This window comes from Diplotaxodon limnothrissa, linkage group LG10 (genome assembly GCF_057381915.1).
Source record: "Diplotaxodon limnothrissa isolate DT_005_m linkage group LG10, D_limnothrissa_male_GT1.1, whole genome shotgun sequence".
Taxonomy (NCBI): Eukaryota; Metazoa; Chordata; class Actinopteri; order Cichliformes; family Cichlidae; genus Diplotaxodon; species Diplotaxodon limnothrissa.
The window spans coordinates 33,274,752-33,563,109 of record NC_140605.1 but is presented as its reverse complement, the minus strand read 5'-3'; the positions used below and the strand labels follow the sequence as shown (position 1 = coordinate 33,563,109).

General features: G+C 42.0%; 1 protein-coding gene across 1 annotated transcript; it reads right to left on the bottom strand.

Annotated features, from left to right (window-relative positions):
- Positions 1 to 67,706: 67,706 nt before the first annotated feature.
- On the bottom strand, positions 67,707 to 259,162 carry sgcd (sarcoglycan, delta (dystrophin-associated glycoprotein)). Its single transcript, XM_085364725.1, has 8 exons — positions 258,797 to 259,162; positions 222,058 to 222,243; positions 168,737 to 168,838; positions 158,042 to 158,129; positions 154,261 to 154,380; positions 100,399 to 100,471; positions 81,224 to 81,347; positions 67,707 to 73,003 (listed from the first exon to the last, which is right to left on the bottom strand). Exons 1-8 carry the CDS (start codon positions 258,797 to 258,799, stop codon positions 72,818 to 72,820), a joined length of 882 nt encoding a protein of 293 aa, XP_085220851.1. The 5' UTR covers positions 258,800 to 259,162; the 3' UTR covers positions 67,707 to 72,817.
- Between the last annotated feature and the right edge of the window lie 29,196 nt (positions 259,163 to 288,358).

Below are 288,358 nucleotides of genomic sequence, written 5' to 3'. Positions count from 1 at the left end.
ATCAGACTGAGATGCTTTGGCGTGATCCGTTCATGCTCTAAAAACTCGCCAGTGTGGCTGAATTAAAACAATTCTGGAAAGACGAGTGGGCCAAAATCCTCCACAGTGATATGAAAGACTCACTGTGACTCATCTTACTGCCAAAGGTGGCACAAACAGCTATTAGTCCACACAGTTAAAAACTGGATTTTATCTTTACCCAGTGCTACATTTTGATTGATAATCTGAAACTGCAAACCCAACCAGCCCCGACAGAACCCAGCAGTCCAAAGACTTCAAGGACCCGACTGAAAGTAAGTGAAAAAGGAATCCAAAGAAAAACAGCTTCAGAGAGTCTGGACAACTATTGCTCAAGACAACCTTAAAAACTGCTAGAAGATAAGAAAGCGGCAGACGGGCTGAGAGACTCATAAGGTTATATTTTAGTAACTGTTGAACATTCAGCTGTTTGTGTTTCCCTTTTCCTGCACAAAAACTTTTAATAAAACGATTCAGAAAACGTAAAAACCGGTGATTAAAAAAAACAAATCACCAGAAAGTCAGCATTAAAGTGCCAATGCTGGAAGTTTCCTGTATGCTCCTCTAACTCTCCAACAGAAACTGCTCGTACTCAGAGAAATGTTGACCCCGAGGAGGAACTGAAGCATCCACACACTGGGGCTCCCAGCTACAGCAAGTTCAGGATTTACTGCTTAAACCAAAGCATCAGTACTTCCAGTGCATCCCTCAGCTAAAGCACAGTGTAAGATCCACACACTCAGGCGTCCAAAGTATCATTAACTCACCCCCCTTGTTGAGCTTCCCCTCGCTGCTCTCAGCCCACAATATCTCTGATTGTCAAGAGGACTGAAAGCCCGTCTCCTCTGCTCACCTCTCCTCCAGTTTTTGCCTCTGGGCACAGACTGTATTGTTGAGTCTGGTCCTCTTTTTTCCTCTGCTGCTGCTGTTCCTGCCCACAAGCTTGTCACTCATCTTGATGAGCTGTCTGCCTCAGAGCAGCATTCGGGCCTCTGGCTGCAGCAAACAGCATCAGTAAACTCTCGGCAGGAGCCCAAGCAGCGAGTGCAGCTCACATCTTCTGCTCCGTTTTGAACTTTTCCTGTCAGTTACACGCTTTTGTTGGGTTTCGTCATCTCTCCACTGTCTGCTGCTGTTGTTGCCCTCTGACCTCACCTCATTAACAGCAGTCTGGCACAGTGCTGTCCTCTGGTGGTCAGGGGTGCCCAAAATTAGCTCTTGTTTTACTAGGCTAAGGACTTTCTCTTCTAATCACAAGTAATCCATGCAGTTGTTTAATCAAGGCTTGATGATCAGAATAGGTTCTGCTTTCTCCTTCTTCTTTATGTGGCTCTCAGAATTGACTTTAAGGTTTGTTTCTAAGTCATTAAATGGGTTAACACCACCTCACCTTTCTAATCATTAAGGTCAGCTGACCCGATGCTTCCAGTTGGACTGAGAAGCAGATTAAAGAGAAGAGATCAGGCCTTTAAATTAGGAGCTCACTCACTCGACACTTCAAAACCCATTTGAAAATCTAGTATTTTATTCTTGTAGTTGTGAATGTGCTCGTAAGTGGCTTGACTTGAACACTTGTGGCGAGCGGTATCTCTCGTGATCTTGTGGTGAAAGTGGAGAGGCCATCTACTCCAGAGGTGCTTTATGGAAACTGGAATCAAACCAGGAGCTCACAGCTGAAGGTATTTGCACTCCTGGGATATGCACCTTAACCCCTAGAGAGATTTTGTCTTTCTTTTTGTAAACTCTGGGAACATTTGGGTCTAATCTGGACTACATTTGGCTCAGTTATGACACTGGCAGATGTTGTGCGGTCCAGATGTGGTCCAGTGATTAGGGAAAATGTTAGACTGGACAGCTGTGGCCCAAAAGTCACAAACACGTGCCTCATATAGGTAGGGTTGCCAACCGTCCCTTAAAAAACGTAATCGTCCTGTATTTAGAAACAAAAGTACACGTCCCGTATTGAGCTAATAAGGGACGCACTTTGTCCCGTAATACAGTGAGAATCAAAAGTGGCCTATAACTTTTAATGGAATTAACGCTTTGTTTGAAAACATAATTCCCAGCCCCTCTCCTGCTTTGTGACCAATGAGCTGACAGCACACTTATGACAATTCGAGTATGACAATTCAGATTACCGCTCATCTCATTGGTCGAGGAAAGGTCGCTTGCGGAGAAAATACCGGAAGACAACAGATGACCACAACAAGAAGCATGGCCAACAGGGAAACAAACGCCGACACTGCGGTGCACGTCTCGGACGACAGTACACCTAAAGCTGGACATACACTGTGCGATTTTTTCAGTCACGTTATTCAGCTCCTGCTCAAACTGCACGATTGACTCGCAGGGGTTAGAAGTTCGTAGGCTACGATGCAGGTCTCACACTATACGGCCCGATGCTCTGATGCGACCTGAGTGCTCACACTGTGCCTCCATAACATGAAGGTTATAACAGACAATCTGTCGCTCGCTCTCTCTGTCTTTCACTCACACAGACACACCACCATCAACTTTGCTAAATTGCTAATGAAAAACATTGATCAGGCAGCTGTGATTGAGCAGCAGTGTAAATCCAACTATTTTCACGGTTGTTGTGGTCGTGATAATTTTGTGATGCCACATCGAAAAGGCTCGGATGAGCTTTCCAAAGTTCTACAAGTTGTACCTCCATCGCTTGTGTCCAGATCACACGCTGCACAGCCGCGTGAGCAGTGTGAGCGGCTGTGGTGACACCCTCACGAGCGATTGATGATCGGGAGCTGGTCGTGAGGTGTTAATCGCTTCTCGTTACCCCACGTATACTACACGATGCACGATGAAGATCACTCAAAAATCGGCTCAAAATGGGCCTAAAACCGCACAGTGTAAGCCCAGCATTAGAGCAGCAATGTTTGTTCCCCTCAGAGAAAGGGAAGAATGGGAAAAGGAAAACACCTGGCTGGAAAAAGTTAATATGGGCATGTGCAGTGAATATCAGCGCTATGTGGCCAGAAGTGTGATAATATAACTTATTTTGTGTAATAAACAACTGCAAGGATGGATGATTACAACAAATTGATGACTAATACATAAAAGTAATACATAGATGAATAATGATGATGAGTTATGATGCGTAATCATGGGAACAAGCGGGTTTACAAACAGGAGCAGCTGATTAGCATTAGAAAAGCTGAAATAATACCTCAACTGAAGCCAATTGTACTAAATGCACTAAATGTGCACTGTTACAAGAATGTTTTTCTTTCTATTGTTTTCTATTATTTTAAGTTAAGCAGGACAGAGTTCTTTTAAAGAAAGATTTACTTATATTCTCAAAAGTTAAGCATGACAGGCTTCTGTTTAAGAAAGAGACCTGTTTTACTGTGTTAATGTTGTCATTGTGAGCTAAAAATAAATGGCTAAATGATCATTTGTTTCCCATATGGTCATATCACAAAGAATATGCATCTACTTAAATCAAATTCAAGTCAAATGGTTAAAAAAATAATTTCACACACAAAAAAAGAGCTAGAAAATTCACCACACTGGGAAGGGTGAAGACAACTGGGTTTCCCGGCCCTGGCCACGAGGTGTCCCTTATTTATTTTTCAGGGAGTTGGCAACCCTACATATAGGGGCCTATAGTCAGATTAATTTTATGAATGAACTATAAATAAAGACATTTTCTCTGGTAAATATCAGATTGCTGCTGCTTCAGAAGTTAAAATGATTTCAGCCTGACCGTGCTAATAACGAAAAACTTGATGCCGACGATCGCTGTTTTGCTTTTTACATTTTGTTTCAGTCGGGTAGAGAAAAATAGCTCCGCGGAGCATTTAAAATGAAGTGGAAACAGAGTGGGACAGAGAATAATGATGCCACGCTGTGAATCTGACCTTAAATTCGTGATGCGTGATGTGCCTCTGCAGACAAACTGAGGCCTGACGCTGCATAATGCAAAACACCTTCAGTGGTTGCTTTTTATTACCTGGAGATTTGCAGTTCCCCTCCTCTTCCTCCTGCAGGGCACCACCTCACATCCATACAGTGCGATCCAGGCGCAGCTGATCAGGACTTCCTGTCGGTGGAGGTGATTTTCCCGAGTTTGATTGCTCCAGCTGGGCAAAGATTTGGTTCAGTGACCCTTCATCTGCGAGAGTGTCACAGCTATCGTCCAGGTGTGATTCAGAACCGATGCTGAACACAAATAGAGCTACATTCAATCAGGAAGGCACTTCATTCTCCTCTGAACTCCTCATTATGTTTCCTCCACGCTTCTACATTTGCTCCATTTTCAGGTGTCCAGTCGAGGTAATAATCAGGTGACATTAGGTCCTTAAAAGCTGGAGAGTCTCATTTCCTGCGTTAAGAGAGTTGGAGACTTCGCTCGGCATCGCAGGGAAGAAAATACAAGAAATGTGTGCAAAATGAAAACTTTCACAGGTTGCATTTGCACGAGATCAATGTGAGCCATGTTTGTCTCATTTCTATTAAGACATCATGTGTATAAGAAACACGTATTAGGACAAGGATGTGCTTTTGTTTTATGTAGAAGTGCTCTTCTTCTGCTTTTAATACAGTGCTTTTTTCTTACTCTCGGCTCTTTATGATGTCATATTGGTGGTTATCTCAAATACAACAACAATTATAAGAACTATTTTAACTTTATCTGTATAGCACCTTTCTAAACCAGAATTATAAGCAAACAGCTACCGGTGTGAGCTCAGGAGCCCCGCCCACCTGCTGTTTGAACCTTTCATGCATGAATTATGACAAACTCAATCAGGATTTTTTTCTTACGTATTTTTATTCATCTTTAGGCATGAAAAATGTCACTGTTTGCCAGGGCAAACCGTGGGGATGTGGGGGAAAGGAGGACCCAATAGGCTGGACTCTTTAAAGAAGGCAGTGCGTTTATTTACAGTGAGGTACATAACAGATGCACATTAAATCCCCGTTGCTCCCTATACTCCCGTGTGTTTGTTCCACTCCGACGTCCGTGCTCGTGCTCTCCACTGCCGTGTTTCTGCACCCCCGGTGCGTGCTGTCCTCCTTGTTCCACGTTCCTCCTGCAGGAAAACCACAGAAGCAGCCGTCAAACACTGACCCCCGCGGGCATACACGATCCGCACTACCGTACACTGACACACACTGACTTGGAGTTTAACTCAATGATCCCGCGTCAGAAAGAGCGCCATCACTCTCCTAAATTACTTCATGTTTTTAAACATGTACTTTTCAAAGAGTTTTTACATGTCCACTTAAGTGGACAACTGATGTGTATGGTGTGACACATCAGTGTCCAATGTGGTGGTTTATGTGCAAATATATCATCACCACTGACACAAATACAAGAAAATAGCCTTTGGATAGCTGTCCACTGGGTTAGACCTCCTGTTCATGAGGGGCAGCCAATCAGAAGAAAGTAAAGGGAGAGGAGCTACAACAGCTTGAACCAAGTAGAGGAGGAGGTGAATGTAGAACGGTGAGTAAAGGTTTCAGGTTTGTGATGAATCTCAGCGCTGATGGTATCTTGACCCTGACATAAAAGTGTAAAACAAGAAGTCTCCCTCTTGCTTCAAAGTACAGACGGGGCTTTAGATTTAAAGATAAACTCAGAATATCTTTAAATAACCTCCTACTAGCTTTTCCTCACTTACACTGACCGTGATAGAAAAAGTCATGAGGTCGAGGCAAAGTGGGAAAGAAAGTTTATAAGGACACAGGAAAGGAGGAGTCTGACCGCATTTATGCTCGACTCCTTAAGCTTTTTTAAAAAATGACTCCTTTATTTGGATGTTGCAGTTTGGGGTGTGCAGGTGTTTAGAATTAGCAGCTACAGATGCTAGGTTTCACCTATGCTAAGTGGAGTTGAATCTTGTATAACATGAAAACACTTTGAGTGTTTTCATGTAACAGACAACAATACTGTAACAGACAACAATATTTGAATATTGTAGTCCACAGACCGTCTGAGAAGTTCCTCCTTCAGTCTCTGTGTTTCACCCGTACAGTCGATGGATCCAGCTCGCTAACCAAGCTAGCTAGCATTAGCTGATAACTTAGCACTCAGTTCAGGTGATTCATTTTATTGTCTCTTCTGGGAAACTTGGCTGGCAGCCAGGCTCTCAGGAAATCATCCAAACAATTTAAAAACAACCATAAAAAAATCCACATCCCAAAATACACTAAATATATAAAATCACAAGATGTGATGCCCCAGGACAAAATCACTGCGATTTGTAAAAACAAAAAGGTACAAGGCAACATAGAGATACCACATAAACTGATTTAAAAATGCTATTTTGCAAGCAGTGAGGTCACACCATGATGTGTTGGGGACTACCACCATCTTTTATATACAGTCTCTATGCTAAGCTAATGCACAGCTGTTGTTTCAGAGCTTGTTAAATTTAGAAAAGTTGATACTTGAGCCAAAACAGTAAAACGCAGCATAAAACCGAAAAATTACCGAAAAGCACCACTGAACGACACAGGAAATCATTCCTGCCTGTGGCCATCTCCCTGTACAACGCATCCACTTAACACACTGTTTGCTGCTACAACTACACATGTTTCTTTTCCAACTATTTATTTATGAGTGACTTATGTATGTATGTATGTATATATATGTATATATTGTACTATTCTTAGTTAGTGTATTGTCTGTCTTGTCTTAATGTTGGTTTAAAATGGAGCACTGTAACAAAAAATAATTTCCCCCAGGGATCAATAAAGTATTCTGATTCTGATTCTGATGATTCTGAAAACCATCAAAACATTAGCTCCATGGTTCTTTTATTAGATCTATTTTAGATGAATTACTTTAATAATCCTGCAAATTCAATATTGTGTTTTTAAAATTGTATCAGAACTGCTTTTCAACTATTATTATCACCATGTGGATTGATTGTGGACTACAGCGACTGTAAAAAGAGAGAGCGAGTCCAGCAGTGGGTATAAAACGATGCTGGTTGTTAAAATCTGTCAGGGGGTCCATTATTAATTTCCCTTCAGGGATGATCTTTTATGTGCACCTTGCTTCTCTCGATTGATTGCCTCGCTTCTTACCTGAGGCCTTGGGCTACAACAAGTCTGAACTACCCTTTACCTTTTTATCACTGCATAGCATTAAGGCAGCACACACAATCAGAGAGTCCAGCCTGGGTTAAAAATGAAATCAGTTACGTGCTTGTATCTGAGTGTATTCATGCTTCGTATAGTTAGAGGTCTGAGGCAGCAGTGAAATGAAAAGCCAGACCCCAGAGGATTAAATTTGGGAGAATATGCTTGTAGTTCTTTGTGCGGGAATGTCATTGATGAGGCTTCACCTTCATGTAAAGACAAAGCATCTGTACAGGAACACCTGTAGCTTCTCTAAAATGAGCCTGTTGGTTCCCAAAATATCGATTACAGATAAATTTGACCCGTGGGAGGCTGTACCTGAGCTCGGCTCGGCTCGCTGTTTGATCCCAGCAGCGCTCTGCACCAATATAAATTTCTTTCATCACATGACCTCAAAGCCACAGATCAAAAGTACCAGCAGCTAAGTGTAACAACCAATCATGGCCTCGGTTCATCAGATGTCTGAGCACGCAGCGTCCAGCTGAAGGGGAGCGATTCGGTACCTCGAGAATCTGTTGTAGTGTTTGAGTGTGGAGAAAAGGATGAAAACCTCAGGCAGGCTCCGGTGATCAAGGACACACTGATGAGCGGCGCTAAGCTTTCCAGCACAGGTAAAACAAAACATTAAAAACACGCTCAGCAGTGATTTAAAGTCCTGATCTGATCAAGAGATTCAGAATTATAAATTAAAGGTGGTAGACGAGCAGGAATACGTACACAGAGCAAACCGTGAGGGAGGCTTCGCACAGCAATGTTTCCGATGTTAGAGCGGATCTTTGCTGATCACTTATTGTTGGTTTGACCATCATCACAAGGCAAAATAAATCGGAAGAGCAATGAAAAAGCATGCATGGGAATCCATAACATAGTAGTTGGATACCGTGTACTCAACTCTTGATGCATGCTCAGTCATCCAGATAAGTAAATCCGCAAAAGTTGATTCTGTTCATCTGGACGTAACCTTTTCAGTGGGAGAAACGTTTCGTCACTCATCAAAGTGACTTCTTCAGTCTCAGCTGACTGCAGGTTTCCCCGGTCTTATAAAGAGATTGGCATTGTGTGTTACGTCTTGGGATGAGAACGTGTTGTTTTTCCACATGGAAGAAAGAGTGTTGGGTGGTGACACAATTAACTCTGCTGTGGATAGTCCACTTATCTGCTCAGTGAATTCAGTCTCAACATATGCTAGAATCAACTACTGTAACCTCCTAACATCCAGCAGGTCATCACAAACCTGTTTGGTTCATGTCTACTTCTTTATATGATTTTTTTAATCATCTGGCTGAAATGCAACCTAAGTGATGACCTGCTGGATGTTATGAGGTTAGTATATGGTAATAAATCTATCATATTTCCATGTAGCTAAAGTAGCTGTCAAAACCCCCCCAACTTTTTAGTCTTTTGTAGGACACAGTAGCATTAATCACACACCGTGAGCATTCTTCAAGTTGGGCAATAACTTCCTCAAAGTCTTCAGACATGCAACTGGAGTCTGTGAGGTCGCATTATTTTGACATATTTCGTGTAAACTGAGGACCTCAAATGCAAACCCATGACAAACTTTTTAAAGGTGAACCAAAAGCTGGTAAAACAACAAGAGCGCTGCGTTTCAGGATGTTAAGTTACAGAAACACGAAACTGATGCAACAAAAGCCAAGAGGAACAGTGGGAATAAATCAGGCATAACGAGACATGGCAAGTTAAAAACAACACAACACAACTGGGGGAACAAGACAGACAAGGCTAACACAAAGATGAAACTGATAAATAATAAAACTATATGTTTTTACTTTACTGTCAAAGTCCAGCTGGTTTTGTGCAGCAGTCAACAAAGCATAAGTTTAACTACAGTGTTTGATACACTGACCTCATTCCTCCAGTGTCTATAATAACCAAGACAAACTATCTGAAAGGCCGGCATGCAAAATTAATGTTACTTCAAAGCCAAAGTTCTCAGTTCAAACCGAGAAGAAAGCCTTGAGAACAGTGGTGAAAGCAGCATGATGTGGAAGCTCTCAGCAGCCTCAAAAACAACATCTCACACAGAGCCAAAGTAAGCTGTCAAAGAAAAGTCCAAACCAGTGTCCTCCTGCCTCACGTCTCCTCTCAGGAGATTGGCTGATTGGTAGTCTTGCTCACATCTACACACAGGGGACAGACTGAGCCAGGGACGGCTTCCAGGATCGGTGTCACACCTCAGGGTCAGGATCACGTCAGAAGGTCGTAAGCAGCCTCACAGGTACTGTAAACCCCCGTGTTTAAAAGTACCAGCTTGCACCACAAGATGGGGCAGTTAGTTACTGTAACCTTTATTTAATTAACCAGGTAAGTCGTTAAGAACATTTAATGGCAAAAACATCTTTAGCAACAAGTTAAAGAAGCAGCAGACATATGAAAACATCTCAGCACAGCACAGGTAAAACACCACCCCCTGGTGGTGAAAGTTTCAGTAAACCTTTGCAGAAGGTAAATACAAAAAGTACCTTTACCATAAATCTCCGTGAGTCAAGGATGTTCCTAATGTATTTAGAGAATGCATCAGAAAACAACTGATTTCTTATTCAGGCTGAACAGGGATTTGTTCAGTGGTTTTATTGTTCTGCACACTGCAAAGATCACACTGTTGACAGAACAGATGGAGAGCAAACACACAAACAGAGTCCTTTGTAACGACTACTAAATAATTCAGGTCAACATAAGCTACGCCATCTTCTGAAGGATGCTGGATGTTGCTCCTTGTGAAGTCAGAAAATGACAAACAGAAAGCAAACTAATTAATCAGCGAGTTCTTGTTTTACCATCTGAAAACACAAACTCACAACTCGGTGATGTAATCCCGTTGATTATATTAATAACTGTTATGGAGGTGTAGCCAAGCAGCAGGAGGTTTGGTGGCCTTGGGATCACGCTCATGCTTCATCGAGCGGTGACCTCAAATTTGTAATCTTAAACCGGCAGGTAGGATTATAGAAATTACCCTTCAGCTGACCTTTCCCATATGCTTCCCTCTGAGTATGCATTTTATGTATTCTTGAAGAACAGACAGAATTTATGTAAGCTCAACCATTATTAACATTCATCTGTACCTTTGTCAGTTAAACTGGCTCATTATTATTTTATTGTAATGCTTATCTCGTCTTGGGAAACTGCAACACTAATTTCCTCATATCTGAGACAATAAATTAACCGTAACCTTTAATCTGTAATCAAAACAAGATTGTTATTTCCTTTCATTTAAAGTTGGCAGCACGACTCTGGTCAGGAATCTCCCAGCTGCTCTACGCACCTACTTATAAACATATGTGCACGAGGTGGGGAAAAACATCCAATGAGAACAGAGCAGGCACCACCACAAAGAGAGGAGCTTGGGATACACGTGGGTTTCAAAGCAGCTTGCAGAGGCGGCTACAACTGCAGACAGGCTACAGCAGCTTAAATACGGAGCAATGCAGAGATTTTCCAGCTGTGCCTTCTAATCTATGCTGCATTTGATGATCTGGGATTGTGGCTTAACTTACCTTCATGCCCTGCCTGACCTCCTTGTATATGAGCTACACATTTCCACCGTGGTTTGGCTGATTCAAGGTCAGGTTTCTAATACACATGCGGATTTAGACAACAGCAAACAGCAGTGTCCTTATTAGTATTTGGACAGTGCATAATTAGGGAATTCACTTACATAGTCTCCTCCAACCAAACTCTCTGAGCCCTGAAAGCAGACCGACAGCTGATCGGACTCCATCAGAAACAGATGCTGCTTCAGATGATGGTTTAGAGGAAAAAGAGACTGAGTGGCAAGGGAGTGTGGGAAACGAGGATGCAATTAAAGGAAGTGGGATCAGTGAACTGATTCTGCAATGTCAGAGTTATCACCAATATAAAGTTTGAGAATATTAGCTAATGGTCACACCAGGCCAAAGAGCACAGCCTGAGTGTGTTAAACTGAGCAACTATGCAATACAGTGCTTATGAATTTCACTTTTCATTTATGTGACTAAGATTTTATTAGTTCTTTGAAAAGTTACACCGGCTCAATGTGAAGACATTCACCCCGGCGAGATAATGAGATCATTGCCTCCTTTTTAAATATATGAATATTTGTGTAAGTGCTGGGTTGTGGTTTGCGTCCTCGGGGAAGTTTCTGCATAGAGGACCTTCTCAGCATTGTGGGTGAGACATTAGATGGTGGACTGGCAGATTATCCTCATAGTCCGCATGTTTGTTCCTCATAGTTTTGGAAATTTTTGAGGTCTTGAAGTCCTATTAAGCATAAAACTTAATCCACAGCTTGATAGTAAGAAAAAGAGCAAGAATTACAGTTATCTTCAGCTTTCATAAAACAAATGTGACCAAAACTATAAACTAGAAATTAGGTGCTTGCTCAGAGGGGTTCATTTGATTGTTGAGATTTCTTAGTCGTGTTGAAGGATCTTTACCGGGCAGCATGGTGGTGTGGTTCTTAACCCTGTCGCCTCACAGCCTCAAGTGTGTTTGAATCTGGGTGGGGCCTTTATTTTGCATGATAGATTTGTATTATGATGTTTACATTTTGTAAAAGGTTGTCTGTCTCCGAAAAATCTGTCACCCTCTGCCACCCCAGGAGGGAGACAATGATTTTTTGGGCAGTGTTAATTACCCCCTGCACACTCTTCTTGTTGTGGCCCCTGCGTACCAAACATCCACTGAGGCACTGTAAGGCCAGCAGCAGCTTCTGGGCCGGGTTGTTCATCCTCAGGACACAGAGGACGTGCAGCCGCTGTTTTTTTTTTTTTACCAGGGCGATGGTGTTCTGGGTCCAGGTGAGATCGACGGTGATGTGGGTGTCCAGAAACCTGAAGGTGGAGACAGATTCTGTTCTCCACTTATAATGAGAGGGGAGTGGACGTTCAGCTTCAGGTTATTTTCTCTTTCTCCGACCTGTACGCTGTTTGATTTAAATCAGGGATGAGTCCAATCACAGTGATGGAATACTTTACAATGACGTTGGTTGGGTGGTTGATGTGCAGTCGTAGGTGATGATGGGGGGCCGATTCAGACTGATTGAATCCGGTTGGTTTGGAAGTCTTTGATCCAGGAGCAGGTGGCAGTGGTAACTGAAGCTGGTATTTAGTATTTATTTATTTATTGTCATTGTCAAGAACAATGAAATTGCGTTTGGGGCTTCCATACAACCCCAAAAAAAGAAGAAAATAATAAATACCCCTTAAAACCCAAGTGTACATATTTAACCCAGTGTGACTCCAATGCAATAAGACAATCCTTAGCAATAATGTTCGTAGAAATTCAGACAAAGACCTGACAAACATGACAAAATACAACAATGCAACCCATTCAATATTATTGTACTGTGAGATATGATATCAGATATGATAGTTATCTATTTAAGAAAGAGGGGGGGGGGGGGGGCAGGAGGGGGAAGAGAATAAAGATATGATGCACCAATGCAGACCAGTTCATTGCTATTAAGTTTGGTGTGAGGATGTCTGAGATTATGGTGTTATAAATGTCGTAAATGGTTGTCTGTCTCCGACAAATCAAGCTCAAAAGCACCAATTATCAGTCAGCATTTGTCAAAATATTTTCTGCTATTACGTGTTTTTGCTGCAAAGATCATTGTCGAGTCACAGTGCACAAGCGACAACCTCATTTTTCACTGTTAGAGACGTTTGTAAACTGTGATTGGATCAGCAGAGCTGGAGTATTTGACTAAACAGGATTTGTTAGGCTCCACTGAACCAGCACTAACACCTGAATCATATTACGTATGCATCTCGCCTCAAATTCAGCTTTAATGTCATTTCACTGACGGACTTCCAGGACGTCCCACATCAGAACGCTAGAAAGTAATGAGTCTTCATATTATCAGACAGCTTCCCCTGACAGCAAGGCTGAAGAGTTAAAACCGCTTTTTATTGTCAGGAAATCCATTAAAAAGTTGCTTTAAAAAGCAGACACATTTTCCTCCTCTTCTGCATTATTAATAAATCGTGTGTCATGATTGCAGTTTGGATTTCTGACAGTCTTAAACTAGTTTTTAAAAGGGATTCTCACATGAATGCATTCTCTAAATACATTAGGAACATGAATGCAATGCGAGTAAGTCACTGACTGACGGACTTTGATGTGACTGGTTAACCGACTGCTCTGACACTCTCCACGTCGGGCTGAGTGGAGGGAATAATGCTCTGAGGATCAATACTAAACACATTTTATCCCCTGAAATCACATCAGGAAGACGCAAACTTCCAAACTGGAAGGACAAACGGCTTTTTCCCTTTCACCTTTGCCCACAAACCAGTCAAAATCAATCATGAAGAAGGACGTCTTTACGTCTCTTTGTCTTTTCAGAATAAAGACATACTAAACTGCCTGAAATTAATGTGTTAAAGGATTATAGCATTGCAGGAATAAACTTACCCAGATCCTTTGGTACTGTTGATGAGCTGACATGTTTTCACTCTTTCATGAAGACATTTGACGATCTCCCCTGCCCCCTTAGTGCACTTAAGAGTTTTGACACCTCTGCGTAGACCAATAGAGACGACCATTTGAATCATTTCTAGGTTTTTCCACTGGTAGCTGCTTCAAGGATTACTCGTAAAGCGTTCAAGGCCCAGAAGACTAAAATCTAGAAAAGGCAACAAAACAAAACAAAATGACAAAATGAAACGAAGAAACAGTCGAATTGCCGGTCAACTTTTCAAAAAGGAGGACTGGAGGGTGTGCTCCAATTATCGAGGTGTGTCACGACGCTTACCTTCCCTGGGAAAAGTTTACTCCAGGGTGATGGAAAGCATGTTCCAGCCAACCTGTCGAACCCTGGATCCTGGAGCAGTGCGGACTCCATCCTGGCTATGGACCAGATGTTTACCTCTGGAAGGGCCGTGGGAGTTTCACCATCCAGTCTGTGTGTGTTTTGTCGACTTATAGAAAGCTAAGGCTTATAGAAAGAGAGGCTTCCACTAGCAAGATCCAGACTGGAAATTGCATGGATGGGTGATTGGATGGATGGACCACAGCACTGCGGCTAAAGAATTATCGGTAGATATAGTCAAGGCTTAAACCCCGAAATAATGCAGCTCGTATGGCCGACTGTAACGCCGAACACGATGCCAACTTCTGGCTTCAAATGGGATTCTAACCCCCCTCACCCAGGCACAAGTGTTCTTATAAACTTACCGCAGCACTTCATCTTACTTTGTAGCACTCAGATGATCTGGAGTCTCAATTCCTCTCCAAAAGCTTACATTTCAATATGCTGAAAGGTTTTGATGGATTTTTTTTGTCCAATGACATCAGAAACATGATCCTTTAAGCTCAGAGAGGGCCAGGTGCTAAATTAGATCTGAAGGGTATTAAAAAGGATAAAACGGATGATTAAAAACGATGGAAGATAACTTCATCGCCATGGCTACATGGAAAAGTTGTACAGTTATTTAAAGCTTCACAATAGAACAAAACAGATTTTTTATTTTGAACTTAAAAAAAGAAGAAAAAAACAGACTCAACAAAAACAACAACAAAGTAAAGACATCAAGTTTTCATGAATATCGCTTTTTAAAGTCAAAAAAGAAATGATAGATGTGTTTAGAACAAAAAACCCTGAAGGTAGAAACTACAAGTTCAAGCTAAGACAGAAGATTAAATGAATCTTTGTATCAAATATTATGTACGAGGTTCAGAGGAAAACAATGATCAGTTTGATTTTTGCAATAACATTCTAGTGTTAAAGTCGTTTACATATAATTACAGGTTTTAAATAATACAATTTTAATTTTTCTGCACCCCAAGTAATAATTTAGTCCTTAAAACATTGACACAAAAGCGTTGGCGGTATACTGTAGGGGCCTCATGCTCACTGATTGTGACTCTCACATCTGGAATCAGCCAAACATGGAAGAAGCAAAATTACAGATGTTTTACCCGTTTTTTTGTTTTTCTTTATCTAAATAAAAACATTTAAATTCTAACGTGACACTCCAAAACTTTCAGTCGAACGACCCGATTTACTCAAATGAAACCGAGGGATATGCGGGTACAGCATGGATGTTTGTACTCCGTCAGTGACTATGATCGCGAGGAGGTTTTTGCTGCAGCATCCTGTTCATCCAGCGCCTGCCAGCGACTATCTTCTCTAACGAACGAAGGTCTCCAGGTGCTCTGTGGGCCTGTGTGACCTTTGTATTTGTTAGACACCTGAGAATAAACAGCCTGGAAATACGAACAGGCTTTCCTCCTGAGTTCTAGTTCTCACTCAAGGATCTGAAAAGCATCCTGCTACTTCTGTTCCCTACAATCATGGCTGATTATATTCAACTAACCATTATTAGTAAACCGAGTCGCAGCTCTGCAGCACTTCTTCTGAAAATTGTTCCAACTGTAAACCTGGATTATATGGAAGTTCCCTTTGGAACGGTACCTTCCTAAAACAAAGGAACAGGCTGCACAGAGTGTTCGCCTCCCAATATTCATCCTGCAGCTTCAATCTGAGGAGACAACCTGCAGTGCGTCAGCATTTTAATGATCATTCCAACCTACTCTGAAATATCTTGACAGAAATCGAGGCTCAGTGAGGCGATCATAATGATGAATGTTTGTATATGCAGCAGAGAGTGCCCTGGCAGGACCGCTTCATAATTCAGAGACTGACCCAGAATTTTATTCTTTATTCTGAGAAAACCCCCAGAAACTGTATTTATAGCATCAGAGGACACAGAGTCTATTTTGGGCTTTTGATGATAAAGACGATGCAAAGAAAAAAAACTTGTAGTGTTAAAGCAGAAGAATGTTTGAGTCTGATGGTAAAGTCGGTCAAATCCTGCAGGCTTGTTTCAGTCCGGCACCTAAAAATGTCGTGCTGCAATATCGCAGGCGGTTTTTTTTTTGCATCCACTCACAGAGCACCACTGCTGCTCCCTCCAACAGGAAGCTCAGCCTGAATGGTCAGAATGTGAAGAGGTTTGCGTCCCCGAGGGAGCCTGCTGACAGAGAAGCCTTCTCTTTCACACGGAAAAGTTACCGACTCTGGGTTTTGTCTACTCCTGAATAATTGAAGACGCCCGTGCATCTTGTGTGTGTGCGAGTGTGTGTGAGTGTGTGAGCTGTCTGAACACTGCCACCGTCTGTCTGACCTTGTGGCTCAGGAAGCATTCACACTCAGCATGTCTGAAGGCAACAGGAGCACAGGTGCACATGGCAGTGACGAGCCAATGAAGACGTGTCTGTTTGTTTTTCCTTTTTTTGTCATCGCGTCCTGCTTGACTTATGAAAAAGATGCCAGTCAGAGGCAGAAGTCATCCACGACGAGAGCGATCACACTGGACCTGAACTTTTTCTACATATTTTTGTATCTAATGAGATAAAAATGAAATCTTTCAAAGGAAACACGCTTTTAGTATTCTTCATTTGTATGCTCTTACTCTTGGTGTTCACATTAAACATGGCAGTGCATGTGCAAGCTCAGGCTTCACTGCTCTAAACACAGTCAGACGTTCCTTATACGGTCACCTCAGCCACACAGAGCTGGCTACTCAGGTTTCTCATGTGACATCACGCACACACGGCTCGAGATTTGTCCACCATATTGGGACACATCTCCCAAGGATGAATGAGTTTTCCCCGACTGGTTGGCAGTGGCTCCTGGACCAAATCACGCGGTTGCCACGGTTGTTTGGTTGGTCATGCTTGTGCGCAATTACTCTAACTACTAGCCCAGTAGTACTAAACTTGGAAAGGTGCGGTGCAAAGAAATGGAGAAGACTCACTTTCAAAGTAAAAGCTCTGCTTTGCAGCCAATATATTTCAAAAGGGGCAACTTTTATCTTGAAGATAAACACTCCTGGTTACCGGTTTGTGTTGAACTTTCCAGTTTCAGTAGCAGTCAGAAAGAAGCTGGACAGTGTGCATGTAGAGTCCACGCTAACCCTCAGTAAGAACAGAGGCCCCGCCCACCTGCTGTTAAAACTGTCCCAACTCAGTGCGGCTGCTAATGAGTTAAAACTTTTGTTACATTCTGTTGATAGTTACTTTTAGAAGGTCTTAGATTCTCATTAAACAAGCATTTACCTTTAAAGTCAGGCTGATGCTGTCAGTTTGGTCTCGTTCGTCCACATGACATTGTTCCATGACTGTACTTCCAGGTTTCTTTTAAAGAGACGAGGCTTTCTGTGTGGAACTTTTTCAAGAAAACGGTTCAGCCCTATTCTAATTGTCCTGTCATGAACTTTAACCTTTAACATGCTAACTCGGGCCTGCAGAGTCTGAGATGTTGCTCTTGCGGTGTAACGTGGTGTAACTCTGAACGTGGCACGGTCTGACCTTGGCTCAGCTCAGTGTGACGTGAGCTTTGGCTGGCGTGCATCATTAGAATCACTTCCCACTGCCTAATAAAACTCCTTCGAGTGCTAATACTGAGAGGCTTCAGCAGTGGCAGCCATGTTGGTGCAAACGGTTTACAGAAAGCATTGGTTTGTAGTGCGTTAAAGCAGAACATTGTTCATATTAGGCCTAATCACGCTGAATGCATGCCGACGCTATCCCTTATTGGTCAGCTGATGATCCATTCACTGAATGTTTTGTGTAGGAGGTACAGAAAGCCGTGCACACTGGACAGAACTCATTTGCATGCAACCGTCTCATTGTCTGCACGCCACAGCACGTTGTGTAACTGCAGCATTTCTTCACGTTGATTTCTACTGACCTATTTTCATCTCCCTGTGACTCATGTCTGGGTATCACACGGAGGCGGTCCACTCCCTCCATCCCCCTCTAACACCCCCTCCCATTTCCCACATTCCTCCAAAGTGACGTGTCCTGCTGTTATGTAACATCCATCGCCCCGCAGAGAGGCCCAAACCACTGCAGGGTCCTGACAGGTAACTCCCAGGACGACCGTTTGCCTCCAGCTGGCAAACATTAATCCCACGCTCTGCTCGTTAAAAAAAAGAACAAAATGCCCCAGAGTGTGGAAACCATTATAGATACTGTAGATGGATCTGGAAGAGAGACAGACAAATAATAGAGGAGAGACGACGTAACACGACTTTTTCTAATTTTGCCTCTAAACCCACCAAAGTGGATTTTACATCAACCCATCAAAATGTGAATGAAGAGCCTCTAAAAGTGAGAAACTGTGGACAAAAACGTCTGTATTTCCTGAACAGTTCATTCAATACTCTTGAAAAAACCTTTGAAAAAAGCTGAAAGTCTACACTGTTTGTCATGCAGCGCCTCAAATTAAAGTTTATTCCAATAAGAATCTGTATCTCCGAACTCCTTTGTTCACTCTTTTTAGCGTGCCCACTTGAAATAATGATGAAATCAAGCTTCCAAACCACAGAAGGAAACCCAGTTCAGACTTGTGGACATCCCTGGACCTTTTTTTTGAGAGATGGAAATTAGCCCCTGAAACTTTTGCATTTTGAATCGGGTCTCAGTGGGGGCGCCCGGGATCAGAGCTCATTACATAAAAACAGGTTTTTTCTAAAAACGACCCGCCGGTGTCCGTCCTGAGAGGCGCTCGGGGTCCTGACCCTCATCTCAGAATCACCACAGTACACTCGGAGTCGGTCTCCGGCTCCCTTCAGGCTAATGCGCTCGCTCTGTCTCCTGTCCCGAGGTCATGCTGTAAACACTGAGGTGAGGCTGTAAGCAGTTAATAAGGAAGCGTACTGTGTGATGTTCCAGCCTTTGCTGCTGTGACTCTGTGATGTGGAAGTGGCCAGAGTGGGCCAAAGTTCATTTCAGTAATGCGAGAAATGAATCAAGTTAATTTTACTGTTTCCATTGTTGAGTGTGAGCTCAGAAACTTACAGTAAAATTAAAATATTATTTAACTTCTCTTTTAACTGCGCTGCGATCCAGCGACGTGTAGTTTGGATTCTTATGGGAGCAAACTGTGCGTATTGGTGCGGACTGGACTTCAAAGCGAGCACAGCAGGTTGTGCACTCACCAGCACCAACCTGCTCTGATCCCGGCGCCTCGCTTAGTGTCCTTTTATCAGGACCTCAGGTTGGCTCGTTTACCCACACAGCTGTTTGGCGTCTCCGGGTGATGCCACTGCTGACACTTGTCTTTTTGAGTTGACTGTCACGTCTGTTGTTTATAGCTGTGGCACAAACAGACCCACACAGCTGTTTGATTGGGACGTGTTTGAGACTTTATTTGAACAACAGCAATCTTTTGTTGGTTTGGCACCGTCCAGCTCTCTCTGCGGCACCTGAACGGCGTCTTTTATTGTGGAAAGTAGAAATGCTTCAGTGGTGATTTAAATTGGTGTTGGCAATACTTGCCCTAATTACTTGGTAGAGTAGTAGAGCAGTAGAGCCTAAACCAAACACAATAGGATTTCTCTGGTTTCTTTCAATAAAGCTCTTTTCAGCACCAACACCGAGTCCCCAAAGGTTACTGCTGTGAAGGTGTGTTTTGTTTTTACTCCTTTCCCCGACTAAACTAAACAAACAAGTGGAAGTGAATTTTAAAAAATAAGTGGGAAAAGAAAACACCGAGGTCCCAACGGGATGCAAACCGAGGTCTTGTAGATGAAATGCAGATTTCTCTGAAACAAACAGGACCATTATCTCACAGCAGGAATACTTCCGCAACACCAAAGGACACCGTGCCCGTGATAATGAGGCGCAGGAGGAATCCCGACAAAACAGAGCGGCGTTATTTTCCACAGATAAAAACGTGTAATCTGCCACCGCTACTGGCTGAAAATTGTGTAGCTGGTCTTTTTTCCCCTGCCGTACGTCCCCCGCCACATTTCAATAAATATATTGAAAAATTTCCTTCAGTTTCGTTTGTCCTTCCAAGATAGTGTCAAAAACACAACTTTATCGCCGTAATGTTGTCGGTCTGGAGTTTTAGTGCGCACACCTTCAGTGTGAGGAGCCTTTTTATGGATATGGTGGCTTTAAATTGAAGGCGAGTCATGGTCCCGTTCCAAAAGTGTGCAAAGCTGTCATCAGTGGCTACTCTGAGCCATATTTTAATCATTTTTCTACAAAAACACTGCAAAAGTGCAACTTTGGAGTCGCTTTCATTTCCAGCATGATTGCAGTTGTTTTGCTACAGATGTGCTTCGTGATTTGATGAGGAGGAGAAGCTGTGATGAAGGGAGCCGACGTGAAAAAGCGGGAGAATGAGACACGGGCAGAGTGAATCCGATGCTGATTAGCATGCAGTGCTTCCTGCTTTCACCTGATTACAGCTGACTCCGTGTTGACAGTGATGCTCAGTATGTGTACAGTTGAGCTTGTCAGACCGCCTTAACCTTCCTGTACTTCCTGCGGCATCCTGCACGTGTCGTGTTTATCAGCCTGTAAAATGTGAGTCACTAGAGCCGCAATCTGTCAGGAGCAATTTCCCTAAAAGTGTACTCGATGTCGTGTTTATGGTCCAAAAATACGAGGCCCGCTTAGAATGAAGCTACAGACTGCATATCCCAAAATAAAGTGTGAGTGAGGGCTGCACAAAGCACACTGTCTGTAACAGTGCCATCATAAACCATCACATCCACTGTCAGGTTATAGTAGGAACAAAAATAAGAGTCCACATGACGCTTTTGTCAGTGTGATTCTGTCTCTAACATGAAAAGCCTGATTTAAAGCTGGCTTCTCATGTCTCCTTGTAATTACGCCTTTGAGATGGAGGTTGGATTTCCTCCCGTCTGTCAAAGGAAGTGGGAAGTGGACGAAGTCATGCGGAGGTAAATCTAACAAACAGTGCAGATGGGCTAGTGTGGCAAAAACAAGCTTCCTGTGTTTTTAACGTGCTCTGCTGCAAACTGACACTTTTTTCTTATTGTGAGCCACAGAGTGGATCATTTCCTGCCTCATATATCTCAGGATGTTGTGGCAGAACTCACCTTACACAACACTGAATGTTAAAAAAGAAAAAACAAGCATGTTTATGGTTTTGTTTCCCACCTGATTCGCTGCCTCTGAGCTCAGCAAACTGCAGATTCTTCCACGCTGTAGCCGGAGACCCTGCTCCTGATCCGCCACCTTAAATTTGGGTCAGTCTGAAACAAAACTTAATGCAAGTGGTCAGGACTGGACTTCCAGGGAGAAAGTTTCTGAGCTGCCTGTAAGAGTTGATCTCAGATGGGAGATCAGCTAATTCATACCGCGCTCCGAACGTTTGATCATCACTGTTATTTACCTTTACAAAACACAACAACACAAACCACAAACATTAGATAAAAAACATTTCCAAAAGTGTCAAAAATAATTAATGTTTATTGAAATTAATTCTATATTTAGCTTGGACAGCTTGGGAGGAAATCCGTTTTAGTCATGTGCGATAATTGATCTGATACCAGCTTTAAACAGGACCAATACTGATACCAATACTTTTAACCTATCGGCCAAAAACAGATTTGTGAGATGAATCATTATGAATTTGCAAACTCTGATTAGACTTTAATGAACACTAAATGTTTTTTACTCAATTCTTTAACACAACCAAAGACACTTTTCAGCTTTTTGTGTATTTTCAGCTGTTTTTTGGAGTCCTGGGATGTAAATGTGCCACTTCTGTTGACACCGACTGTGCTTTAGGGTGTAAATAAAACAGACATCACAGTCAACACAAAAAGGTTCAGACAGTTTTCATAGTGTGTGAGAGGATAAAAACAAAGTATCGATCCCATCGCATTTGCATCTATCTGACACCAATACCAGAGTCAGTATCGATACGATCATGGACTTTGTCATGTTCTGTTTGCAACAGTTACACTTGTGTGCTTTAGTTATCGATAATGTTGCTTTTATGAACTCTGGCGCCCGCCTCCATTTTTTGTAAGAGAGTTTGGTTCCTTTTATGACTCAGGGACGTCGAACTCCAGTCCTCGAGGACTGTATCCTGAAACTTTTCCATGTGTTCGTGCTGCAACACACAGGAATAAAATTAGTACATCATTAGCAAGACTTGACTGGATGCCGAGGTGACAACCCTGTAACCCTACTCAAGTAAATTTAAATGAAAGTGTAACTTTAAAAAATAAAGTACTTCTAACAGTACTTTTATTGCATCATGTTCATTCACTCATGAGCTGCTGTAACATGAATCAAATGGCTGAACTGCCACCTCAGCATGCAGACAAGTTCTGTAGTCTTGCTAACAACCTACGAATTTTATTCCGGTGTGTTGCAGCACGGACACATGGAAAAGTTTCAGGACGGCAGATCGTGGACTGGACTTCAACATCTGTGAGCTACGTTGCTCAAGTTGTGCTTTCTAAATTAGTTTTTAAATTATTTCATTTAATTTTTTTTATAAAGCTGTGATTTTCTATGTTACTTGTGTGAAATTTCATGTCAACTTATTTTTTCTCATCTTGTTTCATCTTTTCTCAGATTGTCTTTTGTTTTCCTTTGGTGTAAAATATTGTAATTTTCATTTTGTAGGTTGTTGTTTCTGTTGTTTTTCTTAATCATGTCATTTCTTTTGTTTTTGTGAGGTTTTGTTTGATATTTTCTAATATTTTCCCTTTTTTTTGGTAATTAAAATAAATATATTTGGTGTTAATTTGTGTTTTTTGCTTGTAAGCTGTGTTTTTGTGCCTATACTAACCCTGACACAGTTGATAACCACTGCTAGCCTGCTGCAGTGATAATGTACCAGGTGAGATCCTACAAGGTCTTATCAAGGTGTAGTGAAGCTGCCTGATTAGCTCAAAATCTGTCACTGCAACAATTTCCATCTTTGATTGAAGCTGCACTGTGCTTCACGGGAGCCTCTTTACCAAAACACATTATTCGGTTGAGACAACAAAGCAGCACACGGTTAGATTTTTTGGGGGTAGAAAAACACTCAGCTTGTCATCCCAAATTACAAACAAGGAATGGAAAACAATTTCCCTCAATTTGTAAATCTGCTGCATTTTAACTGAATTAATGGATTTAAATGTTCTGTGAAGAAGCTTGACTGAATATTACATTCTTCAAACATCTGCTCCTCTCGTTAGCTCTAAGATTTTCTTTCCTTTCAGCCTTAAATTTCAGTTTTGGAGTTTCCCATATGCTCAAACTTGTGCAATGTTATACAAAAAGTCCACTTAGAGGAGTTGGTCCTTATTTTGAATCGTTATACATCTTATACTTAAATCCTCTGTCTGAAAAAAGCTGCTTTACCTCCACCCCCTTTACCTTTCTCCTGATTGGATGCCCCTCATTAGAAGAATTTTGCTAAAAGTGGGTGGAGCCTCACTACCGCCTGCAGTTTGGAAAGCAAACTTTTAGGAAGTTGGACGAAGTGGTGGCATCTTACCCAAATAAAAGTTCGGAAGTTTAACATGGGAGTCTGTAGGGATTGACTCTGTTTTGGCCTCCGGTGGTCACGAGAGAAATTTTTTTCGTGTCCATGTTGGCTTTATTTTTCAGCCCTCAGCCCTGGAGGTTGCCACCTGGTTTAAAAATTCATACTCTCTTTTTTCTGGCGCTCCGGGGGACTTATGTTTACACTGTCCACACCTTTAAATACACACCATCACCCGGGGTCACGAGGTGTTTCGCATCTTTCAACACTCCTTGCCTATCCAGTGTAGCCAGAGGCAATCAGGCCACGTCTTGGTTGCCATCCGTGATCCAGAGCTGTCTTTCCGCCTCTCCTGCTGCCTCTGTGATGCTCCTGATTGTTCTCTTCTTCTACTGTCCTCTGACCCAAAGCTGTTTTAAAGGCCTTGGCGGCTTCGATGGGTTTTCCACTGCTGCCGTCACCTTCGAGGACAGCTCCGGCAGTGCAGTTTATTTAGACGTTTTAACTTGGGAACTTTGTCATTGACTGCACACAAGGGAGGCTTCCCATTGAAGTGCTTAGAGATGCATCTGTGTGTTGCTCTTTTCTACAGCTGGTGAATTTAACCACACAACTATTTGTCATGCTAAGTCACCTCACTTGGTATGGTTGTGTTAGAGGGAATTCTTTAAATTAAGGTCCTCATAATAAGCTTTAAAGGTAACAAGATGTCCTGACAAGATGCTTATTAACATAATAATATGCACTAATAGGTCTCGTCTTTGTGTCATTATTAAATGTTTACTTGTTCTCCTTTTATCTCCTCCCACTCAGACTCTCAGGTGGACTCCCAGATTCACACCTGTTCTTGATTTTCTCATTACAGCACGTACCAGCACGAGCAGCCGTTATCAGCCACATAGTTGCCGACTGGTTTGCTCTGCTTACCTGCCAGAGCTCACCTGCCTGCCCACCCTCCACCACTCCTGAACTCCTGGAGCTTTCTGAGATCAATGCAAGCTACGACTCAGCTTTTTTCTGCATTAACAGTCTTCTTCCTGTGATCTCCTGCAGTCCTGTACCTTTTGTTCATATTTAACTTGTGTAACAATAAACCTTGTTAAAATGGCAACTCTGTGTCACTCTGAGTCCTGCGTTATAGTTAACAATCCTGACTCCATTTTACTCAAATCCTAACATTGATCTGAATGAGCTCTGGAGGCACCTGGATGGTACTTCCCATTCCAGACTTTGGAAATCGCTGCCCTAGACCACTGATACTGATACGACCAGCAGAGGACGGCCTATTTCTGATCATATGGGCCACATTAGCAACTCTGCCTTATCAGCTCTGAGCTGTATGTGAGGGGACATAGATTAAAATAAAAGAACAAGTTGGCATGTTGATGTGATTTCATCCACACATGCTGTACACTGGATCCTTGAAGCCACGATCCATCCATTCTGATCCCAAAGCTGCTCAACCCAGTTTTTCCTGAGTCTCAGTGTGTGTGTGTGTGAGAGAGAGAACAGAAACATGCCCTAACCTCCTCCATTGTCAGACATAATCTCACCAGTTAGAGGGATGACATGGTTGTGCTGAACTCTGTCCGACGTGGATCCCAGTTTCCAGGGGTATTAAGGTAGACATGATGACATCATTCCACCGAAGCACCAGCTACACTCACCACGCAGCCTTCAACCCCCTGCGCATGTTCCTCACGCTGAGCCCATAGGAACAGACATGATGGATTTCAAAGTGAAGTTGTGTTGAGTCTCCGGATAAAAGTGGGCGCTGTCAGGATCGCTGCTGCAGCAAACACATCTTTACCTGTAGATTGTCCTTGAAAGGTATGCGGGGGATGTAGGGGGACTATAAAAGCCACAAGTGAAAAAGAAACATGAGGGAGAATAAAAAGAAAATTGAGGAAGAATAAAGGAGACAAAAGGAAAACGAGGAGAAAACAAGATAGGAGAAAAAAATCAGAGGAGTACAAAAAGATGGTCAGAGATGCCCTGTGAATTTAACAGGATCCAAAGCAACATTGAAGTTATTCATCCCGTTTTGAGTAGAAGCTTTTATCAAAGTAGCAGTTGATATATTAGCAGGTTTCTCAAAGAATAAAAATCACCACATTCAGCTTTTAGTACAGTTTAATAAAGTGTGATCTCTCTTCCCATTATGATGCCTTTAAGTTACACTGGCTCCTCTTGAGAATACTGGTTGCCCAAAGACCCAAAACCTCAGAGGCTGTGCCTTTTCTGTCTAACTGCAAACTGGGAGAAGCTGAAACATAAGGTGTAAGCATTTGTTGTGGCTTTTTTTACTCTGTAGATAATGGTTTAAAGGTGCCACCATTTACAAATTTCCGCCACAGAAGCTACTACCACGTTTTTTACTGGTTTGCGATGACCCATTTTTGAAGCCTTGAGCTAATCGTTTTCACCGTCACAGTCTTTTGTAAAAAGATGTGATAAATTGAAAACATATCCTGTATTATCATCATGGTGGATATAACATGCTCCAAGTCTGGGTTCAGGAAAGTTCAATGCTCCAAACTTTTCCTTCTAACAAGACTGATAGTTAGAGATGAATCAGGTGAACTTCAACCATCCATTAGTTAAGCTGCGATTAGCTTATTAAGCCTAATGTCATTAGCCGGTGCTAAGTTTCACTTGGTTCTCCAAAGGAAACAAACACTGAGGTGACACAGAGTTAAATGTGCTTCATATTCTTTCATATCCAATAAAATGATCAGTGTTTAGCATCCAGGTATCAGTGAGAAATAGATTAGCTTAGGTTAGCGGTGCGTTAGCTAGTTAGTCCATCCAAAGGTGGTAACACTGTACCACAGTCTTTTTCTTTTAAATACTTTAAACTAAAAAAGAATCCATGGCTACAATTGTGAGTGTAAAAAATATGGAAATCTAAATAGCTGTAACATTTACAGTGTTATTAGTAAAGTTGGCCTAGTTCTAGTTGAGCTAATGATGTGCTACCTGTTGCTAACTATGGCTAGGCTAATATAAATACAATGCTACAGGGAAGGGTTAAATTGTTCTCAAAGTTCATATCACGGGTAGAAGAAGAAGATGCTGAAAACAGACCAAACATGAAAAAACAGACACGGTCTATCTAAACACAGGGTCAGTCGTTAACATGCTGGTGCGTGGTTTGAAGCGCTCATCCAGAGTTCTTAAATCTTAAATCGCAGGCCAAGAGTACATCTAAGAAACTGAAGTGTCTCTTGTGGTGGACTGTTTGACCGTTGTAGTTATATAAAGCGCGTTGACTAGTTGATAACCATTGTTGTCAACTAGTGCTATGTGAAATTGTATTAGCACACTGTAAGTATTCTTTCTGGATTTCACATCCATCATTTAGCGTTCAGACTATTCAAATTTCATTTTATTCAGATTAGTGCAGTTAAGTGCGTTTCATCACACATGACGAGGTGACAGGAAGAGCAACTGTAATACAGCAGAACAAAATAAAACAAGACAAACACTGAACTAAAACTAAAAGCCTGTTCTTTGGATAATTACCTGCAAGCAGATGCAGAGTCTATAAATGAACGCCACCAACATGCTGTACCTCATCAGCTTGTTATATGAATCCCTGCCATCGTCATATTGCAGCTTTACGTGGCAGAGAGTGTGCCAAAGATAAAGCTTCAGTGAGGCCAGAGGACCTTGAGATCTGCCAGCAGCCTCTCAGTTTCTCATTTACCACCGCTGAGCTATCAGTAGATAAATCAGTCCTCTGGCGTGGACATACACATAACCTCCTCTGGCCTCTCTATAGTCTTAGTTTTGGCACACACGCCTGTGCCAAACAGCTTCGGGCTCTGTACACATGAAAAGTCGAATGTCAGCCGTTTGTGCTGCTCTCAGATGTTCTATCAGGGGGGAACAGCCATCTTCTAATACTCCACTGCTCTGAACCTGCTGGATTTGATATATCACTGTAAGTAATCCTTCTCTCAGGCTCACATGAATGAAGTTAAGCTTGCTATCAGATGCAGCAAAATGTTTTACATTTTTATTAAAGCGATTCTTCATTTCTCTGCTGCTTTTAGTTTTCTGTTCTACAAAATTGGTTTACAGAATGTGTAACCTGCAGTACCTGCCCGTGCATACATTACTGGAAAAAAGCATTTGGCCTCTTCCTGATTTCTTAGTTTTTTGAATGTTTGTCATATTTACATGTTGAAGGTTATCAAACACATTTTTAGGTTGTTTGCCATCCTTGACAGACAAAAACTTAATCAAGTGTTTGTGATAACTGGCGATGAGTCTTTCACATCGCTGTGGATGAATTTCGGCCTTCTCTTCTTTGCAGAGTAATTTCAATTCAGAGCTTTTTTTAAGGTCAGACCAAAGCATCTGAATTGGATTTAAGTCCAGACTTCAACAAGACCACCCCAAAGCCATGTTTTAGCCATTCAGAGGTGGACTTGTTGTGTTCTGGATCATTGTTCTACTACATAACTCAAGTGATCTTGAGCTTCAGGGCAAAAAGCAGTCCCTGTCTGTCACCATTTTTGATGTTGTTGTTATGAGACAGATGAGACAGAGTACCGGGCTGTGGTCGACTCCTTTGTCACGTGGTCTTAGCAGAATCATCTGCAGCTCAACGTGGCAAAGACCAAGGAACTGATCGTGGACTTCAGGAAGACCAGGAAACACTTGACCCCTGTTTCAATCCAGGGGGTCAGTGTTGACATTGTGGAGGACTATAAATACCTTGGAGTACACATTGACAATAAACTGGACTGGGCTAAAAACACCACAGCACTTTACAGGAAGGGCCAGAGTTGTCTCTATTTTTTGAGGCGACTGAGGTCCTTCAACATCTGCCGGAAAATGCTGAGGATTTTCTATGAGTCTGTTGTGGCCAGTGCGATCCTCTATGCTGTTGCATGCTGGGGGAGCAGGCTGAGGGTCGCAGATGCCAACAGACTCGATAAACTAATCCGTAAGGCCAGCAATGTTGTGGGGATGGAGCTGGACTCCCTCAAGGTGGTGTCGGAGAGGCGGATGCTGTCCAAGATAAAGACAATGTTGGATAACACCTCCCACCCACTCCATGACATGCTGGTCAGTCACAGGAGCTCGTTCAGTGAGAGACTGAGATTACTGAAAAGCACCACTGAACGACACAGGAAATCTTTCCTGCCTGTCGCCATCTCCCTGTACAACGCATCCACTCAACACACTGTTTACTGCTACAACTACACGTTTCTTTTTCAGCTATTTATTTATGAGTGACTTATGTATGTATGTATGTATATATATGTATATATTGTACTATTCTTAGTTAGTGTATTGTCTGTCTTGTCTTAATGTTGGTTTATAATGGAGCACTGTAACAAAAAATAATTTCCCCCAGGGATCAATAAAGTATTCTGATTCTGATTCTGATGACGTTATTTTTGTGTAATGCTGTTAGTTTTACATCAAATGTAACCAGACTCAAATCTTCCTAAACATTCAGCTTTTGTCCACAGAATATTTTCCCAGATGTGTTGGGGATCCTCCAGATGTTTGTCGGCATATGCTTCGTGTTATTTTTGCTCAGCGGTGGTTTTCTTCTTGAACTCTCCCGTAGATGTCATTTTTGCTCATTCTTATTGTTGAATCGTGAACTCTCACCTTAACTGTGAGGCCTGCAGTTCTTTAGATTCTGTTCTGGGTTCTTTTGTGACCTCTAAGATCAGCGGTTTCCAACCCCTGGGGCACAGACCGGTACCGGTCCGGGAGTCGTTTGGTACCAGGCCGCGAGAGTTGAGGCTCGGGTGTAAATTGATGGTTTTTAGAGCTTTTATTGTTATTTTTTTAAAAATCGTTTTTATTGTTAACTCAGTTTCCCTGGGTCTTTCCCCATGTGTTATGAATAAATCTTCTGTTTTTTGATACTGGTAGTGGACATATGTAGTTGTATTTATTCGCGACACCTTAAAGGCCGGTCCGTGAAAATATTGTCAGACATAAACCGGTCCGTGACGCAAAAAAGGTCGGGGACCGCTGTCGAAGATGATTTGTTGATATGCTCTTGGAGTCACTTTGGTAGGCTGGCTACTCCTGGGAAGGTTCAACAATGTTCCACGTTTTCAGTTGTGGATAATGACTCCCATCGTTGTTCAAAGAAATGTCTTTGTAGATGTTAGTAACTTTGTTTCTCAGCTGTTTCTTTAGCTCATGGCACGATGTGTTGCTTTTATGAGATCTTCTAGCCTGCTTCATTTTGTCACATGGGTTCTATTTAAGCGATTTCTTGATTCAGCAGGTCCACCAGTAATCAGGCCCGGGTGTGGTTAGTGAAACAGAGCTCAACTTTCCAAAAAAAAAATGTTGTTAATCAAAGTAAATTCATGATTTAACAAGGGGGCAATTATTTTTTTCACATAAGGCCACAATTTGAAACATGACAAATATGCAGATAGCACAAAGGGTCTGCTTTAACATTACAAGTTTCTGCACCTGCTCAGACCTTTTCAGTGTGTGCCTGAGTTTGGCAGCATTTCATACAGGTGTAATCATTGCCATTCGATGCTACACACATACACACACAAATACACAGGTCTTACCAGGACATCTGATGCCAACAGACTGATGCCAGAGGTTAAGGTTAGCTTCTGCGGCGCCGTAGGAGCACAGCAACTAATAAACATCAGTCCAGCATTGTCTGTTTCCTCAGCACCTCGATGCACAGGTTCTTCATTAGCTCTTGGCAGCTTTGTGGCAGTCGGGGCTTCACATGCACCGCTTTTTCTTGCAATTTACATGCCAGTTTCAATGAATAGTAATGAGCACCGCTGTTGTTGCGCTGTTTGCTGATGACCTTCTGAGTCTCTCCTGGCATAGATATTGTTCTATCTTGCTGAAATGAATTGCATGCAAGTGGACCATCAGCAATTTTAATGCATGCTTAATAGGCCTTCCTGTATTTGACATCCACTGCTGCCTTCCATCATCCCTGTTAATACATGGCTGTGATGGCTTATATGCATTATACATACATTAAAGCAGATAAGCATTGTTGGCTGAGTGCACACAGGAGGTGCTTTGGACGCTCAATGTGACCCAGTATGTGCTACATATTGTCAAAAGTATTTCCTCGTGTGCCTTCACACACATATGAACTTGAGTGATATCACACTCTTAATCCATAGTTTTGCTACTATGACAGCTTCAACTCTTATGGGGAAGCTTTCCACAAGGTTTAGGAGTGTTTATGGGAATTTTCACCATTCTTCCAGAAGCACATTTGTGACGTCAGACACTGAGGTTGGTCGAGAAGGCTCGCAGTCTCCGCTCTAATTCATCCCAAAGGGTTTCTGTCAGGTTGAGGTCAGGACTCTGAGTTTGGTGTGGAAGTACTCGACGGCCCTGCACACTCATCCATGTCTTTATATGTTTTGTGCACTGGGGTGCAGTCATGTTGGAACAGAAAGAGGTCATCCATAAACTATTCCCAGCGTGAAATTGTACCGTTCTCCTGGCAACCGCCAAACCCAGACTCGCCCATCTGAAGCTTGATTCATCAGTCCAAAGAACACTGCTTTGCGTTGCCCCCGGTGATGTAAGACTTGGATGCAGCTGCCATGGAAACCCATTCTGTCTACTACTACTGTTTGTGAGTTTGGAGGTCTGTGTGATTGACTTTGCAGAAAGTTGGTGACCTCTGTGCATCCCAGCATCAACTGATGGATTGGAACACCTGAATTTAATGATTTTGATGGATGAGTGAATAATAGAAACAAATAAAATCTTAATCCTATATGACAATGTGATCCTGACAGCGTGCCATCATTACACCTCAAACAGAGATCAAAGAGGCTCCTGCACCAGAGCGCAAAGTGTTGTGGCCGAAGTATTGTGTCATAATAAAAGAAATAAAGCTACTTCACATCTGAATTGCAGCACAGTTGTTACGGTACAAACTACCCAAAGATTTGGCATCTAGGATGTAAAGGGTGTGGCTCTGAAGGAGCTGCAGGTGTAATGAATTGCCCGTAGTGAAATGACAGGTGCAGGTGGAAGATGCTAGGTTTTCGAATGCTACCATCTTCGGGTTTCACTTCTCCCTCTTTAATTTATTTGAAAAACATTGTTACTTTTTTGTCTCTTCAACCATTGATCTGTCCTTGATGTGAGGAGGTGAGTGACTATCTCCTGACATACAGCATTTCAGACAGCGGGATTTGTAACCCTGCAATAAGAAGGTCTAGTTATTTCAAGTTTTTTTCATGATATCTATTTAGTCAAGGCATTGAAAGCTGTTTCCCTCTCTGGCAGGGACTTCTGGTACCGTAGAAATCAACAAACGAAAGCTTAATATATAATTGTCTTGAAGGTTTATTTTAATATAAGCACTTTGGTGATTTCCCTCATTTCTATCAATTACTTTGATCATTTTGATATGTTTTGTGGACACTGGGCAGCATGACGGTGTAGTTTAGCATTAATACATATTAATACATTGTTCACGTGAAGGTGTGGATTTAAAGCTGCATTTACTTCCTGAGAACCATATTTGATATCACTGGAACAAGCACTGCAGGCTCTGGCTCTAATTAGCTGTTTAGGTTATAAGTTCACGCTCAACGGAGCGCTTACACCTTCTATGTGTCGGTACAAAGACACAGCTTATCTTCTGAAAACTGATAACATGAAACACATTTTTTTATTTTGCTGCTGTAAAACTGAACAAACATAATGATGCCAACCACTCTCCGGGAGTGTCCATCAAAGCGATTTAAAGGAAAGTCAGTTCCAGTCTGAGCGGCGGTGGTGGTAAGACGCACCCCTTTAACAAGCAGTAAAGGATGTGTTGATGTTTTTATTTCGTTATGTCTCGCTGTAAGAGATCATTAGGTTTGTTAAAAATACACTTTCAGAACTGACAGCTAACTGAGCTTTTTGTTAGCTTTAACTTCTCATCCACAAAAATGACTGCACTCCTACTAGTGTTGGATTCAGTCATGATTTGCTACTGCAACGTGGGCCACTTAGCGAAATTATGCCTTTAATCAATGTACCATGAATAAATATGGCAGCCTGTGGACGTGAAAGTCCTGTGGCAAGATTAAAACCTCGGTGTTTTGAAACTGTATGGCACAAGTCAAACTTATTAGCATATCACAGGTATACTCATGAAAATAAGCTAGGATTACTAACAGAACCTTTCAGTCGACACAATGAAAATGAGTGACTGAACCCGTGGATGGCTGCCCCTTCCTGAGACTGGTGCTGCCAGAGGTTTCTTCCTGTTAAAAGGGAAGTCTTCCTCTCCACTGTTGCCAAGTGCTCGCTCAAAGGGGTTCGTTTGATTGTTGGGGTTTTCTCTGAATTATTGTAGGTTCTCTACCTTACAACCACTTTTCCTACAAACTAAGTTTTCTAAAGATCTGACAACAGAGCATAAAGGAGGTGCAGGAGTTTAACTCACCTCTCAGACTACTTCAATCACAATAGGATGAAAGATAGATTTTTCTTGTCCACTGACACAAACACAGGCTCCCCGAGCTCTAATCAGTCTGTGTTGATCTGTAAATCGGATGATTATTGCCCCTTTTGTAGCATTTCTTTGGACAGGAGTGTGTGTGCATACGGGCCACAAAGAGCCATTAATGATAGACTTTGAAGTTTCTAAAGGCTTCACATGATTACACAGCTGCCGCACATGGACACAATCTGAGCATGGACGTTTTATGGCCTGCACACTTTCCCTTTGGACACCCGCAGCGCTGGCGGCCACTTGCTTGACAAACAGCGCTCACTAATTGCAACCTGCCAGAGACAAAAACAAACCAGAGGCAGACATGCACAAAAAGTTTAGCTGAAGGAGAGCGGCATTTTTCATCAGCTGCTCGTAACAAACAGTTGGTGGTCAGGGGAAGGAGCATCGAACAGATAGGGCGTGTTTTTGCAGTGGTGATGGATTGAGCACACACACGCACAGCTAGAGCAAAACGTGAATCAATGAATAATAACTAAAACTACACCCTGTGGTCCACTGTGGGCCCTAAAGGCTGCTGTTGAAACATTAGCAGGTTGAATAAATAGCTGCTGAATTTGAAGCAAAGCCTTCAGTTCACTCGGTTCCTGAGCTGTGGAGCACGAGCACTCGACTGTAAACAGCTCCGGGGAGATTTAAGCTCAGAGATTTAAGGCTTAATATGGGTATGAAACATAAAATCAACAACAACAACAGAAAAAGCCTAACTAGACACTTGAGATCACTGTGCCACGCACTCTTTCCCCATGTCATTGCTTACTCTTGTTTTTCACAATAAAGTTTCTGTTAAAATCCTATAACTGCTGTCCGTGATAGAATCTGCGCTTGGGTCCAAATCTACGTACTGGCCTCCAGGCTCGCCCTGACAAAAGCTTAGATCTATGCAGTTTCCTCAGCCTCTAATGCTTTTTATTATGTGGAACATTTGTAGCATTCTCCCGAGGATGCTGGTTTGGTGGTGGGTCACTCATCGCCCTGGGAGAGATATCCATGGAGAGACACACAGACCTCAGCAGTTGAGACACCCTGACTGCCATCAGGTATCCAGATGAAATCCTTGGACCCAGTGTCAGACCATACAGTGGTGCAGTGGGTCCTGGGTTCCACCTGGTACATAACAATGGCTGGTCTAATGTGGCGATAATATGGAGGCAGTTCCAGCAGTTCCTGGAGGATGATGGAAATCAAACCACTGACTGGCCCCCACACTCAATGTGACCTAAATCCTAAAGGAGCTTGACCGTGTGCGATAGGACAGGAACTCAGTGATGTCCTGGTCCAGATCTTGTGAAAATCCTCCAGGAGACCATTTGTTGTCTCATTAGAAGCATACACCAACGTTGTCAGTACGGATGTGAATTGATGAAAATGTATCGATTCTTATTCCATTATCGATATCACTTATCGATTCTCATTAGCTCCTCTTTGAGAGTCAAACCATCTCTGAGCAGCGATTCAAATACATTACATTCATGCAAATTAATTACACGCTGCGTGGTGGTCAAATGTTTGTGCATGTTCAAGATATTACCCCTGTTTGTTGTGAAGCCGACAGCACAAATCAAAATCTAAAACCAGCATAAAGACACTTTAAAGCGATCGCCACGGTGATTCTACTTTGGAAACATGAACAGGTAGAAACAGAGCCTACAGGCTCCAGTTTGTTACCTTTTGACGTTCGGCCTTACTGCAAATGATGGCTCACTTTATCACGGTGCTGGGTTGGTTTCAGCATTCACTCAGCTTTAACATCACTCTGAGCGCTCGGCTAGATTAGCGTTAGCATGCTCTCTGTGCAGGTGCTTGCTCAGAGTCGTGTTAGCAGTAAAATGCAGTTGTTTCTATCATGGAGTAGTCTCCACTTTACCATCGCGCTCTCACCCTTTTGTGCAATAAAAATAAAAGTAATGTCCATATCCACGCTGTGGACTGTGCCACTATTTTTAAGGAACCATGTAGACACACGAATCAAAGGAAAACAAACTGTCATGGTCCTGGGTCGGTGACCCAGCGCTTTTAGTTATCATTTTCTAGTTTATGATGATGATGATTATTATTGTTTGAGTTCTGTGTGTTATATTTTCGATCTGCCTCTGAGTCTGCATCTGAATCTGTCTGTTTAGTTCAATGTCTTGTCTGGTTCCATGTATCTGAGTTTCCTGTTTTATTGTGAAGGTCCGCGTCGTATGTGAGTGTGATCAGTTTACGTTTCCCCTGTCCCGTCAGCCCAGATTCCTCCCAGCTGTGTTGCCCTCCTGTCTCTCATCCCCTGATTACTGGTGTGTGTATTTAAGCCCTGTGTGTTCTCCTGCCTGTTGCCGGTTCGTCTGTGTTCCTCCGTGTCAGTCTGTTACCCTGTGTTCCACGGAGTCCTGTTCCTCGTCTCTCTGCTATTCATCATCCGTTGTCATATGCTCCCAGGTCTGTTATTTTAGTTCTCCCAGTTTAGGTGTCTTTAGTTGTTTGTTATGCCCCACTGTTTGTTTGCCACTACACCTCTGTAAATAAAACCACCGGTATCTCATCCACTGCCTGCATCTTGGGTCCTCCTTCTAAATCCACACGGCTCGCCTCGGCAGCCGTGACACAAACCCAGACAAATAATTAAACTCTAATACAAAACTCGAAGTATGTACCAGAGAGAAATGTACAAGGACACCTTATCCATGCTATTTGCGATGTTCAAAGAGAGCTATACTTGTTTACTTTCCTTTTTCTAACTGTGCTGTCTTGAGCTATAACATTTAACATGCTCAGACTGTAGAGTCTGAGGTCCTCTGGGGGTTTTTGGTGGAAGCTCCGCTCCTGTGTAGATTGACAACTCTCTTGAATGTTTCCTTTAGTGAATAATCTTTCTCTCTGTAGAATATTTGTTTTGAAATGGCCTGATAACAATTCTCAGATTGATTGGCAGCAACAATTCTTTAACGCTTCTTTAAGAGCATTTCTTTTGCCACTGGTTTCCCACACACCTGAATGATCAGAGCTGCTCACACTCACTGATGATCAATTAATCAAGCATATTTGATTATAAGCACCTGGCTGCTAGCTACTCTCTTAAAGAGTTTTTCATCTGTACATTTTCTTTTCAAGCCTTAAACTTGTGCATTCTGGGAGCAAACTGAATGCATCTGTGTGAACCTAAAGCCTTTTCTCAGCTATAAACAGAATTCAATTCAATTCAATTCAATTTTATTTATATAGCGCCAAATCACAGCAAAAGTCGCCTCAAGGCGCTTCATTTAGATTGCTGTAGACAGATTTTTATGCAAGAGAAACCTTTCTTTCAACTAAACCTTTCTTTCTGCTGAGAGTTTCATGTGTTTGGACTGCATTCACGTTCTTGAGTGTTTACTACTTGAGTTTGTTGTGGAAAGGGAGCAGTGTGTTCCAGCTCTGCCGGCTTCGCAAATTTGGGTGTCACTTCTCTTCCAAATGAAATGCAGAGCTGTTAAGATTCAACTTAACAACAGGAAATCAACACAGAACACATTGTTTTAATGAGGATGGATGTTTACATGTGATCATCAGGACTTGGAAAGCAGAGGCGAACCCATTAAGGCTCATATTACTGAAAAGTTCAACAAACAAGCTGCTCGTGAAGTAACTTTTGTGTACATGCCTTGGGTCTCTGTGTGTTTATGCCGAGTGGTTCTAAACAAAGCCAAATTCTGCAAAGCAACATTTTCTACACTAGTTCAGGCTGAATTAAACAAACTGTAATCACATTTAAATACCAGTCTGGGCACCAAAGCTGGCAAATCAAAACCATTTGATAATTAGACTCCAACATGTGTAAGCACAGACACTCTTCAAAGGGCTGAATCCAAACACATTGTCACACACCGGTGCATTACGGCCTCAGTCTATAGTGCCTTTATTCTTTGGGACTGGAATTTCAGTTTTTTTATTTGCGATGCCCACATTTGTACCCAACCAACCAAAAACAGGGCACGGGTGATTGTTTTGTTTGTGAGCATCTTGGTGTGGTGGCCCGTAGTTTGTTTCTGGCCAAGTGCTAGTAAAATTTGAAAAAGTAGACACGCAGAATCTTGATACATAATTTGCTAACAACTGCAATGCGACTACAATGTACTGATTCACTAATGGTTAAATTTAAATTGTCACCATGATTGTCACACATCCAAAACTGAGGACTAGTTAATGTTACTTGACTAGCAGCTGTGTGTCTGCTATACTTAAATACTATATGTGTATCAGATTTGACTAGTTAAACATAGTTTTCTTCCAACACAGATTGCTTTCCAACTATAGTGTAGCAGCTAGTAGATTAAGCTATTAGGTTCGGGTTTTCTTTTTTTGTTTTATGGCAAGATGACTGTTTGTTAGCAGTCATGATTAATGCATTCTAAGCTAGCATTAGCATTAGCTGGTGTTGCTCAATGCTGCCTGAATTTGGCCCTTTCAAAATGGTCAGCTGATTTACCAGTTATCATCAGAGGTCTTATGAATTAATTGATCATATCCAATAGAGAAAACATTTCGCTTCATGGGATAGTCAACCATTTGTCCTTGCTAGCAGGCGCAAGCTAGCATTAAATAATCCTATCCAGAAAATTTTGATCCTCAATACCAAAGAAGTAACATATTCCCTGTTTATTTTATTCCAGGTTTAACCCTGAGATTGGCTCCATTCCCATTTGACTATTGGGTAATGTCAGTTTGCCTTCTAACTCATCTAAATAGCTAACTATACCGTGTAACAGCTAGAAGGCTAGAAGATTATCTGTCATTTGGGATCTGTCATTTTCTTGCCCTTATGTAAAGTTAAACTGTGCTTTAATGTTAATTTTAGTGATTAGTCCAATCTAAGCTAACATTAGCTAGTGGTGCTCATTGTTATTGAGCAGAAGTATTACACCCTGAAACACTGAATGAACATAAACCCCACATCATTTGGATTTCTAGTCCACAGACTCTAAGAGGCAGTCCTGAAAGTCAGGTTATGTCCAATTTCTTCCAATCCAGTCACACAATACCAATAAACAAAGCTCCTCCACTTAAAATGCTACATAGTGCACCTTCCACCACATAAACAAGTTGAGAGAAACAAGCTTCCACCTTTCTAGTTGCAAAGTCACAGCATTAAACGGCTGCTTCCTCGCACTTTATTCCCCTGAAATGTTTAAAACTCCCATAAAGCATGCTGAAGGAAAATATCAATACAGCTTAATAACTGATGGAAACACTGCTGCAGGAAATAGGAAATTGCTCTTCCTTCAGTGTCCTTGGCCACTGGCTGCTCCTCGCTCATTTAAGACAATGAGATTTCTCAATTAGGCCATCCAGAGCTGATTATTAATCCAGCGGCATGATGTGACTCAGCAGCAGCTTATGAGAGCACGTTTCACCGCGTCTCTGCTCCCTTCACCTGTGCTTTGTTTCTTCCTCCCACTGTGGCACCGTTTGTTAATCCTGTCAGTTCCACTTTCTGACTGCTCTCGCTAACCTTTTGCAAAGCTAAAACATCCTGTAGACTTACATAGACGAGAATTATTGACACATTAATATGCTAACTATAGCAAGCAGTTGAAGGGAAATGGACTTTTTTCTATTCATTATTACCTTAAAATAGCAACTGGGGCCATAGAGTCAAACATATATACATAGCCCTGTTGCCATCTTCTGGAGCCAGATAGCTTGGTCATTTGGATGGTTCAGTTTAAATTCAATTCAATTCAGTTTTATTTACACAGCGCCAAATCACAACAACAGTTGGCTCAAGGCACTGTACATTGTAAGGTAGACCCTACAATAAGACATTCGGAGAAAAACCCAACAATCATATGACCCCCTATGAGCAAGCACTTTGGCGACAGTGGGAAAGAAAAACTCCCTTTTAACAGGAAGAAACCTCCGGCAGAACCAGGCTCAGGGAGGGGCGGGGCCATCTGACTGGTTGGGGAGAGAGAAGGAAGACAGGATGAAATTGGTGGTGAAATAACAGGCAAACTTTTAAAATGTGTTGGCTGCAGTAGTGAGGCAAAAATCTTACTTGCTGACTCTTGAAAGTTTCAAGTTTTACTACTGCTGCACTACTTGATGTTTGCAGACAGGTTTGTGTTTTTTATACAAACTATTGGCAATTGCAGCAACCTGCCTGCAACCAAAGCAATCACAAGTAAGTTTTTGGTGAAGCACCCACTTTGCAACTGAGCTCACCTGTTGACTGCCAACAACCTCCAGGAAACACTGACCAACCAGTTGGGGAATATACCTTTTTCCCTCATGTTCAGTAGCTGTGTCACATCCAACCTATTGGACAACCTTCGAGCAATGTGTGCATGAGGTCATTCAAGCAATCTAAGTAGATTGCACTGACTGTTTAGTCAAGCTAGCTTCCATACAGAAGCCAACTGCAACCATGCGATGACAGTAATATGCATGATAGATGCAAACAGCTTAGGCTGCTGCCCCAGTAACGCTGGCCTGGATAAGTTGTAGAAAATAGATAGATGGATAATGAAACAAACAGCCAGCGTGAGGTCTTTATGGGACAGAATGTAATTTGAGATGTAAGGAGAAAGAGATTGCTTTCACTTTTTTATATTTTAATTATTACCTTTTTTAAGAATTCACTGGGCGTGTACTCCTTGCCTTGCTTGTCTTGACTAAATGCCCATTAGTTAAGAAATGCGGGATTGAAATGGTGTTGCACTAGATGTTTTTAATGTAAAATTTAGATTTAAATGTGAAAATAAAGCATACTCTTTTAATTTAGAACTACACTCCCCCTGAATTGAAGGTTATCTGTAAGTTCAGTAAGGAAGATATGTAATCAATCATCTACCTGCTTTGCTGGGCGTTAGTCTGTTTTTCTGTTCTCTACATCACTACCTCTTTCCCACGATGTCTCAATACGGATGATCTGATATCGTCGTGTTGGTGTTCATCATGAAAATGTTGTTCCAGGTTCAACATCGCAAGTGACCAATCACATTGTTGTGACGTTATTCTTTTGCGCGCCAAGCCATTCGTGCATTTATGAAATCCCAATGTTGCAAGGACAATATCAATTCTGCTTACCGTTTATCAAAGGGTTAGGGTCAGAGTCAGGGTCCGTTGATCGGCGGACAGAGGCGGTTTCTTGCAGCTTAAGTACAGTTTTTGGTTTTACGCCGGTTTTTCCCGAAGTCGCAAAAGTATAAAGTCACAACATTCTGATTGGTCACTTGCAATGTTGATCCTGGAACAACATTTAGTATGATGATCTAGGAACAACACCAACACGACGATATCAGATCTTGCGTCTCAATACTGTCATCATTACTCTAGTCCAATCATCTTCTCACCTGCCTTATTTGGGCCAATCAGCCTACACTTTGCATAGTTTAAATCTATGCTCTCCATCATTCTACCTTTAATACTCTCATTCATGCAACACCACATCATCTTGAACTCCTCACAGACGCCTCAGTTGGAGCTGCAACCAAGTCTCAGACTTCAGCCTCACCACCACCAGAGTCTAGACTCCAGGGAGTCCTGTCCTAAATCCTATCACGCTGGGATTTCGTTCTGACATGATGGGTCATCGGAGTCTAATCGTCAAAAACATTCATTTATTTGTCGTAATTAATCATGTTCAACTTCTTTCAGCGATTCCTCCTCATATAAATGGTGTGATGGTAAACCAGAAGGAAGTCAGACATGCGTGTCGACATTTTGGGGAGACCTGAAAAGGTCAGGATGAGTGGAGCCTTTTTGAGCAGAATGACATGAGTGTCTTCTTTTTGGTATGTTCTGTTTTGCCTCTGTGAAGGGCTCAAGGACAGCCTGGCTCTTTGCTGTCTAGTTTGGTTAGTTGGTGCAGCACAAAATCTGATGATATGAATAATAAATGCGTCTCACAAAATTTCCATACCCCTGCCAGTAATCAGCGTATGCATGGTTGCAAGAAAAATGCAAAAGAAAGCATTAAGTAATAAAACAGAAGCAGCAACGAATCAAGATTCTGAAAACTCTACAGTCTTAGAAATGGAAGCAGAAAATAAATATGGTGGAAAAGAAGCCATAAAGCAACATGAAGATAAAAAGGAAAACGTGTCAAGAGAAATAAAAGTGTTCTTCAGACGGGCTGTTGGTGCTCGTTTTCCCTCAGCGCTGAACACTCTCGTTGATTCGATTTATTGTTGTTACAAGCCGACGACAGACATGTGGGACGGGACGAGCTGTAAAGGATTATTACGCTGTAATGAAATCACATCCCAGGTTCTGGTGACTTACCACCCACAGCCAACTGAGGACAATTTTCAGAGTTTCAGTGTGGAATATCAAAGGAAGCGGAGCCGCTTCTCTTTTTGTTTAGAACAGACAGGTTACAGAAGTGGCCATCTTTTTTGGCAGCACTCAAACACGCCGCTCTAAACAGAACGATACACATGGTAAATCCTTATTGGGCTTAAGGTTAAAAAAATGTTACTCCACTCCCTTCTTCTTTATACGCTTACACAGAGCTGGGATATAAAACTGCTCTGGAGACAGGAAGTACTCTCAGTGCAGCCGCAGCACATATAAGCTGAGGTAGTCAGGTTTGTTGGTGGTGATGATTAATAATTACATACATGAGTAGCTTTTCTGTGGTTTCTGTCATTACTGAATGCATGAAACAGCTTCATTTCCTCATTGCGTGCAAGAGCCTGCAGTAGTAATGTCTGTACATCATCCCCACTGTTCAGTGTGAGCTCCTGGGTGCAGTGGGTTGATTTTGCACTGTGTATGTGTGAGTGGAAGACAGATCCATGCTATCTGTCTTTTAGCAAGTGTTTTAATTACGGCTGCTAATTGAGCTGTTAAGCCAACCTCTGTCTTGATTATACATCTTCTAACTGCTCTCTGGGCAGCTCTGTGTTTTTTGGCTGCAGCAGTGCTAACACCCCATGTACTTATGCACACATGTTTTATAAAATTAAAGTTAATTAACTTCAGTTTTATTTCTGCAGTGCCAGCTCACAATAGTTTCCACAAAGCACTTTGTAAAATAAAGAACTTACAATATTAGAGAGAGAATCACTGCGATTATTCGATCCCCTAGGAGCAGCACTTGGTGACTGTCGGGAGGAGGAAATCCAGTTTAAAAGGAAGAGACCTCAAACAGAACTAGGCTCAGGTGGGGCAGCCCTCTTCCGTGACCTGATTGGTTGTAAGGAAAAGAGAGGTGAAAAAGTGACAACGAAACTTCTGGTTCCTAGAAACTGTAGGTAAACTCTAAGTAAGCCTGCAGTCTGACACCAAAGTGCTGTGCTGGAATAATATGGTACTATGTGGTCACATGGTTAACAACCACCAATGGGTAATTGTTGGAAGTGGTTTCTGCAGATTGTTGGCAGTTGCTGTGAAATCTATTGCTAAAGCCTGGTCACACAAGCCTTGAGAATGGTTGGTCACTGCCAGGCAACCATTGGTTGCTACTAAAAATGCAATATTCCCTAACCAGTTGGAGATTGGTTCCCAAAGGTTTCTTTCAGTCGTTAGGTGGTCACAGAGGTATATTTGCCGCACCAAAAAACAACCTTGTGATTGCTCTGGTTGCGGCAACCGCCTGTAATCCATATGGAAGATTGTGACTTGTCTGTAAATGCTCGCCACCTGCTGGTTGCGAGGGAGTTGCTGATTGGTCTCTAGTCCAGCACAGAAGCAACAATGTTTTTTAGCAACACCCTGGACCAGGATGAAACCCTAAAATAATATTTGATCTAATAATTGTTCCATCATGCACATCTTAATACTGTACCTACATAATACATACGATGCAATGCAACAGCCGAGCAACATCATGTTATATTTTAACTTTAAAAAATGTTTTTTTAAATTAATGTTCTTATACATGTTCAATACCATCTTAGTATATATTATTTTATTGTTTACTGTGTAACTGACAGTTGTGCCACAGTCTTGGTCAACTTGGTCTTCTTTGGTCCTATTCATTCACTAATAGTTCATTTAGAAGTTATTTTAATTATTCTTTTTATTATACATTAAAACGTCCAGAAACTAATTACTTTAGATTATTATTCTGTTTATACAAACGTTATTAAAGTAATTTCTAATTGTAACAGTTAATTTTTTATTTAATATTTACTTTTTTTTTGCTTTTTTATATTTCTATTATCCTCCAGATTCTCTAAATCAGCGGTCCCCAACCCCCGGGCCTCGGACCGGTACCGGTCCGTGAGTCATTTGGTACCGGGCCGCAAGAGTTGAGGCTCAGTTGTGAAATGTATGGTTTTCAAGGTTTTTATCGGTTTTCAGCGTTATTTTGTTATCGTTTTTATCGTTAACTCGTTAACGTTAACTGTGTTATGAATAAATCTTCTTTTTTTCGGTATCGGTACTAGTTTTATTTTGTTGTATTTATCCGCGACACCTTAAAGGCCGGTCCGTGAAAATATTGTCGGGCATGAACCGGTCCGTGGCGCAAAAAAGGTTGGAGACCGCTGCTCTAAATCATTCATATTGTTGGTAGTTTTCAAAAAAAGGTTTCAAACTGTATGCCCTGGGAAAAAAATAGATGAAAACTTTGAAAAAAAGGTTTTTATGTGCCGTACTTTTTCTTCTTTTTAGTTTTAGAGTTTTAGAGCAGATGACTCCACAGCCTGCAGATGTCTTTAAATCATCGTGCTGATGAATGCTGGGTAAGCATTGTGTGTCACTGATGGCTCAGCTGTTTTCAGGGGGGATGAGTTCATTTATTAATCACCAGCCCTCCAGTTTGTGTTCACTGATAGCTGGCTGTTATTAATGTCTCTTTGGAGACCCACGCAGACCCTTTGTTTCGCAGTTGTTGCTTTTTCTTGGCTCACTGATGCTCACTTCTTCAGGCTGCAGTCATGGAACCAAGACAAAGTCCTCTACACACCCGTGAGCCAAAACACTGTGACCATTCACAAACCTTTTCTTCCTGCAGGTCCCTACGATGGGCCTGTGTCTGTTATAAAAATGCACGGCCTGAAGAGTCTGTCTGGTACTACTGGGATTAAAATGGATGCAGCATCTGTTGTGCTTCATTTCTGTTGCATCAATTAGATTGGAGTTGCACTTGAGAACTTTCACAATAGCCTTAAATACGTTGGTGTCAGTGACTCTTTGTTATCTAACTGCAGCCTGGTGATAAGGATAAGGAGAGTTACAGAATAAGAATCAGAATCATTTCAAAACACACACACTGCCAAGGTCAGTGAAATCTGCAATCGGTCAAACATGTTGGATAAGCTTAATCCAATGTAGCATTCACAGATGCTACAAAGCAAAATTCACAGTTGATATTTGCAAGATTGAGACGGGAGATTTAAGTACACCATTTAAATCTGCATCAGCGTTAGAGAGAAGAGTCAAGAATCATTGCTACATCAAACCCGAGCTGTCCAAGACTGCAGACGTCTCCCAAGGCTCAAAGTTCCCATCATTCTACTCATTAATCAAATTCCTGGTTTCAGAATGATCTGCATCTCCAGATATACCTGGAGAAATTACTTTGGATAAGCTAAGGCCATAGATGTCTGTGAAGTTTCTCAGTCATCCAGGTCATCGTAGTCAAAGGAGCTTGCAAAGAAAAGCGTCTGGACTTCTTTAAGTTGCTTGAAGACCACCACATCAAGAACTCCACCGACTTCACCGACAAGGTCCAGAAACTTACCCTGGATCCAGATGAAACCATGGTGTCCTTTGATGTAGTCTCTCTCTTCACTTGCATACCCACCACGGAGGCCGTGGAGACTGTCAGAAAACGACTACAAGAAGACAGCTCCTTGGAGGACAGGACCAACTTCACACCCGATCAGATCTGCACACTGTTAGACCTCTGCCTCACCACTACATATGTCAAGTACAACGAAGGCTTTTACAGACAAAAACATGGCTGTGCCATGGGCTCCCCCGTGTCACCTATTGTAGCCAACCTTTACATGGAGGAAGTGGAAAGGAAGGCTCTTGGCTCTTTCAAAGGAAGAGTACCCAGCCACTGGTACAGATGTGTAGACAACACCTGGGTCAAAATCAAGACACAAGAAGTGGAATCCTTCACTGCGCACATTAACGCTGTGGATAAAAACATCAAGTTCACCAGGGAAGACACAAAGGACGACTGTTTGCCTTTCCTGGACTGCGCTGTGCACATTGAAGAAAACGGCAACCTCAACATCGAAGTTTACCGAAAGCCCACACACACGGACACACACATGTAAAGGAAGCACTCGAAACGTGCGGCTATCCTAAATGGGCGTTCTTAAGGTCAGCAAAGACGCACAGAAAAGAAGACCAGACACCAGCGAGGGAGGATAAGAAGGACAGACGCAACAACATTGTCATCCCCTATGTAGCCAGTGTATCAGAGAAACTCAGGAGAGTTTTCTCCAAGCATGACATCCCGGTGCATTTCAGACCCAGCAACACGCTCAGACAGAAACTGGTTCACCCGAAAGACAAAATGCCAAAACACAAACTTAACAATGTGGTGTATGCTGTACAGTGCAGCGAGGAATGCCCAGACCTCTACATTGGAGAGACCAAACAGCCACTTCACAAGCGCATGGCACAACACAGAAGAGCCACCTCCACAGGACAAGACTCAGCAGTCCATCTGCATCTTAAGGATAAAGATCACTCTTTCGAGGATGCCAATGTTCACATTTTGGACAGAGAGGACAGATGGTTTGAAAGAGGAGTGAAAGAAGCATCTATGTCCACTGTGAGCGACCATCTTTGAACAGAGGCGGGGGTTTACGACACCAACTCTCTGCCATCTATAATCCAGTTTTGAGATCCCTCCCCAGACGCCTTAACGCCCACTCACATCCTGGACCATCTGACCTCAGGAATTCGCATGATAAGGTGGGGCCAGGTTTCACAATGAGCTCACCCGAAACTCTGGCTGATTGGGACCCACACCCAGTTTCCCACCTTGGCTCGGGCGATTAGAGGATCATCAGGGGGTCCCTTTGTCCCTCTGTGGGGGGTCACTCCCACTAGGTTTATATCTGGGACTCTCCACCATTTGACCTTAGAACTGAAGAAGCTTCTCGGATGAGAGGTGAAACGTCTTCAAGCAACTTAAAGAAGTCCAGACGCTTTTCTTTTCAAGCTCCTTTGACTAAGGCCATAGATATTAAAATAATAATAATGATAATAATGATAATAATGATAATAATAATAATAATAATAATAATAATAATAATAATAATAATAATAATAGCATATCTCAGTGGTGACTTTAATTTAAGCCCTAATTTTACTTTATATTTTACATGTTTTCTGGTAGCGTGGTCATTATTAATGAGTCATATTGCTAATGTGGGTGCCATGACATTTCATGATGATGTTATAGATTCTTTGAAGATGTGTACAGGGTATTTGAGGGGTTAGCGATGCCTTAAATCAATAACAGTCTCTTGTGTTTCCATGTATTGAGCTGGAGGTTGCTTTCAAGGCACCAAGGGGCTTCTCTAGCTTCCACCTCTTTTTATCGCTTTGGTTGTTAATCCAGTTGTGTCATCTGTATATTTGAGAATGATGATTGAGCTGGGTTTTAAAGTAGTTTGTGTTGAGATAAAGGACATATTCACAGGGCCGTCTGTACCATGTTCAGCAGCTTATTGATGAGAATGACTGGATTTAATTATATTAAAGGCCAAAGTGAAGCGAATTTAAAGAATACAGTTTTGAGTGACTGTAGATATTGTTGTGAGATGTCAGAGGTGGAAATGCAGACATAAAAGAAGGAAAAAGCTAAATTCATTTAGGCTGGTAATAAGCCGAGCGCAAAAACAAACAAACAAACAAAAAAAAAAAAATCTAAACCAAGCCTGAATGTGAGAAAAATCCAGTAGAAAACAAAAATCATGCAAAGAAACTACCAGGACAAAATGAGGAGGAGAGAACAGGACTAAACACAATACTGTGAAAAAGAGCTTCAGGAAGTCTGGGGAACTATTGAATCCAGACCAAGAGTTAAAGTCTGGCTCCTTGGAGCCAATATAAAGCAAAATATAAGGAGGGTTTGCTCAAGACGCACAGCACTGTATCCACACTGAGGACTAACTCGGTAACTAAAAGAGTGGAATGAAACATAGGTTCATTCAACTAATGCAAAGCATGAAAGAAAAATAACCTTCAAAGTAAAACAGGAACAAAAAATACAACTAATACTGGTTACATAACTCTCACAAAATGTGCAGATACAGAAGCTACAAGACAAGACACAGGGAACACTGAGCGAACTAAAAACATGCCAATAGGTATTAAACTTAAGGTAAGAGCTAAACCTTAATTCCCAGGAATTCAAGAATGTAAACACTGGAATAGTAAGCTGATCAAAACAGACACCTAACCTGTCATAACTTGAAATGCTTTTTTTCAGACAGTTTTTTTCTAGTCATGGATCTGCATGATGTCATAAACAGCAAATATTCCTAATATGGTCATCTCAGCAGCAGAAGCTCCACCCTCCTGCTCTAAGAAAAGATAGGGCAGCCAATAGGGCGGGGCTAAAGCAGCTTGTTCCAGATGGAGAATGAACTGTGGGACTGCATCACTGAGATAGCTAAGGATTATTTTGAACTGTGACTCATGCAAAGCTACTCTAATAGAGTCCCAGAATAAATATACACAGCTTTCAGTATAGCTGAACTCATCATGAGTCTGCTGGTTTGCTCTTGTTATTTTTTCTGAATGTGGGCATCTTTTCAATACCACCTCACACTTATTACAGAAGAGAGAGACTGGGTGGATGAGGGAGGACAAGAAGGTGGTTTATTCATCCCATTGAAATCACTGAGATCGTCAGCTTCACTTAATGCATTCCTGTCTCACTTTCCTTGCATCTGTCCCTCTTATCATTCATTCATTCATTCATTCATTCATAAATAATCAGTTTAATAACCCCTCCATCATCCATCCATCCATGCTCTGTCTGATTTCAGCAGCAGATTGTCTCTTCTCCTCCCTCCTGATTCTCTGTCTGTTCTATTCCAGAAGATTCTTCTCTCCAACACAAACATGGCCGTCTGCCTCACAGCCCCTTGGGAGCTTCCCGATGGCAGCTGATAAACACTCGTACATCTCGTCCTCGTCTGTCAGTCCCGACGCCTGGCGTGGGCAAAACAACTTTTCTAAATTTGACATAATTTCTTGCTAATATTCTGCCTCAATCTTCACGGTGTCAGGAGGCGACACAGGAAAACAAATTATGGCGTGAAGGGTGTTTTCTTTTGTTATTTTCCCCCCTCTATCTAATGTGTGTGTGTGAACTCATTAATGCCGGGTGGTTAGTTCAGCTGTCAGTTTGAGGCACTGACAGCGCACACAAAGACATGTGCATGCTTACACAATGTTGTGCACACACACACACACACACACACACACACACACACACACACACACACACACACACACACACACACACACACAGAGAGAGAGAGAGAGAGAGTCGGGAATTGAGCAATAACAGTCAAAAACACTATTTGTGAAAAAGCAATAAAAATGAATTTTTCATCTGAAAATGAAAAAAAAACCCTGAAATTGGATCAAGTCTGAGGCCATTATGGACACATTAACCTAAAGGCCCTGCACAGCATCACAGGTATATTCAGTTATTAGACATTCACTCCAGATGAAGACGGACCTATATTTGCTGGGAAGTAAGTGTATAAACATACTAATGAAGCTAAACAGTTTAACTTGTCAACATATAGCAGCTTTTTTTGTCTTGACAAGCCAAAGTTTCTGCAATTAAAAAAAAGAGCCAAAGGTTTAATTCCACTATATGGAAATAAATATTCCACATAGTCCCAGCTAGTCAAAGGAGCTTGAAAAGAAAAGCGTCTGGACTTCTTTAAGTTGCTTGAAGACGTTTCACCTCTCATCCGAGAAGCTTCTTCAGTTCTAAGGTCAAATGGTGGAGAGTCCCAGATATAAACCTAGTGGGAGTATCCCCCACAGAGGGACCAAAGGACCCCCTGATGATCCTCTAATTGCCTGAGCCAAGGTGTGAAACTGGGTGTGGGTCCCAATCAGCCAGAGTTTCGGGTGTGTTCATTGTGAAACCTGGCCCCACCTTATCATGCGAATTCCTGAGGTCAGATGGCCCAGGATGTGAGTGGGCGTTAAGGCGTCTGGGAAGGGATCTCAAAACTGGATTATAGATGGCAGAGAGTTGGTGTCGTAAACCCCGCCTCTGTTCAAAGATGGTCGCTCACAGTGGACATAGATGCTTCTTTCACTCCTCTTTCAAACCATCTGTCCTCTCTGTCCAAAATGTGAACATTGGCATCCTCGAAAGAGTGTCCTTTATCCTTAAGATGCAGATGGACTGCTGAGTCTTGTCCTGTGGAGGTGGCTCTTCTGTGTTGTGCCATGCGCTTGTGAAGTGGCTGTTTGGTCTCTCCAATGTAGAGGTCTGAGCATTCCTCGCTGCACTGTACAGCAAACACCACATTGTTAAGTTTGTGTTTTGGCGTTTTGTCTTTCGGGTGAACCAGTTTCTGTCTGAGCGTGTTGCTGGGTCTGAAATGCACCGGGATGTCATGCTTGGAGAAAACTCTCCTGAGTTTCTCTGATACACCGGCTACATAGGGGATGACAATGTTGTTGCGTCTGTCTTTCTTATCCTCCCTCTCTGTTGTCTGGTCTTCTTTTCTGTGCCTCTTTGCTGACTTTAAGAACGCCCATTTAGGATAGCCACACGTTTCGAGTGCTTCCTTTACATGTGTGTGTTCCTTCTTTTTTCCTTCAGGCTTAGAGGGAACATGTTCTGCCCGGTGGTGTAGGGTCCTAATTACTCCAAGTTTGTGTTCCAAAGGGTGATGGGAGTCAAAGAGGAGGTACTGGTCCGTGTGTGTGGGCTTCCGGTAAACTTCGATGTTGAGGTTGCCGTTCTCTTCAATGTGCACAGCGCAGTCCAGGAAAGGCAAACAGTTGTCCTGTTTCACACCTTGGCTCAGGCGATTAGAGGATCATCAGGGGGTCCTTTTGTCCCTCTGTGGGGGGATACTCCCACTAGGTTTATATCTGGGACTCTCCACCATTTGACCTTAGAACTGAAGAAGCTTCTCGGATGAGAGGTGAAACGTCTTCAAGTAACTTAAAGAAGTCCAGACGCTTTTCTTTGCAAGCTCCTTTGACTACGATGACCTGGATGACTGAGAACCTTCACAGACATAGTCCCAGCTAATTTAATAATCTACCTAATAATCCCTCCATCGCTTGCACTTATCTGTGTTTTGTTCAGCAGAGAAGCCCAGACCTCACTCTCTCCAACCACCTCCTCCAGCTCCTTTGGGGGAACAGTGACGCATCATCCCAGGAGGGTCCTCCTCCTGATACCCTGAACACCTTGCCTCGGAGACGTTCAGGATGCATCCTGAACAGATGCCCGAATCACCTCAACTGGCTGCTTTGGATGTGCAAGAACAGTGGTTCTACTCTTAGCTACCCTTTCGAAAAATATAATTTCCTCAGCTTGTATCTATAATCTGTGGATGTAGCTCACGAGGTACAGCAGGTCATGTACTAAACAGAAGGTTGGTGGTTTAAATGTTAGTTGATGCTCCAGTCTTCATGCCAAAGTATCCTTGGCAAATACTGAACCCCAAGTTGCTCTCTGATGTGTTCATCGGAGTATGAATGTGTGTGAAAGTGAGATAGAAAGCACTGAAGAAAAAAGAGCTTGTATGAATGGTTGTGAATGGATGAATGAGGTATGTTGTATTTGGTGCTTCAAGTGCTGTGTGGAAACGTGCGGTATACGAACCAGTCCATTCTATCCAGGTATGGGTAATCACTACGCAAACCTTGTGACCATAGGTGAGGGTAGGAACGTGGGTTCACTGGTAAATCAGCAGCTTTACGTTTACACTCAGCTTTCTCATCACACAGAATCTGCATCACTGCATCACCAATCTGTCTGTCAGTCTTGCTCTCCCCTCACTTGTAAACAAAAATCCAAATTCCTCCAAGCAGCCAATGTCCAAAAGGCCTTCAGAAAGCCAGGAGAACTTTAGCTCAAGACTAAGGACCCTGGAAAGAAAGCAACTGGATTTCTTCAAATGTTGTGAACTGAAGAAGCCTCTTGGATGAGAGATCAATGCATTCAGTGCAGTCGCTTTCCTTACTTTCTTTAGATTACCATAACCAGGATGACCGAAAACCTACACAGACAAACTGCTCAAGGCTCAAGAAAGGCTGGCTCCTTGGAACCAAAACATCAGGAAATGGGGGTGGCTCAAGACTTTTCCACAGTCCTGTACACACAGATGCACTGTCACTTCATTAGGTTTGCCAATTTAACAGATTTTCAACATAACGTCTGGTAAAGCAGGTGTGTTACAAAGTGGCTTGCTGAGGTTGAAAACAGGGTATGTGCCAAAGCATGTCAGCTCATGGGGACTGGCACTAAGTTCAGCTTTTACGAGCCGCCCGGTGAAAGCAGCTTGAAGAAAAACAACCCTTCTGACAGAATCAATGAAATTAATGTTCACATTAATGCCTACAAACCAGTCAGTAGTGTTGAACACACTGAATAAAATGAATTTATTCATCATATTCCTCAACAGTACGATATGCCAAAGCTGTCAGTCTGTTTTGACTTAAATGTAAGAAGGAAGAAAGAAGTTTAACACGTAAGATGAAGTCTAGAAGAACAGATCTTTAAATTAAAAAGAATTTTTTTTCTGCATTGAATGTTTTATTGCAATGTGATGGAGGTAACATGTTAATAGGCCTGTCGGCTTTTCTTCGCAACAGAATAGAGCTGCCATCCAGATGAGAAAAAGGATTGTTAAAGTGAAATCTCACAAACGAAGAAAAAATCTCTTTGTGGCCAGAATTGCTTCGTTAAACTGGTTTTATGTCTCCTGCTGCTCAGCTGCATTCAGAGCATTTCTGATTTTGTACTTAATTTTGAAAAGATAAACAACAGGTGACCGGAGGCACTACAGGACTTTCTAAACCTCACTGGCAACATGAACAAATATCTACTGAACGATATCTCAGGATCTCGTGTTCGACAGAAAGATTTGCATTTGCGGTGTTTTTCCTAAATATTCTCTTTGAACTGAGCCGACGGCATAATGAAGTCTACATCAGGTGCATCAAAGTGAAGAGATCCATTTAAGCAGAGCTACTTTGAAAGTTGTGTTTCACTCTTGTACAAACTGATGAATGTTTCACTTTCCTGATGTTTTCTTGCTTGACAGGCTAATAGCTCAGGGAATGGGTGTTCTTAAAAGCACATTAAATGATAGGAAGTTTTACTCCTCCACCAACTTTCCGGACTGATACAGCTAATGTTGGTAAGTTTAAATGCGGCGATGATGAATATGATCTACAAGCTTAACTTTGTCTTTGTCGGCTGTTATCAGAACATTTTCCCAACTCGTTTAATAGACGTCTATGAGAGAACAGCCCTCAACTCCCTTGCTCTGTGACCTCAGTAAACGCTTTTCTGATGGGCTTTTTTTCCCCTGACTCAATCACTAGTTTAAAGTCTTGCTGAATAAAATATGATGTACACTTTGTGAATTTTAAACCTCATTGGTATCCAGAAGGACAATAAAGCAGGCGTTTGTGATGGATAAGCTGTACTTTTTAATTGTATAGTGTACCTCGGTTTCACTCTTATCATTCAAAGGGCGTTAGCGAAAAGGATCAGTGTGAGATGTGTCTGTCCAAAGGATATGAAAGGTCTCCTTTTTACCTACAACTTGATACCACATTTATGCTGTAGTCTTGATTCCTTCTGCATTAAAGTAATTTTCTAATATTGTTGGATTTTAAGACTGATAGCTGGTGTTAGCGCTGCTGCTGTTAGCACTGCTACTGTTAGCGCTGCTAGTGTTACCGCTGCTGCTGTTAGCCACACTCAGCAGGTCAGTGCAGCACATTTCAGCAGCATATTAAATACATTTTGACTGTCAAAGAAGAGTTTTAATGGATCGCTTACAGACATACAGCAAATGTTAGGTTGTGCTTGAGTTTTTGAATGTTTTCTGACGTCCCTAATGCTAACTAGCTGCTGCCTGCAGCATGGACTTGGGAAGAACTTCATTTTGTCTTACCACTCGTGTTCGAGCAGGCATTTACTGAGTAGCTTTGATTTCTAATTTCCATTTGCTCAGCAGGCCAGTGTCTCTCATGGGTTCATTTAATTAATTAAGGTGTAAAGTCTAAAATGACCCATAATCCTCTGTGAAGTTTTAATTCAACAAGCGATCGCATGCATGGAAGTATTTGTCCAGGAAACATGAATTTGATGCGTTTATTGGCAGTTTCCGGGGAAAAACTTGTTTTAGTGACAAAGAGATTCATGCGATGGGCCACTTTTTATGACACAACAAGAAATCAGATTTCATTTTGTTACTGGGGGTACACTCTAATTCCTCATATAAAAGTATAGCCTCTAAATCATATCAGTATTCAGTGTTGATACGAAACTCATGTTAATGTCAGATGATATTAAAGGGCCCCTTTGTCTCTTTGTTTACATCCCAGCATGGCAGGAAGCCTCGGTGGATATCATCAGTCTCACGGCTCCCGGCGGTCTCACACTCTCACCATCACCCACTTGTTTTCTCTCCCTTTATAGCCATCTTCTCCTCCCCTCTCCATCTTTTACAGCCCAGCAGAGAAGCAGGGCTCAATGAATTATCAGCCTGTAATTAAAAAGTTTACTGTCTTGATCGAATCTTCTTCTGAAGAAGAAAAGATATGGTCATGGTTAAATTCAAAAGGGTGATTGGCTTTATGCTGGCGAGCATTTTAAATAAAATATACAGTATATCATCTTTATGTGGTATACTTATGGTTTCATACTGCACAGCATCAGTATTTTAGTGTTTAAGGAAAAGAGAAAACCGAGAGGAAACACAGCAACTTCAGCATTTTCCTGATAAGCTATATTGCTATTACATAAATATCTATATCTATCTATCTATCTTTATATATATATATATACATGCATACTGACAGATCAAAGTCTTGCATTTTAAATGCATTTCTGTTCATTCATGCACTTATTATATGGCCAAACTTTAAATCCTTGAAATAATTTCTTTGCTTCTATGTTTAGTCAAGTGCTTTTAGTACTTACATCTACCTTTCACCATGTTGCGCCTTTACTCTTCTTATTCTCGTGGCTAGAATGAAAAACAGAGTTAATAGAGCCGGCAGATTACCAGCCTGGTGTTAGCAGCTGATGGATCGTGAGCCTGGATGGCCAGAGTAAGGCTGCATGCGGCAGCTGACCCCAGGAGAGCCTGGCTTTGTGATACAGGGCCCAGGCCTAAGCTTAACTTTCTTATGAAAGAAACCCCGTGACAAATAGACTCAACCAAGATGTACTGCAGTCTCTGTGTGTGTATATATGTGCAGAACCTGATATATCTTATTCCTGTGTGCCGCTGAGCTCCATGGTTGGCCAAAATCCTATTTAAACTGGGAGACATGTTCCTTCATTTCCATGAGCCCACACGGTGTAGTCTATTTCCACTCACTCCCACATAAATCATCCTGCTGCCTCAGATGCTACAGCATCAAATGTGAAAATAGACCCCACCAAATGAACTGTTTCCTCCTCCTTTATTGTACTTTGATAAACGGTGGTGTCCAGCTGCTTGGACGACTAACGTCGTTGGGGTTTCAGCACAAATACAGCGCACCGGCAGCTTTATCCCTTAACTCGTTTGTATTACAGCTTAGCTTCCAGTATCGTGTCTCAGGCTGTAAAGATTTTCTTATGGATCAACCACAGCCCTGCAACAGACTGTCCACAGTGTACCCCGCCCCCCACCCCATGGTAGCTGAGCTAGGCTCCTGTGACCCCAACTGGAGGAAAATGGATGCATCATATAAATTTTGTGTTCTTTTTAATTCATTGTTTGCTGGCTGTGTGGGTTCTGAGTCAGAGCATTGAAGTCTTAAGAGACCTGAAACATTAGCAAGCATCCAAAAAAGTTTAGTTCAGCTCAAATGCTTCAGGCCTCAGACACACAGGGTTCTGATTGCTGGGCAAACTGGCACCAACTGGTTGATGTGGTTGCTGGAGGTTGTGCTTGAAAACGTGCCACTCTGCTGGAGATTTCTTCCAGTTAAAAGGAGTTTTTCCTTCACACTGTCGCCAAAGGGCGTCATATGATGTCGGGGTTTTCTCTGATTTCTTTGTATTACTTTAGGGTCTTTACCTTACAGTATAAAGCACCTTGAAACTACATTTGTTGGGATTTAGTACTTTATAAAAACAATTGCATTGCACTGAAAAAACTCTGACTGTAGACTTATGTGAATGGGGCTTTAGTTATTCATTTCACAGTGACTACCCATATGGAAAAGAAATAGTAAAAACTTATATGTGATTACTCATGAAAGTGGCCACTTTCTCATTACTTTCATACATTGTTTTAGTAAGTATCCAAAACATACAAGTTTCATTATATAATTTTTCAAGGGATCTTATATCTGTTTTCACTCTTATATACTTTTCATACAAGTTTCACACAAGACAGATACAAACTTTATAAGATTTATATCTTTTCCATATGGGTACCTGTTATAGCTGCCAAATTGGCGGCAGTGTCTAAAATGCCAGTGACTGAGGATAAGCCTGTTTACATTTGGTTGTGCTTTGGTTAGTTTCCTGCTCTTTCTTTCTTCAATCAAGCAACATGTAATATATATTTCAGGGTGTTAAATACTGGTGTTATGTCAGGTACCAAAGATTGCAAAGCTGTACCAAGGTGCCCTTCTGCACTGGTGCATTGATGCACCAGCTGCAGATATTACTGGGTGCCAAGAGAAAAAACATCTTTTGAAGACATGCAAAGTGTGGATGTTGGAGGAGTGGTAGTGGAGCAAGTTGGATGTTTGTCAGTCATGAGTCATGTTTTGTGCTCTGCAGTGTTTTGTTCACTTTAAGCACCCAAATCTACTTGATCAGGTTCATGAAACAACATTTATCCTGCAACAGTGCTGAAAAAGTATGCCCTCCCACTGTGGGTAAATGAGGCACTGAGGGGTCTTTTAAAAGCATTTATACATGATGAGTCCTGGAGACCTGTCTGACTTGTGACCCAAACCTGGTGCATCCTGGCACATGTGCCAAAGAACACCCAGTGCACGGAGGCTTTCACGAAACAGCAGCAATAGAAGCACAAACCTTCAACAAGTCCGTATTTGTGCTATGTTTTGCACAGTAGTGAAATGCTGTTTTGCTTATTAGGAGACTACACCCTAGTGGGTCGTGCCAGGCCCTGAGCTCTACATAGCCTGTGAAAATGGTCACCAATGTAAGATTATTAATCAGGCTTTAGTCCCAACATTTGCATTTATGCAGCCAAACCGACTGCACAGCTACCCTAACGATAAATAAAGTATCCATACCCTGGCAGTATAGGGTGATCGAAAAGGCCATTAAAATACTTTTAAGCTTAATCCAACTGCTTTGCTGCCAAGCAACCACCAGTAATTATAAAATTGCTGCTCTTTCCTCTGTAACAGAGCAGGGAATGCTTTTCTTTCCTACGCTGAACACCTGCAGCTAATTAATCCACAGCTTGAACAGCAGACCTCCTGCTGTTAAGAGCAACAATTCATTAAAGGTTTCTCAATACTTCAAACAAAGTTTAGAGATTCAATTACCTCCAGCAGGTGTAGCATTAGCAAATTCAATTTGATTTAGCGCTCACAACTTTTCATTGCAACCAAAACAAAATGCTAAAAGAGGCCAATTAAAGAGAAAATGAGAATCAGCAATAGAAATGAGCCTTCTGAGATCAGAAGACCGAACTGTAGACTTTGACCTTTTTGTGCATGCACATACTAGCGTCAGAAATTCAGGACAAAGATGCCCTTCACAGCTCATAAAAGGACTGAATCAAACATTAGCCACAACAATGCCCTTTAACAGACGTTCACCCTCTCCGCATCATTTAGTTGTTACTTAGTCATGCATGAATGTGACCATTGTTCCCTCGTGTGAATACAACCACTGTGATACCACTGTATTCATGTGATTCATGTGAGCATTGTGGGAGAGAAAAATGGAGCGGTTTTTGATTGCAGCCAGCAAGCGCTCAGTCCAAAGCCCGAAGAAAGAAAATGTTGGCACCTCAGAGCGCACAGAGGGAGAGAATTCCAGCATTGCACAAAGCCCTTGATCAGCACAAACCCAACTGACAGACCGCTGTGCTATCGAAACACAGACGGACCTTTTTATGTTTCTAATTACAACAAATGCAGTTTTGCATGGGTCAGGAAGTATTGATGTGCACAGGAGATCTGCAGGGATAAAAATACTGTTGTCCAATCACCTCAACAAGGAGCGCAGCCTGAGTACTCCCACAGCGTCCCAACGAGAGGTGCACAGCGTTCCTGCAGTTTCATTTCTGCGGGTGGAGTTTTATGTAGTGTTTAAAATAGCAACACCCCAAAACATACACTTATCAGGTGTGGGGAAGCAGACCCTTTCATACCAGAGGCCACGCCCCTCTCTCAGGTGCAGCCAGTTCCCAAGAGAGAACAAGTCAACTTCCTTGCTTCTAAGGCTACGTTCACACTGCAGGCAAAAGCGCATCAAATCCAATACCCATATCCGATCATGGTCTGACAGTGTGAACGGCACAAATCCGATATTTTCAAATCCGATCTAGGTCACTTTCGTATGTGGTCCTGAATCCGATACATATCCGATGTTTCAGAAAGCGACCGCTGTGTGAACGGTCAAGTCGCATTAAATCCGTCTTTTACGTCACTGACACAAGACAGACGGCAATTATCAGCTCCGGAGAAGACATCGTGAACGCTTCCTGGCCATCCGGTGAAACTGCTGGGAAGACAACGTTGGAGAAACGTGAACATTTTATTTGTACTGTATAATCTGCAGATTCTGACAGAAATCTGCAACTATCCTTTGAAGCACCGCTCCTCTAAAACAGCAATAAGGATCATTATTAGGCCAAATGTAAATAACAAAATAACTTTATAACTTAAAGCAAAAGTCCGAAACAAGTCTTTATATTAAGGGCCATCAGTCAAACAATACTGTTGCTCTGGGTCTAAACAGAGCGCATTGTGTGTGATGTCTTCTTTTGCGCATGCGGGCCGCTTTGAGCGTTCACACTAGAGCACACTAGGGGTGGCTGTAGCTCAGGTGGCAGAGCAGGTCAGCCACTAATCAGAAGGTCGGTGGTTCGATCCCAGGCTGCCTCCTGGCTGCATGCCAAATATCCTTGGGCAAGATACTAACCCCGTGTTTGCCTACTGGTGGTGGTCAGAGGGCCCGGTGGCGCCAGTGTCCGGCAGCCTCGCCTCTGTCAGTGCGCCCCAGGGTGGCTGTGGCTACAATGTAGCTGCCATCACCGGTGTGTGAATGACTGAATGTAGTGTAAAGCGCTTTGGGGTCCTTAGGGACTAGAAAAGCGCCATACAAATGCAGGCCATTTACCATTTTTTATCTGTAGTGTGAACGAGCAGTGTTCTCGTGTGTGTTATAGTTCCTCCCACCAGAGACACGAGAAGAGAGGAGTCGAAGCCAAATGCTACGTAATGCTGACTCACAAAACTCCAAATTAGGGCTGGGTATCGTCACTGATTTCTAGAATCGATTCAATTCCGATTCACAAGGTCCTGAATCGATTCGATTTAATTCGATTCGATTCGATTCGATTTGAAACTGGGAAATTTTGACAGTCAGAAATATTATAATTCAGATCAGTACATTTACATATTTTTGTATCAATAAAAAGGAAGCTGACACACGCAAGACTTTATCACAGGTGTGAGCGTCACAGCAGATGCCTTTGTGATCAGCGCAAAAAGGGCGTGAACACAAAGCGCGGACCCGCGGATCAGAATCAGCGAGCTGTCGGCTTTCAGCCCCGACCGTCAGCTGAGAAAGGCGACATCTCACTGATTCTGATCCGCGGGTCTGCGCTGTGTGTTTACGTCTTTGTGCAGAAGCCGTGTACCTGCTCTCATTTACTGTCTTAGCTGTTTGGTGGTTGTTGAAATTTTGTGATCTTTCACCTGAGATTCTGGCATTTCAGACAAAATAAACTAATATTAAAAAATCGATTCAGGATTTTAATGAATCGATTTTACGTTATCCAAGCCAGAATCGATTTTAATCGATAAATCGATTATAAAAACCCACCCCTACTCCAAATATCCAAACAATAACTAGGGCAAGAACAAGAATTCCAAACACTAGGAATTTTCAGAGAGGAAACACAACAGGTTGAACAGAGGGAAACCAGACGATATATTCAGTCACAGGATAACGAGATGAGAGACAACAGGTGGGACGCACAGCTGAACACTATAGACATAACAAGGCAGGGGAAGGAAACGCAACACAAGTTACCAAAATAAAGCAGGAAGACAAAACTAAATGAGGAACGAGGGTTACCTTGACACTGGGGAGGAACGGGGAAGACGGGGAATATAGAAAGACAAAGGACAAACGACAGGACTTGGACAGAAAGGAAGACAAGAGGAAAACAACTAAAAGCAACCTGCACGTCAGCTGAAACAAGAGCAGAAACAAAGAGCCACAGAAAAGACTTCTTCATTACTAAACAACCACTCAACTAAGTAAATACCAACTATTACAAGGACAACAAGACACAAACGATAACTAGGGTACGCACAAGCTCACAATAAATAATAAGTCAAGTGACACACACTAGCTGACCAGGTGCAACCTTTGGGTAGATTTCATATCACTGGTATTCTGGTTTGCTATCACAGGCCACAACACCAAGAAAAGCACAGTGGGGGGGACTGTGGAGAAGGCAAACGAACTTAACAACTTCTTCAACAGGTTTGACCAGCCCACAACCCCCCCACCCTCACCTTCACTACAGAGTCCAATCCCCACTCTCCTACCTCCCTCGCTTCCCCCCCTTCCTGACACCATGACACCCCCCTCCTCCAATCCCTCTCTCAGCAGCAAGACATCTCCCCCCCTCCCCTCCTCCCAAACATCTCCCAGTGTCACAGTGGATCAGGTCAGGAGACAACTGAGGAAGCTTCGCTCCAGAAAGGCAGCAGGCCCAGACAAGGTGTGTCCTAGGATGCTAAAGGCGTGTGCTGCTGAACTTGGGGAGCCGCTACAACGAGTCTTCAACCTCAGTCTGCGACTGGGGAGAGTGCCCGCCCTATGGAAGACATCCTGCATCGTCCCGGTCCCCAAAAAGAACCGGCCCAATGAGCTGAATGACTTCCGACCGGTGGCACTGACGTCACATCTTATGAAGACTCTAGAGCGGCTCTTCCTCAACCTCCTCCGACCACAGGTACAACATGCCCAGGACCCACTACAGTTTGCATACAAGGCGGGTGTCGGAGTGGAGGATGCCATCCTGTACCTCCTACACAGAGCCCACTCACACCTGGATGGGGGAAAAGGCACGGTCAGGATCCTGTTTCTTGACTTTTCCAGTGCCTTTAATACCATCCGGCCCTGTATGCTTCAAGAAAAACTGAACAGGATGGAGGTGGACCCCTGCCTGGTGGCTTGGATCTCCGACTACCTCACCGACAGACCATAGTACGTCAGGCTGAAGGACATCACGTCTGACACAGTGGTCAGCAGCACAGGAGCACCACAGGGAACTGTGCTGTCCCCTCTTCTCTTCACCCTGTACACCTCTGACTTCTGCTACAACTCTGAATTATGCCACATTCAGAAGTTTGCAGATGACACGGCCATCATGGGGTGTATCTGGGATGATCAGGAAGAGGAGTACAGAAGTCTGGTGAGGAACTTTGTCGCATGGAGTCACACAAACCACCTGCAACTCAACACCTCAAAGACTAAGGAACTGGTTGTGGACTTCGGGAGGTCCAGAGCAGGTCCACTGCCGGTTCAGATAGAGGGGGAGGAGGTGGAGGTGGTCAACAAGTACAAGTACCTCGGGCTGTGGGTGGACAATAAACTGGACTGGTCATGCAACACAGAGCACCTGTATAAAAAAGCCCAAAGCCGACTGTACTTCCTCAGGAGGCTGAGGTCTTTTAACATCTGCAGGAAACTCCTGAGGATGTTTTACCAGTCGGTGGTTGCTGGAGTACTTTTCTATGCTGTGGTGTGCTGGGGGAGCAGCACAGCAAAGAAGGACTCATCCAGGCTGGAGAAACTGATCAGGAAGGCTGGCTCTGTGGTCGGCATGAAGCTGGACACTCTGGTGACAGTGGCAGAGAAAAGGACATTAAAGAAACTGATGGACATTATGAACAATGCTGGGCATCCTCTGCACACGGCCATAAACAACCAGAAGAGTCTGTTCAGTGACAGGTTGCTTCTCCCCAAGACAAGAACTAACAGACTGAAAAACTCCTTTGTCCCACACGCCATCAGACTGTTTAACTCCTCTCTGGAGGGGAGAGGGAGGGGAAACAGGAGGACAAAGGAGGGGGGAACAACTAAGCTGTAGTGCCTCTTCACCTCACTGTGCAATACCTTTTGTGCAATACTTTTGTAAATAGTCAACAGTGCAATAGACTCAATACTTGAAATGTGCAATTCACTTGTATTTTTATTTTTATTCCTATTTATTCTATTTATCCCCTTCGTATATTTTATTTATATTGTCTCTGTATTTATATATATATGTGTGTGTGTGTGTGTGTGTGTGTGTGTATTATATATATATATATATATATATATATATATATATATATATATATATATATATATATATATATATATATATATATATAATATTCTGTAACTCTGTAACTTCTGTCGGTGCTGTGCTTTTTTGGAAATCGAATTTCCCAGAGGAACCCACCCGAGGGATTAATAAAGTTCTATCTAATCTAATCTAATCTAGTTAAAAAACAAATGCAGAAACATAATGACTCAGTCACTAAAAAAAGGACAACGACCTCCTTGCAGCTAAGATGGTTGTCCACTGCTTACAGTGAATTTCTCTGTATTGAGCTGACTGGAAGCAGCTGCAGTGACCAACAGGTCTCCCAGAAGTTTGGAGTGGGAGGAAACCAGTCTCCAAACAATCAAAGTCTGAATAACTTTGAGGCTGGCAAAGGTTTGCAAAGTGCAGTGAGTCTGCAGTGATGAGCGGAACTCAACACCAACCTGCCTGTTCACAATAACGAGCTGGTTGCCTACTGGTTGTATTGTGGTTATATTCCTATATCAAAGCATTTTGTCATGAAACTTTGCAGTGAAATTGCCGTCCTGCAGCAACTACGTCACTAATTGTGGAGGAATTGTTGAATTACAAATCTATGAGGTTCTGTCTGGATTCTGAATGTAAGCAGTTCATTTATGTGCATGTAGACGGCCACAGATTTGTGATTCCTGCCAATTTATTACAGTTAACGGCCAGTTTGACCCCATTCAAATGCAAACTGATGACTGCAGTGACTCACAGGTTCGAGCAGGTGAGCCGTATGCTGAAAGGCTGATGAGCTGTTTAAATCAGGTAAATTGTCCCTCAGTGGGAACTTCCACACCAGACCAGCCTCACTGACCCACCAGTTCATACTAATAAATATATTTTCTGTAGTTTGCGTGAAGCCGTTTTGCATTTCTCAGACTTCACTCCTGTCCGTGCAGCTGACAAGCTTTGTAAAAGAGCCACTGCCTCACTGCCAGCTTTTATTGGAACAATAATCGGAGAGAAAAATGATCATCTTTGTGTGAAGAAACAGCTCTTCTACTACAATGGCACATTATGTCAAAAAGACCTTTCTGGATGAAAAATAAACAAAACACTTGACCTTGAAACGTCCTCAGAGCCATCAGCTTTGTTGAAATGAGATCAGCTGAATGACATAATCACCCGTCCCACTGGTTATCAGAGAAAGATGTTTGGAAATTTCTGCAAATCTAATGCAGGACAAAAAGCTTTAATGACGCACTAAGATGAAAATTTGCTTGCGGCATATCTGTTGCTCGAGCTCTGCCGTCGCTCTGTGAAAATTGTCTAATGAGCCGACCAGCCGAAGCACATTTTCCAGGCCTCCAGCTGTTCAGCAGCACAGATCACTCTGCAGCCTCGGCAGCGTAAGCCGAAGAAGGCGAGGAGCGCTCCTTAATCTGGGGTGGCACCGGTTCTCTCAGCTGATAACACAGCAAAACAAGATGGGAGGCGTGACCCCATCTGCACTCTGGCACAGCTCAGAGTGCAGGTCGGGTGAAGAAGATCAAATTAAAAAGACGCTGCAGGAAATGTAAGTTTATGCTGAGTGAATGTGGCCGCTGCTTTCTCACAACAGCCGAAAAGTCCTCATTTGTCTGTTTTTAGGGGGTCAAAGATTGACTTTTAGTGACAGGAAAGTTTCCGGAAGAGCAGTTGTTGCCCCTCTTGGCATCTTGGTTACGATAGTGGCTTTGACTTAGAAGACTGAAAATAAGTTCTCCACTTTACTCTCCAAGGCAGAAAGACTTGGACTCGAGTAACCGTCTGCAGATTCTTACTCTTAAAAAAAACACAAACAGACAGTTGGGACTACTTTGTCTGGAATAAAAAGCCTCATTAATGCCTGGCAAAAAGCCCCAGGGAGTGCTTTTTGTTCAAACCGAAGAGTGCCTGTCTCTTTTACTTCACTGATTTTTATTTGCACGTCGACCAGTTTTACACTCAGAGACAAAGAAAGCCATCAAACATCGAACCAATTTCACACATATGATTACTCATGCCGTCGGAACGATAGCGCCGCAATGATGATGAAGAAGAAGACGTCAGCAAATGTGAAAACTAGATGAAACAGGAAACGACATCAGATAACGACTCCAGTGGGCCGCCGTCTTCTGTGAAGATTAAATCCAGCATCACTGTTGAAAGTCCCACGTTCAGCTTGGATCGCGCTCGATCATGACAAGCACGATGTAGGTATGGGAGCGGCATAAACTTGAAAGGATGTATAACTGCTCACATTTTGATCTTGCCTTGTCTAACAGAGATTGTTATCTCCAAAGTGAAAGTACCATTTAAAAGTTGCATTTTTACTGTATTCAGAATGATGTGGCAAGTGAAGTGGTATTTTTCTTTGTACGGTCAGAGATTTTCACATTTTCTCCACATTTTGAGTCAGACGTAAATATTCTGAGGCAGAAAACACTGAGGCTAGCTTTTGAAACTATGCAAATATTGTGTTGGTCTCCTTTTGCTGCCAAAACAGCCCTGACCAGTCGAGGCATGGAGTCCACTCGAACCCTGAAGGTGCGCTGTGGTATCCTGCACCAAGATCTTAGCAAAAGTCCTGTAAGCTACGAGGTCGGGCCTCCATGACCTGTTTGTCGCTGAGATCTGGAGAATTTGTTCTCCTCAAACCATTCCTGAACAGAGATGGGCAGTAACGCGTGTAATCTGATTACTTTTTTCAAGTAACCAGTAAAGTAAGGGATTATTATTGCAAAAAAGTAATTAGATTACTGTTAGTTTACTGTGTTACTAAACCGTGATTTTGTTTGTGAGCGTGTCTCAAGACAATGACGTGCGAGCGTGCAACAGTAACGGTCGTGTTCGGATCAACAATGGATCATTTGAGTGCGGGAGACAGTATGACCGTGCAGCGTTTAAAGAGTGGATGTACTCACATTACTTGAGTTTGGTTCTGTAAAGAGTGACAAAACACTAGCGTCCACTGTGCACTCTGAAAACTTCTTTTTACAGCGAAAATGAAAACTTCAAATCCGAACACGCTGCCACGGGAATGTGACATTCACAGAGAACCCCCTGGATCCCCCCACTGACATGACCGCTGCATCACCGGGCAAACCTCCACCCGCCCCACTCCTGCTGAACAAGAGCGACAGGACTTAGTGCAGCTGAATCTTTGATTTTATTTATTGTTTACTGTGTTTTACTTGCATCTATTTGAATATTGAGTGTATTTTATATGCTGGAACATGCAGAAAAGGTTTAAATGTTAAACTAATTTCTTCCAGTCAGAGACTGTTGCATATAACTTAATTTTTGCTTGATGCAATGAGTTAAAAGTTAAAAGATTAAAACTCATAAAACAAGTTTTATAAAGAGATTTTTTAATTTAATTACATTTTATATGATGAAATATGCAGAAAAAATAGAATTGGGCTGAAAGGTCTACTGCTTCATTACGTACTCGGGTTGTGCATCCTGTTTTTAAAAAGTAACTAAGTAATAAAGTAACTAATTACTTTTGAAAATAAGTAATCAGTAAAGTAACAGGATTACTTTTTTGGAGAAGTAATCAGTAATGAGTAACTAATTACGATTTTCAAGTAACTTGACCAACACTGCTCCTGAACCATCTTTGCTTTGTGCTGCAAGAGACCACAGCCGTCAGGGTGTGCGGTCACCATGACAGCGTGTACATGGTCTGCAACAAAGCTCAGCTGGTGATACGTGCCAAAGAAAGATCCATATGGATGGCAGGACCCAAGGTTTCAGAGCACAAACATTTCCTGACGCTGCCTCGCCTCCTTCCCATAGTGCCTCCTGGTGTTTCCCAGGTAAGCGGCGCACAAGCACCTGACCAATCGCGTGATGTAATGGAAAACGTGAGTCATCAGACTAAGGCACCGCCTACTGTTGCTCCGTAATCCAGTTCTGATGCCCACGTGACCATTTCTCGTGCCTCTAGTGTGGTCAGCAGCTATGCAGACCCACACACTGTGATGTTCTGAGTCTTCTCTGTGGATCCTCAGACACTCATGACCTGGTCACTGGCTCACCACTCGTTCCTTCCTTGGACCACTCTGCCCGCCCCACAGGTGCTGCAGGTTTTCGACGCTCTGACCCATCTATCCATCACAGTTTGGTCAAATCGCTCAGATCCTCACACTTTCCCCTTTTCCTGTTTCTAACACATCAGCTTTGTGGACAGAAAGCTCACCTGCTCCCCAATGTCTCCCACCCACTAACAGGTGCTATGATGAAGAGATAAATGATGTATTCACTTCCCCTATCAGTGCTCATTATGTCACGCCTGATCCGTGCGTATATATTAATGCAGATTTAGAACAAGGGCATAAACTCATCGTCAGCCTTGTAACATATAAATAAAAGTACATTATCTTGAAATGTGTGCGTAACCTTCTCCGTGCTCCATTCACCTTTTTACAAATGTTTGCAGTGCAGATGAAAAGTAACTGAGTCCAGCGATCCTCAGCCTGAGGGAGCAGAGGACTTCCTGTTTCCCTTTGAAATGTTTTTTACTCAATAACTGTCAGATTCACATGAAAGTCCGATTTTTCTCAAACTGCCTGAAGCCAAGTGTATAGAAACCTTAAAAAAACCTCCTATATTTACACTTTTCTATTGTTAACTTACTGCTCCATGACATCGTGTTTTTTGGGAGACACATGCATTTGAGATAAACTTTGTTTTAAAAGAGAGATGAACTAACCATCAGCACGAATCCTGCGGGGAATCAGCTTTTGTTGTTGAACTAAAGTTTAATTACACATTTTGTTGGGATTTTTAACATTTCTGAAACCATGCGTCATAAAATGAAAAAGGAGGCCTCAGTCACACTCAGACAGTCTCTCGTGGAAACTTCACCAAACAGTTGGGTGGTTGTTGGCAGTTAGAGGCTGTCGCTAGCAGAAATAGGTTAAAAGAGGGTGATGCATCAAATGCATGCTTGTGATTGCTTTGGTTGCTAGCAGATTGCTGCGGTTGCATTAGCTTGCATGAAAGATGGCAACTTGTCTGCAAGTACAAGCCTACTATTTTTGCAGGACTCACTGACTGGACACAGGTGCCAACAACCTCCAGTTACCGGTTGAAAAATACTCTTTCCCCTGGCAGCCGGTGGTTGGCAGGCAGTCTACAGCCCGGCTCAGGGCTTGTGTGATCGGAGCTTGCAGAAAAAGGCACGTCATTAACTGTATCTGTAATTCCAGTGTAAAGACTGGGGATATTTCCCATAAAATCAATGGACAGTTAGCTACTGGTACACTGGCAAAGGTCAATGCTCATTCTTATCAAGACTATAATTAAAAATTATACTGAAATATGAACATGTGTTGCTAGTGAAGGAAATTAGCCAGGACTTTGCCTTTGTTTCAGGATTTGTAATTCAGCTTGTGGAGTTGCTTGCGTGTCAGGGAGGATCCAATGACCACTGCACTGATTTAAACAACGCCTTTTTATTTTGGCATCTTTGAAAACTACTCCATGAACGGCAGTTTCAGATTCAAAATGAAGAAAAATATAAATACTCAGGATGGATGTTAACCTCAGTGCGTAGCCAGAGACAGAAGTACAGAGCGCTCAGCATAAACACAGGGCTGGAAGAACTGCTTCCAGAGCAACACCGCCCGGTCAATCACAGAGATCGATCAGCAACAGCCCGCTGGATGAGATGAGCGATGGCTAATGAGTAATTATTTACTTTCTTAAGTCCTTTTACTGTGAGTTAACAACACCAGCTGCTGTTCCTTTCTTTTTCTTTTTGGGTATGCCCGATCAAAACACTTCTCCTCAGCCCTGTGCCACATCCCGGTCTCTGCTTTCTGTTTCTTTGTACTTCTCTGAGCGTCGTTCAGTACGTTCTGTGGAGCAGAAGAACCAAAACAAAACAAAAGCTCACTCGTAGTTGCACAGATTTACACACGGCACACTTTGAGAGAATGCAAAGACCTCGGGCCCAACAGAACGACAACAACAACGGCAACAAAACCAAATGAAAGGCAGGTCTGTGTGTGAGTGGAACATCTGAGCTCAGCAGGAGAGACGGGCGTAGGAAGGAGAAGGCAGAAAAACAAAACCAGCTTGTTCTCCACAGGCAAACATTGTATACATTTCTGTACATGCTAACTCAGTGGACATCCTCTAACACTGTTATTTTTTTTGCCCCTTTTGGTATAAAAACACATACTGATGTACAATATAAAAAGAGATTTTCCTTTTTGTAAAAGAGCAGTGTTTCTCTTCTGTCAGTGTGAATCATCTAATGCTGCAGCGACAAGGTTACATTATTTACATATACAACCGTATAAAAAAGAAGAATTCCTCCTGTGTACATGTAGTCAAAAAACAAATACATCAGTTAGGTTCAGTTTTAGTGGTGAAATATTTGTGAAGGTCCTTTAATATACAGCGACCGAGAAGCTGGAGACAGCAGGAAGGTTGGTACACCCGACTCTGGAAAAGGATGTGACACACGCAACAACTGAGACATGAATAAAATAAATGCTGCGCACTACTGTGACTGCGTTTAATAGGAAATGTCGAGTTCCTTTTCGGTGCATCGATGAAAGATCTTCACAACTTTGCACTTCCAGTTATTGCATCTTAAAATGTGCTTTAAGATGTAAAATGCCTCAATTTCTGCCACATTTACACATCACAGGTGAGCGATGTTTTCATACCACCGGCTGGCTGCCCGACCCAAACGGAAACAGAAACCGAGGGGGAACTCAACGCATCGTCAGTGAATGCTTTTGCTGATGTATTACTACAGCCTTGCAGATATGGTAATTAGGCAACCTTCCATACTTGCTGCCGCAGATTTAATTCTGCAGCCAGACATCAGCCAGACAATATTGATACTGCACAGTTCTGCAAGACTTGGTGGAAAACACTTTATGTTAAATTGAAGATATTCTCGATAGCTTTCGACAATATCTGTGCAGTGTCGTAGGATGGTTTTGGGAATTTCCTTCTGATCTCAAAACACTACATTGAACTGACAATGTCAAGACACAAAGACCGAGTGATACACATGAGATGTCCTTTGGTGCCAGCGGCAAAAGTGAGCCTGGTCTAACCCACAGACAGTATGAAAGATTGGCACACCAACTGGATCTGAAAAGCAAAGTCACCCCAGAAATAGGGCTGTGCGATATGACCAAAATCTCATATCCCGATATAAGACATCTATCGTCGATATAAATCACAAAAATGTAACATTTTCTGAAAATTCTGTGAATCTCGGGCAGCTCGACTTGCGTGAAGTGTTTCCAGCTGCGCGTCATGTAGCTGGAGTCGAGTGTTTTAACCGATGCATGAAACGATACATTTTTAGACATAAGTTGAAACGGCCGCCGTTTCCTTTGTATTTATTACACGGCGTGCTGCGGGGAAAAGCCTGTTCTAACGTTTGAGTCTAAGGTTTATTTTTTAGCTCCTGACGGCTCTTTTTACTTCTCATCCGTAAATACTCTGCATCTTTCACATGATTCAGTTTATTTTGAAAAGTCTCAACAGGATCTTGAGCTTTATTGTGAAAGGTTTATGTGGAACATAAACAAGCGGACACGCGATGGTTTTACCGTCGTTGTTGCTAACCACAACGCATAAAAACAGGCGCTTGTCCGTCCGTAGTGTGGTTATATTAAATATAAGAGAAAGAGAGAACTTTAAGAAATTAATAAAGCCACTACAGTGACCATCAAAACGATGAAAAAATGTTGCCGTAAACAGTTTATTTTGCGACACCACGAAACAAACGATAGCGTAAAATGAAACGATGTTTTTATATCGTCATCCGATATATATCGTTATATCGAACAGCCCTACCCAGAAATGCCTGAAACCTGCATTGCTTTTAATGGCCACCAGGGGGCGATACTTCTAGAACAACAAGATGGTGAAAACAATCAAATAAAGCTTCACAGACTTCACTAACCACTGGGCAGTCATGAAGGTTCAATTCACCTTTCATACTGTTTTTAGTCTTAATTTTGATGACAAAACAAATTTCCCACGTGTGGGACTAATAAAGGTTATCTTATCTTATCTTATCTTAACCATAAAAATTTAAAATTAATTTAGATTCTGGTTGATCATCGCCTCCAAGATCGTCCTCTGAAAATCCGCATGAGCATTTGGATGGATGACATTTGATGACCTCTCCTGCAGCTTTAATGATGAGTTTTGACAACCATTAGAATAGATCCAAGCTACTCTTTCCAAGGGTAGCTGCTAAACCAAACACCCCCTTGTGTATTTCTCTTGGACGCCAGCACTTGTGACAAAATGGCAGTACGTGACTGGATATTTTTGAGCTAGTGGTTCAAGATAAGCAGTGGAAATCAAAGACACTGGCAAATTAAACTCCAAAGGATCACGTTACACGTTTTAACCTCAGATTTTGAGCATGTAAAGCAACAAGAACTTAAAGTGATACTTGAAAAAAACAAAGCCGGCACTTCCTTTTGCAGAGTCAGGTGTTGACAGCAGGGGGCGCTACAGTCAAATATGGAACAAAGGTCTTTGCATTCGCACACAGGGAAAGATTTGTGATGAAACACAACTGAAATCAGAGATCATAATACTCACTGATGCCAAAGAAAGTCTGGGTGATGTGCTTTTTCTTGCCACAAGTGCATCGACGTAAGGCACAGGCACAGTTCCCCTCTTTCAACAGAGTGGCTCGCTTTAGGTTTTTTTGTGTATTTTTATTTTTTTAAATCTTTTTTTGTCCTTTTTAAAAAAATGTCCCAGTGCAAGAAACAAGTAGGGTGACCACCAGCGAGGTTCGAGCAGCTCACGTTGGATGTTTGTGTTTTTATATGCGAGGTTTGGAAATATCAAAGCTGTTGCTGTTTTTCGTCATTTTCTTCAGTGTTAGGACGACAGGAGGGAAGCCGATGCTCTCTTTTCAGGGGTCAGAATTTATGCAGGCAACAACAACAGTTGGCATACAATCAATACATGAGATTAAATAAAATATCCACAGAATTCAAAGTTAACACAGTTTGCTTTAAATGTTTAAAGATTTCGAACAGATCAATGCTTCAGCCTCTGGTGCCTTGTTCATGTCATATCACGAGGAATACAAGAGTTAAGATTAAAAGATTAGGCCGACAAAGTGAGTCTAGACTGGAGATCTGAACCAGAGACCTTCTAACACAATCTAAAACTCCAACTCTCCAACGTTAATGGGGCACGTTCAAGTGATCGTCCGGAGTGAAATGGGACCCTGTGGGAGAGAACAGGAATAAAAAGATCAGAATTCCAACTTTAGAGAACAAAAGTTGGAATTTTGATCATTTTTCTTCTGACAGTTTTAAATTTGCTTTACCTTATAACACAAAGCGCTTTTAGGTGACTCTTATTGTGGTTTGGTGCTATATAAATAAAAGCCACCCCCAACCACCACACCCATGTGGAAAACATGAACGTTCCTGATGTGGTTTCATTATGCTTTGAATGTTAAGGGAATGATTTCCGTGAGAAAAACGTAACCACGGGATCAGCGTGCTATGGCTTTACCGTTCAGGATCACCTCATACAAGCATGAGGCCACCACACTAACATGTTCTTCCACTTGAAACATCGCTCTTTGACATATTTTAGGATGTCCAGATGCACAATTATTTTAACTGTTTAGCTCCATTCCCTTCAACTGAAATTTGATAATAATTCCTCTTTTTTGGCTCGCTTAGATTGACTCTGATTTTTACACAGACACTGACGGAGACTAGTGTAACTACACTGGCAGTTGATGGTTGCTGGACTGCAGGTGACCATATTGTGGCGTACTTTCTAGACTCGCTGATCTGATGGTAAAGTTAACTACATTGAAGAGAAAGTAACTTCAGGGTCCCGAGAAAAACTCAGAATTCTGAGATAATAAACGGGATGTGAAGGAATCCCTTCACATCCCGTTGAAGGACAAAATTTTAGATATTTAATAAAAATTCTGCAAATTCAAAGAATATGAAAAGATTTGCTTTAGAAGAAAACAAACTGAGCACTTTGCAGAACATGCAGTTTGTTTCTTTGAAGCCAAATATTTTTTGGAAACGAACAGAAGCCCAGCTGAGTAAAGGCAATATGATATGAACATGGCTTCACAGTCTGATAAGCATAGCAACTTGCACACGGTCTTACTGTCACAATTTAGCATCAACATATCCCCACAAAATCAAACAAACTCATAAAGGAACTGTGACAGAGGCACGCTGTAAATGCTGTTTGCTTAAAATTGAACTTAAAAAGTTTTGAAAGTCTTTGCGTTCGTTTTATGTCCCGATCGAACTCTAGGAACATTCGCCATCAGTAGTTCTCAAACTTTCTTTCAAAGGCTGAAAAATGTTAGGATCCCACAGTTGTTGGATGCATATACGTGTATTTGTTTTATATCAAACATCAAAAATACAGAGAGGATCCAAGTGGAATCTTTGTGAAACAAAGGTCTTTCCAGGCTGTCCTTCCCTTCAAAAATCATTTCTCTAAATTAGCGCCCACCCTCTAGTTTGAGAACCACTGGTGTGAAGTTTAAAACCTCAACTGAAGCAAGCTACAGGGAAGGAAAGAGAAGATGGAGGCAGAGGAAAAAAGGAGGTGATCACCCTAGTGATTCTCGTACTGAAATGCTCTTGACAGAGAAAGGGAACACGTCAGCATCTCTTTCAGTAACTCTCTGGAGATCCTCCTTTTAGTTTCTACCAGGAGGCTTCTACAAGCAAACAATGTGTGTGTGTGTGTGTACCATGTTGACGTGTTAAAATATGTGTGGTGTGATTACAGATCTCTGCGTATGACTGTTAGGATCACACAGATATATTACAAATACTGGCCTTTTGCTAAATAGAGTCAGTTTATTCCCAATGTGACGGAGACCTCAGCTGTATTAAAAAACTTTTTCTTTGTTTCTTTTTGTTCTTGTAATGATCTCTATGTGTGAAGAGCTTAGCGGAGACTTTTAGGTTCTCATGATGATCGACTTCAACTCAGGAAATTAAGGGAAAGAAAAAGGTTGCATTAAACTGGAACATGTCAGGAGCTTAAAACATATCATTTGGGCCTAAACATCAGTCTGTGATTGTAAAGTGTTTCCATCACTGTGTCTGTGTAAGTACAGTATCTATGATTGTTTGTCCATCAGCTCTGGCAGTCTTTGTATTTCTGTACGTGTTATCTGTGAATCAGTCCTAAAGGCAGGCGATATGTGTACATCTGTCTGTTTAGCCCGTCTCTCTTTCAGGATGCGTTTATTTATTTTTGTACGTATGAGTCCTAGAGGCAGACGTTGTTGCTGATCTGGCAGGTGGATCCGGTGCCAGCCTGGGACAGGAAGAGCCTCCCGTTGGGGCAAACGCAAACCTCGTAGACAGTCTGCCTGGTCCCAGAGGACGAGGAGCTGGTGGAGGCCTTCCCCTCCGGCAGCTGCAACAGCCGAATCCTCTGAGCATCCAGCGAGATCTGCCGTAGAGGGAGAAGAGCAAACTGGTGAGATTAGGGAAAGTAAAGAAGAGAAATGAAATGGGTAGAGATGTAGAAACAAAGCATGAAAAGCAGATGGTTGAAAAGTCTGGAAAAGACTGCTGCAAAAATTAGCTTTCTTGCATCCACATGTTGAGGTACATAGTGCTGAAATTTGAAATTATAGGTTGGTGAGGTGGCAGAGTTCAGCTCAGCACAGTCCCCATCACAGCGAAAAGGTTCTGGATTTTGGATTTTGGACTGTTGAAGCCCAGAGAGAAATCATGCAGGCACACGGAGAACATGCAGAAACGTGCATGTCAGAATAACCAGTTACTCTAAATCGGTCAGCTGTGATAGTCGGCAGCAGGCTCTGTATGTTAGACCTGCGATAGATGTCACAGCTGGTATAGATTCAACACCCCCCCCCAAACTACCTTCAGTTAGATTAGTAGTTAAGAAGAAAGATGGATTTATGGACACATCGGTGCAAAGACCCATCTGAGTTAGCTAACCCAGTTAGCTGAATTAGCTTTGTTTTTGTGTTTGTGAAAGATATCACAACTGTTTTTATGAATGTAAAGCATAATAAATAAAAAGCAAGGTGACTAAATGCTGCCCTGGTAAATTAAGGTATTAATATTTTATTAAGACACAATGCAGTTAACTGTTGGTTCTGAGATGTCACACAGTCACCCACCACTCGTTGAAGCTAGCTGTGACTGAAAGTTGTAAAACAGCAATGGGAATGCTAGCCTTGCTAACCAGGACTGTTCTGTAGAGCTAAATAAAGACTGGCTGTATCGTGGTTGTGTCGGGAAACTCCAAGCGTACGTACATACTCGTGAGCAAAGAAGGCTACTTCTGCTAGCACAGCTAATGTTAGCTGCATTAAGTAAACATGCTATTCGTGGGGAGAAATTGTCCATTTCATTATTCTCAGACTATTTTCTGAGTGTTTTCTTACTCAATGACTCAATATTCTGATTTCTTCCTCCCGCTTAATCAAATATTAATCAGTTGCCAGGAGCATCCACACTAAACAGAGATAAGAGTCTTAGTTGTCTCAGAGAGACGTCGGCGGGGGTGGAGGTTCAGCTGCCTTTCTGCTTTGCACTTAATTTGGCTGACTTTTTATTTTCATCTCCTGATTGTTAGACGTAGGCACTACAGACTGTGTTTGCTTTTGAGAAACAGGTTTTTGGGGTTAAAACGGGTCACAGCAGTAACCCTGCTCGTTGGTAAATGATGACTCAGGAGTGACAGACTAACCTGATGCGTCAGTGCAGTGACACCTTATTCAATTTAGATTCAATTCACTTTTATTTACACAGTGCCAAATCCCACAGTTATCACCTCAAGGTGCTTTATATTGTAAGGTAAAGACTCTACAATGACACAGAGAAAACCCCAACAACCAAACAACCCCTCTGAGTAAGCACTTGGTGACAGTGGGAAGGAAAAACTCCTTTTTAACAGGAAGAAACAGAACCTGGCTCAGGGAAACACGGACCTCTGCTGTGTCTTGTTGTGGGTTAGAGAAGGAAGAATTCTGACACTAATTTCCACCCCAGAGTTCCTGGGATGTAATTCCTGCTTGTTTTCTTAATTTTCATTTTCATGTCAATGATACTTGGCATTTTCACTGCTTTAGTTGCTGGTTTTCATTTTAACCTGAATAATCTTCTACATATTTTATGGACTCAACTCATCAGTCATAGTTTATCATCTTTACTGTCTGAAACAGAAACTGTCTCCCGTTTCAAGGGAGAAAGAAACCAGATAATTCATCCTATAAATTAAAAAGTTGCACTGATGCAAACTCATTAACATAATTTGCATAATGTTATGAACAGAATCAACTTGCTGAGATTTTCTGACTTGTACGATTGAGGATGGATGAGTGAAAAATAGGTGTAAATCTTATACATATACGTTGTTGGTATATACCAACAACAAGAACCTTTGTGATCATCTGACCTGCAGACACGCAGAACTGTTTTCTAAACCTCTTAAACTCTGTTTCCAGCTTTTCTCAGCTTTGACAAATTTACTTTTACTCTTCATCTTTATCTTTTCTCCTCCTTCAGGGATTAAAACTGATGACATTTTGGTAAAAGGCATGCCTCTGCAGTATCCTGTAGGACAACACCGCCTCAATCTAGAGAGATTTCTGCACAGATGATGCCAGGCAGGAGCAATCTCAGTGACTTTTATCATAAATATGACTCTACTGTGCAGCGATGCTGTTAACTTCAAATCCAACACATGACCTTTACAATTCATTCCACTCATGTCCACTGAAAGGGCTGGAAAACACTGGGAAATGTGGGAGGAAAAATCTCAAGTCAGAAAAACTGGATAGTTGCTGCAGTTGAGTATCCAGGTCACTTAACATTCTATGCAACCAACGAAGGGGAGAGCGAAGGTGTCAGGAGTTTCAGACACTATTTATGTGAGTCAGAAGTCCTGAGAAGGAAAATAAAAGCCAAGGAGAACGAGTGAATGATTTACTTTGAGGGCAGCTAAGAGTGACAAGAGAAGAAGAGCGATTCAGTTTAGCTGAGGACTGGCTGAGTTCAGGAGAGAAGAGAAAGACTTCTTGGTGACCAAATGTAGTTGTGATTAACATGCTAAACATAGCAAATACAGTACAGTGTTGTAGTCTTATACCACCCATCATTTCTTTCTATTTTGCTAGGAAAATTGGAAATAGGTGCAGAGATTTATTAAAACCTGCAAAGATACATCGAAATACACCATATAAGGCAAAACACAGCATTTGTAAAGTATTTGGACTGACCACCTTAATTCCTCAGCACAGCCTGAGCTCTTTGGGGAAGCCTTCTGAAATTTAGTCCTCAGGAATAGTTCTCCAGTCTTCTAGAAGCGCATTGAAAGCTTTTCTTTGGATATTGGCTGCCTTTTGCTCTGTTCTGTCAAGATGATCTTGGACATCTGTCAGATTTTCATACCTCATCCTTTTCTCCCTGTTTCCCATCCTTAAGATTGGCTTCTTGGTCTATTCTAAAGGAAGCCACTTCCATTTGATGATGCTTTGAAAAAAATTGTAGATTGCTCAACTGAAGGACCAGATACATCCTGTGTCAGGGCCTTTAAGGAAATCACTTTCAGATTCTCCTTGTCTGCTGTAAATAGTTTTTAGACTTCTTCTGATCTCCACTTGTCCAGTTTCCTCAAATTTTTAAGGACACACTACATATCTCGGCATTGTGTGCGGTGTTTGTGACTAATAGCTCCTTGGGAATTACATTGTTGTTGCAAAAATATCAGCTAAAGAAATGGGAAAAATGTGTTTAGCAACAGACTGCTAGTAAAAAGTTCTTGAAGATATTGAAGAATTCAACAAACATCAGCAGACAACAAAAGAAAATTCCTCAGAAAATGGTCAGGTACAAGGACTTGACTGAAGGAAATGACTGAAAAAGCAGCAAATGGTAAAAGAAAACATTTGAAAGACCTTCAGAAACCCTGGAGAACTACTGAACAAGAGCATTGGCCATTAGGTCCATCTAGGAGGTTTGAAATTTGGAAAACTAAAAACTGTGCACTTATTAGGAAACCACACTGTGCTTTGGACCAATCAAACCTGAAGGTAAAACTAGAAGTTGTTTAACTGGTTGCCTGATCATATTTCTCCTCAGCACTTAGACTTCACTGTAAACTAAATTGCCCTCTACAGCAGGTGTTTTGTTTGAGGAGGCCCCAAATCCAGATGAACAGGGTTTTATTTTGGGATATTTTCAAGTATTTTGTTGGCAGAGAGTCCCAAACAGGGTAAATAAAAAGCAAAAAAGCCCTCTACAAGTTTACAGTCGGCTCATTCAAAAGTTATTCCTCTCGTCTCCTGAGCAATAAAAGGAGAGCAAAACCTAAGAAAAGTTGTTCTGCAAGCCGCTCCATAAACACATTAACCCATAACTCATTTTACTCCCCTCATTGATTGGAACAAACCATCTCTCTCGGTCTGCACAGCCACAAACCACCGCTGCATGAATCCCCTCCTCCCCCCATCCTCCCGGGGCTCGTATGAGGCTGGTGTTGCACCGGCTGCGGACAGGAGGAGCTCTCCAGCCATAAAAAGGTAAAGGAGCCATTACGGTGCACCTCGGGGAGGCATCGCCATCAAATGACCTGGAACACTTTTAAAGCAGAGTCTCAGCTGACTTCCTCAGACAGCTGCTGTTGAATAAATCTTTCACCACGAGGGGCAGACGGTGTGAGACACTCCAGAACCTGTGTGTAAATGTGTGTGTGGGCGGCGGGATAAATTCGTGTGTCTGTGTGCTTGTGATGGGCAACAGTACAAACAGGTTGGGCAGGTAAAGGTGAGGTGAGGTCAAGGTATCAGTTCGGTTTTATTTCATGTCTCCAGAGGTTTTCTGTTGCTTCCTGCAGCTTGGAGGGAAAAGACTCCCGTAGGAATACAAATGTTCTCTGCATGAGCTATATTATCACTTACCCTTTTTCCCCGATGCTGACTTCTGTGGCTTTTTTAGCCCTCAACACACCGCATATTACTTCCATTTAGCAGGGTGGAACGACCACCCTGCTAAATGGTGATAGGTACCTGCTGTTAGGAGGAAGACATCACCTAATGGCTAAGCTAATATTTCTTTAATGGTTGTTATCAGTCCTGTATAATGCATACATCTGCAGTTTTTATTATCTTTGTCTGATGTGCATATTTGTGAAGATATGATGGTAAATCCATCCAAGTGAGCCACGCACTATATGAGCAAAAACATCGGGCCACATCTACACTAGCTTTTCCAAAAGCCGTGCCCCTACTGCAGCTTCCACTCTTCTGTGAAGAATTTCTACAAGATTTTGAAGCATGCCTGTGGGAATTTTTGTCAGTTTATCCAGAAAAGCTTTTGTGAGGTCAGACACTGGATGTTGTATGTGGAGCCCAGGCTTGCCATTTCCATTGTAGTTCATCCCAAAGGTGGTTGATGGGTTTGAAGTCAGGGCTCTACACGTTTTTCCACACCAAAATCATCCAGCCATGCTTTTACGGACCTTGCTGTGGCATCCTATTACAGTACCATGCACGAATTCATTGAGCGCTTTACAACAAGACATTCTTTGGGAAATGTTTGCAAAGGCAGACTGCATGGCTAGGCGCTCGATTTTTTACACCCATGTCAATGGAACTGGGAAGTGAAAAAATATGTGGCCTAATACTTTTGTCCATGTATCTCAAAAGAGAGAACCCTGGTTCCACAAATGAACACTTTTAGGATGGGCTAAGACCGACATTTACTCACGTGTGATGTGTAATAAATTACTTTTTGGAGCAACGACACCAACACTTAACAAACACCCACATTTGTTGAGTTTATAGATTCGACAAGGTAACGTTTCTTTTTGTAAATGTATGTACAGTTATGGTTTCAGACTCTTGTGCATCCGAACTTAGCTTCTAGTTTGTTTCTCTGTATTCTGTCAGAGAGAAAACAGCTTCCGAGGGTCTCGTGATGAAAATGTTTAAATGCATCTCCGCGGGCTTCACAACAGTTTGTGCTTGCATGTGATGACTTTCTTGTGTAACTGCCAGTGTCTTCCTTGCCCGTCTCAGACAGACTGCGTGGCCTTTCTTGCTAACTGGTGCTGGTGCTATTTCATTATCTGCCTGTGTGGTCTGTGGGTGTCTAATAGCCAAAACCTTTCTGTAATTGCAGTGGCGGCGCCTGAGGAGAGAGGGGGAGCGTGAATGTGTGTTAGACAGAGGTTTGACAAATGGACATTTGCAACCCTAATGGAGTGTGAGAACGCGATTCTAATTATATGCACTGCCCACCGTTAGTCCAACAGCCTCATTTCTGACCACACATCCATGAAATCTGTGAGAAGACGCGGCAGCAGCATGGCCGCTGCGGTTGCATTTAATTGGACTAAACTGGATTCAAGGGCACCTTCCTGAGACCGCCTCCCGCCCGCCCTCCCTCCCTCCCTGTGTCCATCTCATATCAGCAGTCTGTCTTAATGTACGAAACAGTTTTTGTGGGAAACTTTTAAACACTTTCTTCTTCCTAATCCTCCTCCGCTGATTTTAGCAGATTTGACATGACACGACTGGTGCAACCTAAGGAGGGAAATCCTTTTATCAGCGCAGCCGGCCGTGATGAATGTGAAGACTGATGTGTGTAACGAATCAGGGGATGGTTGGGGGAATTTAGGAGCAGGAAGGAAAGGATGAAAGAAGGAAGGAAGCAGCATGAGTGGATGAACGAATTTGGAAGGTGGGGGGGTAAACAAGCAAAGTTTACGACAGAAAGAGGGCAGAGAAAGGAGGAAGGAAGGACGGAAAACTGGAAAGATGGATGGAAATGGAAGCTAGCAGCACATAGGAGACACTGTGGGGAAGTAATTAGTAAAAGGAGGATGAGAGAGTATAAAACAGACCACCAATCATCTTATGTTCTTTTTTTTCCGCGAGGCTCTTACAGATCCTGGTGCACGGCCAGCATGTGGGAAATTGCCACCAGCCATTATGAGAACGCCGGCCCATGTTGGCGAAGGAAGCCAGCTATTGTTTGGATCGATGTTTGCTAAAAATAAGTTTGGACAGGAGAAAATGCTGAATTGAGATGGATCCCCATCAGCCAGCATGGCCGCAGGACAAGAAAAGTTAATTTGTTAACTTGTTGTCGGTGCGCAGAGCGAGAGCTTTGTGCAAAAACCACTTTTAGAGTAACAGGACTCAAAGACAGGAAGAAGTTTTTACCTCAAACCACTCATTGTGTGCTTGATGGCTAACAGTGCAGGCACAGATTTTTAAAAGAGAGGAAGTTAGATACACAAGGGCAAACAGGCTATGTGAATCTATGTAGCGCTATAATGAATCCTGCACAGGTTGCAGCATTCATACTGTGCAGGCAGAGTCAATGGCAATGTGATGCTAATGCAGTCAGCCCCACCCACGTGCATGTTAATCAGAAAGGGCAACCAATCAGCAGAAAGCTGGCTATAAATGAAAGGAGGTTTTGATCTGAGGAGAGCACATGTATGAATACGTTTACTGTATTATCTTGAATTGTAAATAATGCAAGTCTACCAGCATCTAAGAGGGTAACATGGAACTGAAAGTGAATATAATCGATTTTTTTCTTTCCTCTAGTCCTTAAAAAGAGACGCCGTGTTTCAGATCGACGATGACCTGAAGGCTCAGTATAAGAAAACAAAGAATATTTATTATTCGCTGGGATTTTTTTTAGCTAATTGAAACTGTGTTGGAATACATTCATACATACAGTCACTTCTGCTGGCACCATTTTAATGAGGTTAGTATGGGAAGCTTCAAACTAGCCTGCTGGCCCTGTTTGGTGGAGTTCGTTAAAGTCGATTAGAAATGAATGAACAAAACTCCAAATGAGACAAATAACACTCATTAAAAAAACTGTCATTTTCATAACGAAGAGAGTGATGAGCAGAAGCAGAGAAATCTTAACAGCGATTAATCAATTATTCTTTTAATCGCTGAAAGCTACTAAAGAAAAAAATACAAATGAATAAAAAGATGAAAATGCTTCTTCTCACAGCAAAGTTCAGGACGAGTTCAGTAAATCTTTCAGCTTCAGGAACAAGTTTGGTGGTACAGCAGCAGATACTTGTGTTTATCTGCCAGATGGCAGCGTGGTAAACAGGCTGTGGATGGAGTGTGGGTGTCGTCTTTAAATATCTTTCAGAATTTTATAAAAATAGCAGCCTAGTTTCATTCCTGGGAATCTTGAGAATGGAGGTCAATGCAAATAGATGCAGTTGGTGGTTGAAAAGTTTTTTCTCATCTTTGTGAAGAAAAAACACAAAAATTCCACTTTTAGTGGCTTTTTGGTTTTTAAAAAATGCTGAGATCCTTTCTGATTCAAAGGCACTCTTCAGAAAAATATGTCATATTGTACATTATGTTGCACTTACACATGTAAGCAAGCAACCAAAAATTGCAGATACTAATTCTGCAGAAATCAAGCTAGAAGTGGGTCCATAAATTGCAACAGATAGTTTAGGTAAAATGTTTAATTGTGGTTTAACAGGGTCTGAACTCTTGACTCTTTGGCTTTCTTGACTCGTCAGACTTATTCTTACCCCGAGACCCTGGTGTGGTGAGATCTCATGCCAAAATGCAGAAAATAACATCCCAGTTGTATTAAACCCAACATAACCCCATAAACTCCTGCTTCGGTGGACACACAGTACCTCTCCGTCTTTGGACTCCAGTCGCAGCTCGCTCCTGCAGATGGCCTGGATGTCTCCGGCCTCAGCCAGGATCTGGATTCCCTTCGGGGCCTCCATCAGCAGAGAGCGGGTGGGAGACTCCAGCCTGGAAACATACAGAGGCAGCAGCTTACAAACGGCAGGTACAACGTTCAGGGTGAGGGGCTGAAGTGAACTCTAACAGGGTAAGGAAGAGCACCGATTCATGTGTGATGGGTGGTGAATAGTTTACATGATACATATGGCACAGGAGCCTTCAAGGTTTACATGGAAACCAAGCACCAAGTTAACAGATGTATCAGAAAATAAAGATTAAATTCAGCAGTTGTATAAGTTCTATTAGTAAATACACCCACAGCCAGTGCTCATCAGTATCAGACTGAAAGTGGAAACGTTTTAAAAACTTGATTCACGTCAAACTAACATATTTATGTAAGGAAATCTGCTCATTAGACTACTGCATTACAGACATTTACAGCATTACTTTTACCAGTAAATATTTGTTTCTATGAATAAACAGTTGTATAGAATTATGTGAAGGCCGTTTTGGGTACGTGGAGCATCTGTTCAGCTAACAGAAAAACCAAATGAATGGATTATCCACTTCTATTTGTGAATGACAGTGGAGGTTCCAGACCTCTGAATCGCTGCTAACATGTCTTCAATTCCTTCAATGATCTTAAATTATACCAACATTTGTTTTATACCTAATTCACCAAGACGTCAACAATTTGTAGTTAGAATAAGCCACAGGTTTCAAGATGTCCAGAAAAGTTACAAATTGGGAAAAAAGTTGAAAGTGGATGTAGAGTACTGTGCTATCTCTATATTTTGCTTCCAAGTGTTGAGTGAGCAACAGTGGTCAAGCCAAATATTGACTTTCAAGCTTGTTAGAATTGTACAAGCTCTGTTTTTGCCTTTTATCCTCTATTTCCATCTGTGTTTGCACACGTTTCATGTTTTTCTAGCTAAATATTTAAAACATGAGGGCTAAATCAAGACTTGTGCGCACAGTACTCTATTACCCATTTTTATGTCTTTGCGGTTCCTCCACAGTGACCTGAACTTACGTGTAATGAAAAAACAAAAACAGTCTGAAGAATTGAAGAAAAACGTGAGAACAGCCACTCTGAAACCAGTGCTGTGAATGGAGCACAAAGTAAGTGGATCTGACACTCGAACACTACGGCCCCTCTCTGTATGCTGTGGCTGTTCAAAATTTCTGCATGAGGATTAAAAAAAAAATCAGCCCACTCGGCTTCACATCTTGACAAAACCACTCAGAGGCACAAGCCGATCTCTACAGGAAGCTGCAGAGATGTCAGAACGCCTCACGACAGTCAAACCTAAACAGGAGCGCTCTGTACACTTCCTGTCTTCCTGTCACCACGCTGGTTGTGGATAAAATACGTGATGGTTTTTTTTCCACATGGAAGGTTTTAGCTGATACCACAACGAGAGAATGCGAGGTTTTGTTCTGAATGAAGCGTAGCTAACGAATACTTGGATTCTTTGCAGTCAGCGACTGCCTGAAGTCTACAAATGATGGACATCACCAAATGTTGAGTTTCCTCGCTTGATGTTCTCCGTCAGGCTTTGTTCCCTGTTTGTGGGTCTCTCTGCATTCTGTTTGCTATTTAATAATGCAAAACCTGCTCTGCTGGATACGAATCAGATGACAAACGTGACAATCGAAGAATATCCCATTTCTTTGCAATGAGAAACTCGTGGATTGGATCTTTTGACGCAAAAGAATCCAAAACCATGGATCTTTAGCAGTTTGTTTTGGGTCGTTATTTGCTGTCTGATCAGGTTTGCTCTGTTTTCTGAGTCTGAGCAGAGAGAACAGCTCTGTACACATCAGAAGTCATCCTGTTTCTATCAGCAGTTCCACTGGCAGCCACACATACAAACTAAATCCACCGTAACTAACAGGTGATGCAGTATACTGAGAATGTGAGTGTTTCTCTCCTACTTCATATTTTTTCACCTTGGTTTCATCTGTCCAAAGATTTTTTCCAGAACTTTTCTGAAACAGGTTCTTTTACAGGTTTTCTTTGGAAAGTGTCATCTGTCCTTAAAACCAGTGGTTTGTGTTGTAAAGCTTCTGTGTTCATGAGGGCGTCTCATTTATCCAGAACAATGATAGGCCCACCTCTTTGAGTGTTCTTAACTTGGTTAAATGTTGTGAATGCATTTTTGTTGGAAACAACGTTGTTATTGAGTTTAGCTGCCGTCTTTGGTCTTTCAGGCCTTTTGGTGTGGCTGGAGAGTTTATTATAAGCAGCTGCAACAACCACCTTGGGTTGGTTGTTGGGAGGCAACCTGTTTCCAAACAACTGTGGTCCAATTCAGGCTGGTAACATATTAAAAAATTCATTTATCACCTATAAATGTACACAGACTGCAAACACAACCCAGCTAACGTAATCTCTAGCAGAGTCAGTCTGTGCCGATGAGCACAGCTCAACTGCAACACAGCTCGACTGCAACACAGCTCTTGGGAACAGGGTCTCGTTTCAATTGGTAGCATCTAGTTGTGTTGTGGTATTCCTGTATAAATGCATGAATGCAGCGTGCCTATGTATAACTCTTCAGGTAAATTACTATCCTGCAGCAACTAAATTTCCGAATATTGTATACTGAATATGATTCAGACAGTAACAGAATTGCAAATTTTGCAAAGTTATCATAAACAGATTGCATGTAATTGCCAAACTGACCTCATTCAATCGCAAACCGATGAGAGCGACAGCTGTTTGGCTCCGCCTTTTTACTGCTTTATTATCATATGAAGACAGCAGCCGACGGAGTGGTCACAGATCCAAAGGAACCACTTTAGTGCTGCTGTCTCCAACCACTGTTTCCCCCATGTGGCCGTAGCTTTAGCCTCTGTGCACTCAGAGTGTTAATCTGAAGCATGTTTTCACTATTTGCTCAGCTGAGACTCTGTTTCCAAATCTTTTTTCATGCATTTAAAACCCAGATAAACATGATGTGTTGACTGGTTTATTTATTACAGCAGGGATTCTCGTTTATAAAGTAGAAAGGTAAGACAGAAACTACTCGGAGACGGCATTGCTGAAGAGTTTTTTGGCGGTGGTGGTGGAGTAAGAAACAAACCCATAAATCAAAGCTTCTATATGACTTGCAAAGTGTGATTAATCACTGGCTCTGTGCATATTTTTAGTCTACTGTAAATTACCCTCTAAAGTTTCTTTTAACTGTATTTTAAAGCTAAGATTATAACGAACTCCTCCACTCTTTAAATACACAGTCTTGAACTGGAAGTTGTGTATCTGCTTGAACACTCCGCTTTAAGTTTAAAATGCACAAATAATTACAGGAATACTTATGTGAAAGGTGTAGAAACATCGATTGCAGTGAGGAACTATTACCCAGCTCTGCAGTTCAGCTAAGTACTACTAAACATTCACCTGAGCAAAAAACTGCAAAGTAAATTAAAAGTGTGCACACCTGTATTTTCACATTTTTCCTTCCTGTCAAACATGATGAGAAAAGCTAGAAATAAGAAGAAAGTTAAAAAAAAATACACTATAAATTTCTGAAAATCCATATAACAGAACTCTGAAACTGTTTATATGCTGTTAAGGTTCAAAATATTGGGGATGGAGACAAGAGAAAAAACCACAATAACAACACTGGTCCGGCCGGGTTGAGTCAAACGATGATTTTAATGAACACACGCGTGGGAGATGGACACTGATGCAGACAGCCTCAAAATCTCAAAATGGTGGAGCATTGCTCAAACTTTTATAGCCTCTGGCGCCTCCACCTTATCATACAAAGCCTAAACATTCACATGCTCTCTCTCACACAGCGCCTGAGCTACGACCTTGGCTCCCTGTTTATCTGCTCCTGCTGAAATGGGGCAGAAAACTCAATATATAAGAAATCTATATGAGAAAAATCACAACAGGGAGTAAAGTCATGCAAGTTGCATCGGTGAGAGTAACAGAGATTACAGAAGAAGCACAAGAATAAGATGGTAGATGAACCCATGTGTGCTAACAATCTCTAGATGCTGGTGTCATCCCTCGAGTTTGCTCCTGGCGTCATTAATGAATAAATTCACCTGGGTGGTGACCTGCGTTCCCCCGAGAACAAAGAACACTGAGGCGCTGTACTACAGTTGCACCAGATGGAAATGTTGAAAGAGGCAAGAAAGAAAACCAGCAGCAAAGTTCACTTTAGTTTCAGAGTTCGGCGTCGGGTTATCTGGGAGGAAAGAAATTCCAGGATTTTCTTCGTTTCATGACCAAAGTAGCTTAAAGCTCTTCAAATGACAGGACGTCAGTTCAGAGGAGTTTAATATGGAGACAAAGATAAATTTACAGTACTGACTTTTTTATATGCGTACGATTGTGTTATTATTCTAAAGTCCTTCTAGAACAGGTTATTCATTCTTGCATTAAAAATAGAAAATCCTGCTTGTGCTGATGCCACATATACCTGTTTAAAAAGAAAAGAATAAAGCTTTGTTTTCAGTCACACTTTGATAGTTTGTTGCAGTCTACTTGGTAAACGGACTGACTCTTATGTAGCGCTTTCCACACTACCTGAGCACCAGAGCACTTTATACAACATACCTCACTCCCATACATACAAACACTTTTTTCTATGCTTAAGTGCTTGTTGTCTAACATCCACACAGACTCACACTCCAAAGGATGCATTGGAGAGCAAGTCCGAGGATATTTGGCAAACGGGGCTCAAACCACGAGATTACCTGCTCTACCCCATGAGCTACAGTAACTCAGCCAAGGAAAAGCAAAAATGGACACTAGCACTGGACAGTTGTTGATTGGCATTTTTTTCGGGAAGCAAGGACATGAAGACCAGTCTCAATTCCTTCTGTGGCATTCGGTGGTGAATTTATCACAAACAACATGAAAGCATAGATCCATCCTGCCTTGTAGTTTCAGGTCAGGGTGGGGAGATATTTTTTGGATCCCACCAGCTGAGCCTCTTCAAACACCACAGCGTACCTGAGTATTGTTGGTGACCACGTCTACGTCTTTATAACTCTGTATCACAAAGCTTGGCTATCTAAAACTGGCCTCCAGAGTCACCGGAACTCAATCACATCTCTGATGTGGTGGAATGGCAGAGCTACATCGTTGATGTGCAGCTGACAAATCTGCAGCACGTGTTGGTAGTGATGCTATCATGTCAATACTGACCAAAATCTCTGAGGAATGTTTCTAGCATCGCGTTGCATTTCATAAAGACTTAAAGAAACAAGAAGGGGGTCCAACCTGGAAGTAGCAAGGTGTACATAATGAAGTTGGTGAGAATATTGGTAATTATTTCCTATTATAATGTCCCTGACATTACCCTTGGTAATAAAGTAGTTTGATTAAACTAAGAAGCCATGCTGACATGTTGTTTTTTCATTTAAAATCCCAGCAGTTACTGTATTTGTAACACCAGTGAGCTCGAACTAAAGAAACCTCTGTTCCAGGCAAATGAGCGAATTACCAAATTGAAACTTCAGCTTCCTTTGCTTTATCCCTTGATCTCTGCCACAAGGGTTAATCCCCACTGCATATTAATTACTGCACATTGAACAGAGGCTGGTAATTAATTAAATACATAGTCGTTAATAACATAATGTCATTGTGGCTGATTGACTTGACCGCGTGCTTAGTCTTTATGATAAGCGCTCTTATAAAGACGTGCTCTGTATAGATGGTGTGAATCAGTCCTTCGGTTAACTTCCTTTCTCTGCTACTGAACATTTCTGACGAATCACTCATTACTGTATATCAGCCCCGTGCTCATTTCTATAGTTTTTGCCTGCCGTGATCGATTTGTATTCTCAGCGAGCTGTGTCACTGGAGGGCAAATAAAAACAGATTAGAGACAACACAATTTAAAACTGTTGTATCTGGACATTAAGAGAGCATGGACTAGACTTTAATCTTACACTTTGCAAAACAAGGGAGTAAAAATTGATCCCATAGAGGTGGTTCGGAGAATACTGAAATGCCTCTTCAAGCCAAAGAAAAAAGCCCTGAATGCCGATGACTGAGAACATCCAGCTCCTCATTACTCTTCGGACTTTTCTCATCGCCTCTCAAATTCAGGGTTTGAGTGCAAGTTTGATGACGGAGTATCACGATGAGTGTTTTCAAACTAAGTAACCCACTTTTTTGGAACCTGACCAACTGTATTTCAGCTCCTTGTCAACTCTGGTAGCACTCAGAACATAAAAGTCAAGTCAGTTGGTGGATGTGGCTAAAAAACCGGAGACGCTGTAGCAACTCATTCAGAAGAGAGTCCCACCCTAAAGCATAGCGTGCTTGATCATCTGTTTGACTCTAACGGGGAACATAAATTACAGCATAGCCATTGTATTGCATTCAGTAGGATTTCAAACTAGTGATTAAGGATATAAACTCATCAGCCATGCGTATAATACAGTTATGTATCAAGAGAGCTCACTCCTGTTTTCTCATGGACTTCTAGGTCAAAACGCTATCAGTTGATGACGATGTATTACTCGCATCACTTTGCATAGAAGTCGGAGGAGCCCCTGCTCCAAAATCAACACCTTCAGGCTTGATAGATATTAGAAGGCATTTAGCTTTCCTGTTGACAACTTAAGTGTTTTATTCAATTCAATCTTATTTATACAGCACCAAATCACAACAATAGCCGCCTCAAGGTGCTTTATATTGTAATGTAGACCCTTACATACAGAGAAAAACCCAATAATCATATGACCCCTATGAGCAGCACTTTGGCGACAGTGGGAAGGAAAAACTCCCTTTTAACAGGAAGAAACCTCCAACCAGGGTCAGGGAGGGGCGGGGCCATCTGCTGCGACCGGTTGGGGTGAGAGAAGGAAGACAGGATAAAGACATGCTGTGGAAGAGAGACAGAGGTTAATAACAGATATGATTCAGTGCAGAGAGTGAAGAAGAAATACTCAATGCATCATGGGAATCATGAGAATCAGCATTACTAAGGGAGGATTCAGGGTCACCTGGTCCAGCTCTAACTATATGCTTTAGCAAAAAGGAAAGTTTGAAGCCTAATCTTGAAAGTAGAGATAGTGTCTGTCTCCCGAATCCAAACTGGAAGCTGGTTCCACAGAAGAGGGGCCTGAAAACTGAAGGCTCTGCCTCCCATTCTACTTTTAAAGTGTACTTATGTAGTTTTACAGTCAGATGGCACAACAATAGATATTTTGCCACAATGACAACATGTATTCTTTTAGAACAAAGGTGAGGCTTTCAAACCCAAGAGCTTTATACTAGCTGTTAAGCATGGTGGGGGGTCGCATCATGCTCTACAGATGTTTTGCTGCCAGTGGTTTTGGCACAAAGTGGATTGAATGATGAAGGAGGACAACTTCACCTCAAATCAACAGCAGGATGGTTGAAACACAAATGAGTGTTCTAACAGGACAAAGATCCCAAACACATGGATACAAAGCAGGCAAACCTCCTAAATCGTAAGCTCCTAAAACCTCTAATTTTAATTTGTGACCACATTTAACAGCTGAGTCCATGCAAGGAAACCACACTGCTACCAATTCTGCCACGAGGTGAAAGTAGAAAATACAGAACACGTGATGGAGCGAATTCCAACAAAAGGTGCTGATAAAGAAATATAAAAAGCATAAAATCTAACAAATCACAAGAGGTAGACACAAGAAGGAGGACAGGAATATTTATATACTGAAGGTTGATTGACAAATAACAGCAAGTGGGACTAGACACAAGTGAAAACCATGAAACAAGTAAAATCTGCACAGGATATGAAAAGAAAACTAAGCTTCAAAGTAGAAAACAATCGTAAAGCAAATACTAAACACAGACTAGAGACATTAAAGGTAAAGAAGGATGAAGGTATAAACAGAAAAGACAAGAAAGAGGCAGGAACGAGGAGATACTGAGGGAAATCCAACGGAAACTGACTTTAAATAATCCAAAGGTCAAAGGCTGCTGCTCGTCCTTCTCCTGTATAAATAAATAAAAATGAATACACCGCAAGACGAAGAAGTTTGTTCAGCGTTCAAAGGACCTCAGACATATTCTGTGTCAGTGGAAGGCAGGTTATAAAAAGAAATCCTCCTCTATTACTCCTTCTAAAGGCCTTCCTCCTCTCTCATCTCCGCTCATTCTCCCAGGTTGCTCCTCGGGGAGTCAGACAATGAAATATTTCTCTCTCCCCGGCTTGTATCCGTATTCATTTCCTCTTCACCACCCCTGCAAATTGAAACTTTGTCTCATGCTCTTTCCCATCTCCTCGCCTCTCGTTCTAATATAAAGTGTTTTTCATATTTAAAAAAAATCCAGACTTAAAACAGAAGCTGTGTGTACAGAACAGATGTCAAAGTGAAGAATGCTTCTTTAATGTGATCCTTCCATCAGGCTGTGGGATATTTATGTACTTCCACTTTATAATAATATATTCCTCTGCCTGTTATTCGTCTTTTGACTCTTACCTTTATTTCCTTGCTGTCGCCTATTAGTTTCGCGGCTGCCACCGCCTCATTTCCCCACAGCGATCAATACAGTTTCATCTCGCTCTCTTTCATGTCTTCCATTCCACTTTTGGACATCCTCATTTCCTCTCTCTCCTTTCTCGGCCCTGCCTCATATCTACAACTACAATCAAAGGTTAATAACTCTTCACACTTCCTCCTCATATTGTCTGCCTTCAGATAACAACTGGTGTGTTTTTTTTAATGACATCGACTGTAAACTTGCACAGACCGAAGCCTGCAGGCGGCGTCTGCACGCTCCCCGTTGGCTGCGCCTGACTCCTTTGTCCTTGGCCACGGCGCCTTCGCCTGATTAGCTGCCACCGTTTGCAGCGGTCAGAGCTGTTTGGTGTTATAAATATAGTGTAAGCTATGTTGAGTTGGAACGGGCTGCCTTTGTGCTACATAGAAAATCATAGGTTAAATGGCAATCTGGGGCAGTAAGAGTGCTGCTGATCGCTTCGCGGGGCTTTATGATTGGTCACTCGTACACTCTGCTGGAGAGCAGGCCATCCTCTCAATTACCAAGATCAGTGTGAGCAGAAGGTGTGGAGGACAGCGAGGAAGAAGAAAGGAGTGGGTGTGATATTAGAGAGGACAGACAGAGGGGGGAGGAAGGGAAATAAGGGCTTGGATGTGCTGTCTTAATTCTTTTCTCTTGGTTGTGATAATGCTCAGATGTGCTAAATGTGCCTGCAGAGGGAGGCCACCTTGAGTCGTGATCTCTTTTGTCATGGCGCTATCTGCTGAATAAATATTTCTTTTTGTTGTTGCAGTTTTGTTCTTTTTCAAACTGCTTAGGCTCGGATTAATGAAACAAAAAGAAAGGGTGACATGGGAGGACGAATGAGGGATGAAAGGAGGGAGATCAGAACCTGGTGTGACAGGGAGAGGTGAATGAAGATCGAGGTAATTGAGGCAAGAAGATGAGGATGAGGAGGAGGGGCAGGGTGAGGATGGAGAGAGAAGACGGCAAATGAAAGCGAGGCGAGAGAAGGGAGAGGAGATTGGAGATGGAGAGGAGGGCAGATGGGATATAAGAAGAGGAGAAAGAGCTGAAGGCAGCGCTCATTGAATCTGTGATTTCTTCACAGATCACAGTGGTCAGCTTGGTTGGCAGCGCCGTGACTTCTGCTCTATAATTTCAGTTTCTGCAGCGCTGTTGCCTCGTGCTGAAGTACTCTAGAGGACAATAAAAACACGAGACAGAGCGGACGTCCACGTGAGAGTTATTTAATACAAAAGGAACAGGTGATTTTAAAGCACCTTTAAGGTCAAGTCCTTTCATTGTGAACGTTCACACTGAGCCTCAAGCAAGTGTTTAAATCTGTCCAAAGCATAAAAAGCAGTCTGAAAATTAATCTGTGGGACAGCTTTGGAGTTTGGCCCCTTCTCTTCTATTGGCCCGCACCGCTGTCACATGACTATCAAGGCTGTGTCTCTTTGCAGCAGCAAAAACGTCTTGAAGTAAGGCTCAAATTCAGGACGTTCACAGAGTTTTTGTTGTGTGTGGTTATTTATTCTGTTTTCTATAGTTTTGCATCTTGATTGTTTCCATATGATCTCTTCATGCTCTTCTTCTTTACCTTAAAACAGGAAGAATCAGCGCACATCGTCACCGCCGTGAGGCTGGCGTCTTTCTCAGCACTGATTTTTTGTGCCGAGGAGATATGTATTACTCCTAGATTATTGATCAGCTGTTTGTCCTCTATAAGACGTGGTTCTGATTGGATATTATTCCCATTGGTTGTGGTCATGTGACCTATCAGGTGATTTAAGATGGAGCCGCCCTGTGTTTCATTATTTGATGACGAACAGGTGTGCTTCACTGCTAGCTTCGATAAAGAAATTGCATTTCTACAGTGTGTAAACTGTTAATCCTCTACACTGCCCTCATCATCCCAACCTGTATGTATAAATGGCTGCACCTGGCTTCCTCCCTGTGTTCATCATTCTACCATCAGCACACGGGGATGTTACGGCCCTAGTGGGCCCTCCTCTTGAAATTGCCCTTGTGTGGGTGTGGTGTTGTTCTCTCTCCGCCTCCTCGTCTCTTGCTCCTCCTACCCCTCTGTCTCTCTTTCACTCTGCCCTCTCTCCAGGACGCACCTGCTGCTCATTACCCTCATTTGGCAGCTGGACCGAGTCAGCAATCACCTCTCTGAGGTTACATAGGCTGGGGGAGAACTGTGTGATGTGGGGGTTGGTTTGTTTCTGTGACTCTACACTGTTGTTCTAGGTGTTGGAAAAGACCGCGCGTGTGTCCTGGAGTCGTGGGAGTTTGTGGGGTTTAAATAGAAGCCGACTGAATTCAGTTCTATTCAGACTCACTTTCATTTTCAGTTTGTTTTATTAGGCCTAGTTAAAATGATGAACCTGTTAGTAGGGATGCACTGAGCTGATATTTGGATTGGTTTGGATATCGTGACCACGGGCTGATCTATTCAGTTCAGTTCTATGTTGCTCATGGTTTACTGTGTCATGGATTAGCAGCAGCGCACTGCCAGCAGCTTTTCCTTTACAATATGTTTTTCACCGAATCACAAACTGTGGTCAGGAGAGTTGACATGACGGCTAACACGCTCCCGTCTGCGTCTCGCTCTCCTGCTTTCGCTGCTGTGATGTTCTGTCTAATGCTTGTTGGAAAGGTTTTACTGCACTTACGGCAGCACAACATGTCATCAGCTCGATATTGTTTAACTCCACCGGTCTCTCCAGCTTCACGCTACACCTAACACGTGTGGTTACAAGAGGAGGTGCAGTCGCAGGGAAAGCAGGCAGAAACTAGCCTCATTTTCAAAGGCAGCAGGTGGGCCCTTCTGGCTGTTCCAGAACATACACGGTACAGGAAGACGGATGTAATTTCTTTACTGGCTTTAATATTTTAAGTATTTATTAGGATTTTTAAAAAACTGTTTAGTATTCAGTATTATTTTGGTTTTACTTGCCTGTCGAAGCCTTTGCGTCATCATTAGAGTGTCTAACGGTGCTAACAACGTTAAAATTATAAAAATGTAATCAATACAGGCAGAAGAAGAGTTACTGGAGTTACTGGAGGGAACGCTGGGTTCCCGACTGTCTCTAACCTTTTTTGTTTCTGTCCATCACCATGGTCTCAGTCCCAGTCCCATTACGCTACCGTGCACGGCGAAGCGCTACAAGATACACGAAGAACCGAGGGACAGATCAGGCTAATGCAAGTCTACCAAAGTTTCCATGAGGACCTTCACGTGTTATTTCATTCAAAGGGAGAAAAAGTTCTTCTCACTGATGCTCCCATTTTGTTTCTGTTCTGCTTTTTTGTTCTCTTCCCCTCCTGCATTCGCTTTCCTTTATATTGCTTCATACATATATTCCCTTTATCTCTCAGTTGGTCGGGATACAAATGAAGCTGCGCTTTCAAATTTGCCAGTGCGGGCGAATCACAAAGGCATTCTTCAGATGCAAAGACACATCCTGTTGACAAGGTATTACCACGCAGATGGATGTAACGGTTATGGCTTGATGAGAAGCGGCGGCTCTGGCTGGGATGTGTGTCTGGCTGCCCGAAAATGTGTTAGGGGTTAATATGATATCCTGAAATAGGATTTGATTCCTCGATTGCTACCTGCCAAGGAGCTGGGAGAGATTAGGGTAAGATTAGATTTTAGCCATGCACCAACGAGCTCGCTCGCCTTTTTCTGACATAATTGGATAGTTTGGGCCATATTTCATTCTCAATTGGCTAGTTGTCACCAAAGATGCATCAACAAAGGGGAAGAGGGAAGAAAAACTACGCCTGACTATAGACTCTTGTGTTGTGTGGACAGTGACCTGACGACAGGCTTTGGAGTGTCACCTAGGAAACGATGTATTGCATCAGTGATGTAAAAGTATCACTTTCTTATTATTTGAACGAATGATTCAGAAAGGAAGCAGCAGTGATTGATGCTTTCAGTTCATCTCAATGCAAACACCACTGAAATGCTCTTATTAGTTATTTGTCGTTTTCTATTTGACCCCTAAATCCCATCAAAGTCGTCTCCATAGCTTCGCTTCTATCACACGAAGCTCTTTTTATTTCAGTTCTCTTCAAAATCCCCTTTTGTCTCGTTTTTCTCTTACACGCTCTTTTTTTTGTCACTCTATTCATCTCAGACTTTCGGACAAAAGTGATCCTCTTTCATTTTTTCCATACTGTGTTTTTTCTTAATACCCCCCCCCCCCCCCCCCCCCCCCCCCAGTTTCTTATACTTTCAAACTCTTTCACTGTCACTTGCGTCTCTTTTGTTCTCACCCCCTCTTATTCTTTAATCTTCACGCTCCATACTTTTGTCACCCCTTTTCTCCCCCTTTTCTTTCTCCAGATTTTCTCATTTTCACTTCACAGTCTTTCCACCGCTGTCCCTCTCATTCAATTCAGATCAAAGAATACCATTGTGCTATATAGATAGAAAGATCATGCATATAACATTTACTGCAACAACATGAACATTTTCCGTCTAAAGAGCACTGCAGTCTGCTTAATGCTGGAAAGTCTGCTGTAGCTGGAGTGCTGCTGTGTTAAGGCCAAACCTTTGTAACTGCTGGGGTCATGGTAGGTTAATCCAGTGGTTGCAAATGGTGTAATGGACCGCCTCGAGGCATGTTGATGCGCCTTGAGGCAAGTCCAAGTATATTCCTAAAAAGAATAATGGAAACTCTGCAGTCATGTGATAAAGAAAGTTTTCACAAGACTCTGCATTTGAGGGGTAAATAACAGCTACATGCTGTCAATCATATGTAGCTGAACAGCTGATCATCAGGAAGTGTGAGCACCTCTACAAAAGCAGAAGTTTTGGTTGTTTGCAGGTGTGAAGCATTCGGGTGTGCATTACCAAAGCCATAATCTTTAAGTTACTATAATGTTACCATAAATTCAACCCAAAGTCAGACCACAAGTTTGATCAGGAGCAGGACAATGATCCCAAGAACAGCAGGAAATCTGCAGCAGAAATCAAGGTGTTACCATGGCCCAGCCAAAGTCCAGACCTCTGATTGAAAGGAACTAAATGAAAACTAAAGAAGAGTGGCCCAAAATCTCTCCACGATGATTCACATTTCACTTTGTGGGTTTAGGGTAAAGTAAAGATCCACATATATTCTTATCATCTCAAAAACAAAAGGACTTTAACACTAAAAGGTATGTAAGAGTGTTTCTCTGAAGGATACATTTTATAGTTTCTGAAACTGTTTGTTTGGCATGTAGTTAAAAATGCAACCCACTGCTAAATGGTGTCTACATGAACACGTGGATGTTGAGAGGTTAATAAGCGAAGAAAGAAGATTCTTGTCTGTTGACAGCATTATCTAAGCTACATCTTTTATTACTTCAGCTGGACTGAGGTATTAACAGCTCTAAGCCTTAGCCAACTTCTTCTGGAGGGGAGATGATGCACTAAGGCTTAGATGGTGACAAGCAAGCTGAAATCACTGGATCTGAACCAAAGACTGTTATTTGCTTTCTGTTGGATAAGATGGAAGAAGACGAAGTACATGCTAAAACAGGACTGTCAGAAATGACTACTCGTTGGAACTGTTTATAGACAAGTGTTTTAACACACCACGTATTGTTTTTTGGGCTTTAGCCTAAACCTAGTTCCAATGAAGGAAAATATTAATGCTTCAGTTGACCATGAATTTTTGGAGTTTTCAAACAAGGTCCAAAAAGGAAATGTTGGATGAGTTTGGTGTGGAAGAACTTGATTGACCCACATAGAGCCCTGATCTCAACCCCATCAGGCACCGTTGGGATGAACGAGAACAGAGATTGTGAGTGTCCCACGTTGGTGTCTGACCTCAGAAATGCTCTTCTGGATGAACGGGCAAACATTTCCACAGACACTTTAAAATCTTGTAGAAAGCCTTCCCAGGAGAGTGGAAGCTGTTGTAGCTGCACAAGGCTCAATTTGAATGGGATGTCGTAAATGCTCCTGTAGGTGTAATGTGTAGATAGGCTCACGCAATACTGCTGTCTATATAGTGCATGTGATAAAGCAAAATAAACAGCTTACTGCTGCCTGGGTTAATCTATGGGATGCCATTAGGTTACTTTGTTTAGGTTGTTTTGCATGGCCAGAACAGTTAAACATGTTACATATAGAGTAAAGAAACTGTCCACTTACTTCGATACACCGAATTTTAGTTGTAAGAATCAATGTTTAGGTAGCAGCATTACAAAAAGAAAGTTCTCGTCCTTTGTGTCCTTTGCTGCAGTGCAAAAACAACACCCTACTTCAAGTATTGAGGAAAAATGTTGGTAAAAGCTCACAACCAAGGACACCTTGACAGAGAACCTGTGCTGCTAAAACGCATCGAGTAGATGGAGCCAAATAAAATGAGGAAGTACTGCCAAGCTGCTTTTTCACTTTTGGGATTGATATGGAAAGCTAGAAGATGAACAATACCAATGAAAGCAGTGAGCTTTATTTGTAGAAAATAATTAAGTAATTGACCAGGTTGCAACAACGAGAAACTCCACACTGAACACATTTTGCAAAACGTACAGCACCAGGGTTTGTTTGAAACAGCTGTTCTGATTCAGTCACAGTAAAAACAGCACGGCAACATCCCCACGAGTATGACAAACTGGTGGTTGACTGCATTGAGTGTACAAGACTATCAACCTATGGATGACTAGTTTTGATGGCAAGCCAATTGCACAGGTTGCCCGGTGGGAGGTAGCATGCCTCCAAACAATCCTGGTCCAACTTGGACTGAGTGCAGTCACTCTCAGACAGATTAGTGAAGGTTTGCAAAAATTTGCCAGACAGATTGCCAACTGGCTGGGTTCAGTTCATGTGAATTTCTGTTTAATGCGAATTTCTGTGTATGCAAACAGCAACAGATTTGCAACAGATGGGAACAGATGAGCGATTTATAACAGTTAATTGGCAGATTACAGATTGCTTTTAACTGCCAATTTGACCAATTACAAACTGATAGTGGACTGACTCCATCCTATTGTTGCTTTGACTGTTGCAACACACCAGGACTTGCTTTGACCTGGTTCTCATCTTCATAGCAGCTGTTTCAAAGACAATGAGAGCGAAGTTCATTGCACACAGGTGCCATTGTCTCCAACCACTGTTTTCTGGATCACGACTGTAGATATAGGGCATCAGGGGATTGACTTTTTGCCTTAAAAAAAAAATATATATATATATATATATATATAAGTCTGTACTGAGTGTGTTTAGCAGGGCTGGAAGTTAAACTTGTTTACATTATGAGCTACCTTGCATAAAAAAGTGCTCTGATGGATCTATAATTAATAATGTAAGCATATGGATGTGCTGGGAAAACTGCAACGTTTTTATGGTGGCACTCTAAAAAACAGCAACTGAGTTTCTATATCTGTTCGGTTTAAGACAAACACAACTTGGTCTGGAAGGTTAAAATTTGATTTTCCTTTGGGGCAAAACTACTTTGTAAAGGTCAGCATACTTTCTGACGCCCTCAGTCTCTGGACAGCATCACATCACATCCTTAATCAGGGTCATAACTTTACAGATATTTGTAATACACCTTTAAATCTATCTGATTTAAGAATTTAAATTAGTTTTGACTGTAATGTCCTCTTCTCCATGCACATTACAAATAAATGAAGCAGGGCCAGAAACTTCTACTCAGCTTGCGCATTACTAATGGGATGGAAACGCAACAAGGCATTCTAGGTCTGTTGCTGTTTACGTTATACCTAGTGAGTAATGACCTTTTTTGTTTTTTAAATGTAGTTTTATATAAACTTTGCCTGGTGAAGCACCTCCGCGATAAGCGGTGGCATCACCCAGGAGGATACGCACAGAGAAACAGACCTAAATAGCCTCTGGTTTACAGAATTACAAACGAGCTTCTTGGGCGGACACGAATGAGAAGTGAAAAAGTCTGTATTTCAGTAAAGGCAAATAAAACTCACTTCTCCATCAAAACATACCCATCAAACACACCCACCCACACACTCGCAGCATTTGTTCTGGTTGATTAGCGTTCTGCTACTGTAGAGTATACGTGGGCGGATCTGTGATGGGAAGTGGAGCAAATTTAATGGTTGCAATAGGAGAGTGAGAAAGACACCAATTAGTTTCTACACACCCCGTCAGTCCTGAGGAGAGGTCTAATCAGGTAAAATAGGTGAACAAACATTATTAATAAACAAGAGCTCAACAGAAAAAGGCTACCCTCGCTGACCAGTATTAATCTTGACCGTGTGGACGTTATCTCTTCTTGTTCCAACTTTCCTTTTTCCCTTCGCAGACATCCCTACGTCCCGTTATCCACAGTCACACCAGGAATCCGTCTCGCTCACTTTCTGCTCTGATTGACTGTCATCACATCTGACAGCACAGACGGGAGAAAGATGATAAACAAGACGTTTACACCACGGAGACATCCACGCCTCACACACATGCAAACACACACCATGTACACCGTGGAGAGGAACGACGAAGTACGGAGCCACACACTCAGTCTGAGCTGAATTTGACTGATAGCTGATAACCTAAAGCTGTTCTACCTCAAAATCTTTCATCATAGTCATCATCTGGCTTTAAGTGGTTTATTCTGTTCATTGTTTTACAACAGTTCACTGTTCAATTTTACAAGAAGGGACCTGCGAGGCTGAATTAATCAGGATTTTCTTTGGGGAAAATGTCAGGGAACTGGTATTGTCATGTGAACGAGCGTGTGGTGATCAAAGTGTGAAGGACGTCAAAATCACAGCTTCATTTAAATGCGGGTAAAAAGGCGAAGGAAACAAAAACCCGAAAACAACAATGGAGCCGAACAGGGACAAACGACGACTGGAGAGTCACACACCATGAGAGGACCCGACATGAACACAGGAGGAGATTAGGGCAGAGTGGACACACCTGGAGCACACAGCTGAACAGACTCATCACTGATGAGGACGTGAAACTGACCCTGAATCAAAATGATACAGGAAGTGACTAGCTCAGAGACTAAGGCTGTATCCCAATTCAGGGTCTGCAGCCTTAAAGTACGCAGCCTCAACGATCCTCAAGGGCCGCGTACTCAAAGACCGCTAAGGCCGGAAGTGCGAGGCTTGTGAAATGGGACGGTCTAGCCTCCGTTGCGCTGCCCAGGTTGCCTAGCAACCATGATACTAACAGCTGGAAACGTGTCATACAGCTTTGTTTGACAGAGATGAAGGAGAAAATCTTTTGTTCATTTGTTTGTTTCTACATGAGCTTTGATCATTCTCTGATTAAGCTCAGCTATTGAACGGCGTATATTTTAAAGTAAAGGCTTTAAAACCAAGTTAGTACAAACGTCACTAATGTCACATAACTTTGCCGACATGTGACCAACAGTAATGTTTTAATGTTCTTCGTTATTAAACATTTGCACATAAATAAGTGACATAATATTCAGTACTTACTTAAAGTTTACTCTTCGGCTGCCCCTCATCCGCCGTTTTTTTTCAGCAAAGTTATCCACACCCACCGCCGCGCTATGCATTCTGGGATATGTTGGGCCACGAAGTCTACACCGCCACATCCTTAAAATTCAGGGAAATGAAGGACGCATTTCAGGGCCGCATTTCGAGCAGCCTTTGAATTGGGACAGCCTTCGGCGCACCGCTGTGACGTAATCGGCCTTGAAATGCGGCCTTTAAGGCTGCAGACCGTGAATTGGGATACAGCCTAAGACTAAGACATGAACTTGTCAGAACAGACGGGGAAAACAGAAAACGATGGAGACAGAACACAGGGACACGACTGGGACATGACTTCACATAGGTGATACCAATCACAGAGACGAGATTAGGACAGACTGGAAACGAAGGGGAACTAACATGAAGAACCAAGACATATACATAACAAAAGTCAAAGGGTTTCAGGACCTTGAACATATCTAATTCCAGATAACCAAACCAAAAATCCAGAACAGGCTTCAAATAGTGTGTCAGAGACCCAGGACCATGACAATTAATGGGAGAATGTCAGGGAACTAGTATCGCCAAGATTTAACCACTTTTTTATTAAAAATGGAATATTCTCCCAGAATAATCATATTAGCTGTTTTAATTTTTATTGCTGTACCACTTAAGTACTGCAGTAAAACAACTCATAAGTGCCTTAATCCTGCATTCTCTTTAATGGCCTACAGGGGGCGACTTTTCTAGTTGCAAAATAAGCCTCATTGTGTAGAAGTCTGTGTGAAAAAGGCTCTCAGCTCCTTTTAACTGTTATGTGAATAAAAACCTCACGTTTTGTGATATGTTTGTGGTCTCGGTTATACTCTGAAGTCTTACTGAATACAAGAGGGTGATCATTTTTGCAACTTATTGGTATTATTAAAGTCAGAAAGGGCATCAAAGCAGTGTAATCTTTACGCTCCTGCCATAGGAGTGCAGTTGAAGTGTACCTCAGTTTTGTCAATCCGATTCACATTCATTCAAATGCTTTTCCATTAATTAATTCCCATAATTTGTGCCATCTGTGCGGTGTACCGATGTGATGGATTGATCTGGTTTTCTGTGAGCACTTTATTTCACTACACTGCTGCAGTATTTGTGAGCTTTGACGTGAACTCAGGGTACATCTGTTCATGTATTGCATGAGACCGAGCGCTTGCTGTGTGCCGTGGAAAGACTCACCGCAGCTCTTTGAACGGCTCAGCTCTGACATGCGGCGTCTCCACTGATTTGCTGAACACGGCTCCTTCGGCCCCTGAAATCACAAAACACAGAATCAAACCACAAACCCCTCCTGTCCGATCAATGGACATAATCTCCAACACTCTGCTGATCTATACGGCTCCAGTCAGCAGGCACAGCGGCCCTCAGCTCAGCTCGCATCACTGATATAGTAGACACACACACGGATACACACATTTGAGATGAAAAAAAGAAGAAGCAACAATCGGGGCAAATAATAATGTAAAAATAAGCTTTGTCTGCTGTTTAGATTCCTTCAGCTTTTCTTCATCACCTCCTCTAAGCTGTGAAGTGACTCTCAGTGAGAGAAAGAAGCAACTGCTCTTGTTTCATGAAGGAACCCAGTGTGTGTGTTTCAGACATCAACATTATTGAAAAAAGAGAAAACACGAGACTGTTACCCAGAAATGAAGTCCCCTCCAAAGTCGAAACTTTATTAATAACCCACAATTTCACTGTTCTCAGAACTCATATATACTTCCCTCTATCTTTAGACTCACTGTTTGGAAAAGCAGAAATCATCTTATTGGTGTAAAGTTCAGTAGTTTTGCAGAGAGCTGTGGTTCCCAAATGACATGCCAATAAAAAAAACAACAACTTCAACTTATAACCGCACAAAAAGTTGTAAATGATTTACACACACACACATTTCCCCTAACAAACCACCAGTGCAGACAAACTAAGGACCAGCTCAAGAGAAAAGCTGCTGGTCTTTTGGTTTCACCCAAACTGGACACGCCAACAGCACTCAGTCCCAGTTTACCATCTACTGGAAGGTGTTGGCTAATGCTAACATGTTGCTTAGCACACACCTGGACAGCAACCATCTCTTCTTTCAAACATCCCAAGTCTTAAACTCAAACATGTCTGCCCCTGGCTCTGATTCTACTGGACGCCGCTTCCTGTTTAAAGGGAGTTCTTCCTCCCCACCATTGCCAAGCGCTGCTCATAATGGATTGGTGGTTCATTGGGGTTCTTTTTCTTTGATGTACAATATAAACATCTTACTACACTCGGATCTTAATCGGACATAGCAAGAGTGATTGTTGAACTGAGGGAAGGTTTTGCTCAGATAATGTGCTTAACAGACTTTGTTTTGGTATAAAATGCATTGAACAGGTTGAGAATTGCGGTGATAACATGAACTGCAAAGAAGTGTGATTGCCAAGCTTCTCCTGGGTACCAAGAACATAGGAAGTATTTTCTAAATCTTCCATCTGAGCCTGAGAAACACTGGTCTCAACATCTTTTATGTAACACTGACCAGGCCTTTGTAAGATGGGAATGATGCCAGCTCTTATTCTTGACTCCAGGCTGTTTCTTATGTTAGACTCCTGAAGAACTGAGAAAAACATAAATCTTATTTTTGTTTTCTGATTTTCTTTGGATGGACAAAAATAACACCGATATGTGGATTCACACTCACGACTAACTTTTTGCGTTTTTATGACGTGTATTAAAAACGACAGCCTAAACGAGGCCATCAGCTAAACCATATTCTGGTTGTTTCTGACATTCTGAGTTCCTAAATCTCCTGCATATGACTTATAGTGCAGTGCTTGTTAAAATACAAAGTAATGCTCAGGTGGTCCTCAACCCTGGGCCCTGATCGATCGTAGCACCAATATAGCAGCAGCAGCGGGTCGTGTAAACTGGAGCATTCAGGGACATCAAATCAGCCAAGCATCAGGTGCAGATCAATGGGCATGACTAAATACATTTCAAAACATTTTGACACGCTTCTGGAACCCCAAACACTCCTCGCTGTGAGACAGGCTTTTTAAGTACCACGACAGATGAGGACTAAAAGAAAAAAATTCCAATTATGTGAGACACAATATTTGCAGACATTTAACCTCAATTCAGAGCGATGGAGTGTGTTTGTACAGGTGAAGCCAGCGTCCCTCTCAACCCGTCAAATCTTTGACATTTCTATTATGAGACTGTCAAACCTACAAGAGACCAAAAGGTAACAGGTGATGACAGATACAGTACTGGAGCCACATTCTGCTCCTCCTCCTTTTCTGACTCTGAGGAAGACCATCATTTACAAAATGAACACCATGTTCATCAAGTTCAATAAAACACAAGACTTATGACTAAGACCAGAAAGTCATCAGGAAAATTACTTAAATCTATTGGTTATAAAAAAGTTGTTCCCTGTTCAGAGCAGTCTGGCCATTCTCCTCTGACCGCTGACATCAACAGGACATTTTCTCCTAGAGAACCTCCGCTCGGCGGATATCTTCTTCTTTTCAGACCATTCTCCATAAATCCCAGAAATGGTAGTGTTTGTGCCAGACAGGGATCTACTGGGATTTTCAAACACCCATGCCACCTTTCAAAGTCTCTTAAATCTTTCTCACTCTGACGCTCTGTTTGAACTTTAGCAGGTTGTCTTGATCACGTCTACATGCATAAATTCATGAGCTGCTGCCAAGTGAGTGGCTGATAATTGCTTCAAAGAGCAGTTGAAAAGGTGTGCTACATTCTTTGTCCTCATAAACATAAACAAAGAGCATAAAACAGCTCAAATATATCAAATGAAGGGTTTCGTTATTTAAATAATTAACCATGAAGTTAAATATACTTGGTATAAATCAATGTATACCCATCAAGTAGGTTTCATTTGAACGGTTTCCATTACATTTACTGTTTTTAACAACTCTATATACCGTATTTTTCAGACTAAAAAGGTGCACCGGATTGTAAGGCGCATTAAGCGAAACAAAACAGTCAGATAAGTCAAACTTTTCTCAACTCATTCTTCTTGCCTCCTCCACTTCCGTACCATTGATTCATTAATGTTGAATTATCTGGCAGCTGCTCTATTCCCATGTTGTTGCAGTATATTAATGGCTAACCTCGTATTGTGGATGGATGATCTGAAGTTTGGTCCGTTTACAACATCCTCTACGTTGCGATTGTATTTGTCCATAACCATCGGGAACGCTCACGTTAACAAGTGGAAAAAGGTTAGCGTTCATCCTCCAGCTTCACTGTGTTTATGCTATGCTAACATAGCTGTGTAGCTAGCTAACGTAGCACATCATTATATACCAGCTAGCCCAACTTCAGTAACCCTACAAACGTCACTGCTGTTTAGTTTTCTGTCTTCATTTATGTTGGAAGTGATAGCAGAGCTGTACGTCTTAATTTTTTCAGAAATCTCTCAGTCAGAACATGCTATATCATGTTTAGATGAAAACTAGCGAGCTAACTCCCTGCTAACTTCAAACTCAGTTAAATCTAATAAATTCTGTTTTAATGACAATAATAATGGATTGCATTTATATAGTGCTTTTCAGGGCCCTCAAAGCGCTTTACAATTCCACTATTCATTCACTCCCACATTCACACACTGGTGGAGGCAGCTACAGTTGTAGCCACAGCTGCCCTGGGGCAGACTGACAGAAGCGGGGTTGCCATATCGCGCCATCATTTTCATGGATGCCTGGATGCTAAAATTAATTGTTACACCTGGTAAAGCAGCAACGCTGATCATTTTAATAAAGATGAAAGAATTTAGACAGTTTTAAACTCTCAGTGATGCCGCAGTGTTCGTTTGACTTTGGGACCTGAAGGGACGGAGTTTTAGACAGGATACTCCGCGAGGCTCCTGACTATGGTAGCTGTAACGCTCCAACAATCCATCAAGAGGTGCGGCTTCGTAGCTTACCAAGGTCGTACAAAAACATCTTTTGACAGATTTTTTGAGCGCCGTCTACCACATAAAATCGGTTCGAGGTCAGTAAGCACAACCAGAATTCAGACATAAGGCACACCGGATTATAAGCCGCACTGTCAATTTTTGAGAAAATTAAAGGATATTAAGTGCGCCGTGGAAAATATGGTATACAGATTAGTGAGCATTTTGGGCATAAATATTTGAGTGTACACTGGCATTCTTTTATATACAGAAAGAAGCCATTTCTTAGTAAATATAAAAAAATATATATATATAAAGAATATATGCTGCTAATGTTGGTAGAAACAAAGTGCAACACTAGTTTTGAAGCTACTGAAAGTCTTTAACAGCACACTCACCTGTACAGAAACAGATTAGTTTGTTCGATGTGTATTTTTTATTTAAAAGGCATTTAATGCACAAAACTCCCCGATGTGTGGATGTTTACACTCCTGGTCCTTCGAGAACCCTTTTCATTACACAGATCAACCTGTCAGCCATTCAGGGAAATAAAATCTGTTTACACAAAGTGGTGCTCCAGCTCGGCCTTATGGGATAGATGACTCTCCTCTTAATCACTGCTACAGGTGAAGCTGCTTCTGTTCTGCTTTGGTTTTCACCCAAATGGGCGGCAGTTGTCACGACAAGATCAGCAGCATCGGATGTTTCACTTTGTGTGTCAATATATTTTACAATATTTCAGTCCACGCTGGAAATAAATGGGAACAAGTACTTTATTCTTTTCAATCTGCATTTTAAAAAGTTTAATTTCTCAGTTTTTTTCATGTGAAATTGAAGGTTAGAGAAAGACAAATAACTATTTCCAGCAGCCCATGAAAGCTCTGGTGACTTTTAAAAGCCTCCTGCTCAGTCAGTTAGAGATGCAGCACGTAGATGTAAAGTGAAGTGTAAGCCTCAGTGCATGTCACCCCTCCCTCTACTCTTTCCAGCAGAGAAGTGAGTGAAGATAAAACAGAAGCCTCACATTAGAAATCCCAGCTCTCATTTGGAATAAAAAGAACAAAAAGCTCTTTGCCTTGCTGCCGGCTGTCACTCTGCTTTAACGCACTAGTTTAAAGGATAAAACCAGTGCCACTTTATTCTAATTCCACCACCTTTATTAGCCCATTTAAAAAATTCAAATTGTACAGACATTTTTTAAAACTCTCTATTATCAAATCGCCCAGATGTCTGGAGCTGCCGTTTTATTTGCAGTTGAATCATTTTTTAAAAGAAGATAACTTTTATGTTCCTCAACAAAGATTCTCCAGGATAACTGCTTTTAGAAAAGGCAGTTTTAGAGACACCGTTTCCTAGAAGTGAAGGTGTATTTTTTATTAACATATTTTGGTGGATTATCGTTCTGTATAGTTCATCTTTAGCGTTCTATTATATCTTAGTGTTTGTGTGTCCTCTTCAGAAGTTGTCAACGTCTCTTTTAAACATACTTTCACATTTACATGCAGTCATTCCCATTCTGTTCCCTCAGTCTTCTCTGGAGTTTTTCCCTCTTTCTGTACCAAGTTTGTATGTTTGAGCCTTGGCCTCATTGTTAGTTATTTCCTGTTTTATTTTGTTAGTCTATTATTACTCTCACTTTGTATTTCGTTCTGCTTCCCTTGTCTCATCTTCTGGGTTTAGTATCAGCTGCCCTCCCACCTGTTTCCTCTCGCCATCGTTGCGGTCTCCGTCTCCACTGGTCCAGTGTCATGTCCTCGCTCATCATTGTACGTTTCTGGTTTCCCTTGGAGATTTCAGCTGATTGTCAAGTGTTTTGTACTTTCTCTTTTACCCTTTTGAATGACCAACATTAAAGCTGAGTTCAAGTTCATTTCTGCCTCCTGAGTCCTGCGTCTCGGTCTAGATCCTGTCTGCCATATAGCCACTTCATAACAAAAGTAGAAACAGCTGAGATCCAACAATCTGAATCTTTTTAATCTCTACCATTCTTGAAATGACAAAGTAATTTTGTAAAGTGATTTAAAATCTGAAAATAAAAAAAATGGAAGAAAACTGTTGCTAAATTTATTCACAGCAGAGTTTCATGACCTCCAATTCTTCCATGACAGTTGGGGCTGAATCACATAAAACCAAAGTCCTTGTAATTGGTCCTGAGTGTATTTTTAACAGTGTCACTGCCTGCCTAGTCTAGTCCAGTCTTGCTTCAGTTTCCCCGTCGAAAGCTGGTAAAAAACATGGCAGCAAGGCTCCCCACAAAACCTTATTCAAGTTCAGTTTTATTTACACAGCACCATCTCACAACAGTCACGTCAAGGTGCTTTACGGTTAAGTCTAAGTAATGGAGAGAAATTATATTACAATGATACAGAGAAAACCCCAACAATCAGATGACCTATGCACAAAGACTTGGCAACAGTGGGAAGGAAAAACTCCCTTTTAACAGGAAGAAACCTCCAGTAGAACTAGGCTCAGATAGGAGCAGCCATCTGCCATGACTGTCTTCCTCTGACACTGTGGAAGAGCCAGAAGTGCATTAGAGCTACAGAATCCAATGTAATAATTTATTGTAGAATGTAAATCTGCATTTTAAATCATCAAACTGAACGTTGAATACGAGTTAAAACAATCAAATATCAGGATCCGTCCTAAAATCTGAAATAAGTTGGTGTGGAAGCTCTTCATGCTCCCAGTAAACACCACGCACTGTCACACCAGATGTTATATATGTGCCTCGCTGATATTATTGGTATTCTGTAGTGGGAACACTTTTTTTTCAGGCAGAGTGTGACGACTCCATTCGTGTGCACCTCCATGAATAAGACTTGATTTATCTGATTTTTCTGGTCACAAGCGCCGCATGAATTCTGAGCAGACAGTAGCAATACGTCACAGCGCTGACATGTTCACGGGCCGGCGTGGGAGGGGTGGAATGGGAAAATAAATGAAGCCATTAAAGATTAATGTGGCCGTGCGAGCAGCTGCGTGTCCATGCGTGGCCATGTATATGTGTGTCTGTGTGTGCGTGGAGGTGTTTATGAGGGAGCAGTCAGACCAGGGGCAGATACCATCATCTGTGTCTTGAAGTGTCTCGGAGGTGATGAAATACAGAGACATGCGAGGCCCAGAAGATGCTCCCTCCAGGAATAATTCCAGTGATTGGTGGCCCTTGTGGACTACACATGAGCAACAATAACGCTACACCAAAGTCCTGAATTTATCTTCAAGAATTTATGTGAATAATGCAAAATAAGCTGTACACATTTTTCACATGCTGAAAAACTTCTGTGTGTTCTCGTACTAACTGATATATTTGTTTTTCACCAGCCGATCCAACTTAGTTTCAGGGTAAGAACAACTACGCTGATAATAACACAAACAAAAGGAGCAAAACACTTGTCATCACCGGAGAGACTTGAAGTGGATGCCACATAGAAATGTCGCTATTTGGCCAAGGGTGTCAATTAAAAACTATTTTGCTGGTAGAAAGCCAAGGAGGGATGATGCCAATCCACAACAAAGCAACCAGAAAGACATATTCTTAATCAGAGAGTTTCATTAAAAATATACTACAGATGCACAAACACCACAAACCTGATGGAGAAGTCCAGTTTCTATTAGCTGAGCTCGAGTCTTGCAGAGAGCTAAAAGGGCCCAGCTTCATTCAACGTGACTGAGAGCTGATAATGCACATTTCAAGCCTCAACACAAATTGAAACAGGTTAGGGACACCAAAGTTTAACCACAGTCCAGCTGGTACACAGGTGAATATAAGCAATAGAGACCAAAACCGTCACAGTGTTCAGGTTTTTAATGTCTACGGGGATTCACTCACTCTTGCACTGATTAGAGGACCTGCAGTTTTGGGACCCAGTTGCCACCTCTGGGGCTTCGTTTTGGAGCCACACTTGTTGATGTGAGATTTGATGTCACCATGCTTCTACGTGTCGGATAATAATTTTGCCTTTGTTCTTTGATCTTTTGAAGAATCTTTTCTTTATTCCGTCGCCTATATCAGCAATATAAGTCTTGAGTTGCATGCATCTTCCAGACGTCCATCAACCATCTATCTTATCCCGGGTGCACTGTCACCAGCCTTTATTGGAGCTACCCTCTAGGAACATGCTTTTAATGGTCTGAGTCCAGTGACCCAAACTTGTTTTGATGGCAGATGGTAAGGTTTAAGACGCTTCAGATACAGTAATCATAGAAAAGTTGATTTAACATTGTGGCCTTCACTAGAACTGTGAGCTACACCCTCAGAAAAAGGTGTCCAGTAATAGTCCCTACATCTAGACACCCTTAGGGCCAATACTGGACCTCAAGATAATTATGTGTATTTTTGAAGGTCCTAAAGATACATACAGGTTTGCAAGAACTAAAAAGGGTCATATTTGCAACTTTATTTTGGTAGGTCCAGTATCTGTTCAGCTAAAACAAATTAATTAAAATATGAGTTTTACTCTTATTTTTGAAGGTCTTGACATTTCCTTATTTATTCAAGTTAAATGAAGAGCTGATTTCGTTTCTGTGGGTTTTCTTCTGCATCTGTCATGTTTATTGGTAGCATGGTGGTGCAGTAGTAGGGCATGTGTTAGCCTTCCTGAGGTCTGGTAACATTAGCATTTGTCGCAGATATTAGGATATACCTATATGCACCATACATTACATGAAAGTACAAAATAGTCATTAGAAGTTCAAGACTGCTGCGAGTAAATGCCCACTGTCAGAGGTGCAATGTCAGTACATTACAAAGCATTGCCCCAGTCACAATTGTGTACTCCGAAGTTACTGAATGTTAGTAAATGAGCTCCTCACTCTGTCTCTGAGGCTGAGCACAGACACCCTTTGTGTCATACATTTAGCAGTAAATATACAGGTTAGCCTTCAACGTCAGCTCTCTTTCCATGACAACAGGTAGCAGGTATAGCATCTACACCTCTTCAGATGGCACTGATAGATTCTGCGCGTGCTGAGACAAATCCCAGAAAGCTCCCGGGGTTTCTAGTTAGTTGCTCAAACTCAAATGAACATGAACAGAAAGAAAGCGACAGATGTGTCCCCAAATCTGCCACAATTCCCTGTGGGTGGAAAAAATATGCCACTAATGCACAATAAAAAAATGTACAATTTGAATTTAAACTATCTTCACTTTATGGCCATGGCCATGCAATATACAGTGCTGGGTTTGATACAGGGTTTGATCTTCCATGAAATTTAATGTCACTTTCTTCCATGCACACACCTGCTGCTCACACAGTAAGTCGCTAACGTATATGTTCCCCATAAAAAGTGCATTTACATGATAATTATAGGAAGCAGACAAAGCCCTGCTGGATGTAATTAACCAGCAGTTACACATTCATCTTTCAATTCAATCTCATCTAATTTGCACGCACAACTAACAACTGATTAGATGATAACAGCCCCGTGGGATCTGTAACCTTTCAAAGGAAGCCACACACACCCACATACAGATCCATAAAATACTGCTGGTGAAAGCTCAGCAAATCTTTGCTGCTGTTCCGGTTTTTTAACCATGAAATTATGACCGCTGACTGGACGTCCAACTGCATGAAACCCACTCTCATCCTGTCAGAGAAAATTCTGCTCTGACGGCGTTGGATAAAACCGATTTGTGATGTTCAGTGCACTGCGTAGTGATTTTGTGATGAAGTGTTGTAATTTACTTTCCTGGTACACCCAATTTCCCTCAATCTGTCTCGAACACCTCTGCTGCAACTGGTGATTGGCTACATTTCCCAGAATGAGTCTGAAAGCTGAGAGAAGGTGTTTGTTATCTGGATGTGTAGAGAGACAAATGAGAGTGGTAATTGATTCGAAAGCACTGAAAATGTGAATACGAGCGTGATGACAGGGTTTAAAAAGCCCAGTTATCAAAATAACAAGGTGCAACATATAATTTAATACAACATACTAAACACAAAACCAGGGAATAAAAATCCCGCTAACCATTTCAAGTATATAGCAGTGCTAATGCAAGCTAATTCAAGAGGCAATGCTAATGCAAGAGGCGCTTACCGCTAAGCTAATTTTAAATTTTTCAAATGTGGAGGCAAAAAAATCTGTTTGGGTTTTATATAAAGTCTGTGTTTTGTTTTTATTTACCACTCCTACCTGGTTTGTCAGTGGCATTTACTACACTACGACTCATAACGACCCAGGAACGAGTGTTTGGTAGTTAATGCTAGCTAATTAGCTCTGATGACTGCTTTGACACTTTAGCGTGTTTCTACTGTAAAGTCCTGGGGGCAGTGAAAGGAGAAGGACTACGGTGGCCCTGAGAAGTCAAGCGCACTGCAACTTAAGAAAGCAACAGCAGATAGCAACAGCAGAAATACTGGAAAAGCACGCCAAACAAGACGGAGGTTGGATAAACGCAACAGCTGCTAAAGCTAAAAAACCTTTTAAAAAGATGTGAAAACAAAGTAGATCCGTGTTTTGGGAATAACACGGAACAGCTGCGGAAGTCGCAAGCTAACGGTAAACAGCTAATAGCAAACATTTATTTACAGTATTATATGAATCTTGTGATTAAATCTTTTTCTCCCTCACAACACAGATGAACCTTTTGCTTCTTTTAAGTGTGTCTCAGTGCGATTGTTTGAACATTTGGTTTTCCTGACGTCCATAGCTGGTCTGTCAGGTTATTACGCCCCCCAAAACACTACTGTTAGATTGTGTTTTTTCCCCTCTTTCCTTTCGGTTTTATTCAGCTTCCTTTGCATTTTCTGTGCTTTTGCAGAATTTTTCTGCAAACTTGAAAACACTGCAGGGCTCTGGCAGTGAATCAGCTGTTTTGAATATCTTAAATCATGCGGTTGGTGCTGCATGTGGGAAAAAGCCCAAAACTTGAAGTTTGTTCATGATCTTTATTTTAATTTCTTTCAGAGGCCACATATTTGCCATACTGCCGGGCACACTTTGATTTAGAAACTTTGGCGTGCCCTCCTTGTGTCTTTACCATGCCTTAAAACTTTAGTCGTAGTTCACTGATGGATGAAACTTGACAAACTGACACGATAGCACCCCAAGACGATGACAGTGAGGGGCCAGTCAAACTCACGTGGAATCACAACTGAGCCATTATCACATGAAATCTGCAAACTCCTGGAGGTGAGGAGCCTCAGAGTCCTGCTGGCCGGGACCCTACGATACCTCAAAGTTTAATTCTCTCCGTTTATTAATTCTCCCTCTCCCCCTTCCCCCTCCTCTGCAGAGTATGGCATATACTTCCATTTTAGTATTTCAGTCAGACTGGAGGTGTAGCCTGCAGCCTTTTCTAATAAATAGCCAGCGCTCCCTGCTGAGACGCTTTGCCCTTTCTCCTCTGAATGGTGGAAGGAAATCAGCAGCTTTTTATTAAAGAGGGCAATTCTGCATGTCGACAGTAAGTTTTAGGCTGTCAAATAGTGTATGCAGCCAGCGGATTAGTGGGAGTAAAGAAGGGGGAGTGAGATCAAAGTAAGCCCTGGATATAGAAAGGGAAGGAAAACAGGGGAAAAAGGAAATGAACATCTCGAAGTAAAAAAGCAGAAGGAAAACGTGAGCGTGAGTCAAACGGAGAAGCTAACTATGGCAGCCAGGTGACAGATGGATCCCTGCTGCTCACCTCCACTTCAGCTCCTCATGTACAGTATCTAGTCAGCAGATTACAGACTGTAAGGAGAGACGTGAAAAGCCACCGACAATTTCTCCCACACTGCAGGTGAATATAAATCATTTACCCTGGGTTATATCGTTCCCTAACTTCTGCTCTCTACAACTTTTTTCCCCCGTGCCTGAATATGCAGCCAGAGATGCCGCCGGAGTGACAGGCGAGCTCGACAGTGATCGCAACAAAAGCATGAGACAGTATAACGAAGCTGGTGTGGCAGAGACGACAGTGTCAGCCGCCATCATCCATCGCAGCCCGCGCCGAGTGACAAGCTGCCATCCTGGGCAGAGTGACACTAAAGCGACGGTGTGCTGTACGAGGAGCTGCTTGTGGCTTGGAAGATTAGAGCGCGTGCAGTTTCTGGATAAATCTGGAGAGGCAAATTTGTCGAGACATGCTGTAGATGAAAGATGAAACTTGGCTTAAAGATTACAGAATAAGAGACTCGATGGCAGAAAACTCACTGCAGGAAAGAGGCAGGTGTAGTCTTCATTAGCACTATTCGCCACAGGCTAGCATCTAATGCTGACACTGTGTCACTAACATGATCCCAGACCTGCAGGACTCCCCACTAAGTCTCGAACTGAGCGCTACCTCCTTCTGTCTTGCGGACAAATTGGCTCCACTGCAAGCAGCTGACCTCTCTGTCATTCTTGCAGCGATGGTGGGATATAGTGCTCGGTTTTCAAGCCCCATTCTGGTTAATGTTGCGAGTGCGGGGTGTCTGCCAGAATATTGCACACCACTGGGTTTAAGTTGACCTCCTCCTGGGTCAATGCAACAAGAAATATCTTTAATTTTAGACAATAGCTATAACCTTCAGCTTAATGTTATGTAGTAGCTATTATTCTCATAACAATTTTCAAAGAGATATTAAGTTAACAAAGAGAATATTTAGTTTCAGCTGGTATCCACTCACTTCAGGCCACGGTCACAGACAGCTCTACACACTGGCTGGTGATAGTCACACAAACATTGGTGTATTTGCTGATTGGTTGTGAGAGGTTAGAGGTTAGAGGTTCTGTTAGTTGCTGTAAAAGTCCCATTCATGCAAGCTCCCTCTAAAATCCCTGTAACACGACAGCATCACGTGGTCATCACGATTGTTCAAGAATAACTGTATTTCATGCTTCTACTCCATGGGCCTAAAGGCAAGGCCTGCAGCACGGACAGAGATGTTCAGAGAGACTTCATGACGAGATCACCTGATAATTTCTTATCAGAGAAGCAGAGGAAATTGAGCCCAACGAGGTTCTTCATGCTGCATAAACATGTCCTGATTTAGAGCCAGCACCTTTTCAAATGAACTTGGAATCAAAGATTTCATTTCCAATATGCGGATGCCAGTTACCGAAGCAAATATACTGACTAGTATGACCAAGCTGTAGCACAAATCTGCAATCTCATGATTTTGGTACAAATGGTCGACTGTATCGACCATTTGTTTTTCTTTTTCTCATTACTTTAAATCATTTTTAGAGCAAGTGGACGTTGTGAAAGCAGGTTTTAGCTTTTGAGTGCAACATTTGGGCTAAAATGTGTAAATGCTCTGCAGAGTAAGAATGGATGTGATGGCGTCTCGTGAATGTTCTCTATGATGGACTCACTCCCAGCTGTTAAATCCCACACATACATCCTGAATATTCAACTACACGGCACGAATCTCAAAATACCCAGTGGACAAACATTACATGTTAAGGCTAATTTATGTAATGAAGTCCTCCTCTTAAAAACTGTCATTGATTGAACTTTTCCCATCAAGCTGGATTTAAGAAAGTAAGTGTAAAGCAAGTCTGCTAAGGTCTGCTAAGTCAGCGAGGGTCCGTCTGGATATCCAAGTGTCTGCGGAGAATTTCAACTCCAGTGCACCAACTACACAAGCGCCCAGGCACCGGACTTCAAAGTAGTGTAATAACAGTGTACTATTCTGCAGTATAATCTAAGCTTTACAGAATTTAGAGCTTGTGTAGCGCCATCGTGGGCTAATGCAGGATGTGATGTCACTATAGGTTGGTTGGTTCCTGCTAGTAGACTTTAATTCACGTGCGCTAATGATTGACAGCATCAATAACTTGGAAAATAAGGAATCTAAAACAAAAAAACTAAAACAGGAAACAGGAAACTCCACCAGCCAGCTGTTACGCCCGAGTTTGTAGAGATCTTTATAAATGAGGACAGAGGAGTCAGGTGCACTGCTGGTTCACCGGACCAACCACCTGAAGTTGACACGCTCCATGTTGTCTTTGAGTTTTCCTCGTCAGTTCAGGGTGCAGACAGAGCGCTATTTTATCCATTTAATTATTAAAGTCTAACCCCCAGTTATCTCAGGGTTAAGCCTTTGTTTTGGACTCTTTTATGTGGATACAATCAAAGTCATGAGAAGCAAAATAAAAGTGCCAGATTTGATAAAAACTGCTGTTTTACACTTACTAAAATATGTTATTTAATTTTAAAAAAAGCTAAAAGGAATAAAGTATCCACATCTGAGCAGGTGTTGCAAAATTACGAATTAAATTTGTACGACAAATAAAGTATTTCACTCTGCCACTGCAAGGCCAGCAGGGGGTGCAGCGGGGTGCTGAGATATGTGGTTTTACGCTGCCTTTAGGATCTTAGTGGCGGTAATAAAAGTAATCCCAACTCTCAGAGCACGAGCAAAGAAAAACTCATGCAGAGCGAACTAGAAAGAACATGACCGCATGCTGCATGAACAGACCAGTGGGGGCCAGCGAAGCTGAGGAGAGACGGGACAGACAGATGGACATCACTATGTGCACAGAGACTAACGTCGCTCAATCATTAGCAGAGATTGTAAAAGAGAGTTAAGAGCCCGAACCTTCACGTCTGCCTGTCCGTCCGTCTGTAAGTGTTTGAAGCCCGCAGCCTGAGGGGTGGCGGTAATGAAGTCCTGAGCCTCTAATTGGAAAGAATGATAGTGTGCAGGACGTTTGATATTCCTCTGAAAACAGGCCTGCCGGGGACGCCTAGCTGAAGAGTGCTGGTCCAGGCTGATTAGTGTGGCAGTGTGTCTGTGTTAAGTTCATTTCAGTTCAGTCAATTGCCCTTTGTACATCTTGAAAAGAGCACATGCTGTACATTCAGAGGGCTTTTGAGACGTATTTTCTGAGTCACCAGCAAGTTTCCACAGATTTAGATTCCCCTTTAATCTGTCCAGCAGTACTGCAACAGACACCCAAGTAGAACCAGGGTTGTTGTGTATTAATGAAGACTTTGATTTATATACAGCCCCACAAAAATCACAAAACTATTTGATTTGAATTTAACAGTTAAATTTACCCGCCCACTGTTCAAGATCGTTTTCTCGGCCACGTGCACGTAGTTTCCAGCATGCCGGCGATTTTAAATTCCTCCATATAAGTCCCGCTTTTTTACACTGTGCATCATCAAGAAATCAACTTTGTGTTTATGCACCTCTCTGCATATAATCATTAGTTATTATTAATCCCCGCCTCTCTTCCACAGCGTGTCTTCGTCCTGCCTTCCTCCCCTCACCTCCAACCGGTCGCAGCAGATGGCCCCGCCCTTCCCTGAGCCTGGTTCTGTCGGAGGTTTCTTCCTGTTAAAAGGGAGTTTTTCCTTCCCACTGTCGCCACAGTGCTTGCTCATAGGGGGTCATCTGATTGTTGGGATTTTCTCTGTGTTATTCAGACAACTGTTGTTGTGATTTGTGGCTATATAAAAAAAATTGCATTTAACTGAATTGTGTTTCAAAGTGACCTAACCATTAGTGTCGATGAAAGCTGCATTTCTGGCCTACATGCCAAACATTTTCAGCAGATTTCAGTGAAAAGTCCACAGTTTCCAAGCCTGAAGGCAGCACATCAGGTTAGACCAGAATGCTTTCACATTCACAGCGTTTCGCACTATAAATCCCGCAGGGTGTGAAAGTTAAGGCTGATTTATGCTGTAGTGTCCAGCAGTGTCTAAGTGGGAACAGCACACACCACATACTGTGGTATGTGCTAGAGCCCCCCCTCCAACATATACAAATCTTCACTCGCCACACTTGGATCCTTGCCTCTTTCCACTTTCCAAAAGTGAAAATCAAGTTCAAGGATCACTCTGCAGAATGTGCACAAACAAAGCAGCCTCAGAAGAAGGTGCAGGAGAAGAGCTTCAACGAGAGATCGGCCAAATTTACATCAGGTAAAGTTCCTGACTTTTAAAGGCCGCTCCTGCCACTGTTTTTATTGTGACACTTGACAGATGTGTGTGAATTTATGGAAGATCATTGGATGTTTCAGTTAAAGAGCCATCTTTCTCAGTTTGTGATGACGCTGACTTAAAAACAAATCCAACTTTTATAAACTGATGTACCGACTGTGAAGTTCAGTGCTGGACTCCTGCAATGCGCTTGAACAACACATGGTAGAAATCCTGTAACTGTATGATTCAGAGCGAAGAACTCAGGGTGATGAGTTTGGAGTGAGACGTGTCACGCTAATTACTGTAACCCAACCCAGAAAACACTCTGATTTTTAATAAAGCAAAACAAGTAAGTTTTAGTGCCTGAACTTAATGACAGTAAAACCAAAGTAAAAGGTGAGCAAACCAAAACACACGGCTCCCAAATGAGGCAGAGGTCACATGTCAGAAAGGGATTGGGAGTCAGTTATGGAAAGAATTCAATCGTAAAGAAAAGATGAGGGTCTTCAGGACTCCAAAGACAAGTGTTCTTATAAATAAGGGAAATAATAAATGGTGGAGAAACTGTGGTATGGTTGGAGATCTTACCCACATATTTGGGAACACTCCAAACCTTGGACACGATGGAGAAATATCAAGGAAGGACTGGAAAAAAAAGTTCCAGGTGTTGACATTCCTTTGACCTCTTATGAACTTTTATTTTTCTTTTGGAAAAAACAAAACAAAAATATATTTTACACATCTGATGATGAATGCAAAAAGAATATTTGCCATTAACTAGATGAACCCTAACATGGTTAAACATGCTCACATGGTGGGAAAAACCACTGCTATCCCACAGCTTAAATGATCTTTATAAGATGATGGACGCCTGTTATGGTTTATACCTTGATTTTTGCTTCATGTGTAAATGTATCTGTAACGACGAGCTTGTCTGTCTACAGTTTATTCATTCATATGCAGCTAACCTACATGTCAGATGAAGGTGCTTTAGTTTTTAGGTTTGGTTTTCTTATGTTTTCCTTTCTCTCCACATTTTCTGTTTAAAATTTCCTGTAAATTTTGTTATTTTCAATGTTTTTCATGCAGATTTTCTAAATGCTTTGGGGAGGACTTTGTGTTTACATCAATGATGCCTGGTGTCGCGATGCTGTTGCGGTCTGCAAACACTGCTCACCAGTGCTGGAGTTAATGGTTATTAAGTGCCGGCCATTCTATCTACCGAGGGAATATACAGCCATACTCCTGTGCGCTGTGTACATCCCTCCCTCCTCCAATGTCAACAACAGGAATGAGGCACTGAATGAACTGTACCAGCACATCAGTGAGCAGCAGACAGCCCATCCTGATGCTTTTCTCATCCTGGCTGGGGATTTCAATCATGCAGACTTAAAGTGCGTGTTTCCAAAAATGCAACAACACATAGACTTTCCAACAAGGGGAAATAACACACTGGACTTTGTTTACACCACCCAGAGAGGAGCTTACAAAGCTTTTCCCCTCCCCCACCTCGGCGCCTCAGACCATATCACTGTCATGCTAATGCCTGCTTACAGACCGCTCGTTAAAGTGACCAAACCGGTTCGTAAGCGGATACAAGTGTGGCCAGAGGGGTCTTCAGAGGCTCTACAGGACTGCTTTAATACTACAGACTGGAACATGTTTAAGCAGGCTGCCACCTATAACAACACCACTGACCTCCAGGAGTACGCAGAGACTGTTACTGCCTACATCAACAAGTGTATCGAGGATGTAACAGTCACGAAAACCATAACTGTCCGGGCCAATCAAAAACCATGGATGACAGGAGAGGTCTACAGGCTGCTGAAAGCTCGGAATGTTGCCTTCAGAGTTGGAGACGAGGCAAGCCTGAGGACAGCTAGGGCCAACCTTTCCCGTGGCATCAGAGAGGCTAAGAGACAGTACTCCAGGAAAATATCTCATCACTTCAAAGACAGCAGAGACTCACGGAGCCTGTGGCGAGGCATTCAGACCATCACAGATTACAAGCCCCCACCACAGACCTGTGATAGCACTATCCCCCTGCTGAACGAGCTGAACACTTTCTTTGCTCGCTTTGAAGTCCAAAACAGCACCACTGCACAGAAGACCCCACCCCCTCCTGGTGACCAGGTGATGACTCTGTCACCGGACAGCGTGAGGAGATCCCTCAGCAGGATCAATGCACGTAAAGCTCCGGGTCCTGACAACATTCCTGGTCGTGTACTGAGAGACTGTGCAGTGGAACTCACTGATGTCTTCACAGACATCTTCAACATATCACTCATCCAGGCTGTCGTCCCCACATGTTTTAAAGCCACCACAATCATTCCGGTTCCAAAAAAGTCCTCTCCCTCCTGCTTTAATGACTACCGTCCTGTTGCACTTACTCCCATCCTGATGAAGTGCTTCGAACGACTAGTCATGCAACACATCAAGACTGTCCTGCCCCCCTCCCTGGATCCCTTCCAGTTTGCCTATCGGCCCAACCGCTCAACCGATGATGCCATCTCCACTGCACTCCACTCGGCACTCACACACCTGGACAAAAATGACTCATATGTTCGAATGCTGTTCATAGATTTCAGTTCAGCATTCAACACCATAATCCCCCAACAGCTCATTCAAAAACTGGTCCAGCTGGGGCTCAACACCTCACTGTGCAACTGGCTGTTGGATTTCCTCACCGGAAGACCTCAAGCAGTACGGGTTGGCAGTAATACATCCAGCACCATCATTTTAAACACGGGGGCCCCGCAGGGATGTGTGCTGAGCCCCCTCCTCTTCACTCTGCTGACCCATGACTGCACTCCATCATACAGCTCCAACCTCTTCATCAAGTTTGCGGACGACACAACGGTGGTGGGTCTCATTAGCAACAGGGATGAGACCGACTACAGAAGTGAGGTGAGACGCCTGGCCACGTGGTGTGCTGACAACAATCTCTCTCTGAATGTGGAGAAGACGAAGGAGATTGTTGTGGACTTCAGGAGAATGCACACCCAACATGCTCCTCTGACCATTGACGGAGCGTCTGTGGAGAGAGTGAGCAGCACCAAGTTCTTGGGTGTGCACATCACAGAGGATCTCTCCTGGACGTACAACACCACAGCACTGGCCAAGAAATCACAGCAGCGTCTCTTCTTTCTCCGCAAACTAAGAAGAGCAGGAGCACCAGCCCCCATCATGTACACTTTCTACAGAGGCACCATCGAGAGCATCCTGTCGAGCTGCATCACTGTGTGGTTTGGAGCCTGCAATGCGTCCTGTCATAGGACCCTCCAACGCATAGTGAGAGCTGCAGAGAGGATCATTGGTGTCTCTCTCCCCTCCCTCCAGGACATTTACAGCACCCGTCTCACTAAAAAAGCCCTTTGCATAGCGGCTGATCCCACACACCCAATGCAAAGCTTCTTCAAGCTGCTGCCGTCGGGGAGGAGACTGCGGAGTCTCCAGGCCAGGACCAGCAGGCTGAAGGACAGCTTCATCCATCAGGCTGTCAGGAAGCTTAACTCCCTCCCGATTCTGCCCCCTCTCCCCTCTCTCCTCCACGGTCTCACTGAACTCTGTCACACACACACAAACACACACACTCTCTGACTCACTCACTGGCCTGCACCAGTTACCAGTCACTTTGTGGAGCATTGGACTGCCATTACCTCATAAGACTTTGTTGTTACACTTTCTCTTACCGTACACTACTAAATCTCCATTTGCACTATTTGCCTATTTGCACTACTCTGCCTGGTTTACACTCAATGTCACTTACCCATTATATTGTATATTGTATAGCTTCCTTGTTATATGTAAAATTGTATTTATTTAAATTTTTACTTTTTAATTATTTTACTTGCATTTTTTTAAATCACTTTTATATTTAAATATATTTAAATGTTCATTTGCTATTTATCTAGGGATTGAAGAGTAACGCAATTTCTATTCTCCGTATGTCCTGTACATGTGGAAGAATCGACAAATAAAGTTGACTTTGACTTTTGACTTTGATTGTAGCCAAATAATGCATCCTACGCTCTTTTCATATCATAGATTCAATCAAAAGTCTGTAATTTCAAAAGTGGACTAAATCATTGCAAACTACAGGTCTGAAGAGTTAGACTTTCACTTCAGAGCCAGAAAATGAAAAGTCTAATTAACTCGTGGTTTCTGTCAACCTCTATTTTTGGCCGATTGTTGATATAAGGCTCATACACGTGCAAATAACTGCACAATGATTTCAATTTCAGAGTTTAATAAGAGTATATAGCGAGTGTAGGTGTGTTAATATAAAATTTAAATAACTTGATTTGATAAGGTAGAAAATCTGAGCTTCTAGCAGAAAAAGTAGTCTCGTTTGACATTGAAATAATGCAGTGAAAGGTGTGTTCAGGTCTCTAGAGCATAATTTCCACCTCATGTTATAATGAAGTACTATATTTTAATGTTACAGGCCATTAACTACGACTGGTATATACTTTATATCACTGAGGACCATTTTCTAAAACAGATTGGAACGGATTGATTTCCTTCCTTCTTGGCTTTCGCTGCTGAAAAGCAGCTCGCAGAGATCTGAACGTCCTTTATGGACATTTAGTACGGCGAGGATTAAAGGTCCGAGACCACTAGTGAAAATACTTCAATCGCTTATTTGAACTTGAACTTGACTCCTCAGAAACCTTTGGTCCAGCCATCACTTGTCGAGGCCAGCTTTGTTTAAAATAGTCTGACACTGCACACCTGATTTATGTTGCAGTGCTTCTGCTGGAAACTTGAGGCATTTTACAAAAGAGTTAGGCCCCAATCACCCAGGCCTATGCAATGATCAGGGACCCCCGGGAACCAGTGGGTTGACAAGTGGTTGCTAGAGATTGCTCACAATGGCTAGAAGAAAATGGTTGTGAAGACGGTGCTGGACTAAACACCTCCCTGGGAATGATTTGGTCGCTGTCAGATTGCTGCAGCTGTCGGTAGTTAGAAGATGCCAATGACTCTTTTAAGAGTTCAATGCCAACACAGAACATCTGTGTTTGCACCTGCGGTTACAGCTGTTGAAACTTACTGCTTTCAGCAGACAACTTTTACTTTGAAGTGAGAGTTGTGTCGAAGTTAGCAAGTGTAGGCAAAGTGGCATCTTCCATCTTTTTTGTGCCACGGACCAGTTTATGTCCGACAACATTTTCACTGACCGGCCTTTAAGGTGTCGTGGATAAATACAACAAAATGAAACCAATAACGGTACCAAAAATAAAAAGAGAAGATTTATTCATAACACACGGGAAAAGACCCAGGGAAACCGAGTTAACGATAAAAAAATAATGATAAAAACCCTGAAAACTATAATTTCACACCCGAGCAGCCCGGTACCAAATGACTCCCGGACCAGTCCGGCTGATGTAAACTACAGGTAACTGCAGTAATCACCAAAGAAAACACAAAGAAATATTTTGGTGCAGCACTGTTTTCCTCTTTCCAACCAATTTCATCTACTGACAGCCGGCAACTTCCAGCAACCAGCTACCAACTGGTTGGTGAAAACATATTTTCCCTGCCAGCTGGGGCCTGTCGACCAACAAGTTTGGGCTTTTTTTGCAAATAAGATCGTATCCACTGAAATCTGTGCAAATACTGGAAAATAGATACAATTTAAAATTTCCAGCTTCGTATTGTTGACACATTCGTGTAGCTACTGCTGATTGCACTGCTGCCCATCTTCACCTTTTAAAAGAGATCATTAATCTCAAAAGTTATATTTTTCTGGTTAAATAATTTTCTTGTTTCATTTTGTAAACACATTAAACTCACAGTTTAGGGTTTAGGATATCTTTTTACTCCACACGTCAGAAAATACAGCCATCACCATGGCTTTAGGAGTAAAAACAATCTTTAAATCAGGATATAAATGATATATGACCAAACTCCTCTCTGAAAACTTTCAGAATATAAATAGGAATTGCACTTGAAAGTTATGTGGATGTAAGTGTTACTGACACGGGGTCAGCTCAGAGTATGAGGGAAACTCATTCTGGGCAGCGAGCCTTTGAAGATGTGTTTTGGAAAGTTCCAACACTTTATTGATTTTTTTTCTTTTTTACAACCCCAATCCTCCCAAAATTGGGATGCTGCCTAAAATGCTAATAAAAACAGAATGCAATGATCTATGAAGTCCATAAACACAGAAAACACAACACATTTTACTACTTTGTGAAAAATATGAGCTCATTTAGAATTAGGTAGCTGCAACAAGACCCTCCGAACATGCTTCGCCCCAGGGTCTCTAACAGCAGAGCAAAACAAAATAAATAATAAACGGTCAGATGTTCAGCTCAGCACGGCAAAGCCAAGCAGGTCAGCAGTCATGATGATCCATGTATAATAATTACACTTTCCTCAGTTGGAAGCTTTGCATGATCTGCATGTTTAGACCTGAACTGCACGGACAGCATTCAGCACAATCAGCGTAGCACATGACAAAGTCATCAGTGACATGTTGGCTACTTGTTCCAGATCAATATACCACAGCGACCCTGATGGGGCACAAACAGATTATATGTAATCTATCATTAATAAGAGGCCACCAGTGTACAGTCAGTCTCGTGACAACCCTATCGTCTGAATGTGGTCACTTCTAGTTCCAAAACAGCAAGATGGTGACGGTATTTTAGCCACAGTGGAAGAATCCAAATGCGTCAAATCACTGTGGTTGAATTTTCCTTACAGGAACCAACATCCTCCGAACGTTAATATAGACAAAAGCTTTGATATCTGGTGTGTGGAGGTGAACACACGTGAACATGTAAAAGACAGCACAGAGACTGATCTTACTCATCGAAGACTTTTCCACACGCGTTTTCGATTCCGCGTCCTCAGAGGTCACATCTCGGACAGGCGACCGCATTCATAGAGTTATTTTCAAAGGCGTTAATGGTCGCCGAGGGAGGAGGGAACCCGGCCGACCCATTACCAGTGTTTCCTTTCATGTGCTTCTTAACTGCGCTGTAATCAGTCCTCATCTGCTGCTCAGTCGATGCGAGGCCTGCAGACTCGGATCGATGTGGCCCACCTGCATTTACACACACTCGCCGCCTCCACGCTCACTCTTTACCACTCCGTTCGCCTCGCCTCTCCCCCCTCTTCCTCTCATCAGCTTCCCCTCTCTCTATTTGCCTCGTAAACATGTACAAACAGACTGCATGAGGGATCGATAAAACCCATCCTGGGGCTTTATTTCCACTTCCTCCAGACAAAATATCACACCTCCTCCTTTGAAATGATTTCATCAGGAGGTTTTCAAAAATGTGACCTCACTGATAGTCAAACTTTCTTCTGTTTTCCTTTGTTTTCGCCCTCCTTTATCTCTTTTTCACACTCTTGTTTTATGTAAATCCAAATTTCCTCCTCCACTTTCCTGCATCTCACAACTCCTGTCTTCCTCCTCTTTCTTTGTCTCCCTCCTTTTCTTCTTCTGCTGTTCACAATCCCTCAGAAAAATCCACTTGTTTTCTCCACCATCTCCGTCACATCCTTTTTTCCTTTTTGGTCATTTTCACCCCCGGATCCCTCTCCTTTCTCTCTAATCCCCCCTTTCCCTTTATTCCTCCTATCGTTGTTTGCTCCCCTCTTGGCTCCCTCATTCTTCACCTCCCACATTTCCATCTTCCCCTCTGTATCACACGCTCCACATATTACCATTCATCACCTCCGTTTCCTTTTTCTTAAGTCTGCTTGGGCCCACACACCTTCATCCTGCTTTGCTCCTTTAATTCCTTTTTGATATATTCTTCCACACTGTTTCCCACAGAAATATAATATAGCAACACTACATACAATATACATGCACTTTGTGACAATACATAATGGCTTCCTCTCCAGTGAGTCCCTCGGACACGACTCCAGCGGATGTCGGTGGTTCTGCACTGTTTGCTGCAGCAGGATGTTTAACAGCAGATGTCCACATCAGATTAAGGACTGCTGTCACCATCTGCAGCCCAAGATTGTGGAGCTGGAGTCTGTTACACCACGAGATGAGAGACTCTTTAAATGGGCAGCTGAAGAATGAACCTGGATACACGAGACTGTGACGAGCTATGAGATCGTTCACTAGTAAACTGAGCTGATTGGTCCGACACCTTTCTCTTCTCCACCCACCTGTTCCTCCACCACAGGTGGTCTTTAACTCTTCCTTTCAACCATCTCACATCCCCCATTCTTCTTCTACTCATCCTTGCTTTCTTCATTTTTTCTTCCCTTATATTTGACTGATTCTCTCAGTGTTTCCCAAATAATTTGATTCTGTTTCTGCACTTGTACTTTCTTAAACTAATTATTAATTAAAATAACAATAGTCAGCTGCCTCTCCAGTGACTCCCAGGTGAACGCAGTCGTGGGATGCAGCTGGTCATGGCAGGGCTTGAACCAGTTATCTGCCTGCTGCTCGCTCTCGTTTGGAGCTCTTCGCTTCCTGTCTTTCCCATCCCTAGAAATTCCCTTCCTGTCTCTTATTTTTTTCTCCTCTCACTTCTTAACATTTCTGTCATTTGCCATATGCATTAATTCCCTTCCTTGCATTCATCTTTCCTTTGGTTATTTGGTTTCCCTTCCATCTCCGCTCTCAGTTTTCCTCCAATGTTCTGTTTTTTCTTCTTTTTATTCATAATCCAAAGCCAAAATCAATCAGAAATTTATGAAGCATGCAGCAGGATAAATCAGTGGTGTTCAGAGGACTCATGATTCGCTTGATAATATTTCATGTTGGCTGGCGACTGTTACCGATAAGGAACGGCAGCAGTGGTGAAGGAGAGAGAACTGGGAGAGGAGGAGGAGGGAAAGGAAACAGGAAGAGAAATGTGGTGGGTAAAGAAAAATGCCCCAAGTGAAGAGAACAAATAAGACAACAAGAAAATGGAAAAGGAAATATTAACAGTATTTACAATCCCTGTGATAAAACAGACACACTAGAATTTCTGTCTGCTTGCTACTGAGAAGTCATTTTGTTTATTCACACCGACCCCATTGGTGGCTGGCTGGGAATTATGGGTAATATAGGGTATTATAAAGACCTGGAGAGATATTACAGAGCCAGTGGGGAACTCTCCGTGCTGCAGAGCTTTCACACAAATCTTATTGTATGTACAAGGTGCCACAGCCAAGGTGAATAAAGAGAGTGAAGCCAAGCAGTGTACTGCTGCTGTACAGGTCAGGACAGGTGCAGCTGGAAGACTGTGGAACAAATAACTGTAGAAGTTAATAAAATGCCTGTGAAACCAACAATGAAGGTGGGTGACGGCATTAATTAGTGATGATACCGTCCCACTTGGGGAGGATGGCGATCAGAATGTAACTGAGCCTGATGCACAAGATGACTAAGAAGAAACACAACAGCAGCTAGCAGTCACGTTAGCTAAAACAGTGACTGGAGACTGTAAGAAAGTTATTGTGAAAGTGTGTAATTAACTTGCAGTCTTGTTGCCTTTTAAGTAATTGTAAGACCGGGATCAGGTCTGCAACTTCTCGCAGTAATGTGCCGTTTCATAGTTGAGACAGAACCTCACAGATCTGAAATTTAGAAATTTAACTGGGCAATAAATAGGCACCTGGCCACCTCACTTTTACAAAGGAATATAAATGCATTACAATCAACTTGCAACTGAGTCAAGTTGCAAAGAGATGTGTTGCAGATGATTGGTGCTCATCAGCGCAGACTGTCCATGACGCAGCGTGTTGGCAATCTGAGAATGATCGCACTTCAAGTTGCATCAAGACAGTTTGGAGACAAGCGGCATCCAACCAGGCGACCATTCACTGGACAAACACTATATTTTTGTAGTTGCATGGAGAATACTGTGTTTTACTCTAGTGTGATTGAGCCATTATCCAGCTAGGCAAACCTGTAGAGTTTAACCTTCACCCTGTTGGGCCGCAATGCTAACCATTTTACCACTGTGCTGCTCTCAAGCTAGCAACACAAGCACAAAACATTACAACTAAAGCTTTGGGCAAAGTACTGCTGAGCTTTTCTGAAGCATGTTTAGATGCTGTATCTATTCACTGCCACCAGGGGGCAGCGCAAAAAAAGAAATAAATATTGGCATCGGCTGGTAACATGGGTTACTCTTGTATGTTTGAGCTGTTGCTGGTCTTTTAGCTTAGCTTCCACCACTGAGAACACAGGAGTCAAAAGGGGAAGCCCACAGAGAAGATTCATGGATGTAGTGAAGGAGGACATGCAGAGGGTTGGTGCGATGGAAGATGCTAGGGATAGGGTGATACTGAGCTAGGTGATCTGCTGTGGTGAGCCCTGACAAAAAGAGCAAACTAGTTGAAAAAAAAAAGGATTTCCAACATGCTGCAGAAACCTTTTCCTGTTATTGTCTTCATTTCATGATATATTTTACAGTTAATTAAAGCTAATATTGAATTCCTGCCCACATTCACCACAGATCAAACATGCGCACGCGCACAACAAGCACGACAACACATTAAACTCCTCCAGTTACTTTAGTTCCATGGTTGCTGCAGCCCACAGAGGCTCTGAACAGAAAATTGGAGTTGCTCTGCAGCCTGTCAGTCAGGTGATGTGGCTGCTGAGCTGCTGGAAGAGGTGACAGCAGCAACTTAAACCGCTGGGGAGGCTCTGATGTATTTTTCTATTAGGTCTATAACCCAACCAACCATCTGTTCAAAAAACCTTCCTCTGGGAGACCGTACCGGGCCATTAAGACCACAACTACCCACAACCTTAAAAGCCTCTTCACAAGAGCTGTCAACCCCACTTGCTAACACTCACATGAGCAGCATGTACACATATATCTCCCCAAAGGCAAACTGAGCCCTAGAAACTGTCCCAGCAATTCCACCAAGCATTGTACAATTTCAGCATTACTATTCTTGTTTTTACTGCATTACACAAGGCAGAACCAGTTTACAGGTTTGCATTTACTGGTATTTCATTCATGGACTTTTACTTTTACTTTAATGCATGACAACAGTTACAAACTGTCAATGTATTTGGCAGCAAAGCAGAAAAAGTACAAAAAACCCTCATTGTGTATTAAAAAAAAAACACAAAAAAACTCAGTGTAGCCACCATGACATCACCCCTGCAGCTGGGAGCTGTTGATCACAGCTTAATATGGATTCAGTTTTACGTCTTTAACATCACTTGAACAACAGCAGATAAGGGTTTTAAACTTTAATGTAAAGACTCCACAGTATTAGAGAGAGAGACTCCCAAAAATCCAATGGTCTCCTCTGAGCAGCACTTGGCAATAGTGGAGAAAGAACCCCCTTTTAACAGGAAGAAACCTCAGCAAAACCAGGCTCAGGGAGGGGCAGTTATCTTCCTGTGTCTGATTGGAGTGAGGGGGGAAAGAGACGAGAGAAAACGGGTAGCATCACATGGGGCTTGAAAAGAGGGGAAGGACAAGAAATGCATCATGGGAAGTCCCCTCATCACTCTGAGCCTACAGCAACTAAACTAAGGGATGGTTCAGGGTCTCCTGGTCCAGGTCTAACTATATTTATCAACATTTGAAGCCTAAGAAGGTGTCTGTCTCCTGAACCCAAACTGGGAGCTAGTTCCACAGCTGCCTCCCATTCTACTGAAACTCAGAACCCAGAAGTAAGACTTTAGCCTGAGAGAGAAGTCCTCTGTTTGGAAGATATGGTACTATAGTGTAGTTAAATATGTTGGGGGCAGATCAATCTAGAGAAGGATTGCTTTTACCTGAAATGGAAACGATCAATCAGACTTTTATGTAGTTACACCTCGATTATTTTCATTCATTATTTTTTCCCTGAGCAAATCTTCCCCGTATTGCCTACAATACCTGCGCGTCTGCTCGTTGTCTCTCCTTAAAGTTTAGGGTTCAGGTCAAGATGGTGCTGATCACTTGTATCACCACCATCCTTATTAATGAACTACTTCATCCTTATCCAACTGCTAAGTCTCTGAAATCAGCTGATCAGTGCTTGTTAGCTGTACACACTAGCTTAAAGGTTGAGTTAAAGATGAGAGCAGCCTGTGTTTTTAATGTTGTGGTTCCCAAACTGTGGAAATCACTTTCATTAGACTTAAGAAAAGCACCATATAAACAAGAGGAGAAATAACTTTCTAGGCCTGTCAGAACTTTAATCACCATCTATAATATGAACTGCACATTGTATTCAGCGTGACTTAAAATAGTTAAGGAGAACAAAACTCATGAGGAAACATTTACTCGGTTCATTTCCTCAGGGTTCTACACAGTCGCCCCCTGCTGGACATCAGAAATAACACAATTTAAAATGTGTCTAAATCAGGGGTGGGCAATCTCAGTCCACGAGGGCCGGTGTCCCTGCAGGTTTTAGATGTGTCCTCGAACCAACACAGCTGATTTAAATGGCTAAATTAGCTCCTGCAGTTCTCCAGAGGCCTGGTAACGAACTAATCATGTGATTCAGGTGTGTTGACCCAAGGTGAGATCTAAAACCTGCAGGGACACCGGCCCTCGTGGACTGAGATTGCCCACCCCTGGTCTAAATCCATCTTTGTACAGTCCAAGAAAGACCAGCTTATTTGGGAATATAATTTACTGGGTTATAAAAAAAGTAGCAGATTAATGATGGTGAACACGCCTCATAAGGTTTGGTGTGAAATGAAGTCTTTAGATTACATTTGGGGTTTTTTAGCCAATAAAAAAAATTATTTTTGGAGTTGCGTGTAGTTTTGTATGCTGTAAGAAAAAAACCCTCAATAACTGAGAATCCTTGGTTTTGTCTGCTGCCTGCTTTGTTAAACCGATGTCTTCTTCTTCTGTTTCATTTGAGCAGAACCAAGATAAAGACACGCACAGCAATGTGAAAGTCTCAAAGTGGTCCCGAAAAAACATGGAGGCCGAAAGAATGCATTCTTCAGTTGGCCATGAATGAAGCCAACATTACATGTGAACCACAGAGTATAATAATCAGACCTCCGCTGTCACTTCAGCTCGAGGCGGCGTCATGATGGGTCGTGACTGCAGACAAAGGGAAATACAGTACGTCTGAACAATAAGTTAGATCAGAGAAGTTCCAAAACAAGAGCCGCCGGTTGTGGTTTCAAAGAGTTATATTATTTATTCAGCCTTTGTGTTATAGATCAGGATGTGTGACACTTTCTGAAAGCTGTATTTCTCTCCCGGGAACAAAACAGGCCATTTTAATTAAGATTGTGTCTGCACATTTACAATGTGTCAAATCAATTCAAACACTATCCAAAGTTAATTGTCTAGCGAGATGAAAGACTGCGAGCAAACTGCAAATGTCAGGCTGCATTCAAATCCATAATTAACAGAAATGTTGTCTAAGTGGTAAATTATTTTCAATAAACGTGTAATGAATGTGGTTATAATCCCAAACAATAAACCGATTGCAAACAAAATCTGGAGTGTTGTTTTTTTGTCACTTTACTGTTGGCCTGCCGTCTCTTTTGCATCAGTAGACTCCACGTTACCCCAGCATGACCTGATAATGTTGCTCGTGTGAGGAATGTTAGTTGGTTTGAGGTCAGATGACTGCGGAGGAAAGTCGGTGACAGTCAGGACGCCTCCTGTCAACCATGTTGCTACAACTCTCACATGTCTGTAAACTGCTGGGCTTCTGTAGTAGTTTGTCTGAGATCACAAGCAAACACACTCGTTTTAACAGGTGAACAATGGCTGCAGGTTGGGTTTCTTCAACAACGAGTTAATAAAATCCATCTCAACATCATCTGAGCTTCGAGGGATGGATACAAACTCCAACATGTTCAGTGTAATTAAACTGATTACATCATCTAAATCAGGGGTAGGCAACTCCAGGCCTCGAGTGCTGGCGTCCTGCAGGTTTTAGATCTCACCCTGGGTTAACACACCTGAATCAAATGATTATTTCATTACCAGGCATCTGGAGAACATCAAGAAATGCTGAGGAGTCAGTTAGCCCTTTAAATCAGCTGTGATGGATCACGGACACATCTAAAACCTCCAGGACACCGGCCCTCGAAGCCTGGAGTTGCCTGCCCCTGATCTAAACTGTATATGTCAGAAATCATTGTCATCTTAAATCGGCATGTATAAGTAATCTCTGCATCAAAAGCTCAGTTTAGACAGTGTTTTTTTCTAGTCTTGGATCTATATGAGGTCACAGAGAGGGGGCTTGGTTCACCCAACTGAAAAACAGCCGGCATGCTCAATCATCCAGGTAAGTAGATCCCAAAACGTTGATTCTGTTCGTGTGGACGTAACGTTTTCAATGGGAGAAACGTTTCGTCGCTCATCCAAGTGACTGAAACGACTGAAACGACTGAAACCAGCCCACTGAATGAACAATGGGCTGTGAGGTCAGTTCATTGATCATTAATATGCAAATCGTCATGACCATTGACCAACAACTACTGTTCAAAGACCATTGATCAAAGACCAGTTTCAGTCATCGTGCAAATGTACTGTTTATAAGGCTGGGAAAGCCTGGATGAGTGACGAAACGTTTCTCCCAGAAAACGCTACGTCCAGATGAACAGAATCAACCTTAGGAAAGAGGCAAGTCCACCTCAATTCGTATAACATTATCACATTCGCCTCAAGGAGCTTTATATTGTGAAGTAAAGATGATAAAGGGAAGTCGGGAGGTAAAGGGAAGGAAGCTGGTCTCAATGGATGAACCCAGAAGTAGAGAACTAAGCATTATTATGAACTGAATCGTGTAAAGCTACTGTAGGAGAGACCAGAAATAAAAATATGGAGCTGCTCATGAGCAGACTTGGAGAACTAGCTGACTGTTATGGAACAGGTTTTTTTGGGGATAATAGCTCGTATGTTTTAGCTTTTGACCAACAGAAGAAACCAAACGTGCCACGCTTGTTTGTTCAGGCCATCTCCCAGGATTCCTGTTACAGGAGAATCCAGTGGGCCTGTTTGCAGCGTGACTAAGCAGCTACAGATGATGGTGCACGAAGATGCTATGAAGAATAAGGTTTTAATCACAACACTAAATTCAAGTTTCAGCAAAGACGACAGCTAATGGCAGGAGGGCCCGCCTTGCATTGCTTCTGAATGAAAGACTGAATCCACCACTATATCTCACAGCAAGCAGCGAATGAAGGCGGCATTTACCAAACACATGCGTCCTGCTGCTAAATGGGTTGCTGCAGATGTTTGTGTCTATATTCAGAATCAGATTCTGACTCAAACACACACGGATGAATTTGATTCATCAACAGCAAGAAATAGTTTTTAGCAAACTGTTTGCTGTTAACTAAACTCAGAACATTTTGCTTTCTGAGCTGGTGCTATGAGCTAAAGCACCACCTCATCTGGAAGCTGTAAGTGCGCGTGATCTCGAAAGCAAAGTATCAAATAATTAAGGCTTATTTTGAACCGTGAATCATGCAAAGCTAATTGAGCTGGAGCCTCAGTTATTTTCATTATTTTCCAATTTGCATGTAAATATGGAGACGATTTGTCTGCAGCTAAGCTTTACTGCATGCGAGCATGCACATGTAGAGTATGCATGTATAATGTTTTTATGTGTATGAAACACAAGTGCTACTGAACCTCAGAGAGTTACTTAAGAGAAGGAACCTTTGTTCTTTTTATTAACGGCGTCTTTCCTCGGCTGAAACTTTGTGACACAGTGGGAGACAAAGAGCAATCTTAGCAATTTAGCTACCTGCAAAGCACATTTTTCCCCTTGTTTGCAGCCCTTCATTAAATTCAATGACTGCTATTAGCTACAAGCCAGATATAAGAGCAATATGTCGAAATTGTCTTCTGGAATAAGGAACCCCCTGCAAGTCGCTGCTGAAGATGCTCAAGGTGGTCCAGTCCAGTGAAATTGGTGTCATCCGTCTGCCTGAAGTGCATCTCTTTCCCTTTACCAACTAAATTACATAAATTTGTATCTGAGGAGGCCGTGAGATTCACTGAAAATAAATAGCTTCTGGTCTCGTCTCCCTCGAGCTCATCCGGAGGTCTGGCCGTCACTCTGCTTTTTAAATGCTCTTTCCATCCCCGTTCTTCCCGACTTTTATTGACTCAAATTATTCTTCCGCCCTTTTATTCCTCTTCTTCGCCCTTCACAGTTATCTATCAACCTTTGCTTCTTCTTCGTTTCCTCTGCCTCCACTCAGCTGTTCCTTTTTCCCTTTGCCTCTTCTTCTCTGCTTTTTTGGGTCAAATTTCTGCTTAATAGCTCTCGTGGTTAAGCCCAAAGAGGAGGCAAAGACTGGGAGGATGAAGGTGAATGTTGGATTTGATGGAGCGCTGATGAGGGTCTAGGGCCTGGACGGGGCCTTGGGGGGGCCTCGGGCTTTAGTCTCACAACAGGACAGTTAGATTGCACATTATCATGAAATATATTTAGCTCTCCTCCGTCTCATTATACCAGGTCAAAGTGAGCTGGAGGAGAGTCTGGGCGGAAGAGAGAAAACGAGCCACCGGACACATTTAACGGGGAGGGGGCGAGCAGCCCACGGCGCTAAAAGACGATTAAAATCCTTCATGACATGAAAAAAAAAGAAAATGAGAAACTGGCTCGTTTGTGGTTTTGAAAGTGTTGCTTTGGGTAATTATATGCACGATGTCTGGATTTAAAGCCCACATGACTTATATTAGTATTAATTTAATCTTCTATGCATTTGTTTGTCATTAAAACTCATGAAATTTGAATAAGATGTCTGAGTGACTGCACACTTCCTTTCTCTGGAAGCTGATGTTAGGTATTTAAAACTGACAACACTGAATTCAGAAATATGATTAAAGGGGATTTGATTTACCACATCTTTCTATATCAGTTATTCGCTACAGTTGGTGACGATATTTAATAATAAGAATGAAGATCAGCCACTTAATCATTTGATCTAGACAAATTTTACTCGTTTTTATCTGAAATTACATATTTTCTGTTGTTTTTAATGGAACTTGGTTGGATATGATAGTGTCAGACGGTGGCATCGGACACAGTAAGCTCGGATGCTGCTGCACCTCCAACATAAAAACTCTTCCAGTTATGAGGTGTGGTCCAAAAACTCCAAATGTTGGGTAAAGCTAGCACATCACCTTCATTTCAGGGTCCAGGGTCACTGTGGGGCTGGAGTCTATCGGGGGAAAGGTGGGATACACCCAGGATAGTTTGCTAGTCCATTGTGGGACTTCAACAAATCGTCAAATATTACTTCCTCTTTACCACAACAGGCCGCTACAGTGTGCTGTGGTCTGTCCATCTGCCAGGCACTTAAACTCCCCACTTAAAGCAGCAGCTTCAAGCTGAGCCATCTAGCATCGATGTTATTCAGTTATCCTCCTCTGTTACTCTCTTATTCTAATAGTTACTTCTGGCTTCAGGATGAGAGACAAAAATAGGAAAGCCCAAATCCCAAACTTGAGGCTCCCGGTGAGTACGTACATGCATTTCACTGAAGTGTGAGCACCTCTATAAAAGCAGACGTTCTGTTAGTTTGCTGGTCTGGAGAATTCAGGTGTGTTTTAACATAATGGAACAATCCCAGCAAATTCAAGCCAATGTCTGTGGAGTTCTCAGAGAAACTCCAGAAACTGCATCTCGGGCTCTGCAGGCCGTACTTAACATGTTAAATATGAAGTTCATGACAGTGAAATCAGAAAAAGACTGAACAAGCATGGCTGTATTGGAAGGATTCCCCTGGAGAAACCTCTCCTCTCTAAAGATGAGACAGCAGCACAAAAAACGACAAGAGCTCTGGGATAATGTCCTTTTGGACAGACCAGACCAAAGTGGAGATGTCTGGTCAGAGCTCAGGGCGCCACATTTGTAGAAAACCAAACCAGCACAAAAACACTTCAGACCAACTGCAAGCACGATGCTGCAGGGGTGAGGAGTTTGGCTTGTTTTGCAGCCGCAGGAGCTGGTCACCTCTCAGCTAGAGCTGCAGCGGGTTGAAGTCCAGACCTCAAACCTCAATGAACTGAAGCTGCACTATAAAGAAGAGGAGGCCAGATTTCCTCCCCAACGATGTGAGAGGTGAGTGGTTTTACAAGCGCCTCACAGGACTGTACATATACACTCGGTGGGTTTAAGGTCAAACCTCAAACAATGGTCTGAAATAACAGCAGCTCACAAAGTCCTTAAAACCACTCTTTTATTTCCTCTGTGATGAATTTATTATACAGCTGATTTAAAGAGTGATTTTAAAGCACAGACAACAGACCGAATGATATAACGCGTCTCAAAACTCGGCCGCTCATTTATTTCCATTAAAATCCTCACTGTGCATCCCTCCCATTCAATCAGTGCCTGTTATGATGATAATGAGAGAGCCATATGGCAGACACAAACACAAATGAGGGCAGGGCTCAGGCAAATGACAAGTAGCGGGGTATTTACACAACAGCAACAAAAAGAAAAAAGGAAAAGAAAAATCCATCGTGACAATTAGAACACGACGTGTAGGTGGGACGACTCGTGTTTGCTGTGTACATGTTTGCTTTCTTGTTTGTGCATTAATCAGCACCTCTGCAGCTGTTCCAGTCAAACCCAGGAAACACGAGGAAGAGGAAAGAAGGCAACGTGCGTCTGTCAGCCTCGGGAGCCTGGGCTCGATGTGATTTAATCTTATAGACAAGAACATTACCAACAGCTTGAACATAAGAAATATGAAAATGCTAGTTTAGCGCTTGGCTAAGCGGTTAATGTTAGCCTGTCAGCAAACAGGAGATGGAAACTGCCTGATGGCGAGATGCGGTTCTTTTGTGCGGGTGTCCTTTCTACAAAAGACAGACGGTTTTAATCTTCTGACTTCTCCAAGTCTTTATTTGTTGTGCACAGTAACCCTGGTTTCCAGGCTCATTATCAGCACAAAGTGGACTTATTATTTTCAGCTCCATATTTGTATCCTTGGACTCTCTAGAGTAGCTTTGCATGATTCTCAGCTCAAAATACAACTCGTTCTCACTCCCAAAGCTTAATATTTGACGCTAGGTGACAAATCGTCAACATATTATGCCTCCGGGCAACCAACACGTCCCTAAATGACGAGATCGGAAAAATGAGGAAACATGAGAACCATTTAGAATCAATTTACACATGTTCGTTCATTTTACTAAAATTGCTTTGGAAAACACTATTTAACGTCATTAACCTGCTGGTTAAGGTTCGGGATGAGGTTCGGCTTAGGGCTGGAACGTGTATTACCGCGGGAGCGTCATTCTGCTGGATTTCATCCATAACCTGATGCGTAGCATAAGAACGTGGAAGGTCACCTTTCGCATTCCTCAGTAACGCCGCGGGATGTGACAAATCGTTGAGATGTTACGCCTCGGGAATGAGAACATCCTGCAAAATAATCCTCACTTACGTCACACTGTGTGTTGTTTCAGGCCCTCGCTTCGCCCTCTGTTTGAAACAAACCTTTTCAGCCGCTCTTCATGTAAAGCCACCCTCCCTGTAAAGCAGCTTTTTCTGATTGGCTGCACATTGTAAACAGAAGGTGGAGCGAGTGCAAATTCACATCCGCTCTCGGTTTTGTTTCTGTTTGCATTGCTTCCGAAACAATCTGCACATTTGCTCTCATCACTGAAGTTAAGATCTGGCGAATGAACGTGTGTTTTGTCAGCCGTCTGCAGAAGCAGAGACAGAGCAAAGCGAAGGGCCAGGATGTAAAAAACCAGGACAAAATTTCAATCTTAAAAACTCTCAAAAGAGTTTTTTCTTGTTTTCTCTTCTTCTTCAACGCAAAAACAGATCTTAGAGGACTGTGAAAGTCACCTTAGAGGAAATTCAGCCATCAGCGACAAAAGAATGGCGTTATGGCTGTCGGTTATGCTTCCATGCTAGATGTTATGAGTACATTAGCACTAACTACAGTCGGCCTCTCTCTCGCACACAGATGGCCCATTACGTGTTGAGGGGGGATAACGACAGAGAGCACATTACGCTCCTCTACTGCCTATAGGACGCACACTGCCTGTCGCTGACATATCTGCCTTTTGAAAACAAACAAAGCCAGCCGTGATCGTTGCAAATGGCTTTGCCGGGACCTTCGCCTTGTTTGTCAGGGACGGCGTCTGCTGTGGATGCCCAGAGCACAGGGGAGGAGAGATGGCCGTTCCCTCCAACGTGCTTACAATCTAATCTGGCTTTGTGGCTGCTGGCACTCGGATTTATATCAGGGCTGTGGGAGACGTCCTCAAACTCCTCAGCCAGCCAGGTGTGAGGTGCGCAAACACACACACGACCCGCAGCACACACAAAGGTGTAATTTTTCATTCAGGTGCACGGCGGACAAAGCTTCACGTTCACTTCACAGGACCGCTAAGGTGCAAGGCACAGAGATCCAGCCAACTTGTGATTGTTGATGTTGTTGGGAGGAAAAAGTTTTGGAAGACTGTTTCTGCACCGCCTGCTCCATATAAATGTTGCTTTTACACTTTTAACTTTCAAATGAAATGAAGTTGGCGCCACCTGGAATATATCGATTATGACCCCATTTTATTGGTGTGTTTGAAACCTAATGCAGTCCCCAGGAGCTGCAGTCGCTGGAGGTTTAATGGATCTTTCATCATCTCCTTAACATGGTCAGCTGACAGGAGTGCAGTGGCTGCACACACGTGAGCACATTTCCCTTTCAGCTTCGATAAAGCCATAAAATGTAGCCTGCCTCCGTCTCGGCTTGAATAAATTCTCGGCTGTGACGTCGCCCCGTGCAGTAACTCCACAGAGTCTTTTATGGTCTTATTATGGCTTAACGGTGTCCACTCTGAGGAAAGGAGAGCTGGAAATAAAAGCGTGAGCCTGAAGCTGTCGGGGTGGATATATGACTGAGACTGAGAGAGCTTTGATGGAACATAAAGATGAAGATCATCCAGGTAGTTTTCGTGAAGACAGACATTTCCTCAAGTGAAGGTTTACCGCAGTCCAGGGTCTTTATAATGTGCTGCACGGAAACAGGAAGTCATTCTTTTGAGTCAAAAGCTCAGGCTTTAGACCTCACACTGTTTTCTTTTCACTCCTCGATGTGAGAAAAAGAGGAAAAACCCAGTGTGGTTATTTCAGCCTCAAAGCTCTGGTTGTGAGCGCTGAAGGCCCAACAAGCCAATCCAAAGAAAGTTGGCTCAAAGGGCAGGTGACCTAAAAAGATTGTTTTAAACTGGGTGAACCAAGGCGCCCAGTGGGAGTAAATACGGACCGTTTTAAACTTTAATAGTCTCCCCATAAGACAAGCCACCGCATTATATAGTTACGCAAGGCTCTGTTAATTGATAGAATCAAAAGTGCAAAAAAACAAGACTTTCATAAAGTGTAATGTCATAGGAAACCTTACAGGTGTTTTCTTACACAAAGTTTTAAAAATATATTCCTGCAGCGAATCACGTTTGAGAGTCGAAGCCTCCGAGGCGCCACTCAAAGCTTCTTATGATCCCCGAATCATAGCAAACGCTTCCCAGCTCAGTCAAAAGATAGAGACCTGCGTTTTATACAACATCCTACGAGTGTTCGCAGTGAACAAACATGCAGATCCAGTCCCAATATTCAAACACGAGTTTGTTCTCATGAATAGACTCAAGCAGCTGTAAAAAGTCATTTTTAATAAATGATAAACAGTGTTTGGTGTTAGTGAGAGCAAACTGATTCCATCTTATTGCAGTTTATCACCGTCTGGATGCATCAAGGCTACGTTGAAGATTACGGCTGACTGCCAGTGGCTGCAGACCTGGTCCTTGTTTTCTAAGCACCATTGCAAATAGTTGCAGTCTCCAACCACCAACCCCTAAAGACGAGGTGTCAAACATAAGGTCCGGGGCCAGAATCAGTGACTGTAACTAAATTTCTGTAACTTTTCCTACTGATACCGCTCTCCCCCAACCACCACCACCACAGCCATTCACACTACACCAAAGTAATTAAGTAACAAATAAACGTTAAAAGACAGAAAAGCTCCTGTTTCTTACAGTGGAGTCTGTGCAGTGAGCTGATGCTTCATTAATTTACCACAGCAGCATTTCTTTATAATGTAGATAAACAAAGACCCACAGTTGAAACTGCATTTTGTTTTCTTATATTAAGATATTGCAGAGATACTAAATGTGTAGTTAAAGACAGACAGAAGACAGTCCACTTAAAGTGGATCAAAGCGAGCTGCACGTGTCTCACCACTTAAATGAGTTTGACATCGCTGTGATAGTGCGGATGCAGCGTTACGCAGTGATGCTGTAGGACTACATGTGCTCATGCAAAATCTTTCTGGAAGCCACAAACATAAACTCATTAACAGTTGTGCAATTACTGCAAAGCTCCTTCCTAAACCAGTGGTGAGAGATTCCTAACTTAATGACAGCACGTGTGGAGTCACCAGCAGCTGAACACCTGCTGCTTCTGTCACCCCAACCGGTCGCAGCAGATGGCCCCGCCCCTTCCTGAGCCTGGTTCTGCCGGAGGTTTCTTCCTGTTAAAAGAGAGTTTTTCCTTCCCACTGTTGCCAAAGTGCTTGCTCATAGGTGGTCATATGATTGTTGGGTTTTTCTCTGTATGTATTATTCTAGGGTCTTACAGTATAAAGCGCCTTGAGGCGACTGTTGTTGTGATTTGGCGCTGTATAAATAAAACTGAATTGAAGTTTGTTAAAGGTTAAAAAACAAATTAGACTTTTGCTACACATGCATGCAGCTCCGTACTCAGCATGCTAATTCATGTTGTGGACACAGTAAGCTAAGAACAGGTTTAAAAATACACTTAAATACATAAGTACTAGAATAAATATGCACTGACAAATACTGCCACTACACAAAAGGAAGAAGCTTATAGTTCTTAAACAGATGAGGTGTCCTTTCTGTATAGTATCACAATACAACTGAACTTCAAGAGCAGCATACAGCGGGAGAAGATTGCTCCTGGCAGGCACAATTCAGGGCCAAAAAAGGACCGTTCTTCCTCCGAGGGGCTCAATTGGTTTGATATCCCAGGTTCAAAATTCTCAAAAGTCTCTCTCTCTCTCTCTTTTTTGCCCCGTCTTCTTTGAAATATGGTCCATGACACGAAATAGAAACGCATTAGAAGTCCTCACAAGAATTCCTGAGAAACGACACGCTCCCAGGGGCGAATATTCACACTGAGGCTTCATAACATACGAGGCGACCCTGGAGCAAAAAGGTCTGGTGCAAGGTTAGCTTCAGGCTACCGAGGGTCCACAGGGCAAAGACAGACGCAGAATAATGCCAGCTCCCTCTGAGCGCTTGGCAGGAAGACATCAAAACACAAACAGACTTCCCTCATTACAAAACAGACGAGGCAGAGTCGGTCAGACGTGTCAGAGCGAGCGCGGAGAGGGCAGCTGATCCCCGAGCCCTCTCTGGTCACGACCCTGCGATCAAGAGTCTGCTGGAAGCTGGAAGGTCGGCGTTGTTTCAGTAATGACCGAGAATAAATCAGATCCTGAAGGGGAGAAAGCTGAGGTCAAAGGCGTGGGTAAAATAATTCCAGAGATCAACTGTAGAAGAGCAGAATGAGAAAGGCTTCTCTTTGTATGGAGCTGTCCTTTCAAAAATCTCCAATTAAATTCCTTCTTCCTGTCTGTCTGACATGAGGATGAATGTTTTAATGGCGATTTTTCTCTTTCAGAGCCCCAAATGCAGCTCCTGGACTTCGATCATCAAAACAGGTGAACGCATAAAAGAGGTCGATGCTAAAATTGTTCTGCAATTTGACCTCGGAGTGAAATAATCTGCCCTCTGGTTTAAGATCGGCCTGTCAAGCACACAATAAAGATGCTGAAATAAGAGGAAACTGAGGGTATTTGGAACAAACTTTTTGCTCTTCAAGCAAGAAGTTTTAGTGAAGATTAAAACTGAAGTTGGTGTGTTTGGAAGATGTAAGAGCAGAGACCAGCTCCAACATGGCGTCCATAGACCGTGGAACCTCAGTGAAATTCAATAACTTGTAGAAATGACAGGCGATGCTATTGCAGAGTCATGAACGCAGCTGCAAAACACACAGATTAGTGACCGGCACTCAGCTTAAACTGAGTATGTCTGGATCACCTTCACCTCCAAATTACCACGAGGAGCCTGAGTCATTTTAACTCAGACTCTTTAATTCTGTGACTAGACAATGTCATTAAAATCAGGAACATCCTGTCCATGCAGCTTTTACTTCTGTGCTGAACTTTGGTCATTCTTGTCTCGGATGTTTGGACTGTCTAACTGCATCAGTGCAAAGTCCAACAAAGCTGTGAATTGTTGGAACATTTTAAAAACTGATGATTGTGTGCTTGCTTCCTGAACCCTGGAGGCTACAGAGCGACAAATGGAAGAACATGATGAGCTTTATTTACTTTGCTCCTTCCACCTTTGAGACCCCAAATGAAATGACATTAGAGTTGTTGGGCTACATTGGTCTCTAGTGATTGGTTGGGGAAAATTGAATTCCCCTTCCACTTAAACGTTGCTAGAATCAACATAGCGTCAGACTGACATCGGACTTGTAATTCCTTATTTTCTGTTTGCCCTTGAAGTTTGAAAATCCTTTATTAGACACAGAAGGTTTCCCATGTTAGCGTCTCTTCATCAGCTCCTTGTTAAAATCAGAATTGAATCTGAACTCACATCTTCACATACAGATGAACAATCGGGCCTCACCACATCTTGAAGGCCTCATAGCACCCACAGTGTATACGACTGTTGTGTGTCGTTAACCTTTGTGTGCTCCCACAGTTTTTACTCTGTGTGGTTTGTTGTTTGCGCTCTCTTCACCTGCCCCAGCTGAACATGACTGACCCAGCCTTAGGCTGGATCTCCTGCAGGTCCCACCCTGGTTAAGGGAGTTCCTCCTCCTACTGTGGCCAAGTCTTGCTCAAGGTTGGGTTTATATATTTGGGGATGCAGTGGCCCAGGAGGTAGAGCAGGTTATCTACTAATTGCAAGGCTGGCGGTTTGATCCGTGGTTGATCCAATCTGTATGTCAACGTATCCTTGGGCAAGATACTGAACCCTGAGCTGTTCCCAATGTGTTCATCAGAGGGTAGATATTAGACAGAAAGCACTGAGATGCAGAAAACAGTGCTTGGATGAATGGGTGAATAACAGATGCGCTATAAATCTCTCCGGGTGCTCAAGCAGAGCAGAAACAAACTATATAAGAACCAGTTTAGTTCGGTTTGACCTAACTGTCATCTTGAGATGGGCCAAATCACATCTCAGGGCCAACTTAAATGTGTTTTTCTCTGATTTACATTAAAATCACTGCACAAAACCCAACACAGTATGAGAAATGCACGGGTCTACTTTGTATGTCCTCACAAAGCTTCAGCACAACTTAGCAGTGCAGTACTGTATATGGTTCTGCTCTGCAGACAGACTCAGGGGCTTCAGTATGGTTTCTACTTTCAGTTGCAAAATCATCTGGAAAGAGAGAAAAACTGTCTGCAAAGGGCTTATTTATCCCCTCTATTACCTCCATCCAGACAGCATAAATAATATAAAATGACATTGACTGCTAGAGAGAAATACTGAAAGAAAAACATTAGATTTTTAGGAGCCTTTTAAAATGTTTTCTTTGAGACATTAAGGAAAATGTAATTGAGACAAATGGGGCAAAGGTGTGGAGTTCGGAGGTTCACTGAGGTGCGCATGCGTTGCACAGAGATATTCTGTGTTTTGCAGCTCTACAGAGAATCCAGAGCACCAGACTTTGGCCTGAAACGGTCTGTTCAGCCACAACAATAAGAGACGAGGATTTTACTCTCTGTAAATCAACTATAAGAATCACACCACTGAAAAATTCATTTTCCTCCATCTCCCTGGAGTCCTTGAATTAATATTTGATGCCGTTCTATTTTACTCTCTCAGTGTGAGTGTTACATTATACAACTAAGCTGTGAAAGTGTTATGAGTTTGGCATTGTTTTCATCCATCTGCCAACTGAAACGCTTCCTCTGATCCCACTTTTAACACATCCTCTGTGGACGAGTTTCTGGAGTGACCACAGTGTGCAGATGTTGTCCCGTTAGCCGTGATGTGGCATCGTTTAAAACAGCCCAGAGAGATTTTTTTCATCTTAAATTTAAAACTGTGTAAACAGAAATTCAAATATTAAAATATTCTCTTTCACACTTTTCACTCCTCTCCTCAGAAACCTGTGAACTTGCACTCATCTGTGTGAAGTCCCGAGTCCTGACACTGAATCTTCTGAAAGTTCATTTCAAAGCACCAAACTTAAAGAAGTTCGCAGCTGTCGGGTCTTAAAAGTTAAGCCATCGCTGAAGCGTCTTAAACTGCATTCTTTCTTATGTCCAGCAGGAGGCCGAAGGTTATTTTGGCAAAAGAACATTTGCTGATCAGTCATTCAGAAATTTATTTCTTTGATTAATTTTGAATTTGTGATGATTCACCTTTTAAGATTTGAACTCCATTAACAGTTTTACTTCTAGCCTCTAACAGCCACTGCTCCATTTCATGACCATTTCCTGCTAATAATAAAATATAAGAAAATTTAATATTTTTTAAACATATTACTGGAAGTTTTAAACTAATTTAAATGAACAATAAATAAAGTGTTTATATTTATTTTAGTGCTGTCAGCGTTAATCTCGTTAAAATGACGTTAACGCCATAACCACATTAACAAGGAAAATCTCCATTAGTGAGTTAGCGTGGATCGCCCCGTTCAGCCACGCGCAAACTCGCTAGCGGAGATTTGCCGCATTATGCCGGTTATGGCGTTAACATAATTCATAAGTTTTTTAATTCCAGACTTTAAACCAACCATGGTGGATCGTGTACTGATGTACAGTTCACCAAAAGCTTTCTGCGGTACTCCTTCCTCCTGTTTTTCCTTCGTTTTTTAGTCGCAATAACAACTGTCACTACCCGATCCGTACCGGAAACCCGATCGGTACCCCGCATGCGCGAAAGGTGTCTACTTCCGGTCGAAGCATTTTACGATAGTTACAGGTCAGAGTATCTGTTAAGATGTTAAGAATAATAAGTACCTCTTAAAATGTTTCCGATAATGAAAAATTTAATATAATGTAGACAAAAACAAAAAAATAAAACGATAGTGACGGATCAGGGCTCCCCGATCCGTACTGCGCATGTGCAGGGGTTTTCTTCTTCTTCTGTTCGTTTAATGGCAGTTTACACCCCAGTGTTCGAGGATACTGCCACTTGCTGACCGAGCGAATGTAAACTGAATTAGCGTCATTACAAACGGGTGTTAAATTTGATTTATTGATAGTCGAGTGTGTTTATGCTTGTCTGTGTGGAGAGGATTGATTGGAATAGTGATGATGATGTCCGCTATCACTGTCAATTGCCAGTAAACACGTCATCTGGCTGCTGAATCTTCACGTGACATATTACAAAGTCTGTATTATTAATTCTGTAATTAGGCGCCATTCTTCTTATTTTACGGCGCTGTTGTTCAATTGGGGAACGCTCTGTGTTGAGGAGAAAAGCATAAATTTCTTTGTATACGGATTATCCATAGTTTAAATGTCCCGGTAGTCGAAAAGGAGGCAGAGCTGTTGAGAAATGCTAGGAGCTAACTGGGCGCTAACAGTATCATTCAAATATATTGAACGTCGCAATGCTGGCAAAGAGAGGAAGTGACGTAAGATTTGCGCATGCGGGGTACCGATCGGGTTTCCGGTACGGATCGGGTAGCGAAAACAACAACAATAAAAAACCCCCAAAGAAGAAAAGTTTCTTTCTTTTGCTACTTTTTTTTTTTACGAACAGCTTGCCTCACTTACTAAATAGCACCACCTTGTGGCAGAGGCTGTGCAGTCCACATCCAAACATGGAACAAGAAAAAAAAAAAAAAAAGGATAATTGATGTTAACATTAGCTGATCGTTGACCATTTGTATGTGATCAAATTGATTAATTACAACATTAATGGTGAGGTACTTTATATCTAACAGAATGATTTCCAAAACATTCAACATGCAGAGACCTGAGTATCACAACATCAGTTGTCCTCTTACCAAATTCTGCAAACATTCCTTGCATCTTTTTGCATAAACTAGAGTAGCATTAAAGCAAAAATAAACCAAGCACTTGTATTTCAGCCCGGTTTATTTCTCATGAAAAAGACTGTTATAGTTTGAAGGATTGTGCTAAATTTGAACAGAACAGTGATGGGTGAGGAAATGAGCACAAGACCCCGGCAGCTTTCCAGAAAAATGATCTAAAATCACTGAAACAATATTAAGTCTCATAACTCAAAGTGTATTTAAATGGTAATTTTTTAAATGTGCTTGCAGTCATAATTGTTTCAATGAACACTTCATTTCTTAAAATAAAAATATTAAACCCTTGAGAAAAAAACGTGTGTTTAAAACGCTTAAACAATGCGAATGTCTTTTCTCTGGGTAAAGCTGGGAGGTTTCCTCTAAATTTGTCTTCAGCGAATCGTCTGTACAAATGCAACATGCTTCCATTTGGCCAAATCTGAACTGATGATTTTTAGCAGCGAGATGGCTCACTGTCACCTCCGACTGCCGGAGAAGATGAAGTCAGTGCAGTGAAAGCTTTCATATGAGATCGCACACAAGAAAGAAAAGAGAAAAATCGTTTGCTTTCATGATGCTTTTCTGTGATCACACCACCATCCTTGATTTGCCTCTGCAAAAATATGAAAAAGGCTGAGAACTATAATGTGGAGTGGTAATTACTCAGTGGGCGCATCAAAGCGGACCAAGTGCTGATAACAACGCGCCTCAAACAGGGCAAAGACTATTGCAATTACCTTTCCCTCCACTCACCTTTCTTTTCTTCCTCTCCTCTGCTCTCCTCTTCCCCCTACAGTCTAGCCTGCACTATCATCAGGGCCTGAATACGCTGGAATTGGCGCAGGCTTCAGAGAGTCAATGGGACATAATTGAGGGTAATGAAAGGAGTTTAATTATAATTCCAACAGACAGGAAAAGAAAGAAAAAAAACATTGGGTAACGTTGTGATTTTTGCAAGGCCTTTGGATCATTTTGGCAAGCTCTCATTACACCGAAGGCAGTGCGAGGTGTTTGTGTGTGTTTACATGTGGGGATGAAAGAAAGAAAAGCACAAAAATATTCTTAAAATTCACAAAAATAACAGAAATTTATCTGCCTCCCAAACACAGAGGGATTACGAGAGCTTAACGCAGACGAATTATTTTATGTTTATTTGGTTCAGAAACACATTTTACCTTCAACTCTGACGGCTCAGCTTCAATTCCCAACTCAGTCCAATTAGTTTTTTACATAAAGGTCTGTAATCACGCTCACTGTGTCGGCCTGCCAGACGGCACACGTCTTACAAAAAATCACTGCTGGGGTCTCAAAACAACATTCTCAAACAACTTATTTGCATGGGCAAATACATTGGGGAGGATACGCAATGCTCATATTGAACACCTCCCCAAAATAGTCACTGCAAACATTTACATTCGCCCCTCTGGTAACTTAAGACTGATTAACTTTTTGGCAGGGCCATCGTGCTGCAACACTGACAAGCAAGTCAGCTCTTCTTCCCACCCAGCATTAATGCCACGGCATCCTGAAGTGTGATCTTATTTATATAGCGCCAATTTACCATAACAGTTACTGCTTTATATTGCAGTGTAAAGACCCTACGATATTAGAAAGAAACCGCACCTCCGATGAGCAAGCACTGGGCGACAGTGGGAAGGAAAAACTCCTTTTAACAGGAAGAAACCTCCAGCAGGGTGGGACCATCTGCTGTGACCGGATGAGGGTGAGGGGCAGGAAGACAGGACAAAAGACAAACTATAGGAGTGAGAGCCAGAGATGAATAAGGTGCATAAACACGTAGTGAGTGAAGAAGAAACACTCACTGCATCATGGGATGTCCTCCAGCAGCCTGGGCCTCTTACAACCTAACTAAGGGCGGATTCAGGGTTATGTGACCCAACCCGAGTTATATGCTTCAAATTTAAATTAAGCCCCAAGATCGAAAATGACAAACATGCCTTTGTGACTGAAATATCAAATCTAAGGTCAGATTTAGTGTCCAGCAGTAGGACAAAAGTTCTAACTGGCCAAAGATACTGACAAAGTTAGAAAAATCGACATGAAAAAACCTGACATGATGCATCTCAAGGGGGTTTTTGCTCTAATTACAGTTTAAAATAGAAGGCCACTGAAGGAGAGCGCATCCTCTGCAGAGGCCACTGGCCTCTCTCTCTTTGCTGAAAGTGATCTACGTCCACACCAATTCTCCTTGTCCATCCACTTTCTCCACGCCTGGTTTCATTACGTGAGCCTCAGTAGTTTTAACACAAAAACAGAGACACTTCGCTGAAAACAAACAGCTCTGTCGTGTCCTGATCTGTTGCCCGAGCAAGCATTGCTTTGATCGCACCTCATAAGCACAGCTCATTGTCAAAACGCTTTTCACATTGACTGATTCTGTCCAATGCCAGCACTCTGGTCAGAGCAGGTTTCAACTGGAATCCAGTCAAAGCAATGAGGGGTGATCAGATTTAAAGGAATGGGCCTGTAAAAATCACCCATACCCATTTTATTTGGTCACATATCCCCTTTTAGTTCGTTTTTCTGGGCATGTCTAGACAGCTGCTATTTTTAAGATCACCAGAAGTCACATCCTGATCACTTGAAGAGTCCACAGTTTCTAAGCCTGTAGGCAGTGGGTCAGGAGAGAGTGAAACCAGGACAATGCTTCTCTTCTTTTCCTTGACATTCAAGGGGTTGAATTCGTCCCTCAGGGTTAGACTGTCAAAGTGCAGTAGCATCAAAACTATCTGAACTGTGGTGCATGCCAGCGTGTGGCAGCACACAGCACACAATCTTCCCACGCCACCTGGACCACTCACCAGAGTTTCTTAAAAGCAAAGTTGAACAATAACCACTGTGAGACGCTTCAGGACATCCAGCACTGACAGCAGAACACGGACATGGACGAATGGCAATAATCCTGGGAAATTGGGAATAATCGGTTAATGCCCACATTTCAATCTCAGATGAAAAACAACGTGTCGCGCTTTAATATTTTGGACCATTTTGTTCAGGGACATCCTCGCCTTTACAGACACACACAGAGGAAGACATGAAGAAATCAGTAGGTAAAGGAGGAATGGACTGGACATGGGTAACAAAGATTACAGATGCAAAAATATAAGAACTGCCAACTGAATCATGAACATAGATCTACCTTGACTGCAACAGAGCTTGGCATAGTGGTCTGCCTGAACTGTGTCCAGGAAGATGCCTCAAGACATGACAGTTTAGGTACTGCGACCCTGATAAGGACAAACGGAAGACAATGGATGGATGGATGAAGCTGTATAATAGCAGAAAAACATGGCTGTGGATCAATGGGTCAGAGGAACTACGTAAGCTGCTGTGGATTGCAAAGCAGCCTGCAGATGCAATGGGATGCCAAAACAGACGAATCAGATGTGGAGGAGGTCATCAGCTCTGTCATGTCAAGTGGTTTGGCAGTAAGATCAGCTGTAGCCAGCTACAGTAGCCGATCTACCTGGACCACCTGGATGTTTTTGACATTAAGCTCAATTTTAAAGAACCAAAGACCGAAATCTACCAATTTAATCAAAATTGTACAAAAGCAGAAAAACATGACTGACAACAGCAGTGATAACAGTTAAAATAATCTGTATTATTCTAGAAAAGTTGGAATATTCCTGCATTCGTAAATATATATAATAACCTCATACTGTATTTATCAGCACAGTCGACCGCTCTGCACTTTCTCAGCTCTGAGGTAAAAACCAGTCGGCACACTCACTCCACATGAGCGAGCAGTGCTTATTTTGGAGCTGCAGTTTGACTCGAGGAGGGTCCGAGCAGCTCACGAGGAGATATGCTGTGGGAATATCAGCTGACCCAGTGACTTACAAACCTCTGCTCCAGCCTCCCTCTGCTGGCCTTCAGGCTTTTTATTTAGCTCACATCGACCGGACACGCCGACGTTTCACAGTCAAGCAACACATTCATAAACGACTCTGAACACATGCGATCCAAACTATGTGCTCAGAGTTTTGCAGTTTATACTTCTGTTTCATTTTTTTCTTACTTTGACCTCACTTTGATCTCCAGCATGCCACACGTGTTTGTTTACATCGACTCTCAAGCTCAGAATGATACTTTACCTTGATGTAGTGCAGTTTCACTACACTATAAAACTGAACCCTGATGCAGTAAAACTGAAAGGAATTCTGACACAGACATGACAAACAATTAGACCACACTGTAGGTAGAAACCACAGTTCAGTTACATGTTTTAGTACGTAATAATAATTAAAACACTCAACATTTCTCCTGAATGTGGGGGAAAAATCCTGGGGAAGATTATAAGCAGCCATTACAGCTTGAAAAATGTCGTTGATATACAACAAACGTAACCGACGACGAAAGTCGATGACCGTTCCAGCTCCTTTTCCCACAAAGCAAAAAGCTGCTAAAATGAGCAAAAACAATCCACATAAAGGATTTAGGTCAGGTTTGACCCATCCTATCATTACATTCCCTCTGTTTGTGTTCTCATTTACTGTCCGTCAGCTGGGAGCCTGCCACCGTGTCTGACTAGACTATAAATAGTAGAAGGCACTGATGGCGGCGTCATGGATTTCCAATGACCTCAGTTGGACCAATTAAAGTTACACACAGGGGATAATTATGTATTTTATTGGTGGGGAGGAACGATGGGTCTGGTAATGACATGTGGCAGCTTTATAAGCCTCCGCGGTGCCTTCATACGTCAATGGGACAACAGAACCGACAGCAGCTCGTCTACAGCTGCTGTTTCAGCCGTCTGTTAGAAGAGCGCACTCACATGCAAAGTTAATAATGCATACTGTAACTGTGTCACACACTGCTCTCCAACTGTTTGTACTAGTCAAAGACCAAGCCATTGCACGTCCTTCCTATTCATGAACTAAAGAGAAAACAGAGAAAGGGACCGAGTGGGTGTAAGCAAGAAAAACGTGTCCAGTTGGATCTGAATACCAGAAATATATTCAGTCCCAGTGAAGGCCACACTCGGAAATGAGAATCTACTTTATTAGAGGTATTTTTGTCAGATCCTTTCTAGATATATATGTCTACTTCTCTACATAATTTTATGTTTGCTATAACACTTATAAATCATATCTTTTGTTAACATCACTGGTCTATTTAAGTCAACAGAAACGACACTATGTTTTCTACGAGTCTTAACCTGTTCTCAAAGTGATATTTCACAATAAATGCATTTATATTTCAAGCAAGTCATCAGACAAATACGTCTGTCTAAGGGCAACATGACATCATAGATGCAACAGCAACGTTGACGGGGATGGAGGAGGTGGAAAGAAAAGATACCTCCTCCATCCCGACCTCCTCTCTAAAAGATTGTTGCAGTGCTACATACAACATGTTATTTCCACTCCTGCCTTTAGATGACAACAATCAATATTCGCAGTTCAAACTCCATCTTTAAGATCCCACAACAGCCAAATAAACAGAAGCAGTGACAGCGAATATAATATCTCTGCCTGATCTATCCAGGACTCCAATATTTTTTGAGCACGGACCGAATCATTTCTCAGAGCATGAAATGTGAAATATAAAGACTGAATCTTCCTTCGGCTTGTTCTCGTCTGGGGCTAAATTCTTGTACAAGTGTTTTTGTGTTAATGACAAAATAAACTCGAAGCGAAAAAAGAAAATATACTGTAAGAAGTGAAATTCAGGTATCGCAGCTACACTGAAAATCTTCACACGTTTTTTTTAGAAATTAGACAAATGCAGCGAAGCTCAAAGACAAGATTAAGAAACACAGGAGTAAAACAATAAGAGACACGAAGCGCAGTTCGGTCTAACACACCTACATTCAGAACCTTTGAGAATAACAGAAATCTTTCAGGAGCTGAAAGAGCTGACTGCGTCTGCCGAGGCAGCCGATGCCAAGGTGTTTGATTTTCCCCGTCGCCTTGAGCGGCCTCGTCGAGCAGCTGTGGAGATAAACGGAGTAATTGACAAATTGCGGGTGCTCTCTCTCTGCCACCGCTCCCGACTGCTTTTTAGTGTTGTTGCCACGGTGGACTGAGCTGCTGAGAAAGCTCGAGTTTCATTCAGATTTCCTTCGTTTTTCCTGCCGCGTCTGTCTTAAGAGGGCATAACCTGGAAGTACGAAGGGCTCTTTGAACTGTGTTGAGTAAAAGAAGAGTTAGAAGAAGCAGCTAATGAAGCTGGAATTCAAACTCAGGCATAACTGCACACCAACAGCAGCACTGATCATTTCAGTTTGTAACCTCCTGCAGAAATATTAATGAAATTATCTGATAAAGACTGTCAGTGAGGTTTGTGCTTATTTTTTGGTGAGTGAAACTACGTATTCGAGCAGCACTCCACCAAAAGCAATCACAACAGCAGCTGTAGCACTGTGTCAAGCCTTCGTCTCTTTATATTCTGTTTCCAAGGAGCCAGACATTCCCGTCATTTTTAAAGTAGCCTTGATTAATGGCTCTCCAGGCTTACTGAGGGTTTTCACAGTCTTTCTCTGGACATTGGCTAATTTTACATTCACCTTCAGTCCGATCCATCAGAGGAATGCTTCTTTGAGCTATTTAAGCATAAAAACACATGTAGCTCAAATCACATGATAGGGTGGGGTGGACCTACACCCGTCTTCACACCTTGGCTCGTGTGATTAGGTAGAAGATCATTAGGAGGTCCATTGTCCCTCTTGGGGGACACTCCCACAGGGCTTAAATCTGGGACTCTCCACCATTTGACCCTAGAACTGAAGAAGCTTCTCAGATTACAGGTGAAACGTCTTCAAGCAACTTAAAGAAGTCCAGACGCTTTTCTTTCCAAGCTCCTTAGACTACGATGACCTGGATGACTGAGAACCTTCACAGACATCAAAACGAACAGTTTGACAGGCACTAAACAGAACGTTTGCACCAAAATAGGGACTCTCCAAGAGCATGAGCTCAGCACAAACTCAGCATATCTAAGCACAGTGTGTAGTGTTCTTAACTGGTGTAGTATATTTGATCATTAATTATTTTTTTGTTTTTGGGACGTCTGCATGCATCATGCATCGTCATTCTCCTCCCTGAAATTTTTAAGCAAATGCAAAAAAACTGGCAGATGTAGCCAATATGATAGAAATCAAAAATAATATGCAAACACTCCATTTTTTAAATGGAATTTTATGGCAATTATTTCATGATTCAGGCTTTAAATTGTCAAAAAAAAAAAAAAAAAAAAGCTGCTGAACATGACAAGTGGAGGAATTCAAATCAGTTTATTTATACAGCCACAAATCACATCAACAGTTTCCCCAAGGTGCTTTATATTGTAACCTGAGAGATGGATCTGATCCTTCAGTTTGTCCACCTACTGTTCACTGAAGCTTCATCAGAAATGGCCTAAGTCAAGGGTGGCTGTCAATACGACATTTTCAGGAAGGGAAACGGGGAGAAAAAGTTCATACATCTAAGAAAGCACCTGACTGACAACGATCCCAAACACGCTGCCAATGCAGTGAAAGCAAACCTGGACCGAAAAACACCCAGAGCCTGATCCTCAACATTACTGAAGCAGAGTGGGATCATCCTGACAGACAACAAAAAGGGAGAAACAGCCAAGGAAGAGCTTTGAATGTCTTTCAAAAAGCCTGGAGAACGATTCCTGAAGACTACTTATAGAAATCCAGAGAAGCTGCCACACATACGAGCAGACCATATATTAACTTTCAAACTTGTTACAATTATACAAACTCTTTTTTTTGCCTTGTTTCCATCCATTTCTCATTTAGCAGTATATAAAGAAATGATTTGAGACTTTTGTCCTGTTTTGTACCTTTGAGGCTTGGAAATGCATCAAAAACCAGTCCAGAAACCAACGGGTGAAGTCAAGGTGGCTACATCCATCTTTTAAATACAGTCTGGTTATGCCACCAAATGTGAGACATTGAAATAAATATTGCAACAAAAGCTACACCTTTCTATTAAACAACTCACAGCGCTACCTGTCCTTCCTCTCCTCTGTGCCGTCCGTCACCAGCCTCCGTCTGTGCCTCCCTCCATCAAGAGGAGCACTTTGCAGAGACCGGTGACAGTAATAAAGTCTGACTCAGTGAGGCTGGAAAGGATGTAAATGAATGTAGATGAGGATGAAGAGTAATTGCTCACACAGAGTGCTGTGAAAGGTGTGTGTCAGAGAGAGTGAACCCTTTGGAGCTCTTAACTGGAAATGGGTGGCCCAGTCAAAGAGGAGAGACTTCAAATATCTGTTTCTCTATTAATGTTGCTGAATGGATGGAGCAGACGGGCGAGCGTCGGTGAATGATGGCAGATGCAAAAATAATGGGGAATGATGTCACAGAGGAAGCAGCAGAGAGAAAGAGAACGTTTTTAAGTAACAGGGAGGGAAGGAAGAAATTAAAGAAGGCGGCTATTATCTCACTAAATATTACATTTTTTGTATTACTGTTCATCTCATTCAGGAACGTACACTCATTCTGTTGGATAAGTGTGGAAAACTGATGTAAACACGCCAAAAAAAGTCTATAAAATGGTGCACACAACACCTACAAAAACTTCTGTATGGCAGACTACCTGACCTCAGTTTGGCCAGTCTCCTTCTCAAAGCGTACCAAATGGCTGCTTTGGCGTTTTCAGTGCATCCCTGGAAAGGTCTGCTTTGACCACATATTCCCTGCACTTTGAGATTTTACCACAGACATCAAACAAACATCAACTTCTGCAACCTGACTTTCATAACGAGGCGCCTTCATCAATGACTTAGACCACATTACAGTTTTCCGTGGAAGGCTCCACCATGCCCATTCCTGATCAACACCTCTGGATCTCTTAGCGATTGTATTACATGCCAATTTATCCTCCCCTTGCAATAATTCCTGAAAAGCCAAGAATCTTTTGCCCACATAAAGACAATATTCACTCAGCATGGCCCTAGAGTCTAGATCAGGGATCTTGAACTCCAGGCCTCGAGGGCCAGTGTCCTGCAGCTGATTTAAATGGCTAAATGACCTCCTCAACATGTCTTGAAGTTCTCCAGAGGCCTGGTAATGAACTAATCACCAAGGGTGAGATCTAAAACCTGCAGGACACCGGCCCTCGAGGCCTGGAGTTCGAGACCCCTGGTCTAGATGGTTCATACAACTCTATCCTAAGCCATCTCCGGTGATCAGCACAACCCTAGCCTCAAACCCTAAAACCCACGACCCCATCAGATCAAGAGAGTGAGAGAAGAGAGTGAATGCAGTTAAATGTATGTTCTGGAAAACCATCCTCAGCTCCAGGGGAAAAGCACGACCTCGCAGGTTTCATTCACTGTCACCATAAATCAAAATCCCATTTTTGCAGCGCTGAAAACACAGTTTCACCCTCAGCTCATTAACGACCCTCAGGCGGGGCATCCATGTCAAACAGAGTCTCTGTTTAAGTCAAAGCTCCAGTCTTGTGACATGACCTTATGAGAAAGGGCCGTCAACATTAAGCTTAAATCTGCCACTTCCTGCAGGCAGACTCCGGGATGATCCTCTCTGTTGGAGCGTTAATTGTATGCAGATGCTTTGTTTATGCTTGTATTCATGATGTTGTCTGTGAGCTAATTTTGTCTTCACCATCCTCCGTTACACCCCTCTGCTCTCACAGGAAATCATTTGTCGCAGCGGCGTCACAGAACAACTCTGTCACTTCTTATCTCCCGTCATAAGCACAAAACTCATTTGTCTAAAGCACTAACATGTCAGCCTCTCCCCCCCCCACCCCCCTCCCCCCCCCCAAGAGTCCTGTTGGTGAATATGAGCTCCCCAACACATCACTCTCTTACCTAGCTTGAATTTCTCTCTCTGGAAAAAAAACAAACAAACAATCCTCCTCATCCTTTTTGCTAGTTGTCATCTTACTCCTGGCATACACGACTACAACCAGCAGAGATCTGAGCCTTGCTCTTCTCACTATCGACTGCTTATGATGCTAATATAAGCATTACATTACTCTGCTTTGCATTTATTGTATGTCAGTTTGACACATTACATCAGCTTGGATACAAACGCATGTGTGTGTCTCAGTGTGTTTCTCTGTGTGTGAAAGAAAGTAGTATATCTTAGCTAAAGCAGTTACTACTAAGATAACCCCTAAAAAGGCCACAATAAAAGTCCTAAGAATCTCAAGTTAAAGCTTTTTACCTTCCCAAAAGTGAGTCCACCAACAAACAGCAGTTTTAACTCCTTATTAACAACATCGCAACAAGAGCCGCACCTATAAAACAAAAGGCCACGCACTCACGCACATCAGCCATTTTCCCACTTTAGATCCTAACCGAGTATTCAAGGCTTTTGAAGGCGGCCACTCACCCATCACTCGGAGCCGGTCTGCGCCCACCACCACCTCCTGCTCATCGGCGGAGAACAGGAGATTCCCAGAGGTGGATTTCACTTCAAACATCTTGCCTCGTGCTTTAAATCCACTGGATCCTGAACCGAAGGAGAAGAGAAGAGAGAGGAGACATCAAAGAGGAGGGACTGGAGCTGATTTCTTACCGAATTACCCGAGAACATGAAAACTTTAAAAAAAAAGCACCCTGGTGGAAGATGTGGGACTTATGACCAAACCTGTAATATTGATTTTGTTGTGATTCATGAGACTACTGAGAAAATGTCCAACAAACCGATCCGGTCTTTAAGTCTGACGTCATTAGCTGTGCCTGGGCCCAAACTCAGCTGCAGGCCCCAAAGTCAAATGAACACTGCGGCATCACAGAGAGTTAAAAACTGTCTAAATTCTTTCATCTTTAATAAAATGTTACATCTCTACCAGGTGTAACATCTAAGTTTAACATCTAGGCATCCATGAAAACAGAATTTATTACATTTAACAGAGTTAGAAGTTAGCAGGAAGTTAGCTCGCTAGCTTCCATCTAAACATGACATAGCATGTTCTGACTGAGGGATTTCTGAAAAAATTAAGACGTACAGCTTTGCTATCACTTCCAACATAAATGAAGACAGAAAATTAAACAGCGGTGGCTTTTGTTGGTTTACTGAAGTTGGGCTAGCTGGTATATAATGATGCTACATGATCGCTAGCAACACAGCTATGTTAGCATAGCATAAACACAGTGAAGCTGGAGGATGAACGCTGACTTTTTTCCATTCAATAAAAGTTAATGTGAGGGTTCCCGATGGTTAGGGACAAATGCAATCGCATGGCAGGATGCTGTAAACGGACCAAACTTCAGTCAGGAGAACAACTGAGATCATACGAGGTTAGTCATTTATATACTGCTGCTGGGCTGTAGTTACATCGTAAGGTTTTAAAAACTAAGCTTTAAAATGAACAGTGATAATAAAAACCGAGAGAGGCCGACAGTGATCACTGACTGTTTTTAGGGGCTTATTGAGATTAAATAGAACAAGATACAAAGCATTAATATATGTTAAGAACATACATACATAATATATGTTAAGAACACAACAGCCTTAATAAACAGTCATTTTTTATCACTTAAAGACCGGATTAACTGTGTGTTCTGATCAAATGTAACCAGAGTCAAAGGAGGGATAGACATCCCCTTTGCTAAAGAGGCCACAGGTGTGATGTCATATTTAATCGCAGTGCCTTGTGATATTGTTGTTTGGTCACCAATGCCTAATCCCATTAGTGGAATTGCTGATCATTAATTCATATTGAGCAGACGAGTAAATGCCAATGTCAAGTGGCTTTGAAGGACAGGAAGAATGAAAATAAGGCAACAGTCACATATCAACTAAATGTCACTGTCTTTTCCTTTTATTTGGAATTTTGTTGCTATTCCTAGTTTATAAATTAGAAACAAACCGTTCTGATCTAATTAGAAAGCATGAATTATTCAGCCTAAGCCAGTTTAAGATATTACATAGAACAGAATAAACAAGGAAACATCTCGAGTCTAGTTGTGATCAAACGTTTAGAATTCCAACCATCCAGTTGTGACCTGTTGGTGGAAGCAATCCTCTCTGCAACACGGTTGTGCAAACCAGACATATTTCACTGAACGTGTGCCGGAAAGATCCTCATGCGCCAGCTGACAAAACTCTGACTGGTGTCACAACAAACAAGAAAATGTAGACAACTCCACCCAATCCCAAATTGCTTTGTCTCACGCGGTGGTAGAAGACACCCAACGCAGAGGCTGACTGATTGATTCTGTCACTCTCCATCTGGGGTGTGGAGTTCCTCCCCGTACACCAACGCCGCTTAGTCATCAACGCATCCGAGCAGACTTCATCTTCCTCCTCTTCAGACTCGGGAGGCAAATGTCAGCTTGCTTTTTAATGTGAGAGACGCCTCCCGAGCATGTTTACGCCGAGTGATTTCACCAAAAACTGTCAACTCGATCAACGTGACAGGTGGCGAATGAAGAGATGTAAAGAAGAAAGCACAATCACAGAGTAATGGAGGAGAAACTGAGACCTCTTCTGGCATACTTAAAAGGATCAGAGGAGAAATAAAATCACGACGTGTAAATGCTTAATTATAAATAAGGCAATGACTTCTGATAGCAGGAGCAGCTGCTTCAAACATGAGAGTCTGGATTAGAAACGGTTCTCAGAAAGAAATTTGGGAGTTGCAAAATATTTCACATGCTGTAGAAGAACATATGCTAAACAAATGTTCCCTTCACATTCTTGAATCTTTGCAATATGGAATAATTTTAGCTTATCAGACCTCAAAAATTCACTGTGATGGAGAAGTGATCAAACTACTTGACTTTGAAATATCTCCTGTGAATATTTTAAAAGCTATAAGAAGTTATTTGTTGGGTAATGGAGCTTACACTAAAGCCTGTAGTATGAAGCAGGATTAGGTCGCAGTCATATGGGCCTAAAGACCTCCAGCTGGTGACCCCCAGGCAACTTCCAGTTGCTGGGGAAAAAGGTCTACTCCCTGACTGACTGGTGATTGGTTGCTGAAGGTTGCACAGATGGAACCAGAAACCTCCTTCTGATTGCTTTGGTCGTTACCAGACTGCTGTGGCTGCAGTTTGGATGGAAGACGCCGAATTGTCTGCAAACAATTTTTCTTTATACGTGAACGGTCTCCATTTACAGTTTTAAAGTTTCACTTAGTGAGTCGTTATTAATAGCAGACGAGCTAGCGTCTTTATTGCAACCAATGTGAGACTGTGGCAATCTAAACCTGACCAAAGCAGTCAAAAAGAGGTACGCACAGAGGGTTAACAAGGAGTGTGGTAACTCTGTGGTAACTTATGCTGAAGAGCCAACCTTCGCTGGAGTAGATTATCTTCTGAGTATTAGATTCGAGGTACAAAACCGATCGGTTCTCTGATCAGCACCTTTTCTGGAGGATTTCTCAAACCTTGCTGAGCTTTTGCTGCAGCAGCTGCTCTGCTGTACAAGCTGTGTTTTGGGTTCAATCTGCATATTTTACAAAGATAGTGCAAACTGTAATTTTACAAAAATAAAGCTTTGCCGCCAGTACAACTGTCCATGTTTGTGACATAATTTCCTCTAGGGATCAATAAAGAATTCTGATTCTGATTCTGATTGGTTAGATCCACCAACACTGCCATTCTCGTGTGAACATGCTGACAGCTAGACTGTGAAACTCTGTGTTGACTTAACAACTTGGTAATCACCATCATGTGACCATTTAGCCCAGTTGGCTATATTTTTGTTATCTGGTTTCACTTTCACTGACATGAGCAGAGTATGTCAAACTTGTCCTTGTGATGGGCTGACGACCTGTCCAGCATATAGCACACCTAACCCTATCACGGCCCGGATGGACTCCAACCCCTTTGTCATCCTGAATTGGATAGCAATAGAGAAACTGAATGGACGGAGGTTTTGAAAGAATTGGTCCAATTCTTAAATGAGCCTCATTGCGTGGCTGCTATCTTTGCCATATCTCTCTTCTAAGACAAGTTTTAATCCCAAACAGCTTTCTGGCAAAATGAAGGTCAAGTAATAGAAGACAAAAAGGCGTCACCAGTTCCTTTAACATAGTTCATGAATAAACCTGAGGGGAAGAATCAAAGGAACTCAGATCTACTCCAGTTTAACCGCTGCCTGTGAATCTTTGCAGATTCTAATGAAAACAATGAAAATCAGCGTTTCTCCGGCCGAGTCTTACCTGTGACGAGCTGTGTGAGCAGCTTGTTGTTGTTGTTGACGATATTGACGGACACATTTCTGGATGACTGCAGGAACAGTGGGCGGCCCTGCGGAGAGATCGACCAGGTAACTCATTTAAAGCAAGGTGCAACTGTCATCAAGCTGCTAATGCTTATGCTTCTTCCTGCTCCTTTTTGAACATGGACGTTATTTGGAGTTGTGGTTGCTCGTTTTCCTTTTGTTTGCTTTGTTCATTTGTCTCTTTTAATTCTATTTTTTTTTATACTTTTTCAACATGTTCAAAATAAAGATTCAATCAATCAATCAATCAATGCTTATTTAATCATGTGAAGTCCAAGTTTTTATCGATGAGGACAAGTAACCCAAACCCTGTTTAAAAAACTAGTTTTATCTGTTTCAGTTAGAATCTTTATTTTTCGTCCTCTGATTGCTGAGACTCTGGGATATTTTTCAAAAGCCAAACATCGTACATTTTAATATATTTATGTGTCCAAATTTACGATAAGGGTTACTTATCACCGACAGCGACTTAGACTAAGGTATAAACACGAGTCGGGGACTGAAAAAAAAAAAAAAGGAGTACAAAAAAAGAATGGGCCACAACCACTGCTTCATCTTCAACCTTTTATAAGATTTACTTCGCTTCTTCACATCACCTAATTGCCTTGAATTTTTTGGGCTTTCAGCAAAGAAATTGGGTGCAGTTGATTTATAACTCAATACAAAATAAGTGGTGATTGCACGCGAATCCAGATTACCTTCGCTTCATAATAGTTGAAAATTTTAAATGATTAAAATCCAATATCTAATGTTGATGGTACAATTTTATACTGTACTGTGATATAAGAATGCAATATCTAAGGATGATGTTACAACTGAACCACTAACCAGCATTTAGCTGAAAGCACTCCCACTGCATGGCCATCGACTCTCTCACGCTTGCATTGCGTTTGATTTTGTTGCCTTATGTCTTTGCTGTGCTGGTCTTATATGGCCTCAGTCAGCTGCTAGATAATGAAAGTACAAATGCATCCACACACACATAGAGATGGCCACAAAGGTGTGACTTCAGACACACACACCGCCATAACTGTCCGCACTCAGCCTCCTGCTCCGTTTGATAACTTCCATTTCCCAGAGTGCCCTGCATTAATCTGTAATGCTGATCACGTTGGACACTCTGCGCTTTCTGTGCCCGACTAATCTTCATGCCTCAGTCAACTTCTTAATTAGAGATAACGGCCTGACCATTGTGCTGCGCTCGTAGCCGAGGAGGGGATATGCCTTGTGTGTATATTACAGATAACATTATGGCTCTTGCCAAACTTATTGAAGTTCCCACAGTAAATACATCCAATATATGATACACAAGTAGGAACTTATTACAATAACAATGAGGTGTGCACTGAATGTAAAACTAATAAGTTGGAGAACAGTTGACACTTTGTGTTGCATTAACTGTGGACTCGTTTCTGAATGTCACTTTGACAAATATTGCCCAGGTGTGTGTGTAAAGCACTTTTAAGTAGTTTTAAAACAGTGTCCTGAGGTAAACAGACTGTACTTATATACTGCTTTTCTACCCAAATTGAGCACTCAGAGAGTTTTCGTACTACAAGCCTCATGCTTCGACATTCACACACAAACGCACGTTCTGATGGATGAATCACAGCCAACTTGGGGTTCAGTATTTTGCCCAAGGATCCTTCGACATGCAGTCGGAGGAAGCCACAGATCAGACCACCGATCTTCCAATTAGTGGATGACCCACTATGAACCACAGCTGCCCCGAGGTGCCATGGCAGTAAGGTTAGATGTATTTATTTTTAACAGTGCGTACTAGTCGAAAGAAAGAGATAATTCACTCCAAAGAAGATAAAGTATCTGCAATTCAAAGTTTCCCCTCAAAAAAGGGAATTTATTGACTATTTCCAGAGTTTTCTACTAGTTGTTAAAGATTTTTGGTTAGGAGAAACAGATACCAGTGCAAAAACACTCAGAGCCCAGGTTTATAAGTGCTTCTGAGTCAGAAAGATACTAGAAGCTATCTGACTGGGATGCACTTAAACATCCTTAAAACTGCAGTGAGTTTCTTTACTGACAGCTCAATGCAAAGCGGAGCGAAAGCCTACCCAGACACACAAGACGAACGGGAGGTGACCATGTGTTCCCAGACAAGCTGAAGTACTGGAAAACCTCATAGCCTCCAGCTGAACAGCTCTAAAGAGTGAGCAGAGACTCCCCAGCATGCTGAGGCACAATAGCAAACTTAACAGTGTTTACAGTGAGCTTCACTTAAATGCATTTTTAATAAAGAGTCACAATAATGACCAGAAATATAAGGAGGAGACGCGGCACTCCAAGAATCCTGAATAGAAATGCTAAAGATCACAGCTGCCCTTTTTCTATTAGCTGATCATGTTGCACTGATGCAGCAGTAGCAACAAGCAGAGGGTCAAAGAGAAGGTTGTCAAGAATTCTCTGGAAAATGCTGCCACCATTCCCGGAGCATCCCGCAGAGCTCCTTGGGCTCTGACTGAAGCAACTGTGCTCCCCTCATCCATAATGTGAATCCGGTTAGTGGCTTCATTGGATGACAATGTGATTTTTAAACCTTATTTTGGGTCAAAGTGTGCAAACCTTTGAATGGGCTTTTATCAGATTTGACCTGCATTTCTATACACTCAATTGGAGTGCAGAGCTGCAGTAACCACTGAAATTGAATTTATGGCGCTCGTTCCTCATTTAAGTGCAGACTTCAAAATAACCATCTGGATTCTTTCCAAGATAACTGCTTAGATTTGCTTTTAGAAGGACTTTGACAGTGACAGAGACGGTGTCTCATACAGAGATCATGCTACATGATGCATTTTGTGTTTCATCAGCCATACAGACAGGACTTGCTATGATAAGGTAAGGACAAATGACAGACTACTCACTTGCCAATCACAGGCTTTTCCTGACAGGAAAGTTAAACAATGGCTCAAATAAAACCGTTAGCTTTTAAATCTTTCCACTTTTAGGCTTTTTCAGGCCACTTCTGAAAACAAATCTTCAAAGTAAAACAGGAAAACCAACCCAAGAGAACACTGAATGAAAAAAAAAACACTAAACAAGAAGTCCAGGACATGGAAACACACAGTGCTAAGGAAGACTCACTACTAGAATACAGAAACACTGGAAACAAATACTCAATGTTCCAGGAAATAGACTAGCCCTGGCGCTTATTTCTCAGTCTTCCATGTCATGTAGTTTTTTTGCAGTCTGAAACTGGCAGAACTCACTGCAACTCACTGCAGGTCCTGCTTGTACAGAATCAGTTTAACTAAGCTTTGCCTGCAAATCTGCATCCAATTGTTTAATATCACTTTTGAGGAGCTGAGAGAGAGTCCACGTTATATTATTCATACATTTCCTGAATATTAATGTTGTGTGGAATGTAAAGTTGGAGATAGCAGTCATCCCTACTGCTATTATGAATGCAAATCTAGTGATACCAATGTTTTAACTATATCACTGGCTCATATATTATTAATACTAAGCACTAGAGATATATTATAATATATCACTAATAGAACTGCCTAGAGTATTTTTTTGTTTTCAGCCTGTTTGCAGTTTGGATTTGATTTTCCAGCCCTGGAGGATGCTTCATGTTAGAGCGCTAGCTGAGGCTGGCTCCAAAAGCAAGTCGAACCTCACAGACTTCCACGTATAAATACACACTAAAAATGCATGTTGCCAATCTGATATAAAAATGGGAACAGCCTCTATGGATAGTTTCCCCCTTTGTAAGAAATGTAAAGTGGCTGAAAATTTTTTTTTTTTTTTAACTTGTAGCTGGAGCTGCAAATTCCAGTCACTAAACTGAGCCTGTGTTTGTGCTGCTGGAGCCTTTTGAACAGACTATGTTATATTAAAAATCCGTGCTTCAGTTTGGTAGATGGTTCTGTCACAGGCGACCTTCAGCAGTCACTGGGACGTCAGCGTCATGGTAACGGTCACTCTGAGTCTGTGGGCTCTCTACTTTTACTTATTTCCTGATGGATTCTTAGTTTTCTGTGTTTATAACTTCTTCATGTTTTTTGGGTGCATTTAGTCTCAATATCTTATTTCCTGGTTATGTTAGCATTTATTTCTTCACTCAGCGTTTCTTGTCCCATCCATCCATCCTCTTCAGCTTATCCATTTCAGGGTTGCAGGCGGCTAACACAGGTCCGCTTGTGTCAATTCTCCAAATATTGATACTTGCTTGTAGTTTTACTTCCCTCTTTTTTTCGCAACTTCGCAACAGCCTCAATAATCCGCTCGCCTTTCGTTGAATCCCACCTGTTTTCCATGTCTGCATTTTGGGCCCACAACATCACACTCCACATGGTCTGTATAATCTGTATAAACGTCATAGCAGAGACAGAGACAAGTAGCTGCAGCAACAAAAGGATTGCTCAGAGTTTGAGTGAGCAGCACGCTCAGCCTAGGCTGATTGTACTGGACATGTACTGGTGGAAGGAAACCCATCTCCAAACAATCAAGGACCAGCTTGGGCTGACTTCTGTAACATAACTGATTACAGTGTCATCTGCATATTGTTGTATTCTGGTTTCATTCCTATATAAAAGCAAGTTACTTACAAAATTAGTTACTAGGTTAAGTAACTTTATATAAATTTCTGTTTATGTAGAAAACAAAAAATGTGCAATTTTCAACAGTTAAATTTTTCTATTTCTGCAAAATTCCATTGAAGACAGCAACTGTATTTGCAGAGTATTTTCACACCCGTTCCCCATCTTCAAAGCAAACACTGTGAGCTCATTGCATAAGGCTGCAGTAATTTTGGTCGTGGTCATTGCTCGGTGTTAGCGACTGTGATCAAAAAAGACCAAAAAAGACCAATGGGTTCATATTTTAATCTGGACCAAACCATGGAGCTGTGATTTCCTTGGGTACATAGCAGCCACACTGATTTTAGGTTATGAATACTGACATAACTATTCAGACATTTCTTATTACTTCTATGGCAGTACACAGCAGATGCCAGTACTAATCGATGAGTTTAGCCAGCAGCAAATATTCTTGGTTAACAACGAGTCCTGAGCTTTAAAATCATCACCGTGTTCCAGCAGCAGGTCGCTTATCGTTCCATCTTCATGTAGGGTTTTTTTCCCCTGAGATGCCTCAGAGAGGCTACAGCAGGAGTCCTTCAGGGCTGTTTGTGTACACTACACGTGTTTAGTTCATTGCAGTGCGGTGCCTTTGATCCGCTCGGTCTCCCTCTTCTCTTTGTTACTAATGGAACAGACCATATTACTCCCAGCAGGATGCCTCTCACACAGAGAGGAATTTGGAGGGAAAAATAAATAAAAAATAAAATAAGAAGGGAGAGAGGAGTTAGGCGAGAGACCAGAAGAGAGATGTGTGAATTACAGTTGGTTATAGAAATGTTTCTTGGTGGCAGAGCTGCTCCGGGGGTTGAATTAAATCTCGGTGAGATGGGCCAAAGAACCAATATGTCCGGAGTAAAACATTGGCTGATTTTGGAAATTTGGGTTGAATGAAAATAAATCCACAGTGTCGAGGCTCACTTTGAAGAGCTCAAAGGTAATTTCAAGATGCAGGAGATGAGCAGTGACTGAATAGGTCTGGACGGTTGACTAATCTATGAGCTTAGTTACTCAGTTATCGTTTTTAAAAGACACCATATTTGTAAATATTCTAAAAATATCTGGTTTATTTCAGTTTTGTCCTTTTGATATTCAGGATCGGTTCTTGTCCTCCAACCAAACCATCACATTGGTTTTTTGTTCTCATACTAAGTGTTCCTGAGACATCAAACTTTTCTTTGGTAAAGCTCAGATCTGAAAGCAGTTAACGTGGACGAGGTATAAACACCTTTGATTTGGAAAATGCAGGTCCTACACACCTTCTACGTGCACTTTGTTAGAGCTCACTTATCTTTACATGCACATAACCACAAGTCATAAAAACAGGTCGACACAGAACCAATCCAACGCTTTCTGAGAATTTCTGACAGTCTGCATTTAAAGGTTGATCAGGAACGAGCTCATAAGAGACACACGTCATTATTAGTTGCCTTAACACAACAGTTGTATTAATTAGTAAATGTCAGTGACTGAGAGAAGCATGTGTGTCTGTCAGTGTGCTTCGGTCACCATAGAAAGACATTTAGACAGTTCACAGAGATACTTTAACTTAAGTCAACATTTATTTTGATTTACTGGAAAATGCACAAGAGTGACTCTCTGCTGCTACATTAGATATTTAATGTTTGAGGGTTTAAAGGGTTAATGATGGATTTTTACGCCTCAGTATGTATCTATAAAAACCTGATGCCCACTAGAAAAGATTCTGGTTTTCCCAGGATAGAGGGTGGTCTCTGCAGAGACAGAGACCACCCTCGCTAACCTCTGATATCATTTGGCTCTACAAATATGGCTGAAATATGACCGAAACCTGCTAACCTGAGGGTGACGAGTTAAATGCGTTTTAACCTTCTAGATTAAAGTACTCGAGAATCTTTAGTGCCAACCGATTTACCGATGGTTCTAACGGCCTGACTGATGGCAGCTCTTCTGGAAGTCTCCTCTTATGTCAGCCCCGAAGCAGCTAACGATGGTTAGATTAAAAGTTTTGTACAATTAGTTGCCAGAAGAAGTTTGCTGCACTTGACGCCCCTGATTTGAATAAAATAGCTTGAACTTGAACTCTATGCAAATGCAGAGCAGCCAACTTGTTTCCCCTTCACTTTAAACACAACAAAGAAGGCACTGAGGACCTGCTGACAGAGACACGTCTTACAGCAGCTTTCTGTCGCACTTTGATAACAACGGTAACTTCACTTAGACAAGCGAAGCATAAAAGGAAGCAGGAAGAGGAGCGTTGGGAAATACAGAGCGGACTGCTAAATTTTTATTTAGCGGTTGTTGTTTACCCACTCCTGGTCGACTGTGTACTGGTCTTTTCCCATCGCCTCCTCCTGGTTATCATTATTCCTCTCATATCCTTTGCTCAGTCATCCATCCCTCTCTCTGTCCCCTTTATGTTTAGCTCTCCTTAAGCTCTGCTGTTTTGTATTATGTCCCGTCTTTTACTTGCCACTTGCCCTTTCTGTTCTCAATCTGCTTTTACGTTCATCCCTCTTCACGGTACAAGAGCAGAAGGCATGATCCGCACTTTCAGCGCTGGTCTGGTATTCATATTTTATGAGCTGCTTTGCTAGTTATCGGCCATCTATCCTGATAGACGAGTTCAAACTTTGGCTTTCACCTAACGAACATGTGGGAATGCAGAGCCCAATTTATGCTCTGGGGATTTGTTATCCCCTGTTCCTGCTTCTTGGACAAGTAGTGAAACCCTTTTATTATGAATATTCCACAGTGCTATGATACTGCATTGCAAACACGGTGTGTTTGTTTGAGTTGGTGTTGAACTTGGCTGTCTCCTGCACGGCGCCTGTCAAAGCAAGCTTGCTGGTGTTCTGATTCAGTCCTCCTCCATCTGTCTCGCTGTTTCTGTCTCTATTACTGCTGCTCCTTCTTCCTCATCTCCATCTCCGTTGTTGATATGCTCTCCTCCGCTCTCTGACTCGCTCCTGTATCCCCTCTGCATTATCGGACCATCTGTCCACTACCTGCACCACAGCAATGATTGCTCCCAGAGTAGAAAAGACAAAGGGAGAGAGACCCTATCGCTTTATTGTGCCCATCTCTCCCATTTCTCTGACATCTTCTAGGCCTGGATGCTCGTGTAGTTGCTGTTTGGACACCAGGAAGCACCCCAGAATGTTAATTTGTAAAGCCAGCATAACAGGGGACCTCAGCCAGACAGCATTTCGATTGGTAAACACCAAAAATCCTACTGCAGGAACACTGAAACTGTAGCTGAGTGCAGAACGCGGGGAGAAAACGTGCTGATAATACTGACGTGTTTGCTGCTCCTGTTTGTTTCCTCAGCAAGTCTGAAACATTTGCACTAGTACAGCCACACCGTGCTCACTGTGATCAGGCAACAACCTCCCTGAGGCTGAAAACGAAGCCAAAAACTGCATTTCCTCTAATGGCCAGTTCAATCCTCATAGACCTCTATGTTAAAAGGACCAGCTCCTCCAGCCATGAAAAAAACCAGTTTCCAGCCTGCCACTAAAAATTATTTTACCCCTTCCTGTATCATAGCAACTGCACGGGGAGGGTGATGCCTTTTTTAATATACCTCACCCAGTTGGATTTTGTTAAGGTTTGAAGTCTTGGGTGACTTCACCGCGGCCAAATGTGATGCAGTATGGAAAAAAACGACCAAACAACACAACCAAGCAGTGACGGCCTTTACAACACTTCAAGTGTTTCTCATCTTCATGTTGCTGTCTGCAAATATCTCCCAAAATTATGTCTGAAAAGTGGAAATGAACACTGGAACGTTTTGCTTCCAAACCTCTGAGCTTGTAGCAATATTGGTAAATAAAAGGGTTCCTTTTACCCCTTCTTCTCTCTGGCTGATTTAAATGGACGATACGTTATAGTAACCGGATCAATTTTTAATATTAATGTTACATTAGCAAATATATATTTATATTAGCGTCCTCGGCCTCCTGCCTCGTTTGAATACCCATTTACTTATTATGGGTGGTGACTTTGTGCTTGGACCCTGATGGATAGATCGTCTGTAAGAACTGGATACTCGACAACAAAGTCAGCTTCTTATTTACAGTCCTTTTTTTCAACCTACGGCATCTCGGACATTTGGCGTTTTTTACACCCACAAGACAGACAATATTCCTTTTTTTCAAATGCTCAAACCTACAGTAGAATTGACTATTTTGTTACTGATAACAAACTAACCAAATATGGCAGTGAGACACAGACTTAGGCGTTAGAGAGAAGGTCAAACCACGAGCTCTGTTCATGAAGCTCAAAGGAATTCGCTTCATGTCGAGGTTTTGGACACGTCAGACTCAGAGGATATGCAGTGGCTGACAGCCATATCTTATGGGACTTGAGAATGCTTCAGGATACTGAGCTTTAGCCTGCTGGCATTATAACCTGACCCAAATACATGTGGAAGGAAAAGGAAGTCAGATCATCAGTTACTCTTCTGAGAACACGCGCCTGCTTCAACATAACCTGTTTTAACATAGTTTTGGATTTCTTTTTAGGTTCAGACATTTGCTGAAATCAGCTTGTCGTACGTGCAGCTGAGTTGATAGCACTCGGAGTCCCAACTGGATTGTCTCACATGCTTAATTCTCACTGTAGGAAGCTCAAATTCCCACTACCACACCTACAATCATTAGACACTTCACACCTTCTCAATCTCACCTCATTTCGAGTATTATCAGTCAAGTGTTTCACAGCGCACTAAAAAGTATGAGACAAACTGTATTTTTGCTAGAAGGTAATTTGCAAAGCAGTTTTTAGTTCATGTGATGAGTGATAAAAAAGACTAAGTGCTAATGTATCGATGAGCTGCTGCTGCTGATTTTAAAGTATTTCAAATGGTGATTTAACCACATTTCACACATTGCTGTGGGATACGCGGACTCCCTGTGCTACGGGAATTTGTAGGGCCAGGTTTGACTGTTTTGGATGGTTTGGATAACAAAATGAGCCAAAGTCACACTGAAGGTGATAACACAAGACCTAAATACAGTAACTCACAGTATTTTGCCATAATGGAAGAATATAAAGCAATGGCGCTCTAACAGGACAAGCAAGGCAAACTGTTTTTGCCTTGTCAAATCTAAAAATAGACACAACGTAATAGTTGTCAAGGTAAAACAATCTCCTTCCATCTTAGACAGTAACGCCATAAATGTCCTCACCAGTTTGCGTCCATCCTTTACTGGCTGCAGTCGGCTACTGTAGCTAAAAGCATCACTTGTTTTGTACTTATAGGAAACTGTAGCTGTCTCCGTTTTACGAGTGGTGGTTTGTGCATGTGCACTGTGGACAAACCTCTATGGTAAACTGATGGGAAGCCAGCTGCTGGCTGAGCTTTCACTACTCTGAGATCTGCTGTGCTTTGTGTCGAAACAGCTAGAATGATTAGCTAAACAAGCTTCAGTGATTTAGCATCATAACAGATGGGTTTAGTTTTGCTACCCACCTTTTTAAAAGTGTGTGATGTAGAGAAGGTAGAGGAGGATTTACAGAATATTAAACAGAATTAAGTATATAAAATGAGCTCAAGCTTAAACATATGCAACAGTAATATTAATGTATTTAACGCTGATGGGGAACATTTTTCTGAAGAAGAACATTTTTTGCTAATACTTCATGCACAACTTTCCATGTTACAGTTCTAGGTGTACTGCGATGTTTTCATCATTATTGCTTCTTGTCCTAAAGGAATGGTTTGGAAAATTCCTGCACCACTTGTCATCGTCAGTCACAGCAAGGATGTACTCACTTGCTTTACTGTGTAGACTCCCATGTTAGAAGATAAATATTGTGCTCATACCACTGCCTTTTTCATGGCTCTTAAATGGTGTGCATGAATGTAGCTGTAAGGACCATTAATAGCAAAGTCACCCATGTCTGAATGACAAAGCTTCCAGTTTAACAGCTTACTGAAGGCACAAATGTTCCGTAGCCTAATCCATGTTTAAAAAAGGGTCAAATTGCAGGATGGATGTGTGCAGTACAGTATGTACCAAGTAAGGTGTGCATTCATGCGAGTCACTTACTGGTTTGGACTGGATTTCTTTGGCATAGAGGGGTTGGAGGAACTCAGAGTCCCCCTCCAGTTTCAGGCCCTTCTCTGTTATTCTGAGGTTTCCCATCCCATCCTGTGCAGGAGACAGACACGCTCTCAATTAGGACATTATCTTCACATACATATGTTATTTTTATTTCTACATCCAGCCAAATTGCATTACAGCAAATACAGATCACAGATGTGAATTTCAAATGAATAAAGTGTTGATGCTGCTGGAGCACAATCACTGCAACAATTACTGCTTGACAGTCTGGTATCAACAAACAGCACTTTGCACTCATTTAACATGAAAGTGTAATATTTGTGATTATATATGCAAAGCCCAGGGTTCACTTTCTAGATCTGCATTTATTAAAATAACCCCAAATGATGGGAAAACACAGATCTGTGCGAGCTAAGGTGAAACAGACTCATTTTCCCAGAATCATCTGAGTCTGCATGCAGTTACATAAAAACAGCTTCACAGGATTCAAGGAGGACATACAGACGATACGGTAACACGATGAATTCAACCTTTATGTATATTTTCTTCTTGTTCCAAACATCGAGTCTGAGCGTTTACACGCGCTAACCCTCTGCAGGCTGCTGTCTCCGTGTATTCTGTGCCAATATGGGGCTCAACCTTGAACAGGAGTTGCTGTGTGTGTCCAACACCTGCCACTTTATTTCTGACACCTGCAGCTTGATAACAAGCACCTGGTATTTATCTATATGGCGAGAAGGCTGCGTGCAGGGGAAAAAATTAAACATCACATGCACACCTGATGGTACGAGGAAAGATGTTATTTTGTTTCACACTCACAGAGATACAAACTCTAAATACTGTACACAGAGCATATTAGACAAATTAAACTGTATCTCTGGGTGAGCAGCTCCTCTAATCTCTTCTAATCTTTTTTTAATGCAGTGATATTGGTTGAGACTTGACTTCAGCATTAGTAATACAAACTAAGCCATAGGCTAACATGATGTGCAGAATTCATACATACAATTGAGCAGTTTGTTTAGATATTTACAGCAAAAGGGTGTTCAGTATGTAACTGCAGCCAATGCAAACTGACCAGAATGCCTCGAAGAACTGAATATGCAAATGACATGAGGGATATTTCCATTTCAAAGCAGGATTCTGTGATTTGCATCCAATATTGTGCCAGAAATATTAAGTTTATGCCAGGAAATAGCAGAGACAAACACTTTTAAAATTCAGATGGTCAGAAAACACATTAACCTATCGGTTTTATCGGAGACTGGTGTGTGATCTGGTTCTTCAGTGTAGGAAAGACAGTCACAAATCGCCCAAAATACAGCTGCACACTGTGCACTGCAGTGCTCTTACAGAACTTATATTTAAAACACAAGTTTAAAAAATTGAAGGTGAATAGAGTCAAATTTGATTCGCGAGTTGGCAAGACAACTTTGACCACATTACAAGCAAAGCACAGACTCTATAAGCAGACTTTGAAAACAGGAGATAAACATTCATGTTGTAAAATTTCATCTTAATGTGGTTGGTTAAATGGTACGCATCAGTCCCACAGGTCTACAGAGCAGCCGGTGAACACCTGGCAACCTCCGGTCATCCGGTTGGCGAGTGCTGGAGGTTGTTGCTAAGCACAATGTAAGAAAGTGCTGCACCAAAACCTCAAACTTTTTGCATGTAAAGTTGCTCTAGTAGAGTCAGGGAACAGTGAAAGCCAAATGAGTCTAGTTTATGTGCATTTAAAATATGACTTTGTTAAAATAGATTGTTTGTGTTTGTGTGAATGTCTTAAATAATCAGGCCCCATCTTATCTTAAAGACCTTGTAGTACCATATCACCTCATTAGAGCACTTCGCTCTCGCTCTGCAGGCCTACTTGTTGTTCCTAGAGTATTTAAAAGTAGAATGGGAGGCAGAGCCTTCAGTTTTCAGGCCCCTCTTCTGTGGAACCAGCTTCCAGTTTGGATTCAGGAGACAGACACTATCTCTACTTTTAAGATCAGGCTTCAAACCTTCCTAAACAAAGACCCACAGTTGAAACTGCATTTTGTTTTCTTATATTAAGATATTGCAGAGATACTAAATGTGTAGTTAAAGACAGACAGAAGACAGCGAGGGGAGTTTCACTTGTCCCGTCCACTTAAAGTGGATCAAAGCGAGCTGCACGTGTCTCACCATTTAAATGCGTTTGACATCGCTGCGATAGTTTGAATGCAGCGTTACGCAGTGATGCTGTAGGACTACATGTGCAAAATCTTTCTGGAAGCCACAAACATAAACTCATTAACAGTTGTGCAATTACTGCAAAGCTCCTTCCTAAACCAGTGGTGAGAGATTCCTAACTTAACGACAGCACGTGTGGAGTCGCCAGCAACTGAACACCTGCTGCTTCTGTCACCCCAACCAGTCGCAGCAGATGGCCCCGCCCCTTCCTGAGCCTGGTTCTGCTGGAGGTTTCTTCCTGTTAAAAGAGAGTTTTTCTTTCCCACTGTCGCCAAAGTGCTTGCTCATAGGGGGTCATATGATTGTTGGGTTTTTCTCTGTATGTATTATTCTAGGGTCTACCTTACAGTATAAAACACCTTGAGGCGACTGTTGTTGTGATTTGATGCTATATAAATAAAATGGAATTGAATGTGTGGAGAACACAAGAAAGAATGTTCAATACCAAAGTATTACAGAGGGAAGTCTGACTTCTTTAAATAACAAGCTAATGGAAATCTTAAACTAAAACTCGCCAATCCAGAGTAAAAATTCGTTTTAGTGTCGACTCTTTCAGGATCCAAGAAACAAGTTCAGATTGTCCCACTCTCGAAGTCCATTTACGAAACCTGCACCCACAAATGCTCATGGATACGAAACACCTGATTGGGAAATTAAGCAAGTTAAGGTGGCACAGGGCAAATACTTTACATTCTCAACAGAATCTGTGCAAACATATCTGCAAAAGTGAAATTACAAGAAATTAGTCACAAAGCAAATTCTCAAGTGCTTCGAAGGAGCACAAAATACTGTCAAGGTATCTGAAACGAAACCACATCTGTTACAGTTCATCGTTCTCCTTCCGTCAGATTGTTATAAATACAACAGAAGTTGCCAATCATTCGAAGGTATTGCAGCCGGGTTACAGAGGCTTCTGTTGCCTCCGCCTGTCTACAAAGCAGAGACCAAAGGATATTAACCATTGAAGATAAGAGGAGATTTGGTGAGAGATCTGCTATTGAGCTGCTTTGATTCAAACACAACCGGCTCAGCTGACCCTTCACTTTCCATCCAGTCATTATATAGATTATATGAGATTACTCACTGGATTGTCTCCAGATAAGAGGCGTCAGTGTGATAGTGAAATAAAGAAAAGAGAAAAAAGCCAGCTATCTGCTCATGTGATCTCCTTCTGCAAAGACTCTTCTTTTTGTTTTCCCTCCGTCTTTTGATCCCCGGTTCCAACGAGCAAATGGAGATCAGGACCCTTGAAATCCCAAAGTAACTGAGGATGGTTTGCAAGCCTCCTCCATGTAATCCGTCCCCCCGCTGTGCAAAACGTATTAAAATTCTGGCACCGCTGCAGAAACGAAGAGGTGAGTCCTGGACGTGTCACGACTGCGAATTATCCCCTGGTGGAAATCAGCGGGGCCGTTAGCGAAGGCCCACAGATGTCATTTAAACTCAATTTCTGAAACTTTGATGACGAAAGCCAACGGTAAGAAATAAGATGTGTTTATTTTCCGTCTTCTACATTTTTCAGGAGCACAGGTACTCTAAGAAAGAGGTAACCAGAGATTCATGCGATGCATGTTTACTGAAATGTCCAGCAGGGGTTCGGCCCAGCGGAAGGTTTAAAATCCCTGAAGATGCATAAAGCTTAAAAATGTTGTGCTTCAGACAGTTCAGAATCTCTGTTTCTACATTTCATACATTTTCTCCTCTGCTGAGATATCAGAATACGCTCTTTCTCAGTAGGCCGACATTTAGATAAACAACTTACATGGATTTGCTTCTTTCAAACACAATGGTTGAATGTTGAGGTTCAGAAAAATCCAAACTTAATTATGGGATAAAATAATAAAATAAACTGACTCTCATGGACTTTTCAGCTTCATCAGAAATGAATGTAAAGTCCATTCAAGAGCCAGTAATCATACTGATGGCAGTGTTACTCACCACCAGGGGTGTAATGAGTAAGGTTATACCTGAGTTTTGTGCATTTCTCTAACTTTGGTTTTTGGTTATGATCCAGTCTCATTCAAGTGGTTGAGCCTGAGGAAAAATAATTTTATGAACTCTATTATTCTGATATATTTCCGGTTTACCATCAAAGCCCCCCACGCCTAACTATTAATCATCAGAGGGGCTCCGTAGATAAGTGATATGGATGTGCCTGAAACCTTCATTTTTCTTTTTATGTGACCACCAGGGGGCAACGCCTGTGGTATTGGGGTCTATGGGAAAATGGCCGTTGCTCTTAATGCGCAGTAAACATTTTCCTGACCAGTTCAATTGCTTGTTTTAAGACTTATTATATAAAAAGCTGTTTATTTTGTGAATTATAGTCCCTAATACAGTCAGAAAGGGGGATGAAGCAGTAAGTGTTTACCAAGCATACAGTGGCCCCTGATTCCACAACCTGGTTTCAATGAGGTTGAGCAAAGCTGGAGGATTTCTACACATGTGATTTCCTTCTTTTATATACGTTATGTTGAGAACATAAATTAATCTTGTGGGAAGATTGGATACAACACAAATTTTGTGTAATTCAGTTTAGTTGTATTTGCATAGCGCCAAATCAAACAACAGTTGCCACAAAGTGCTAATGTTAGCTGTTTGGCTAGTTAACAGCTATCATTAGTAGACACTGAGGTTACAACTTGGTGTTGTGACATAGTTTAGCATTTATGCATATTCAATTCTTGTATTAAGTAAAGAAGAATTGGACACTATGTGCAGTCTAAGGCTAAATAAGTTATAAAAGTTGATAAAATGTGGCAGCTAGTGCTGGTAAGCCCTGTTATATCATCACAGCATGGGTCTATTAAAATTCACACCCTATACAAGGAAGTATGCAGTAACATGTACTATGTGAACATGTCCAAAGAGAAGTATCCCAGTTAGACACAGTATCAGAATCATTACAGCTGCAGAGGGAGATAGGGGTCGCTAAACAAACCGTTTAATATGAGTATGTTTATGTATTAGTTTGCTATCAGAGTTTAACTGTCTCAGCACCACAGAGAGACTAAAAGCTGGGCTGAGTTTGAAATCAGTTCCTTTTTATTCTACACTACACCACATTGGCTGCTTCTAAATGTGAAATACATGCTTTATATAGTATCCATAGCATATGCACTACCCACACTTCAGGATTCAAGGAAATAACTTTGAACGTAACCTCGTCTCGACTCTTTCAGGGGGAACAAGAGACACAAAATCCTCAGTCTGTGTTCGTGACTCTGCTTTTGTTCTTTCAATTCAAGCCAGGTATTCTGCAAATGACAAAGTCTCCCTGCTGCCACTGTTTTAACCAAGCAGTTTTAATGGTTCACATTATGAGTGAAAGACTCCAAGCTGTCATAGCTGTGATACAAGGACTGCAGGACAAAAGCAACAATTTAAATTTCAGACGTATTTTTGGATATATGAAGCCACACTGACGAGGTGACTCAGGTGGTTATCTGTGCAGCCATGTTCGATGTGACATCATTCTTTCTATAAGATGGAAGTTGAAATCTAATTCTTCACCTTTCTGAAAAACTGCAGTTCGACTCGCCTCACCTTTTCCTTTTTTATTCTCTGCAGTGAGCAGTGCACTGCAGCCGGCACAGCGAGCCATGAATAATTCAGGATGGCTCTGACCAGGACAGAGGCCTCTGAACACTCAGGTGTGCCTTCTTACCTCTTCTCTCCTACCCTCTACCCTCGTCTCCCATTGTTCTCTCTTCGTTGCGATTCGCAGTTTGACATTAATCATCTTCTTGCAATCCTGCCCCTTGCTCAGGCCCCGTGCTGATCATCCTGTTGTCACTTTTAGATACCTCTGGCTACGTGGTTTTTCCTGGCCCCTGCCTGCCACTCTTTTATTTTTACTGTCACTCGATATTTCTACTTGAACAGCAATAATACATTTTCTTCCATTACATCCATTCATTCTCTTCACCTCTGTCCCTCCTTGTCTGCCGCTTGAACTGAAAGGTGCTGCTACTCAGGCGGCATGAAATCTAAAGTAGCCTGCTGTCAGAGCCAAACGAACAGAGCAGATTATGACATGATTCAGACGGCAGCCGTTGCTTTGACAATAACGCCTAAACTGTTCAACAACACTGAGAATATCACTAAGAGTACTCAGCATCTATAATTTTATCTCAGAGCTGCTGCTGTTGACTATTTAAATGCTATTTAATGTGCACCAACAGCCTTCACAGTACAACTGCTTATTTTTTTTATTCAGTGTCCAGATATTTTTACTTCCATCATGAAGTCATTACCCTGAAGCCAACCAAAATATGCTCTCCATGTTCACGGCTCTTGGTCATCAGTAGCTTTTTGGGGAATGTGCAGCAAAAACTATGTAATTAAAGCAAAACTTCAGTAAAACAATGATCGGCTCCATGTGCCAGCAACATGAAATGCATTTCTAATGCACCGTTTCCAAATCAAATGGAGAGAATTCAAGATACTCAGTGGATAGCACCAGTTTAGGAGAAGCTTTTGACACAGTAACATGTTAATATTTTAGCAGTAGATCGGCATTTTGTGAGCAATTTTATGCCCAATAAACAAGCCTGTCATCCATGGGAGGATCTGCCAGTCCTACTTTATTCTCAAAAGACCACAAGCAGCTCGACAGCAACGTTACCATCAGCAACCATTATTGCCAAATCCAAAGCCACTACACGCTGTTGGGTCAATGCATTTTGCTTCTCTGGGGTCTGAAAGCCACCACTCGCCTGTATTTGATGCAATCTATAATCAATGGTATACTGTAACTGTGATCAGGAGTTTCTGGAGATTTTTAAAAAGGTAAATTGATTACATTTATATATAGTAATACCATTTTAACAGTAAGATTTAATAAATATGACATTTTTATCTAACTTTTATGTAAAAACTCATTATAGTAATAAGCTTTCTTTCTTTCTAAGTTAGATGTCAAAAGCCATATTTCAGCTATGATCACAAATTAACAGCAGAGTGCAGTTAACAACAGTACATTTGCATTGTAGCAGTGTTTGACCACATTTATAGGTAATTTCATTGTTTTCGTGCGTAAAAAAATCTTTTATTTAAAAAATAACAGACAGCTAACGTTGATTAGGGTTGTGATGTTAACGTTAACATTAATTTTAGTAACTTATTTCTATTTTTCTGGCATCCAGACTACAGATTTTTTCCCCCTTTTACACTGCAGGTCTCTTATTGAAAAAGAGTGCACGTCATTAAGAGTGAAAGCTGGGGTTGGGTTACAAAGCAGCTTGCAGAGGCAGCAGGATCCCTGAGAAGACTAAAACAACTAAACGAAATGTGAGATTTGGCAGAACTGGTGTTAAGATTAGCTGCTGAATGGGTTCAACTTCACACACTTCACTTTTTTTCTCTTTGTAAAACATTTGTTATTTAAAAATCATGTAAGTATAAAATGTAGGAAGAGTAAAATCAAACCTCTCAATCATAACATCGAATCAGTGTTCTCAGAAGTTAAACCAGGTGAGCTGCAGGAATATTTGCCTACATTTCAGATAAACCTGCCCATCAATTTATGCTGTTTAAACTGTCGGTGGCAGCCTTTAGCTCTTAGCTTGTGTCTTATTTCCCTTACATTTGTGAGGCCATGACAGCTTGGTATATAACTCATCAGACATATACCGAGCTCCCTCCGTGTCCAGGACTCCTTATCTTAATCCCTTTTTTTGCTCTTTGTTCCTTTCTCTCTCCACAGCATTTGCTGCAATAAGGACTAAACTGATCTCCACTCAGCCCGGCATTCCCTCCACTGTCACCTCCCCATAAGCCTGATAGTTATTGAGAATATATTGTTTTTCATGCGTGTTTACTTGTTTCATTGAGAATGTGTGCTATAGCCATGGCTTCTCTGTTTACCTGGACCTGTGTTGGTGTATAAGCGCAGGAAGAAATGTCTGTCTTGCAAATAACATTTGTGCCTCTCTTATTCTCCAGATTTATTTGGCCCAGCTGTGTGCTACAGCAGAGACAGAGAGGGGTTGATGACAAGGAAGGGGGAGAGGAGCAGCAAGGAGAACAGGCACATATAAAGACTGATGTAACACTGGATCTTCTCTCTGCTCATATCTGTCCTCTTATCTGTATCCTATTTCTCTATCCACACCATCTCTCTCTGTCTGTTGTGCTCCTGCTTCTCCTTCACCGAAGCAGATGTCTTCAAAGAGCCAGTAGTCGCTGCTGTCAATAATGTGGAGCTCTTGGCCTATTATTGAGCGTCTGCATCGATATGCATCAAGCCACCACCCGAGGCTAAAGCAAATATAGCCGTCTCTGGGGGAAATACTACAAGGAGCGAGACTTTTTGTATACCACCGAGCTAATCACACTTCTGCATGCTTAAAAGTAAAAGCTGCGTTTGAATACTCCTACACAGGACAAGTTATTCTGGGATCAAGTGCTGCACAGTTCAGTGCTACACTTGAAGAAAACTAGGCCCATAATAAAGACGATAAGATGCATTGCCAGAGGGTACGTTAATGTAGGTGGATACTTTATTTTTCTGTTTTCAATAAACAGAAAATATAAACTCTTCTTTTATTCTCACAGAGTGTGACGAGCAAACATCAGGAGCTGTGAAATACAGAAACACTTGTCCTGTACATGTCTACAGTAAGTGCTCTCCTCTGCCTACAAACAGGATCAGAAGTCAGTGACAAACAACAACCCAGTAAGATAGAACTTGTGTAACTGGATCTAACTAAGCTCCAACAAAGAGGCTTTTTAAAATATTTTTGGCTAAATGTAACCTCACTACATTTGGTGTGGTATGTTCTTTGTCTCCACTAATACTTCAGTTGAATTCTCCATTTAGAGCCTGAGGTTTTAAACTGGATACACTTAAATTATTTGGTAATTCTACATCGGCAGGTATGAACATGAATAGTCATTCGTCTCTCTGAACTAGCCCTGCGATGCACTGTAACCTGTCCTGGTGTACCCAGCATCTGGGATAGCTTCCAGCCACCCCCAGGACCCTGAATTAGAAAAGCAGTTGAGGGAATGGCTTGATAGATTGTAGGCAGAGGATGCCAGCTACACTTCTATCAGTACTACTACTGGGTTGACTCCCTTTTGCTTTCAGAACTGCCTTTAATCTTTTTGGCAAAGATCTAACAAGGTGTTGGAAACATTCCTCTTGATGGCACCACACAGTCCTTGCATGCTTCGTGTTGTTTACACCACATTCTGACCCTACCATCTGAATGTTGCTGCAGAAATTGAGATTCATCAGACCAAGCAATACTTCTTCCAGGTTTGGTGAAGCCGTGTGAACTGTAGCCCACGTTTCCTGTTCTTTGTTGATATAGGTAGAAACCATTCAGGTCTCCTGCTGCTGTAAACCATCTGCTCATAGGTCTGATGTGTTGTGGGTTGATGGTTCCTTTTCTACGTCTTTGCTGTAATGAGTTCATTATTTGAGTTATTGTTGCCTTCAGATTGGTTTGAAGCAGTTTGACCATTTTCTGCAGTAGAAATATTTTCATCCTTTTGGACCATGGTCGTGTGGGAAGATCCCAGCATATCAGCAGTTTCCGCAATATTCACAGTAGACTGACACCAACAACCAGCCACAATCAGAGCCACAAAAATCACCTTTCTTCCACATTCTGATGCTCGGCTTGAACTTTAACTTCAGGTTGTTTGGCCTTTTCTACGTGCGTGTGACTGGCTAACTAGATATTTGCATTAGTAAGCAGTAGAATATGTGTAAAACAGACTAATAAAGTGCCTGATGAGTGTGCAAATCACCACTGATAACAGCTGAAAACTACCACTTAATGGGCTGATAACCTTTGAAACAAGTGCAAAGGCAGGTCATTGGTATAAACAGAGCAAAGCTCACAAGCAGACTGTTCTTAGTTACACAATCCAAGTTCAGAAGGCGGATCTGAAGGACCCACAGTAATGGCAGCAGAAAGAGATCAAACTTGGAGTCTAATATTAATCCAAGTTTGTGTAAGTGCATTTGCTCCCAAAAGGCAAAAATAATAACATTGGTTCCTCTTCACAGGGCGTCTTGTGTAAGGTGACATGTAACCTGACAAAAACAGGGTACCTGGGCGTGAGGAGTGGGTCATCAACTAATTGTAAGCTCTGTGTTTTGATCCCCAGCTTCAGGACATTGAATAATAATAAATAATAAATAGATGCACTGGGATCAATTTTTCCCTCGACTCGTCCATTTATGTGCACAAATGTGTGCATAACAGATAAAGTGCTGTATGCACAGAACAAAGCGCCCTATGAATGCGTGCATGAATGGGTGAATTTGGCTTGAAGTGTGAAGTGCTTTAAGCGGTCGATAAGAGAAGTGCTATATAAATACATTCCATTTACCTTATCAGTGTTTGTTTGCCGTAACCACAGTTTTTCTCTGGCTTTAATCAAACTGGACTTTCCATTTGCCAATAAAGTAGAAAGCTTACACTACAAACAAAAACTTTGGCCATCAGAACAATCTGAAAGATGCTATGTTCACAGTATTTTCTGCACACGCAGCAGCAGTGGCTTCAAATAATCGACAGACCCGAAACTGACTGTGGCAGCAAAGATACACAGGTTGAGTCCTCCCATTTCAGGGCAAATCAGGCTGCGTTTCTTGGCTCCATCAGAAGAGGCCTTTGAAACAGGACTTCAGACAATCTAGCCCCTGAGCAGGGACGCAGCAAGAGACAAAACAAACCCTTTCATGAATTTGTTACAGTCAGGGTGAAAACGGTAAAAGCCCAACAAATCTGAGCTACAGGTTCTCGGGAACTTATACTGTCCACCACAATATGCTGAAACCTTGTCTGCACAGGCTGCTTTGGTCATAATCCTTGTTTAGTATTTGTTTAGCATTAAATAGCTGCCTGTGTAAACCATGTCCTTCAGGTGGAATTTGAGTCTTAATTCTTTACTTAATTCCACATCGGCTAATAATAATAAATATCTCAAATGTGAAACCGCAAAGCATTCTTGCTTCAGAGATACGCTTTTCTCATCAATTTCTAATGTGACGAACAACAAAATCCCACAAACTAGGTGAGGGGACAAATGTCACAATCACACTTCCAGAAGAAAAGTTTGAAGTCTGGTCACATTTTACTTTTCATTTTGACTCTGTACCCCACCTCTCACCCTGACAGTCGAGAAAGGCTTCAGTGGTTAACTGGATGGACAGTTAGATGGATGGATTGTAGGTAGAGGTGGATATTCCCAGACACCTCAGTATATATCATCACATTACTTCACTAACGATGACATTATTGTGATTTTTTACATTTTGCAATATGCTGAGTAAAGCAATAACATTTATTTATTCCCCTTTTCAACTGCTAATTATATCCTCGACACTAAAATTTGTTCAATTCAATATATTAACTTATCTCAGTTCAGCTAGTTTAAAGCAGATTAACACTGTGATTCAAACCTGCTATAATGTTGTCATAAGACAGAGTCACTCTGTCTGGGATTGAATGGGATCAAGCTGGCACTCACACGCAACCTGTTTCTGATAATTCAGCTATTAACTGTGAAAAATCACATATGTATACATATTTAAATAGCCTACTCTATATAACTTGTCCATGCTCTTAAACTTTCTTTTATTATTGTGTTTATTTCCTGTTTTTATGCCTGTCTGATTTGCTCTGTACAGTGTCCTTGGGTGTTTTGAAAGGTGCTTTTAACCCTTTAAGACCTACCATAGAACCAAGTTCGCCAGAGCTTATATTATATTTTTACATGCTGTGGAGCCATTTTTGGGAGCATTTCAAGTTGCTATACATCAATACAACCATTATAGCCCAAACTTTAATAATATGTCTGCATTAGGTGCATAGTAATTACATAAATTGCAAAAAAGTGCAATAAACTACAAAAAAATTGAAAATCGTTTTTGTTTTTTTAACATATATTTGTAGTTAGAGAAATTTAAGAGGCTTATCCCTCAAAACTGTAAATACAAAAAAGTTACACAAACTAGTTTCCCACCACAGGAAATTTATTTTGAGTGTCTTCATAGTTTTATTTTTGAAATACACCAATTTTTATATACTGCAGGAAAAACGAAAATAAATATTATAGTGCAAATTTGCAAAATAACAGCATATGCATCAAAATAAACTATTTCCAGCAGTGCAATATGAGTCTTAAGCATCCCAGAAACGACACAGAAAGTCATAAAGTCAAACATAACTTTTTAAAACACATAACAAGTAAAACACAAGCTCATAAGGCCCCGATCGTAAAAAACTACATTTCCGCAAAATGACGTCACTTCCGGTTTCGGGCAGGTCATGCGGTCATGTGATAGTTCGCGCTGATGGACGTAGGAAGTGTTACAAACAGCTGATGGATGGGCGAAGCGTGTTTCTGGAATATCATGTTTTTGTTGCTGCAAGTGATTTTTATGCAGTTTTTGCAAAGCTATATGTGGAAGGAAACTGTGACCTAGGACAAGCTGATGGCATCAGATGTAAGTACAACTCCTCCAGTTTCATATGCAAAAAAAATTATTGCGCTAGCTTACTTGGTTGCAGAGCTACCGGGATTTAAAAATAGTTACGCAAAACAGAGCGTGCCCGCTCCGACCGGCTGTAAAGGGTTAAACAAAATGTATTATTATGATTATGATTATTGTTATTTGTTTCTGTCTACACAAACACAAAGAAACGCACATATAACAATTACATTTATGTTAAACAACCTTCCTGTTCTGCAGGAAGGTTGTTTAACATAACATAATTTTTTTTGGTTGAGTTGATTTAGCATAGAATAGAATAGAATAGAATAGAATAGAATAGCCCTTTATTGTCATTGTACATGTACAACTGTGCACTAATGTAAGTTTGCTCAGACGCTATCTCAGGATTTTGGTGATGTTCTCTCTCGTTCACAGTATTTTGACCCCCGACCCTAATGGATTGATGGTTATGTATCCCATGACACTGATGATACCAGTGGAGCACTTTTGCCCACGGTCTCTTCACATGTGTTTTGGATGCTGAGGGATTTCTATTGAACTCTGTTTTTTAACTGCAGGTAGAAAATCAAAGGTTGAGGTGCACCAAGTGTGCAACAACGCTGACTGGCCGTGACCGAGCACCATTATGTAGCCAGGTGAAAACCATTATGTGGTCACCACCTTACTACAGGGAAGAACTGTGTTTATTGTCTTATTAACCAACATAAACCTGCTTATGTTTCAAATGCAAAAGAAAGAGCCCTCCGGCCGGCTGGGAGCCCACTCGGAGAGTAAAATTTACGCACCTTCGGACAGCAGCAATGTGTTTCCTGCAATCCATTCCCTCTACACTCCCGCATCACTGAGTGCTCTTTCAATCAGCCTCCGTTGTCCCCGTGTGGCTGCCAGAAGCCAACATGGCCAAACTCCAAACTAATACATTTTCCAATTGATCTATTTGATAACAACAACAACAAAAAGTTTTCCCTTCTGTCCTACAGTGTGAGCAAAGCACCGCCTGGCGCAGCATCGCTTTGAGGCCGCTCACTTTCTCTCGTTCCACAGGTGATAGCTGCAGCGTCATGTAGCTACACACTGTGATGGCTATCAGTGGAATTGGCTTTGAGATTGCTCTCCGCAGTGAACCCCCCGCTCCTCTGATTGAGGCCCTCGATGCATCGCCACATCATCCATCAATGGGATGGGAAAGCAGATGGGGGCGGAGGTTCGGTGGAGAGTGAACCCAAGAATGAAAGATGAAAGAAAGGAGTGCAGGAGGGAGGGCTGATAAAGTCGGGGACAGATAAGACTGGGTAAAATAGATAGATAAACACAGAGAGCAAGATAAGGGTAAAGAGAAAATGAGTGTGAATGTGAGGAGAGGCAATGTGCCGGAGCGCAAATGAGGTGAAACATGCTGACTGGAAGTGAAGTCGAGAGAGGAGAGAGAAGGGGAGGAGAGGGAGATCACACGAAGACAAGAGGAGGAAAAAGAAATAAACGTGGGAAAAAGGGGACGAGCAGCCAGAGTGTTCATGTCCACACTAATGTGGATGAGTCTGAAATGCCATCTTTTTCTCTCTGTTTGGGTATTCCATCCAATTTAAACCACTGCTTTCCAAATCTTAGCAGTTCACAAAAGCTCTCTAAGGTATAAAACACCACACAATGCAGTCTGGAAGGAGGCAGGAGAGCTTTTTAAAACCACTCCGCTGTGACTGCCTTTAAAGCTTTTACAAACACACATCACCCCTCGTTTCATTATACAGGGTGGGCCATTTATATGGATACACCGTAATAACATGGGAATGGTTGGTGATATTAAAGTCCTGTTTGTGGCACATTAGTATATGTGAGGGGGCAAACTCCTCAAGATGGGTGGTGACCATGGTGGCCATTTAGAAGTCGGCCATCTTGGATACAACTTTTGTTTTTTCAATAGGAAGAGGGTCATGTGACACGTCAAACTTATTGGTAATGTCACAAGAAAAACAATGGTGTGCTTGGTTTCAACGTAACTTTATTCTTTCATGAGTTGTTTACAAGTTTCTCTTTGTTCACAACCATTGGCATGTCGAAGAGGTTAACACGTGAGGAGCGGATCGAAATCGTGTTGATATCTGGTGAACGCAGTAACCGGGTCATTGCAGCAGATTTCAATGCAAGACACCCTACGAGACCACCCATCTCCCATGCTACAGTTAGCAAACTGCTTGCTAAGTTTCGTGAAACTGGTTCAGTGTTGGATTTGCCAAAATGTGGACGCAAGAAAACTGTCACTGATGAAGAAACATCAGTGGCTGTCTTAGCTTCATTCAGCAAGAGCCCACAGCGTAGCACTCGCCGCATGTCACTGGAGAGTGGCATTAGTCGAACATCCCTTCGGCGGATATTAGCTACTCACAAATGGCACCCTTACAAACTCCAGCTACTGCAGCATCTCAGCGAGGACGACCCAGATCGGCCACAGAATTTGCAGAATGGGCAAAACAAAAATTGGAACAGGACCCTCAGTTCACGCAGAAGATTTTGTTCAGTGATGAGGCAAACTTTTATGTGAATGGTGAAGTTAACAAACAAAACCACTGCTATTGGTCTGACACTAACCCACATTGGATGGATCCCTCCAAGACTGTTGGAACAACAAAAGTGATGGTTTGGTGTGGTATATGGGGCACAACGATAGTGGGTCCATTCTTCATCAGTGGAAACCTCAAGGCCACTGGATATTTGAAATCGCTACATGATGATGTGTTTCCCTCTTTCTGCACTGAAGCTGGCACGTTCCCTGAGTTTTTCCAGCAGGATGGTGCACCACCACATTATGGGTGCCAGGGCCGAGCATTCCTAGATGAACAGTTTGCTGGAAAGTGGATTGGTCGTCGTGGGCCAGTTGAATGGCCCCCAAGGTCTCCCGATCTGACCCCCTTAGACTTTTATCTTTGGGGTCATCTGAAGGCAATTGTCTATGGTGTGAAGATACGAGATGTGCAGCACCTGAAACTACAGATACTTGATGCCTGTGCTGGCATTTCTCCTCAGTGTGTGAAGAGTGGGAGAAGAGGGTTGCACTGACAATCCAACACAATGGGCAGCACATTGAACACATTTTATAAGTGGTCAGAAACTTGTAAATAACTCATGAAAGAATGAAGTTACGTTGAAACCAAGCACACCATTGTTGTTCTTGTGACATTACCAATAAGTGTGATGTGTCACATGGCCCTCTTCCTATTGAAAAAACAAAAGTTGTATCCAAGATGGCCGACTTCTAAATGGCCACCATGGTCACCACCCATCTTGAGGAGTTCGCCCCCTCACATATACTAATGTGCCACAAACAGGACTTTAATATCACCAACCATTCCCATGTTATTACGGTGTATCCATATAAATGGCCCACCCTGTAGTTTGCGAGGAAGATTTATTGAAATATGCAAACATGCATGGAAATACAGTTTGTAAGGCAAAACAGAGTTTGAGGAATTCTAAGAAGCTTCAAAGTCGGCGTGACCACATTTATTCATCAGCACAGTCTGAACTGTGAATAGTTCTCCAGGCTTCTTGAAGGACATTCAAACACTTCTTTTGATGTTTCCTTTGTTCTGTTTTCTGTTAAGATGATGTCCAGTATACTTCAGGTCCAGACTGTGGGGAGGCCATGACTGATGTGTTTTTCTACCCAGGTATCCCATATGGAAAAGAAATAGTAAAAACTTATATGTGAAAGTAGCCACTTTCATGAGTAAATCATATAAGGCTTACATGATTTACTCATGAAAGTGGCCACTTTCTCATTACTTTCATATATTGTTTTAGTAAGTATCCAAAACATACAAGTTTCATTATATAATTTTTCAAGGGATCTTATATCTGTTTTCACTCTTGTATGCTTTTCATACAAGTTTCACACAAGACAGATACAAACTTTATAAGATTTATATATATATTTTCCATATGGGATATTTTTACTGCACAGTGTGTTTGGTTTTGCAGTTTTGCATGGTTTGTGTTGGCAGAGCCTCCACCATAGATGCTCACTGTTGTACCTCTCTCCACACAGACTGATGACAATTTGAACCACATGTCACATTTAATCACTCCATCAGACCTGTTGCCACTAATTTCCAGTCCAACCTCAGCTCTTTTACCGCGTTTTCCTTCCTTAAGAACGGCCTCTTGACAGACACCTTTTTTCTGACGAGGGGGCCAGGGAACAATAGGATCAGCTGAAGGGTCAAATGCATCTCTCAGGTCGTGTGTCGGGTCTTTGATGGATTCCTTCCTGTTTTTTTTAAGGACACAACTTTCAGATACTGTCGATCTGCAGTAAACAGACTTTAGGCCTCTATTTCTGTTAGTTAATCTAAAGTATTTTGACAGTATGCAACTTTTATTACTTTGAAATTACTGTTAGATGCTATAACGCTATAGCCAACGTTATCTTTCTAATAGCTGCTTATGCATAGACACAAGGATACTGTGCAGACTCACAGAAGCACAACATTTAGATTCTTACTTTTGGGTGATCTAACTGCTATCATTGTAATTCTGTAATTTATTTTAACAAATAGTCCTCTTTATATTAACTTTCCATACTAGTGTAGAAAGGAACCTAATGGAAAAACACATGTCTCTTGCCATCCTCTGCAGGCTCAGTTTGATGCTAATGTAGAAATCATTAACTTTCTGAATTATAAATCATAAAAGATTGAATGTTTGTGAGGGCATCATATGAATTTTAGGATTGTTGGCAGATTGTCAGCACATTTAATGAAAGTCACCATTTCCCCTAAATAAGAATAATTTCCTTGCAAACAGCGTAAAAGCATCTATTTGCTCTCATTAAAAGATAAAGAGCGCAGGCAGGAACAGGTGAAAGTGTTGCTAGTCTTCTCTGAAACTCAGTCTCTGCTCTCTGTGCCTGCGGCTGTCAGTGTCACAGGCTGATAGATTTCCTATTAACTTCATCTTCATCTGGGATGGATAGCGTGGCCCTCCGAGGCCAATGGCAGCGCACCATCAAGGTCTTCACACTGACAGTGATTGACGTGTGAATACACACGCCTGCAGGCTCGCTGTGCTGGATAAGAGACACATCGAAGAGGGTGGCTTCTACACAAGATGCCACGCGGCCAGTGGATTTACAGACGCAGACAAGCAAGGCTGTATTATTCGCAGCACACAGTTGGTGATATGAAAACAGCTGCAAGATGAAGCAGTTTAATCTGACACAAGCTGACATTCTGCAGGACAACAGTTGCTGACCTGATTAGTCTCTGATTGCAGGAATGACATTGTAGGGCTAATTAGGGGCAATTAGGTGCAACTACTCTGCATTCATCAAAGGGCTTTATAAGGTTAAGGAAATGGAAACTATTTTAATATTTAGATTTGCTAAAGAGAGAGAATGTTTCTCTCATATTAGCTACTCCAGTTAAGTCAAATTCAAAATCCTGCTCCTCACATACAAGGTCTTAAATAATCAGGCCCCATCTTATCTTAATGACCTTATAGTTCCACATCACCCTATTAGAGCACTTTGCTCTCGCACTGCAGGCCTACTTGTTCCTAGAGTATTTAAAAGTAGAATGGGAGGCTTTTAAGATCAGGCTTCAAACTTTCCTTTTTGCTAAAGCATATAGTTAGGGCTGGATCAGGTGACCCTGAATCCTCCCTGAGTTACACTGCAATAGGTGTAGGCTGCTGGGAGATTCCCATGATGCACTGAGCGTTTCTCCTCACAACACTAACACCATGCAACCAAGTGAATGCCTGCTCAGTTTCCTCTTACACTTTCTCACTCTTTTCACCTTCAAACGTTGCAGTGATGGTGAGTATCCATAGGGATAAAAGCACACACACACACACACACACACACACACACACACACACACAGTGACAGTCATCATAGTGGTGCAATTATCTGCTGATTATTAAATAATTACTGCGGGCTAATTGGAAGCGGTTATTGTTTTTATGGTTCTCGGAGCAGCTTTGTGTCAGAGTTTCATCAAAGCCAGAAATGAGGATCGGTCACTGTCACAGCCACGACCACAGCAGTTTACTGCCAAATGGGAAGATGCAATCATGTGCCGCTGCAGTGCTGCTAAACGATGATTACGAGGTCCCACATTTTTAAGGCCGACTCCAAAAGCGGGACAATCCATGTAGACAGGAGAAATAAACACATTCATAACGTCTGTATGGATGATGATTTTCTTATAAACTCCCACATTTCAACCTTACTAAGTCTTGAAGTTGTGCATTGTTTGAAGTGTTGCTTTCATTAACAAGTAAAATTCAATCTGAGTACAAGTATCTGACAAATATCACGGCTCGTCCTGTGGTTAATTGTATGCATGGGATGACCCCGATGAAGGCCACAAACCAAAACGTGTTGGTCAAACAATAAAGTTGTTCTTTGTACTACAAGCGTGGCTGCAGCTTTAATTTCCTTGGGCATTTCGTTCTTCTTCATGCACCTTGGAAGTAGACGAAGTTGTGCAGGAGAACTCTGTCTCTGCTTGTACTAACAGCAGCAGGTTTCTGTGTCTGTGTGATGGACCCGTGCAGTCATCAGGATGCACCCTGATTAGGAGGCTGATAACGTAGCACGCCACTCTATTAAATATTTGTCTGCAGCCCACTAAAACCGTCTTTGCTGCAGTTTGGGTGAGAGCTATCCCATTACTTTATCTCTGTACCACTAAACACTGATTACCTTGTACCTGTGTCTGTGTGATGCACCCATGCAGTCAGCAGATGCACATCATTAACCATGCCTGCGATTGCTAGCTGATAACCTAGCACTTCATTCTTTTGTCTAAATCTGGCTGCAGAAAACCAAGATGGCAACAGCCAAAATGTTACAATAGATAACATCAAAGCGACTATACACAGAGCCCATGATTGTCAGTCAGGTATCTCAGTGGTGGGAAGCTAATGCAAAAACAGACGTGACGATGAGTAGGTCTTATTTTAGAAAATACTACAAGTCAATTGCGGGAAAAGATTGAAAATTCCAGAAAGGTAGTAAGTGAACATGTTTATAAGTGAACATTAAATCATATCATTAAAATATTCATCAAATCAGACATGCAAATTAAATCTGGATTATATCTGTTTCATGTGATGGGTAGAGGCTTGCTTTTCTGCATAATGATTACTGTACTGTGGGGGACGAGGAGGTTAAGAACCTGTTAAGTGATCATAATGAAGCAGCCTCAAAAAAGCTTAAAATAGAAACTTCACTACTTGTGTAAACATGCAAATTTAAGAGAGTTTGGTGAAAACTAAGAAATGAAACTCAATAAAACTGCGAGACAACCTATTTTGGATGAATCTGTTAAGAGACAGACTGAGGAATACAAAGTCTACCCCCCCCCCGACAACCCCGTGGTAGTCCCCTCAGCTGAAGTACAAAGCGCCACGGCAGCGTCAACAAAGCTCTCCCTTTGATCTATGTCTCCTCCCCTCTCCTTCCTTTCTTTGGAAGAGACAGTTTAAATGAGGTCTTTGTGCTGCGCCCGAAGCTCGAGATGCCATCGAAGAAGTCTTCAATAAAAAACCTTGCCCTCATCTGCACCATGTAGAAATTTACGATGCACAAACTTTCATTGACTCTCAGGGTTGCTCAGATTGAATAGCCTTGTCTTCAAGGCACAAATGCCATCAAAGGGAGGGGAGGTCTCCATGTCCTCAGACAGACAGGGGGAGGGACTGGGACAGACAGACAAAAACAAGACGATCTGACTGATACTTTCATTTCAGGTTTATACAAACTCATGAAAAAGTCTGATCTGGACAGCTCCAGGTACAGAAGCAAAACATTAATGCTTTCGGTTCTTTTAACGTTATTGAACATCTAATAGAGAAATCCATAATCTTCTGTAACACCATAAAACTTTTATCGAAGTCTATAAAGAGTTTATTTACACATACACAAAATGTTTTTAGTGCAGGATGAATAATGAGGTTACAAGCAAACACAAGATCTCTTAAAGCGGCAGCCCGGCTCATTGTGATCCATCGACAGTGGTACCGACACTTCACCGGTGAATGCCATAAAAACGTGACAATGGATGGAAAGACATCTAATGGATGGACACTTTATAATAGGAACATTTTACACTGCACAAAAAAGTTTGTTTGAGACTTTGACTTCTCATTTTGGTGACACAGCTCGGCTAAGTTGGCTAATGGCTAATGAAATATGACAGAAGAGTTAATTAACCTCACAAAATGGGCACTTGAAAACCTCTGCAGTAAATGTGGGCATTTAAGAACAGCATCAGAGATCTCAGCATCAGCATTTCTGAGACACACTTGCTTATTTTCTTCTCAGCAGGTATGTTGTCCTAGACGTCGTGGAGGCACAACGATGCTACTCCGACAGACTGGATTATGCTACAGGGCAAGTCTTCTTTTGGAAAGACAAAAATTCCACATTTACAGTCTCTGTTTAGAGGTTGTTGGACTGCAGCACATACAAAGCAAACATCTGTTACATCTACACTATCTGTGGTTAACATAACCTTCAGAAAATGCAACATCTTCTAATGTATGAATATCTGCCTGTTTAGCATGGGGTAAAACAACCACAGTCTGAGGTCCACATGCACAGCTCAGACTGCAATTGACTCAATCCCTGTCCACACAATTGGGGGGTCCCACGAACCAGCAGATCCAGACCTGCACACGAGATGCTCACCTTCAAGTTCCCCTCAAGGCTCAGAAATCTTCACTTCATTAAGATTTTCTGAAGCGTTCTTTCTCTGATCCGTCCTCTGGTCCAATTTTGCCATGGAAGACCCTATTAAGGGCTAGTGCCCTGGACAACACTGCTTCCAAGATCCCATGGACATGCAAACCTTACCATCACGGTAAGGTGATGATTCATCAGGGCTGAGCTAAGTCTTAGGGATAGTGTGAAGAGATTGGACATCCAGAAGGATCCTGAAAGAAGCCAGTTAAGGTGGTTTTGCAATCAGGTTAGGACGGGTGCCTCCCTTTGGAGGTTTTCTGGGCACACCTAACTAGGAGGACACTTCACAGTAGATGCAGAACTCGCTGGAGAGGATTATCTCTTCTAAAACCCCAACTCACCCTCATTTTAAACCACATATTTTAGTCTGAGCTACACTAGCTTTACACAATCCATAGTTCAAAGTTTTAGCTCCATCATTGGTCGCTTTCCGGCAGCTTTCCTCTGAGTTGCTGCCCTCATAAACAAAAGGTTTGAACAGCAGGTGTGAAGGATCTCTGTGCAATGAATGGAGATGACCATATTATGGGTAACTGTACTCTGTGACATCATACAGAGCCAGGAGTAGAAAAAATGTCTGAAGGTTCTCAGTCATCCAGGTCATCGTAGTCAAAGGAGCTTGCAAAGAAAAGCGTCTGGACTTCTTTAAGTTACTTGAAGACGTTTCACCTCTCATCCGAGAAGCTTCTTCAGTTCTAAGGTCAAATGGTGGGGAGTCCCAGATTTAAACCTAGTGGGAGTTTCCCCCCACAGAGGGACAAAAGGACCCCCTGATGATCCTCTAATCGCCTGAGCCAAGATGTGAAACTGGGTGTCGGTCCCAATCAGCCAGAGTTTCGGGTGAGCTCGTTGGCCCCACCTTATCATGCGAATTCCTGAGGTCAGATGGCCCAGGTTTACGACACCAACTCTCTGCCATCTATAATCCAGAGTTCCCTCCCCAGACGCCTTAACGCCCACTTACATCTTGGCTCAGGCGATTAGAGGATCATCCGGGGGTCCTTTTGTCCCTCTGCGGGGGGTCACTCCCACTAGGTTTAAATCTGGGACTCCCCACCATTTGACCTTAGAACTGAAGAAGCTTCTCGGATGAGAGGTGAAACGTCTTCAAGCAACTTAAAGAAGTCCAGACGCTTTTCTTTGCAAGCTCCTTTGACGAGTAGAAAAAATGTCTAAAAACAGTGTTTATTTCAGTGGACTAAAGCATGAGCTTTTGGGATAACCTCCAATACCCCAACCTCATCATTTTAAACTTTTGCCATGTTAAATATGAAGGTCCACCATCGTAACAGTATACACTTGACAGAAAAGAAGGTAAACCAAACTAAGTCCCCTTTAATAGTATAGTTCTTCTTCTGGAAAACATCTTGGTCCAATACACACCCAGGAAAGCTTCACTACTTCTCTCTGACTTAAGACAATCTGCATTCAAATGCGTTACATCAACGACTTTGTCTATACGACAACAATCCAGCCTAAATTGAACTATTTCCCTTTGTGTTTGTTTTAAAGGCAAAATCCTGCAACCCTTAAGTCGGCTTTTCCAACCAAACACGATTCAATCAGATTTTTGTTTTGGCCTCAGATAATCATTCATGTCTTACAGTCAGTGTCCTTTTGCTGCTGAAATAATTACTCACTCTGGGACAGATAAAGTTGACCTAAGAGCGATATTCAAGGGAAAGAATGTCACAGCATACTTCGCACTGTGATTCATTAGTAGTAAAGATGTCAAGGTCTTGAAAAGTCATGGTTTGTTCTTTCAGTAACTGGTGGTTTTGAGTGACTGGGTGGATAGACGGATTTATTGGTTCATATCAGTATCTTCAGCTACATGGCGGCCAGATAAGCATGGCTGCCGGTAGGCCTATTCAAATGTTACCAAAAATAGCAAAGAAAGTTGCCTTCTTTTTAAAGTGTGTCCTGTGTCCTTCCACTCTAATATGTCTGCCTATGTGACTGTGGCGAATGATTAACAAAGTGAAGATTCAGACTTTATTTTAGTTTAAATTCAGTGAAGGACATGAGGACAAATAAACAGCTACACAGTACTAAATGTGGCTAGAAGAACGCTCGCCAGTCTCTGCTCCCTGAAAGGTTAATAAGAAAAATAAAAAAGCAGATAAGACAGATTTGGCAATGCTTAATGCAGCCTATCATCTTCTTTATTCAGCCGTCTGCAGGAATTTTGAGAAGAAGACGGCCAATTTCTTCACCTGTTATTCACATTTAAGGAAGCCAGCAGAGAAGAAAGTAGAGAAATAACCAATCTGTCCACCTGTTTATGTATTCATGTATTTATATTTGTCGTCCCCGTGGATTGTACTGCCATGTGGCGGGGCAGTAATACATTTATTTTCAAATGAAAAATATACAGATGGGAAATACTTCTTGTATTCAGCTTTTGTAGCACTGAGAAGTCAAGCCTATTCTCCTCCCTTTCCCACTCATTCTTCACGACTTTTTCTTTAATAAGTTTTCTTCTCACATGGCTGAAATGTGTAGGCTATGCATGGAAAATAATCTTGGCAGCTACTTTCCCTTCTGTTCAGTCCACTATGCTGTGTGTTAAATTGTATGCGTACTCCCCCAATGTTATCTCCCTCGAATCCGCCTTGTGAAAAAAGTCAGGCGAGTATGACTGGAAGTTGTCAGCTCTATCTGCCACCCCTGCCTTTTGATCTCTGCCTCATGGGGCTTTACTGAATGAAGCGAAGTCATGCATACACACAACATCACACAGCAGACAGAGAGATGTCCTTGCTTTCTCTCATACACGTGCACTGCACAGAAAGGTCCATGAATAGAACACCAGCAAACACGCACTCAAAACATTATCAAAACACGCACGCAGGAATGCAGACATTAACACTGCCATCCATTTAGTTGTTGCTACCCTAAAAAAATCCTCCAAGGGCGTCGAATACTGATGTTTTGTTGCGACCTGCTGATGTCACAGACACGCACTGGGTGTCCTTTTGCTTGTCTTTTCTGTGTCGTCTTTCTCCTCACCCTCTCATAAGATATGCATATGTATGTAGGATGGGAGCTGAGAACAAAACCAGTAACTACAGTTCCATTTAGTCTCATTTAGGCCCGAGTCCCAGAGAGCAGTCGGCAGTCACCGGTTGCTAGGGAAATAGTGCACCTCCTGAGTGGTTGCTTGGTGGTTGCTGGCAGCCACTAAGTGAACCTGTAGGTTGCTGCAGTCACCTGCATTTTGCACAGAAAATGAACAGGCTGGTGCTTTTCTACTCTATTGGAGCATGAAAAGCACGACAAGTCTCATTCTCCAATGCAGTTTTTCCGATGCCTAAATGCTTCAAAGCTAACATTCACAGTCCAGTGGCATTGGGGAGCATCTCAGGGTTCAGCTTCTCGAGCATACTTTGGAGCAGGCTTGAATTCCCTGCCAAATTAAAACTTGAACCTTTTGAAATGTGTGGGTAACTTTTATGTTCTCCGTTTCCAGTTTATGAAATACTTCTACAGTTCTTCTAGTGTTTGCAGACAAATCAGCATGTTCAAATTATGGGTTTGCAACCTAAGCAATCATGAGGTGGTTTGTTGCATGCACCATATACCCCTTTGTGACTGATTTCACACAGCAATTGTTAGTAAATTCCACCAACCACTCACCAGCCTGTTGGGGAACACACTTTCTCTAGCAGCCAGAGGTTGCCTGAGGCCTTAAGAGCATTTTGTGTTTGGTTTCACTCACTATTTGGATAGAAAAGCACGGTGATTCGATTTAACTTAAACCTTTTAACTAAATAAAGAGTTAGGGGTTAGGGTTAGGGGTGGGGGTGGGGGGTTGGAAAGCAAAATAGTGATCCTGGTGTAAAGGCTAAGATTAGCGATAGCTGAGACGACATAAAGTTTTGGTACTCTGGTCGTGATGGTGCCTGGAAGGAGGCTCGAATCATTCGTGACAGTCGACAAAGAGGAAGGGTGCAAAAGAAAATACGCTGAAGATGCTGAAGGCAGCTGCTTGTCTCGGTCAAACACAATGACTCTTCAAATAAAGGATACAGTAAAGGCGAACCACAGCGGACGGAAGGGGACATAAAGAGATTCAGACAGGTTCACAGCATGATAGACCTTTTCTGAAGAGACTGTAACAGATGGAGCTGATTTGATCTAAAATATCCCCGAACCTGAACATTTTGTCATTGACTGAGACAGTCAGGTTCTTTCTCACAAGAACACCTGATGTGTGAAGCAGAAAGACCGAGCAGCTCTCACTGCTAGACTGGACATAATAGCAGCCCAATCAGTCAATATTGATCTTCACAGCGGGTCAAAAGAGAGACGGCATTTATCTGCATGAAATAGGACTGCAGCAGTGACAGGAGCACATCAAACAGTTAGAGAGAAGATCTGTCTCTCTAAAGGTTCTCTCTGCCAACAATAGCAGAGTTTGTCAAAGTTTCACATTTATAACCATTACGGCTTTTAAACTGTGCACAAGCACAAAGTTTTCCAACATTTTTTTACTTGACTCATAGTTTGCTTTCTGTAAAGAGCTACCTGGAGCTGTTGGAATTCAGTTCAGTTGTATTTATATAGCGCAATCGTCATCTCAAGGTGCTTCATGTTATAAGATAAAGACCCTAAAATCCTAAAGACAGCCCCATCGATCCAACAAGCACTTTGCAAGCATGGGAAGAAAGAAGTGCCATTTAAAAGGAAGAGATCTCCAGCAGAACCAGGCCCAGAGAGGCAGAGCCATCTGCAGAAAAACAGAATCATGTCACACATTTATAGTTACACAGAAATGCTTTAATGCAAGAGATACCTCTCAGCATAATTTGCATTACTGCTGAAGCACAGCAACTAAATAAGCCTGTTGTTTGCAGGTGCTTTGGCAGATGTTTTTTATTTAACCTCTGCTGATGGTGTTTTGTAAGCTTTAGGCACTGCTTTAGTTTATTCCAGGCCATAGTCACGGTGTCATATTGGGTGACTGCAGAGAAATCCTGACTTTTCTGCGAGCAATAGATGGCAGAGTAGATGTTGCTGAAAAGGATGCAGAAGGTAGTAATATGCAGAAGAAAGAAAACAAATGGATGATGTCAGCGGGGGTGATGTGCATGATACTGGTTAGCTACAGCATGTCACAGTAACCCCGGGTATACCAGCAACACTATCCTCTTTGGCTTTGCTATGTTGTACCCAAAACCTTTTCGACTGGCTGAGTGATCTAAGCTTATACTGGTCAAGTAAGCAAACCTTAATTGTGTGATGTCAGGGCGTTGTGAGACATCACAGAAGCAGTCCAAGATTTCTTTTCTTCATCCATCGTGAATAGAAAAAAAGTCATCAACAGCTATGCACAACCCCCATTTTTGTCCCTGTCACAAAACATTGGGAATAGGATTAGGGAAAAATGGTTACGCATCGGGATACAGTAACAACGTCAGCATAGGACCCTTTCCTGTGGAATTTACTGGTTTCCCCTGTAAAATGACACCGAAGTGATGCAAATGGATCCAGACCAAGTGTCAGCATAGGTGCTGATTCCGCGGGCGGCATGCATCCAGGTTAAATTTACATTGGATTGATATAAGGACTTCAGCTGGTGTAAGAGCAGCTTAACGGAAGGGACTGCCTGTCTGGTTTTTTCACTGTCAGTCTCCAAAACCTGCCCTAAAGATCCAATTTCCAAACTATTCCTGAACTCCTGTTCAGAAAGGTCATCAAAGAAATTGAACACCAAACAGCCGAGGCATAAATCATCACCTGTAAGTACGAGAATGTGATGGAGGGTTGACTGGAAACCAGACCGCTGAGACTCAACTGCTGAGCTAACACGAAAACTAAAACTATGACGTAAAAGAAGCAAAGGGTGAGGGTCTGCAGTGCTGGATCCTTTACATCGCATAGACTTTAAAGTCATCAATCCGCAATACTGATTGACAGTGGGACAGCAAACTGCATTATAGGTATTAATTGCCTTGCTGCTGTATCGAGAGCTCTTTTCTCCTTAAATACTGGACGACAGTTTTGCTTGTTAATTCAGATTTGCTTACACGTCCTTTTAGATGTTTAAAAAATGTCTAACAACGAGAACTAAATGAAACCCAGCAGTGAAACAATCCCCCCCCCCCATTAAAAAACAGAGCTCTTACGCTCCTCTGGGATTCACACCACTTCAAAGAAACCCTGACCTTCCTACTTCCTCTGCTCCTCTTCAGCACTTCTTTACACCTCTTTATGACTCACTTACTTACTCTTGTTTATAATCTCGCACCTTTTTTCTCTCCTGTCCTTCTTAGTATCTTCTCCTACCTTGTAAGATCTCTCTTTGCTTTCCATCTTCCATCGCCATCAATGAAACGAGACATTAATCAATACAATCACAGATCTCCAGGAGTCAAAGAATTTGTTGATGTTCTGGAAGCTTTTTTTTAAGTTCTTCATTAAAATGTGCTCCTTGTGAAGCATCCAAAATAGGCATTTGTAAATCTGATCATTACCTGTGAAGCATATTGCACAACAGGAAGTGTGAATCTAAGATAACACAGCGAGGAGTCAAGTCCCTGGAGTTGGGTCTCTGCAAACATTAACTTTGTGTTGGCTTCGTTTGTGAGATAAGGTGCAATTTTGCACCACCTCAGTGATTTATTTGATATGTAATTTCCTGTTAACACAGTACAATTACCCGGGCAGCCTAAAAATGTGACTTGTGTTACCAAATGGTTTATTTTGGCTCAAACCTTGGCTTAAGGCTTTTACTAAACGAGTTGTTTTTTTGTTTTGTTTTTTACGTTTTTTTTTGTTTGTTTTACAAAAAGTGTCTAAAGGCATATGAAAATGCCTTTAGACTGCTGTGACTGAGAGGGACGTCAGCAAACCAAGCTGAAAGAAGTCCAAAACATTAATGAGGTGAACGTTGTCTCATTCAAGCCATCATTACGGTGCCTGCTTAGATTGAGACTGGCATTCACAGTTACTAGCTTTTTAGCAAGCTTCCAGCTTTGTGGTTAGTTAATGGTAGGTTAGTTAACAGTGTAGGGATGCAGTTAATGGTTTTTAGAAGTCCTGTTTTGAGGCTTTGAGATTAGCATTTCCACTGGAGCCATCTTGGTCTGGAGACACATGGACTTGGACACATCCCCCCTTGGCTAACGACCTGTCAGTCAGCTACCTCCATGTTTTTTCACGTTTACGGTTCAGTTTGTGATTCAGTCTGGCTCCTTTGAAGAACCACTGTGGGTTTCTGATCCACCCAATCACCTGCTGGGTATTTAAACTTTTATTCTTCTTAATGAGATGACAGTAAATTTCTAAAATTCTGACTTCCACAGCGATGCAATCTTTCAAAGATCCAAAGTTTGTGCCGTGATTGTGCTCATTAGTGGGCTCTACATCGTATGGTTCATTGTTCTTTTTAGTTACATTTTTCCACATAGCGATACAGGGTTCATTCAAGTATATTTAGAAAGCGACTGAGTGCCTTTTATGTGGAAGTTTTCTTTTGAAAAACAGCAAGAATCGTTTAACAGCATGCTAACTGCATAGCTAGCTACACTGAGTGCTTGTCAGCTTTAAAAGCTCTCCAGGCTGTTTGATCTCCTTTGCGCTCTCTACGTCCTGTGGCCTCATTGTTCTGATTGGATGGCGCTTGCCTGTTCGAGGCTTAGACCGTGTTTAAAAAAAAGCTTTTCAGACTGAAAATCAGGGAGAAAAGAATTTGATTGGAATATTTTCACTCATTCCATTGTTTAGCCAAACCTGTTATGTTCTTTGTTGTGAAGGTAAAAACTAACTTTAGCCAGAGAAAGAAAGAATGCATGATGACACAAAGAAGCCAAAGCAAATTAGTTTCTTAGCGAGTAAACTACTGGATGACCTGTTGCTGGCATTAGCTGACAGACTGGGCGTGAAGGACCTTGCTCAAGGGTATGTCAGCAGTAGTAATTACGGGGATAGAGTCCTGGTGTTTGAGTCTGTCAGGCTCAAACTAATAACCCTCACGTCACAGTCGTTTAATCGTTCACAATAGCCACTTGATGCCTCATTAGCAGAGTATTTGGAGGTTTTGTGTGTGTGTGTGTGTGTGTGTTTTGTGAGTAATCAAACACCGACATCACTTCGTGCAGTGAACATCTAAGCCCAACAAAGACAGTGTTTATCTGCCAGTTAACTTCTGAAGCAGAGCTACTTGTTACTTCTTCTTAGTTGAGAGATGATGGGAATGTATTTTTTTTTCATCGCACCGCTGTCAATATCAGGCTCAGTACTGTTCGCAAAGCAGCAGGCAGCATGATGGATGAATCATTACTTGAGTATGAATTGAGTTTAAATCGCTCGGCAAAGTTTGACGCCTTGTTATATTCTTGAACTTGTCTTGAACCCGCTTCAAAAGCCTTCGTTTTAAAAAAAATGTCTGTAGTCAGCTGCTCCACTCGACCAGGAGGGAGACCAAACCCACTCAGACACACTCCCACTCAAACAAAATCACATGAACTGCTCTGTCATAAACAATGTCTGGATAAATCACTTTTCTTACTCTTACAGAACAGCAGATAAGAAAGTAAAGAAAGTTGCATTTAAGTAAAGAAACTTTCTGATGACAGTCAGCAGGAATTCTTCAGATGATAACATTATCAAATAATCTACAGAGTATTTCTTTGATTTAATTTAATTGTTTAGCCAGTAAAAAAAAAAAAGCCCACCACAGCTTCTTTGAGCAGACGGTTTGTTTTCCAACTGTTTATTATATATGAGCAGATGTTTGAACACTCAGGGGGAGAAAGAAAAAAAACACAATAAAAAAGTACAAGTCCTTGGGCAGAAAAACAAAGATCCATTCACTTATTAGCACCGAGATGGCGAGAGATTAATTAATCAAATTCAGCCTGTGCTGACACGTTAGACTCGTCTCCAAGCACACCATTAGACATATGACAGGAATCATGTTGGTGATAAAAACAAGAGAATGAAACCCTAAAAAAGTCTCACGGATACATCTTTTATTTATAATTTGAGCAAATGAATTAAAATTACTGGCATGAAAAACAAACTAGAAATTTGCATTTTTGTGCACGGTTTCTAACTCCAGTCCTGCACGGGCCGGTATGAACGGAGCTAGTCTATGCACGTGCTAATCGGTCAGCACGCTGCTGTGATTTGTTCCACGACGGTTAATGTCTGGACCAGTTAAGTTTTTAAGGAGACCTAGTTAATTACACATTAAGGGAAAAATTCATGTTGACTGTCAGTGTCTGATGAGGCTCCTTCTTTTTACTTGTTTTAACCTTTGTATGTCTTGTTTGGTGCAGGTGTCAATTACTGGATGTGGAGTGACAACAGCCGTTTTACTCCAACCACAAATCACAGCTACAGGTAATTTTACCCACTCGTCTCCCCACCGGACTGAATGCGCTAATCAGTGATTGTTGAATGTAATCTTGTGTCGTAAACCGCGCATCATTGTCCATCCAGGCTACCTCATCAGGACATATTGGTTTCCGTTGATGATAACCAACAGTTTACTTCTTTCAGTCTATTTCTAGCCTTCAAATGAGTTTCACTGAAATATTTAAGCTAGACTGCAGCAATGAACATGTGTGAAGCACAAAATTGAAAAGAACTGCTAGAATTTTGACTGAGATGCCACTATTACTGAGAAATGGGGTGCAGTAAAAGTCCATCCATACAAGTACAGTCTACACACGTCTACCCCTAAAGATGATTATTGGAGTAACAAGTTCAAGTATCTCTGGATCATTTTTACAAGTAATGGGAACATGGAGCGCGAGTTGGACTGGTGGATGGGTGCAGTCCCAGCAGTAATGTGGGCCCTGTATCCAACTGGTGAAGAGAGAGCTAAGTAGCTGAAATTAGTGTAATTTGTAGGGATGCTGGGCTCAGCCTTAGAGAAACTGTGAGGAGCTGGGGGTCTAAAAGAGCCTGTTAAGGGGGTTTGGGAGCCCAGGGTGCCTCCTGGGCACCTCCCTTTGGAGGTTTGTTCCAGGGATGCCAAACTGGAAAGAGACCCTAGGGCAGACCAATTGTTTATATTTCTCAGCTGGCCTGGGAGTGCCTTGAGATCCCACAGGAGGAAGTAGAAAGCATAACTGGTGAGAAAATGTCTGGAATACCAGCTTAGTCTGGTGCCACTGCAACCCGACATCTGATAATGAATGGATGGAGGACGGTAACTAAGTTTATCTTTGAAAGACTGAAAAGAAGTAAAATGAACTAACATATTTTACTGTTTGAGATCCAATATCACAAAGCAGTCTGTTTTTGACCAAACGCAAAAAGAAGTTATAGTAAGGGAAAAAGCTTACTTGTGAATTTCAAGGTTTAACTGCTTATTTAAGCTTAATGAAAAGCACTTAAAACACTCTGTGCTGCATTTGGAATGATTATATGGTGGTTGGAAGTTTAACAGATTCTGGGCCTTTATTCTCCCTGTGCCTTGTGCCTTTTCTCTGGATGCACTGTGTAACAGCAGTCTGGTGAGGAAGGAGCGGCTAGCAGGTCCAGCGAGAGTGTGGTGTGGAGGTTAGCCGGATAACTCGAAGCCAGTCAGTTAATTCAAACAGACTTTTATTCGTTGTCAGCAACATAAGACCATACAAGCCTGGTCTCCACGGCTCTACTCTGTTTGTACATACATGAGCGGGGATCGGTAGTCGCCGGCGCCAGCCTGTTACAACAGTAAGGTTTCTCCTGAGAACATGACATGAGCTGCATGTAATGACTGCCGCTATACTCACACACCCACTAGACTCCCCCCAACTACTATAACAGTAGGGAAACCACCCCCTAGTGGTGCTATAACACAATAAGGGTTGTTGCAACTGGTTCCTGCCACACTCCCAAAGATGTGCTTGATGGGGACATTTGTGACTCTAAGTTGACCACTGGTTCAGATGTGACATAAATACAGGCTTGAGTAGTCAGTGAGACTAGATAAGTGCTTTACAAATGCAGCTCAGTTTTCATATAGATACATGAATAATATATCAAATAAATTCCCTTTCAAACCTCTGTATTAACCTTATGCTGGGCGCACACTGTGCGATTTTTGGCCTATTTTGAGCCGATTTTTGAGTCGTGCGACCGTTTTGGCGATCGGCCCGATTTTGGCCTTCATTGTGTGTCGTGCATCGTGTAGTATACATGGGGTAACGAGAAGCGATTAACATCTAACGATCATCCCGATCATCAATCGCTTGGTCGTGATGATTTCAAACCTGTTTGAAATTTCAAACCCGTTTGAAATCCTCGCGACCGTCGTGAGGCTGTCAGCGCAGTTTCTCACGCTGCTCACGCGCAAACACAAATGTCAGCGAAAAAGACGGCGCAGCACGGCAGTGCAGCGTGTGATCTGGACACAAGCAATGGAGGCACAACTTGTAGAACTATGTCAAGCTCACCTGAGCCTTTTCGATGTGGCCTCACAAAATTATCACGACCACAACAACCGTGAAAATAGTTGGATCTACATTGCTGCTCAATCACAGCTGCCTGATCAATGTTTTTCATTAGCAATTTAGCAAAGTTGATGGTGGTGGTGTGTGTGTGTGAGTGAAAGACAGAGAGAGCGAGCAAGCGACAGAATTTCTTTTATAACCTTCATTTTATGGACGCACAGTGTGAGCACTCAGGTCGCATCAGAGCATCGGGCCGTATAGTGTGAGATCTGCATCGTGACCTATGAACTTCGAACCCCTGCGAGTCAATCGTGCAGTTTGAGCAGAAGCTGGCTAAAGTGACTGGAAAAAAAACAAAAAACGCACAGTGTCTGCCCAGCTTTAGAGCATATGGGCCGCCTCTGTCAGACTAGCAACCTGTCCAAGGTGTACCCCACCTCTCGCCCTGTGGTAGCTGGGATAGGCTCCAGCCCCCTGATAAGGATTAGAGGAAGAGACTGGACGTATGAATCAATTCCCTTTTCACATCCGTGTGTCCTTGAAAAAAGTTGGTTTTTGTACTGTTACATTAAAGAACAAAATTGCCACCATAGGTATAAACCACAGGGATACACATAAGTGCTGCCTGTCAGTGGTACTCACAGGTCTATTTGAGAGGGTGTGATCCCACTGACAAGACCACTGTCGGTATCAAATAAGGTTCTTTATTTCTTTAAATTTCGAGAGTGTGCAAGTCAAAAGAAGTAGTTGTTTATAACAAAAACAGGGACCCTTCCAGTAATGGTGCCGAGGTTCCTGCACTAGGGAGTAATTAGACGTGACAGTATTAAACACCCTGTTGTCAAGACTGAACAGCTGCCATGGCAACAGAATGCGGCGTGTGATGTCAGCTTGACTGCTCAGTTGATATTCTTATTTTTGGCAAATAGGATACACTAAACTGCTTTTGCTTCCCTTCAGTTACTGCAGCCTTTTGCAAGCCACTTTGCAACCCATCTCCAGCCCATCTACTTTTACATGCTGATTTCTCTACCAGGGGTCTTGATGGGGAAACAGAGCTCTACTGAATGAAAGCAGGTGGAAAGAACGCTCTCTTTGACTGTGATATTCTTGACTGAAATGGCTTTAATGTTCTGTGTTTTGATGTTCTTTCATGAAATAAAACGTTGTAATCGGTCTGATTTTGGGAGTAAAAATGCCCCCAGATTGCTTTACTTGATTACCACAATTAAATGTTGGAATTTATGTCTCTCCAAGTTTGCATTTAAGAGCAAGTTTTGAAATAAACTTGAAATAAAGTACAGCCATCCATCAGCACCCTTAGCAGTGGTAGGTGTGTACAAATCTTCATGTACTTATTTTCGTTTGGGGTTCATTAAATTCCTCTGATTGTTGTATTTGGGAGTTAAAAAGCAAGACGAGCATTAAGTACGTTAAGGGCAAGATTTAAACATCTCTCAGCCAGCAACCCGCCAGGCCATTCTTTTTCATTTATGTGTGCTTTTGTGTTTTTATCTCCTCATGTTTTGTAATTATGCATTTTGTTGGATGTCTTGCAGCGAGCTAATTTTCCCATTAGGGGCTATAAAATCTTGAAGTTTAGGTTTATTAGTCATCCCCTGAGTGCTGAATTCATGAATTTAGCAGACTCTGCCTCAAATATAATTAGTTTCTTCGTCTGTAACTCCATTTCACAGTATTAAATGTACGGCTTGCCTATTGTCCCTCTCTCATTACTTTAATTCAGCTAAAATGAATTGCATGTGAACTGTGAAAACAGACCGGCGAAGGTGTCGGGGTCGACCTTTTTTCCCCTCTCCCCTTCTCTTTCTTGGCTCTTTCTTCAATCTCTCTCTCTCTGATGACCTTTCAGTAAAGGCTGCTGAAGGTGCACGGGTTTAATTGTCCCCAGTGCGAGCCAGTAACTCGGATCTCATCAACAGGATGGGATTTAATGCTGCCAGTATCCAATTCTGCATTCTAGTGGCAAGAATGGGCTGTTTGGATGCAGCCTGGGACTAATTCGTGGGGGAGGAAGCTGGACTTGAATGAAGAAAACCATGTGAGCCTCGACCCTGACTACTATTGTTTTTTTTCTCTTTTAAATCTATTTAAAGTTGTTCTTAAAGCCAAAACTCCACCTTCTTATGACCTGTACCTGTTTTTGTCAGGTATTACTGTAACTTTCTTAAAGCCAGATTGCAGACAGATGCATATTACAAAGAAGATCTAAATAAAGAGTTATGTGTTAGTCAGATTCTTTAATTTATTTAATGTATTGAATGGTTTCAATTCAAGTGCAGTGATAAAAAAAACAAAACAAAAAAAAACTGAGCCACTGATGTTGCTGATGCTGCCAAAACTGGAGCAACAGTAAAAACTTAATTTCCATTTAAAGCTTAATTCAACAATTTTTTTCTTCAAATCATTTGCCTCAGAGTTGTGGGGCGAGTAGCAAACAACTTTATTTTTAAAACTCACATCATTTGATTTTATTAGAGTTTAAAGTCATTCAGTATTCAAACAACGGGACATTTTGAGTGACAGCTGGGGGCTCCTGTCTGCAGGGCTTTACCTCTTCTAATTGGCGTTGATGAAGATGACCTCTTAGCCCTGTTTTTAGTGTCAGTTCCTTCTGGAGCATTTTTAATGTAATCGTCTGACAAATAATACAGAGTCCAGTGAGATTAATTGAACCATTCAGTGCATTTCTGCCCCAGTTTTGGTGTGCGAGGTTCTAGCGTGTTAACACTAACGAGCAGACACACATCCGTCTCATGCACATTTGCTGTTTGTGGATGTAGCTTGCTAACCAAGCTAGCTAGCTGACAGTGTAACACTAGAGGCAATCTGGAAGAGCCGCTCCACTTCTTAACCAAACACTTTCCAACCAGTCATGACAGATGGCCGCGCCTCTTTTATTGCAAGATCTGTACCTTACAAAAATAAAGCTCACTGAGGTAGCTGTGATTGTGATTTGGCGCTACACATCATCAAGCTGATTTTTCATTTCAGTTTAAGTTTGTATATAACAAACACTGAGTGGTGTACTAAGGATTTAGGACAGGACACCCTCCTTTCATAGTGCCTGTTTTCAAACATTAACATGATAATTAGAAAACTGGACATTATTCGGGGTGTTACTTGAGCCTGAGGCTGAACAGTGTATGTATCAGAACCTTTGCTGTGACTGTATGAAGCCAGAAATATCACAATCCAACATCATGGTAAAATTATAGGTGGACAAACATTAAAAAGAATAATGTTGTTTGTTCTTTTTTCTGTAATCAAAGGCATCAGCCATAATCATCTGCTCCATTAGCACCCGCTCCTCCTCCACTCCATCTTCTCTTTTTTTTTAAATTTCTCCCAGCCCACACCTTTTTTCACCCATGAAAAAGCTTATCAATGCTACTCGGAGGAAGGCAGGCTGCAATCAGAGGGAAAATTACAGCTCTTTCTCCTGTCACTATCACCAGCAGTTCACAGCAGACCCAGGAATGTTTATCTTCAAATGCATTATGACTAAAATGCTATCTGCAAAGAGAAAATGGTCTCGTATTGTAGCCTGTCCTTTTTTTACCTGCTGAAATAGTTATAATTGCATTTTCAGGAAAAAAATCACTTAAAGAGTTAAAAAATTTAAAGACCTGCTTTTAGGAAAAATGCTGCCTCCTAAAATGTAAGCATGCAATCTAAGTTTAAATGCATTTTTTAAAATAAAGTTTAATAGAGTTTTTAGAGCAGCCTAGGAGTAGCTGGTTACACCATCAGTGGTCTCACGTCTGTGTGATTTGCAGATGATGTGGTCCTGTTAGTGTCACCAAGTGATCTGTTGAATGCAAAGTGGCAGGAACAAAAAGTTAAAACTTCGCATCTGAGGCCGTGGTGCTCAATCGCAAAATCAGGTGGATTTTCTGCTCTGGGCTGGGGATAAGTTGTTGCCTCAAAAAGTTTAGCTACCTTGAGCTCTTGCTCTGAAGTTGGGGAAAAGCAGAGTGTGAGATTGACAAGCGGATCAAAGACGAGCTGAGCCTCAAGGCACAGCTGTCATTTGATTGGTCAGTCTTACCCTCAAATACGGCCACAAGCTGTGGGCAGTGACTGAAAAATGAATGAGAGGTCGAAGTCTAAATGATTTCTGGCTTTTTCCCCTTTTCTTCTACTTCCAACTCATCAGGGCACAAAAAGTTACAAATGCTTATCGACACAGATCAAAAACAAACTTTTGGTTTGTCTTAAGCAGAGAGGTTTACTCATCATCGCTAACAATCACTTTGAATATTTGGGGAGCTTTTTGTCCTGTACTGAGACCTGACAGCATCAGCAGCCTCTGCAAGACTCTTACAGCTTATGAGTCACAGCCCACTCCACTCAGTGAGCTATTCCAGTGCCCCCCCCCCCCCCTGATCATGACTGCGAATTGAACAGGTAGCACTGGAAATGACCTTTGCTTTGAAGTGGTTTTGGGTCCACTGTCAAAGATGGACGAGGAGCTCAGTCACTCAGGAGGTCTGTTCCTCCTCTACATCACGAGTAGCCAGTTGAGGTGTTTTATGAATATAAGGCGATTTTATTTAAACTGTTTTTCAGCCATAAACACAATACCTCTGAAGTGAGGCATTGTGTTCATTGCCAACGACCAGGAAACTTCAGGATAAATCAGGATAACTTTGGGAGAATTGATGACTCCGGGATCGCCTCAGCAGAGCTCTAAAAGAGCAGGAGATGGAGGCAGGAGGCATCTATTAAGCAGACTACTCTTGACCCAAAGTGTAAGAAAACTGAATAGATGGATGGATGAAGAGAAGGAAGCACAGAAATACACAAGAAAATAATGCTACGTGCAGTTAAACAGTTTTAACTGACCCAGTTCAGCATGCCAAGAATACCTCCCTTGGACAAGATGGCGCCTGTGTTTGGCTTTGCCGCTTGTGCCGCTAGTACAGCTCGCTGGTATAGTTTTATACTGGCCGCTATTGTCACTTGCAATATTATTTTTACCGTCCTGTGTTTTGATTTTGTCTCTGCCACCAATACTTATGATTGGGGCATGATGTTGTATATCAAAGATTCAATGGAGAGCTACTGTGACAGCTGGGACAGTTACAGGAAATTTTTCCCTCCACCCTTTGTGTGTTCCTCACCTGACTGCATGTTACCGTACATATCGGTGGGATTTAACACGAAGAAAAGAAGTAGGGGAACCAGGGCCGGTGTCCAGGTGCGACTGAGAAGGTACCGAAGATTAGCTTCTTGGATGTGGGAAGAATCCCGGTGCCTACGACCAATTCATCTACTGTCACCTGGTGCTGACGCTACACTTCAGTTCCCAGCTCGGAATCTATGGTCTGATGGCCCCAGACGTGGCAACAAAACATGGATTATATACATCTGAAGGAAATTTGTTCGTCTGGCTGCTCCGTCATCGGAGCTCCACGTCTTTCGGGACGTGGCGGAGGTCTCGCTGTTGTGCACCAGGACAGATTCACATGCAGACTGATGAATTCGGATTCTTTTACCTCATTTGAACTTCAGATGATCAAGGTCGGCTCTTTGCACACCTTTTATTGTATTTTAATCTACCGACCTCCTGGCCCTGCCGGAGTCTTTTTAACTGAATTTAACGACCGCGCACTTGTTTTAAAACTCGTGGTGATCGTGCCTTTCAGACCACGGTTGTGGAATTCTCTCCCACTGTCTCTTCGCTGCACGGACTCCATTGATTCTTTTAAGAAACAGCTGAAGACATTTTTATTTAGAAAAGCATTTGATTAATTTCTTCTTATGCTGTTTTTATAGTTTTATTGTTTTACATTGTTTTATTTACTTACCTTAACGGTACTAAAAAAGTCCCAGTGCCTTCAGGCACTCCAACATTGCAATGAAAAGCATCCACAGCATGCACTCTCATCCACCTGTGATACAATCAAAAATCACTCTTGTACTGCAATCGTTGGCAATGACACAAAATGATTATTATTTGCAAGTGAAAATTCAATTTAGCGCTAAATGCGGTAAAGCAGCGTTTACTAGAAAAGGGCACATTGAACGAAGGAGAAATGTCAGGCACAACTACGGGCTGAAGAGAAATACAAACAATGGTGGTTATTTGCTTTCAGGACACCTTAAATAGCCTCACCCAGAGGTTAATAGAAAATGATACTGTTTTAAGGCGGACTGAAGACTCTCCAGCTGCCACTGCACCACTCTGGCTCAAATCACTGGGTCCCATAAACCAGCACAACAACAAGCACCACAGCTTTTTATATGACAGGCCGAATTTAACTCAGCTGTGTGTGTGTGTGTGTGTGTGTGTGTGTGTGTGTGTGTGTGTGTGTGTGTGTGTGTGTGTGTGTGTGTGTGTGTGTGTGTGTCTGAGCCATAAATATGGGTGGCACTCCTCTCACAGATTACAGGAGAAGGTAAACAACTCGGGGGAGCTTTGAGGTCATCTCCCCTGCTCTGTATATTACAAACTACTCCAAAGCCTCTACAATTATAACCGAGTATGGGTCATCGCATAAAGGACTGGTAAAGGCCGCCTCAACCAATCGATGGTTTGGCTTTTCTTTGGTAATCTTAAGAACGGGCGTATTTTAGCCCAAATCATGAGCTTTTCTGCAGCTAAATAACGAGGTTAGCATCTGAACCTGATTTAAAGGAGAAGCACACACTCAGGACATTAACAGCTATCTGGATGAGTCACATGGTTTATGCAGCCTACCAGTGGACCCAATATTAGCAGCATCGGGGCATTGTGACACCAGCATTAAACAGTGAGCCAGAGGTGCCAGCGCATTTTGATATAGTATTAGTATTCAACACTGTCCACTTCTGTCCACTTCCTGTCCACTTCCTGCTGTGACAAAACAAATTTCCCACGTGTGGGACTAATAAAGGTTATCTTATCTTATCTTATCTTAACTCCCTGGAATAAGAATGGTTTCAGGTACTGGATTTAGCTTCTGGTTGTAGACTCTTTAAACCTGTATCTTCTCTACAGACCTGCTGGTCTTGGTCCCCCGTTCTCTTGATTGATGACCTCAGGTAACACTGGTGAGGTCACAGCCTCAATTAAAAGTTTCAAGTCCTATTGAGTATAACATAATGTTCATTTTGTAGATCATTCCCCCCCTTTGCCCAATTTCAAAACACCAAGATGACCACAGCCAAAACACTCAACTCGAGGCTTCATAAATGCACTTCACTAACCGGTGGGTGTAGTTTAATTACATTTTATTTATATAGCACCAAATCACAACAACACTCACCTGCTTTATAATGTAAGGTATCCCTGCAACGATACAGAGAATATCAGCCGACCCCCCCATGAACAAACACTTCCTTTCAACAGGAACAAGCTTCCAGCAGAACCAGGTTCAGGCCAGGACTGCTATGGGTGACGGGTTGACTCTATAGCTTCCATCTGTATATACAGACTATAATGTCATAGATACAGGATTTACCCTCTAAGGACTTTTGCTTTGAAGTTCATCTCTGCTAATGAAAAATGTAATCTGTGCATTTGTGGGTCAAAAACTGCTCTCACTGTAAAATGTGAAACAATTGCAAAATGTGATCTGTGTTTGTGTGCATGCACGTGGGTGAGTGAATAATAAGTTGAGAGTTTTCCAGGAGCTGCAAAGCTTCCAAGCCTGTGCTAGCTGGTACCATCTTGGTCTAGCACCAAGCAGCTCCTCTATGTTCCCTTTGAAACTTGATAAATCTTGCAGGCAGAGATGTGTAGACATTTCTGTGGGAGATTTTTGGCTTATTAAAAGATACCATTGTGGCAAACATATCATTTTTTTAGGATGCTAAAAGGGAGCACGCTTTCTCCACAAAAAATCTGTTTGGAGTCACAAACAGCAACAGAAAAATTAAAAAAAGACTTTTACTGAAGCAAATTTCAAAGGAGATCTTTACCAGCCTGAAATCTTCCATAGCTGTGGAAGATTTAACATTCAAAAATAATCTGCATTTGTCTTGTACTCCTCCCTTCATCCTCTGTTTGAAACAAGCTGTTTTACCTGCCATTAAGCCAAAAGCACCTGTCTTCTGATTGGCTGCCCCTCAGAGACACAACGTTTCAACAGCAGGTAGGTGGAGCCTTAATGCTCAGACGTCTATTTTGAGTCAAGTTTAGGCTGAAAACCTGAAAGTGACCATTCAGAGCATTTTGAAAACCACTGATGGCTGCCGTTGCTACCTCTCAGCCTCCCAATAGATTTACCTGTGGTATTATTGTGTGGTTTTCGGAATACATGACCTCTGACCTTTCCATTTCAAAATCCTGCATTGCCTTGTTCTCAAGTTTGATCACAAAGTTGAGTGACCACGCTGCGATAACGCCCCATAAGCCATATAGTTTAACCACGGGGTGTCCAACTCCAGTCCTGCAGGTTTTAGATCTCACCCTGGGTCAGCACACCTGAATCAAATGATTAGTTCATCACCAGGCCTCTGGAGAACCTCAAGACATGTTGAGGAGCTAATTTAGCCATTTAAATGAGCTGTGACACGTCTAAAAGCTGCAGGAGTTCCCCACCCCTGGGTTAAACAGACAAAACTAATTAAATCTCTGGCACAGCTAATTATATGAAACTTTGGCCATGTTTACTGTGAACAACCACTATTGTAAGAGCAGGCAAAGCACAACACAGGTCCCCTTTAGTTACTTGCACTCCTTTGAGGTTCCAAATGGCAGCAGGATATAAAACAACCTGCTCACACGATTACCACTGGCTCAAAGTGAAGGAATATGTAATCTTTTTTAACTTTCCCAAGAGCACACAAGATAATAAGTGTAGTTGAAAGGTCACTTTGACAAAGGGTGGCACAGAAAGCAGCGTTTCAAATTAATGACAACACTCCAACAGCCAGGTTAAAGAAGCTTCTTTTTTTCTAAGAAACTTTCAGGTCTGACTTTCTATTTTTAGTCTTATTCAGTAAAATTCCCCAGAGGCGCCCTGAGACGTTCGATAAAAAAAATTAATAATGCCGGTTTGGGTGGAGGCAGAGTGTCTGCATCTCTTTTATAGGGGAAAAGGATTCTCAAAACAGAACCAGTGAACACAGAACAAAGAGCAAAAACACAGGCGCACATTTAAACTTTCTTTATCTATTCTAAAAATGACAGCAGCTCCAACTTCAAATTCAGAGACAGTTATGGCCTTGCCAAATTTACTGATGGGATTTGCAATTAATGAACAACCAGCCACAAGTAAACAACATCTGACAGAGAGCATTCTGGGAGTTGGTGAGTGCTGGTGGTTTGACTGGAGAGGAAGGTCAAGCTCCCCCTCTGGGTTGGAGCTGCTGGCAGCACCGGCCTCACTCTGGGACTCGATAGAGCTGAGGCTTTTGGTTCTACAGCCCAGTGTGGTGCTGCTGCAAACCTCCACCTGCTGGCTCCGGCACTGTCTCCCAGGAGCAGTGATCCATATCACGCAGTCACAACAGTTCACCTAGCTTTGCTTTAAGTACAGGCTCCGGTGGGGATAGCGGGTACAGGAGAGTGTTTTCTCTTATTTGTCCCTCCCTCCTCTCATTAATCTCTCGCTGGCAGCAGGGAGCGGGCAGACCGACCGCGGTCCTGTTAAAGTGCTCCACTGTAACAAAGTTAACTTCTGCCCGTCTGCATAATGATGTTTTGTAAATCAATTGCCTTCTTTGAATATGCACTGTCTACACAGTATTATGAATGCCTGAAAGGACCGGGAAATTATCTAAAACGGTTCAAATGACATTATCTAGATTCAGACTCAGAGATGATCCAACCTTTCTGTGATGGACTGTGACTTCTTCTTCATTTTGATTCAGATCAGAAAGGTTTTCAGTCCCATTCTGGCTGCAGATACTTGAGTATTTTCGATTTAAACATGTGCACGATGACCGAGTGCAGTGGTTTCACATAAGCCATGTTTCAGTGACTATACCACCATTTCTTCAGCTTTAAAATTAAACTATTTGGACTCAGCTGCAGTTTAGGTAAAAGTAACCTGTGTTACATTACAGTAATACTGAAATTTGATACACTGCTTAAAGAAATTAAAGGAATGCTTTTTAATCAGAGCACAGCATGAAGTCAGTTAATCTTCTGGGATATTCATCTGGTCATTTAAGTAGTTTCATGTGCTTTGGTGTTAATGAACAGGTGCACTAGAGGGGCAACAACGAGACGAACCCCGAAACAGTTGTACCGCTGCCCCTGCGACCTGGACCCCGGGGGAAGAAGATGGGTGGATGGATGGGTTTCTTTTATCTCTAGTCTTAATCCATACTGTACAAGTGATGCCTTCAAATTGGTTTTTCAGTTTTATTTGTCATAACTAAACCACAAAACCAACACCAGTGGTGCAAGATTTAAACCCAAATACTTGGGAAAATATGTATGTCTATATATATTTTTTTAAATGACCCCAGGCCAGGATTTATGATTTATTTGTAAGACTGAAAGTGTACATTGGGAAATGGCAACGATCCCATCCTGTGAATGAGACACTAAATGAGGCTAAGGTGGAATCAGAAAAGGTTTTTTGGACCAGCCTGGAAGGACATAATTCCTCTCAGGGTTTTTTAAATTGTATTTCTTTGACTAGGTGTGCGTGGGGGGCAGATGAGGTTCAGACAATCAAGATGAAAGGAAGTGTTCACCGAAGGCTCTCGGTTACACTGGTCGCCTCCTACCTGCAGTCAGCTCCTCTGGCTGAGAAACAGGCCTGGTTTGCTGGAGTGGAAAGCCCGGGTGGGAGGGCAGCTAATACATCACTCACCCTCCCCCCTTTAACTCATTACCTCACCGACTCCAGTCCATGTACATGAGGTGCAGCCCGTTTAATCGGTCTCAATCTGAGAGTCCCCGGCTGTCTTTGCTGCAGCGGCAAGCCTATTTAAAATAATCGGTGGCTGAAAACGCAGCTCTACGAGCTGTACGTCTCCTGAGACAGGCGAAGAAGTAACAGACTTGTACACAACTGCATGACGAACAGCACACAGGCATAAAGTCTTACAGACAAAGCGCATCATTACAGCCTACAGATCCTGCACAGATCCACACTTTCAGAGCAGATCGGCGCGTAAGTCTCCTGCCACCACTCTCTGCACGACTGATGCAGCGATTAGTTTGTGGGTCTCGCAGACCTTTTCAGACAGAAGCAGCAGCACAAGAGCAGGAGCCCACGGGGGATTTCAGCTGCACTGTTGTGGCTGATGACATAATGAAAAAGGAAAAGTGGGTGAAATGAAAGTGGCTGCTCTAATTAAGTACAATCTTAATTAGCAGCATTTTAACTCTTCATTTGAAATTTATGGTGATTCTATTAACTTTTAATGACTTGCCTGCCCTGAGCTCTTCTTGTTTCTGACACGGCCTCTGAAGCCCACCTGCAGGTGGCCCACCGTCCACAGCTGCTTTAACCCCCACTATAGAAATGTTCAGCATTGCATACAAAACACCCAAGAAAAGTGTAAATATATTGGAAATCAAATTAAGAGGACAAAATGATCCAGTGGTAAAGATATTCTTCAGTACTGATGGAAAAACGAAAGTAGATTCTTACCCAGGTTAAACTAAATGTTTAGGAAAGGTTCCTAAATGCTTCCTTTATTATCTCCTTTAGCAAAGGAGACACTGGAGAATCCTTCCTAACGTCAACTTAGATTTCAAAGCATCAGGTCATTCATGGAAACAACATAACTGACAGGCGATACTTGTAAATGCATATCTCAGTCTGGATGGGGTCACTTTTACTAGAATGATAATGAAAATCTTAATAAAGGCAGGAGTTAAAGTGGATCAACTCTTCAGTGGGAAGTCTATATGTGACTGAACAGCAAGGTGGAAGAAGAAACATTTCCCAATAAAACCATTTTATTTCAACATTATGACAGACGAGTCTTTTTTTAAACCTTAATTATAATTTATTCTTAATAATCAGGTGATATTTTTCAGATGCATGTCAGCTCTTACAGCATCCCTGAACTAACACAGCTGCAAGCAGGGCATTAATGCTTAGCCAAAGCTGTGCATGTGATGCAGCGAGAAACGACATTAGTAAAAAGTGAACGTCGCTCCAAACTTGTCACTTTCTGATCTGAAGCCTCTCGGCTGGAGGCGAGTGCTCAAACCCAACCAAACGTCTCATGTAAACATTTCCATTCGTTTCCACGCACATCATTTTTACACTCCATGGTGCACAAATAATTGAATCGCATTGGTGTATCTTTGCTTGCTTGTGTGAACTCACAATTGTTCCAATTGCATCAATTGATAATCTGCTGACCTGCACTAATGCATGACTTCAAAGGGGCCATTTGTAGAGCATGGAGCTCTCAAGTTGAACTTTACACACATTTTCATAATAGCTCAGAATACCGAGGACAGCATTTCCTCAGATGGGGAAAATGTCATGCGTGACCTGATGCGTTTCTGCTCTAACAACCAGCAGCTGCATCAAGTGGATCTGATGCATTGATGCACTTTTTCCACAAAAGAAATTCTGTTTGAAGTTCATCTGAAAGAATTTAGCACCCAACTATATGTTGTTGTTTTAAACACAGCATTTGTGGGATGTGTTTGAGCTGCAAAATGTCATTAGAAAACTTTCAGGACACCATAAGAAACTACATGTTTGTACTAGGTCACGGTACACTTCACTGATGTTTGTTCCCCTGAAAGAGTTGAACTGTTTGTCTGGTACAACAGGCTGATGAAATCTAAGTTGGTGAAATATATCAAAGAAGATCATTAGTGAATCTCTCCATGGAGGAAAAATACACTCCTGCAGTCAGGTCCAAAAGCATTTGGATTTTATGCAATTTCTGTATTTTTGCCTCGATAGGCCACCACAGAGGATTGAGATCAAACAGTCAAGATGTGTTTTAACACAAGGACCCATAAACTGTTTAGGAACTTTTGATAACCATTTTTTAAACATAGTTCCCCATTTTCAGAGTCTGAAAAGGAACCGGAGGGAATACCAGAATTTTAAATATGTGGATTGTTTTTAATACTTTAATATTTTAATACTACTTTTCTGTTAATAACTGTCTGAAGCTAGGGGGAAAATGAGCGGTTGCACTGAATTCTTTTGCATTTTGCAAATGACTTGCAGGCAGTTGCAGTGCTCAATTTGTTGTCTGAAGGTTGCACATGCAACATTCCCAACCTGTGGCCGACCTCTGCGCAGGTCACCTGGTGGGAAGTGATCACAGTCTGGCTTGGACAAAGTTCACTCACTCAGTGGTTTGCAAGCACTCGTCGTCTAATCTAATCTATAAACAACGTCTAACAATCGATTTGAGTCATTCTGCAACTCATCTGACTCAACTGGTTGCCAAATGATTCTATTTAAGTTCTATTTCTATATCAAAGCAAGGCTGCCCTTATTCTATTTTGCAGTTGTTATATTTTGTGGTTTTTCCCATTTCTGGTCTGTGAGGTAAAGCCTTGACTGTAGACGGCAACAACCATTTTGTGATTTTCACGGTGTTATTACAAACAGATTACTTGTAATTATCACCTTGAAACCATTTCAGTCTGATAGCAAACGGACTCGGTCTAACTGCCATCTTATCCCCATCATGAGTTGCTGTCGAGACTGGAGTTGATAGAATGTGGTCACAGATCAGGTCCTCGTCTTAGAAGCAACAATTTCACCGGACACTGTTGCAGTAATTGTGGTCATGCTGAAACTCTGCACTCGGATTACATGTCGAGTATGATTTGATTTAAAAGTTACTGTGCTGGTGCACAGAGACAAAACTACAAAAAGTGGCTTAAATTTAAAGAGATCTCTGGCAATTCCACCTTAAAAGTAAGAAATGTCCACCTGCAGTGTAGCAAACGACTGGTCGCCACTGACGCCAGGCCTATAACTCTTAACTCTTAACAATCATACATGCAGGGTGCTGTTGGAAGGAGGTTGTTTAAAGACCATCCAGGCAACAACAACAAGAAACAACAAGAGAAAACTATCTACAGCCATTTTTTGTAAGAGTGAAAGGCATTAAGGCTAAATGTAGGAGGATTTGATGTTTTGCTATGAGACATTTATGCAGGTCACTAAGTGGCAATATAAAATTCACATTAATAGTAAAAAAAAAAAAAAGCTCATGTGTACAAACATTTAGTGCCAAATTTTGGCATGCATACCGACACAGTACGACAAAGGTTAAACTTTGATTAAGGGGCGCTCGCTGTGCATTACTAAGTAACCTCAGAGCCTCCTGCGCACACAAGCATCCGTCTCCCTCATGTCCACTGCTTGTCCATATTCATTATTCACACGTTTCTATTATTGCAGTCTGGAAGTGACGGAGTTACGCAGAAATGAAACATTTACACTAAACCTCCTGTTCCTGCTCAGCACAGCTAATTTGAATACATTCATTGATTTGATAAAAAAAAAATGTAAGAATTAAAAGTGATAATTTGACTCTGGATTAAACAGCAGACGCTGTGCTGGACGTGGCGTCCCTACGACGTCTTTAATTACCTTTGATGAGGAGAGATCAGGTTTGAATTCAGATTTGTGTAAATGCTGACCTTTGAAGAACTCTGATCATCGTATACGGGAGAAAGAACCCAGTGCAGTTTAGTGTTTAATTAAATAACGTTTTTTTGTTAAAACATGTAATATAACACTTTGGTTTAGCAGTTAAAGTAGGTAGTTATTTGGTGAAGTTTCCAAACTTGCAGTCTGTTAAAGTTGAAAATACTTCAGTTTTTTATTGTAAAGATAAACAAGTGTTTGAGTCTCGTGGACCCCCACTGTCTTCAAATCAAACACAATTGATGTCAAACGTTTGTGCTGTGAAAACTTTGGTTTGTGCTGTTTTTTATTTTAAAGATATTACTAAATGTTTCTAGACCAGCCTCTTTCTTTACTGTGAAAAGGTTGTAAAACATAAACCAGTGTTGGATATTTTTTTATTCTGATCACACTCTTTATAGTGAAAAACTAGGTTAACTTTCTTAAAATAAATTATGCATTCTGCATTGAATTTGCAAAATACAAACCTCCTTCTCCCCATCCAGCCATACTCCTCTCCTTCATCTGGCTTTTGGATATTTAATTTCAATAATAATCATAATAATGAATAAATAAATAGTAAATAAGGTGTCAGCAGCTCTGCCATATATGCAAGAGCCTTTTCACATAAGTCTTTATATTTTTGTATGAATTGTTTTCTGGACTTCACTGGACGAGAGTAAAAGAAAGTAAGAACAGGGCTGAACTGTGAGCACTGGCTAGCTTTTGTTAGCCGCTTAGCTTTTGTGTCCTGGACCAAATAAATACTGAGACAGGGCTGCAAGCTGCACCTGAAAAGCATGTTAGGTGGTTCAATATAGTACTACTACTAATACTGCCCGTCCGAGGGTGTGGCCACCAAAGGCAGATCTCCAGAGATTTGTCCTGGACCATTTTTTCTAGTTGCATCCAGGTGTAGCCCATCTTTTGTGCTTCTGCCTCGAGGTCCGTCACCAGGTGTTTCTCTCTTTTGCTTTCCTCTGCCTGACTGGTGATGTTGGTTGGTGGTTTGCATAGAGCGCGCCCTACCCAGCGCCATCTTTTCCGCCACTGCCAGTCCCAAACCCAGATTAAAAAAAAGAGGAGGGTAGGACGTGGGGCCCGGAAAAAGCTCACCTGCTACAGAAATGCTAAAAAGAAAAACAGGGACTAACTTCCTGGAAGACCGTAGGTGGTGAAAGCCACCAAACCAATTCTTCTTTCGACCAGGAGAACCTACATTGGCACATAGGACGTCAGGTGGAATATAGTTCTAATAAAAATAATAATTAATGTTTAATTTGTTGTGGGGTCCACCTCTGTCAGAGGGACTTGCTGATTGGAGCTGGAGGTGGAAGCAGACGTGTCTTTCCTTGGTTTGCTGCGACTTTAAGTCCTTCCCTTTTGAAAACCATCTACCACATTTCAAATGATTTCCTTATTCTATACTCAGCAGGGTGACGCATTAAAAACATTCTAACATTCCCTGTGCAGCTCTGTCAGAACATACGGCTCAGCTTCAGAGAAACTGCTTTCTGATTTATGTAGATCTCATATTAAAGCCCCGCTGTGAAGCAGACTTCATGTTTTATTCACAGCAGCGGCCATGTGCTGTGCGCGCACGTGTTTCTATGTGCAGTGTACTGAAAATGTGTCTTGTACTCTGTTGCATCTGACTCGTCACGGGGACAGTGGATTACTAAGCAGGGAGACAGACGACAACAGCAAGGAGAAATAAACGGGAGAGAAGGGAAAGAGGAACAGTCTGAGGCACTTAAAGCTCATCTCGGAGTCTTAGAGAGAGCAACGCGGTTGATTTGGATGAGCTGGGCTGCATAAGGATCAGTTTAACACTTTTTATTACGCACACAATTTGTGATGTATAATAAACATGAACTGCCAAATAGTTAAGTGGGATTAAAGATGCGCACGAGCACATACAGTAGATATTAGATTACACATCTTCAACAGAACCTTTTAGTTTGTTGCTTTGATGATGCTGTTTTTTGTTAATATAAAAGCCTTTTGTAAAGTCTTTGCTATAAAAACAAAAATTCTAAATTTGATTTGTTGTATTTGCTGATGATAAAACAGGTGAGACGGCAAATTTCAATCTCTTCAAGTCCAAGATTGAAGCTGATGAAAGTCAAGAATCACCTGGACAGAAGCAGTGGCAGCCTACCTCACCAACTCTGTCTGAGCAGCAGTGAAAGTAAAGCACCACCAGAAGTCATCAGAACCATGATATACCTGCTGAAAAATGGCCAAAAACATTGTCTTTTTAGTGTTTTTGCCCTTTTTAACTTTTTATTGTATGTCATGTTTTGAAAATGGTCTCCAGTATTTTCCTTTTCGGTATCAAATTTAGATTCTAGGATCGACTGCAGAAAGGCAGCAGAGCTGGTGAACCTCACACAGCCCAGTCTGGTGAAATGTAAAATAATTGCATGATAACCTATAAAAATAAATAAATGAAATCTTACCCGTTTCATCTCATCTTTGTGTGTGGCTGTTATTGTCCAGAGTTTATCAGGCTGACAGCTGTGAGCAAAGAAGCTCTTCTTCAGCGTAAGAGATTTATGATTACATAAGTGAGTTATTATCCGTCTCTCCTCTGTCTGTGGAAACTCTCAGATAAATACAAAACAGAAAACACATCACGATGAAAGACACTCCATACAGTTAACTGCAATGTTCTTCAAGACAATAAAAGCCTTTCTCCGCCACTCAGATCAAAGCTGTGTTGACCGTCTTGTTGTTGACGTGCAGTCTTAGCGGACATGTGAACATTCTTATTGTACTTGTTCTATCGATGGGCAGCGCACGACACCAGGCAATAACACAGAGTACGAATGAATGATAGGCAGGGAGCAGGCCATCGACTGCTGCAGCCTCCAGGTGAAATAAAGTGGAATTGTTGCCGTATTTGACAACTAAAAAACTCACTTGCGTGTGCACAACGTCGTGTTTCATCTTCTGTGAGCAAAGCAACAACCACTGCATCATCTGCAAACATGTTCACCTTCAGCTGCAACACCATTCGGTTGAGACGTGCTCTCCGAGTGTCAGTTGCAGATAAATGTGCACAAACGCAGCACATTCGTGTTGTTTTGGTCGATCACGATGACGGCTGTAGGTCTTAGTGATCATGGCGATCATGTAAGCTCTTTATGTTTCGTGTTTTTGGTACAAAAACTAGTGAGTGAGGATTTCCAGGGTTTGTTAGCACTGAAACAAACAAACCAGTGTAAACATGAGTATTCAATCACGCATTAAACGAAAAGATTCAGGAGCCGATACATTACTCCGTAATTAATGAGCGGCGTATTTCCAGTGATTCTTAGTGGATTTCAGGATTGTAGATAATGACGAGAACAAACTGATCTATATTGATAAATCAGAAATGATTCATGAATATCATGAATTATGTGATAATGAGTACACTGACCGCTTTATCATGAGTGGTCCCTGATTAAGTCAGGACCTGCCGACGAGCAGCACAAAGTAGTTAAGGATTAGAAAATATCACCGAGTAGTGAAAGATGCCTCATACAGCCCAGGCAGGGAGTACTCCCACATTAATTCATCAGCATAAAATAATTACTTTCTCTTTCTGTGCTCTCTCAAGTTAAGTGGTGCATCAAACTGAGAGGCTACTGAGTACTGAATCATTACTGTCTGTGAGTTAACCCCAGCAACACACATCAGGCACGACTGCATCGCCTCACAGCTCTGAAGCTGGAGCTGATATTCGCCCCTTATTCCACCAAACGCTCTGAAGCGCATTTCACAAGCGTCCCAGAACCGCTCTCTGCTCTGTGCCACTTAAAGCAGCGTCCGGTCTGTTTTCCACAGAAGCCACTTCAAGCTTTGCAGAGCTGGAGGGCAGGAAGTCAGACAGAGAAACGCAAAGAGAATCCGGTCAAGCTCCAGAATGAAAGACCCCATGCTGACTAAACGGCCCACTGCTGAAATGCTCCCGGTGCGATTTGAACTGTGCGAAGAATGACACAAAAAGAAAACCCTGCATCAAACACGGGCCAGATCTCAGCTCGGCCTTTGATTAGAACAGTCAGCTGTTTTAATTTCTCTAAGCTTACATTATGCTCATTAACACACGAGGGAAATCCCCCATCAGTGAAGCGGACCGGCAATGACCGACATCCAGCGATGTTAACAATTTGCATCATGAAGCCAAAAATAGATCTGAAGCGTTAATCGATAAAAGAGGTTAGACAGGATCTGCTGTGCATGGGAGCATGACTGCTGGTTACACTGGTGACACTGGTGCCAGTTTGGATTCAGGAGACAGACACCCTCACTACGTTTAAAACTTTCCTTTTTAATAAAGTATATCGTTAAGGCAGGATCAGGTAACCCTGAATCCTCCCGTTTTCACGCTGCAGTAGGTCCGGGCTGCTGTGGGCTTCCCATGATGCACTGTTTATACACCACTCTGCAATAGTTATTAATAATCTCTGTCTCTCTTGCACAGTGTGTCCTTGTCCTGTCGTCCTCCGCTCACCCCTAACTGCACGTGGCACATGGCCCCGCCCCTCCTTGGTCGTGCAGGAGGCTTCTTCCTGTTAAAAGGGAGTTTTCTTTCCCACTGTCACCTGGTGCTTGTTAGGGTCTTTACCTCACAATATAAAATGCATTGAGGAGACTGTTGGGTGATTTTTTACTATGTAAGCAAAACTGAATTGAATCTAAATGAACTGTTTTTTTGCCATGAAGGAGGCTGGGATACTAACAGGCCTGTGGTTCAGATAACATTAGCAGTTCAGATCTGTTGTTAAAGACTTCCACTTGGATATGAGCAGACAATGACACTAAATGTCTGCAACAGAGTGAAAGCTCATCTACGTTAAATATATAAAAATACTGCTTAGCAAATGGGATCTGTGGAAAGTGCTGTATGAAAACAATCCGGCAGTGCCTGCTTAGCACAGAAAATAGAGCAATCTTGATGCAAATTAGTCTGCTGTGTGATTCTCCGGTAAAGTTATTCATATGTGAAAAAGCGGAGCTCCAAGCGTTTGTTTTGTTTGATGTAGTGGTAGCATGGAGGAGCTCCGGGAGGAGGAGGAGGAGGAGGAGGGCGACAGCTTTACAGTTCAGGTTTTATCCTTTAGATCAGGTTCAGTTAGACAAAACGCAGTCTGTGTGGTGAGAACAAATTGTTTTGTGATTGTTTTTGTTTTTTTACAAGATGGAGACAAGTTGCAAAGGAGGAGCAGAAGAAAAAAGGACCGCAGCTGAAAATGGAGTTATACAGAGAAGTCGTATAAAGACAGTTTCTGAAATTAGCTGTAATTTCAAAACAAGTCCGAGACGCCTGACGTTTCTCTCATCACTCAAACCACCTGCAGAGGCAGTCGATCTGCCGAGCATTTCACCAACAAAGAGTGCAATCAACTGCATGAAAATTTAAAAAGCTATCACATCTGGAGCTTATGAACAAGCGAGCCCTGATGTGTTACGAATAAATAATAAATAAAAGCACAGCACCGGAGTGAAGCAGAGGTTTAAATGTCGCGCGGTTACAGAGATGAACCTCAAAGGCTAAGTATCTAATGATTCTGAATGGGCCATCATTAGCTTCATATTTCATGTAACATAAAGGTTGATTTGAGCTTTACATCATAACTTACAAAACTCCTTTTATCGCTACACCGCAACCTTCCACGCCATTCAGGTCGCTGTGGTACGCGCTGACCCGACGTGTACTTTTATTTCTCAGGAGGTTCACGTCAGGTTATGTAGAAGGTGGTGGTGTAGGGTTAAGATGGAGACCCAGTTATGGCGGAAGTTAAGACGTAGATGTGATGTAGACGTTTCACTCACATGTAAGGAGGAAATCTAAGCGGTGTGATGACTGTAAAACGAGCATTTTAAGGTCATGTGAGGAAACGCCAGCAGCATGCAAATGCTGAAAAGGTGCAACTTACTATGGTGAAGTTCATGACTTTGAGGATCCAGATAGTTAGTGCCAAGTTGATCAGGATCAGGATCATCAGCAGCAGGACGAAGAAGTAAAGGCAGCGTTTCCTCCAGCCGTATATTCCCACTTTGTACACTTGTGGTTTCTCTGAACTCTGGACATTGTTCCTATGAGTGCACTGTTCTTGGGTCATCTGAGAGGAGACAGAGAATAAGAAAGGATTATAGCCGAGGGCAGCACGCTGACCTTAGGGTTGCGTACTGCTAACAAGACTGTTTCTCTGGGGTTTGATGAAAGCCCGGTTCGCACTGACAACATTGTTTATTTGGATAGCTTTTATAAGGCAAATAAGTGTCATGATGCTGTGTTTTTGTCCCCTGTGGGCTGCCGTTTCATCTGAAGAGATTACAGGGCATCTGCGTAGTTAAAGCTGCATTAAAGCTGCAGTAGTCACAGATCTGTGAAAGGCAAATAAAACCAAACAGCACAAAACCAACTACATAAAACATCACAAGTACAAAACGGGCAATCCACTCCCCTCTCAGTTTTAGGACCCACTCCTAAAATAAGCACCGTGTATTTAGTCAGTGGGTAAATGTGCTTCACAAACTGCAAAAAAATAGTCATTTCTGACATTTGGCTTCACACAGGATTCTTCCAGAGGCCTAAAGTATAAAGCAGGACTTGGCTGGATAACTTCAGGTTTAATCTGGGATTTTGACTTCAGTAACTCAAATAACCACGATGAAGGTGAGCAGAAGAGCATCTTTGCAGAAACAACATTTTAAGCCTTGAAGCAGACGAGCTACAGCAGCAGAACACCATCCCTGTTAGCTGAAACGGAGGGTGCAGTTCATACAAGCTCACCAAAATCAGATAAAGGATGTTTGCAGCAGGTTAATACGTCACGTCACAAATCAAACATCATCTCAAACTGGTTTCTTGAACATGAGTTCACTGTACCCAAATGTACCTCACCGAATGCCACCAAGCTTTATGGAAGTTTTCAAAGTCAGTCTCAGCAAGAAGTAACCAATGAAGTGTTGGATTAGCGCGGGTGGCCTTTTCAGCACCACTGGCATCAAAAACATGTTTTGGTCGCACTGACGCAACATCTTTCAAACAGTAATGGTAAATATTTCAGCATTCATTAGGCAAAAGAGCAACATTTCTATTCATCACGGTCCAATCATCGTTTGTCTTTGAGCTCTTATTGGGTCTTCACCGTCTCCTGAGAAAACTGTCTGCCTGTTTAGCTGCTAAATGTTCCACTGGTGCTGGTGTGGAACAGCAATAACAGCATCAATTTACTCTAATCTGGCCTTTATGTATTCAGCCATTATTGTAGCCCCTTGGGGCTGCAGGATGGAGCTGACTATGATTGCTTGGATGCAGCTCTGCGGAGCCACAGAGGAAAATGACTTTAAGATAAGAGATTGGACACAACTGAACATTACTACAAATAACATGCCGTAAACATTCCTCTCACATACTCCTATCCAATAGCTCTCATTTGAGTCACTGACTGGCCACTCAGTCCTTGGCACAATGAAAGAGAGTTTAGTTAGCAATCCCATTGATTGATTACCCCATAAGTGGTCTATAACTCCATTATAACCCCTTGCCCCATTGATGTGCCGATAGCAGCGATTAATGATGATTCTAATTGTCTGCCTTTGATGATGAGGAGGCATTGTTCACTTCTAGCGCCATAATAATGGCCTAATAACTCTGTGGAAAAATACAATTTACTGTCGGTCGCGCTTTGGAGTGCGTGCCTCACACCACCCAAGCCAATTGTTTTTGACAACCACACACATTACCCGCTAACTGAAACAAATGGCACAAGGCAGGGCCCCGGTGAGAGAGTGCTGAAGGCTACAGAGGAGACTCCAAAACACCAGTCAGCAAAAATGGGGAAATCTCATTGTGTATGGTCCGATTTTCATTTCTGTGTGAGGGGAAGATGCAGAGAGCTGAAGAGGTGCAGCTTAGCAACGTCCAGGCTGATAGATAAGCTTGAAATAAGCAGTGTGAGAATAAACAAAAGCCAAGCGAGGCGCAAAGCTATCCAAACGGAGATGGTTCTAAAATAGCATTTAAAGTGGACACACACACACATTCATGTAGGGGTGTGTGTAACTGTGAATCTTACTAGTTTTAAGTGCAAAAAAGCTGAAGGTTATTATCCTCGTGGCAAATTTTCTCCTTGTTTTTCTGGCTCTGAATTGGCCACCTTCCTTAATCTCACCCGTGAAGCTGTGATCATCTTGTCTGCTTATTTCAATTATCAATTATTATTATCAATAAGCACCAGAGACATTTGAGTTTCTGAAGAACTGAGGATACAAATGCTTCCACTGGATGAACTGGACTTGAAAAGCCACAGAAAATGTCAAAGGAACTCTGCCCATTTCTGCGTGAAATATCAGGGGCCGTTACACAAACACGACACCAACCCTGAGGTCTTTTGGCAGCTGGGATCAAAACCCCAAGGCCGTGTGTGATGTACGGGCCGAGGGACCTCTATAGCTCTTCCTGTACATAGTCCACTCTGAAAATCACTCAAAGCCCTCCACCACAGTGAGAAGGCACAGAGGGAAGAGATTAGCCTGAAGGCGAATGTCAGTTTAGTCTATTTAGGTTTTCACGCTCATCTATAGCCTCAAGTCGTGAATACCGACCAAAAAATAAATAAATAAATAAAAAAAAATCAGGCTGCAGATACAAGCAGCAGAAATGAGCTTCAGGCCACTGGCTGCTGCTCTTCTGCGTCCCCATAGAGAAGGAGAGAGGGAATTTTCAGTTGCTCTGCTCATTCCTTCATCTGAATCCTGGATATCGGTGACCAAAGATAAGAATCCATTTTATTTATTTTTTAATTACATTACTGCAGTGTGGTAATTACAAGTTATCTGTATAGACAAAATCACAGGTTCACCCTTGATTATCTGAGGCTGACCTCGCAGTTTACCACGAGTGCCCGAATCTTTGGTTCAAAACATAAAACACGGGCACGAACACAACGACCAACAGCTGCATGAGCCAAAAGTGGCCAAGGCTGTTTGATCAGCTCTCTGGCAATATCCTCGCAGAGCCTGGGAGAGGGAATTAATGATGCCCCTCATCCTGCACAACACTTGCTTTTCTGCTTCCATCTGCAAGAAGCCCTTCCAAATATGGCTGCGAGTCATGGCAGACAAACCGCTGTCCTGTCCAATCACCCGTTTCAACAGAATCCAGTTCAAATGACATTTGTTTACAAAAAGAATCCCGATTATGAAAACACACAAACATTTGTTAAGCTGAGAAAATTAAAGAAGTTTGCGCAGAGTTAAAGTCTTCAGAAAGAAATTTGGAAACAAGTAGTGAATAAACTTTGAGATGAAGCCGAGTTGAAGTGAATAAAAACACTTTCTAATTCCCCCAAATCCTCGGGCCACGCCACTCAACTTTCAATTTCATTCAGAAATAAAGCTAATATCTTGATTTGATGTGGTTTTGTGCAACTCCCACAAAATCTGCTTTGCAGAAACAAAACAAACTGAACTGAAAAAATCCTTGAAGAAAAACCCCCACAAACGCACACAGAATGCTTCAGGAGTTGCCAAGCTTCTCCAGGTGTTGTGGAGACGACAGCCTCGGCAGCTTGGCAGGAAAGCAAGTCTCCCAGTGACACCAGCATCAAGTCAGATGGAGAAGTGTGTGTGTGTTCCCATCCATTCATGTGTAAACGTGTCACATTTCAGAAAAAACCTTCCACGATCTGAACGCTTCTGTACTGAATGTGTTTCCAGTCAGGGTGGTGAAGGGTGAAGCAACGTCTGCAGCAAGCAGGAACAACTACAGAAACAATGCCCCCCACTGAGACTCCACCTCCCACCTGTATGCGCTGAAGGATAATTACTGAATTTGTTTTCCACACCTCTGTGGACCAGTGTCTTTGTGCTATTTTACTCAACTCTAAAATGTGCATTCATCTTTTTAATAATGTGCTACACACCTCTTATATAAGACAGAGAAGAATGTTTACAGCCTGCAGTGAGAAAGGGCTACTCCTACTTTTCCTCACGTGTCATCGAACGTGCACGGTCGACCGCACCAGCTTAACCGGAAATAATTTCCCTTTAGTGAATATTTCCACTGAAATATTCACTAAACACACTAGACACAATTGCTGTAAATATTTCTTGATTACATTATATACTTTTATTCCACACCAATGATTAAAGAGTGACTTAAATAGGATATTAAGTTAATTTATATCATAACATGTTCTACTACATAATACCATACTGTCCCATACCATATTATAAACTATTTGTCGAGGAGTGAAGAGAGTATCGACCAACATAGACACTGATGATGACCTTAAAGTGATAGTGTATTTTAATGACAGCAGGAAACGAATACAAACAAAAGCAGAAAGCGACAAAGAACTAAACAAAACCTAAACTGGGAGCAACTACAAAAATAAGTATAAAAAAACCAAAGACCTGAGACGTGGAGGACGGCACATGAAAACCAGCGACAAGGATCATGGACCCTGGAATATGGCAAAATACAGCAGGAGATACACAGCTGATCCGACAACAAACAGAGGAAGACAGAGGGCTTAAATACACAGAGATAACGAGGGAATGAGATACAGGAGGAGAGCACAGCTGGGAGTAATCACACACAACGAGACCGGGCAAAGCAAACTGAAAACAGTAACACGGCACACGAGACTGTCAAAGTAAAACAGGAAACACGAGACAAGCACAGAGACGCGGGCTTGACACTGAAACAATGAGAGGTACAGACATGAAAACAAAACAAGGAAGCACAGAGGCAGAAACCAAGAGACTAGAGCATGACACTAGGAAATAATGAACTATTCTTCAACTTATTGTATGCAAAGATAAATTTCTTAGTTTCCGTATCTTTGCCTAAAACTGGAAGCATGTTTTTTAGAAGTAGTAAAGTGAGAGAATGCATCAGCCTGAGCAGCTCAATACCGTTTACGGGGCATCCAATAGCACCATTTTGCTGAAGTGAATGGTGTTTCTTTTCTTTTTATTTGGTGTCTGTGCCACGATGATTTGGGCTTACAGCAGCACTGATACAGGACTCTCTTCAGATCACACTTAGGTCTAATTATGAGATGTAACCCTGAACCTCATCCTGTGGTTTCTTTCCACCATCATCTTTTCCTCACACTAATGAAGTAACTGCAAAAGTTGAGTCAATCAAAGAAATGTCAAAAAACTAAACAAACAATTTATTACAGAAACTGGACTCCTGGCTGGTCCCCTGGCAGACAAACCTCCACCACCACCACCCTTCCAACCTCTAAATGCAGACGTTTCCACTCCTTAAAAACAGGCTGTTACTTCTTGGTATCCAGTTATTGGCTGTCAAGTACCGACGCCGAGGGGAACCTTTCTGTTTATATCTCAGAACACGGCGGCTCGACAGACAGATGGCAACATTATTCAAAAATTCAAACGCAATAACAAATTGCTAATGGTTTTCAAAGTTTCAGGAAAGTGCACATTGCGTTAGTGGGTTCTTATTCCTTTACATCTACAGTATTACGCTGTGGATCTACTCGCCTCACAAAGTATATCACAAATCAAATAAATGCACTGCAGTGATGAAATATAACGGCTCTCTCCTCTGTGCTTTCTACACAATTTCCATCCATGCACAAAGAGTTCTGATAGCTTTCCAATAACCTCTTAGGCTAGTGGCTGACTGAGAAACGAATATGGGGCTGGATTCAAGCAAAAATAATGGCCAATCTCATCAGAGCGGAGGTGTGTGTGTGTGTGCACGTTAAGAAAGTGGAGCCGAAGAGCTAGGGAGGAAGAAAATAAGTGGCAAATTGGAGGCAAATCAAAATCATTGGCCTTTGAGTCTTTTTCCCTTCACGGCTGCTTTCCAGTGGTGCCACTTGTTCAGCCAACTATTCATTCAGAGACCCTGAAGAAAACCCAATTGTGGAAAAACAAAGTCTGTCCCTGATTAGAGAGAGAAATGAGGTTTTACTAAATGTTATTGGTCATTCCTGCTGCCAAATAGTCGGGCAGCTCCACATTAGGACTTTTATAGACAACATGTGGATCAGTACCAGGACCCGATGGCTGCTGCCAGTGGATTGGCTATTATTGGGGCTTGCATGCCTCAAAATGTTTGAATACATGGAATGGCTGACAGCCAGAGGGAGTTTATTGGCCATTTCAATGTGTGAGTAAACAAGCAAGTGGAAATAAATCGTAATCAGCTGAATGCAAAGCAAACACTTCCCAGACTGTTGGTCATTTAAGGGAACCTATTGTGCTTTTCCCTGTTTTCTGTTGTGTTAATGTTACTGTTGCAATGACAGATGCTCATATTGAACACAGCTCAATTATGAGATGAGTATTGTAGAATTTCTGCTTTTATTTTTGGCTCTGTGTGGTTTCACAGAGTGAAGACATCCTGAGCAGAGTAGGATCAATTCCCAGTATGATTCAAATAAGGATTATTTTGAACTGTGAATCATGCAAAGCTGCTCTGGTAGAAAAACAAACAAAAAACCTGGAAATGACTGGAAAAGGTCCGCTTTAACCTCCAGACAGACGAAGCTCAAGCGTTTTCTTTAGTTGGAGCACCACAGCCTCAGTTTTTCAGCTCCTTTTGTAAAACTCAACAAGACCATCAGAGATCAGCAGTGATGCAGTGAAAGTCAGTGGGCGCAAAGAGCGGAAGAAATGTGATGAAACTCTGATGAAAGCTGCCTCCCATCTAAACAGGCTTTCGTTCAGGAAGTATTTAGATATGAGGCATTCCAATAAAATATGTATTCACAAACAAAATAAACTAACAATGTTTGCTATCGACACTATTTAGGTAATTTAATACTGCATCATCCAACTATCACTGCAGGAACCTGGCTACCATGGGTTGGGGGTGCAGGGAGCAAGCCGGGGACGAATAACAACTAATGTTTAAATACAGAGTAAGTGAAAGAAAGTGGGTATTTTTGGTAGTCAGACTCGGCTCCGTCTCCTTCTGGACACCTGGAATGTCTGTGTTAGAAGGCTGGAGGTGTGGTGGCGACTCTAGTGTTTCACACATTAGGGTTGGGAACTAAAAGGGAACAGATGATGTTTCTGATTCACAAAAACAATCCTGCATGTTCGAAACTGACAGGCTGGGAGCGACAGCCCCGTCTCACTCACGCTCTAACACGGTATGTCATCTATGAGCATGGAAATGAAGAAAGGCGGCTTCTCTTTATGGGTTTAAGGGTCTGTGCGTCACAGTCTGTTGGTATTGTTGGACCAATGGTCTCTTGGACCATTAGCTGACCAATCATGTTATCGTGATATCACAAGCTATGGAATAATTTTAATCCTAAACCCTTTCTACACAAATTTTTAATAAAATCAACATCGCTTGTTGTTTTACTTTGAAGAAGACCCCGTGTCTCCTGAGAGAAAGTCGTGATCTATTTACTCAGTCCAGTTTACACCAACGTGAACTTTGCTGCTGTTTTTGCTACACTGGCCACACGTTTTCACTTCACGGAGCTCTGACATCACACATGGACGTGTGTGTTCAGGCTAATTTGCAGTTGTCTCTCTGAATGTGCGGGCTCTGCACACCCTTTCCACTACAGCTTCATGATTGTTTTTTGATTTGTGTAATTAGATTAGTCAGGTTTGTTTGAAGGCAAAGGCAGAAGATGTATTATGTTGGCGAGATAAACGAACCAGAAGCACCTTTTATGTTTCTGTTCAGTGTCAGTAGGTTAAATGGTTGTGCAGTTATTGCACTTGGTAAATAAAGGGTTTTTTGACCCGTATTCTTAAGTGCTCCAGCAGTTCAGCCTTTTGTCCCACTTTGTTGCCCCTCATTAACACTAAGGCCATGCACTCAGTGCTGCACCACACTGCACCGTCTCACTGGCCCATTACAGATGAAACAATACTTACAAATAACAGTAAATAGTGTAATGAAAGGTGTGACCTGCCCACAATCAGACACAGCTGCTTTTTATCGATTAAACAATAAATATAAAAAGAAGAAGAAAGCAACCAATTTTACTAGTTTATTCTGCCATATAGGCGTGAAGCCAGGCCCAGAGCCAGGCCTGACTGCAGGGCATAATGAATACTTAAACAGCTGAGTAACTTCCTTTTCTTTTATAATTGGATACAACTATAAAGAAGGTTTATTCTTCACCTCTTTGTTATTTAAGTGGCTTTAGCAGGCCTGTTGACAGCATTGTTGAGCACATGATTAGGATAATTTGGCAAAACTGTTCTCCTCTACGCCAGGAGGAAGAATCGTATCGGTTATGCACGGTATCTCAACACACTATTATTTTTTTAAAGAAAAATGTGAATACCAAAATCTGTGCTAGCAAGCACACTCAACAAGCAGCGGGTGCTGTAACGCAGTCAGTTCTTCTTTTACTTTTTTACTCTTATGCTGTTTTGTAGATCACAAGGTTTAAAACTACTTATAAACACACACACAGAGTAACTCCACCAGAGTGCCTATTTCGGGTCACTTTTGCCAGTCCAAGCCCGGGTAAAGGAGCAGGGTTGGAATTGTGACATTAAAAAAAACAATAATTGCTAAAAGAAATTTAATTTGTAGTTCTAAATAAACTCTAAATGCATTTAGGACGTTTTTTACTCACTTTATGTCTCTTCCACGATGTTATTTCTCTCTCCAACAACATAGGTTACAATTAGATTAGCCTCGCCTCTGTCAGTGCGCCCCAGGGTGGCTGTGGCTACAATGTAGCTGCCATCACCAGTGTGTGAATGTGTGCGTGAATGGGTGGATGACTGGATATGTAAAGCGCTTTGGGGTCCTTAGGGACTAGTAAAGCGCTATACAAATACAGGCCATTTACCATTTAACATGACCAATTATGCAAATTAGGCGATGACGTCATTTAGCGACTTCTAGCGACTTTTAGGACAGCCAATAGCGATTTTCCTTACTGAGGAGTTGGCAACACTGCTTGCAGTAGCACAGGAACAGAGCGGGAGGGAGAGAGAGAGAAAGAGAGCCAGGGATAACAACGTCACATTAGAAAGGTATAGTAATCATCCACAACTACCCATATGGAAAAGAAATAGTAAAAACTTATAGAAGACTTGCTTCAGATTTGGCCTACTTCATATAGTGAATCTTATAAGGCTTATATGATTTACTCATGAAAGTGGCCACTTTCATATATTGTTTTAGTAAGTATCCAAAACATACAAGTTTCATTATATAATTTTTCAAGGGATCTTATATCTGTTTTCACTCTTTGTTTTTCACTCGTTCTGGTTTGTAAGTGTTTTGTGTTGTTTCACTTTAAATTAGTTTAAAAGGAAAAAGCTGAAAATTTAAATAGTTAAAAGTTGAAATGTGAATAGTTGTTTTTTGTATTATATGATTTATTTATTACATTTTATGTGGAGTGAATAAATAAAAGTATATTTACGGTGGCCCCTACAAACAAAGCACGTACAAACTCCAAAACATGTACGAACTCCAAAACACATAAAAACTCCCTAGCACGTACAAACTCCGAAGCACGTACAAACCTTGAAGCACGTACAAACTCCAAAACACGTACAAAACACAACATAAGTGCTCCAGGATGTGTTGAGCTTTTGCTACCTAGTGGCTACACAAGCCAGGAAGTACCAACAACCGGATTTGGTGTGCGGTAGTAACAGGTAAATGAACATTTTTTTTAATTATTTGAATATATATATATATATGAGTTCTTGTGTATAAATACACAAACAATACACATATGCTTTCAATTGTGTAATTTAAGTGATCTAGTAGCTCTGTTTTGGAAGTTCAGTTAACACAGGAAATGTGTTTTGGACTTTGTACGTGCTTTTTGGAGTTTGTACGTGCTTTGACTCTAGGGGCCACCGTATATATTTATATATAAACATATATAAATAGAACCACTTATTTTTTACATTAGTAATTCCTTTCATGCATAATTTTATAATGTTGTTAATAATAAATTAATTAAAGCAACAAAACAACCCGAAGAGCCGGTTGGGAGCCGAAAAAGCCGGCTCTTTTTAGTGAGCCGAGCCGAAAGAGCCGGTTCTCTAAAAAGAGCCGGAAATCCCATCACTATAGCTAAGCAGCCAGGTGAACATGTGGAAATGCATTTGTGTGCAGTCCTCCAAAAAGCCAGCGTAGCTCAAAGATGATGCTAAAGGTTTAGAATGAATGTTGAAGTCGGCAGTTTTCATTGTTTCCAACAATCGTTGCTCTTTAATGTCACGGGGGAAGGTAAAGGACCACCAACAACACGAACGGTAACAGGAGTATCCCCTGGTTATTTTACATAACCAGACTCTGAACCTGGTGACATTAGCACTAAGAGCATCTACACACAGTTCTCCAAAGCTCTACATACCACCTATGCACTACCAACACAGCACCAATCACGGACTTTATCTAGCCTGATAGTTCCTGTGGCCCTGTTACCATGGTGAATGAACTCATGTATCAAGGTTACATTTGAGATTATACAGTATCTCTCTTTTTAAAGAATAAAAAATAAAAAACAGATTATGTCTGCTGGCGCTCTCTCTAGAAAACATATCCAGGTTTTTTGATGGGAATTTTCATGCAAATGAAGACCTGTTTAAATAAATGTCCCTGACTCCAGCAGTAATAGTTTTATGCTCTTTGGTATGCTTTCATAAGTGCACTTTCTCTGTCTGTGGAATATTGAAGCTCCATTTTCATAGTAAAATATCTGAGAATTATATTTCTTTATTCCTAACAAGGAGAGATGTCGAGAAAGTTTCCATTCTGCTTCATCTCATAGACAGAAATCAAAACAGACATTAAAAAAAATGTCTGTTTCATTTTAATTTCATTTGTTCGGCTTTTGCTGTATTTACTTTTAATAAACAGAGAAAATTAAAAGACAAACTGTGAAATAATTCTTACTTTTTTTCCCCAAATACTCCAACATGAATGTAGTTTAGAAAGAAAAGAAGTTGCCATATATTTTGACATTAACTACTACTACTCTGCGCCCAACGAGTGATGTCGCAGTAGTTCCATCAGCTAACTGCTAACAAGCATGGATGGAAGAACTGCATAAACTGTACGGGTGCAGTGTAGAGACAGATAAAACACTAGAAGTTCACCCACCAAAACCGAAACTTCATCAGATGAATCCAAAAACATGGTTCAGTGACTTAGTTGAGGTAAAAGCTAGCATACAGCTAGCATTAGCATTGTTTTGTTTTGTTTTTTATTTTGACTGCAAATTTTGATTTAGATTTAATCACTGTCTTTTGACTAAAACATTTAGTTAAGGCATAGCAATTCTTGAACTTTAACTATACCTAATCTAAAGTTGAGACAGAATAAAATAAGTTGTTTTTTTTATGTTTTTACCAGTGAGCTTTGTGGCACATGGTTTAATAAACATCTTGTTTTCCTTGACATTCAATATGAAATGTGTCCATTTGTCTGCTCTTCGCTTCCTTTAAAATGTTTTCATGAGAAACAGGAAGCACTGAAGCTAGCTAGTTGTACCATTTCCCCAAATGGGAAATGGTACAACTAGCTAGCTTTTTGTTAGCATGCCGTCTGTGCAGATGTTAGCAAAGAGCCGATATCGTGTTTCTGTCCTAAACTAATTTTGACATTATTGCGTGCTCTTGTCTTTTCATGCAATATAAATAAAGGTATTGTTCACTTCACTGCGTCATCATTTTCATCCTCCGTGCACATGAACAGTAGAATTAATAATACGAGTGACACCAGAGAAAATTCTTATATCTTTAGCAACATCTCCCTTTTAGGAAGCATCTGAGTGACTACAGGCCAACACTTAAGTTGTAACACATTCGAATGTGATCCTCTGTACCTCTTATTTTGTGCATATACAGGCTCCTGTGCTCAGACGTGTGTAAAAAGTATGCAGCAGAACATCTAACACATGCAGGTGCTATTGTCTGCATGCCACAAGCACAGAAACATCAGTGTTTGCTAATTTTAGCTGAAAACGTGCCCTCAGACATACGAGCCATACGAGCAGAACCTCATCATAGATCTACCTTTATGAACAGATAGGCCCGTGAGCCCTGAGGCCATACTTCACAAGTATAATTACAGTAACTTAATCTTTAATGTCACCAAAGCTAACAGGTTCTCTGCTAGCATGAATTTATTATCTGTTAAAACGTTTAATCACAGACTGGATTTAACGCGGAGAGGAGCAGAGAGGACGTCATCACATTAAAGCAGAGCAAACTAAAACCTGAAGATGTGGCTTTCGGCAAGAGACACGCAAGTATTAGCGGAGGGAAAAGAGAATCGGAAAGAAGTGGGAGTGACGCTGCCAAGCTCCGAGTCTGGATCGGCACCCCCTGTGGTGATTTAGATGTTTTGGACTTCAACCAGACAGAGCTGAACACCCTCCAAAGTGTGCTCAGACAGGCAGTGATGGGTAAGAGAAACAGGGAGGGGTGGGGAGAGAGTAGGGCGGTGGGGGGGTAAATGAGGGGAAGAAACAGGAAGAGCTGACATGATGGCAGTATTTAGACAGAGAGGCAGCAGACTGGGAGGTAAAGATGAAGAAGCATTTCCTTGGCAGCATAAAGAGGCTCCTGGGATCGACTTTTCCTGCTTTTACCATCACCAAAAATAACATGAGGCCCTAAATCCCTGCATTTAACCCCTGTGTGTCTCTGTTGGTAGTGAAGGAGGCTGTTTCTTTCCTTTCTACCACTGTAGGGAATATTATTTTTATTATTAAATCGTATTTCTCTAGGCTGCTAATGTTACCCCTAATCGCTTGCACACTCGTTGCACATAGTGTAAACTTTCATGCTCCACGGGTGCTGAGTTTTTCCTGTTTAGATAAAATCAAAATTGCAGCTTTTACTGAGATCTCTCAGATTTGGTAGACCCTCCCACTGCAAGTCAAACTCTTTGAATTTATTGTGCTGCTTTTGTGCAGCATTTAGAAATGTTATCCTTTAACTAATCTCTCTAAGAGAATTAATCCAAGTGGCGTCAAACAAAGCACAGACATCAAACTCACAGCATTTGCATGCTGCGTTTTACAGCAACATATGGCTGCTCTGCACGCCACATATTGCTGCATGATCACTGTTGCATGCACCCTTCACCAGTGAAACATGGCAACCCTTCAACGTGGAGATGGACTTGTTGTTTTTTTTTGGAGGACTACACTTTCAAAGAAGCTGATTATTTTCGTGGTTATAAGACTGTTTTCTCCCTCGGCATAAAAGGCCTACGGGGTATCGTCAGTACTCCACGGGGAAGGGTGGGTGGCGTGGGCGACCGACTTTGGGAACACAATATCTCGTGAATGATCAAATTGATACCACAAACGCATCTATTAAAAATCAACAGTGAATTTAAGTCTCAGAGGTCAAGTCTTAAACACGATAACTCAAGAATCGTAAGTATTTCAAATTGATACCATGGTGCATCTCAGTGACCTCAACCTCGTGATGAAGGTCAGAGGTCATGTTTTCTGAAAATCTCATGGATTTTCAAATTTATAGCTCACATCTAAGGAGAGGCTGAGGGGTAGCACTCGCACCCACCAGTGTTTCTTTAACGTAGGAACTGAAGCTCGGCTGTTCACGTTTAGGAGCTCATAATGAATAAACTTAAATAAATCAATCGGCCCACCTCTGGTTTTTCAGATCACACAGAAATTGTTTAGGATTCAAGGAATTGTGATATAATCAGAGTTAACGGGAGCAAACAGATCCCCAGCAAGGCGACACTGTCGTCACATTAACGTGCCGTAATGAACTGAATCCACTCGTCACATTACTAGTTACTAATCGAGTTGTCACCTGCATTGCATAAACTCTTCAGATCTCTGTTGGAGAATGAATGAATTATCTGTTGTGAGGAAGAAAATGAGGCAAAGGAGGAGAAAGAAAGGCTTTAGGTTGGTGTGAGAGGAAGCAGTCGAGAGTCCTCTTAGATGAGACCCAGCGCAGTGACAGGTCAGCACTGTGCTCCTCGCCGGTGTCCCAGGAGTGAGACACTGATGCTAAATTGTGTGTCTTTTTTCCCTGCTCGCTCGCTCGCTCTCTTCTCCCCCCACCCCACTTTTTATTTGCTCACTCCTTACCAGCTACTGGCAGTGAGAGGCTAACATCTTAATCATAATTGTGTCATGAACCATAAACACTCATACGCTCGGCCGTGGAAGCAGCCTTGGGGGAAGTATCGGTGTTGAATAATAACAACAATAACTTTAGTCGCAGAGCACTTCTGCTGAACTTTTCACAGCTTATTTGTGTTTACATATAACGGCCGACGCTGACGGCTGGAGGGGAATAACAATGCAAATTTATATTTACAGCGAATCCACGGATTTTGTGTTAACACGTCGTTTTAGTCTCACATTGTGTTAGTACTTGTTTTAATGACATCGCGGCCTATAAAAGCATCACTCAGTGCAGGATGCTGGTCTCGATGGGGAAACTAGTACATGGATGTTAGCGTAGCTTGTTCTGAGGGGGTTTAAGACGTCTAAAAGCTGCTTCGAGTTGCAGAACATGACAGAAGGCAGAGTGGGTTTTCCTCTCTGTGAAGCAATGAGCTGTGGTTCAGTTACAGGAGGGCCCAAGAAAAGAGTTCATGAAGTCAACTTCATCTTTAGTATAGTTTGTAGTTTTATTGAATCTTGTATTTCTTTCTGTATCGCTGCTTGGTTTGGTAACATGACTCAGAAGAACAAGGATCGACTTGAGTTTTGGGAAAAAAAGCCAGCAAAATCTCAGGACGTTGGCAAGACGGACTTTTGGACATTTATAACAAACAGGTGCTGTGAGGCTCGATCTATTGTTAATTGTTTTAAGCATCCACTTCACAGCGAGTTCGACTTGTTGCTCTCTGGTCGTCGTTTTAGAGTACCTGTGAGGAAGACCAAATAACTCCAGGTTTCTTTTATCGCTACTGCACCCGTCTCCTTAATAGTAACTAACTGTCTCGTCACTTTTTATTATTGCTTTGTTTACTCTTATTGTTGCCCTTGCTGCTAAACTAAATTTCCCCTTGCGGGACAATAAATTATTGAATTGGATAGAATTGAATTGAGTAAAATAACGCTAACATCCAAAGCAGCCTTGCAAAACCCAGACACCAGATTCACGATTGTTTCGTCAAACCACCCAACAACAAATTGGCATTTAACAGATTTGCGATGAGCTGTGATTCAAAAACAAAATACCCCGTAAGTAGACCGGTAATCTAAAAGTCCACGAGGATGTTATTTAAACACAGTGAAGAGAAGGAAATGTCAGTGACTTCCACAAAAAGTATCCTTCTGGTGACCGACGGGCCGCACATTCAGCACATCAGCCCTGGTCTCTTCATCAGAGTTCATCACCTCTCTCTGAAAGCATTTCCAACATGGATGGAAACATTGTTGAGTTTACATTTTCCTGGTGCAGATGTATCGAGCACAGGCTATTTCAGGACCATCAGCAAGTTCAGACTCTGATGCCTGTTTTTGCTGCTTTGCTGATGTGAATAGTCCAACTGAATGCACAGTTATTGCAATGCATTTCATTCATTTTCGTCCCGATAAAATTCTCATTTGCCAGATTTCATGTCAAGATATCCAACAATGTGCAGTCTGTAGGAACAAAACTTCACATCACAATTTTTCTTTACAGCCATTGTCAACATTTTTTCCATATTTGCACATTTTTCACTTAAATTCTGTGTTTGATAACAAATATATATTTCTTCTAGTAATTTCCAAGTATTTTATGTGTTTCGGCTCTTTAATCAGCATCAGTGTGGCGCAACAACTCGACTTAACTGCTATTCTGAAGCTGCAGACGAGTGAAACTTCTGTTCTGTGCTGCAAAGTACTGCTGGCACAAAGACAGGGGATCCTCTCCAGTAGAAATCGTAGCTGGTGTAGTGCCTCAGTCTCTGTTCGCTGGTATTATACAGGAACTGACAGCGATCCAGGAAATATCAGACACCTCCTACTGGCTTAGCTGTGCATCCGTTAGCAGCATCTTTCTGCCTATCCGATGAGTCCTTGTGGGATTTTTCCGAGAGGGCTTGTGAATTTTCTGAGAATCAACCAGATGGCACACGACTCCTCTTTCCAAAACCACGGTAAATAAATATTAATCTCACAGCCAAAAGCAGCTTCTTGGAAACGCATTCTTGGAAGCGTGACTGGTGTTTGCTGTGGGCTTCCACATGCCTTTCGAGATCAGCAGGGGTTTACCAAATAAAAACAGTTCTTGCAGCTCTAAATCAGGCTTCGGCATCGACGATCCGTCAGGAAAGAACATATTTGCTAAAGATGGCATTCTGTCATTACCATAATGAATATTTCAGTGTGAGCAGGGCAAAAAAGAAACACTGCGTTTTCATCACTGATCCAGTTATGACAGAATCACTTTCTAATTCTTCACCTCTTATTTTTTTTCGGCCATGTTGACATGACACCGTTGTCGTCTGCACATCCATGACCCAAAGGTGCTCTGTTAGGCTGACATCTAGTGATGGTGGAGCTCAACTCATCTTCATTTCCAGCAAACCAGCTGAAGATGATGTGAGCTTTGTGGTAGGCGTGCCATCAGGAGATGGGTACACTGATGTTCAGCTGGTCCTCAGAAGCCCAAACTGTGCTTTTGTCTAATTTGGTGTGGATTATATCCAAAACTGTAACTAAAACTGGAAGCAGGCATAAACAGAACGTACATCTTTTGTTATGGTTGTTTTGGTTTAATGTCAAAGTGGCTGCACTGACAGGTGCTCCAGCAGGGGCAGCTGTTACCAACAGCTGTTTGCTGGGCTCCCAGTATCTGAACTAGACTGTGTTTGGTGCCTTCTGGAACATTTTTACTGGCCGCGCTCCAGTGTTGGTAAATAAAATTCAAGTAAAATTAGACAGCAAAAAGAGCAGGCTGTGCCTTAACCTCCTAAGACCCGAACTTTTCCACAGCATGCATTTTTAATTTCTCTTTGATATTTGGGCTGATTGGGGCCCAATGAATGTAAAAACAAAGAATTACCAGTTTTTGTTTTTTACCTTATTTTTGTTTTTAAGAAAAATAAGAGCTACATATGATCATATTCGTTTAAAATTTTGATAGAACAGTAGCAGTATAATGTCCTCGTAAGTGGATATCAGGCCCATGTAGAGCAAAATTGAGTATTTTGGTCTACATAACCCAAAATGTGATGTCCACATATGTGGACGCCAGGTCCTAGGAGGTTAAAGCAAAGTGGTTCGCTGTATGAAACAACTGATATAGCGAATGTACTTAAGAGCAGGAAAATATTACTGATCCAGAGTGATGATCGGGATCTGAATGTGACATTGCTCTGAGGTCGCTATTCAAATTAATATTTGTTCACCTTTGGTGATGAGGTGCATGACTTAGGAAACTCATTAACAGGTGAAATGATCTTTTGTAGTCTTCAAATGTCATCAAATGAAGTGGCAGGTAACCGCGGTCTCCATGGAAACCGCACATTATCTGGAAATATCGTAATAGTGTGTTTTCATTTATCCACCACTAACAAATGTGAAAATTTCCCACGTGTGTAACTGATAAAGGTTATCTTATCTTATCTTATTAAGTGATGAAGTGAAGAGCGTGATCTGTTATCATGCATGTACAGAATTACAGAAATAGTTTTAGAAACTGTTGTTTTAGCCATGCGATACAACAACGTCCTGCAAGTTTGCATTTACCGCACTTTTTATTTTCTTCCCAGGAGCCACACTTGTCATTTTTTTAAAGTGACCTTGAGCAGTTGTTCTCCAGATGTCCTGAAGGTCTTTCAAAGTCTTTGGACATCAGCCCCATCACAAATGGTCTCAGTGCAAGGTTAGCTGTGAAGAAGCCATTTTTAAAGGATGGGAAACAGAGAGAAAAGGCTGAGGTTGGGACTGAAGACAGTGACAACAGGAATTCAAAACTGAACGACATCGATATACATGAAGCCATCATTAAACCACAGTGGACACTCTGTCATGACGCAAATACATTTTAGCTGTTTTCAGATTCTGTTAACTTTATGTCCAGTATAGATTAGAGAATAAAATCCACTGCAGTGCTTCTAAGCTGCACATGCCATCTGTTTTCCAGCCTGACATGCCTCCATTCATTAACAAGTTTGAGGAAAAACTTACAATGTATCAGCTTTCACTGTCTCTTGCATGAAAGCACATTTCACTTATTTTTCAAGAGCGCTCTCTGTGAAGAGCACTTTTACCCAAAGTGCTTTAGAGTGATGTGAGCCCTTTGGTTTTTAGCACAAATGGGACCAAATAATGAACCTCCTGAACCTTCAGTGCAGCACGGAGTTAAAAGGCACATAATGGCGAGGCGTAGAGACAGGCAAGCATTCACACCTACGGCCGATTCACCAGGTAACCTGACAGAGTATCCACAGGAAACCCACGCAGACCCGGGGAGAGCACGCCGACTCCACACAGAAAGGAGCCGGACTCCCCACATCACATTAAAAAGTTTAAGAAGACAACGTAAAGATACATGCAGTAATTAAAACACTGAAACAAAACTTTTTATGAACTTTGCATGGTTTCAATGTCTTAATTACGGTCTACTTGTACCTCTTCATTAAACTTTAATCATTATTAGTTATGAAGTTAATTCAAACTCTTTTAGTTTATACAACCTCACGGACAGGCTGTTTCGATGTTACCCACACTCGACAGGTCTTTGTCTGCTGTTCTTTAATTAGAACACAAGCAGAGTCACTCTGTAACATGACCTCGTTTGTTTTGCAAAACTTAACTGGAGACAGTTTGAAATGATGTCGCTGAGCGAAGCATCGCCGCATCACCGCACTGACCTGTCTGTGCTCTCACAGCAGCACCCACGTCACTGCTTTGTTTATTTAATATGAAAAGAAGTGCACCTTAGCAATAAATATGATGTAAAAATCTTATACGGCTCAGCATTTACAGCTTTCCTTTTTCAAACCTCGATCTTTGATGGTCTTTGCTTTCACTTTAGTTTCCTACAGTGGAGAGTGCTAATAGGGGAGCATCGCTTTGAGCCATGTCATGTTGAGGATAAAATCATAAATCATATTAAAACAATATAATTCATCCTAAATCGACAAGATTGAGTTAAATTCAAGTTAATCTAAAATAATGTTGCTAATTAGCTAAAAGTGCAACTAATCTGCTTAAATACTTTTAGTATTTAGGTTTACAGCGCTGGACAAAGAAGGGTAAATATCAAAACCTCGAACAGTGGAGGGATCACAGAGGGATCCTCAGAGCTAAAACGGACAACGGTCAGATGCTGGAGTTGCTCTGCAGAGATTTTACCGAATCCTAAAGTTTTGGTTTGTTTTCCACCGCTGAATGAAACCAGGGGGAGGGTTATGTGACCTTTGACAAAGGCAGGGTAAGTGAGTGTGAGGGTTTGTCTCGACAGATCTCGACAGCGGCTGAGTGGAAGAGGATTTAGTCAGTCTATTAACGAGCACAGACTGGCTGTCGAGTTGAACTAAACCCTGCGTGCATGTGCTCCACATCCTCTCCAAAGCCGCCTCTGGGGTGACTGTGGCTTTTTTTCCTCCAACACTGTTGTTACTTTTGAAATATATTTGTTAATTTTTATATGCACGGTTAAAAATGATAACCTTAGAAGTTATAAAACCCAAGAAGTTAAACTGTCAGGATTAAGAAGCTGTTTTTGAGCATCATCAACACATGAGTAGCATCCAGCTGGTGTGCAGTAGCAGAAGAAACTCAGCATGGAGAGAACATGCAAACTTCCCACTCAACTCAGTCGGTTCATGAAATGTCAGAACATCTATTGATTTTTAGTTCTTCACATGAAATCCATCTTGAAGAAGATTTTGCATAAAATAACGCTGATCGCATCTCGTGAACATCTGCTTTGCCAACTGATTGCACGGCTCGGTACACCGGCCTGATGAGGAAAAGCTGGAATGTGGAGTCCAGGCTGTCGGTCTGGTGACTCAAACAGGCTCTTCTCCACACAGTCCTCATTTGGCAGCTAGCCACAAAGTGAACAGCCACTTACTGCTAAAGAGACAGCTGTGTCCCAAAACGTCGGCTGCATCCTTCGGAGGCTGCATTTGAAGGCCGCATTTGAAGGCCGATTACGTCACAGCCAGGCGACGAAGCCTGTCCCAATTCGTCGACTCCTTCAAATGCGTCCTTCATTTCCCCGAATTTGAAGGATGGGTTGGGTGTGTCCTTCGTGGCCCACCATAGCCCAGAATTCATAGCGCGGCCCAGCCAAATTTCAGTTTCCAACAATGGCGGCTGCTACTAAGTTTTAAAATTACTCTTATTAATCTTTCTGGGTCACAAAATAAACTTTTAAGATATTTTCAGGAGAGAATGTAGCTGTGTAAACTTCAAATATCTGCTTAGTTTATCAAGACATCGCATATTTGCAAAAGTGCGCCGACGTTTTCGGAGACGTCTGTTACCCACCCGCTCGATAGCTAGCCGGGGGTCACTGGAGCCGGCAAGAGCAGCGGACTCCCGGCTTCATCATTTTCAGACCCCTGCTGTCTTTCGCTACTCAGGTTAAACGTGATATATAAGTCACTTAAAAATTTAATTATTTGGCTTTTTTCTGTGTTTTATTTGTTCCAGAGTAAATCAGTTTGGCTGAGATCAAAGTTATTAGATTATTAGATTAAGTAAAACTTTATTAATCCATCGGGTGGGTTCCTCCGGGGTTTTCACACAGCTGAACACGTAGACCACGAAGGCCGGGTCCTCCGAAGGATGCAGCCAACGTTTTGGGACACAGCTACAGTGAAAGTGGACAGTAGATCCTCGGTTTCTTAACATAAAACTCATCGTTCCAGCCAGGAGCAGCACTAAAGTGATCCACTTAAACTGATTTCTAGTTTTAGTGTCGTTTTCTTACTCTGAGTTATCAATTCTGTCCCTAGTTAGCTAACATAAACTAATGCAAGTCTATTAGCTGCAACCAACCAACCACATGACGTCATGTTCCATACTGACAGAAGATGGCGCTAAACACGTTTTTAAACTGTAACTTTGAGCAGTGATTTGTTGAGAGCAGAGCTCAGTGCTGTAAACCTTTAGTGTTTCATGTCCTCTTTAAAGAGGAAAGAACATATTACATGGAGGCGGGAGGAATCGATAATGGAGCAAATTATCTCACTGGTCACATCTGAGGTAAACACCAAACACAGGAACCTCTTGCCTTATACTCTGTGGCTGCAGTGCAAACCGCTGATCCACCGTGCTTGCTTCATTCATTACACCATCTCAGTTTGTTTCATGACAAACTAGGATTTAGTCCCTAAATGTATCAGTCAGAGAAGATCTATCACGGGCTCACCATTCATAGAAACACACAACAATGAAGCATGTGGACGTGACTCAAAGGAACACCGCTTCTCTCCACAAAGGGGTCAGTTTGAGTGTGCTATAGTGGGGTGACCCGGTAAAAACAACAAGTGGGAAACTCTGGAAATAAGTTGCCCAGATGTTACTGAAGAGCAGAAATCACACTGAGAATACAGCCCAGATGTGACAGATTCACATCAGTATTTTGTGAAACTGGAAAATGTCATCCTGTCAGACGCTGACACGTCTCACTCTGCAGGACTCAAATGACATATTTCTGATTTTTGTTCCCCCTCTGCCGTTACATCATAATTACTAATTAGTTCATTCTTAATGCCTTGGTAGACACCAACAGGCCATTTTCGAGTATATTTAATTATAGTGAGGTCACTGATTTAGCATATTACACATGCAGCCCGTCAGGATTTTCATGTATTATACAATCTTATTCTTCTAAACCTCTTTGCATTCATTTCCTGTGCCGTCACAAGCTGACTGATGGCGGTTTTGACTTCTCTGCACTTCAAAGATGGTTTCCGGTAAACATCTGTGGTATTTACTGCACTCTGCGCTCATCTACAGCATCATCATTATAGGTGCTCGCCGCGGTTGTCCATCTTCTCTGATGCGGACCGAGCATTCATTTGTATGCACACTGCTGCGTTGTTTGGGAGTCTGGGACTATTTAGAACAACAATTTCTTTGGTAAGTGCCAATCGGTCATGCTGTACTCTCTCAGGGACGTGACAAAGTTTAAAAAAAAAGAAGTCAGCAATAGGTACGCACACACAGAAGAACAGAAACAAGGGAGACAAAAGTGGAAAAGACAAGAGACAGACAAAGCAGGAGAAGCTAAAATACCTCTCAGGAAAAAAAACATTGAAAAACATCAAAGGAATGGAGAAGAGATGAGAGAGCGAGGAAGCATGAAGGGAGACAGAGAGAAAGAAAAGGGAGAAGCAAAGAGATGACAACCTTCACAGCAAAGGTGAAAACTAAAGACAGTTAAAGGTTATAGAACAACAAAGATTACAGAAAGAGAACGGACGTTTTGTACAGTTATGCACCGTTCTTTGGAAATACAGCTGAAATACTGACGCCTTTGAGAATAAAAACAGCAAACTAAAGTTCACCATTTATAAGATTTGTAATGGTTATTTCACTAATTGTATGTTCAAGCTTTGATAGCAGCAGACGTATGATGTTGTTTCCAGTTTTTGTGACCGGGAACAGCGTTAGAGTTAGTTTACAATGTAACGATTAATCATGTCAGAGCTCTCATCTTCAAGGTGGTGCAGATCAGCTGGTCTGCTGGACTCCCAGTGCAAAGATTAAAAAACACAGACGCATACGATGAGAATAGGGGTTATTTGATTAAAATCGATTCTAGCGTGAATAATATCGATTCATTAAAATCCTGAATCGCTTTTTAAACATAAATTAATTTTGTACGAAACACCAGAATCTCAGGCTAAACCTCACAAAATTTCGACAACCACCAAACAGCTAAAAACGTCAACTGCAGCAGGATTCTGCACAAAGACGTAAACACAGAGCGCGGCCGCAGACGTATCAGGATCAGTGAGACGTCAGCTTTCTCACCTGACTAAACGGACACGCCGTCGGGCTGAAAGCCGACAGCTCACTGATTCTGATGCGTCGGCGGGTCTGCGCTCTGTGTTTACGTCTTTTTTTGCGCTGATTCTGAAGCTGCAGGTTTTGTCTCTCTCCAACCAAATTTGACTGAACCAGCAGCAAAAGAAGATCCAAACTACGCTTCATGTTTCACTTCACATAAACATCGTCATGAATTCCCTCTGACCTTTAAATCACACTTCATGCACAGCTCTCTCTCTGTACTTCAAGACCAGTTTCCCATCTAAAAATCTGTTTTCTGCATTGTTCGCTTGCTTATTACGCACCAGTCTACCATCATGTACGGCGCTGCCGGCCGCTGTGTTTGTTTGTTTGTTTTTTAATTTAACTGACGTTCAACAAGAAAGCCTCATTTCCGCTGTTACTGACGAAATGTAAACTTTTTAAAATTACGGGAAATTTCAAAACGCTCAGCTGTGTCTCTAATTAAACCTCTGTAACTTTGCTCTGCTTCACTTCAGCAGCATCAGGTAATGTTTATATGTTGATTCATGGTTTTCTTCTCTTCTTGTTCTACTGCAGAATATTTAAAGCTATCTGCTATAAAAAGCCAGGAAAATCTCCTTCATGTTTTTTTTATGTTTTATGCTCTGTTACTTTGACACAAAGGCATCTGCTGTGATCCTTACACCTCTGATGAAGTCTCACAAGTGTCAGCTTTCTTTTTATACATATAAAAATATGGATATGTACTGATAAATGATTGGAATTATAATATTTCTGACTGTCTGAGGCAAAATTTCCCTGATTCAAATCAATTCGATTGAATCGAATCCAATCGTGAATCGGAGTCGAATCGATTCTAGAAATCAGTGACGATACCCGGCCGTAGGTGAGAAACTGAAGGCATGAGGATGAGTAGATGTGGATGTGTGGGACAGAGTGGGAAAATAAAAAGATGTATGTACTGTATGATAATGCAAAGCTTATGTCCTACACTTTATGGTGCAGTAAGAAACTAGAGTGTAGTCGCAGCCTGCAACATTTTTTCAAGTCTATTTAATATGATATAGTATGAAAATTAGAAACAGTATAAGTGGCCTCTCATGTCACTCTTGGTTGTTTTTAAAGCCCTATACATACTGTTTCAATAGCGATGTTCATATCTAGCTTCAAACAATGGGATCAGCATTTATAAGAATAATAAATATGATAATATGAGCAAAAAGTCGCTGACCTGTTGTATCTTGTGTTTACAAAGTGTAACCAGTTGGAAAAATCCCAGCGTAAAAGCAGAGGAGCTAAAAATGCCTTTTTCCAGACACAGGATGAACTGAGACTCTGCACCGAGGATCAGTATGATGAAGGAATATTTTACACAGTGAATCATGCAAAATTACTCCAGTCGAGTCTACGAATAAAAATATGCAGTAAGAAATGAGCATAATGGCTCCCCTTTTAAACTTAAAGTCAAAGTTAGTGCTTTTTTCTGCTTCTGGTTTCCCCAGGCGGTGTTTCCATGCTTCGCTGCAGCAGAGGGATACTTCCTAGTAGTATCATGCAGATCTATTGCTGGGCCAGAACACATTACATCGTGAAGAGAAAGTCACCTACCAGGAGCTGCTGGGTTTCATCATTTTTTCAGACAGATCAAATTCTGCACAGTCGTCTTTCAGCAGAAGAGTTTCTGTTTTTTTTGTTGCGTGTACGCACAGCAGAATAAGTTACCAAGAACTCAGCATACACATATCACGACCTCTGCTTTTAAACCCCGCAGGTACAGACAGATTAGAGGCTTCACAAGCAGGGACTGCACATCACCTGTGTGAGAGCACAAACTACTCCCCAAACCCCACTTGTTTGCTACTAATTGGGTCTAAAATATGACAAACATATTGCTAATTATCGTAATACTTGAAGTCCCTCATCATGTTAAGTGCCTGTAATCAGCCTCAAAGTCGTGTAAACAGCAAATCAAAGTCAAAATGTGTTAGCGGTTCACTTTAACACGAGTTCTTGCTGAAACTGTGGAGATTCTTCATCGTTAAAACGATGGACTGATCAAAAAGATGTCAACAGAAGCGGGCAGAAGGACAAGGAGCTGTTTTTCTTTGTTTGCATGAAAACAGAACTAATTACTGTGAAGGTGATTATTTTTTTCACTAAGGGCCAGGTTGGCTTTTATCACCTAGTCAAGAAAATCATCACTTTGCAAAAGTCGGGGTATCCTTGTCAAAAATAACATTTGCTTAATGACTGGAAAAATGACCCTGCAAATAGAATTTATAAATCACACGATTCGGGTCAACCTATGATGCGGTAAAGTTTTTCCAGCTGCAGTCATTTATATTTGGCAGCACATTGCATGTTATATTTGGCTCTGACGTGGGACATCCCCACGTCTGCACAGGTTGGGAAAGCATAAGGTGGGGATACTACCAGAAGCAACCCCACCCACACAAATGCATATGGAGGTGGGCTGCAAAGCAGCTTGCAGCTCAGCAGTAACTGCCGCTAAATTAAAATACAATACATTTATACTTTTATATTAAAATCCTAACTACAAACTCACTGCACATGAACAGAACTGAAGACAGCACATTTACAATTTTACAGTCACAAGAGCAACATATGTTTAAAAAATGAACAATTTTACCCTTACAGTGGTTTGAACTAGTTTAAATAAAACTATTTATCCTATAATGAATCTGAGATGCTAAGAAGACAACATTTTCAACAGCATGAAGCTGATGATAACAGCATCGGCTAAAAGTTTAAGCTGGAAATCCAGTCAGTTGGAAACTTTCAGCTCTGGCGAGTCTTTCCCAGCCACGACTTTGGTCGAATAAAGCACTGCAGAAATGCCTTTTTAATAACAATTCCCAGCTGTTAACATCTGAACAAACAGACTGATTGATTGTAGTTGGGCGAGTGACAAAAACACACACGAGGAGTTGATTGCAGTTATTAAACCTCCACAGTCTGAACATATCGCAGCCTTTATTGCGAGGTTTAGAAAGGCCAACTTTAAGTATTATTTTGCTTTGTTAAAAATACGATTTCGATGTTTCAAATTTGTGGTTGCAATCACAGAGCTCACACTGTGCATAATCAGTCCAGTTATAATAAGTCTTATTTCAGAAAATAAACCATTAGATGCTAAAGTTTGAACTAAAGAGAGACAAGTTTTTCGCATTTTATTAATTGACTGATTTCTTTTTTGAGTCGTGGTTTATGTTTGAAAGCAGGAAACTAATTATATGTGTCTCCAAGTTTGGCCAAAGTCTGAGGAAGCCGTAATGAAGTGCAAAGACTGCGAGCTCTGCCAGGCCATCACAGTAAATAAATAAAAACCCAGCCTCTTAATTGACCCGCCCGATGGCTGGATCACACTTTGATAGAAGATAAATAAGAGGACGACTGTAATGGATGGACCCTGCAGGTGTCCGGTCGGTTTTACAGACGCAGCTCATTAAACTGATGGAATCGAGGAAGCACGCACATCTCCATGAATATAATTTCAGCCTCTCTGTACATTTTGTTCGCTCGGCGTCTGAAGGTTTAGGTGCTATTTACCCTGCAGCGAAGTGGACACAAACAACGGGCGGGGGGGAGGGGTATAATTTCCATGGAAATGACATTGCTGTGCAGTGCCAGGCGGATGTGGGAAGACGTTTGCTCCGCTCAGTTTGATTCCTGCTCCAAAGTCTAATCCTCAAATTATCACTCAGTCAGCAAATTCCCCCCTTCTCTGCTCTCAAACCCCACTTTTGTCCCTCTTCTCATTTTCCTCTCACTTTCCTCTCAAACCGCCCTGAAGCTCTATCTGTCCATCTGTCTGCAGGAGAGAGGAGACAGTATCAGAGACATTGCATAAGTGCAGACGGGTGTTTCACTGAGTGCCACGATAACTCTGGTTTAAACCAGTAATATCTCATGTAGAACATGTGAGCAGTTCATAAAAGGTGTCCATCAAACTACTGGTGCTCATGCAAGGGGAAAAAACCCATAAAAGCATAAAACATTCAAAACTAGTAAATGGCCTTTATTTGATAGAGTTAAAGAGATACATGAACGTGTATCGGCTTGAGTCGTCTTCTGGGTGTAAAGATAAAAGATAAAAAACACAGAAATTACAGCTTCATGCTCCACAGGTGTGTCACAGTAAGTGCATGTATTATTTCTCACAGCCTCTAGGGGCAGTGGTGAGTACAGCACTGATCTAACCTTTTGAGGCTCCGCCCAGGAACTGCTGAGCCCTCTGATTGGTTAGAAAAGTGTTTTTTAAAACAGTCTGAGATATGTAAACACACACAAAACATCAATAACCATAAAACAGAATCAAAGACACTGGAGTATTAAAAATGCGACACTGTTAGCGATGGATCGACAACACCATCGGTAGGTGAACTCTAGTCAATTATAAAAGCAGTGACCCTACTGTAGGACCAAGGTACTGACTATAAACAACATGAGGGGTCAAAGTGTTCATTAGCACCGGATGTACTGATGGCCTTAAGGACATAAATCCAGTATACCGCCCTTTGTTTGATGCACTTGATTTTGTCCCCGCCCCTGGCATCAAGACTAATAGTTTCAATATCTCACACTCTCAGTGTTAATCACTGTCATGATGTGCTTCTGTGTACTGTTAGGCCATGGGATACCTGCATTCACCCACCGCGTCCCTGAGTCTCCTTTAGTCAGACAGAGCCGACCACCAGAGCATTTGAGTAAGTATGCAGCACAGATGACACCAGTTTTATTCCTAAATACATTTTCAGGATGTTCTCATAATGTTATCTAGTAAATAAATAAATGACCACAGTAAAAACTAACTACAGACCAGTAAGTCCTTAATTGTTTGAGATCTTCTGGAGCTGATTCCCGTGGGTTCAGTAAAAATCTTGTGCACTCAGCTTCATAAGTTTGCTCTCTCTTTGGTTAAACATATCATAGATGTTGTGAGTTTGAAGAAAATACAACATATTCAACTTTTCTAAAGACCTAAAGGAAAAAATTACTATTGTGAATAAATGTTAGTAGTCAATAAATTAAAACTGCGGACGTGGGAACACAAGCTGGTCTTTAGATTAATGTTGTAATTTCTTTGTTGTTTGCTCCATCATGTCCAACCAGCACGGTGGTAATATGAGCCAGTGGGAGAAGATTTGTGGCAACAATAAAATGCAAAATTCAACTGAATGATTTTTTTAAAACAAAGGCTCTGCAAATAATAGTTTGTTATTGATGAAATAGACTTATCCTTTCCTTTACCGTCCCTATCCTGCTGAGAGCTAAATGAGAAGAAGCGTTCTCGTGTCTCTGGACAGCCTGTAGAGCAGAGAGCGGAAGCAGGAGGAAACAACTCTGCAGTCTCGTGTCAAAGAGCAAGGATGTTTTACTCTGCATCGCTTTTCACAACTTTCCAGACTTGAGGTGGTTTTATGGTTGCAAAAAGACCACGAGGCTTACTGCCAGATGGTAAATATAATGTTCTGCTGGGCAGCCATATTGCAAAAAAGCTCAGCTAAACAGTTTCCAGCAGCACTGGGAATTATTCAAATGCATATATCTCCTGTAGTGTGGAAGAAACTGTCACAGTAAAAAAAATTAATGAATGAATGACTCAAGAGTTTTTCAGCTGACTGTATCATGCACGTCTATTGCTGCATGATACAACCAGCTGAAAAACTTCTTAAATTGTTATCCCAGGCACCTCATTTCTTTAGCGATCTCTGGATCAGATCGGGCTAAATGCCAACCTCGTGTATTATTTGCATGACAGTCATCTGTTCTCTTCTGCTTATTTAAACTATTGTCGTGGAGAAGCTGGAGTCTATCCCAGCTTCCTGCAGTGAGAGGTGGGTTACACCCTAGACATGTCCCACTCTGTCTCAGGGGTGACACAGGGAGACATACAACCACCCAATTTAAAGCACCAGTTATCCTAACAGGCCTTTGGGCTGCGAGAGGAAGTCAGAGCAGTTGGGAGAACATGCTAACTCCACAGAGAAAGGTCCCAGCCAGACGGAGGATTTGAACCTCTGTGTAACAGTGCTAATGTATATGTTTGGGGATAAAGAGGGTGAAGGGCAAACATTGCTGATTATCAAACTAAGTTTAGTACCTGCTGTTAGCTAGCACACATTAAATGTAACTTAAACTTGAAACTTTTGTGTTTCCCGTTACATTTATTAGTTGCGTAATCACAGTCCTTACAACACTTAAGGCATAAGAAGATCTTTCTTATCCTCTTACGCTCTTAACCAACAGGTCGCTACTTACAGCGTTGCAATAAATAAAATCATATCAGCATATATTAAAAGTATAGACGATTATCTTTGTGAGGAAATCGTGTGTTAGCAAATCTTGTGCCAGTTGTTTTTTTTAAAGCTGTTCTGAGAGTGACTGAGGAGCTGAATGCACCAAACAGCTGATGTAAATTCATGTCTGCGTAAGCAAGATGTCAATCAGCATCGCGACAATGTGACAACAAGCTGCAGTTTTGTGACAGTTTCCCTGTTTCTGTGCAGCTGCAGACACACAGACAGAAATAAAAGTCTCTCATTTTCATTGGAGGCAACATGTTGCTCTTATTGTGTTTGTTTAGCTGGAATATAAATGCTAAAAGTGCACACAGTGATTGTGTAATTTAACCCCAAGCTAGCAACTCTGTTTACCTGCTCTGCCTTTGCCTGATTCCTTCTCTTTCCTTTCTGTGGTCCTGTCTTCTTTAACTTTACTCAAATCTGTTTTCCTCCTTCTTCTTCATAATAATAATAATAATAATGGATTGCATTTTTAAAGCGCTTTTCGAGACCCTCAAAGCACTTTACAATTCCACTATTCATTCACTCTCACACACTGGTGGAGACAGCTACAGGTGTAGCCACAGCTGCCCTGGGGCAGACTGACAGAAGCGAGGCTGCCATATCGCGCCATCACCAGTAGGCGGAAGGAGTAAAGTGTCTTGCCCAAGGACACAACTACCGAGACTGTCTGAGCCGGGGATCGAACTGGAAACCTTCTGATTACAAGACAAACAGCCAACTCTTGAGCCACGATCACGATCTTACTTGGTAGTGTTCGCTCTTACACCCTCAAAAGTGCACGTTCAGAAGTTAAAGCTTTACAAAGGCAACGGGAATTTGGAGGGAAATGTTCAGCACCTTCATAATAGCTGAGTTGAGTGGTCTCCCACCTGTTCAGTGCAGTGAAAGCTCTACAGCAGAGCTTGGTGGTTTGATGCTAAATGCTGATCAAGGCTGAGAGCAAAGCTGGTCTTTCGAAGCATGGGTCTTATTGTATCTGCAGAACTGCGCCTGTTGGGGAGGATGAAACCTTGGAAAACAAGCTAACAGCAAACAGCTGACAGCTCGCAGTGGCTCCTCCGAAAGACCATGTTGACTTTAGTAAGTCAGCGGGTGGAAACACTGCCAGGGTTACGGAGCCATTACGATGCCTAATATTAAGCGGTGTTAAAAACCTGCATTACAGCAGCCATGGATGAAAGTTACAACCGTGCCTGGAGCTGCTAGCTGCATGTTTTTGTTAAACCAAGGACTTTAGCATCTTTGAAACAAGGCTCACGGTTACTTTGATTCATTTATTTTATTCTGCATTAATGACATGCCTAAGGCCTGCCTTTTTTCTTTTTGTATAAATATTATCAAGTGTCTGCGGCCGTGCTAACAAATCTGTGAGTCTTTACTCGAGCTAAATGATAATGCCACAGCACCAGTCCTTTGGCAAAAACAAACATGGTGAGCTAGATCACTTTTGGAAGCTGACCTCATTTATTTCATGACGTTTTTGGTGATGTTGGAAGAAATCTGGTCTGATGGTATGTAATGACCTGACCCACAGGCCTGAGGACTTAGTGAGGAGACAGTTGTCTCCTGGCTGAGTAGCAGTCAAACTTGGAAACGTGTTTTTGCAAACAAAGTAACAAAATAAAAATGTCCATAACCACTGAAGCCAACACATTTTAAAAAACGGCAACTTTTACTTTGAAAAAGGAGAATGGTCACCATCTCCGGCGTGTGCTGCACTCTTCACAGTTTCCTTACTGTTTATTAAGTTTGCAGACAAGTGGGCGTCAACTGCAGGCAGCCGCAGCAATCTGCTAGTGACCAAAGCAACCGCAAGTTGTTTCTGAAACCAACCTAACACCCTAGTGACTGTTGGTTGATTGCCAGCGACCATAGATAGTAAAAAGCATGGATGTAGCTTCCTGGTAGGAAAAATGAGGATTGTGGAAGTCCCATAAGTCTGCACTTCCACAATCAGAAACTGTACAGATGACCACCAGATGGCGATAGCTGTGATTGTAAAAAGACTTCCAGTCTCGTATAGGAAACAGATTCCTGCTGAGATTATGGTCTCAGTCACTCATTGTGGGTCATTAGAATAAAAAATTACCAAAACGCATGTTTCAATATTGAGGATAAAAGTCATTCGCTAATGGACGTGCGATTTCACAGTCAGCCCCGCCCCTCCTTGTCACATCTGTTTATTTGCAACCCAGCGACAGTGAAAATGTTCATCTCGAGGCTTCAAAAAGCTTCACAAGCCAGCGAGTGATGTCACAGTAGCTACATCCATCTATGCTAGCAACCTCCACCAACCACTCCCAAACCGGTTGGGGAATTCCAGTGATTACCGGGCAGTACCATGTGGCGTTTACACCTGTGTGACTGGGGCCCGAAGTCAGAATCAGAATATGTGACAGATTAATTTCATACATTACAATGTGAATGGTTAAAGGATTCTTCTCAAAGGTTAGCATAAACACTGTGTGCAGATATTATGATGCTGTGTCTGCATGAGTGCAGTGTGGTTGTACTTGTCTTTGGCAACAGGCAGCTGCAGACAGCTGAGAGCAGACAGTAACGAGTACATGAAGAGACAGAGAGTCGACTGGGGGTTGGGAAGTGTGGGGATATCTGGAGCCGTGACTCTGTTCCTAATATATCTGTGTGTGGATCGACAGCTGCGATGTGTCCTGAAGCAGTCGACTGTGTTACATGTCAGAGTCGCAGTGGGATGCAGAAGTTTCCTGGTGGAGTGCAAACATAATCGATGTATAAATAGTGGAAGGCAAAAATAGACGGAAAGAGCTGCTGGCTGCACGTAAGCCTGAAAACAAAAACATCATATTTCGATCCTCGGGTAAACTCTCCTGTCAGTGATGTTGTTAAATCACAAAACTGCTTCAACAACACTTTTATGGCAGTAATATCAACTTTCAAAAATCATACCAAGTTTCTAATAAACTGCAGCAACTGAGAAGCAGTCGTGAACTGCCTCCCATTCAAACATCGCAGCAGCAAGAAGGAATGTTTTACTGTCACCTCTGAGTTTTAAACTGCTGGATTTGACCTTTAGATGCAGCACGTAGTCATCAAAACTGATTAGTGTAATGGATAAATTAACAGTTCTTTTCTTATATAAATCAATATATTTCTGTAGATGTTAGACATTATCAAGCATGAAGTGTATGCGTACACACACACGCACACACACTAATTAGTGCACCAGAACAGAAGCAGAGACTTCTTGCATGGTCTGTGCTGCACAGCAAACCACATTGTTTCAAATAATTCTCTTAAAAATGCTTTAAAAGGCACAAATACCACAAACATAGTAAGAGGCCAATTTCAGTGGCCCCAATTACCAAAGCTAAAGGCTAGCAAAGAGCACTTGGCTACAGCTCGCTGTGTCAGGATACCTGTGAGTGAAAGCCACGCCCCCTTTCTTTAACCCTTACCAGTATTCAAAATAAAATTCAACTCCTGTGCAGCTAAAGGAAGAATCTCTCCACAGAGGCCTAAAGAGTTTTTTCCACTTAGGCTGTAACATGTTAATACTGTTATTTCCATATTTTAACACAGGGCTCTATGGGCCGACTTGCTGTGTGGAAGTGAATACATTGGTTTGTGTATCCCTGAGACGTAGCTTCCCTCAGTTTCCTGCAGGTTCCCTGAGTGGCACACCTTAGAAAGCATCACCTAATCACCATGGACAAAAGTATTAGGCCACACCTCTTAATCTTTGACTTTAGGTGAATTATTCAGTGCCGTTGCCACTAGCATGTAAAATCAAGTCCCAGCAAAGCGGTCTGTCTTTACAGGCATTTGTGAAAAAGTCGGCCGAGAGTGGTAATATTGCAGGAGCCAATATTGCAACAAGTAAGACTGTGGAATTTCTTCCCTTCTAGATATTCTGTGATCAACTGTAAGTGTTGTTATTGCTAAGTGGAAGCATTTAGGAAACACAGCACCTCAGCTGTGAAGTGGCAGACCACCTAAAATTAGAGGGGTCGCTGAGTGCAGAGGCGCCAGTATCCAACTCTGTGCTGACTTAATAACTGCAGAGCTCCAAACCTCCTCTGGCATTAAAATCAGCATGAAAAGCGTGAGCCGGGAGTTTCATGGCACAGCTGTGAATGTATAAATATACAATGTTCAGACTCGTGCTTAGTTTGGCAGCTCCTGTGCTAACTGTTCTCTCTTTGTGCTCTGGATTTCCTATTTGTGTCAGTCGGCCTCCAGGAAGCCCCTGGAGGCCCCTGGAAGCCTACGTCAACTGGACAAAGCTCCTCTACCGACAAGTCACCAGCGTGGTCAGAAGCCCAGTGGGAACATCGCCGCCCTTTAACATCAATGTGGGCGTCCACCAAGGCTCGGCACTCTCCCCGCTGCTCTTCATCCTTTGCATGGACACTGCGACGGCGGATCTCCAGTCACCCCATCCCTGGACACTTCTCTACGCCGACGATGTCTTCCTGGCCGATGAATCGCGAATAGAACTGCAATACCAAACGCAGCAGTGGAAGACTCGCCTAGCTGACTTTGGCCTGAGGCTCAACACCAACAAGACCGAATACTTAGAGGCTGGCCCCCAGACCGACGGCACGATCAGCGTCGATGGAGAAGATCTGGCGAAAGTACCTCATTTCAAATACCTCGGATCGATGATCAGCAATGACGGCGATATCCTACTAGATGTACGAGCCAGGATCAACGCAGCGTGGATGAAATGGCGCCAAGTCACCGCAAAGCACGAACAAGCCCTTCACACGATGGAAATGCGGATGCTGCGATGGTGCCTAGGCCTAACACGATGGGACCACGTCATGAACACCGACATTAGAAAGAGGATGGGAATCGCGCCAATCACAGATAAGATGCAAGAAGCGAGGCTGCGGTGGTACGGACATGTGGTACGGAGCGATGAGAACTCAGTGGTGAGAACAGCACTGCGGCTCAGCCCCCAAGGACGTCGACCTAGAGGCAGACCAAAGCGGAGATGGATGGACCGAATCAAGGACGACGTGAAGAAGATCGAAGCCGATCTGACCGACGCCCTTGACCGACCCAAGTGGAGACGACTTTGCAGAAAAGCGGACCCTGCAACCGAGCGGGAAAAACGCTAGGAGGAAGAAGGCCTCCAGGAAGCCCCGCCTGTTGTTTTTTATTCGTCGAGTCGCACAACCTTCCTTCCTACTCTGGCTAGGTGACAGTGGAGCAGCCAGTGCAAACCACATTTCAATAAGTGTAAACTTGTGTTGCCAGACTTATGTTTCACCGTGCATGCAGAAGTCTGTAGAAAATCTCACTCTCAGCACAAATATTGGGATGAGAACTTTACATATCCTGATACAGCAAATTTAAATATTGAAAAGTCATCATTTTTCTGTCTCGATATTACCGGCTTCTCATAAGTGTAATTGTAAAAATATCTTTCTTTAAGTCTAACAGCATTCAGCAGAGCAGGTATGTTCACGTACAGCAGGGCAGAAGCAATGTACTGTATCCAACCATATTTTGGGCAATAACTGAGTGCAGGGACAGAACTTTATGCTGCATGGAAGTCAACACCATCCCCAACATCCCCAAAGCAACAGCTTTACAACCACGAGCCCAAAACAAACATCCTCAGGCTCCACAAATAGAAGACCCTCGGGTCTCCTGGTCAAGGCCAGAACCTTGGTGAGTAAACACTAAAAATCTCAGCTGCAACAGAAATGAAACACAACAATGCTACAGCCATTGAGTCACAGCAGGGCTGCCTCTTAAATGAATGTGCCACGCTCGGCAACCTTCGGATAATCATTTTGACATAAATCACAAAAAAGCAACAGGTACGCCCTGAAAATCCTCACAGTCACACACACACACACACACACACACACACACACACACACACACACACACACACACACACCTGAACCAGCATGCTCTCAGTAAAGTGGTAAAATTCTAAATTACTTTCAGTGGCTGTTTTCAACACAAATCTGGTCAATGTTGAACGATTCGAGCCTGGACGCTGTCCAAAGTGATTCTCTTTCACGTGTAGCACGCAGCACAATCTCACTACTGGAAACACTCTGTTTGGTCTCAGTAACAGAGAGCGTGCAGGAGGAGGCCACATGCTCGCTCGTTGTAAACGCACTGAACAGACACTACACAGACTTTGTGTCACGGTGAGGTGGAAGATGGTGGAACATTCATCCAAATCATTGAATTCAGGTGTTCCAATCACTTCCAATCAAGCACTTAGACATGCAGATTGCTTCTCCAAACATTTTTCTCCAAACATCCCAGAACAGTTAAAGATTCTATAGCTGCACAGGGTGAGCCGACACGATGTTAAACCCTATGGATTAAGAGTGTGTTATCAGTCAAGCTCATATGTGTGTGAAGACACAAGACAAGTTCAAGACAAGTTCTGAGCTTCAGCGAATGAATGAACACTTTCCTCACTTACTAGCAAGAAAAATCCACTCTGCCTAAATGAAAGTGTCTAAAAGTTTGCTGTCAGAAGTCAAGTTAAAATGGTCCTAATTTGAGGTTAATGTGTTTCAACACTGTTTCATTTGAAGCTCTAAAGTCAGCATTTTAACTTCCCAACAGTAGTGCGTGTGAAGCTGGGCTCAGAAGAACCAAAGCTCCATCTGAGTGCCTGTAATGATTTAAAAACAGACATGACTTTTGCCCACTGAGCTATGTGACGAACAAGACCCTCACTCCCCTCATTCCCCCACCAACACACACGCCCCCGTCACCACAACTGAATCCACACACTCATCCGTCCCAACCAGAGCTGAACCGGAGTCCGTGTTGAAGCATGTGCCTCCTCCTCCTCAGAGACACACAGTAGCCTGCAGTCTGTCCACATCCACCTTCTTCTTACTTATTTATAGCATCTTGTTCCCCAGAGGTCCAAAGTAATTGAAACCAAATGTGTTGCTGACACTGATACAGAGAGGTGGAGGGGGGCAGATCAGCCCACCCACTCACCCGCCTCCTCCTCCTCTGCTTCTCTATACCCAAAGATTATAGACCAGAGGTGAGATTTACAGTCTTGGAAACAACTTTTCTTTCAATTTCATCTAGAAATAGGGGGAAAAAAAGTTTCTTCCAACTTTTCTGTTCACAACAAATAACTGAATTAAATCGTGTCAGTCTCAGGGGCTCTGCATTTATAAAGCAGTTATAATGTTTTGCTTTTTTTCCCAGGCCAGTGAGCACCAAGTGGAAGAAAAAAAAAAGCAGTTTTCTTCCATCTCCCCCCAGGAGAAAGAAGCAAAGTAAAAGGGACTAACTGCAACTTTAATTTGCTCTCTTTTTTTAAAGCAGGCAGCTTGCAGCAAAGCTCAGTCCACCTCCCCACCCACCAAAGCCACACCGACAACCACAGTCAATGAGCAGACCCAACAAGGCAGTGAAAGCAAACTTACCATGCTTCCTTCCCCCCCTTCTTGTTTGTTATTCCTCTCTTTAGTCCAACTCTTTCCTCCTGGGCTCCTGTTGAGCTCTGCTTCAAGTCGAGGTGTGTCAAGCAGATAAAAATGGAATGGAGCTGCTGCTAAGAAGCTGCATGAGGCCTTCACTGACCAAGTCAGACAGCCACCCCTCTTTCTTTCTGTCCCCTCCCTGCTGCCTTGCTCACTTGTCAGCTTTTCCAATAACAAACCAATGCCCGCCTCTTTTGGCCGAGTCCCCGAGCTGTGAGCCGCTTCCTGAACGCGTGGTGGACTCCCGTGACCCAGCTGTCTCCCTCTTTTCTTTCTTTTACTTTTTTTTTTGCAGCTGCTGCTCTGCTGTGGAGAGTCCTGTTACTCCAGCCCTCTGTCTGTGAGCTGCAGCCCTGCCTTCTTGCCTTCCAGATTTAGAAACAGAGACACATGTGGGTATGAAGTTTAAAGAGGCGGGGCTTGCCTGAGAGTGTTGTGTTGTCATGACGACCCCTCCTTGTCTACATCTAGAGTTCTGCCCCTGTTGTGTTTTATGAGCAAATACATGGAGCGAGTTGGGATTTTCTGTGTCTGCAGTCTGCACACTTTCACTTTTCCACCAGTCATTAGAATAAGAATCAACTTAGTAAGTATATTTATATGCATTTATAGAATCTGCAGGCAGGGAACAAAATGCCATGCACTGGAACTTTTTCCATTTGTAGACCACCCAGAGATCAACCTCTGTCAAACTGTTCATGTGAGGACTCGAACAGAGGACTCGGAACTCTAACGTATCAGCTTTCATCTGGTAACAATTTAACTTTTAGTTACGCTTAAAAAAAAAGATCAAGTTTCGTAAACAATGAACAATACACGGAGCAGGAAGTGTTGGTCTGGATATCTGCACAGGAAGCCAGAAGAGGTTTCTCAGATTTCTTACACACTAACACACTTCTGTTCTAGCCTAAGGTAACTGCAGATATTTGATCCATTTATTTAATTAGTCTAATTAATTAAGTGCTTATTATAATTTTTCTGTTATTATGTACTTTATCTACAATTAGAAGGTAAAGTAAGTGTCAGAAAAATGTGAAAAACACCCAGCACTCCACCCTAGAGCACAATAATCCCTTTTCCAAAGTACCGAATGAATTATTGTATTATTACACAGAACTACATCCATGCATCCACCCAAACTGCTTTCTTATCTGATTGCTAGGACACTGGAATACAGCCCAGCTGACACCAAGCTATAGGTGGGTCACCACCAGTGTACTTTACACTAAAGGAAGACGCCCGAGTACTTGGAGAAAACCTGAGACAGACAGGACTGAGCCGACCAGCAGCCTCAGTGGATCTTGACTGAATATAATAGATATATAAAAGATAGCTTGTAGGTCTAAAACTAATAAGCCTGTATGGTCAGGAGAAAGCCATTCGTTCTAATGAAAAACAGGGAAGGCCTCAGGAGGACATAGAAATCTATCCAAAGATGGCGACCTTAATCTATGACCTCAGCTTTGATGACCTGATGAGTTCTTGGTCTCATTTATTAGTTTCAGGTCTTATTCAGTAAAACATTATGGATTTTTTTTTAAATTACAGTCCTCATTAGAATAAAAATGGAAAGTAAAACAGTTAAAAGTTGTTAAACTTTATAACTCACAAGTAGTTAAACTAAAAGTGTTCAGCGTCCCTTGGTTTCTCAGTCGGATCTGCACTCGTGTCCAGTTCCATAACACCAGGATGGTGATGGTGAAATGCTCAGCTTGAGGCCAGGTCATGTGACTCACACAGGATGTCAGAACAAGGCGCTGGACAAAACCATAATTGTGCACGGTTCTTTTCTTTCTTTATTTGGTTCAAATTAACTCCATTTTGCAAATTTACATTTTTCTACTGGAGTCTCCAGTGTCATGTCAGATGTCGGTGGGCCAAAAATAAACTTGCTATTAGTTGAAGTTTCAAAATCCAATCAATTACAGCCTGAGTCACTGCTGCTAATTGGTGAGTCACACTCACTGACAGAGTTCTAAAAATGTGGAAAGATTTTGAAGCAAAATCGTAAAAAAAGCTCAAACTGACACAAGCTAAGCTAAAAAGACAGAGCCAAAAAGTGGAGGGGCAAACAGCCCCTTGACCCCCTGATTTCCAGCACTCTTGGCTGTGAGGCAAATTGTCCCATCTGCAGAACTCTTCACCACAGATTCATTTGCAGCAGTAACACATTCTGCGACCCTTAGCGGCCCTTTTGCCTGCTGTCTCATTGCATCTCCTTCAGATTGAACTCTGTCTCATGTTGCACAGCAGTGCTACAGGCGTGCGCACTGCGCTGCAGTGTGACACTGAGTGTGACAGCAGGTCAGAACGTGCTGCTTGTGCTGCTGTTCCATTTTACTCAGACATATTTGTGATAGTTGTAACATCAGGAATGAATTGAAAATTAATTTTGCAGCAAGATAACAAGCCCATACATATGTTCAGGGTCATAATGAACTTCCCATGACAGACATACGGTCCACGCTCATCTCAACATCATCTCACATCAGACTGTGTTAGGAGACAGAGACAGAAGACACAGAGAAAGTTGAAATCCACTTTACAACCGTGGCGAGTGTTTCTGGGAGAAGCACTCCAGTTTCAGAGGCAAAGGGAGGTCACGATAAGCACTGGTGTAGTGCAAATTTTCCATATTTTGTTCTCTCTCTGTGAAGCTAATAATATTTTTGGCACTGCCTTTTGGTGGGTGTAGCTTCTGCACACTTCACTTTATGAGCCTGTTTGTTGTAGTTACTCATGTGCATTCATATTCTTTTCCCTTTTATTTTGGATTGAAACATCACAGCTGCCCAAGTTTCAGCGACTCGAGACCGAGAGGGGAGCGTGCGCGCGCAAGACTCACCATGTGAGTTCAAGAGCGAGCGATTTACAGAATGCAAATTCCTCTCCTCCACTTTAATGTTCTGTGGCCTGACAGCGAGGGAGGAAAAAGCCTCACAAAGCTTCTCCTACAAAGCTCCACTTTCTTTTCGCCCCTCGTCCTCCCTCTCCTCGCAGCCACACTGATCCCATTCTCTTTGCCTGCTTGTTTGTGGTGAGACTGATTTTGTAGGTTGGGGGAATACTTCATGCTTTGATGTTACATCCAGGAGCTTCACAGTACTGCGCCTTTGATAAGAAAATGCAAGGTGCTTTTATTATTAAAAGAGGTTAAAAATCCTTTTATATGCCCATGAAGAAGGTTAAGCTCCAAATACATCCGCACTCCAAATTCACATTTGTAAGCCTGGTAATTTCTACATTTCTCATTCTGATATCTATATATATATATATATTTGTCTTTTCCCCTTTAATTCTCACATAAGCCACGGCGAGAACGCAGCCACCCTCTCTTAGAAGCGCTGCCTAGAAAGAAAAGAATAATAGCGATCATTGTCTAACAGGCAAGACAAGTCCAGAATCTTAAGTGGGCAGCTGGGATGAAGGCTGCAGAAAGCAGGGGAACCTCACTATTGTCCCTTGGCTGCTGCCGGAGCTCCACTTGATGATGTATTAATCAATAAATAAAATGGGAAATCCCTAATAGGCTTGTGGTGAGGAGAGGAGGAACACAGTGAAGCTCCGTCTAATAATGAAGATGCAGCGTAGGCAAAGCCGCAGGGGAGGCGAGGATCTCATACACAGACAGATTGTTAAAGAAGAGTTTAAAAGAGGCGATGGTGGAGATAGCGGAGCGATAGATGGAGTCGGTACATGCTGCAGAGCTGATGTGGAAGCAGAGAAGAAGATGAAGTCTTTCAGATAAATGTCAGTGGGCGGAGCTGAAGTCTGAGTCCAAAAAAGGATGAAAGCATATGAAGCCAATTTTCAGCTAGACTAGATTATTCATCATGTCTAAGATGGCATCAAATCCTCTTGAAAAGTGTTGTTGGTAAATTTTCATAGTTGTGTAGAAAATACACACTTTTCAGGAGACTTGAACTTCTTGCGGATTCACACTCGGCACGCTGGCAGCAGTTTATAAAATTATTCCTCTCATCACCTCCCTCTGAGTGCATGTGAAGGACCAGTGTAGTAATTATTCTCGACTTTAACGGCTCACGCACTCCTTCGGCTTCTTTCAGACGAAGCGTGGGAGGAAGTGCGCATAGGCAGGAGGACATGAGCCCTGTACGCTGCCCTTTTACCTCTGTCTTAATATATCAGAAACACAACATTTCAGCCTGTAGACATTCAATAGGCAAACCTTCATCAGGAGTGTGCAGGAGTCTTTTACGTGTAATTACTCAAATTCACTGGGCTCATCTATGTTAGCTTGTTTGGACTCTTGAAATTGAGATCTCGAGGTTTTTATCCTGATATAATGAAACTGTGTTACTTGATCCAGTTCAAGACACTAGAACCTGGGTCTGGAAAGCACGACAACAAGCTCTCTATAGCTACAGCAGTGTTTTTATCGGAGCATACCGTGAAAACTTCAACTACTCAAAGCCAGATTAGTCAGGAACAAAGCGTGCCAGAGTGACGAGGGTGAAGGTGGAAGCCATTTGTGGAAGAAACATGTGAAAAGACCTGCTTATGTGTAGTCACAGCTAATACGCTTTAGTAGGCACAGTGCTGCCGGAGAGCACTGGAGGATAAACTAAATGATCAATAATGTCATAACTGAATTTAGTTTTCTGTTATTTGATTGAAAACATCAATTCCAAGAGGCTGATAGCGAAACCAAAGTTGAAGGGCCACAAACTGCAGTTCCCTTAGATGCCACAAGGGGCTCGCTCCAAAAGGGAGCAAAAAACTGGCAAAAATCTTTGCAGATTCCTCCTTCATAACAGGAGCACAGACTCTCTGCCATGTTCGTGCTATCAGTGCTTTCACAAGGAAACTACAATAATGCAGCGTAAACACCAATAATCAGACAAACCTCGAACAGGCACTTGGTGTTTGTGGGAAGGAAAAACTCCCTTTTAACAGGAAGAAACCTCCAGCAGAACTGGGCTCAGGGAGAGGCGGGGCCATCTACTGCAACTGGTTGGGGGTGAGGGGAAGGAGACAAGACAAAGACACGGTGTGGAAGAGAGCCAGAGATTAATAATAACTAATGATTAAATGCAGAGAGGTGCATAAGCACCAAGTGAGTGAAGAAGAACCCCAGCACCCTAACCTACTGCAGCTTGTGCTTCAGTTGACATGCCAGTATTTTATTTGCCTGTAACTTTGAACTAATTAGCCTATATATGTATGCACAAAGTAGTTCATGAATGCGGTTTGTTAACCAGGTTCAACAGTGTTTGCTGATGACATAGCACTCATTATTCTGGCTTTAAGAAACATGGCAGCAGCAGTCAAACTGCTACCACGCTCACTGCATCCATGCTTCATGTTGTCTAAGGTCCATTTGTGCACTGAGTAAATAAAGGAAAGCATTTCACCTCAAAAGTTGTGAGCAAAGGGTAAATGGACTGGTAGGTAGGTTGTGCATTACTGCTCCGACTGAGCAATCGAAGCACTTAAGGTAGCTGCTGGTACAGAAAAACACTTGACTATTGCCGATGCGTTACACAACCATAAAAAAAGCAACAAAACAGCCGTGTGTTTGTGTGTGCTGATCGCCCCGTCGTGACACGAGACATACTGTTATGGAACATTTCACATTATACTCACCTAAAACCGGCTCTAAAGAAAACGGATGTACAGGACAGAGTCAAACTGGAACAAACTGTCACTGTTTTAAGGTTAAAATGAAAAGTTCTTAAAAGCAAAATAAAAACTTTTTGCTCTGACGTCTGCGAGGACTGATGATATGGTATTAGGTATTTTTATGCATCTGTCACATACACTGTAGACTTTATCTGTTTTGAATTGCTTGCAGTTTGTTTCCTGGCATATGTGTCTCTGTAATTTACTGCAGGAGGATATTTGAACGTTTTGTACTGTTTTCCAGTGTGGACCCCAGGAAGAGTGGTTGTTGCTGTGGTAACAACTAATGAATAAATAAAGAGTGAAAGAAATGAAACAATGAAACAAAAACATCTTTGACATAACTGAACACATGAATAACTATGTGTGGGAATAGTTTAGATGCTCTAACAACACATAAAATGAATGATTTTAGATATATTTGTCGAGATAGGAAGAACAGATAAATGACAAATGTAGTTGAAGTCAGGTACCTTTGATTCAGGCACATGCAGGATCATTTCATTTCTGGGTTAAAGCAGACAGCACTGTTTGATGTTACATAACTGCTTTGATCAGAAATCACAGCACAGTTTATATTTTGGAACCAGTTTCTGTATTTTTTTTAGCATCTGTCTGAATCTATCGATCAACTCTTTAGCAACAAGAATCCCAGTTTAACCAGTACCTCCCGAGTTCACAAATCTCTCCAAAGGGAACCTATTCTGCTCATTTCCAACTCAATATTTTTTATTCTTGCACTCTACTCAAGTTGTTTTGCATGATTCACAGTCCAAACACAATTTGTATTTAACTTGCTGGGCCTTGGTGCAAGCCAGCAGTTTGACCAAAAGCTGTTTTTGCCCCTTGTAAACAGTAGGTTTAAACAGCCTGTACTCACAGCCACCTGCTACCAGAGCTGCATGTCTGCGATGAGCATATTAGCATTATCCCCCATCAGAAACTTCATACAGGTACAAGTCTAGACAAAGATGATAAACTGAGTGTTTAGACGGGACTGTAGCCCGGTGATGCTCCATCAGGACAAGCAAGACACCTAAAAATAGACAAAAATTAAAACGTGCAGAAGTGAAATGTGCCATAAAACTTCTTGCCTGTTTGTATCCTTTATATCGCTGCCATCTTGGGGCTGCAATGGACTATAGTTGCTGGAAGACGTGCTTGGCTTGGATCCCACTGGAAACTGTAGTGTGTCTCCATTTCACTGATGTGTCCATCTGTTAACAAAGACTTTTGTGGACAAACCTTCAGCCTTCAAAGGAAGCCTGATGGGAATTTAGCGAGAGGCAATGACTCTGCTTTTGCTGCTCTGAGATCAGCTACAAGCCATCCTGAGTGTGGAAACGTATCTACCAGTGATAGATGAGTTTTCTGATACTTATCACTTTGGCCAACATGTGTGATGTGGAGACGATGGAGTTCAATGAGAAAAAGTTTTCAATAACTCTTTTAGCACATTAGCAAGGAAAGCCTTGACGACGGAGAGAGATGATGTCATATCCTGTCTAAAGAATCTCAGCCAGCACTTTCACTTGGTTGGTTGGTGCGAAGTTGAATCAGCTGTTTTGCCATTACACATTTTTCATTCAAAGTTTAATCCTGCTGTAAACATTGACAGTTAAACATATCACACACCACTCAAGCCTTTAATTAAATCTGTGATTTAATATTAATATTACCGCTTTAAAGGTCAAGATGTATGCTTGTTTTCCCAAACTCATTAACAGCAGCTTTTTAGAGATAAGTGGTCCTATGAGGACAGCCGCTACAAAAATACCTGAAATGAGCTCAGCTTTCAGCAGTAATGATGAATGGGAGATCATCCCGGTGGTGGTTACACCCAGAGTCATTACATGAGCGAAGGTGTGAAAAAAGGCATGAGTCTTTCCCATCACAGGGGCCAACAGGTTACAGCTCAACCATCGTGTGCTCACCTGAGGCAAGGTTTGAGTGCGGTTTAAAATCCCAGGGAAGGAATCTGTTCATGAAATAGTTTCATGTGTACTGAAATGTCTTCATGATGTTTTACTGTGTCTTTTGCTTCTAAAATATCCATCATCAACTAATAAATTTTTTGGTAACATTTTTGTAAGAATTTTAACTGTTTAACAATACAAATAACAATGGTTTACAATGCTTGAGCTACTAAGGAGTGCAGACGAGTGAAAATGTCCATGTGGAGCGCAGAAAGCACTTGTGCACAGCACTGCTGCAGAAGCTTCTGGCCCATAGGAGCCATGTTTACTATGGGTCCCCACCACTGAAACATTCTCTGCATAACAAAAAAAAGAAAGAAAAGCCTTTTGCACTGCCCAACATTGCTGCACATAAACTGCAGAACTTCCCCACATCCCCCCTGCAAGTTTTCCCCTCGCAGTGTGGCTCAGTCAGCGGCTGCTTAGCTAAAAACCCTGTGCTCCAGGCTCCACCTTTTTCATGTTTAATTCATCCAATTAGATTACTCCTGCCTCCGAGAAACATCTGAATAACAAATAAACCAATCTGTGTGTTCAGTTCCTTTTCCTGTCACTTCATAAATTCTCCTCTGTGTATATGGATGAGAGAACGGCCTCGCCGACGTGTTTGTGCGAGCTTAGACGAGAGGCCATGTCACGCGCTGCTCTCAGCCTTCTTGTCCATCGTTCACGCGTCTATCAAGTTTCGCCGAAATCTCTGTCCGTGTGTCCGTCCAGATTCATCTCTGTACATTGTTCCCATAGCGATACATAATGAAGGCTGTTTTTCATCATGTTTTTATGTGACTCGCTCTGCACCGTACAGCAGAGTGTCTGGATCGTTCCCAGCCTCTTTCTGTCTGCGTCTGAAAACCTGCAATTATGAGCCCAGGCTGGCCCAGCGACGGGGTTTTTAGAGTCGGTCTAAATGGCTGGATATGGATTGTGTCACAGATGTCATCATGAATAAATACAGCTATTTATTTCAAACTCCAATCAGACTGCACGCTCAATTGTTTACTCTTTTGTTTTCCTCCTCCAGCTGTGAGTCTGATTGTTATTTCTGCTTCATATCCACCTTTAGCAGTTTAGAGATTCCTCAAAAAGACAATCCTTGCTCAGGATTCCTGTGGCTGAGCATCCATAATCAAAGGAATGTTATGTGAAAATTGACTAAACATCATAAACATCTCTTGTTGGGCCTTTAGTTTTACTATTTGATTTTATATGAGCTGGATTCCAAAGAGGTAGTTTATTTCAAGCTAAATCCATATTTCCATTTGGGATGAAAATCATTACCTCATATTCCTCGCTCCATATATTTCATGGTTCTAAACCAATTATTTTTATAAACAAAGCAGGACCTGAGTCCTGCAATAAAAGACTTCTCAAGCTCACAATTGATTGTTTTGTGAATGCAGAGGTGCACAGAGTTGATATCTGGCTTTCACTTCCCACAATAGCACAACAAGCTCCTCATAGCAGAGAACCAGGAGTGATGATAGTAACTGTGCTACTTAAAGGCTGGAAAAATGATTTACAGTCATATTAATGATAACTAATGACAACAGACCACTGATGACAGTCGGTGGTTAAAGCAGCGTACGAGCTGCCAAAAAAGATGGATTTTAAGACCCCACGCTGTATATGTTCACAGATTTGCTGGGAGAAACAGCAGTTAGTCACTGTTGTTCAAAACAAGAAAACAAAAACAGCCGTAATGACACGCTGTATAAAATGATTACCATGCTGCACTAAATAAGACTTGAAATTAGCAACTAAGCTTAAAGACTCGGAAGTCAGAAATCAAAGTGCAGGGCTGTTTTTCATAGAATTCTATGCAAACTGCTTTTGCGACCTTAGACAGTATAAAAGATGGAGCCGCTGTTACATCATCCACTTCTTTAGTCAGTGTGACCCAAAATGTGTGACTGAGCCATAAACGCAGCATCAGAGCTGCTCTGTAGAACTAGACGTCATTTTGCAACCACAGCTATCGAAATTTAGACACTTCTTCATCCAGTTCTTTTTTCCAGCTGGGTAGCTACACCAACCAGAGCCGCCCCCTGCTGGCCCTTTGAATTAATGCAGGTTAATGGTAACCCTTTACGTACAGTCTAGCGCAGGGATGTTAAACTCATTTTACTTTGAGGGTCACATACAACGCAATGTGATCTCAGGTGGGTCGGACACGTGAAAGTCTCCTTCCTGTGAGTTTAAAGACGTTTATTGAGACTTTTATTCTCTGAGGCATCTTAGTATAAGACAAATAAGTGCAATTTCAGCAGAGCATCGCAGTTTTTCTATGTTATAAAAGAAATGCTCCTGTAGTAAATGATAGAAATTCATCAGCACGACTCTTTGGGCTTAAATTGTGAGAAATAAACGGGTAAAATTACAGAAAAAACTCTGATATCTCTTTGCTGTAATTATAAAGCCGAAAGTTTGTGAATTCACAGAAAATACCTTTTTGCTGTGGACTCATTTAAAAGAAACAAAAAAAAAAACAGGCTTTTCAACATCAGATGAAAAAAGATGAAAAAAAAAGATTTTTTTCTGTCATTTAATGCTGTAGTAGGAACCATGTGTGGAGATCTTTATCAGAAGGAATCATTAATACCTATTTGGATCAGCTCGACGTGACTCAGCTCAAGTCGTTTACCATTACAATGGAGTACAACCTAATGTGGGCGGGGTCGTTATAGTAATGCAGCCGAATGTCTGGTGATGCTATTTGTATGCAATGTGAGCGCCACAACAAGCGAGGACGTCATTGCGATTGTATACCTGCTGCCTTTTGTCAGACTCGGGGACCACAGTCTTGTTTTTTGTGAAGCCTTTTCCTTTGATGCTGAGTTTCAAAAATGGTGGTTTTGATTTTTGAGAAGGAGATGCTCTCAGGAGTCCTCGAGTGATGCCACTAACTAGCCAATCGGTGAGATGAAGACTGATGACATCACATTTTCGGATTGCCTCTGGTACTAAAAAAATACCTGGCACCAGGTACTATCACCTAATGGAAAAGCCTAAAACCCCATTGCCAGAGTTTTAATCTTACAGTAAAACGGAGTTATCTTGAACTCTTGACAACTCTCGATTAAGTAATCCTGACTTAAAATTCGAACTTGTGTGTCTATTTCTATCATGTGAGGCTTTCCTTTGGCCAGCTTTGTGCTGTGCACCATAAAAACTGTATACAGTATTTCATCAGTACTTGACCTATGACTCTATTATTAAAAGCGTACAGTATATATACATCTTCCCCTGCTTGAGTTTCACGGTGGTCTGCTGTGTTCCTCTCCTTTCTAGCGTTTCTCTCTGCCAGGAGGCACATCTTTTTCTATCTGACGAGCTGAACTCACAGAAATCACCGAGAGCGATGTGAAATCACAAGCAATCAAAGAAACTGCCACTCACCACCAGAAGATTTCAAACATATACACGCTAGTCACATTCCAGCTCTGTCATCTGCCTTCAACTTTGTCCAACGCCGTTATTTTTTTCTTCAAAAGTTACAGTTGTAGTCATTTATATGGCTTAGAGGGGGATTTCTGCTATCATAGCTTGACAGAAACCACTCTTATCTATTCTAGCGAAAACGCTGCTTTGTGGGGCAAAAAACAGGCGGCCGTGGTGCTGTTTGCAGGGCTGCGACAGTCAAGTTTCTCCACATGCATTTTTAATGAGTTACGATGGCCTTTCTGCTGGATGTGCTATTTAAGCAGAAATGCACAGTAATCATAATAAGGGTAATGCCATGAGCGTCCCACGGAGCAGCCGTACTGATACCGAGCCATGCTGACAAGACATGATTGTTTAACCCTGGGATGAAGACATCTCCACTGTTAAAATACATGATGACCCTGTGTATTTGTGTAATTTTGAAAATCACGATGAGCTGGGGACCAATTTAAAAAAAATCAAATGTGAGCTTAATGTAAATATGAGGCTATCATTTCATTAAATAAACTTTAGCAGAAAAGCTGCGATCATCGCAGAAGCATTTTCAAGCTGTGGATTCTGTGTCACTGATTTTCAGGCTAAAGACAGAAGGAAACCATCTAAAGGTTAAGGCTGGGGGGACATGAATGACATTTTGCAGTGAAATTGAGTTCAAAGTCTTTGGTGCTGGTGTTTTAATTTAAGAGCAGGAAAGTGTAGCCTCACTGGAGTTCTTACAACACGGGCCTCTGCCCCTGGAGGCCAAGCCATCAGACTTTAGGTGAGGGGCCATCGACCTTTACTTATGAAACCCAGGCTGATTAAGGTGGAGCTTTGAATTCTAGTCTCTGATAGTATTAGGCTATACTTTTAGGCTAAACTTTTACTTTTTGTTTTTAATTCACTTAATGTTTGAGCCCCTTCTTACCTGTCTGAGCTCTTCTCTGTTTATGCTCCAGGAAAAACCATGAGGTTTAGCTCAAAATTAATGCTATCCATCCTGCGGTCTAATCTCAAATCTCGTGGTGATAGAGCCTTCTCTTCGGCAGGTCCCAGACTTTGAATAGTCTTCCCCTAAATATTAGATCTGCACAAACACTTGATCAATTTAAATCCCTTCTAAAGACACATTTTTATGCCCGGCTTTTAACACACTATGACCCAAACATTTTGGTCTTATTTAACAGTCTTAGTTATTGTTTTGATTCTTTTATTGTCTCGTCATTGTTTTATGTTGTTATTATTGTTTTACATTGTTTCTTTTTAATGGCATTTTTAGATTATCTTTGTGCAGCATCGTCTGTCTGGAAATGTGCTATATAAATAAATTTGACCTTGACCTTGACCTATACACATTCAGGTAGCACTCAAAGCTCAGTAAACACTGGGACACTTTCCAGATTTAAGCAACAAAAGGATGAAGACCCGACTCTTTGAACTTGGCATTTAGAGCCCTCAAAGATTTTTATTTCTTAAACACTCTGACTGAACTTCTTTCAACTTCAATTTTAAAAATTTTGACCCAGCTTTATTTTTTTGTTACTACTGGCAAATTCTGAGGTTAAAAAATAAATGGAGCTAAAACTGCTGTTGCATCAATGTGCTCTTGAGGCTGGCTCCAAAAATGACCCAACTGATTTCCCTGTTATAATACTCAGCTTTAACAGTTTTGGTATCAATATCTAACTTTCTCTTCATTACAATCATATCAGTTTATTTAAAAAAATAAAATAAAATTCACCTATTAAAATTCTATTAACACGTTAAATTTGCATTATTTGGAGCGTGAGCACTTTGAATTGCAGGCGTGTGCTGACACTGACGGCTGTATTTGCAAGCTTTCTGCTAAATTTCACCTTTTCTATTTGAATCCCCAAAAGTTGATTCTGTTCATCTGGACGTAGCGTTTTGTGGGAGAAACGTTTCATCATCATCCAGGTGACGTCTTCAGTCTCAGCTGACTGCAGGTTTCCTCAAACCTGCAGTCAGCTAATAATGACTGAAACCAGCCCAGTGAAGGAACAATGGGCTGGGAGGTTAGTTCCTTCATCATAATTATGCAAATTCTCATGGCCATTGATCAACAACCGCTGATCAATGGCCATGAGTACCATTCACAGTGAGTTGGGGAATGGCTGCAATCACAACATTGTAAGATGGTGAAAGATGTACCCTTAGGCCCCACCCCCCTCAATTCAGAGATGGTCTTTCCCTTTTCAAATGGCCTCCTTGGCTCCGCCCTCAAACCAGCATTCCTCCCTGTCCAAGATGTGCACATCCTCATCATTGAAAGAGTGTCCACTGGCCTGTAGGTGTGAATAGACGGCAGAGTCCTGGCCTGACGAGGTAGCTCTTCTTGTTGTGCCATCCGCTTTGCAAAGGTTGTTTGGTTTACCCGCAGTCAGCTGAGACAGAATCAAACTTTGGGGATTTACCTGGGCACGCATCAAGATGTTTTCTACTTGAACTTAGACCTCAGTCACACACATGTAGAGCCTGGTCTGTGCTGCAGGAGCAAAATGTATTGTTCGATCAGTTTGCAGGAGGATGCTGAAGATGCTGTCGCTAGGTAAAATTAGCTGCAGAGAGGGTTTGATTTGTACGGCTGGTATTAGGTTGCCATTGTTGCCCTGATTTTGCATGGAATGTGCTGACTCGTCTGTAAACAACTGCCATTTGCTCTTAGATAGGGCTGGGTATCGACTTCGATTTCTATAATTGATTTGATTCAATTTTGATTCAGACAGAACTTTTATAATTCTGATCATTTATCAATACATATCCATATATCCATGTATAAAAACAACGATGACACTTAGACTTCCTCAGAGGTGTAAGCATCACAGCAGATGCCTTTGTGTCAAAGTAACTGAGGCTAAAACAAATAAAAACATGAAGGAGATTTTTTTTTACAGCAGATATAACTTTAAAAATATTCTGCAGTAGAACAAAAACGGAAGAAAACCATGAATCAACGTATGAACATTACCTGATGCTGCTGAAGTGAAGCAGAACAAAGTTACAGAGGTTTTATTAGAGACACAACTAAGTGTTTTGCAACTTGGTATCATTTTAAAAAGTTTAGATTTCTTCTGTATTGAACAGCAGAAATGAGGCTTTCTTGTCGGAGGTCATTTTTTGGAAAAAACAAAAACAAAAACAGCAGCCGACAGCGCTGTAAACAACAGATAATGCAGAGAACAGATTTGAAATGGAAAACTGGTGTTGAAGGACACGGAAAGAAAGAGCTGTGCATGAAGTGTGATTTTATTGTGGTGGAAGCAAAACAGCAAAAGTAAGAGAAAACTCATGATGATGTTTCTCAAACGTGAAGCGTAGTTTGGATCCTCGTTGGCTGCTGGTTCAGTGAATTTTGGTCTGAGTGACAAAACCTGCAGCATCAGAATCTGTGAGATGTTGGCCTTGTGTGAACGATCCGCGCTTTGTGTTTACATCTTTGTGCTGAATCCATGTCGCTGCTCTCGTTCGCTGTTTTAGCTGTTTGGTGGTCGTTGAAATTGTTTTGTGAGCTTTAACCTGCGATTCTGGCAAAATACATTTATATTTAAAAGTTGATTCAGGATTTAATGACTCAATATCACGGTCTTCAGACGAAAATTGATTTGAATTGGGAAATCAAATTTTTAAACCCACCCCTACTCTTAGAGCATTAGTGAAACTTGTGTAAAAAGTTGTGCTGAATAGCTCAGCACATTTCAAAAGTCACAACTTTTACTTACTTTACTTTTAAGGAGAATTGTTTCCATTTCCAGTCAACGTTGCACATTTTACAGTTTCACTGGTACTTAGTGAGTAATTTGCAAGTCTTTGCACAGTCAGGTTCGCCAGTTTTATATTAGTATCGTTTTATATTTATCAAGCCAACATCAGACTAAAATCAAGGGTTCAGTAGCATTCTCAATGCAGTAAGTAATTCAAAGAGCTAAATGTACACAGCCCATAACAAAGTTAATTAAACACGCTTCAGCGCACGGCCCTCGTGAGCTGACTAACCTGTACAGACAGCTCTCGCCTGCTTTGCCCTATGGTGCCTCAGAGTTTGATAGCCTGGGGAAGTTTTGACATCCGGGAGTCAAGAGAAGAGATTAGAATTAAGCGAGACAAGGTACATAGAGAGAAGCCCAGCAGGTTAATGATCACTGTGCCACGGCAGGCTCCAGCCATCTGGTTAGCTTGTAATAGAAGCTGTTTCTGGTCAACAAAGATGAAGCTTTAACGGTGGTAGGATGTAATTCGATGGCACGGTGGCCAAGAAGTGGAAATCTGGGAGAAGGTGCTTATTAAGGTGTGAGGTACAGTGCAGCACAGGCTTCCAGATAATTAAGATATGAGCTACAGGTGACAGTGATGCTAACAAGGATAGAGGCATCGTTGCCTCTTAGTGAGCAGAGTCTGTCAGTATGACAGACAGCTACTCTCCACAGTGTGACCTTATGCTGATCAAGACTCCACGTGTGAGAAAACTGCACATTCTGAAAAACAAAGTTCACCTCTGGATGTCACAGAGCGCTAAAAATGACCAAGAACAGACTCTCTGACAGCTCCTTTGAATCCAGTCCAGATGCTTCTTCCTGTTAATGTCGACCACAAGCTTGGATCTAAGCATTATATGACACGTGCAGGCTGTTCACCCCCTTTTGTCCTTTATGTTTTCTGTATTTAATCATCAGCAGTAAAGTGTAACAGGTGATTAAACTTTTACAGGACTGTCTTAAATTTCAAAACAACTGACCTTGATTTCATTTGCCTGTTGAGTTGTCAACAAGTGGTCCAGCAGTGACCATATGAGCTTTCAGTGTCCCTAGTTTACCACCATCTTTAATAAAGAAACATACTGAAGCAACTGAAACAAGGTTATTGGAGAAAGAGTAGATAGACCCTAAAGGAAAAGGCTTTTTAGAAATGGAAACCAAAATACAGCTTATAAAAAGGCGAGTATTAACCTAAGTAGCTTTTTCGAATTGACCAAAAGAACAAAGCACCACTCTATTTTCAGGTGACGCCAACAAACACTCGAAAAAGACGGACTTTTACTTCGTCTTCACAGGTGATGTTTGTAAGACATAAAATATTGAGTCAACCTCATTCTAAAAGCAAAACATGTAAAAAGTCTGCTTTGAGTGCATTGATGAAACTCATCCAATTTGACCCTTGTGCTAATTTTTACTCTTTTATTTTCCTTCTAGTCACATGATTCATATTTAAAAATCGTCCTTATTTATCGTAAACTGTGCCTACATGCAGAGCCTAAGTTCATCCACTGAAATAGGGAGTTCTCGATCCTGCCTATAGACATGCTTTTTTCTCATTGGATGCCCCTCACCTGGCTGATGCTGACAGAACCAGGTGCTTGTGGGAACACCTGCTTCACTCGCTCTACAAAAACAAATCTACTGACTTCCTAAAGAGCTTTCCTTTACAGCAGAAAAAAAAGCCAACACACCGAGGGTATTCCGGGTTTCCTGAGGCACAGGTATACCAGTTTAACCAGTTACTCTTCAGTTTCCAGGATGGAGAACAACAAAAACCTACAAAGGTCCACTTCAGGACACAATCACGTGACCTTCCTCAAGAAGAATTGTTTGAATTCCGTCTGGGAGCACTTTTCTTCTTTGCGCTTCAGTTTAGGTTGGTACTGACCAGCCTTCTTGCCAGGATTTGTTAGGTAGGGAAGATAAAAGCATAAATCACAGTTTGGCTTAAAAGACAAACATTATGCTTCATACTTTTCAATGTTGAGCTCCTGGATTTACGTACATATTGAAAGATTATGCAAAAAGTGGTACTCAGTGCTTTATGATGTGAAGTGTCAGTCTGTGAGTTGGGAGTGAGACTAGCTTAAAACCATTTTTGGCTATCTTATAAAGCCTTTACATTAGTCCTAAGTAAACACTGAAGGCAGATGGAGATGGATGTTGGGGCATATCTGCTTTATCTCACTTTGCTCAGGTTTGTTGCTAAGGAAATGCCCTCTTGTTGAATTCAACCAGATACAACAGTAGACGAAACTGTGGGAGCAGCAGCCTGAAGCCTGATGTTTGGCTTACAGGGATTACTTCTACATACAGTAATGTCCAAAAGTCTTGTGCCAGCACTAATTTCCTGCTGTTTTGCTTTCCTGTAATTTATTCAAGTGGTCTTAAGAAACGGGGATCGCTCAAGAAAACTTAAAAAATCCCTGTTGCATCATGGTTTTCTAATTTTTTCAGTCCTGGTCTTGGACCAGACCATTTTCAGAGGAATGCTCTACTGTTTGTTAAACCATTCGACACTGACCTATGAGTCATGAGTCTAACTTGAGGAATGAACCAGTGTTGTTACTAATGTCTTTTTTTTCTACCAGCCTGTCATTATTTGCTCTCCTTTCTTCAGCTGAATCTATGAAAATGCCATAGATTTATATGAATCATAGATGGGCCTCACCAGAGCCCAGACACTGACAATACTGAAAAAGTGTGACATAACTTTGACAGAGACAAAGAAGAGCTTTAGCTGTCCTTCAATAATTCTGGAGAACTATTCCTGCTTAACCCTTTAAGACCTACCATAGAACCAAGTCCGCCAGAGCTTATATTATATTTTTACATGTTGTGGAGCCATTTTTGGGAGCATTTCAAGTTGCTATACATCAATACAACCATTATAGCCCAGATTTTAATAATATGTATGCATTAAGTGCATAGTAATTACATACATTGCAAAAAAGTGCAATAAACTACAAAAAAATGTAAAATCGTTTTTGTTTTATTAACATATATTTCTAGTTAGAGAAATTTAAGAGGCTTATCCCTCAAAACTGTAAATACAAGAAAGTTGCACAAACGAGTTTCCCACCACAGGAAATTTATTTTAAGTGTCTTCATAGTTTTATTTTTGAAATACACCAATTTTATATACTGCAGGAAAAACGAAAATAAATATTATAATGCAAATTTGCAAAAAAGCAGCATATGCATCTAAATAAACTATTTCCAGCAGTGCAATATGAGTCCTCAGCATCCCAGAAACGACACAGAAAGTCATAAAGTCAAACATAACTTTTAAAAACACCAGTATAGGCTCATAAGGCCCTGATGGTAAAAAACTACATTTCCGCAAAATGACGTAACTTCTGGTTTCGGGCAGGACAGGGCGGACATGCGATAGTTCGCGCTGATGGTCGTAGGAAGTGTTACAAACAGCTGATCGGATCGGCAAAGCGTGTTTCTGAAATATTATGTTTTTGTTGCTGCAAGTGCTTTTTATGCAGTTTTTGCAAAGCCATATGTGGAAGGAAACCGTGACCTAGGACAAACTGATGGTATAAGATGTAAGTACAACTCCTCCGGTTTCATACGCAAAAAGAATTATTGCGCTAGCTGGTGTGGTTGCAGTGCTGCCGGGATTTAAAAATAGTCACGCAAAACAGAGCATGCCCGCTCCGACCGGCTTTAAAGGGTTAAAGAAATCTAAAGAAGGTTAAAGATGCTGAGGAATAAAGGTGGTCACAACAAATATTGACTTTCAAAACTGTACAAACTCTGTAAACTATGTATAAAAAGATACTAAAGAAAAACAAAGTAGGTGCCCCTTAAATGAACATTATGGATGTCCAACTATTTTTGCATTCAAAAGGAGATCTGAAAGTCGCAGTTGAAAGCACAACATCAGTCCATCTCATCCTGCTACATTCACTGAATTTCTCCTTCTCACACACCACCCTCATCTTCCCAGTCGCCCCCATCCAGACAGCAGGGAAACATATTGCTCCTATTATACGCTGGCCTTTGGTTTTCCATAGAAAGCAGTGATTGTGTTTCCGCTGGAGTGCGGCGATGTAGATGATGGTTTTGGCAGGCAGCAGACGGGGCTGCTCTGATGAGCTAACACTCTGACGGAGGAGAATGGGACAGGAAGAGGCATGAAAAATGGTGCAGTGTTTAGCGTCGTTTGGCACCGATGCCGTGGGTTCACTGAGTCAGAAACGAAGAGACCGTCTTTGTGGGGTGTGACTGTCACTGCTGGATGACAGATTGCATTCTAGGGCCTCTGAGAGAAGCGCAGAGGATGAGATAATGGTTATGAAATAAAAGTCTCCCAAACTGTGAAAACAGACAAAATACAGCAGCATAAACTGCCAGTTTTAGGTGAAATATTTAGCAATACAACAAAAACCGTATGCAGGAAATGTCATCACCAAGCAGCAGCACATTCACACCATCAAAACTCCTTATTGTGTTTCAACAGCTGTATCGATCTGTTAGCATTTTTTGGCACCAAACACCACTGCTTGGCACTTCAGGAAACAAGCTGACAATCCGGCTTTAAGAAGTCAATAAACTGGTTTCCAAAAGGGTTGAATCAGTGCTCCCTCTCTAAGATTGGGATTACAGTAGTGTTGGATTAGTATAGGGAGTTACTAGACTTAGCAGTAGTTTTGATTTATCACAAGGTTATTTGTGTCTCATTAGATAAAAAATGTACTAATCTGAAGTCAAACCTCATCAGGTCATGAGGTCCTGTCCCTCGTAGCCTGCATGTTGTTTGGAGTCCTGTGGATTTGAGACTGTACCCCCGTACAGGTTATGACACTGTCCAACCACATTAGCCTAATATCACCAGAAAATTACTGTAGGAAATCCGCCAGGACTCTGAGTGCTCACGTCTACTATTAGACACTAATTAGACTTCCACAAGAGTGTAGCACAGGCACAAAAGAAGTTTACTTTAAAACTTGTTGTGCAATGTTCCAGTGTTTGTATTTTCCCCCTTTGCCTTTATTAAAAAAATATTTTGGTTATTGGCAATTAGATGAACTTATTGTAATAGTAGCTCTGAAGAAGTCGAATGCAGATCTCAGGGTGGAAAACAAAGTGGACATTACAGGGTTACAAGTATCTACAAGCTACAAATAAATGTAGTTAAAAGCCCAATAAGTGTATTTTTCTCTGATCTCTGTCTTTCTCATTATTATAAAGGTTGAGTTCGATAAGTCTTGCTCCAGACCATAATTACACCATAATTTATGATCAAGGTGTCTAATTAGGGTATGACTGTGCATGTTTACAGCTAATACAGAACATGTTTGCATCAGATTAGACTAAGGGATGGCCTGTTATGTCTCATTGGTGAACTGCAAAATAAACTGCGACACATTATTCTGACTAGCATGCTACCAAACCCAGAGTGGCTTTTATGCATGAAACAAACAACATTATCATTCATTTGAAATCTTGTGTTTGTCCACTCAATAAAGGTTCATTGTCTTTGGTTTATTCTCCAATGACCCCTGAGACAAATGTCTGGCTATTTAGAGGCAAAATAAATGTTCCACTTTCTATTCCCAGGTATTCAGTTTATCTAACTGTTGGTGTTGGAAGGCGGCTTGCTTACACTGGATTTATCGGAGTGTTTTCCCCCAGGAAACAAACGCTCGGTGCACGAAAAACAAGTTCGAGTGAACATACAGTAAATGTGCTGTAAGCGCTAACAGAGACTATAAAGCTGCAAGAACTGGCAGGCTGGTCGTAATTTCACTTTTATTTTATATCATTTGTTCTACTATTAATATACAAATATACATATTAGTCAACAAATTCAAAGAATAAAATGAGTATACTCTTCAAGCAAAGTAAGTCAATAGAGACTGAGTGAGTGGGGTATGTAGGCAACAAGCGAACAGCCAGTTTTTGACATGGAAGTGTCGTAAATCTGAAAATGTACAGAGCATCAAGTGTGACAGGTGAGTCCAAAAGTGCAGGTCTTTTGGGATATTTTCAGCAAGAATGCACAATCTTACTTGGCTGTCCTGTTTTCTGCATGCACACCATTTACCAGCGATGGCAGCAAGATGCAACACGAGCAGAAGACAACCCTGTGATGCTCCAGGCCATTTTCTTTGGGGTCCTGACTTTTATGCAAATGTAACTTAGACAGGGTTGTGAAAAAGTACAAGATTCCTTCTTGATTTCAAATTTTTTGCATGTTTTTTACTCAGTTGCCTGTTTCAGATTATGCAACAAATCTTAATATTAGACAAAGATAACCTGGGGAAATACAAAGTGCAGTTTTAATTATGATTTCATTCATTAAGGGAAACAAAAGCAGTGTGGAAAAGTAATTGTCCACAAGGACTCATCCAGGTCATGAATTAACTGTGATTAAACACATTATTTGGAGAGCTGAGTTCAATTTTGCTAGCCAGACCCAGAAGTAGGCTAAAAGCTCAATCCACCATCTAAAGATATTCAAGAACAGATGATTAACAAAAATGCCACTAACATCTCAGTCTGGAAGGGCTACAAAGACATTTTTAAGGCTTTGGGACTCCAGTGAACCACAGTGAGATCGTTATCTACACATGGAGAAAACTTGGAACTGGTGTGAACCTTCCCAGGAGAGGCTGTTCTACCGAAATACTCAAAGAGTGCATTGACGACTCATGCAGGAGATCGTAAAAGAACCAGAACAACATCTAAAGAACTGCAGGCCTCACTTAGGTCAGTTAGGTCAGAGTTCATGATCCAACGATAAGAAAGAGACGGGACAAAAATGCAGAGCATAAAGAACACAAAGGCTCGTCTCACATTTGTCAAAAAACATCTTGATGATCCCCAAGATGCAGATGTCTGGACTAAAATCCAGTGGAGCTGCTTTTGCATGACCTTAAATTAAAGGAATTCTGAAAAGAAGAGTCGGCAAAGTTCCTACGCAGCAATGTGAAAGACGCTTGGTTGCAGTTTCCTGCTGGACTGTTACATTTTCACCAAGTGTGTTTGGGGACCTAAAGAATCTGCAGCAAATGTTTTGGATCCTGATTCTACAAAAACACATTTAAAGGCCTGTGGAGTCCCCACCTCAAAGGGTCAGAATGAGGACAGGGGGAATCTGTCCTATTCCAGCCTGCTGGTTTTACTGTTGGGGCCGGTTTTGCATTTCACTTTTTTCTCCACTTTTCTCATTCATCTTGGCTTGATAAATAAGGGTCACAATTCTTCAGCACAGCTTAGGTCATGAGCATGAGAAAAGGCTTTTAATCATGTGCAACATGCATACCAAGTGTGTTCCAGCCAAGGGCAACCAATAAAGAAAGCACTTACAAAGTGACCGGCGGAACTTCTCAATCTGAAAGCTCCTGCCAGACTAAACAAACAGCAGCTGCCTGCAACTACCAGAATATTGTGACTTTGAGGAACCTTTGCATAAAGCAAAGTGACACTAACAATTGTCACGGTTCGTCTAAACGAGGGGGGGAAAGGGTTGGAAAGACAGGTAGGAACATGTGGAAAAAGCACGAAATTCGAATCTGACTCGACCGCAGAAATCCACTTATCTGGCTGCTGTCTGGTTACATTCAAAGCTGAAAGCTGAAGGCATTTGAAATGTTTCTGTGATTTTGTGGAGAAAATGCAACAAGACACTGAAAGCTTCAACAGCAAGGGCAAGAAGATGCACACAGGAGCGTGAGGAATCTGCTGTTAGCTTGACTGTCATTTTTCTTCCTGAGCATTTTGCCCTTGGCTAGATTTTCCACAAATTTCCTCATTACAAAACACAATGTTCCGCAGCAGAGCCACGCACTGCCAGACTAGTGCCAACAGGAAACGGTTGTTAAACAGCAGGAAAAACATTTATTGTTCTAATTTCTTTGAGCTACATTAATTTTTTCCCCCTCACAGCAACAGTCCAGGTGTGTGAAATGCAGAATGTCAGAGGGAGACCGGGGCTGCGTTTGAACCTTAGGTGTTACACGGTGAACGGTGAAGGAAACTCTGGGAAGTTGTTTAACTTTGATATTGGAGCAGAGTTTAAAAAGGAAATCAATTATTAAAATGTAATTTTCAAGCAAACGCTGCAGCCAAAAACACAAAACACAGGAGCTAAAGTTTTATAGGTTTGAGGGTCTCTTGCTCCTAGCTTTATGTTAGCATCATACCTCTGTTTGTAGAACAGGAGGCCGGCATGCATCACTGCAGGCCATGCATCCATCCGCCTGCCAATCTCCCACTCAGCTAACCCTAAGATACTTAAACTTCTTCATGTAGGGCAATAACTCATTAATAACATGCCCATGGCCTCAGACTCAAAGGTGGTGCACAAGCAATGTCTTTCAGAACTTTTAGGGTGAGTTCACAGTGAGGGTCAGTGGGTAGATTGGAGTACAGGTGATGTCCAGCTGGCAGTCGAATGGCAGCGTTTTGCAGGAAGACACTGCAGCAACAACTTGTCTGAGAACTTTAGTGATGAGTATGTTCCAAACAAATATGAGTCTCAGCTCAGTCTTCACAGTGAAATCTTAGTTTGCCTGAAAGTGAATCATTTTTAAAACATTTATGTTTTGGTGCAAAGGAAGCCTGCACACACCTGAACACGGAGCCTGTACACACCTGAACACGGAGCCTGTACACACCTGAACACGGAGCCTGTACACACCTGAACACGGAGCCTGTACACACATGAACACGGAGCCTGCACACGCTTATGATCGAGGCTCCTTTTTTTGAGAATAGGCTGCACTATGGCATGTTTAAAGGCTGACGGAATGCAATGAAGAATTCATTAGAGTTAAAGTACTGGGCCCAGTTCCATCAAACCCATCCTTGATAATGCGTGACGGGAGAATATCATGTACAGAATTTGTATTTTTCAGCTGTTCAGCTATTTGCTTAAGGGCAGTAAGTGACACCAGCCCAAACTGATGAAAGGTTGATAAACATCCTGGGGTGAAAGCAGGGCTCACAACTAAAGGGTGTGAAGACTTGAGAGATAAAATTTTATCTGTGAAGTAATTTAAAAATTGTTCACAGAGAGCTGGAGAAGACACCGTCGGCATTTCATGACAGGGATTGACCACTGAATTAAAAATTTTAAACAGCTTTCGAGGATTATGGCCATTAGTCTCAATAAAATCAAAAGAAAGCCACTTCAGCCATTTTAGCAGCGTTTTGAAACCTCAGGCGGCTGGTACGTAAGATATCAAAGGATACCTGGAGCTTATCTTTTTTCCACCTCCTCTCGGCTCGGTGACACACACGTCGTAGGGCACGTTTAGAGTCGTTTAACCAATGTCGGGAAGCGGTTCGAGGACATTTCATTTTAATAGGTGCTACAACGCCAAGGATAGAGGAGCATGTGGATAGCAAAGAATTAGCAAAGTCATCAACTGTATGAGCTATGGGACAATCAGTAATAGTGGGTGCAGAATTAAGGAACACCACAGAAAAACTAGCCACAGTTTCAGAATTAATTATGCGCATAGGGCGTCGGAGGCCCCCAGGGTGCAGTTCTGTATTGTATAAATCAACATCAAAAATAACTGGGAAATGATCAGAGATCCCAGCATTGTCAATGTTCTTAATATAAATGTCCAGGCCATATGAAAAAAAACAGATCAAGGGTATGGCCTTTAAAGTGGGTTGGTTCATTTACCCACTGAACAAGGTTAAGAGAGTCAGTTAGAGCAAGAAAGTCTTTGGCTAATGGATCATCCTTACAACAGATATGAATATTAAAATCACCAGTGATAAGAACACAGTCATATTTAAACAGAACAGATCCTAATAGATCAGCAAAGTCATGAATAAAAGCCTTGTTGTATTCGGCGGTCGTAGACCACAACACACAGAGTTTTCGAAGATTAGGCCAACTCCAGTAATTGGACTTCCAAGCTAGGTTAGGGAGGGGGGTGGGGGGGGCTGCCGAATTTTATGTTTATGTTGCTTTTTATTTGTTCTTGTTTCTAATGTCTCTGTAAAGCACTTTGAATCACCTTGTTGTTGAATTGTGCTATACAAATAAACTTGCCTTGCCTTGCCTTTATTTTAAAAAATCGAGGCTAAGCCACCACCTCTGAGCTGAAGATGGCACAGTCTGGGGGGAGAAGGTCCGAGAAGGAGAACGACTCACCAGGGCGAATCCAAGTCTCTGTCAGGAACCAAACGTCCAGCCCCGAGGCGAGGAAAAAGTCATTTAAAACAAAAGTCTTATTCACCAGCGACCTTACATTTAGTAGAGCCATCTGTGTCCACGGTGTGCACTACGGCCAACCCATGTTTTGGAATTTGCCTGCTTATCCGTTGTCCAGTATCCTTAGCCAGATCCATCACCCGCTTGCCTGTCAGCTGCTGGTGAAGCTGTATTTCCGGGATCACTACAGAGATCAATCTCATCTTTACCTTCGCATCCCGGTGATTCTTGCCCGAGCCTGTACTGCCAGTGTGATAAGTGAGCTCTCCAACTCTCCCCATGTTTATTGCCACTTTTTACCGATTGTTCGGTATCTTCCCCTAAAATTTCGTAGATCCACCCTGCGTGCGCCGATTCCCCTTTTCCCTACGAGTTCGTGTCAGCCCCCTTCTCTGGTTTCCCTCAGTTTATTTATCACTGTACGCAATTTCCCACCCTGTGTAAATAATCCAGACACTGTAAATAAAGAGCACTTTCTGCATTCCCTGCGTTTCTGTGTGCTCTGCCATAGAGTCTGTTCGTTCAGCCTAACAGAGAGAGGACGTAGAATACCCATGCTGGCATCTGGATTAGCCATAGCCTGTGCTTTAAGGTAAGCCTTAAGACGGACACGAATGCCACTCCGTTTGCCCCGCTTCCTATAGCGTTTCTTGTACAGGGTGGGTAGGGGCAGGCAAGATATCCTGGTGGAGGAGTCCAATCATGACAGGGTGGCGTCTCCCGGAGTCCAGCATGGATCCGAACCATAGAAGTGAGAGAATCGAAGATTTAAAAGTGTTTGCCGGTCATAAGTAATTAGTACATTGCCACCTGATGACCATATTACCAAGAGAATGAAGAGTACAATGCAAAAGTCAAAAAAGAGGGGTCGAAAGGAGAGGCGAAGACGGCCTGCCGAGCACACTGGCGCCATCTTTGAATTATGCCTGAATGTTAAAGCAAGGTTAAAACACATACATTGCACCATATAATTGCTAAGCTATAGATATGTACACAGCAATGATTATTTCTTGGAAACTATCACTGTGTTTCACTTTTTTTTTTTTTTTTTTATCTCTGGTCTCATGTGCACATCAATTTATCAGAAACATTTTCACACCCAGACTGAGAAAAATCGACCGACACACACACACACACACACACACACACACACACACACACACACACACACACACACACAAAGTTCTTTGAATTCCATTTGCCCTATAAAGCTCCCAAAACTCCTCGTCTTAATTCTTCCTTTCAAAAGCAAAGCCAGGGGAGTAATCCACAATCTCAGGATCTTCTGTTTCTTGGCTTCCAAATGCAAATGGAAATCCTTGTTCTACAAACGGCTTATTGAATGGCTTAGAGAGGCAGCTGCTGCTTCTCATTGGTTCATCTATTGATGGTGAGGACCCAGATGATCCCTTGAAGCTCTAATTTTTCACCCTATTTGACCAGAATGATAATGTAAGTAAAAGCGGATGACTGATTAGTACGCTGTAATTACATTTAAAAAGAACACTCCACACTTCACTTCGAAAAACTTCATTTATATTGAGAGTCGCTATTGTGAGTCAAATGCGGTGTTTTCAAGTTCAGACCCACTTCCCTCCAGGAAAACCAACATCGGCAGACTTTGCAAGCTGTTAGTACGACTGATAGTTCAATTTTTAATTCAGAAGACATCTAAAGCAATATCCCAAACTAACCTAACAAATGGAGGCTTTTGTCTTGCTTAAACTGATCTTTTTGAATTTTTAATCAAAGAACTGAGCTTTGGTGCTTCTTGACTAAAGAGCAAAGTAAATTTCAAATAAACAGACAGTCGAAAACAAAGAGTGTTTACTGACAATTTAATATTTTGTGCCGTTGCTTAAACCCTACGATACTTTGTAAGATTATTCCACAAACTGTAATGGTCCAGGTTTTCATACCCAGAGTTTGATGGTTTTTGGATGACTAAATAATAACAATAACAACAACAACAATAATAATAATGTCTACTTTATCCACAGTCAACAGTTATTAGCATTAAAAGAAAGGGAAACTGATCTGAAATGACAGCAACTTGGCCCTGAGGTGGTAAGCCAGGTTTAATCACAGAGCACATGTTGCACACAGGTCGCCAAGCTTCTGCAGAGTCGATCGCTACAGACCTCCAAACTTCACGTGGCCTTCAGATTAGCTCAAGAAGAGAGCGTAGAGAGCTTTGTGGGTTTGCCAAGCAGCTGATGCAGTGGTGTAAAGCACAACAGATTATATTACATGTAGACATATTTGAGCCTGTATGTATATTTTTGACCCTGTGTGTGGATTATAAAAAATCCCCCCAAAATATTTAACTATTAGGGGTGCAACGTTACACAAAATTCATGGTTCGGTTCGATACTTTGGTGTCACGGTTCGATATTTTTTCGATACAAAAAAAATGTTCATGCCTTTTTAATTTGTCATTTATTAAAATTATAAATATATATTTTAACTCAAAAGTACAGTTTTTAAATTTAATGTTGCTGAAACAACAAAGGGATAAAAATATAAATCTATCTGATTGAGAAATCACTCATCTTTGGAAAAGAGAGTTTATTACAGAGAAATGTCTCTTTTCAAAATAAAAGCTACACTATACGCTTCTTCTGGGCTATATTCTCAGCAGCATATTAAACATATCAGGTCCCCATAAGGAGAATCCTGTGCTAACGGCTGTCTAAATGACTCGGGTAAAGTTTGTAGCATGCGTGCTTGTTGTTTTTGTCTGCTTCCACTTGTCTTTGCACTGGGATGATGTTGGCGTAAATGTGCAGTCATATTCGTTGTGTTCCCACTAGTGCTGTCAGCGTTAATCTGAAATGACGTTAACGGCACAACACGGCAAATCTCCATTAACGAGCTACAGTGGATCGCCCCGTGCGTGGGGCTGGACGGTGTCAACACGTTAACAAACAAACTGCGCTAACGCAGTGGTTCCCACCATGTAATTGAGCATTGCGTGGCACATCCGACATACTGTTTTACTTTAGTCCGTGACGCGCTTATCTTCAAGGTCATACTTCACATGAAAACCAAAGTAGTTCCAAAGGCCAGATCTGAATGAGGGTGGGGGAGGTTCAATTTGCCATGTTGCAACAAGCTTAGCTTCTGTCTTGCTAGCTTGCGCTGCGCTCAGTGGATCTGCGCTCGACAGTGGAGCCTAGGCAGAGTAGTCGAACGCAGATCCACTGAGGGCTCAACACAGACAGCATCGTCAGAAGAAAAGTTGATAAAATAAATTACAAATGTTGTATTGTTCGATACATATGTGTACCGAACCGAAAGCACTGTATCGAACGGTTCAATATCGATACGAGTATCGTTGCACCCCTACTAACTATATATAACTAGTGCACCCAATTCTTGTATTTCAAAGTCATTAAAGCAAGTACAACCATCCCACCCTGAAAAATGAACTGTTGAAAGAAATCATGATGAGTGTATGGAAACTTCTGAACACAACTGTGCTCATCCATGGAACCTCCAGCTGTCCTCGTGGTCGTTCACAACTGGGAACAATCCTAACCTTAGCAGTTCCTCCTATAGGAACAGTCTGAGTGGTTAAGGTTTGGCTGGTCTAAAGCTCGAGTTTAATATATTTTGGTTAATTTCACCTCATGACATAAAGAAACTGCTTTTGTGCTGAAAATCGAGAACCACAGAATCACCGATGTAAGAGGTAAATTCTAAGAACTGCTGCTTGTATAAGAGACACATTTTACCGTAAAAATATTTCTTCTTTCACTCGCCGTATGAAATAAGTGAATACAAATGATCTGAAGCTCTTATAGGACGCATTAATGTTAAATCGTCCTATAAAATATGACAGGATGGACATCATTTATATGAAAATGTGAACGTGATTTTGAGCATTGCCGATTTTACACATCATTAACATGAATTCCACATCAGCTTTGTGTTAAGTAGTTAAGACTGATCTGAGCAGATGAGGAGATCCTCTATCTGATCAAACGCAGACTGCTGTGCTTGTCACCATCACAAAAATACAGTTTGCAACTCATTTCTTAAAAGCAGACAATGACACAAAAGTGAACTGATGTGACTCAAATGGAATCAAACTGAACTGACTCGGACGGGAGCAAAAGGAAGCGGCATTGAATTTGCCATCTATTGCAATGAACTCAACATAGAGTACAAACCTGTGCTGCTGGCTGCTGATAAGCAGTGTGTGTGTGTGTGTGTGTGTGTGTGTAAGGCCTGTATCTGCTGTTTGATCAGTGTAGTTGGGATTGTTGTTACTGAATGTCTGACACTTCTATGAGTTGCTCTGTTTGGCAGATGCAGACTGAGCGTCGCGTGAGCGCTGGCAGTCACCCAGCTCCACTGTAAGCTGTATGTGTGTGCGTAAGTACAAGATCTAACACACAGACAGCAGAGAATGTGAGTCCGCATGTGTGTGTGTGTGTGTAGTGTGAACACAATGCTCGATGTACAGCGAAAACAATGTCAGAATTGGATCTCTTTC

Coding starts and splice junctions, on each gene's coding strand:
- sgcd (XM_085364725.1), bottom strand. Junction 168,839..222,057: donor AAGTCATGAACTTCACCATA/GTAAGTTGCACC, acceptor TCTCCTGCACAG/GATGGGATGGGAAACCTCAG. Junction 81,348..100,398: donor GAGCCGTTCAAAGAGCTGCG/GTGAGTCTTTCC, acceptor GTATGTTTCCAG/GCTGGAGTCTCCCACCCGCT.